This window comes from Littorina saxatilis, linkage group LG12 (genome assembly GCF_037325665.1).
Source record: "Littorina saxatilis isolate snail1 linkage group LG12, US_GU_Lsax_2.0, whole genome shotgun sequence".
Classification (NCBI taxonomy): domain Eukaryota; kingdom Metazoa; phylum Mollusca; class Gastropoda; order Littorinimorpha; family Littorinidae; genus Littorina; species Littorina saxatilis.
This window is the reverse complement of record NC_090256.1, coordinates 26,116,698-26,405,055: the sequence shown is the minus strand read 5'-3', so window position 1 is coordinate 26,405,055 and position 288,358 is coordinate 26,116,698. Positions and strand designations below refer to the sequence as shown.

General features: G+C 42.1%; 7 protein-coding genes and 1 non-coding gene across 19 annotated transcripts in view; 2 read left to right on the top strand and 6 right to left on the bottom strand.

The window, feature by feature from the left end:
* Positions 1-28,116: 28,116 nt before the first annotated feature.
* On the bottom strand, positions 28,117-45,758 carry LOC138981626 (micronuclear linker histone polyprotein-like). The gene is made up of 4 exons (XM_070354614.1): positions 45,709-45,758; positions 45,036-45,169; positions 39,455-39,592; positions 28,117-38,617 (listed from the first exon to the last, which is right to left on the bottom strand). Exons 2-4 carry the CDS (start codon positions 45,149-45,151, stop codon positions 36,232-36,234), a joined length of 2,640 nt encoding a protein of 879 aa, XP_070210715.1. The 5' UTR covers positions 45,152-45,169; positions 45,709-45,758; the 3' UTR covers positions 28,117-36,231.
* Positions 45,759-47,100: 1,342 nt separating this feature from the next.
* Positions 47,101-77,618, top strand: LOC138981630 (nascent polypeptide-associated complex subunit alpha, muscle-specific form-like). The gene is made up of 10 exons (XM_070354616.1): positions 47,101-47,163; positions 51,846-51,946; positions 52,794-52,875; positions 53,245-53,478; positions 59,062-59,288; positions 59,968-60,076; positions 60,760-63,888; positions 64,371-64,520; positions 64,816-64,945; positions 71,969-77,618. The coding sequence occupies exons 2-10, from the start codon at positions 51,861-51,863 to the stop codon at positions 74,329-74,331; spliced, it is 6,510 nt and encodes a 2,169-aa protein (XP_070210717.1). The 5' UTR covers positions 47,101-47,163; positions 51,846-51,860; the 3' UTR covers positions 74,332-77,618.
* Positions 77,619-80,275: 2,657 nt separating this feature from the next.
* On the bottom strand, positions 80,276-129,858 carry LOC138981625 (B-cell linker protein-like). 5 transcript variants are annotated; one of them, XM_070354608.1, is made up of 20 exons: positions 129,642-129,858; positions 128,843-128,905; positions 128,548-128,606; positions 127,239-127,286; positions 126,251-126,333; positions 125,725-125,765; positions 124,365-124,434; positions 123,375-123,394; positions 114,417-114,564; positions 107,913-108,008; positions 105,834-105,913; positions 102,421-102,489; positions 101,135-101,183; positions 99,758-99,789; positions 90,191-90,251; positions 89,171-89,254; positions 88,920-88,957; positions 87,496-87,576; positions 86,929-87,078; positions 80,276-84,574 (listed from the first exon to the last, which is right to left on the bottom strand). In XM_070354608.1, exons 1-20 carry the CDS (start codon positions 129,708-129,710, stop codon positions 84,455-84,457), a joined length of 1,461 nt encoding a protein of 486 aa, XP_070210709.1. In that variant the 5' UTR covers positions 129,711-129,858; the 3' UTR covers positions 80,276-84,454. The 5 variants fall into 5 exon arrangements, with proteins under 5 accessions (XP_070210709.1, XP_070210711.1, XP_070210710.1 ...); XM_070354610.1 differs by lacking the exon at positions 107,913-108,008 and having other exon boundaries at positions 129,642-129,857; XM_070354609.1 differs by lacking the exons at positions 99,758-99,789; positions 101,135-101,183.
* Positions 129,859-132,529: 2,671 nt separating this feature from the next.
* LOC138981624 (pre-mRNA-processing factor 40 homolog A-like) lies at positions 132,530-173,936 on the top strand. Of its 4 annotated transcripts, none has more exons than XM_070354605.1 (23): positions 132,530-132,550; positions 133,041-133,094; positions 138,035-138,095; positions 139,801-139,887; positions 140,519-140,571; positions 141,170-141,277; positions 147,238-147,374; positions 148,609-148,818; positions 149,334-149,433; positions 150,456-150,593; positions 150,862-150,953; positions 151,501-151,609; positions 152,045-152,195; positions 154,311-154,444; positions 154,842-155,048; positions 155,420-155,536; positions 161,595-161,651; positions 162,022-162,096; positions 163,015-163,191; positions 170,157-170,238; positions 170,626-170,696; positions 171,556-171,642; positions 172,946-173,936. In XM_070354605.1, the coding sequence occupies exons 1-23, from the start codon at positions 132,545-132,547 to the stop codon at positions 173,039-173,041; spliced, it is 2,409 nt and encodes an 802-aa protein (XP_070210706.1). In that variant the 5' UTR covers positions 132,530-132,544; the 3' UTR covers positions 173,042-173,936. The 4 variants fall into 4 exon arrangements, with proteins under 4 accessions (XP_070210706.1, XP_070210705.1, XP_070210708.1 ...); XM_070354604.1 differs by having other exon boundaries at positions 140,516-140,571; XM_070354607.1 differs by lacking the exon at positions 172,946-173,936 and adding an exon at positions 172,657-172,934 and having other exon boundaries at positions 140,516-140,571.
* Positions 173,937-179,998: 6,062 nt separating this feature from the next.
* Positions 179,999-205,858, bottom strand: LOC138981623 (SWI/SNF-related matrix-associated actin-dependent regulator of chromatin subfamily A-like protein 1). The gene is made up of 16 exons (XM_070354602.1): positions 203,974-205,858; positions 202,977-203,027; positions 202,426-202,603; positions 201,609-201,759; positions 199,931-200,092; positions 199,380-199,445; positions 194,457-194,594; positions 193,721-193,800; positions 185,843-185,972; positions 185,379-185,449; positions 184,976-185,072; positions 184,478-184,663; positions 182,858-182,958; positions 182,045-182,132; positions 181,038-181,113; positions 179,999-180,667 (listed from the first exon to the last, which is right to left on the bottom strand). The coding sequence occupies exons 1-16, from the start codon at positions 204,473-204,475 to the stop codon at positions 180,252-180,254; spliced, it is 2,493 nt and encodes an 830-aa protein (XP_070210703.1). The 5' UTR covers positions 204,476-205,858; the 3' UTR covers positions 179,999-180,251.
* Positions 198,126-198,318, bottom strand: LOC138983398 (U2 spliceosomal RNA). The gene has a single exon (XR_011461135.1). It is a non-coding gene; the product is annotated as a U2 spliceosomal RNA (small nuclear RNA).
* Positions 205,859-206,440: 582 nt separating the features above from the next.
* LOC138981631 (nucleolar MIF4G domain-containing protein 1-like) lies at positions 206,441-231,783 on the bottom strand. 2 transcript variants are annotated; one of them, XM_070354617.1, is made up of 15 exons: positions 231,533-231,783; positions 230,833-231,105; positions 230,354-230,462; positions 226,813-226,977; positions 225,779-226,117; positions 225,385-225,502; positions 216,667-216,866; positions 214,782-214,903; positions 214,077-214,170; positions 212,161-212,391; positions 211,625-211,756; positions 211,080-211,210; positions 209,776-209,940; positions 207,451-207,582; positions 206,441-206,861 (listed from the first exon to the last, which is right to left on the bottom strand). In XM_070354617.1, the coding sequence occupies exons 1-15, from the start codon at positions 231,752-231,754 to the stop codon at positions 206,586-206,588; spliced, it is 2,709 nt and encodes a 902-aa protein (XP_070210718.1). In that variant the 5' UTR covers positions 231,755-231,783; the 3' UTR covers positions 206,441-206,585. The 2 variants fall into 2 exon arrangements, with proteins under 2 accessions (XP_070210718.1, XP_070210720.1); XM_070354619.1 differs by having other exon boundaries at positions 225,385-225,499.
* A 6,950-nt stretch (positions 231,784-238,733) lies between these two features.
* LOC138981632 (uncharacterized) overlaps positions 238,734-288,358 on the bottom strand; it is a 50,489-nt gene continuing 864 nt past the window's right edge. The window contains exons 2-5 of one of the 4 annotated variants that reach the window (XM_070354622.1): positions 282,168-282,903; positions 280,592-280,825; positions 240,445-240,689; positions 238,734-238,873 (exon numbers count right to left, since the gene is read on the bottom strand). In XM_070354622.1, the coding sequence (XP_070210723.1) occupies positions 240,463-240,689; positions 280,592-280,825; positions 282,168-282,864 (1,158 nt within the window). In that variant the 5' untranslated portion in view covers positions 282,865-282,903 and the 3' untranslated portion in view covers positions 238,734-238,873; positions 240,445-240,462. Of the gene's footprint in view, positions 238,874-239,876; positions 240,690-249,579; positions 251,001-258,217; positions 268,790-280,591; positions 280,826-282,167; positions 282,904-288,358 lie in introns of those variants that run through there. The other 3 variants (XM_070354621.1, XM_070354623.1, XM_070354620.1) reach the window with 3 other exon arrangements.

Sequence of the window (288,358 nt, the reverse complement as noted above, 5' to 3'; positions counted from 1 at the left end):
TTGATTACGAGACACAATCAAATAAATAAGAGGCGAAGCCTTCAAGGCTCCCGTAAGAAATCAACAAACTAACACAAACTCACTCACACACACACACACACACACACACACACACACACACACACACACACACACACACACACACACACACACTTACACACACACACACAGAGTTAAAACTAACGCTTAATAATTAATTAAATTAATATGTTTGTAAGCAAACAGTACAATTAAAGAGAGGATCGAGTCTGGAATGAAACGCGATACAGATCTAGCATTCAAAAACTGTCTTTCAAGTTCAAGGAAGTTGTTGCAAGGTACAGTATAAGACTTACCAAATTATACAGACAAAACCATGACAGTGCATGTTTTGAATCTGAGGCAAAATCGTGATCATTTTGACTTTGAGAACAGATTCATTCCGTTTCCTTATAATTTTATCTGCATGTTCAAGTAAATGGTGGACAGTTTTATACGGGCAGAGTAAACTTGAGACTCTAGGTCTACTGCAAGTCTTGAAATTCACATAAATCGAACCAAGAACAAAGACATCCAAACATTACAGGCACTTTAGATCAACTCATTTCACTAGAGGTGACTGCCTAGCACTGTGTTTGACATCTGTGTCTGCTGAAATAAAAAGAAATTAAAACAAAACGGATTAACAGTAGGTGACACGTTATCAGAGTGGGAGACACTAGATCTGTCTCTGTACTTACCGGGATACGACTGCCAGATCGACACTGCGCTTTCGACAGCTCTTCCTCGCGTGGACATTGGAAAAACGCTGTGCAGATCAAATTGTAGGAAATCTCCCTTCGGTATCTTCTTTATCTACTTTTCTGGAGCTTAGAAACCGAACAACGTGAAATCGTCTTCCCCGACTGAATCGGCGAATGCAGAGGTGAACTGGAGAAGTGAATCTATGTATACCACAATCCTTCGCGCGACCCCTGACCTGGTCTTGACACCTGACCTGGTCTACATACCACACACGACACAAACCAGTCAACTGCTTGTACCCCTTCAAAAAACCACCCGTTTTCTTTGGATACACGCTTTAACTACACACATGCTGACACAATGTTGATCATTGCTTCAATATTTTGAAGATGGTGCTTGAAAAATAACCAGGCGAAATGAGTATTTCGGTGTTTAGTCAAATGTTAAAATTTCTACCACAGACATACATTCATACATACATACATACGCACGCACGCACGCACGCACGCACGCACAGACAAAGTTTAGCATCGCATAGGCTACACTTACGTGAGCCAATAAGGGAAAAAGAGCGTGCTTTCGGCTGCATTCTGACTGGACCAATCGTGCGTGATAGTTCAATTCAATAAATTCTCTTCAATAATTTAATTCAATTTAATAAAACTTTATTATCTGAATGCAACAAACAGACATTTTTTTGGTGTGGCTCGTGTACGAATTAACATCACATAAAAACACACTCACGGAACATATAGACACATAAAAGTACACATCAATACACACATAACCCAAACCACACATATCCATACCCGCACCCTCACATACATCCTCGTACAAACTCTCGTTGATCCTTTATAATCATCATAATTTATACATTATGGTTAATATCATTGCTTGTCAAACACATAGTCTACCAGTTGGTGAATGTGTCTGTTATGTATCTATGTCCGTGTTGTGACAGACTGGTTGTGCGTGTGTGTGTGTGTGTGTGTGTGTGTCTGTGTCTGTGTCTGTGTCTGTGTCTGTGTGTCTCTGTCTCTGTCTTTTTCTCTGTCTGTCTGTCTGTCTAGACGTGTCTGGACGTGTCCTGTGTGTATCTGTGTCCGTGTCTGGGTGTCGTGTGTCACAGCACCTTTCAAAGCTATGTTTTCATGTTTATGTCTAAAAATTTCGCAGGCGTTTTCTTTATTTTGACTTACTAATTTGCATTTTGTAGGTTTTATGCTCTATTGATCACATCTTCACTTACTTCAACTTTATGCACTAATTGTATTTGAAAAATTTCAAAATCAATCCATTGATTAGAACAATAAAACATCCATCCATCCATCTTTCTTTCTGTGTTGCTTTTGTCTTTGTTCTCTTATTTGTGTTCGTCCAAAACAGCTGTCTGTGTTAGCAAGAAACCAGTTTGTGACAAATTCAAAGTCAGAATGTTCAGGTAGACGGAACACTCGGTTGGCCAGCGCATGGCGGTGTGTTTCGTACTCTGACGCCGCTTTGCTCTCCCTCGACACGTCACCTTCAAAAGAAATAAAACGAATAAAATATATACAGTCGAACCTTCCCTGGCGACAACCTCTTGATAACAACCAACTGTCAGTGTCCATTACGACCACCCTAAAGAAACCCCGATGACCCGATGAAGTTTCTTCCTATAATATATAATTTGCCTTTCCATAGCGACCACCTGTTTATAAGGACCATTCTTGGTTGGTCCATTTAGTGGTCGTTATGGACAGGTTCGTCTGTACAGAGATACAGGGAAAAGAAAAGAGATTTTGTTAAATCTACTTTCTGTCTAGCCACAAGGACAAGGGGAAAAAAACCTGTCTACATGTAGACTTGGTCCGCATCAATCCTGAATTCTGTTGACTTACATTCAGGTACCTTTCCCTAATAATTACGATCTTTTTAAAGAGAAGACAGTGATCACGCAAGCAATTTTCCAGGCCGGTGTTTTATTACAAATGTGAATCTTGGCTCTCACAGAAGATGGTCACCCTGTCACGCCAGCCAGTCACGCCACACTCCTTCTCGTCAAAACAGGTCGGCTCACCATCTCAGATCTTGTTAGGCTTTTACATGAGATAACACTATCCCTCCCCGTGGACACATACCAAAAATCAACACCCTGACTGCTAGCAATGGTTGGTTGAATTATTGTCTTTTTTGATGAATTGATTTCTTAAGTAGCCACTGATAGTTGCTTTTAGTGTAAAGAAATTGTCTCCAACAAAAACTTTAAAAAATCCCGCAGTGCGCAAAGAGCACCCAGGCTGTCCATTGTTGGGGTATTTGGCCAAGTGGAGGGTTGGTCTTATCCAGGGCAAGAGCCTGACCGGATCTGAGCACAGGCGGAAGGTATCGTCCATTGGACTACTACTATCACAGAAAGACTACAAGGTACGTCACTCACCTTCGAGTCTTCTGTGTTCTTGGAGTCGCTTCCTGGGGAAAAATATTGTTCAAGACGGCTTGCCTCTTCCTGCAGTCTGTGTAAGGTCAAATAAATACAGTTGAATGATTGTTTGAACTGTATGTACCTTTATTTTTCAGCTTCCGTCCCTTGCAGGTTGTTTTTAACCATCATTTGGACGAATCTTCGTTTGCGAGCCGCTAACTTCCACTCGGCGTCAAACTCATGCATCCGCACCGAATATGCATACCAGCGCTCATTGGTTAATAACAGGATATTCGAAGATTATTTTCCCGTGGTTGCTGCACAATATTTACATATGTTTTTGTGAAGACTGAAAACCGAGAGGGGGAGAGGGCGTATGTATGTGTGTATACACGCGCGGACGTGCGAGCGTGTGTGTGTGGGATGTGTGTGTGTGTGCCAGTGTGTGTGTGTGTGTGGGTGTGTGTGTGGGTGTTTTTGTGTGTGTGGAGCGGATACCAGATAACTACTTGGCAGACGTTTATAAAACATCACATGTAAACCCTTCCAAATAACAATTCAAAAGTTTTTGTTTTTATTAGGAATTTCTTTTATTGGATTAAAAATGTAAGATGACGTCATATCGGTCCCTTGAAAATGTTGTGTCGCCACTAGGCCAAACAATCTTTGACCTGGATTGTACTATGGGATTGCTTTTCATTGATTAATAGATATGGATTATTAAATTTCTGCCTGAAATTAAACTGGCGAAGACCGTCACAAAAGACATTTTCGTTGTAGTCTTTATTTGAAGAATCCAAAAATATATAGATATGATATGTTTGATTTTAAAATGTGCTCAACATGACAGAAAATCCGTGTCATGCAAATCAGGTATATTGTTCGCATGCTTTGTCGAGACCAGTTCGATCTGTCTCGGCTTACGGGTATCGGATAGCCAGTCCTCACCAATCTCGATGAAGACTGATCAAGTGTGTTCAGTTTCTTTTCTTTTTTTTTTGGGGGGGGGGGGGGGGGGCTTCAGGCAGAAAAATTGACAGAATGTTTTAAATTGCTTTTAGCGACTATTTTTTTTCCTTCTTCTTCGATCGAAACTCATTTAAGAAATGTGTCACTGATAAATACATAGACTTACACAAAGACAGACAGACAAACAAGCGGAAAGACGGAAAGGCGGACTGAATAGCATGCATGCAATCAAACACAGAAGAATACTCGGAACTCTATTCCACTTCCTTTTCGTCGAAACGGTTAGGCGGCCCAACAAAGCAGTAATGCTCGACAGTTCCAGACGAACAGCCGATCAAACACTGTCCCTCCAACCGGAAATACAGCAGCGCCACACCACAGAATGGGATTATGGTCTATATTGAAGACCTTTCAATTCAGCCGTTTTCCCTTCGGCGTTGATCTGGGGCAGTTCTCGCGACGAGATTAAGCGAGGACAGACAACACGCGTGATATGTTTGTGTGCGCACGCAAATCATGCGTGATTCTCTTTAAAGCGATCTTTCTATTTCTCTTCAAAGTAATTTGAGTGTGAATCGGAAAACCCACCGGAAAAAACCTGAGCTCCCGTGGTGTAGGTGTAGTGATATCGATCTGATTTACAGATGGACATAATATTCGCTTGATCTAGGGACTTTCCAGGAAAGCTACTAGTGCGGTGTCAGACTTGTTTAATGAAGCTGATTTTGGAATAATGATTTCTAATTTTGCACGTGCACAATACATTGCACTCGTACTGTATCCTGGGACAGATATATAAATGTTGTAAGTAAACAGTCCCGAGTGCGCGTGCCGTACTTGTCTTGTGCCACTAAGTGAATCTAATAAACGGTAGCAGGAAGTCCATTAATATTAATTTTTAGGGGTTCATACGGAGTATGCTGTGTGGACACGCAGTGAGTGCCCTAGTTTGCAGACGCCGGGCACCAGCAAAAATAAGGCGTATCAACAATGTTTTGCTGTAGTGCTAAAAGGTAATAGATAATCAAAACAACGTCCCCGATAGCTACGTGCAGGGGGTGGGTAAGAGAGAGACGGAGGGAGAGAGAGAGAGAGAGAGAGAGAGAGAGAGAGTGTGTGTGTCTGGCTGGCTGGCTGGCTGGCTGGCTCGCTGTCTGTTTGGGTGCGTTCGTTCGTGCGTGTGTGTGTGTCTGTCTGTCTGTCTGTCTCACTGTCTGTCTGTGTGTGTTCGTTCGTGCGTGCGTGTGTGATTTGGGTGTGTGTGTGTATGTGTGTGTGTATGTGTGTGTGTGATTTGTGTGTGTGGGCGGGGGGTAGTCGGGAGATGAGCTGCAGGAGCTGACTGTCATCAAAGGCGTAATTCTAAGTAGAGCCCATTGTTTTAAATGTTATTTACATTTTGTTCTGACCTACAGGATTTTTGCTCGTGTCACATTGTGTTAATGTGTACATTAATAGAGAACTTTACAGACTTCAGGGCTGCCGGCTGCGGTGAATCTTGGCATTTTCATACCCAACAATATGGAAATGACCGTGAAATTCGACAGCATTGGCAGCCGCTGTCCTGGCGGCAGATCGGTAACTAACTTGCCTATCCTGTCTGCCTCCAAGAGAATTTCACACGCAGTCACAAACACTGAAACACTGTTGACCCCCCCCCCCCCCCCCCCCTCCACACACAAACACAAAAGAACGCACACATACCTCATACACGCGCGCGGTCACTCACACACACACACACTCACACACACATACACATACACACACACACACACACACACACACATGGCTCTCTCTCTCTCTCTCTCTCTCTCTCTTTTTTTTTACATTTAGTCAAGCTTTTACTAAATGTTTTAACATAGAGGGGGAATCGAGACGAGGGTCGTGGTGTATGTGTGTCTGTGTGTGTGTGTGTGTCTGTCTGTGCGTGTGTGTGTGTGTGTGTGTGTAGAGCGATTCAGACTGAACTACTAGACCGATCTTTATGAAATTTGACATGAGAGTTCCTGAGAATGATATCCCCGGATGGTTTTTTTTCTATAAATACCTTTGATTACGTCATATCCGGCTTTTTGTAAAAGTTGAGGCAGCACTGTCACACCCTCATTTTTCAATCAAGTTGATTGAAATTTTGGCAAAGCAATCTTCGACAAAGGCTTTGGTATTGCATTTCAGCTTGGTGGCTTAAAAACTAATGAATGAGTTTAATCATTAAAAATCGCAAACTTGTAATTAAAATTATTTTTTTTATTAAACGATCCAAAAACAATTTCATCTTATTTGTCGTCATTTTCTGATTCCAAAAACATATACATATGTTATATTCGGATTACAAACAAGCTCTGAAAATTAAAAATATGAAAATTATGATTAAAATTAATTTTCTCAAATCGATTTAAAAACAATTTCATCTTATTCCTTGTCGGTCCTTGATTCCAAAAACATATAGATATGATATGTTTGGATTAAAAACAAACTCAGTAAGCTAAAAAGAATAGAGATACAGAAAAGTGTGTTAACCTGCTCAGCGCGACCACTACCGCACTATTCTGGCTTGTCGCTTTCACAGCGGTGGACTGACGAAACTACGAGTATGCGGTCTTGGTGAAAAAAGCAGTGCGTTCAGTTTCATTCTGTGAGTTCGACAGCTTGACTAAATGTTGTTATTTCTCCTTACGCGACTTGTTTTTTTTTGTTTTTTTTTCTCTCTCTCTCTCTCTCGATCATGCACACATATCATTATAATACACGTACACACAGACACAAACGTCCGCGCCCGCACGCACCCATGGCACCCCGCATGCCCCTGTATCAATACCAATACCGATCAACAGACAACGCATTGCTCAAGTCTCACGCCTTACCCTACATCTACTTGAATGCCACTTCCAATCTCCCACATCGACCAAAAGTCTAAATCTCTCCTGTCGCGACCGTCGTCGGGAACTTACAGGGAATTGTCCACGCTTGGCTGCATCACAGACACCAACGTGTCATGCGTTGTGACAGCAAAAAGACTTCTTGTCACTTTAATTAACCAGCGTCCCCTCACCTAGGTCCTATCGTCCGTAAAACTAGGATGTACAATGGAACCCCCCTTTTACGACCTCCAAAAATCTAAGAAATTGAGGTCTTAAAAAGGAGGGCGTCTTAAAATGGGGGGTAAATTTAAAGAGTTTATGAACAGAAAGTCTGAAAAAGTAAGGTCTTAATAGGGGGAGGTCTTAATTTCGCGAGTCTTAAAAGGGGGGTTCCACTGTACCCTCAGCACTCGGCATATGTTTCGACCGAACGATGGAATACGAAACTGATGTCATTCAAATCAAGTTGTCGCGCTGCGAAAAACAGGCCACCCTCCCCCCCCCCCCCCCTCTCCGTCCCCCCCCCCCCCCCCCCCGCCCACCGCATTAGGTGAACACATTCCGGTCATGAGAATATTAAACTGATTGGATTAAAAGTTTTGGGACAGTTTTCAGACAAGGTAAAGTACGTTTTAAAGGGACAGAACCCAGTTGCCATGAAGACTCGGAGATAATGTGAAGACGGAATCGGTGAAAACGTCCCTCGTACATGTATACGAGTTATTACAGTGTTCTAGATGATCGAACGTGTAGCAAAGACCTGTACGCGTACGTGTAGATATTGCGTCACCCGTGACTCACTTTTTTTTCTCCAATGTTCCAAATCATACGTTGTTTTGCTCCCACCAAGACTGCAGATCTTGGCAAACGCGTGACGTAAAAACTAGATTTGATGACGTTACCCGTACACGTTCCCGTACACGTGCTGAAAAGTGCCACATCTAGATCTGGCTAATTGCGACACACGACAGACGGATTTTGCAACAAAGTACGACAGCGGATTTGGCAACAAATGCGACGCACTGACTACAAACTAAGCTGGCTCTGCGACAGGCAAATACTTTAAGCCCTGTTCAGTCTGGAGCATAATGACGCCAATAAATGTTCAGATTACTCTTCATCGAATGGATCGAGGACAGTTTGCAGGAAGTGGACAGCGTGAACATCACTACATTTGAATCGATACATTGTGCAAGACCCCCCTACTCTGATCATCCTAGCCAGGCGAAAGTAACATAATTATGTATCGTTAAGATCCTTTGCGCTTCCCATAAACTTGACTCCCTTGTGGTCACAAGACTTTTTAAAGGCCTTCTCCGCAAGATTGTAGCGCTTGTATCTATCGCAGGTCCCAGCTATTTACTGTCCAAAGTCGCCACATAAGCTTACTAGTGTACAAGAACAAGGACAAGAAAAACAAGAACAAATACTTTATTGTCTGTATTTTCAAAACACAAAAAAGGCCTTTAGCCCTGCCTCACGTGTTTCCTGTCGAACAGGGTTTTTTGTTAATGGTTTAAGCGTGTTTTATTCATTTTCTTTGATACCCATTTCAAACAATAACAACATTAACCTTCGCCGGTGGTCATGGGTCCGTGTGGACCCAGAAGGAAGTTGCAAATATATTTTAAACTATTTGGAATTTTGTAATGAACTTTTAAGAATGCCTCCGGCACCTAAAAAGCTCGTGTGTCCTAAAGTTTCAGCGAGAAGTAATTAAACAAAACATAGGTCAAATTTAGACTACAAAAATTCGTGGGGCCTTGCATCTTTGAGAATCATGGGTCCGCACGGCCCCTCGATGTTTTCCGTGTGTAGTCGATAACCACGTTCTAAAAATGATAATCAATACACATTCCGATAACAAAACATGGCGAACAAGTGATAACTTCAACACTTATCTTTCATAATATTTCATTATATTTTATACAAATAAAAGAGAGAGAGAGAGAGAGAGAGAGAGAGAGAGAGAGAGAGAGAGAGAGAGAGAGAGAGAGAGAGACTCAGACTCAGACTCAGACTCAGAACTTTATTACAAAAGGATAAAGGTTTTAGGCAAAGCCTATTCTTCCAACCTGTCCTTTATACAACACATAAAGACAGACGGACATAAAAAATAAAAATTCAATCATATAAGAGAGAGAGAGAGACAGACAGACAGACAGACAGACAGACAGACAGACAGACAGAGAGAGAGAGAGAGAGAATGCTTTGCTACATCAATTGCAGTCACTGTTAATATAATATGAGCCGAAGCGATCAGTTGACATAACATAATCTTGTACAACAGAAAATATTTTCGTGTTCAAAAATATAGTTAAATGAGTATTTCCAAACAAGGGAGTAGTCACCTGGCTGGCTATAGTGGGAGGGTTACTTTTGGTGGTCACATTAGATATTATGTTTTTTGGAAAGTTCGTTTTATTTGCAGCCACAGTTCGGTAAACGACAAATGGCTAAACCCAACCACCTAAGAATGAGAAGCGTTTTTGTAACATGACCCATATTCTGCAAAAATGCAGCCATGACGCAGGGGGTAGGTTACAAAAAAACGTCATGTACCGCTTGACTGCATACGGATATAAGCAAATTATACCTTAAACGAAAGCTAAAGATTGTTGCCATCAGACAGCAAGTAAAATGCCTAATTCGTATACACAGTTTTATTTTTAACAACATCTGTATAACATGCGGACGACAAAACAGGAAATGACATTTTCTCAATCGATATGTATAGCTAACAGAACGCCTGGTTGAAACCGCAATCAAAAACATCTTGAAAATTGTTTATTCTCACAGCTAGAATTATTTTACATCAACAATTGTTAATTTACCGAGGACAACAACAGACATATAAGATAAATAATGGATGATTCTGAATCAACTCCGAAAACCGAACCGGGTCGAAGCAAAAAAGAGTTTACACATACACAGGCTTGAAAAAGGATAATTTGGTTCAATCTGTTAGATTTTTACCCATAACGTTAAAGATCAGCTCAATATAAAAGGAAAGTGATCATTGTAAAAGGATTTTGCTATCGCAAAATAATTCAACTTCCGGTTTTACCACGTGGCGTCCATAATATTATCAATGTATTACATAGCGTGCATTTGTCAGAAATTATACTAAATGTTAGAAGCGATCTTAAAGTCAAAGTAACGTTTAATAAAAGTATGCGCATTTACTTATTGATTGATATATGACTAAAATATTGGACATGTAATTTAAACGTACAAAACGACATTTTGTACACTACCTCTCTAAAAAAAACGCGACTATGACCGACCGATATGTATGTGTAAATTAGGTCATTGTTAGTGATGAAAACGTGTTTTCTTTAAAAGATAACACGCAAACTGTGAAGTTCAAGGCCATAAATGATTTTAGTACGACTTCTTCAAAACAGGTCTGTTTTTCACTCCACCAGTTTCAGTTTTAATAAAATATATGTATAGCTGTCATTTTCAAAAAACCTTATCTGCAATTCACTAAACCAAATACACCATGAACCCAGAAGATATTAGAGTGAGACACTTTACAGTGAAATATGTTATGATTCCCCTTATTTCAAAATATATGCATTTTAATTGGCAGACACGATTCACGTCGTAGGTACGTGTCGTCTGGTGAGGCAACTGTTAGCATTTTTTGTCGTAAGAATTGACATTTTTAAAGATAAATCATGGACAAAAAACTAATTCTACAAAAAGTGCAGGTTTTCTTGGTATAGTCAGTTAAAGCATCTTAAAATTCAAGAAATTGTGCAATTACGTGTATGTATTAGAAATGGCAGACAATATTGAATGAAAGTGATTTTTGACTGATTGAAACCCTACCCCCACTAACAAAATGGGCCCTGAGATTAGGGGTGTTAGTTAAAGATGACTGAATAATGGCTATGCTTTTCCCCTAAAGTATTCAAAACCTAAACATATACATAGGCAAGATGTTCTACATTAACACAATTAACTTTTTAAACATATACATATGCTTAGTACACGATACTTCCGGTTTTTCTACCGGATGACTTATACATTTAGGGGGTAAACACATTATCGTAGAAAAAGCTTTATTTTCAAAAAGTGCAAGTAATTATTAAAAATCATACATAATATTTATATATTGGAGTTAATTTGCCTTCGAAAGTCATTTGTTTCAAGTGGCAGACAATGTCAGTTGGAGAGTTACATGTGCGTAAAGCGTATAACTGTTGTCTGTGATTAGTGCATTGTGGACACATTGGCACCATTTGATCCTAAATGCTAAACGATGTCGTGATCATACCACAGTTTTAGGATAATTTACATCGCATCGATTACTAAATTGATGGTAGAATTTCACTGATAAATTCTATTTCCGGTAGCGTCAGTGCCGTTCTCTTTTTCTTTTTGTAATAAGGTAATAACGAATGAACCACGTGTCACACTCTTATGCTAGTCTTTAAATGAAAATTCCAATTCTAGTAAGTTAAAAGGCATGTATTGCGCGTTACATACATTTATACACCCCCCCCCCCCCCCCCAGGATTACAATGCAAGTAAACACATATAAAGAGATAGTAACGTTTTACATGGTTACACGTTCAGTGGTGAACGTAACGTGTGGTTTAACAAAATTACTTGCACATACAATAGTGAAGTCTGTCTGTGTGTCTCTGTTTGTGTGTTTGTCTATGTCTGTCTGTTCGTCTGTTTGTCTCTCCCTCTGTCTGTCTATCAGTCTGTCTATCTCTCTCTTTCTCTCTGTGTCTGTCTGTCTGTCTCTCTCTCTCTCTCTCTCTCTCTCTCTCTCTCTCTCTCTCTCTCTCTCTCTCTCTCTCTCTCTCTCTCTCTCTCTCTCTCTCTCTCTCTCTCTGCGAGGTAGGTGCACTTAAAGAGAAAGCAATACAGAAAGAAATGCATTTCTCTACCAAGAATGAAGTTTGTCTGTCTGTGTGTTTTTTTGGTTGCGTAATTGTTTCTCTATAAGCATCTCTACGTCTTTGTTCGCGTACATAAGTGCGTGCGTGCATGTGTGCGTGTTTCTGTGTCGGTTTGTCTCTCTGTGTGTATGTCTGTCACTTTGTCGGTATGTTTGTGTATGTGTCTTTGTGTGTGTGTGTGTGTGTGTGTGTGTGTGTGTGTGTGTGTGTGTGTGTGTGTGTGTGTGTGCGCGCGTGCGTGCGTGCGTGCGCGCGCGCGCGTGTGTGTATGCGTGCGTGCGTGTGTGTGTGTGTGTGTGTAAGTGTGTGTGTGTGTGTGTGTGTGATTGCAATTATTCCTCCTTTTTACATTTAGTCAAGTTTTGACTAAATGTTTTAACGTAGAGGGGGGAATCGAGACGAGGGTCGTGGTGTATGTGTGTGTGTGTGTGTGTGTGTGTGTGTGTGTGTGTGTGTGTGTGTGTGTGTCTGTGTGTGTGTGTAGAGCGATTCAGACTAAACTACTGGACCGATCTTTATGAAATTTGACATGAGAGTTCCTGGGTATGATATCCCCAGACGTTTTTTTCTTTTTTGTTGATAAATGTATTTGATGACGTCATATCCGGCTTTTCGTGAAAGTTGAGGCGGCACTGTTACGCTCTCATTTTTCAATTAAATTGGTTGAAATTTTGGTCAAGTAATCTTCGACAGCGCCCAGACTTCGGTATTGCATTTCAGCGTGGTGGCTTAAAAATTCGTTAATGACTTTGGTCATTAAAAATCTGAAAATTGTAAAAAAAATATTTTTTTTAAAAAAAGGATCCAAATTTACGTTCATCGTATTTTCCATCATTTTCTGATTCCAAAAACATATAAATATGTTATATTTGGATTAAAATCAAGCTCTAAAAATTAAAAAAATTAAAATTATTATCAAAATTAAATTTTCGTAATCAATTTAAAAACACTTTCATCTTATTCCTTGTTGGTTCCTGATTCCAAAAACATATAGATATGATATGTTTGGATTAAAAACACGCTCAGAAAGTTAAAACGAAGAGAGGTACAGAAAAGCGTGCTATCCTTCTCAGCGCAACTACTACCCCGCTCTTCTTGTCAATTTCACAAAAACAAACAGATAATGACGTCATTTTAAGTGGCACAAACGTGTACATGAATGCCTTCCCTTTCGAATGATTTACAGTTATAGAATTTCTGTCAAGCGGTTTAAGTTTCATGTCCGTTTTATGAACCCAACCCTCAAAACAAGAATAGTAACGCCAAAGAAGGAAAACATACACACAAACCAACGTTTTTCTCACCGGTGGTTTGGAATATTGCCCCAAAACTTTAGATTTCGTGTTGTGGTGTTAACATCTATCAGAAAAATGTGTTTGCTAACGTGACGCCAAAAAGTAACCAAAACGGTCCTTAGCCGACTGACTATAGTGTTTTGCAGTCTAGAACGTGCGTTGGCAGACTATTGAATAAAATGGTTCTATGTTCTTTAAATTTTGGACAGTGTAACAAGAAATGTTCAGCATCTTCCGGGCATGCTCCTCACGTGTATTCTAAATTATCAGAGGTGTCCGTTAACTAAGTCTTGTTGCAAGTCGCTCATATTTAATCTCAACCTGCTGTGAAATACCTGTGCCTGGCACAAAAAGGTTGCCTAAATAATAATACTGTGGAATAACAACATCTCCATCAGTCAAATATCTTTTAAATTCACAAACTGACTGCATTTGTCGTATATTTTCTGGAAGATTATTCCACAAAGCTGTCGTTGAAGGAAAAAATGAAGATTTATAACTCACTTCTGCACAATGGAACCTTACGTTCAAGAGGGCGTCGTCTGTGGCAAGGATTTACATCGGAAACCAGGACCGGCAGTTTAGAAATATAAATATTCTGGGGTTAAACGATTTGCAATTTTATATTACAGCAAAAGTTTATGACGACGTCGCCTTTCTTTCAGGGGCACAAAACCCGATTCATTATACAGTTTTTAATGGCTTGTACCACGGACTGCACCTACAATGATTCGGATTGCATCGAGATGCAAGGTCTCCAACTCGTCTGCTAAACACTTCGTACAGTTATCCCAAATAACGTCCGCGTAATCAAACAAAGGTAACATACAGGATTTATATATAACTTCAAGCGATTTTCTGTTTAAACGATACTTGAATAAACCCAAACACGCAATCGATGTGATTTTTTTGTTGTTGTAATAACCCAAGCAAGCCGACAGCGATTGCACCTCATTACTTAGAAAGGGTAGATTGCGAAATTAATTCAATTCAGTTTAGAAAATGACAATGACAAAAAATCTTGCTCTGCACAGAAAACAGCCAAGTGGAAGTGTGGATGCAAAAGCCTACAGGGTACTATTTATTTATTTATTTATTTACGAGGATTTATATCGCGCACGTATCTCACCACACAAGGCGACTCAAGGCGCATGATACCTATCAATGCCGTGTGAGATGGAATTTTTTACACAATATATGACGCATTCACATCGGCCAGTAGATCGACTGCCTTTAGGCGCTGCATCCACCTTTCACGGCCTATTATTCCAGGTCACACGGTGATCCACATGATTTACACGAGAAGGAAGGCGGGTGGAGGGGGAAGGGAGGAAGGAAGGGGTTGAGGAAGAGGAAGAGTCGAGTGAAAATATTGGAGCGATGGCACAGGGTTAGACGGAGCGTTATGGAGGATGAATTTGTCTTGTCGGTAATTAATTAAGAAGGAATAAATATTTGTTTTCTCTTTACTAAAGTTGCAAAGTAAACTGATTACACGAAGTACACACTGAGTAAGCTTGCCTAATGGCCACTTACCAAAGAAAATCCGGTAGAAAAAGCAATCTTGTTTCAAAGAAATGTTTGGACATTCACGCCATTAAAACTGACTATGCAGATCCTTGCTGCAACAGAACCCCTGGCGTGGATAATGACTCTACAGCGCCGTTACCAAGGGTGGTGTACTCGATAAAGTTCCCAACTGGAGCGGACCCAAACCCTGGGTCGGTTGGTTGGTTGGTTCAAGTGTTGGTTTTTAAGGTCCCTTCAACCGGACTGCCGGTCAACTAAAATTGAGCATGAGATTTGTATGAGATTTCAAACTACCTGACCCAGCGTTCGGGTCCCATCTAGTTGGGCACCTTCTCAAGCACACGGCCACCCCATATCACCGTTCCAAGAGAACTGACTGATCTTGATTACTACCAGGATGATATATTTCTGGCCTCATCGACTGTACAGGAAAGGTTGCAAGTACCCATGGTCTGGGGCAGAAATTCTGACGATGATCGCCTATCCATATCTCGGGCACCGTAAACTGGGTGTATATGATGCTATCATTTCATTCTGGGCGCTGTCCTGTCAGTTGTTCCTGCCGCATTGCCCTGAGACCGTGCGCCTCAACACTCTCCACCTGTACCGGCTGCAATGCCTGAAACGCTCCGAGACCGTGCGCCTTGACATTCCCAACCTTCCAGCTAAACCTGTCGAAACTGACGAATTATCGACTGGACATCAGCAAGTGGTCAGCGTCCCTCCCGTAGACTGGAGTGACCTTCTCCTAATCACCTTGACCATCGCTCACCTCTCCTGCGGGTCCTGCGGGACACGAGTTATCTCCCCTCTCCTAAAGAGTCGTACCCTTCTTCATTTCCGGTCATGGTCCCGGTCTTGCCCCGCCGAAGGGGATAACGACCAGAACTTGATAGTAAACAGTACGTACCGTTCAATATAAGGAACTGTACAGGGTCCAATGTAAACTCGTTCCGGCGGTTTTTTATGAGTACTCTCAGCTGTAAATTTGACAAGGGCAGTTTGTACTGACCAAATAAAAATGACCTGCCTGCCCTGAATTTTCCCCCAAGGAAAATGGACCTGAGAGATTCAGTTATGTACATCTATTCCCGGGTAACGGTACAATTATCGTAATTTTCTGAGCACGCTGATCTTCAATGTTAGATTTTCTCTGTCACCCTCTCTATGGTCTCTCTATCTCTCTCAGTCTCTCTCTCCCGGTTTCCTCCCTCCCTCTCTCTCCCCCTTTCTCTTTCTCTCCCTCTCTCTCTACCCTCTCTGTCTCTCTCTCTCTCTCTCTGAGCAACATCATCGTTATATTGACGATGTCAGGCATCATAATGATTAACTAATTCTCTCACAGTGCGTGTTTTTTCTTCTATTAAGGCTACTTTCATCATATCCTTTTATTTCAGTCAACAACAAGTCGCGTAAGGCGAAAATACAATATTTAGTCAAGTAGCTGTCGAACTCACAGAATGAAACTGAACGCAATGCCATTTTTCAGCAAGACCGTATACTCGTAGCATCGTCAGTCCACCGCTCACGGCAAAGGCAGTGAAATTGACAAGAAGAGCGGGGTAGTAGTTGCGCTGAGAAGGATAGCACGCTTTTCTGTACCTCTCTTCCTTTTAACTTTGTGAGCGTGTTTTGAATCCAAACATATCATATCTATATGTTTTGGGAATCAGGAACCGACAAGGAATAAGATGAAAGTGTTTTTAAATTGATTTCGACAATTTAATTTTGATAATAATTTTTATATATTTAATTTTCAGAGCTTGTTTTTAATCCGAATATAACATATTTATATGTTTTTGGAATCAGCAAATGATGGAGAATAAGATAAACGTAAATTTGGATCGTTTTATAAATTTTTATTTTTTTTTACAATTTTCAGATTTTTAATGACCAAAGTCATTAATTAATTTTTAAGCCACCAAGCTGAAATGCAATACCGAAGTCCGGGCTTCGTCGAAGATTACTTGACCAAAATTTCAACCAATTTGGTTGAAAAATGAGGGCGTGACAGTGCCGCCTCAACTTTCACAAAAAGCCGGATATGACGTCATCAAAGACATTTATCAAAAAAATAAAAAAAACGTTCGGGGATTTCATACCCAGGAACTCTCATGTCAAATTTCATAAAGATCGGTCCAGTAGTTTAGTCTGAATCGCTCTACACACACACACACACACAGACACACACACACACACACACGCACATACACCACGACCCTCGTTTCGATTCCCCCTCGATGTTAAAATATTTAGTCAAAACTTGACTAAATATAAAAAGCACAGGACAATGACTCACTGACCCCGGGAGCACCCGGCCCTATATATAAAGAGAGAGAGAGAGAGGGGGGAGGAGGAGAGAGAGAGAGGGGAGAGAGAGATAGAGAGAGAGAGAGAGCCAGAGAGAGAGAGAGAGTAGTCAACTTTCACCCAGGTTTTCGATCACACTGATTGATGAGAGAAGTAATTTGTTATCACGTTGGAACTGTTCTCTGTCCGGAGTGTTTTGTCTCTGCTTTCTGCTGCTTTGCGTTCTGGCTGCTTCTTGACTATTGTGTCTGCTTCCTGTCACAAATTAAGGGCAGACACGGGGGTCGAGCGCGGTCTCGGAAAACAATGATTGTCTCCGCAGACCTGTGTAAAATGTCATATTTTGGTCAAACATACAAATAACTTACGTATCATAGATATGTGATTTTTGATTAGCCAAACTTCTTATGTTTCTAATGGTATATATTCAATAACGATGGCAGTTCCGTCTGCCGCGTGCCATTCAAGTTCAAGTCATGGCTCCGTCAATTGCAAACAACCTCAATTTTAGTTACAATGACGTCAACCAGTCGACCAGAGACGGAGTGTACTGATCTTCGGTCTCTGAGTCGACAGAAAAGCTTCAGTGACCAAATAGGACCCTCCACCACGAAATGAGTCGCATGTCACCTTTGCATGATTTTCATATTTTTACATTTTCCTGCAGAGTTTTTGTATGCTCTATCCAGTGGTAAAACCCGTTTTAGAAAAGAGCGAAAACTGTTTGAGTTATAAACCTGATACTAAGGTGACCCTCACACTGTTACCAGACACTCCCCGGACTTACATCAAGCCTAGCGCAGAATCGCGCGAGGTGACATGTGACTCATTTCGAGGTGGAGGGTCACAAATACGAGAGCTTCTCATTCGTTATTCAGCACACACAAAATCCATGGTGTGATTTTATACGTATTTCACATTCAATATATATTTATCAACATTCAAAAACACGAAAAATCACGATCTGGCAATGTCAGTCCTGTGCTAGAATGGGTTAAAGTTACTAAAAGAGGCACGATCCTTTTATCCTGGGTAACGTAGCAATTCTTCTCTTGTTGTACGTTAAAAAAAAGTACTGTCCTCTTGCTTCTCTGTGTAACATTTAGCTGTGTCCTGCTCACATTAAAGAGACACTACCCTCCTGTCTTAGGATAAAGGGGGGGCCTATGCTGGGTTAAAAGGGCGTTTTCACCTTTTCCTGGGCTAAATTGGCACCAACTTCATTCCTCAAGGCCTTGGGTTAAAGAATTAAGCTACATCTGCAATCTTGTCTTTATTACAAAGGCACTATCCTCCTATCATGGGCTAAGTAGACGCTATTCTCTGGAACGCCAAAACTGACAGTACTTTTTTTTTATATCGGAAATCTACCGGATGATTCTACTGGGTAAAATGTCAGTTTTGGCGTTCCATACTATCCTTCCGACCTAGCTTCAGGAGGCTTTCTGTGTCAGTCTGTCCTATGTTAAAGAGATACTATCTTCTTGTCAATTATTAAAGAGGCAATTTTCTCCATGCACTTACATGTAAAAGGGGAACTATTGCTCGTGTTGTTGGTTAAAGAGGTATCAATCTCCTGTCCATGTTAAAGATACACTATCACTGATCTTGCCCCACGTCAAAGGGGAACTATCCCCCTGTCCTGGGTTAAAAAAGCACTTTGTTCATCACCTTGATTAAAGATGCACTATGATCCTCTCGTCTAATGTTACAGAAACGTCATCCTTCTGATGCTGTTTTTATATGTTATACTCTTACTTTCTCCCAAGCGCAAGACAAATTCTTCTATGAAAATTGAAGCCAATAAAATTTGAGTTGAGTTGAGTTGAGTTGAAACTCGTTACCCCAGACTGTCTATCTGTCATTGTCAATTTGTACTTGGGTTTGTCACTGTCACGGTCTGTTTGTCACTGTCACGGTCTGTTTGTCACTGTCACGGTCTGTTTGTCACTGTCACGGTCTGTTTGTCTCTGAGTATACGCACTCCTTACTAGTGCAGTATTTTAACCTCGGGGGGAGGGGGGTGGGGGATCCAGAACTGGGGACTACAAATAGTACGTATTACATACAACTATTTTCTGAGCAACACCCACGCACTCCAACCCTAAGATCTCCCTCCTCCACTTCTCGAACCCCCTCCCCCTCCTCTCCTCTGATCCTCCCCCACCCCACACACATCCACATCCACACACCCCACCCCCATCCAAACCTCACCGTGGGCACGCAATTCATACAAACAGCGACTGAAGGGAAAAGGCTTGGTTTTGTTTGGAATCAATCTTATTTCTTCTGCGCCCACTTCTACTTGTGTACATACGTACGTACATGTCTGCATCCCCTCAACCTTTGGGAGCTGGTCTGATGCCAAAACACACACATACACACACACACACACACACACACACACACTCACACACACACCGTGACACACACACTAACACACATACACCTTCACACACACACACACACATACACATACGAACACGCCGTGTACACACACGCACGCACACACACACACACACACACACACACACACACACACTGTTCAACTCCAAAACATGTCTTTATTTGAAAGAAACAAACTTGTCTTCAGCAAATACCCCTGAAGCTTACCCCTACGCTAGCCCTTCCAATCCCACTCACTTTTGTATTGAGTCTGCCCAAGTCTCAATGTCCGTTTGCCCACAGCGGTCGGCCGCTAAGTCACGTACATTTTATTGATTTGACAAGTTATTTTGGTCGTTTCGCTGACGTCATGCGACCTCAACGGTCAGCAAAAATGTTACACTGACGGGGCATTGCCAAGGAGGGGGTAGGTCAAGGAATGGGGGGGGGGGGGGTGGAGGATCAGAAATGAGAAATCGTGATTGAAAGAACCCAACGTCAACTTGGCTAAAAGTGGCAAGACTTGCTTGCCCCCGGTACAAAAATGTTTTCAATCATCAAATACCCGGACCGAAGCCGGCTCGGTAGTTCTGATGATGTGACTGAATTTCAATTTTAGCCTATAGAGATTAATTCGTGAACAATTTGTAAATATCTTTCCATCTTTCTTTCTTTCTTTCTTTCTGTCTGTCTGTCTGTCTGTCTGTCTGTCTGTCTGTCTGTCTTTCTTTCTTTCTTTCCAGTTTTAAATTATTTGTTTCTTTTAATCTTTCCATATTCCTTTCTTTCTTTTTTCTGTGTCTCCTCAGTGCCAGCACTGTGCTCATTCGGTGTAAAAGTTCTAGTCATGGAATCCCTGCTGAAGTACGAAGTAGGCTTGGTAGAAATACGTCAGGTGAAAAACAAACCCACCAAAGTCAAGACTGGCTGCGTAACTTACAACTCTTAAACATAGATCTGACCATCACGAGCAAACCAAACCACTCCAATCCTTTTTGTCTCGAACTCAATCGTTCGTATCCACAACTACCCTCCCCTCACACACACACACACACACACACAAATTCACACACACACGCACACACACACACACACACACACACACACACACACACACACACACCAAACAATATATACAGTCGCCATTAAACTTTACTGTGCCAGAACGTTGAAACCCTGCAAAAGATGTGCCGCCAAAGACAACGAACCTCAGTCAGAGGTTAATCTTCTGCCGTTGCACAAACTCAAAGCTTTTATCTTGCAACCAGAGATCGTGTAGCAAGACCCTCGCTTCACGATCTCTGTTGCAAGAGAAGGAAGTCATGTTTACCCATATAAGCCCACTGTACTGTCCCATGAAATCCACTGCTGACCATTAACATTGAGGTGTTAGTTCAGATTTCTCTTCTTAATTGGACAAGGGAGGTCCTAAAGCACAACGCACAACCAGTAAGTTTCAGTGCTTTCTTTTCCAAATTTTTGCTGAGGCGGTAATTTGCACATTTTGGGGTGTTGATGCGTGCAATTAACGGTCATCTTCAAGGTAAAGGCCAGAACGTTTTTGCTTGAAAACTTTGTATACTTTCTTTTCTTTTCTTTATTTGGTGTTTAACGTCGTTTTCAACCACGAAGGTTATATCGCGACGGGGAAAGGGGGGAGATGGGATAGAGCCACTTGTCAATTGTTTCTTGTTCACAAAAGCACTAATCAAAAATTTGCTCCAGGGGCTTGCAACGTAGTACAATGTATTACCTTACTGGGAGAATGCAAGTTTCCAGTACAAAGGACCTAACAACTTTGTATACACCATCATGAAGAAATATTGTTCCCAATTACATAATGCAAAAGTGGTTTTCTTGTTTTTATCAGAAATGAACTAATGTTGATATGATGCGAGCTGAAACAAGCGTCCTATTTTGGGGACAGAGGGATCAAGAGCGGTGGGGTTTTTACTCCTTACTTTCATCAAGGTCTTTATTTTTCTGCATACTGTAAATGCTTCATCAAGTGATTAGCATGCTTTTGGGTGGATTCTACGGACATACGAGATAATCTGGAATAATATTACAGATATTTGAGCCAGTGTCTTCCCAAAATTAGGAAAATTTTCATTGTGTGCTGGGTCTATGTAACCCCAGGCTTATTCTTAACCGGAATTTATGCTATACAGTTTTAGGGTGCTACAAAAAAAGTTTGATGATTTTGAATGAAACTTTTTTGTTCAATTCTAATACGTGCCAAGGTTAGTTGAAGACATTTTTTTAAATGAAAACGGCAATTGTTCAAAAGAACCCAAATATTTCCTTGCTTGCAATACGGAACGCCAGCCCACGGTACTCTAGTATATGTGAAAAATATAATCATCGTGGCATTGCTACCTATTAGGGAATGCCAAACTAACATTCATTATGTTTATATGCAGTTAATATGCATTAATAAAGGGTATAAAGCTGAGACAGACTCCATAAGAACTGAATGGGAAGACTCACAACGACCTTCAACATCTGCAAGGCCATCAGCTGTCTACAAACTCAAACAAGTCGCGTAAGGCGAAATTACTACATTTAGTCAAGCTGTGGAACTCACAGAATGAAACTGAACGTAGTCCGCCGCTAGTGCAAAAGGCAGTGAAAGTGACGAGCCTGTTTGGTGCGGTAGCGATTGCGCTGTGCTTTACTGTACCTCTCTTCGTTTTAACTTTCTGAGCGTGTTTTTAATCCAAACATATCATATCTATATGTTTTTGGAATCAGGAACCGACAAGGAATAAGATGAAATTGTTTTTGGATCGTTTAATAAAAAAATAATTTTAATTAGAAGTTTCCGATTTTTAATGACCAAACTCACTCATTAGTTTTTAAGCCACCAAGCTGAAATGCAATACCAAACCCCGGCCTTCGTCGAAGATTGCTTTGCCAAAATTTCAATCAATTTAATTGAAAAATGAGGGTGTGACAGTGCCGCCTCAACTTTTACAAAAAGCCGGATATGACGTCATCAAAGGTATTTATCGAAAAAAAGAAAAAAACGTCCGGGGATATCATACCCAGAAACTCTCATGTCAAATTTCATAAAGATCGCTCTACACACACACACAAACAGACACACACACACACATACACCACGACCCTCGTCTCGATTCCCCCCTCTATGTTAAAACATTTAGTCAAAACTTGACTAAATGTAACAAGTCGCGTAAGGCGAAAATACAACATTTAGTCAAGTAGCTGTCGAACTCACAGAATGAAACTGAACGCAATGCCATTTTTCAGCAAGACCGTATACTCGTAGCATCGTCAGTCCACCGCTCATGGCAAAGGCAGTGAAATTGACAAGAAGAGCGGGGTAGTAGTTGCGCTAAGAAGGATAGCACGCTTTTCTGTACCTCTCTTTGTTTTAACTTTGTGAGCGTGTTTTTAATCCAAACATATCATATCTATATGTTTTGGGAATCAGGAACCGACAAGGAATAAGATGAAAGTGTTTTTAAATTGATTTCGACAATTTAATTTTGATAATAATTTTTATATATTTAATTTTCAGAGCTTGTTTTTAATCCAAATATAACATATGTATATGTTTTTGGAATTAGAAAATGATGGAGAATAAGATGAACGTAAATTTGGATCGTTTTATAAATTTTTATTTTTTTTTACAATTTTCAGATTTTTAATGACCAAAGTCATTAATTAATTTTTAAGCCACCAAGCAGAAATGCAATACCGAAGTCCGGGCTTCGTCGAAGATTACTTCGCTCTACACACACGCACGCACACACACACACACACACACACACACACACACACACACACACACACACACACACGCACGCACACACACACACACAACCACTACGACCCTCGTTTCGATTCCCCCTCTATGTTAATACATTTAGTCAAAACTTGACTAAATGTAAAAACAAAAACAAAACAAAAGAGCACCAACAACTCGGTGCATGGTCACTGTTCGCATTCTACGTTGATGTCAGAATCCAGCAGTCATAACATTCTGTTCAGAAAAGTACAGACAGCTAGAGTGAACCATTGGATGGCCTTCATACAGTGTATTTGGCGTTCCAAAGCAAGGGTTTAGAGTTTTCGAGCAACACAAGCTTCTTCCGTTGGTCACCCTAGAGTACATCCTACCCTGCATGGCGGGTGCTTTCAGATATTGACCACATTATACTGAGACTTGTAAAACATATAAGACGCGGCTATTGTAAGAAGATCTTATTCATCAGATGCAAGGAATTCGACTTTGGGAGTGCGCAATAAGTCTACCGTCTTCTTTCGCAACCACTGAACATCCAAGGGTGTTCCCGCGTTCTGAAGAAGGTGGTATTCCCCGATAATAAGAGCTTTTTTGTATTATAATTATGCATTTTCACAGAATGGCAGTGAAAGAACTTTGCTGAGATAATTAGAAACGTTTCAAATAAATCTTGCGTGAACACATTTTTTCAAATAAGATAACCATGCCTCTGCGTTAACTTTTTGTTTACTGTAATGTGTAAACATTCGATTAAAAAAATATAAACAAGTCGCGTAAGGCGAAAATACAATATTTAGTCAAGTAGCTGTCGAACTCACAGAATGAAACTGAACGCAACGCAACGCAGCAAGACCGTATACTCGTAGCATCGTCACTCCACCGCCCGTGGCAAAGGCAGTGCCCGTGGAATTGACAAGAAGAGCGGGGTATTCGTTGCGCTAAGAAGGATAGCACGCTTTTCTGTACCTCTCTTCGTTTTAACTTTCTGAGCGTGTTTTTAATCCAAACATATCATATCTATATATTTTTGGAATCAGGAACCGACAAGGAATAAGATGAAAGTGTTTTTGAATTGATTTCGAAAAAAAAATTTTGATAATAAATTTTATATATTTAATTTTCAGAGCTTGTTTTTAATCCGAATATAACATATTTATATGTTTTTGGAATCAGCAAATGATGGAGAATAAGATAAACGTAAATTTGGATCGTTTGATAAATTTTTATTTTTTTTTACAATTTTCCGATTTTTAATGACCAAAGTCATTATTAATTTTTAAGCCACCAAGCTGAAATGCAATACCGAACCCCGGGCTTCGTCGAAGATTACTTGACCAAAATTTCAACCAATTTGGTTGAAAAATGAGGGCGTGACAGTGCCGCCTCAACTTTCACGAAAAGCCGGATATGACGTCATCAAAGACATTTATCAAAAAAATGAAAAAAACGTTCGGGGATTTCATACCCAGGAACTCTCATGCCAAATTTCATAAAGATCGGTCCAGTGGTTTAGTCTGAATCGCTCTACACACACACACAGACAGACAGACAGACAGACAGACAGACACACACACGCACATACACCACGACCCTCGTTTCGATTCCCCCTCGATGTTAAAATATTTAGTCAAAACTTGACTAAATATAAACAAAAAGAAATTTTAAATTCTTTTCTAGAATCTATCACAACAAATTTTATGTACTAATTCTTAACTTTTTCTAAGTTTCGTTTAAACTGGTTTTGCCTGTTCAGGTTTTGTTTATGACAGCTCGTTCGGGAAAACAGGATCGAGTGTGTGTCAGGGGGGGGGGGGGAGGGGGGGCATCGGCAGGTCCGCAACACATAGTGTTTATCCATTCCCGTCTTACAAATCACATTAAATACATTTAATTGTTTCAAATAAAGTTCAGCTAAGAACAATTAAAGAAGAATTGCAAAGCAGTGAACTCGTGTGTGGTGACATGAAAAAACTCTACCCACTTGATCCCACTATCCCAAAAAAGGGACGCTAACATTTCGTGCTCAAAATCAACATTTACTAATCTGATGTCATAAAAACTGTCAAATATGTTCATAAGACAAAAAAACAAATAGTTTTGTACCTCATTTGTTAAAAATTAAAATGTGGGCATATATGGGTTAAGCGGGGCAGTCAGGACGTCATTGTCCCACTGATTCGTAGTGCTCACCCCTAAGGTTGGAAACAGATCATAGTCTGTAATTGCCAAACTTTGGCGAATGCAGCGGAACATTGCAAAACATCGGGGTGAAGCGGTAACAATCCAAAACTTTACTCGAAGTACGTCGAGTATGTAGGCATAATATCCTGAAAGTTTAGAAGCAATCCACTAGATCACTGATGAAATACAGCGCTTTTTGTCATGATATCCCTCAAAATTGACGCACTGAAAACCTCCCGTTTTTGACCGCTCATGCGATCGACACCTGCATCAGTAGGCCGAATGGCATTACACATGAAATACGCAAACCAGGTAACCGAACAGCCTGTTCTGGGTAGATGGCTGATTTTACGTTCTGTTAGTATGTAAAAGTTGCCAAGAATTGCCTGTTATGATATTTCGCCGAATTTTCATTGGTAGATCTATTGACCTTACGTTTTTGTCAGGTCGATTTTTGGGGTACGCTTATTTGAACGGCGATCACGTGAACCCTGTTAAAGGAATCTTTGATGCGAAAGGTGCTCCAGATAGTCAAGTGAACTGCCTTAAATGACATAGAAGGTTAAATGCTGAAATCACACGGGAATTATAATGCTTTAAATGTTTAGCCAAGTTTATATGAAGGGGCATCCTTGCCCAGTATTTTCGTCGTGTTATATAGAATCAAAAAACAAGAAAGGTATGTTATTGGAATATGTTGTACTAGATGATTACCCGCTTCGCCGGGTACCGGCTTCGCCGGGAAGAAGTAGAGCCGAATACCAGGCTGCGCCTGGGACCCGGCTTTGCCGGGTGTACGCCGGCTTTGCCGGCGCACGAAGGAAAGGAGATAAACGCGCAAAACACTGGAGACCTTCTAAAAATAGTAACGTGCAGTGACCTTCTAAAAATAGTAACGTAGTAACGGGAATATGGATTGACGCCACACGGAGGAAGGGAGAAATAATCGCGGCTGAAAACACTGGAGAAGATAAGGAAGAGTTACTGATAGTGGATCCCGACAAAAACAAAAACATTTGTAAAAAATCGGTTCAGCGCGCACAGCGCTGCGCGCTGAGAGCACGTGTTGAAATATCTCATCGATGAGGTTGTGTCCGGAGTGTAGCTGAATACGGTGTCCAAATTTGAAAAAGATCCACCGAGAACTTTGGCCGTGCATCGCGAACAGACAGACAGACACTAGTCGTATATATATATAGATGTTGTTGTTGTTGTTTTGGGATTCGTGTTATCATGGATTTCGTGAGGGTTAACAAAAAGAAAATCCCGACTTTTTAAAGTGTAAGTCAACTCAGTCCTTCCCAGTGGGGTCCAACTTCTCAGCTGGCCTGTACCGTGGGAACCTCCCCCCTCCACTGGTTTTCAGACTCCCTTCCTTTTAAGACCTTGCTTTTTCAGACTCTGCTGTTCATAACCTCTGTATTACCTCCACCGATTTTCAGACTCCCTTCTTTTTAAGACCTTGCTTTTTCAGACTCTGCTGTTCATAACCTCTGTATTACCTCCACTGATTTTCAGACTCCCTTCTTTTTAAGACCTTGCTTTTTCAGACTCTGCTGTTCATAACCTCTGTATTACCTCCACTGATTTTCAGACTTTCTTTTTAAGACCTTGCTTTTTCAGACTCTGCTGTTCATAACCTCTGTATTACCTCCACTGATTTTCAGACTCCCTTCTTTTTAAGACCTTGCTTTTTCAGACTCTGCTGTTCATAACCTATGTATTACCTCCACTGATTTTCAAACTCCCTTCTTTTTAAGACCTGATTTTCTCAGGTTTATGTATGTCTTAAAATGGGGATTCCACCGAAGAAGTGCCCATCTGGGTGGAAACAAACCGCTGGGTCGGACTGTAGTTTCTACCAATCTGTCATCGCCCCTGGTTCCCACCCAGTTAGATGGGACTACAAGAGCTTGTATCAAAGTGTCTGACCTGGCCTAGTCGATCGGAGTATCGTACACTTTAACCAGCTTCTGTGGTATGTGTCTGTGATAAATGCGTCGGTGTGCGTGTGTGTTTGTGTAAGAGAGAATTGAATTGAATTGAATTGAACTTTATTTAACAAGGATTCAGATTTAAGGCTACTCCTTTTCTTACAATCTAGTCCTTGGGACGCACAGACACACAATGATAAAATTAAAAAATTAAAAATTAAATAGTTAAAAAGTTTACCAACAAAAGGAGGTCAGAAAACTTCAGCACGTGATGATAAAGATGACGATGAAGCATGAAGAGCATACATATGTGGTTATTCATAAAATCAAAGAGAGAGAGAGAGAGAGAGAGAGAGAGAGAGAGAGAGAGAGAGAGAGAGAGAGAGAGAGAGAGAGAGAGAGAGAGAGAGAGAGATTGGGTTTGTCAGTGAAATGGAGAATCTGGGTGTATGAGAGTAAAAGAGGTGTAGATCTGTATGGCTGTGCATGTTGATAGATGTTATATTGTTTTTTAAATGCCTGACTTTCTTCTTGTTGGTGGCAACATGCCTTTCCGTTTTATTTCAGCTTCTCCCCCTCATCACAAAACTCTGCATTTGACTGGCCCAATCATGCATTTTGCGGCCTCTTTTCTGTTCAAGTTGTTGCAAGTGACTTTGGAAAAGACTATTTTTGTGTAAGCAGTGCAGACAGATACCATTACTATCTGTGTGCCAAGAGGAAGAAGACTGCAACACACACACACACACACACACACACACACACACACACACACACACACACACACACACACACAGAGGCATGCATATATCAAAGTTCTGACAGAGATATTTTGGATATTCATTGGATATTTATCAATTGTGGAGAAAAAAACTGACAAAAAAGTTCATGTATTCATTTAATTAAATATAAAATATGTGTGGCATTGATTCAACATTTCCACTGGCAACAATAAGTCTACAGCAAAGATGCACCCTGGTGGTTTTTGTCCCTGTGAAGTTTTCATGCAGTTATTTAATGTCTTATTATTAATCTATTGAACTTAAACATTATAAAGTAACAGGAATAAGAGAACATCATCCTAAACTCATGCAGAATATAATTATATTGCAGAAAAGTGTTTGCCTCCATCTCAAATTTTAAGTTCTCTGTAAGGTCAGGTATACAAGATATACAGACATGTGTTACAGTAAATGGCCAATATTCTGGTTGGTTTCATATAAGAAGAGGCGTCCGACAAGGCGATAGCCTCTCACCATATTTGTATTTAATATGTTCCGAGATACTATCATTAATGTTACGTAATAATTCTGTGGTAAAAGGATTGAAATTGAATAACGAGGAAGTGTTATTGTCTCAATTTGCGGACGATACAACTCTTTATTTGGATGGCAGTAAGGAATCGTTTGTTGAATGTGTTAAAACTTTACAGAAATTTTCTAAATTTTCCGGATTAAAGATAAACAATGACAAAAACTCAAATTGTCTGGATTGGAAGAAAGCAAAATTCACAAGAAAGATATATGAGGGATATGAACTTCTGTTGGTACCCTGGGATTTTTAAAGTATTGGGAGTCAAATTTTCGACAAACACCGGCAACATTCTGGAAATTAATTATGAAGGAAAATTAAAAGAGATTAAAAGAATTTTAAACGATTGGAGCAGAAGACAGTTAACACCATTCGGTAGAATTATAATTTTGAAAACTTTGGTCCTTTCAAAATTGGTTCATTTATTAACTGTATTGCCAGACCCACCCGAAGACTTTTTACGAGAAGTGAATGCAGCCTTTTATTCCTTCCTGTGGAATGGTAAACCTGCAAAGATTCGGCGTAATGTCGTTTGCAGACCCTATTGCAATGGTGGTCTGAATATGATTGACATTTACACTTTTGTGGCATCAGTAAAGATAAATTGGATTCGCAGATTAAGGATGTTTGAATTTGATGTAAAAAAGCTTATTTTTGATACGATACCTGGAATGAAAGACATATTTAAAGTGGGTGCCGAGTATGTAAATGTGTTAATGAAACGATGTGGTTTTTGGAAGGATGTTTTGAAACATTATAAGAAATGCTGTTCCTTAAGCGAGGCAGGGACCTATATTTAGAGGTAATTAATGTGAATGATTTTGTTTCCGAATGTATACATTACAATTTGAACATTATACGAGACCACGGTACAATAGTAAATAAGGAATGGATTGAAAATGATGTCGTGTTTGTCCATCAGTTGCTACATTTAAATGGAAATTTCTTTACCTTTGAAGAATTAAGGTTAAATTTTCCTTTTGTTCAAACTAATTTTTTATTCTATGAGGGAGTGATTAAGTCCTTACAAAAATATCAGAGAAAAGTAAAAATTGATTCGTTGAATGGTTTTCAGATTCGGGATTATAAACCCTGGCAGATTATTTGTAAAGGCAAACAGGCAATCAAAGAAGTCTTTTTGAAATCAAAATTTGATAACCCTGCAGGCATGAACAGATGGAACATGTATTTTTACAACCTGAACTGGAAACAGATTTTTGATAAGTGTTTTAAAACAACTAAGGACACACAGTTAAGATGGTTCCAGACCAGATTGCTTCACCGCATTCTTGTTGTTGCTAGCCGGATTTTCATTTCGCTCGATTAGCGATTACCGGTACTTTATTAGCTCTCTACTCAAGACTCGGCGCTTTTCTCTTTCTTTCGCGAATCTTTGTTTGTCAACAAGTCGTCGTGACAAGCGTACAGAGAAACACCGGATGTATCAGGATCTCGCGCGCACGAGATTTTCTTTTTTTGTGTCTCGCGGTAGTTGGAGGAGCGAGAGCCGCCATGTTGTGTTTTCGTCTCCTCGAAATGTGCGCAAAAGTCGTAAATTATCCCAAAAAAGCTTATTCCGGGCGGGACTACATGTGTGTGTTGGTTACAAATTGTGTGTGTGTGTGATATTTTTCTTCAAACTTTTTCACTTTTCTTCTTTGTTTCACTTGTTTATTCTCGGAGCCGATTTTGCCAAATACCGTACTTTCGTTTGCCTGGTTGTTTTGATCGATTGACACGATCCGATTATATTTTTTTCGACGGCGGCTAATATAGTGACGTAATCATGTGCCAAAATACTGGATCGGCTTCAGGATGGGCTTGTGAAGAAAAGTAGTCTAGGAATTTTTCTCGTCGTATTTTTTTCAAACTGACCGTACTGAGTGTATTCTCCACAATCATGCATACAAAATACGGCGAAATCGTATGGGTTCCCAGGTCTGCATATATTTTGGTACTGCCCGCTTAGTCGGAAATTTTGGACTGATTTGGAAGATTTGTCAAACAGAAGTGGTATTTACCGCGCAAATGTTCTTTTTACAGAAGAATTTATTTTGTTTGGGTGTATAAACAATGTTAAGGTAGATGTGGTTTTGGATTTTATCATTTTGTTTGCAAAGTTTTATATTTATAAGAATAAGTTACAAGAGACAAGGCCACTGTCAGAAATATTTTTAAGAAATTTGAAATACAGATTTGAAATAGAAAAATATTCCAGTTTCAATTCTGGTAACATTACCAAATTTGTAGAATTATGGTCCCCATATGAAGAGTTGGTTAGGTAGTACGTTAGGTTGTGCAGAGATGTGATGATTTGCGTATATATATGTGTTTTTGCTTTGATTTTTGTTTGTTTGTTTGCTTTGTTTGTTTTGTTTGTTTGACGGTATTATTAACTGACTGTATTATTATTAAGCAGATAATACGTCCATAATGTCAAGTATTGTAATCTGCATGTTATGTTAAGCTCCGGCCTTACTTGTAGGCGAACGGTATGTTATATGTCCGTCTGTCTGTTATGTCCTAATGTTGTATATCTACATCTATATACAGCTTGTGTGTGTCTGTCTGTCTGTCTGTGTGTTCACGATTCATGGCCAAAGTTCTCGATGGATCTGCTTCAAATTTAGTGGGCATATTCAGGTAGACCCCGGACACAATCGTGGAAAATTTTGAACACGTGCGTGCTCTCAGCGCGCAGCGCTGAACCGATTTTGGTTTTTCTGTACATCCATTCCCAGTAACTCTTCCTTATCTTCTCCAGTGTTTTGCGCGTTTATCTCCCTTCCTTCGTACGGTGCGCCGGCGTACACCCGGCAAAGCCGGGCCGGCTCTACTTCTTCCCGGTGAAGCCGTACCCGGCGAAGCGAGTATTCATCTAGTATATATATATATATATATATACATGTCTTGTATACTTGCCATTTAAATGTTGATGGATGAATGATGATACATTGTAGACGGATGCATGTTATTGATTAAAAGCCCCACAATGATGTGCTTGGCAAAAAAAAGAAGAAAAAAAAATACAAACATTTTGTTAAAAAGAGAGAGAGAGATTTTGTGCGTGCTGTAAATTTGATTTTCAAAATACATGTAAGTGTTTCAATGAGTTCCAAGTAACCTAAGCAATTTGATTTCTAAAGTATATCTGACAGTCTGTATTCTATGATTTCGAAGCAATCTAAGCAATCTGATTTACAAAGTTCACGTAAGTGTATTCTATGATGTCCAAGCAATATATTTATATAAAGCTGGCATACTACATGTCACATATACATTCCTAATCTATAAATACACGTATGTCATGGTTAAGCGTAAACATCTCTCTCCTAGAACAAGTTAAGTTTATAACAAATGGTCTAAAACAGGACCTATACAAGGTACATACAATCAATTGGAAAGTTATTTGTTTTAACCAAAGTCGAGAGACATTGACTGGGGAACAAATTCAACAACAACTTTCTTTCTTTCTGTATTTGGTGTTTAACGTCGTTTTCAACCACGAAGGTTATATCGCGACAGGGAAAGGGGGGATGGGATAGAGCCACTTGTTAATTGTTTCTTGTTCACAAAAGCACTAATCAAAAAATTGCTCCAGGGGCTTGCAACGTAGTACAATATATGACCTTACTGGGAGAATGCAAGTTTCCAGTACAAAGGACTTAACATTTCTTACATACTGCTTGACTGAAATCTTTACAAACATTGACTATATTCTATACAAGAAACACTTAACAAGGGTAAAAGGAGAAACAGAATCCGTTAGTCGCCTCTTACGACATGCTGGGGAGCATCGGGTAAATTCTTCCCCCTAACCCGCGGGGGGATTCAACAACAACAAAACAACATTAAGCAAAAATTCCTTGAAGAATCCAAGTTAGCAAAAACATAAACCCTGCATAACATGAGATTTAAATATTGCTGTAAAAAATAACAGAAAGAACGTAAAACATTGTCAACCGAGATTCAAATAGTTAAATGCAGGGATATCAACATAAAATGACTGGTAGTACACATATTCTTAGTCTTAAAATGTATTCCTGGGATGATAAAGGCACACAAATAAATTTTAGAGACTGAGTGACATTGCTAAGATAAAAAGTATACCTTTTAAGCCATAACAAGCAAAACATTTTTGAGATCCAAACGTCAAATAAATATGCATATCAATTATAATGTTCACACAATTACTAGCGTTTATATCCACACAAATGCAGACCTGTTTACCCTAAACCCGAGGCAAGAGTACTTTCCCAAAAAGTTGAGTGTATTTTTCAAAAAGTTGGTGTACTTTGCAAGCAAAGCCATATGGGCTAGGGAAAATGTACGCGTGGGTGCAAACGTGTTTGTGTAAGAACAGCATGTCTTGTGAACACCTTCAGAATTTAACTCCTTCCAATACAACAGGGATAAAACAATTTTATTTACCTGTCAGTTTATAGCATTATAACCAGTGTCTTCCAAACAGATTGATAATGAAAAGATGAAGTTCGTGAAATAACATCTGCGGTTGACATTGCTTCAGCGCGGACTACAGCCTTTTCTTCTGGCAGGATTTGCTTTGCGGGAATGAACTTCATAATTCCTTGGCAGCTTTCAGCGGATTTCTTTGCAGCAACCTTGTCCAGGTGAGTTTTGGAACTGCAGTGTCGTTCGATGTCATATTTCCCAGCATGGGCAACGGAGAAGTCTGATTTACAATACATGTACTTGCAGTGTGCATGACTTTTTCCCATAGTAGACTCCACAATTCCTGGCTTCTATATATATATACGACTTGTGTCAGTCTGTGTGTGTGTGTGTGTGTGTGTGTGTGTGTGTTCGCGATGCACGGCCAAAGTTCTCGATGGATCTGCTTCAAATTTGGTGGGCATATTCAGGTACACCCCGGACACAATCTGGTCGATGAAAATGTTCAACACGTGCTCTCAGCGCGCAGCGCTGAACCGATTTTGGTTTTTCTGTTCATCCATTCCCAGTAACTCTTCCTTATCTTCTCCAGTGTTTTGCGTTTATCTCCCTTCCTTCGTGTGGCGTCAATCCATATTCCCGTTACTATTTTTAGAAGGTCACTGTCCACAACGCTCAATCCACATTCCCGTTACTAATTTTAGAAGGTCACTGTCCACAACGCTCCTTAATATCTTCTCCAGTGTTTTGCGCGTTTATCTCCCTTCCTTCGTGTGGCGTCAATCGCGTACGGTGCGCCACTCACCCAGCGTACGGTGCGCCACTCACCCGGCAAAGCCGGGTACCCGGCGGCTCTACTTCTTCCCGGCGAAGTGGGTATTCATCTAGTTTTCTTATATTTCTCCAAGAAAATCTGCTGCTTCTGCTGTTTAAACTTGGTACAGTCATCCAAAACGGGCACATTTTTCCGCTTCATTTTGCCACGATTGTCCAGACGATCGCACGTGCCAACAAGTTACAACTGAACAAGGTTTCCACAGCTGAAGACTCGCTGTCATGGTTATCTCCCTTCGACTGAAACCGGTATCAGTTGTACCATTCCGTAATCAGCACACCAACACCGGAAAACGTATTCTAGACTTTTTCTTAGGCGTATTTTGTGCGTGTGTCGCGTATTTGCGTACCGATAATAATTTGGCGTACAAAATACGCCCAAATCGTACTGGTAAACAGGTCTGCAAATGTTTTTTTAAAAAACCTGACTACATATGTACCAACCTGAACATCCAAACAAAATTACACATTACCAGTATTATATCATGCCTCAGTTCTGCAGCTCATCACCTGACAATAATAGTACCTGGTGAGAAACACATCTAAATATTTAGCATTTTTCAAGTCGCATTCTTATTCCAACATTTTTCATCTGAACTTGTTTTCCTTTTCACTTAGCTGTGTATTGTTGCCATTAATATTAAAATCCAAAGCGAGAGACATACCAAATTATTCTTTCAAGAAAATTTGAAACAGAAAAAGTAAATTAGGAACACTGTTGTAAATTTCTATTGCATTTTTTCCCCAACCTGTGTCAAAGTCATTTACACATGAGACAATGATTTACACAAGCTTAAAAAGATATGGGTATTTACATTCATCAGGATTTTTCATTCATTTCCCCCTGTTTTATGCTGAAAGCACCATACAGAATCCATGTATCCTGCAGTATAAGACAATTAAATCATTCAATCAAACTAACAGAAAAGACCAACAAACACTGTTATTACGGCTGATTACATGAAGTTTCAAAATGTTAACAAAAATCTCCAGGTATCCATGATACAAGGAATCCAACTGCTGCCATGTCCATAATCATTAACATCTTCGAAAACAAAAAATATAGAAGTAACTGACCAACTCCTCAGCTGCTTCTTCAAAGTCATCTTTGAATCACAAAAGAATTTCAAAGGAAACCAAACAATGACTTGAAAGAAATAGTAAAGAAAGAAAAAACAAGTCGCGTAAGGCGAAATTACTACATTTAGTCAAGCTGTGGAACTCACAGAATGAAACTGAACGCACTGCATTTTTTCACAATGACTGCAGTCCGCCGCTAGTGCAAAAGGCAGTGAAAGTGACGAGCCTTTTTAGCGCAGTAGCGGTTGCGCTGTGCTGCATAGCACGCTTTACCTCTTCGTTCTGAGCGTGTTTTGAATCCAAACATATCATATCTATATGTTTTTGGAATCAGGAACCGACAAGGAATAAGATGAAATTGTTTTTAAAACGATTTTGGAAATTTAATTTTAATCCTAATTTTTATATTTTTAATTTTCAGAGCTTGTTTTTAATCCGAATATAACATATTTATATGTTTTTGGAATCAGAACATGATGAAGAATAAATGCAATGATGCATTTATAGTAAGTTATAGGGTATCATGACAATTTACAATGAATGTGCATAATGCTGGTTTACAGCTGCAAGTGATGTTTGTCAAAAAAAGTTACACTGATTACAAGTCTAATTTTAAGTAAGCATTTGTAAAGTATTACATTTAGCTAGTATTGCTTCTTTGTGAGGAAGACAAGAGGTGCAATAACCACAGTTCATCTACAAATGAAAAGAAATCAACATACAAAATGTACAAGGCAGTGTGTACAAAAATACAAATTCCAATGTCACTCCCCGAGCTGACTAATGTGCAAAATTACAATGAAAACGATCCAACAGTAAGCGGTGCAAGGGAAGCAACCATGGAATCACATTTGCACATCTTCTGCTTCTGAGGTAATCCCCCTTTACATCTACCACTGCAACAAGTACAATTCTTGTTTGCTAACACTGGTAGTCTGTGTCTTATATGTCTGCCTCTAGTTATAGTGCTGCCATTTTCAATGTAAATCATTCATTCCAACACATAAAGCTATGTGTTTACAATGATGGCTGCTGGTGATTTATGTAATTATTCCCAAATAATGTCTTTTCAACATTTTTCAACTGTATCACGTTAGTTGCCAATGGATTTCTTGGTATGTTTTATTCAGTCATATGTGAACTGCTTGACTTCACCAGTCAGAAAAAAATATCATACATGAGTTGTGGTTTAACACTAATATTGCTATATTTTCAAATTGATAAAAATAGCATGCATAGTTTCAACAGTGTTACCAAGTCTGCTTTCAGTGGCCTATACTTTGCAATCAATTATGCACCGCTCTGATTTACAGAATGGCACAGCGGTTGGAGTAGACTGAGGTACTAAATGTGTTGTTCAGATCTTCTGGTGCCGGAAGAGCGCTGTTGTTTCCATCCCCCTCCTCCCACTGTCCTTCCTCGACCTCCCTCTCCCTCTCAGCTGCCCTCTCCCTCTGTATACGATAGCTTCCTGAGCGGTAAGTCTCGTCTCCAATCCTGTGTTCCATAGCCGTGGTCCCGTACCGCTCTGTTTCTCCCCCAGCGCTGCGTTCAACGTACTGGGCAAAGGCTTTCTCCTCCTGGTATGACTGGTTGGGCAGGTATGATTGAGCTCTGGATGAGAGGATATGAGACTGTCTATCCAGAGACTGAAGGCCAAGGCTGGATCTACCAAACTGGTGTTCTCCTGCTCCGGACAGTCTCTGGAGGTCCCTGGAGAAGACCGTGCCAGAGGCCCGGGACTCAATGGATTCTCTGACGTTGTTTAGTGGCGAGACGAGGCGCTTTCTGGCTGTCCCACTCTTCATGGATGACTTTGGAGTCGATGTTTCTGTCACTAAAACCCTTGGGGTTCTCTTGGATGATGCTAGCTTGGTCACTGAAGACCTCTGAGACATGCTTGCGCTCAGAGGCGTGGCAATTGCTTTTGCAGCCTTTTGGCTCTTTGGGGTGGCAGATTTCTTTGCACTTTGCAAGTGCTTTGGGGTCGCTGCAGCTGACTTTTTGGAGATTTTCACAGACATGGGCGTCGATGGTCTCCTAGCTTTTGGAGTAGACTTAACAGCATCTCTAAGTATTTCCAAAATTCTTTCATCTTCTGCGCTCCTGACGACTTTGACTGCAGGGGACGCTCCTTTCTTTAGTGACAAAGGAGAACGAACTGATGAGGATGCTTTCTTCTGCTTTGCTGATGACGCTTCAAGGTAAGACCCATCCTGTACATCAAAACTGATGGACATTTCACTGGACGCTTTCCTATCTGATTTCTGAACAGATCTGCTCACAGATTTTGATGTTTTATTGCTTGATCTAGATCTTTCAACAGACTTCTTAGCAGATTTCGGGGTTGATTTCCTGGCAGACTTTTGTACAGATTTGGACACAGATGATGATTTCTTTACTGAGGATCTGGACTTTCCCTGAGACTTTCTTCTTGCTTGAACATCTGACTTTGGTGTGATTGCTTTCTCTTCTTCATTGGCAGCTGAAGTTTCTTTTTTGTTTATTTGTGCATCTGTTGCTTGCTTGCTCTGTCTTGAGCTAGAGGCTGACATCTTGGAGCTAGATTTTTTGTTGACCGACTTTGTTTCAGATTTTGGTGTTTTCACATTTCTCTTGGCAGGAGTTGATTTTTTCGACTTTGGAGTCTTGGGTTTTCTCTTGGATGGGGTTGGTCTCGTCTTTGGAGTAGAAGGTATACTTGTGCTTCCTTCTGCCAATTCTTCCTCCTTTTCCTCTTTCTGCGACCTCCGTTTCTTCGGGCTTGTTGTGGATTTTACCGGTGATTTTCTCCTTGATTTAACAGAAGATTTGGGAGTTGTAGATTTCCGTTTAGGCGTATCTTTTGGGGTACCCCCTGTTGCTTTCCTCTTTGTTCCACGCCTTGATTGTGTTTTGGAGGCGCTTGCCGGTGGGGTGAAAACAATCTCATCATCAGCATCTTCTTCATCTTCATCCTTTTCTTCCATCTTCTCAGTGCGTTTGGCCTTCCCTTGATGAACAGAACTCTTGGACTGACGTGATCTGCCAGCTCGTGTTTTGGGCGTTTTCTTTGCAGAACGGACTGCTTTCTTGGCTGGTTTCCTAACCGCTTTTGGCGAGGATGGAATCTTATCGACTCCCTTCGCAGATGCTTGCGACTGCTTTGCCCGGCTTTTTGATGCCTGCTTTTTAGCTTTTTTAGGTGAAGATTTGCTAGCCTTTTTAGGCGACACGCTCAAACTTACATCGCTAACTGCCTGTCTTCTCCGTTTTGCAGCTGGCTTGCCCGGTGATTCCTCTTTTTCCACCTCAGATATAACCCTCTTCCGAATGCTTGTCATACTAGCGGGTGATTTGGCCTTTTTTCCAGAGGAGGACAATGCAGGGGACTTTTTACCTTTAGGGGAGGAAGCTCTGGACTTGTTACCTTTAGGAGGTGAAGCTCTAGACTTTTTACCTCCAGGCGAAATAGGCTTGGTTTCTTCCTCAGCAGCAGAGATTGATGCTTTAGTGCCACCACGACTGTAGACAGAAGAACGCCTACTGGCCGAGGACTCTTTGTTGGCCTTCTTGTAGACTGAAGAACGTCTGGACGTGGCAGCTTTGTTGGAGGCAGTGACCAGCCCGATTGGAACCTTGAATTCGATGCCTTTTGGAGATGCAAGGGACTTGGACTTCCCAGGGCCAAGCTTCTTCACATAGACGGATGACCTAAAATCACAAAAGAGCAAGAAAGTTCCACAGACTATCTCAGAACAGCCTTGGTGTCAAATTTTAGAAGATACATTTGATATGGAAACTGAAAAGTTCCTAAAAATCAACTTTAGGTATATGTGAGTTTTTTTCTTCTTCTTTGTTCATGGGCTGAAACTCCCACGTTCACTCATGATTTGCACAAGTGAATTTGTACGTGTATGACCATTTTTACCCCGCCATTCAGGCAGCATACAGGCAGCATACGCTGATTTCGGGGGAAACATGCGGGGTATTTTCGTGTTTCTATAACCCACCGAACTCTGACATGGGTTACAGGATCTTTTCTGTGCGCACTTGGTCTTGTGCTTGCATGTACACACGAAGGGGGATAAGGCACTAACAGGTCTGCACATAAGTTGACCTGGGAGATTAGACAAATCTGCACCCTTAACCAACCAGACGGCTGCGATTTGAACTCACGACCTTCTGATTAGGAGGCTGATGTCTTATCCACTACGCCCATCCATCTGAGTTGATGTCTTGTGTTGTGCAACTTTTCTCAAAATTCCAATGGCTGAACCTATGTTACAACACCCATTATGAATTGAAAGGAGTTAAATAATCTCTAAATCTTAAAAGGTTGTTGAAGTGTTGGGTTTATCTCCTTACTCTACTCTTTCTCAATTTGTCTATCATAGTTTATACAATTATAACAAACACGCACACTCTCTCACTCTCGGTCAACTACACAACCATGTACACACACGCCGAGTTTCTCTCTCTCTCACACACATACACACACACACACACACACACACACACACACACACACACACACATACATGCAAATACCTGCGAGTCACACGCATCTTGGGAGGTGACTTGGGAGGTGACGGGAACTTGACCAAAGATCCAGACACCCAGGTCTGTGGACTGGTCAGCGACAAAGTTGGAGATAACCATGATTCCAGCATCTTGCCACTTGAAGTCCTGAGCATTTGATAACAAAAATAACAGGTCAGTTACATGTAGTTTTCATTTGCATATAGTTATACTCGTCCAGTTGTTTACCAGTTGACAATATATATTTGTATTCCCCCCTCTGCTTCTTTCTCTCTGTAAACGTGTAGGGCTAGTTATTTTTCGGTAACTTACCCAACAACCAAAATCACTTACCCAACAACGGGCCTGAATCCTCGATAGCTCACAGGTTGATGAGCTAGACTTTGAGGAAACTACTTTAGTGATTGAAAAGTTCCGAACGCTCTAATGTACGAAATATACATCTCTAGACCAAACAATACAAACATACTGCATTTAAACTAGCAACTACAGGCTTGAACACATTAATCTCCATATAAAATCCATGAGTTTGGTCGTTTTCTAAATCCAAATCTAACGATCAGTGCAGAGAAACTCGCTTTAGATCTTTTATGAGTGCAAGCAAACTTCCAAGGCAAGTAACTCTCGTACTCTGTCTAGCGATAAGAGTAGTTCCCCTTCCAAATTTTCTGAACTGAGTTGCTTGGACAAAAGACGGTTAGTTTTTAACAATATTTCATTTTATAAACAGATGACACGCAACCAACTGCACACATCTCATCAACTTAAAGAACATACAGCGGTTTCATACATTATTTTGCCCCAGAAAACTGAACTTCATACAGTTTTTAACGTTGGAACATGGGTGCAAAAGTTTGTCTGCTAGTCCCATTCGAAGAAAGAACATATCCTAAGCGATACCAAAACATGAACAGAACACACACTATCTGCCTTTACCGCCACAGCAGAATAACAACACAACTGTGTTCTTGATTTTAGTCCAAAACGGGAAACGGACAAGAAGTGTTGACAGAATTGAATGATTTTCCCTGAACTATACAACCGCGCATTATTCAATCGCCTGCGCAGGTAGACTGGTTGAGTGAATAGGATTCGATCAAACTTTCGCACAAAAACTCCTCTTTTCTTTGAATAACTGAAGAAAGAAGGAATAAAGAGGTTACATGCCTCGTCTCGGTGATTATTAAAAATAATGGTCGAAGTTAGCGGATCATGAAAAAGAAGCTCGCATTTTTCATGATCCGCTAACTTCGACCATTATTTTTAATAATCACTGACTGACTGAGACTCGGCATGTAACCTCTACGTATCCCTTCAAAGTAAACAATGCATAGCCCTTGTGGTACAATAATTTGCTAGCTTTTTACCAGCCTCTGGGTTGTAAATTCAGTTTGCACTAAGCAAACAGGAACAATTTGGATTTAAAATTAACAAGAGAGCACCGGAGTTCCAATTTCTGGCGTACTAGTAACTTTCTTGAAGTTACTCGCCCGGTTGGTGAGGTAACATTTTTAGATTTGGCCATCCCTGTAGTTGTGGTCTGTTTCTTGATTTTTTACATTTAGTCAAGTTTTGACTAAATGTTTTAACATAGAGGGGGAATCGAGACGAGGGTCGTGGTGTATGTGTGTGTGTGTGTATGCGTGTGTGTGTGTGTGTAGAGCGATTCAGAGTAAACTACTGGACCGATCTTTATGAAATTTGACATGAAAGTTCCTGGGTATGATATCCCCAGATGTTTTTTTCATTTTTTCGATAAATGTCTTTGATGATGTCATATCCGGCTTTTTGTAAAAGTTGAGGCGGCACTGTCACACCCTCATTTTTCAATCAAATTGATTGAAATTTTGGCCAAGAAATCTTCGACGAAGGCCGGACTTCGGTATTGCATTTCAGCTTGGTGGCTTAAAAATTAATTTATGACTTTGGTCATTAAAAACCTGAAAATTGTAAAAAAAAAAAAAAATTTATAAAACGATCCAAATTTACGTTCATCTTATTCTTCATCATTTTCTGATTCCAAAAGCATATATAAATATGTTATATTTGGATTAAAAACAAGCTCTGAAAATTAAAAATTAAAAAAATTATGATCAAAATTAAATTTTCGAAATCAATTTAAAAACACTTTCATCTTATTCCTTGTCAGTTCCTGATTCCAAAAACATACAGATATGATATGTTTGGATTCAAAACACGCTCACAAAGTTAAAACGAAGAGAGGTACAGTAAAGCGTGCTATGAAGCACAGCGCAACCGCTACCGCGCCAAACAGGCTCGTCACTTTCACTGCCTTTTGCACTAGCGGCGGACTACATTCAATTTCATTCAGTGAGTTCCACAGCTTGACTAAATGTAGTAATTTCGCCTTACGCGACTTGTTTTTATTGCTTTTGCTTTGTTTGCTCATACAATGCATTAAAATTATTGAACTAATCACAAAACAAAGCTCATCACCTAAAACCTTGTTTATTTCACCTTTGAAGTGTGTATGAATCAGACGTTAGAACAAGGTAGGGGTCAAAATCAAAAGTCAGAAAATTGTCACAGCGGTCGCTCTCTCCTCTTTTTTCAGTCTCTGAATTCATTATTAAACATGCAATCAGACTTTCTGATCGTATTGTTTTTCCTTTTTGTAAGTTTTTCGGTTTCCCCATTGTTGTAGATTCTCGCATGATATTTGGACATTTCTACTTTGGCTACAGATGTTCTTAAAATCGCAAAATGTATACGTGTGCATACCAATACTATGATGCCGTTGTCGTGCGGAGATTTACTTAAATTCAATGCAATCTTCATTCAAAATAAACAAATGACCTCCATGAACTGTGTTCAAAGCAAGCATCCATTGCGTTTGATACTAGTTACTACATCAGTGACAAAATTGAAAAGTGTGTGCTATCTTATGCAGGGATGGCGAAATCGTCCGCCGGGTCGCCAGGGGTGGGTAAAATATGCGCCGGGCTAGTAGAAACCATCTAGCAGCTCGCCCAGCTGGCCAGTGAAAAGTATGGTCAAATGCAAAACAACATTTGGTTGTATTATCAAGTTTCAAATTCATTGAAACACTTTACAATACACCAGTTAACAGTTCCGCGGCAATTTTAGATCTCGCACATGCGCACTTCTTTTATCGCGAGCAGATTCGACCCATTTCCTTTTCCGGGTGATGCCCATATCGTTTTTCGGCATGTTTATGTCTTTTTCCTTTTTCGGTTGATTTCACCGCATGCGCAGATCGTGTTATTCGCCCACGTTTCTACGCAAGGGACACTACTCCGGCGCACTACTCCACCCGTTGAAAGGGGGAAACATTTTCTTCAGTACAAGTAGTCTTTATGAATAAACAATTAACAAGAAGGACGTTGTAAATTCATTCAATGCAGATAAAATAAGAAATATGTTTGACGAACTTGTTCTGTTCTTATTCACATGACAAAATATCTGAAGATCGAGAGATGTTATTAAAAAACCGTGTTCCAGGCAACTCGCAAACAGATAACCGCTGTGTATTTGACCACAACCCAACGCAAAGGAAACATGACACACTACTATTTGGCATACCTTTTTGCATTCATTGAACTTTCCCCAATAAATTCGGCTCACATCAGTCATATTAAAAGTTTGTCAAAACACAACACACAGGCGATAACAAATGCCCACCTGAATGGTGGTTCGCAACCACACACTAACGACCGTCGAGGGACGTAATGAATTTTGCAATCTTCCGACCACCATTTTTTAAGTCGGTTACTCCCATTACTGCAACCAATGACACAGCATGTTGACGCAATCGCTAATTTGGATGTAACGTGAGGTTTTTGTTATAACGTAGAGGAAAACACACCGTCCCGTTCAATTGCTTCCATCACGTTGAGCAGACGATGCAGCAGTTGCTCGTCGAAATTTCTCGTCCAACCAGAATCGCTTTGGGTATCACGTGAGTTTTCTTTCTTTGTACCATGTAAGTGCCGAAACTGTTAACTGGTGTATTACAATGCAGGAAATTCTGTCGTCTGCAAAAACGTCGTCATGTTGTAGTGAAACGAGAACAAGGCCCCTATTTAGGATGTTCTTCCGGCATTTTATTTGCACCACGGCTGGGTGGTTTAATTGTACTTTCGCTTCTGATTTCAACGCCTCGCATGTCTGTCATCAGCAGGGATTGGCTTGGGCGTCGGTCATTTGCCACGTTAAATTCGGAAAAAACCGACACACATGGGTCTCAATGCGTCAACTGACCGATAGACATGCAGCTGACGCCGAAAGGAAGGAGAAAAACAAACAGTATGATAAACAAAAAATATCGACCATTCAAAGAACACTGGCGAGTTCAATAGGGAGACAATGGTGGGTTCTATTTTGTAAAAGATTTTCAAGAACATGGAAAGACAGAAAGGACATATTTTTGACTTGAACAACATAACTTAAGTTGGAAAATATCAAGTCGCACGAAACTTAAAAAGTTATATTGCACAAAGAATAGTACCAGCAACAAAAAAAGCCAGACAAGACGCCAGCTGACCGCAGCCCAGTTGTCCGTGATATCACCGCTATTTTGCATGTGAAATGAAACCTGTCAGTCATTCATATTCTCCGCACTGTCATATTTTTTGTGTATGGTATGTAACGGGCTAGTGAAATGTCTGATGGACTAGCGACTTCTTGCGGTTACTAAATCAAACCTAAACCATTAGGGCAGATCACATGGCAGACTTAATTCCGCCGACTTGGGTTCAATAACATTTAACAGGAACGCTCTACAAGCAAGCTTAAACCGCATCTTGGACACCCGGCCAGTACTGAAACTGGCCTTGGCACGGAACGATCCAAGGGGGGCAATCTCAATCATCTCAAAGAGGGAAATCCAAACGCAATCCGCTTTGTTCGATTTTATGGGCTTGGACGATAGAGAAAAATAAGAAAAGCAAAAGCTGGAGTCCAGTCTGGACGAAAATGCTATCAAGAACGCAGAATTGATTTTTTCTGAGTTTTTTTTTTAGCCGTAAGCGCCATGTTTATCGGTCTCCAACCGGCCTCAAAGACAAAGGAAAACTGACGGTGCTGGGTAATTGAAATCAAATAATGAACACTGACAGCATGCACAGCCGTAACCAACACCTTTTGCTCACAAGACAGGTCAAATAAAGTGAAAAATAGCAACGACTTACCATTGTGCACTCCCGTGTCGAGCTAAAACTTAAGTTGCGGCACAATTTCGCTTCTCGCACATCTGGCTTGTTGACATGCATCAACGAAGGGGCCTCACTCTGGAAGAGTTTCCTGCTCCGATAATTTCCTGCTCCGATAAACATGGCGCTTACGGCTAAAAAAAAACTCAGAAAAAATCAATTCTGCGTTCTTGATAGCATTTTCGTCCAGACTGGACTCCAGCTTTTGCTTTTCTTATTTTTCTCTATCGTCCAAGCCCATAAAATCGAACAAAGCGGATTGCGTTTGGATTTCCCTCTTTGAGATGACTGAGATCGTTCCGTGCCAAGGCCAGTTTCAGTACTGGCCGGGTGTCCAAGATGGCTTAAACCGGTGCTCCTATATCGTCCTAGAGGCAAGTGCTAAACCGGGTCCTTACCTTTTGTGTGACACCGTTTTGAGACTGGTCATAGAGCTGTAGGACTCCACAACTCGAGTGCTAACCGTCACAGATGAGGCCGAAGCCTGTGAAGATACCCTTTTGCTCACTGGCATCTTGCAGTCCGTCCGAAGCTGAAAACAGAACAAGAACGTTTACAACAGGACAGGATATGTGTGGATGACAGAAGAGAAGACATTCGTCTGATGCTGCATTGATCTACGTTGATTATTTTGCAACGCAACAGCCTGCACGGCAACTGCGTGCATAGTTGGGAGGGCGGGGTGGTGGGTCAGCGAGTGTTAACAGCACCGTGACATTTGACCTTAGTGCCGCCGATCATCTAAAACAGACATAATGAAAGAAAAAACTGTACCTATGATTACCTGTAAACACCTACCTTTGCAACGAATAATGAGTTAGCGCATAACAGGTGTGTACGGAAGCTTGCGGCGGGGTCAATAACACTTCTGTGCGCGCGCACTCTAAACTTGCACAGGCGACCGCAAGACCGCAACGGCTCCCGTACACAGGACACTTTTACCGCCCGCTATTTTTAAGTAGTACCACTAGCGTTGTAATAATCTGGCAGTTCAGTAACACGTGCAGTGAATTTGACCGATCCCGTCTTGTTTACTTTTTCGCTGTGAGTTCTTTAGGCAGAAATACTTACTCTTTGTCGATGCTAGGATCAAGTCGATGAAACTTCCGTCAACAACCGTGACCTAAATTTGTATCTGGATTCATCACATTACCTCTGTTCGCTCATTTCGTTTAACGTCTGTGGCCCAATGTGTGGTCAACATTTATTCATTGGAAAAAGACAAGAGGAACGACTGAAATAAAGATAAATAACCCAAACTTTGTATAGCTTAAAACATCAATCATACGTAACGTGTAGCAGTTTTCGGGCGTTCAAAATTAATGTGAAATGTTAAACGATCGAGCATAATGGAAACTATGATCTTATTTCTGTTACATGTACCAGACTATGTCAAACACCCCTCGCGCGGAGGGGTTTTGCAGCCAGCGTAGCAAAATAAAGAGGGAACATTTTTCGGCTCGCGCGGCAGCAAGCAATATGTCTCTGGACTGTATATGTACATAGTTGTGCTAGGATATTACTGTTACAGTCGTTAGTTTTTTTTAAAGTTTTGTTTTTAATGGTTGTGTGTGCCCAAGGCAAGCAAAAAAAACTTGCTAATAGAATCTGACTCAGTGACGGCAAACCATCATTGCTTTTATCAACGTAGTTAAATCGAGTCTACAGTGAATCAAAATACTATATTTCCTGTACGGCCTATATATAAGGAAAACGCCTACAGAAAATCCACCTACAGGGAACTACACACACATTTGGTTGACATTGACCCCTACTTATGGTGAACGTGACAAGTTGAATATGTGATTGTCATAACATCATCATAATAGTACTTCCACTCACGGTAATAATGATTAATAATGATATGCAGCATTGTCTGAAATAAATAGGACGAGAAAGTTCGAACACACACACAACGTACGAAACAGGAAACCAGACACAACATGAGAGGACACGATTCCTACTTGGCAAAACTCTGAACCTGCTAGCAGAAAAGAGTTGTGACCCTTCGTTTAATGTCAGTGTAGTCGAATATGGTTCAAAGACCTCAAGGCTGCACCAATGTGGGGCATGATTAAAATAGTGGGTGAACCCCGGCTGAAGATGGTAGAGGAACTGTTGGACATCCACACCGAAAACACCCCTTGGTCGGACGTAAATCTTGGCAACTGCGCCACTGCCCATTTGAACGTCGGCTCTAAAAATAACTGAGGACGTTTCCTTGGCCAATGAACAAGCTCCATTTTGAACGATTGCTTTTATCCCTACGCGAAACCTTCAAAACTTGACATTTTAGTTTCCTGATATAAATGCCAATTTTCTATCTTCACCTATTTATTGCTTATTGACAAAAATATAGTTATATCATAAATGCGGGTGTCCCCCCAAGCGCTCATGGCTAAACTGTCTTTTCTTCCATGGCGCACTATATCGCCTATCGTATGAAGATTTAGGTCAAGGGTAGTTATACGTCTAGCGCGCGTCGAGCAATTCAAAACCTACATCGTCGGATTTTATCGGGAAATGGTAAGCAGAGTTTTTACCAATATTAAGTGTGCAGTTATTGTCAAGTTTTCGTTGTTAATTCTTGTTTCACGATGCAGGCTTATTAAAACCTCCGTTCTTTCAGCTATCGTTTTTCTCATGCTTTGTTCAGACACAGACTGTCGCGAACAGATGAACGCTGGCGAGAGAGGTTCCCACAGCGATCTTATTGTAACAAGTAACATTGACACTCACAATTTTGCACAGTGTTTGAGCGTTGCATTTGCTAGTTTTTCTTACAGTTTAAATAACGAACAGGATTAGATTAGAGGTGTCAGGACTAAAATAAGGAAAAGGATGTGAGTAAATTGGCGATGGAGACTCCCACGTTGCTTTGCTTGTCGATGTTGACGGTTTGCTGTACTACTAGTAGAGTAGTACTACTAGTTCTAATACTATAAGTCTAGATACAAGTTTGGGTCCGTGGGGATTTCACTGTATACTGTAGCGTTTGCAGAAGTCTGCATCAGTGCATGGGTTCAAAAGCAGACTAGTAAGGTTGTTGCTTCTGGGTGTTGTTTTTCAGGCGTGAGAATGTTCCTCCTGGAGGAATTCCTTCTTTTGAACCTCTGTTCATGATACTGACACTTCATCAGGCCAAACAAATATATAGGTGTGGTTAAGGTAACTGTAACATAGCCAAAAAAAATAGGGTTGGAAGGTACTAGGTAGGCAATCACTATTTTTTTTTAAACTTTTTTTCTAATGTGTACAAATTAAAGGCATACTAACGCACTCCCGTGTTTACAAAGTGTAGTTTGCCCACAATCGATGTCAAACGCACCATAAGACCATATAATGACGATACGTCACCATGCGCGGACCATAATACATGCATTACAGCTTGTTCTAGCCTCTGAAAAAGTGAGGATGTCAACAAAGCCGCGGTGTTCTCTCCCTTGCATCAACGTTACATGTGTTGCCAAATCTATAAATAGGACGATCCAGATCAAAATGAAAATTCAAATATCTCAACATTTAAGGGGTCCTAGACCACAATATTTTGCAGGGAACTTAATTTAGTCTGTCTCCAGCTGTTGGTAAAGCAATTAGCGTGTATAGTCATCGAGTACATATGGCTTTAAACCTACTTGACAGGGAAATAAGTGTGCGACTCGACATTGCGTTTTCTGCACTCGTTTTTGACTCACATGCGAAGCAAAAATGAGTCTATGTACTCACCCGAGTCGTCCGTCCGTCCGGAAAATTTTAACGTTGGATATTTCTTGGACACTATTAAGTCTATCAACACCTGATGTGGCCTGATGGTGTATGGTTACAAGATCTCAAAAGACATGTGCGGCAACTTGACCTCACTTCACCTTGCGTCAAGGTCGCAAGGGTCCTTCAAAGTTGAAATGTATATATATATTTTGAAGTGACCTTGACCTTGAACTATTGAAAATAACTCTTCCAAAACTACATATGTGTGAGCTGAGGGAAATACATTATATTTTCATACTAACTCACATTAGGTTACATATCCATAAGATTTTGCTGTATTTTGTACACGTGATTCATTGATTGTCTAGAATACGATCAGTACAGTCAGAGTCAGTGCAACAACAAACAAGTCGCGTAAGGCGAAAATACAACATTTAGTCAAGTAGCTGACGAACTCACAGAATGAAACTGAACGCAATGCAACGCAGCAAGACCGTATACTCGTAGCATCGTCAGTCCTCCGCTCACGGCAAAGGCAGTGAAATTGACAAGAAGAGCGGGGTAGTAGTTGCGCTGAGAAGGATAGCATGCTTTTCTGTACCTCTCTTCGTTTTAACTTTCTGAGCGTGTTTTTAATCCAAACATATCATATCTATATGTTTTTGGAATCAGGAACCGACAAGGAATAAGATGAAAGTGTTTTTAAATTGATTTCGACAATTTAATTTTGAAAATAATTTTTATATATTTAATTTCCAGAGCTTGTTTTTAATCCAAATATAACATATGGGCCAAAGTCAAAAGGTGCCTCTTGTCATGTGACATTTTTAAAAGGCTAATAAATTAAAGATTTTTTAATATTTTAACTAAAGCTCTCAATAACATTGTACTAAAGTGTTTGCAGATGATATTGCCAAAGTTTCAGAACACAAAGTTGATAGTAAGTATTTTTTTATGAATTTCTTATCCTAATTTCCCCCTATTTTTTGCCGTTTCTAAAGCCTCGTTTTTGGGTGTCATTAGAAATGCAAAATTAAACAGTGTAACCTTGTTTTTTCTTAAATAAAGAATAGATGGGCCGGTTCAGTAAAGTTCATTCTTTTATTTGAATTGGTCTTCAATATGAAAAAAACAATCAACATTGAGAATTTGAAGGTTAAAAAACTACAGTCTCCTGTGACATGTTCTGTCACACTAAATTCCTCTTTCTTTGCTTTTTTGCATAAAGAAAATGAAAAGAAAGAGCCATCGTTTTGGGGTCAACAAAACGTTATCAATGTAGGCTACATATTAAAAGTTCAAAAAATAGCATGGTACCAAAATTAAAACGAGTTTTGACACGTTGCAAAAAATCTGTCACAAACGTCACGAGAGACAGCACGCGATTTTCGGCACCTTACTTTCTATCTCGATTAACGGCAGCTGCTTTTACGACATCCGCAAAGTGGTCTGAGCGACATACGAGTTTCTGGCACATTCGAACGCATGGCGTCCTTGCGACCGGACAAGTTTTCTGAATCCGTCACACGCTTTTTTACACGTCACAGGAAACAACGCGGGGTCCAAAAATAACGAGAGACATGAAAGAACACCCTTCTAAGAAAAACTGAGTGCTTATTCTTCTGTGTAATGTTATGTTAACGAAGTTTTACGGAACAGAAGCACACAACTAACTTTCGATTTTGACTCAGAATCATGACAGAATGTTATTTCATTCAAACGACACAAACTTAGTTGTTGTGACAGAAACGCTATGAGAGTCATAGTGACGGAACTGTCACAGGAGACGTAGAAAACACACTGTTTCTATGTTTTAAAGAAAATAAATACATAAGTCAAGATACTTTATTGAAATATGAATAAATGTTTCTGTTGATGGTGTTTTTTTTTATTCTACAATCTCTTCCGTCACACTGACTTGTCACAAGAAACTGGAAAAGTGTTGTTTTTTCATGTAAAAATTTACTTCAGGATTTTCTTGTCTCTTTACACAAGTTAAATAAATGTTAGAAAACAAATGCTACATGGTTTGTCTGAAAAGTCTTTGTTGTTTTTTCTAGGAAGATTTGCAGAAAATCCAAAAATCTGTTTCTCGTGACGTGACATTTTCATGATGGCCATGCTTAAAATATATTACATTTGAACATTTCTTTTGACCATAATTCAAAAGAGTGTGTTGGATTTTGTACAAAAAGATATATTTCCATCTTGAAATTGGCATTTAAGGTAACAAGAAACAGCACTGAAGATGTTGTATGTCACGAGAAACAGATTTCAGAGCAGGACACAAAACACAAATTTATTCAGTTGGTTGAAAAACTGCAGGGTTAGTTTTAAAAAACATTAAAAGTACATTAATTAATAGTGTCAAAAATGCAAAAAAACAAGTATAAAACATAAAATGAAAATATAGTGTTCCATTTGGCACCTTTTGACTTTGGCCCATATTTATATGTTTTTGGAATCAGCAAATGATTTAGAATAAGATGAACGTAAATTTGGATCGTTTTATAAAAAAAATTTTTTTTTTACAATTTTCAGATTTTTAATGACCAAAGTCATCAATTAATTTTTAAGCCACCAAGCTGAAATGCAATACCGAAGTCCGGGCTTCGTCGAACATTACTTGACCAAAATTTCAACCAGTTTGGGTGAAAAATGAGGGCGTGACAGTGCCGCCTCAACTTTCACGAAAAGCCGGATATGACGTCATCAAAGACATTTATCAAAAAAATGAAAAAAACGTATGGGGATATCATACCCAGGAACTCTCATGTCAAATTTCATAAAGATCGGTCCAGTAGTTTGGTCTGAATCGCTCTACTTGCACGCACGCACACACATACACACACACACACATACACCACGACCCTCGTCTCGATTCCCCCCTCTATGTTAAAACATTTAGTCATAACTTGACTAAATATAAAAATATGACAAGAAACATTCCTAGACTTCTTTTTGTAACAAGCGGATCCCGAAGCCAATCCAGTATTTTGACACATGATTACAGATTTTGTCAGTAAACATCGAAAGAAGTATTTGTTTTAAATGTATTAATACATTTAATTAACGCTGTGATGGACGCTTGTGACGCATGCTTGAATCATCTATGTTCAAATGCTGTGTGGAGTACACTAATTATTATGAAAATACACCAAGTTTGTTTGAGAATACTCCTAGTGCAAAACAGCGATTCCCAGGTCTGGGTTTGTATCAACGTATGGGTTGGGAAATAGGGAATACTCTTGCTTTTTATTTAGTAGTCCACCATTGTATTAATTTGTAATTTACAATGTAACACACACATTTGGATTTGTGATTGGTGTTGATTTACTAGAGTAGAAGTAAAGTAGGATCACATGATGTATACAGAAGATAAGACTTTCATGCATACATGTACTTAGTTTTACATGACACCCTTTAAGCATGAATACCTGTCACTGTGGGAGTAAGTTGTACTTGTAGTTTTACCAATACTTTTTTCTTCTTCTATTTAGGTAAGTAAATAAACAATGTATGGAAAAATCATCGTCATCAAGAGAACGGGAGCAGATGGAGCACATTTTCCACTAGTGGCCACATCCTGTCAGTTTGGAAGGTGAGTCTTGCTAATTTTTAAGGGGGAAGAGGGGGACCCCGGGGTTGAGGAATTGATGTTACTGTTATATTCGGGGTTCGGTTTACTACTGCGCCGTTGCCGCATAAATCTGAAAATGTCCCATTTCTTCTGCGCTCATGGGCTAAAACTCCTCCGTACACTCCTGTTTTTTGCGCGAGTGGATTTGTACGGGTATGACCGTTTTTACCCCGTCATTTAGGCAGCCATACACCGCTTTCAGAGGAAGCATGCTGGGTATTTTCGTGTCTATAAGTATGACCCACCGAACTCTGATATGGATTACAAGATCTTTTCTGTGTGCACTTGGTCGTGTAGTTGTACACACGAAGGGGAATAAGGCACTAGCAGGTCTGCACATAAGTTGACCAGGGAGATCGGAAAAATCTCCACCCTTGACCCACCAGGCGCGGCCGGGATTCGAACCCACGACCTTCCGCTAAGGAGGCCAGCGCCTTACCACTAGGCCATTGCGCCAGTCTGTCCCATTTGAATTCAGTTGGCGGATTCAGAAAAATGTCCCATTGTGTTTTTTTGATAGGCCGAATCGTGATTATTGTTCACAGTATAACATAAACCTCGTTGGTACTAATACGTACTAGCCATGCTATTTATGATCAAACTGTTAGTGCGCTTCCATTGTCCATGCTGGTTTTATTACAAGACTGCCAGTGCCACCCTTCCTAGTTTGTTATATTTAAAAAAAACTGTGTTCATTGATGTAAATTGAATTTGTGTTTCTGTGATGGCATCGATCATGGGGTTTTGCGTGTGAGAGATAATATCATTCAGTTGTGTTAAGTTTTTTTTAACCAGATTGTCTTTACAGGTCCAATGAGTGTGACATCCGTATTCAGCTTCCCTATGTCTCACGAGAACATTGCAGGATTGATGTGAACAGCAATGGAGAGGTTGGTTTATTTCAAATTGTTTATTGGCTTGCCTGAGCAATCAGGACATTTTACCTTTAAGGATTTAGCAGTGGGACTGTAAAGTGAGGTTTTATTTGCTGTTTTTCGAGAATTATACAGCTTTATGTTCTAGGGTTTCATGCCTTTAGTTGCATTGAAAGGCTACTTGACCTTCATCGGATTTCAGTCCCAACTGGTTAAGTTCTTAGTTTGGCTTGTGTTTGTCAAGTGTGTGTGGCTTTCTGTTCTCTGTCAGTCTGTGCGTGTGTGTTTTTTGCGTGTACTTTATTTTTTACTCGTGCACAATTTTGCGGCAAATGTGTTTTCTTTTTGAGATGTTATTGTTAAAAGACGATTCTTGGTTTGCAGGCTTTTCTAAGCAACCTGAGTGACTCGCATCCTGTCAAAGTGAACAGCAAGGAGGTAACAACCCCCCAGCTCCTTTGCCACGAAGACCTGATCATCATCACTGATCGTGCCTTCCGCTTTGAGTTCCCCCCGGACTCCAGGCACTTTCCTGGAAAGATGGGCAAGGTCAAGTCTCCTAAGACTCCCAAAGGGAAGTCTCCCTCTTCCACTCCCAGCAAGATCCTGACTCCCAAGGTTTGTCCTTTGTGGTAATACTTCAGTGGTTTTATTACCTCTTCATTTTGGGTCCCAGGAATATCAGGCATGGGAATTTTCCTCTGATCCAAGGATTTCCAAGAAAACCTAAAAATTCTTCCTCAGAGAAAAAAAATCAAGGAACAAAATTGGAAAAAGACAATCTGCCTAGTACACAGGCATGGGAATGGTCCGCGGATCCGCTAATTTCAGCGGGGGGAGAAAAAAAATCCCTCAAAAAGCGTACAGCAGTCCCTGCAATGTACGGCCCCCGGCGTGAGCGGACACCTGACATGTACGGACACATTTGCTCGGCACGGAGTGTTTTCCTTCTATATTTGCCCCCCCTTAAACGGACACCTGCAAAACGTGGACGCGGACACTCATTTTCGGTCCCAACAGCAGGTCATACCTCCAATGTACGGACAGACCATCGTCAAATTTTCACCACAACAAAATCGGCTCTTGGTACAAAGATCACAGCCGCAATGGCGTGATGACAGTCACTGATAACTTGAGTGCACGTGTACCCATCAGTAGGGGGGGTAGTTTTGGTCAGGAGTGGAGTACATGCGAAGATGCCAACATGAAACTGCACTATGCTCTTTATTCTTGTCTGTTGGACGTAAACAACAGAAACCACATATACAGTCGATGAAGGTCCTGAGCGAAAGAGAGTGAAAAACCGGCCACAGTTCTCAGCATCGTGTGTCTGTGTGTAACCTCTTTCATTGACAAGATACTCTTGTTTCCCCTCAGCCTTGACCAGTGAGTCGGTTGCCTAATCTGTGAACCCTTCAGTTGTCTTGCTTTGTCAAAAGTTACGACACAGTCAACTGGTTTTGCTCTGAGTGAACAGTGCAGCTGGCCTCTCTGGCCACAGCCCCAAACAGTACATGGCTGGAGGGAGAGAGGGAGGGGGGGGGTGGAGGGGTAGCTGGCTAAACTCTGTGGGATGTCCGGTGTCACTACATGTCAGCAGGAAGAGCATTGGAGAGAAATAGAGAGGTGTACTCTTCCACACAATTTCCAAGCATCAGTTGTCACGGCTTGGGGTAGGCATTAATGAGGGAGAGTGGGAGCTGTGTTATGTTCAATGTATTTCGGACTGAAGAGTGAAAAGTCACTGCCATGCCACATGATCGGCATGCAGTAAATAAAGCCAGACAAGAAGAAAATAAATTACATGATTATGACATGCAGCTCTATCTGCTGCTATTTCTTCAAACTGGTTTTCAAGCTTATTCTTGCAAAGCATCTGCACACACTCATCTGTGTTTGTGTGGCTGCTTTCGTATGTCAGTGCATGGTGAGTGTGTTCACTGCCTTGAGGATTTATTTTATCAGTCTTCTTTTCAACACTTTTCATGCAAATCATTTTTACAGAATGTTTAACTCATTCGCTGCGCGTCTAAATTTCCCCTGTGTTCCCTGCCAACGCGCGATTTAGAGCCATTTTGAAAAAATTATTAAAAATCAACAACACAAGATAACCTTACATACCTTATGTTTTTGCAAAGTTTGGAACTTACTCTTTTAGAAAATATATGAAACATTTGAAAGTACATACCTTTTGTTGTCTTCATATCCAGGCAAAATATCCAATTTGAAGCAAAACAAAAAAACTTTCTACGTCATGGGTTCATCATACACAATGTCATGATCGACACTTGCATTGCCCGAATCATCACCCAAATGATCGTCCATTGGCACAAAATCGTCACCAGAATCTAAAATATCATCTCCACTATCATCATCACTGAGGTCAAGATCAGAACCGTACTGAATAACACGTTCTAGCACTCTTTTCAAGTTACTACGTCTCAGCTGAACGATCCGCCATCTTGGAAAAGTCAAAACACGTGGGTCGCACACCGTCAACAAAATTTTTATTAATCCCAACAATTTAAGGGAAGGAACTGTTTACGGTGAATGGTACCACTGTAGACATATAGAAGTTCATTGCAGGGGTTGTTTCCCTTGGTCAGCAGGACCGTTTACACCGTTAAAAATTCGTGATATCCGTCGGAACTCAAGTACCGGCACGCAGCCAACGCTAAACACAGGTGTCGGAATTCCAGTTCCGACACGCAGCGAATGAGTTAAAGAAGTATTAGGAGTTTATTGTTATTGTTTAGTAGCCACAAGAAGTGATTAACATAGACTCAATCCTGTTGTTTGTGTGTCTCTGTGTGAGTGTATGGGGGAGGGGGTGGTGTGGTCACCCCTCCCGTGACCGGACACCTGCAATGTACGGACAGTTTTGCTGTGGCCCAAGGGTGTCCGTTCATGAGAGGGACTGCTGTATAATATTATGTGGTTTTTATTCTCGAACGGTCGGGTGTCTTCAAATGGCACAAGCCACTATCCGGAACTGACGGTTGACTTCAGTTTTTGTAGTCTTGGCTGTCCCACGTGATATGAAACAGACGTTCGCGCAACATCCGCTGCATGTGGTTTACTTGTCCGAGACAAAGACGCGTCTCTTGTGTTCGATTTGAAAGAAAACTTCATGTCTTCGGTATCGAATATTGTTCGACGCGGCCAGGATTATGACGAAAAAGGTGTGGTTAACCTGTGGAAATGGGATTGGGTTTCCAAAGAGGTTAAAGTTGGTGACAAGCAAGAGCGGATCGGTGAACACATACGAAAAGTCGACACGCCCGGTCAAGCAAGATACACCCTTTGTGACAGAGAAATTGTGTACAGCAATCGTGGTTTCTTTCATTGCCCTCAGCGTGAGCGAGCATCAACCAACGAAAAGTGTTTTTTATTTTTTATTTTTTTATCATTGTATTATTCATTCCCTTTGATTCAATACCTGGAATAAGAGAAAGTTAAAGATGAGCTGGATCCTATCACATGTTTCCTCGTGGGTTTGACAAGTATGATTGAGAGTGAGGGCAGTCAGTGAATGTTTGCAAGAAAGTCATAAAGTATGCACAATCCTTTGTTCACAATTTTTGAGTCACTTGAGAAAAAGTGACTCTATGTAATCGGTCAGTGTTAGTCTGTCCGGCCGGCCGGCCGTCCGTAGACACCACCTTAACGTTGGACTTTTCTCGGAAACTATCAAAGCGATCGGGCTCATATTTTGTTTAGTCGTGACCTCTACACTTTAACGATGGTTTCGTTGACCTTTGACCTTTTTCAAGGTCACAGGTCAGCGTCAAAGGAAAAATTAGACATTTTATATCTTTGACAAAGTTCATCGGATGTGATTGAAACTTTGTAGGATTATTCTTTACATCAAAGTATTTACATCTGTAGCCTTTTACGAACGTTATCAGAAAAACAAGGGAGATAACTAGCCTTTTCTGTTCGGCAACACACAACTTAACGTTGGGCTTTTCTCGGAAACTATAAAAGTGACCGGGCTCAAATTTTATGTGAACGTGACTCATTGTGTTGTGAATAGCAATTTCTTCCTGTCCATCTGATGCCTCATATAATATTCAGAACTGCGAAAGTGACTCGATCGAGCGTTTGCTCTTCTTGTTAAAACTTAAAGTTGCAGTTAAAACACCTGCATATTTATGTTAAATTAAATGCTAAACTTTGTCCCAAATACCCCTCAGATTGCGTAGATTTTGATCTTTAAAAAATTTGTTTCGGGGGGAGGACCCCCGGATCCCCCTGTTTTTGGGTCCCTCTCCTGTTTTCAGCTGACTTTTTATTCACCATTCCCATGCCTGAGCACAGTATGACCAATGTCCTTCATAAAACCGTCCCTTCATTCAGTGAGATACCGCCCGCGTGAGTCGCTTTTGCAAACAGTTTCAAAGAGCCTACAAGTGGCGAACGCAAAGCGGGCGTTCAGTAAGTAGTGGCACCTGCGCGTGTTACTATTGCACAGTTTGAAAATGATCGTTGGTAACTAGCAATACAAAACATGTATTAACTTTGGTCAGGATTTTTTGCTGTGTAAAACTCATGAAACATACTCCCAGATTGCACAGATTTTAATCTAAATTTAAAAAATTTCAGGAACCCCCCCTACTTTTCTGAGATTTTTCTTTAAATCCCATGCCTGAATATTCAGTGAGGCTTATAAAACAATGGAAGGAAAAAATTATCAGAATTTTGTGGCAGTTTTATATATATATACGACTTGTGTCTGTGTGTGAGTTCGCGATGCACGGCCAAAGTTCTCGATGGATCTGCTTCAAATTTGGTGGGCATATTCAGGTAGACCCGGGACAGGACACAACCTGGTCGATATTTCAACACGTGCTCTCAGCGCGCAGCGCTGAACCGACTTTGGTTCCACCTCAGCTATTTTGGTTCCACCTCAGCTACCCGGGCCCCCATACCGACACACCAAAGCCAAAGTTCTCGGTGGATCTTTTTCAAATTTGGACACCGTATTCAGCTACACCCCGGACACAATATCATCGATGAGATATTTCAACACGTGCTCTCAGCGCGCAGCGCTGAACCGATTTTGGTTTTTGTGTTCATTTCACCATTATAAGTAACTCTTCCTTATCTTCTCATCTTCTCCAGGTTTTCAGCGTTTACCTCCCTTCCTTCGTATGGTGCACTATAGTATGAGTGGGGCGTCTTCGGATATTCCCGGCGTTCTGTTACTATTTTTAGAAGGTCACCGCAGTGTCCAGAACGTAAATTGGACCCGTAAATTATCCTCACTGTAAAAGTGCAAAGGTCGAATCAATTTATAGCCACGCGAAAAATACACTGTCATCTATCTCTCTATAGATACGGCTTCTCTGTGTTTGTGTGTGTGTGTGTGTGTCTCTCTATGTGAGCAACACCTGGGGATTGTTCAGTTCTGTTTGTGATGTGGTCTGGCGGCTTTTGTGTATTTGTATGTACTGGCCTTCCTTTGAAAAGCCATAACAGTTCAAAAGGGCTTACAGATAAGCTATAAATTGCTCAATCCTGTTTGAGTGGAGTTCGCCTCCAAAGGTGATTAACACGGTTACATTCGTCGACAAGGATGGGACTCGATATGGTCAGGAATGGCATTATGGCCACTGAATCATTTTCGTGCTGTTCCCATTCCACGAATCTGGGAGGGACCTAAGCTTGGCGGGTCCATTGTTCGGACCCGGCGAAGCCGGCGTACGGCTCTAAGTACTTCTTCCCGGCGAAGCGGGTATTCATTCTAGTAATAAATACATGTTAACTGGGGCAGTTAAGTCGTGTACTTTGTCTGCATGTGTACCAACAAAGTGGCCAGCTATTAGTATAGATCATGTTCATAGATTAACAGTGTAATTGAAATGTAAAGTAAACTAGCTGTCTTGAATATTGCACATTGACAAAACTTGAATGACCTAGGTATGCAAAGTGGGGTTTAGTAGACTTTTTTCATCTTCAGAGGTATCACTAAGGCATGGGTGCAACTCTGCCGGCTACACGCCGGCAGCCGGTTTTTGGTTTCATCGGCTGCCGCTGTTTTTGTTCCAGGAGAGGGTTTTTTTTGGCATTTTAAATACTAAAAAAGCTGGACCCCAACTTTTGCCGGTTTTTGGAATTTTCCAGGTTGCACCCATGCTAAGGTACTGACTTAATCTGACTTCTTCATTTTAGTAAAATTCCTTGCCGTTGTTGTTACAGGCTAAACCCCCAACTCCTGGCAGCAGCAAGAGCTCCCCCAAGAAACCTCTGTCGCCTCGTAGCGACAATGTCATCACTCCCCCTTCCAGCAGCTCCCTGAAAGTGAAAGGCAAAGCATCACCCAGTGGCAGTGCAAAGAAAAGCCCAGGCCAGAACAGGACACCTGCCAAGAGCCCCGATCCTTTGGATGAGCTGCTGGATGGTCTCTCTCCAACAACCTTTTATAAGTAAGCACAACCTTTCCAGCAAATTTCTTTGAGTTCTATGCTAATGCATTGGGTCCATGTACCTGTCTGTACCTGAATTCTGTTGGTCTGTTTGCAGGAAAAATACCTTGCGTACACGCAGGTCTCCAGCTCAACCATCATGACATTGTTTGCGTCTTTTACATCGTGTGTAATACTATGTCCGTCTATGTTCAGTATTGGCATTAAGAGAAAATATCAGAACGAAATTGGCTGCTGGTATGACCTACCGGTAGATTTTTAGGGGTTTTTCGTCGGTAAAAAAAACCAAACCAGTACTTTGAGTTGGACTCTTACTGGTTCCAATGACCAGCCCACAGTTTTTTTCAGGACTGTTTGCATTATAAAAGTTTGCGTACCGGTTTAAAAAATTACTAGCGCCATTACTGTATGTTGTCCGAGTGTCTATTGACCTCCAATTCGTTATTTTGTGACCCTTGGAGAGAAAAAAATAAGGATGACAATAATAGATTTTGCAAACTTTACAAGGAAAGTTACTCTTATACAACATCTAGGGGACACAGCTCATATGGTTGCTGGCCAGCTAAACACACATACGCACAAAGGATCAGTGGTAACAAATGTATTACAATTGAAGTGTGTGTGTGTGTATCTACTATCTATGTGTTCTGTAAACTTATAGTGTAATTTCATGTTGCAGAAAGACCACACCCGCCAAAGCCAAAGCCAGCCCTATCGTCTCCATTGCTTCACGGTCTCCGGCAAGCGTGGCTGCATCTCCTAAGTCTGGTCGCAAGAGCGCAAAGAAGGTAGGCAGTTTTACAACAAAGATTATCTTCCCTTGTGTCTTTGGTTAAAGAGAAAGGTCTTTAAAAGGATTTGTAGATTAAGTGTCCGCATTATTGAAAAAAGAAAGGATCTGAGGTGGGAAAGTCATGCTGTTTGAATTTGACATATGTTTTGAAGTATAAACTGAGCGCTCTATGTCTCTACTGGAATGGTATCAGTTGATAGAAAGCCTAAGCAATATAAACAATTGTTTTGTGTTTGTTTTTTACTCACATTGTTTTTGAACTCACCTTTCTGCTAAGGTCAACCAGTGGGGTCAGGTTTGGGTAAAATAATGTAAATAATATCATTTTCTTGGACGGGATTCAAGCTAGAATTTTAAAACTTCACACACTTCTGGGGTTGACCCAAGTCTGGCTGATCCTGGTCTAATTTGAAGGTCACCGTGGGGTTGATAAGTAGAAGATTATCACTTTCTTAAATGTTTATGAAGCTAAAGCAGCACTTAATTTGCTTCTGATTCGAAATATGTATGACAAAGGTGGTTTGTCTTATTTCAAACTTGTGTGTGTTTGCATGATGTTTAAGCTAACTAGAAGATAACTGCAATGGAAAGCTCACTCTCCTGTACTTGATACGGAGAATTTCTATTTTCGTTGTGTTGGTGGCATGTTTGGTTTACTGTATTTTGTTCTGATTTCAGACTCCTGCAGGTAGCCCGTACAAGCGTAAGAGTATCTCTGATTTGCGTCGCAAGTCTCGGGTTCTCCAAGAAGAGAACCTGTCTCCGAGAGCTGCCTTCTTGCAGAAGCGTGTTTCCTTTGGTCCTACCTTGAGCCCAGAGCACTTTGACAAAGCTCTCCCTCCGAAGACTCCTGTCAAGAAAGGCGCCACCCCGAGGAAATCTCTGCCAGGTGCCCTCGCCACCCCCTTGTCTTTATTGAAGAGGAGGTCGGTGGGTCTTCCCATTCAAGAAGAGTCCAGCCCTGATATATTCGCCAGCCAGTCTGCTACCCCAAAGAGGCAATCCCTTTCCACCCCAGCGGGTGGCTCCCCGGCCAAGACCCCAAAGATTGCCAAGGTTTCTCCCAAGAAGGCCACCCCTGTCTCAGCAAGGAAGATGGCCAGCCCAGCAGCTAAAAAATCTCCCAAGGGAAGATCGCCTGCTCAGTCTGCTAGCCCTGCGCCTGTTGCTCAGGGAACACCCGCTGGAGATGCAGCCAGTCCCATCGTGGCCAAGAAGGGAACCCCTAAGGCTTCAACGCCAAGGGGCAGAAGTGCTAGCCCTGCATCGGCCAAAAAGGCAACACCCAAGGCTGCAAGAAGCAGAAGTACAAGCCCTGTCTCTGCCAAAAAGGCTACACTGAAGGCAGCAACCCCTAAAGCTGACACTCCACAGGGAAGGAACGCTAGCCCTGTCTCTGCCAAAAAGGCTACACCTAAGGCAGCAACCCCTAAAGCTAACACTCTCATGAGCCCTACCTCACCCAAGAAGGCTACACCTAAGGCAGCAACCCCTAAAGCTAACACTCCCAAGAGCCCTGCCTCACCCAAGAAGGCTTCACCGAAAGCTGCAACTCCAAGGGGCAGAAGTGTCAGCCCTGCGTCTGCTATAAATGCTACACCCAAGACTGTTGCAACCCCCAAAGCTGCAACTCCAAGGGAAAGGAGCACTAGCCCTTCTCCAGTCAAAAAGGCAGCAACCCCTAAAGCTGAAACCCCCAGGAGCCCTGTCTCACCCAAGAAGGCTACTCCCAAAGCTGAAACTCCTACAGCTGCAACTCCAAGGAGCAGAAGTGTCAGCCCAGCTTCTGCCAAAAAGGCTACACCTAAGACTGTTGCAACCCCCAAAGCTGTAACTCCAAGGGAAAGGAGCACTAGCCCTGCTTCAGTCAAAAAGGCTACACCAAAGGCAGCAACCCCTAAAGCTGATACCACCAAGAGCCCTACCTCGCCCAAGGCTGTCGTAACCCCCAAAGCTGCAACTCCGAGGGGAAGGAGTGCTAGTCCTGCCTCTGCCAAAAAGGCTTCACCCAAGGCTGTAACTCCCACAACTCCAAGGAACAGAAGTGCAAGTCCTGCATCTGTTAAAAAAGCTACCCCTAAAGTTGCATCTCCTAGGAGTAGAAGCTCTAGCCCTGCGAAGAAGACACCAGCCAAGGCTGCACAAAGCACACCAAAGTCACCCAAGGCGACGCCTGCTAAGAGCCCTGTTGCTGGCCCAGCAACTTCACCAGGTACTGCTACCAGGTCACCTGTTGCAAGCCCAGCGCCAGCTACTCCTGTCTCAATCAAGAAGACGCCAAGCAAGTCACCTGTAATCAGCCCAAGAGGCTGGAGTGCTAGCCCAGCAGCTGTAACAGTGAATACACCAGTCACTCTTGTGTCAGCTAAAAAGACCCCAGCCAAATCACCCGTCAAGAGCCCCAGAAGCAGAACTTCCAGCCCTGCAGCAGCCAAAACTCCTGCCAAGGTACAAAGCCCACCAACGACACCAGCCTCTGCTAAGAAAACTCCAGCCAAGAAGACTCCTAGCAAGTCCCCAGTGACCAGCCCAAGGGGTAGGAGTGCCAGTCCAGCAAAGACGCCAGCAGCAAGCACCACACCAGCCAAGACCCCTGCCTCTCAAGCCAGAGGTCGCTCAGCCACAAAGAGGCCTCGCTCCATCTCCCCTGCAAAGAGCCCTGCAGCCAAGTCCCCTGCTAAGAGTCCAGCAGCCAAGTCCCCTGCTAAGAGTCCAGCAGCAAAGAGCCCTGCAGCCAAGTCGCCTGCTAAGAGTCCAGCAGCCAAGTCCCCTGCTAAGAGTCCAGCAGCCAAGACTCCTGCAAAGAGCCCTGCAGCCAAGTCCCCTGCTAAGACACCAGCATCAGTTGGCAAGAAATCACCAGGCAAGGCACCAGTTTCAGGAAGAAAGGCATCCCCATCTCCTGTTAAGGCCGCCAAGCCTTTCCCTTCTGTCGATGGTGGTGATGCTCCGCCTGCAAAGCGGAGGCGCGTGGAAGCAGCTGCTCCAAGCCCAGCTGGACTCAAGCGACTTGTCAAGACACCGAAAGTCAAGGCCGCAGCTGCAAGTCCATCTGGTGTTGCCAGGCTAATGAAGACGCCCAAGGTAGCCAAGTCTGCAGTGGTGTCAACCCCAAGCCCTGTGGGTCTGAGTCGGCTGATGAAGAGTCCAAGTGTAGCAACACCAGCAGGAGCAGGAGATGCCAGCCCACGACAAACTCCCAAGCCTGCAGAGACCACTCCCAAAGCAAGCAGTGGAAAAACAACTCCACAGTCCAAGTCTCCAAGCCCAAGGAAAACTCCCCAGTTGAGCACAAAGAAAACTCCTAAATTAAGCGCCAAGAAGAAAACTCCCAAGTCAAGCGCAAAGAAGAAAACTCCCAGGTCAAGCGCCAAGAATTCGCCCAGAGCCAACAAGGCTCTGACTGTCCTGCAGTCCATGAAACCCACACCCAAGACCCTGACTAAGTCTGGCAAGAAGACCCTCACTCAGATCGCCCACATGCTGAGCCCTGCGGGGAAAGTGCATGCTCCACCAGCCGACCTCAAGAAACTGGTGGCCCTCCGCGCCATACACGGCAAGATCGTAACCCCCAGGCTTTCTCAGGTTGGAGTTGCATCTTCCAAATCTACACCCCCCAAGGCAAAAACCCCTCAGCCCAAACTGCCACCTACCCCAAAGAGTTCCAAGAAGAAGACTCCAGGAAGAAAGCTGTGGACTGACATCGTGAAGGGAGGCATTGCTGTGGCAGGCGCTCCTCCAGCCTCGAAGGCAAGCCCTGTACCCAAGAAGGTGGTGGTTGCCAAGAAAGTACTGAAGTCTGCTAAGGTATGATATTCCTATTCAGTATTGTCTTTGGGTCCTTCTTTCTTTCTTTCTCTCACTCTGTATGAGTAACCTTTTTTTAATGTGCTTCAATTACGGATAACGATGCTATAAGTATAAATGCATTTTGCGAAATAAATGTATTTTCAAAGTGAAGTAACCTGTGCGTTGAATATAGCAAATTCAGGATGTCTTCCATTCAGCTCATGTTGGAATATCAGTCATGCTATTAATAAAAAGAAAAGAAAAACTCCAGTGCCCTTGTATTAGAAAAAATACCAGAGGCAGAAGAGATCACATTCTCAAGGTTTCAAGGTTTTATTTCGGCTTTAGGCCCATAGGGCATTTAAGCAAACCTTCGCTTGGTCATAAACTTTATCCCAAAGAAGCTGTATTGCAGGAGAGGGTGGGCAGGGCGCCTTAGATCACAAGAAGACTTATAAGAGTCGTACAGTTTATCAAGAACAAAATATTTTCTATTGCAGAAAAGGGTCGGCAAGACACCAAAAACGCCAAGAACGCTTGCCCGAGTAACAGCTCCTACCACTGGCCATGCTGATTCTCCAGCCACCTTCATCATAGGCAAAAAAGTCTTCGGTGCTCGGGGAGTCACACCAAAGAGGAAGAGTCTGGCAGTAAGTTTGGACCAATACAGAGTTAGCCCCTTTAAGACCTGAGAGAGTGTCACCAAGGAAAAGTGACAATTGCCCCATGATATTTCTGCCAGTGAAAAAATAACCGGCAGTTTCAAACCCCAGGTGCACCCATGGTAAACAGTACACACTGCTGTGTTTTGTTTTCCCCTGTTTGAAATGAATCAACTGTTACAGTATGTTAGTCTCAACAGACATGCCCACAAGTTCAATATTATATTGGGTTTAGTTACTGCTAATCCATATTTTTAACATGCGTAAAAAACATTGTGTGCAGAAACCTAGCCGTGACTCGATGACCGCTGAGCCCCTGGACAGTCCCATGCAACAGGATCTTTACGCTGAACTGCCAGATTCACCACGTGGACCTGGACAGATGTACGTCTCTCCGCTCTCTACCCAGAAAGGTGAGACACTAATGATTTTGTGTGTGTGGGTGTGTTTGATTCATTGTGGTTTTGGCAAGGAAGATTTTCACTTGACATAGCCAGGTCGAAGAAAATAATCCACTACCCCTCTACTGCCAAACAGTGCAACTGGTTTAGCGACTGACATATTTTGTTTACCACTGTAAGGGTGGGATTTCTTCCGTCCCTGACAGATTTCCGTCCCAGGAAGAATTTTGGCCTTTTTTTTTTTATACCTTTTTTTGTTAATCCCTGGCAGCTGTTGTTTACACTCCGTTCTGTGAACAGAAGGTCAACTGACATGTAGGGAGCAGCAATGTCATGTCATCCTGGCGAATGTGGCATCTTAGTTGCTATCTATTTGAAAAATTTGCTCACCCACAACTTTATATACCCCTCTTGCAGGGATTCAGAGACCTTCGGTGGTGTGGTAGAAAAAAATGTGCATTCCTGATCTGTGAACCAGTGCTATTTACCTTCTGATACATTGAGTCCTTTATAAAGTTTGCAAGTGAAACACACTTAATTTTAACATATTTCTCTTTTAACCCTTACACTGGTGCAATTCCGGAACACATGTTACATAGCCACTGGTGAATTAACAGAGAGAAAAATAAAGAAAATCGGTCATATTTTAAAGAATGTGTTATCTTTTTGTGTGTGCATATTTGAAAAATATATGTTGAATAAAAATTGTACAGAAATGAACAAGGAACAACACAAACACAATTTTGGGGGGTCAGTAGCAAACTGTAATTGACGCACCTGGACAAAATGAAGGATGACAGGTATTTTTTTTCAGAATGAAGTTGTAGTTGATCATAAAGTACTCCACAGTCACCAACAAAAGGTTATTCAGTCATCCCACACTAGTACAGTATCTCAGACTAAGAGTCACAAGTATCAGTATCTAAACTATCTTCATTGGTAGCTGTAGGTATGAGTTATCCAGGTAAGAATCCAGGTGAAAATCGCCTTCACATCAGAAACGTTTCAATTGGTTGTTCATGTAACTGCAGGTACACGTACAACAACAAAACAAATAGAAACAACTAAATCTTTGCAATGTCCCAAGAAAGACTGCATAGCACGACAGAATGGCAGAGTACAGGTGATGTCATAATAGCAGTTCAGTTGTCACCAGCACCATCACGCGGACCACCTTCTGCTGCCCGAGGACTCTTTGTTAGTCACTTCTGGTGTGGTACACCTCAAAACAGTGGGGAATACACAGAGTGACTTGGCATTGTTCACACTGATAGGCAGACTGCTTTCTCTTGAAGCCAGCTCTGTTCTGCCTTACTGGGTTGCAAGCCACACAGTCACGTTGTGGACGCTGTCTCTTGGCACCGACTGTGGCGGTGTTGTAGGTTGGTCGGTGTGTACCAATCATGCGTCTGGGGGAGTTGACTGCTTTCCTTCCTCTTGGTACTGGCTTTGGAGCTTCTGGAGGAGATGAGATCAGCTGTCGGACTAGCAGCTTCCGGAACTCATGGTGCGACAGGGACACACCAGCAAACTTGCGGTGGAGAAAGTAGGCATTGCACATGGCAACTGTGAATAAATAGAAGAAGAGCTTTCTCCACCACTTGACGGTCTTCCTTAGGCCAAAAAAAAAAAATTGTCTGTTTCTGGTCACCCGACCGACCCTAAATTTCGGCGCCGACCCTAAACTTTTTTTTTCCAAACTCAAAATTTTTTGTTGTTGTTGTTGTCGTAAAGGACAGGGTGAGAAAATGAACAACAAAAACGTGTGAAAACGAAAGTCCGCTGACGATTTGTAAATGTGTTGAGTGTCTTGTCTCTATGTATAGTGAATCCAGTCTCTTTGCGCGATTTTTAAAGTTAGTTTTATTGGTCTACATTTGGGGTAAAAAAAAAAATAAAAAAATCCCGACCTACCGACCCTATTTTTTTTAGCCATGTTACCAGAAACAGACAATTTTTTTTTTTTTGGCCTTAACACAGAATAGTTCTTGATGACCTGATCAGATGTGTCCACCCCGCCCATGTTCTTGATGTAGTCAACAATGCATAGTGGTTTCCAGATGGGGTCACCATTGTCATTTACTTTGTCGAGCTTGGAATGTTGAGGCAGGTGCACTGTAGACAGCATGTGCACATCACGCTTGTCGTGGTGTTTCACAGCAAGAAGGTGCTCAGCTTGCCGGAAGATGGTCTGTCCTTGAGTCAGCTTGATGGTGTCAGCTCCTCGTTTCTGCTTCTTGAAAGCCTCAGGCATGCCGCGTCTGGATGTTCGAACTGTACCACAGGCGTAAGTGTTGAGCAGGTACAGTTCGTTAAATAATTCAGGACTGGTGTAGTAGTTGTCCATGAAAATTCTGTGACCTTTGTCCAAAAGACCGCCAAAGGCAAGAAGACCCAGAACAACTTGAGTGGTAGTGCCCTAGTCTTCATCAAGTTGAAGAGCCTCACACAAGTTTGTGCGAGGCGTGGAACCCTGATAGATGTCCATGGAAATGACATAACCCGACTTCGCCTCACAGGCTTCATAAAGCTTGATGCCAAATTTATCTGGCTTTGCTGGGTTGTAGACACGGAATCGCAGTCTACCCTTCCATGGACATGTCGCCTCATCAAAGCTGATGTCTTGCTCTGGAGTGTACACTTCGACGAATTGCTTGCGAAGATGTGTGAAGAATGGCCGTAGCTTGTACCGGGGGTCTACGCGGTTGGCCCGTGTGTTGTCCACAAGGTGGAAGTGGCTGAGGATAGCCTGGAACCTCACGAGGGACATGTTCTTTGTGAAAAAGGGAGTGGAGGTGATCTCATCCTGGCTCCAGTACTCTTCAATAGTAGGCTTGATGACCAGGCCTGTTGTATTAAATAACCAGCGACAGAAAAACCTTCATCTCGTCGAGAGTGACAGGTAACCAGCTGTGTAGCCTGAAAAATGGAGATGAAAAAAGTTCTATTTCATATTGTTTTTTCACACAGACACACACTCTCTCTCTCATACATGGGCATCATACATACAGTGCACACACTCACCCACTCACCCACATACATATAAACACCAACAACCCCCCCCCCCCCCCCCCATACACACTCATGCACAACTATCCCACATACAGTGCACACAGTCATCCACATGCATGTGCAAAGACACATACAACCCCCTTACCCCTCACACACACACACCAACAAACAAACATAACACACTTATAAACACGTCATCCAGTCATAGATCTAACTATAGATCCCTGACCCAGTTGACGACTGCATTCTGCTTGTCAATCTTCTTCTAATAGTAACCAGTCATAGTTCATTCTCCTTCTTCTTCCAATAATAACCACAGTCACAGTCTATTATTCTGTTGCCCCACACAAACAACTCGTCCGTCCATCCCCCCCCCCCCCCCCCCCCCCCCCCCCCCCCCCCCCCGACCTGAACACAGATCTACACACAGGGATGAGATTCTTCCGCCAATTGGCGGAATTCCGCCCAAAATTTCGTTCCCAGGACCATTTTTCTGAATCGTCTAAATCTGTTGAGAAAAAATGGGGGGGGGGGGGGGGGGTATAGTAGTTGTTGAGCTAAAGTTACTTAAATTTTGCACATATGACTGACAAAATGTTGTATGCTTCTACTGCTCGGACTCATTTCCAAGTCTTTTTTTATGGTCAAAGTGTCAAAAAATCTTCAGCTTCCCAATAATTTCCTCCAAAAACACTTTTAGGGAATCTCATCACTGACACGCCAACCCAGACACACACTTCTGTTTGAGCACTCACACATGAACAGAAACTACTTTCATATCAATAGTCTAATATCGTTTTTCAGAAGAAAAAAAAAACTATTCACCTGGACAAAAAGGAAGAAGAAAGAAACGGAAGAAAACATGTTTGCAAGAGAGAGAGCAAAAGTCGGTCAAAACTCACGAAAGACTTGCCGTGAGTGTGGCTTTAGATTTCCAGCGTCAATTTTTCATTGAGCGCAGTCATTCGTTTGTTCGACTAACAGATTGATCATTTCATCGCCAACAAACAGTCGGAAAAAATCCAAGGGCTGTGGGTTTTCTGGAAAATCTTCGCCGACATTCAAAACAGTTTCACGATCAAACGGCATGTGGACAGTATAGCCCCTTCCCCCCACTCACTACTCCAGCCTTCTTGAACGTCTGCTTCGAAGTCTCTGTTGTTTGGGTCCATAATGTCCCCAACGAGCATTACATCTTGTAAATCAATGTAAATGGCTTCTTCCCCTACTTCGTCAAGATCAGGATCGGCGAAGAAATCATCAAAAAAGTCTTGAAAAACATTGCGATCACGCCGTGCATCTATGGGAGCAGTCATTTTTGGCTCACATGCGAAGCAAAAGTGAGTCTATGTACTCACCCGAGTCGTCCGTCCGTCCGTCCAGACGTCCGGACGTCCGGAAAACTTTAACGTTGGATATTTCTTGGACACTATTCAGTCTATCAGTACCAAATTTGGCAAGATGGTGTATGATGACAAGGCCCCAAAAAACATACATAGCATCTTGACCTTGCTTCAAGGTCAAGGTCGCAGGGGCCATAAATGTTGTCTAAAAAACAGCTATTTTTCACATTTTCTCTGAAGTTTTTGAGATTGAATACCTCACCTATATATGATATATAGGGCAAAGTAAGCCCCATCTTTTGATACCAGTTTGGTTTACCTTGCTTCAAGGTCAAGGTCACAGGAGCTCTTCAAAGTTGGATTGTATACATATTTTGAAGTGACCTTGACCCTGAACTATGGAAGATAACTGTTTCAAACTTAAAAATTATGTGGGGCACATGTTATGCTTTCATCATGAGACACATTTGGTCACATATGGTCAAGGTCACTTTGACCCTTATGAAATGTGACCAAAATAAGGTAGTGAACCACTAAAAGTGACCATATCTCATGGTAGAAAGAGCCAATAAGCACCATTGTACTTCCTATGTCTTGAATTAACAGCTTTGTGTTGCATGACCTTGGATGACCTTGACCTTGGGTCAAGGTCACATGTATTTTGGTAGGAAAAATGTGTAAAGCAGTTCTTAGTGTATGATGTCATTGCTAGGTTTAGTTATTTGACCTTGACCCTGAAGGTCAAGGTCATGTCAAGGTCAAGCATGTGAGTCGTATGGGCTTTGCCCTTCTTGTGGAGCATGTGCTACAGCGCTGGGTGCCCTGTATTTGTGACACTCGCCTACTCAAATGTGCTTCAGAACTTGGATCTACAGGTTCAGGGCCCAACGGACCTTATTTCTAGTGAATACAGATCTAAGGATAGGTTTTCGCATCCATGGGAGGTAATCGGAACTGACCAAACAGACTGACGCAGCCCCACGACATATGTCGCGACAACCAGGTGACCGTATACGTAAAGTAGCGCGACATATTAGCGCGACATATGTCGCGACAACCAGCGTAAGGGTTAATTCAAGCTATGATTCAACAATAATTTTAGAATATAACTCCTGAAATGATGAATTGAAAAGCAGCATCAGAAGACTGTGTATAACATTAGCAAGGGATATAACTCTGGCGGTTTGTTTTTGTCTAAACCTTCTTTTATAACCTGAGAAGTTAGCCCTTTTGAAGGTGAAACAAACTGAATTGAAACTTGTTTCTCATTTGGTTCAAGCTATGGTTCAACAATTATTTGAGAATATACCACCTGGAGTTATAAAATCATAAGCTACAAGTAAAAATGTGTAGTACAAGGGAGGTGACTGTTATTTTCTGTGTTTGCTTTGTTTGCATGGCGATTTTCCTTTAATGCAGTAAACATTTGTTTTAAACAAAGACAAAACTAAGTGATGAAATCAAATACCATCAAGTTTACAAGATTTTTTGATTATGTGCATCTCCAATTTTAAGTTTTTGTTTAAGCCGCTTCTAAAACCCTTCTTGAAATTTGTTTACCACTTGTTTTTGTAGACCCACTAGCAAGAGTGATGCAACCAAACACCTTCAAGTATACAAGTATTGTGGATTTTGATTTTGTGCATTCACACCCCACCCACCCACCCTCCCAAAAAGAAAAAAGTGTGTGCTGTTTTCAGTTTAAAGCCAGGAGAGGCTCAAATAGCAACTCTTGAATTGCTAAAAATTCACTTTCAGCTGGTTAGTTACAAATACCTTCAAGTTTACAAGATTTTTTACTTTTGTGCATCTCCAAATTTAAGATTTTGTTTAAGCTTATAGGGGCTTCTAAAAACCCTTCTTGAAATGTGTTTACTACTTGTTTTTGTAGACCCCCTAGCAAGAGTGATACAACCAAACATCTTCAAGTATAGAGGTTTTTGATTTTGTGCATCCCCCCTCCCCCATTTGTTGTTGTTTGTTTGCTGTTATCAGTTTTAAAGCCAGCAGAGGCTCAAATAGCCCCCTCGTGAAATGCTAAAATTAATTTTCAGCTGGTCAGTTACAAAAACCTTCAAGTTTACAAGATGTATATATCATGCATCTCCAAAAAGCTTGTTTGTTCTAAAATTTAAAGTCAGGAGAGGCCACCTAAACCCTCCCTAAAATGCTAAAATTCATTTTCGGCTGGGGGGCGCTGCCCCCCTAGACCCCCCAGCAAGGGCACTGCCCCTGCACCCCGCCAGATCTTTAGCAGCCTCTGAACCCCGGCCTTCCAAAATGTTCAGTCCTGGCAACATTTGGGGCTCCCACCCATGCCACTGTCGCTACAACTAAATTTAGAAACAGGCTTGGGGCATATGCCTCATCGCAATGCGTTATGTGTCATGCTAACGCTCAACACATGCTTTACATTAACAGATATTGTATATATACACGGGTAAAAAACGGTCATACACGTAAAATTCCACTCGTGCAAAAAACACGAGTGTACGTGGGAGTTTCAGCCCACGAACGCAGAAGAAGTATATATACACCAAAGGTATGGTTCCTGCTTTACTTAATTGGTTGTTTTCTGTCCTTTTGACCTCTCCTTCTTTCTCCATTTAGGGGGGGGGAAAGTTGATTGCACGCCATACTCTGTACATATATTCAAACCAGCTTGTTCTTGTTTGTGCAGGCAAAAAAGTAGCACGCAAGAGCAGCAACCTGGTGGGTGTGCGTGACATGTTCCGCGGCAAGAATAGTCCGAAGCTGTCCGGTGTGAAACGCCTCATGGCCTCTCCACGCAGCAGAGGCGTCCTGTCTCCCAACCTGGAAGGAGTCGCTCGCCTCATGAAGACGCCGGAGGGTAGGGCCACTGTGGCTACTATTGCAACGATTGTGCCCTCACCCCTGGCTAAGAAGGCTACTCCTGTGAAGAAAGCAAGCCCTGTGAAGAAAGCTTCACCTGCAAAGAAGGCCAGTCCAGTGAAGAAAGCTACCCCTGCCAAGAAAGCCAGTCCTGTCAAGAAGGCAACTCCAGCAAAGGCTGCCAGCCCAGTCAAGAAGGCAACTCCAGCAAAGGCTGTCAGCCCAATCAAGAAGGCTGGCTCAGCCAAAAAGCCGAGTGAAGTCACAGAAGTCGCTCCAGCTCAGGAAGCCAGCCCAGTGAAGGCTGCCAGCCCTGTCAAGAAAGCCGCCTCTGCAAAGAAGTCTAGTCCGGTCAAGCGAGCGGGCAGATCTCAGCCCAAGCCTGTGGACAGCCCTGCTAAATCTCCGCCAGCCAGAAGAGGGAAATACAGAGTGACCATCATCACTCCTGCCAAGACCCCCAAGCCAAGCCCCTTCCCCAAGCGGGGTGGTCGTTCCAAGGCTGCACCAAAGGTAGCCGCACAGGTGCTTGAAGAGGTGGTGGTCAGCCCTCCTGCACTTAAGAAAGCCACAAGAGGAAAGGCTGCAACAGCTTCCCCACCCAAGCCTGTGGCTGCCAAGAGTGGTCGCAGCAAGGCAAGAAAGGCTTCTGCTGCTACACTATCTCCCAAAGCAGCCGAGACCACCAGAGCAGGAAGGAGAGGTGCTGCGTCATCATCCCCACCCAAACCAGCCTCCCCTGCCCCCACCAGAGGCAAGAAGGCCGCTGGCAAGAAGGCTGGTGTTGTGGATGAAGCGCCCGCACTGTCCCCACCAAAGCCTGCAGGTCGTGGCTCTCGCAGCAAGAAGGCAGCTAGCCCTGCTAAGCCAGTAAGTTCCCCGTCTCCTGCAAAGAAAGTGGCAGCAGGCAGACGTGGCAAGGCAGCTAGCCCTGCTAAGCCAGTAAGTTCCCCGTCTCCTGCAAAGAAAGTGGCAGCAGGCAGACGTGGCAAGGCAGCTAGCCCTGCTAAGCCAGTAAGTTCCTCGTCTCCTGCAAAGAAAGTGGCAGCAGGCAGACGTGGCAAGGCAGCTACACAAACCATCCCCGCCCCAGTTGCTGAGGCACCTGCGTCACCCAAGCGTGGAAGATCAGCAGGTAAAAAGGCAGCCCCAGCACCCAAAGCAAAACCCTCACCCAAGCCAACAAAGGCCACCAGATCGGGCAGGCGTGGGGCTGTTTCAGCTTCCCCTGCTAAACCTGCCACCCCTAAGCCTACCAAAGGAAAGGGCAAGAAGGCTGCTATTGTGCAGGAAACCCCAGTAGTTCAAGACGCCCCTATGTCATCACCTCCAAAAGCAAGAGGCCGAGCTTCACGCAGCAAGAAAGCTGCCAGCCCTGCACCAAAACGAGGAAAGCGAGCAGCTAATCCAACCTCACCCGTCCAGTCGGTAGCCAAGAAGGCTGCTGTCGGTCGACGTGGTCAGGCAGTTGCAGAGTCGCTCCCATCTCCTCCTCCCACCAAGGCTGCAAAGAAACCCGCTGCCAAGAAAGCTGCCAGCCCTGTCAAGCCAGTAAGCCCAGCGCCTGCAAGAGGCAGAAGAGGAGCAGCTAAAGTAGCCAGCCCTGCACCGGCAAAGAAGGGAGCCAAGAGAGCAGCCAGTGCAGTCCCAGCTGAGGAGCCACCGACCAAGAAAACAGCACGTGGCAATGCTGCAGCAGAACCTGTCCCAGTAGCAGCCCCACCTAAAGGAAAGCGGGCAACACGAGGAAAGGCTGCCAGTCCTGCCAAGGCTGTGGCTTCCCCTAAAGCCAAGCGCGGAGCCAAGGGTAAGGCCACCAGTCCAACGAAAGCCACTTCCCCGAAACCCAAGAGAAGAGCTAAGGGCAAAGCTGCTGCAGTGAAAAATGAAGCCACAGTTGTGGAGGCTGTAGCTGCTATCGAGCCGGCCAAGCCTGCTGCAGCAAAAAAGGGCAAGAAGGCTGCTGCTGCCACTCCCGCCAGCCCGAAGTCTGCCCGTGCCACACGAGGCAAGGCTTCCAAAACAGCTAGCGCTGCACAGACAAAATCTGCCAGCCCTGCCCCGAAGAAAGCCACCAAGGCTGCAAAAAATGCCAGCAAGGTTACCAAGGCAGCAACACCTGTTAAAGGCAAAAAACAAGCTGCCAAGCCGTCTCCAGTACCTACCAGAACAACGCGCCGAAAACGGTGATGAGACACCCTGAGTCTGAGGAGAATTATTGCTCACATTGTTTTTGTTTTTTACCCTTTTGTGTTCATTCATGACCATGGGACTGAGACCTGACACTTTTACTTGGACAGATTTTATACATTCTTGGTATAAATGTGAGCCAGAAGTGCAAGTTGTGGTTGCAGCTCTTTTAAATTTGAAATCTATATCAGAGAGGATATGTGTCAGAACTTTGTTTATCAGAAATGTTCAAGCTCTTTGTTGGCGAAGACTTTTCATGTGTTAGGTGTCAATGAACAAGCGATCGACTACATGCAATGAGGCTCATTTGATGAACTGAACTACGGTTTTACTTGGGTTAGTTTTTAATTACTCATACCTTTTATCTGTGCTTGTGTCTTCCGCACAAAAAGGATTAATTTCATGTATGTTTCATTGTACATATCCATTGTTGTTTGTTATATTTTAAGGAAATGTTTCCATTTTGGGGATAGAAATCCGTACATTTATGCATTTAACCTCAAAGCATTTTCTTTTTATCAGAAGTATGCACATTTTATATGATGGACATATTTTAAGAAAATGACATGCTTAGGTTGATTGATATTTTAATTCTAATAAGTAATAATTATGTTAGCTAGAATTAGATAGTGATCACCAAAACGGTATTGCTAAACACAAAATTGATATTAAAGGGAAGGGATGGCAGTTGAAATGCACATGAAAAGTGTGTACTAAGTATCATCCATGTAGAACAATATAGTCTCTTCAACTCATCTTCATGGTGGTTTTGGTGTATTTTTGTACAGTTGAACGTATTCAAATTCATCAGTTGTGTGATTAACAGCCATGTTCTGGGAATACACATTGGATGGCAGCTCTTTTAGTGCAGCACTTGTTTATAATATGAGATGTTCACAGTAACTTGCATCAGTTCTTCCCTTTGTCGCTGTGCCCAGACAACGTTTTCTCTTATAAACAGTTCATGTCTCTTTGAATATTTTCAGGGCTCCCATTGTTCTGCAAAACGTAAAATTGAGACATCTCCCAATTTGCATCTGACGGCACCATTCTGTATGTACATTTCTAGAGAGAGAAAATGTCCCTCTATCCATCCCCCTTTCATGGACTTTTGCTTCGTTTCAGTGCGAGCCCTGATTTAGCAACCCTTCGTTAAAAAAGTGGTGTACACTTAATAGGGAAGTTTTGTTTTGAAGAAAAATATAAGTGTGCACTTGTAATCACCAAAGATGTGTATGCAAACATGACTAATAATTTGTAGTGATCATGCCTTTTTTGGCGCATCCCATTTGAAATAATGTTCCATGTGCGCTGTCTTATGATGATACAACGAATGTGTATTATATTTCTTGTTATTCAGGGAAATTCAGTTAACTTCATTTGCCTTTGTGCTTAATTTGGTGAGGGGAATAGATAACAATGCAGGCTTTTTTTTCTGTTACCTGCAAATCCCTTGTCTTCATCTGGCATATTCCCTTTGTAAATACTTCATACACAAACTGTTTTTTCTGTTGTGTTTTGCTGTTGTCGTTTTCATCAGCATAATTTTTTTCATACTGTACTGCTTTACTATTTTATTTCTGTTTACTCCACTGTTATAAAGTTTAAAGGCACAGTAACAGTGAGTAAGCCTCCCGTAAACTATCACAGATACTGTCAGGCTTTTACACACAGTACAAACACCCTTCCATTTGAACGCTCACCAAACAGGAACATCCTAGGTGCCCTACGTAAAGAGCGAGCAATTTTCAAAGAATTAATTTTGTGGAGAGAGTGTCGGAGACAATCGGACCGTGGTGCGTTTTGTCGCTAGACCTAACTTTTAAAATCTAAATAAATGGACAGCTTGTTACACAAACATTCTTAAATCATAAAAGAATTCCTTTTTTTTTCATCAAGACAAGATCGGTACAATTCGAAGTTTTGAAAAAAGAAAAGCCCGGAAGCAGGGTCATGCAAGGTCGTGGTTCTCGTAGCAGATGACGGTTTATACCTATCGCCAGTTCCTCTGAACAGTCAAAAGCCATCGCTAGAGTTCTTGTGAACAACAGCCGTTTGTTTCGTGCATAGTCAGAGGTACTTAATAACGTGCTATTGCAGATAAGCTCACAGCGAGTCGCATTCAAATTACTAACTGACGACTACATTGTGAAAAGGGGAACACGGGTTCACGATGGCTCAGGGGTAAGATAAACCACGCAAAAATAAATTCTTTGAAAATTGCTCGCTCTTTACGGGGGGCACCTAGGATGTTCCCGTTTGGTGAGCGTTCAAATGGAAGGGTGTTTGTACTGTGTGTAAAAGCCTGACAGTATCTGTGATGGTTTCCGGGAGGCTTACTGTGCCTTTAAAAAAAAGAATTATTTTTTTACAGATTAATTTTTATGGTAAGGTTACTTTTTTTTAACTTGTATTTCATTTGATATTTTAGCTGGTTTTTGTCTTGTAAACTCAGGACACTTTCATGGTGATATCACAGTCCAAAGTTATTTTAGAAAAAATATTGAAACAGGAACATTTTTGTGCCAATAGGATTGTGAAGAAACATGTACACATTTGCATTTATTTATTCTGCTGTGTAACTGGGGTAGTATTAAACAATCCTCATCATAGGTATATTCTGCTATAACTGCAGCTGGCATTCCGCCAACTTTGTGAGTTCTGGCAGGCATTATCAGAAGCAACTAAAGATTGAAACATTTGCAGATCACTTTCAAACCCAATGTCTCATGTACATGTATGTACTGATTTGCAATGATCAAAGGCTTTGCTTTTTGATTTTGTCTTGTTTTGAGGGTTTTCTGTCCAGTATTTTGCATTGCAAATTTCCCCCCTCCCCCTGTATTTGTGTCATTGAATGTTTTCAGATATGTTAATATATCACATTTGTACTGAAAGTGAAACATGGAAATAACACCAGAGGCTTCCTTCATTACTCCTTTTCAATGTTAGGTTTTAAAAATGCTGTAGCACTTTTATGCTGTATTTGATTTTCTGTGTATAATTTTAGAAGAAAAGATGGAATAAAATGTCAGAATGGTTAAGATTTTTGGTGAAAAGTGGCATTTTTACAATCAAAACTCTTATATAAAGATAGAAATTTGGTGACTGAAAGTGTGAAAGGTGGTATTCTGAATTCAGTCTGCTTTCAAACGTGAAAAATTCTTGTATGCAAAAAGTATGGCTTATCTGACATGCTATGCTAATTAAACATGAATCCAAAAACTGTAGCTTGAATGCTTCACATAGATGCACTGATAAAAAATAAACACCATTGCCTCAAGTGATTCTGTATTTTTGTTCTGCTTACCATGTATTTTGAAAGTGAAACAACTCAAATAGGTGCATGCTTACAAAATTAACATTGCACTCACACACACCCACTGTGAAAGTGTTTTTTTAAATAATTTGAGGATTAGCGAATTTAGGAGAGATTTTTGGCGATGTCATGACGCAAACATCGGTTTTCATGAGGGCATGATCAAATCTGGGTCATGCATGAACAATGTGAAGTTTTACAGGCACCGACTGGCAGTCAATGCCATTTGTTAAAACGCCCCGACTGCAATTTTCAACATCTTTTTCATCACCCATCTCTTCACACAATTGTGCAAACCACCACAGATCTGTCCAGGCAGATATTTGTGACCCTCCACCACGAAATGAGTCGCATGTCACCTCGCGCGGTTCTGCGTTAGGCTTAATATAAGTCCGGGGAGTGTGGTAACAGTGTGAGGGTCACCTTAGTCGCTCGTTTCTAAAACGGTTTTCACCACTGGATAGAGCCTAAAAAAACTCTTTAAGGAAAATGTAAAAATATGAAAATAGTGCAAATGTGACATGCGACTCATTCCGTGGTGGAGGGTCACATTTGTGACAAGAACATCCTTCCACTTTGACACATAACCAACCAGGAACAGCTTCTCTGGTTCCTGTGCAGAGGAGACTTTTTTTCTCACACAGATTGACATAGGTTCATGTACCCAGGTGTCACAATCTAAACTGGTTTACTAGTCTAAGGCAAGAAGTGGCTGGCAGTTTTAGAGGTACATATGTCAAACATTTTCCTGTTAAACCTGCAAAACTTCTCTCTCTTGCTGGAACCATAATTTATAGACCAATGTAAGTGAGTCTCCTTTAATGACTGAAAATGGCATCAAGTCGATCCAGGCAAATCTTGCTTGAGCAAATGTGAGATTCCATAAGATCATATAGGTGTGACTTGACTAAAATGATACTTTCCTTTCGAGTGACCCCTGTAATATCATTTCATGTCATTTGCACTATTTTTGTAGCGTCATCTGACTCAAAATGACAAAAAGAAGTAGCGCTATCGACACAAAGCACACGTGTCATTGTCACTACGTCTCGTTCGCACTACGTTTCGATATTACCATTTATTGAAAACTCAATGTTCGCAATCACTACATGTTAATGGCATCCATATTTATTCAACCCTGCAGTTATTCCTCTCTGCCGCCCCCTCTCCCGCTTTCTCTCTTTGCTCTTGACTTCTCTCTCTCTATCTTTCACACACACACGCAGACAAAATGACATGCAAGCACACACTTGCATACACACATGCTGAAGCCCATTTTCTTCCTTTCTTCTAACACAGATATACACGCCTGTGCGCGCGCATGTCCACACATACGGCAGCAGGGGGAAGGGGAGGGAGACAGAGCCATAATAAAACAAGTATTGGTATTGACACGTAATGATACTTTATATGACACATAGCGATAAAAGATGTAGTGCTATTGACACATAGCGATAAAGAGACTCGCAGAAAATAAATGTAGCAATAATAAACGCGGTGATAGCGACACGTACCTTAATTGAGACATAGGACAAATAGCATAGCGCAAATGACACCTAGTAATAGGGATACTCGCCCTAAATAGCATAGCGCAAATGACACCTAGTGATAGGGATACTCGCCCTAAATAGCATAGCGCAAATGACACCTAGTAATAGGGATACTCACCCTAAATAGCATAGCGCAAATGACACCTAGTGATAGGAATACTCACCCTTCCTATGTGATCAATCAGGTTAACCACCACAGATTTGTTAGGGTTTTTACATGTGCTCACTTTGCACAGACCGGCACGGTTGGCCTAGTGGTAAGGCGTCCGCCCTGTGATCGGGAGGTCGTGGGTTCGAACCCCGGCCGGGGCATACCTAAGACTTTAAAATTGGCAATCTAGTGGCTGCTCCGCCTGGCGTCTGGCATTATGGGTGTTAGTGCTAGGACTGGTTGGTCCTGTGTCAGAATAATGTGACTGGGTGAGACATGAAGCCTGTGCTGCGACTTGTGTCTGGCGCACGTAATATGTCAAAGCAGCACCGCCCTGATATGGCCCTTTGTGGTCGGCTGGGCGGCAAACAAACAAACTTTGCACAGATGGCAGCAAGGCTGTCGCTTTTTATCCAAGTGGAAGAATGCTGTCATCCCATGATAAAGCCTGGACAGATCTATCGTGATATACACTTCAAGGAAGGTTTGTTTGTTTGTTTGCTTAACGCCCAGCCGACCACGAAGGGCCATATCAGGGCAGTGCTGCTTTGACATATAACGTGCGCCACACACAAGACAGAAGTCGCAGCACAGGCTTCATGTCTCACCCAGTCACATTATTCTGACACCGGACCAACCAGTCCTAGCACTAACCCCATAATGCCAGACGCCAGGCGGAGCAGCCACTAGATTGCCAATTTTAAAGTCTTAGGTATGACCCGGCCGGGGTTCGAACCCACGACCTCCCGATCACGGGGCGGACGCCTTACCACTAGGCCAACCGTGCCGGTACATTCAAGGAAGGTGCCTTTGATGTGTTAGAAATGCCCCTCAGGCAGCAAGACAATCTGGTCAGCCTGAAAGTTGTATGCAGTCTGACACATTCATCCTCCAGACAACATAGCCAGAAATCAAACACCTGTATACTTCAAAACTGGCTTTAATAACCATGTGCTAGAGAAATCGTCATTATACAAGAAGTAATTTTAAAAAAGAGGTGAATTCCTTGGTAAGTAGCATTGCGTATCTTCAGTAAAAATCAACAATTATGCAATATCTAAAAGCATTATAAAAATAATCAGCATCTCCATCTGAACGTAAAATTGTATGAAAATGATTTTAAAACTTTAAAAGAAAACATGCTACCAGTTTTATCACAGATCCTTGCATGCATCTCTCACTGCATAACGTGAGATAAAAAATATTTTAAAGTTTCAGACATGACAACACAATTATGTACTGTGGAACCTGCAAGAAGGACACCCTTGGGATGGTCAACAGTGTCCATACCATACAATGCAGGTACATTTTAACGGAAAAAAGCAGGTATGATTAATTTATGGAATGTTTAATGATTAAAGGCCAGGTGTCCTTTGTTGAAAGGTGTGCTCGTACCACGTACTGTACTGGTAAATAAATGCAGCTCAAAATCTGAAATATCTGCTAAGGAATAGCCTCCTTCAGGAAGAGGTATAAGGCACTTAGAAGTAGCCACCTCCCGTCCCTGATGACCTCAACAGACACAAGATTAGGAATGTTTCGAAGAAAATTTAGTATACTGGTACCCATTCTTTAGACCACCCAAATCTGAGAAAACAAGGTCTTAACAAAACTTATGAACTTAAACTGATTTCATAATACAGCAAAACACACAAAAAAATTCAAATGAGTATTTCAGAGACAGGATTTTCCTTCAACCAACAACTTAGGCAATTTTATTTTTAAATCAATCTTAAATGGAATATTGTCTTGGTATTAAAGCTAGAGATTTTGAAAACAGAGAGCATAAAGCCACATAAAGGAAAACATTTGGGTTCACAGTATTAAACAGGAGGGGAAACCATGCAATTCCAAGTGTAATCTATGTTATTACATCAGATATAGAACCAGCTTAACGTTGAATAGATTCTTCAGCTAATTAACCATCTTGTAAAATTGTATTTCAGGAATTAAATATGTTCATACTTTATTGGTTGAATACAGCCGATTCGAACTCTTCCACCTCATTCTCCAAATCAAACAATGCATGTGGCAAGAAATCACATCAAAAGTATTAACAAACATAAAATCTATTATGCGTTAAAATGTAAAAGCAGACAACATGCAGTTACTTCATGCAATAAAAAAGCAATTAATACAACTATGTTTTTGCCTGTCTTCCATGAAAGTCAATTAGAATGAGGTCAGTCTTTCTTTTTTTTTTTCGCTTCAGTGGAACACCCTTTAAGACCTAAAAAAAAAAAAAGCAGGTCTAAATAAGGAGAGAGGCTTGAAACAGAGGTCAATTTACATAGGTTATCAACAGAAAATGTGAGAAATGAAGGTCTCAAAGTGGGGGAGTGTTTTAAAGGGGGTTCCACTGTACCTGTATAAAGGCTGCCCATATCCTCTTTTGTGGCATCAGTAGCTCAGTTTTTCCATTCTTGTGTAGACATAATCAGCTGTGATCAATGTACAAGCAGCAATCAAATTTTCTGCATACACTTCTTAACTATCAGTTTTGTTGCGTAGCTTTTGTTATTGACATTTTAGCATTTATGATTCTGAAAATAACACAAATCCCACAACACACCCAGACATGTTATTCTCATATGGAAGAATGTGACATGTAAAAAGGCCTTCATCCATGACTGGAATGCATACTTTTTGTTGTAATAAATACAACTAAGCATATGTATAAATCGGTCTATAATATTCACATCACTGCAAAGGGACATGCAATTAAAAATGTTTACCAGGTGTATCCAAGTCATAAACCATTATTAAATACCATTGGCTAACTACTATAAGATACCAAAACCAGTTTCAGACTGAGGACACTACAATAGATAACCCACAATATCAGGACTATTGTTCAAATAATATGACTGCTAGCTTATCTACTGACACAATCTACAGTACGTACGCTACTGTAAAATCTATATTTATCTGAGAACAGTTCAGATTTCATGATTAAATCAGAAAAAAATGAAGAGACAGTCTTGTAGTGTGGTGCTAATAGAGCACCAAACACACTGGTCCATTATTAACGATCTTTTAAGAATGCCCCAACCCTCCTGTATCTTCTTGTGGGGGTTAAAGCTGAAGATTAACTTTTTTTCTTCAGATCAACTAGCAATTGAAAGAAGAAAGGCCCGAATCCACCTTTCACTAGCCTGGATAGTTTCCCCTGATGTGTGTGTGTGTCGCACCTACTCGACAAGGTTCCCACTCATGCATTCCACTGCACAAGGTTTTCTCCTCTATCAATAGTCTGCTTTTGAAGGGCAAAAAAAATAACGTAGTAGCCAAACTGAATAACCTTCAGTCAAAACACAACAACAACGCTATACATTAACACATTAATCAATCAAACTTTCAGCTCAGATCAGAACACATTCAGGCTATATATCTGCAGAAATTGGTTTCTTGGCCCTAGTACATGCCAAAAGTTCACTCAGAAATAGCCTCACTTTCAGATGAGATCTGCTGCTTTGACTGCTGTTTTGACTGAACCAACACGTATTTCACTTCACTTCACTTCATCCATTTAGCAACCACAATTGTCATCGATTATTCTGCCGCTTTTTGTGTGGGCATGCTGGATATTTTCGTGTTTCTGTAATCCACCAAACTCTGACATGGATTACAGGATCTTTTTCGTGTGTACTTGGTCTTGTGCTTGTGTGTACACACGAAGGGGGATAAGGCACTAACAGGTCTGTACATAAGTTGACCTAGGTGATCAGAAAAATCGCGACCCTCAACTGACCGGGATTTGAATACTCAACCTTCCAAACAGTTCTCTCTTGTATAAGATCTTGTTCATTGTTCAAAACAAACCATGAAAAACCAAAAGGAAGCCGAAGTAAAGGGGAAATGCAGACAGACAAAATCTACAGAACACATCCGCTAATTGTCACAAATCAAGTAGCTCATATAATTAAATAAATCAGCCAATTAATCCAGGCAAAGTCTACAAAATACATCCACTATGCTCTAGCAATAAGCCTGGTGCGCAAAATTGTACAGTGCCGTGAGCAAATAGTCAGGGATGGTGAAACCTACGCTCTGTTTCCTGTTCTTGCAGGAAATGCCAGGCTTCTGTGTAGAACTGCATTCCTCATCACAAAGTATGAAGCTCAAGCAATTGATTAAATAAATCAATCAATCAATCATTGTCTTGTGTATTGCCTTTCAGCTTAAAATAGGTGTAAACAGGGACGTCCATGAGCTTTATCTTCACCATAGAAATCCATAAGAGATAGACTGCTAACATTCCAAAAACAAAATTAAAAAGACCAAGAGCATTAAAGTTTATGGAATGTTCAACCGACAAAACAAAACATTCACTAGAAGCTCCGTCTATTGGTTTTTAAAGCAAACACTTTAAACTTCAATAGATCAAGGTTTTAATGAATCTTTTGTTTTGACGTTAACTTATCACTCTTGCTTTTTTTCATCTTCACCATGTTTTGAAACAGGCTGCCTCTTCCATGCACACGTTTTTCTGTACAATACTTGAAGGGAATATAGGTGAGCCTGTTGTCCAGAAGGTCGTTTAAAGCTAAAGTACTTCCTTTAGTCTAGTCAAAAATACAGACAGCATTTAAAAAAAAACATACAATAAAACAGAAAGCAAAATAGATGCATTGATGGCTAGTTCTATATGGGGGGAAAGCTTAGAAAAGAATATTATGCCAAAAGAAGCATAAGTTTAGAAACAGATAAATGTATCACAAAGAAGGAGAAGACGAAAAATAAAAAAATATTATGCCATTCCCAATATCAAAATCTCACTCTTATTCTCAAGCCATAAAAGCGTGCGAGTACTACTTGCACTATTCCATGTTTCAACTTTTCTGCATATTAGCATTCTGACTAATACGGAAAAACAAACAAAACAGAATCTCTCCAAGGCATCACGATGTTGGCCTTCTGCCACTAAACTCCTCAGACTTCTCTTGCATGTCTCACTGCGCTGAGCACTTTTAACACCGCTTTAGCTTTAACTTTCCTTCAGTGATCTAACTTTTCACACGTCATGTTCTGGGTCTCCATGCAACACACCACACTTTCAGTGCCACAGTCAAAAAACACTGGCTGTTTGTTTTTTCTGGAATCTCAGCGTTTTGGAGCGGGAATGGTCAGCTTATTGGTGCCTTCGGCCTGATCTGCTGCTGACTTCAAGCTGAGGGAGACGACTTTGAAATGTTCCACCAGATCCACGATTGAGTTGAATTGCTGCAGACAGAAAGATCAATGAATGAAAAAAAGATGAGTCAAGGAATGGGTAGTGTACAAATATTTTTTCTGAAAATTCCGCCACAGCACAGACAGGAAATTGAACTCGCACGCCTTGGATTCAGGTACATTTACACCTATTTTGATCCGCTGCAGGTGATACACCCCTTTTTACCTCCCCCCGTCCCTCCACAACACAGGAGCAAATTTGTGCTATTGCAAAAAACTAAATTATCTAGTTTCTGAAATATATTAAATGTTACATTTTCTCAAAATATGCAAATTCATGCACATGAACAAACGAACACACATCAGACAGAACGTACACATTTATAGGCACACCGACATGAGCCAAAAACAGAAAGCAGTAATATCTGCAAGTAGTTAGACTTTGACAACCAACAAGTTTTTAATCCTGCTGTTGACCACGTTTTGAGCTATCATCACGTTTTATGCTATTATGTGCCGGAAAGGAGAGTGCAGACAGGCTCGCAAAGGAAGGAGCAGGTCTTCCCCAGTTCCACATCTCCACTTCTTACATGGAAGCCAAGACTCTTCTGAAACGAAAGTCTCACGACAGTGTGGAAGACTAAGAACAACAACTACAACCCACAGGAAGACCAAATCAACAAACTTGACAGAAGAAGCCAGACCACCATTCTTCGTCTGCGCACTGGTCACTGTGGACTGAAAAAACACATGAAGAGGCTGCATGGGACTCAGTGACACAGCCAAATGTGAGTGTGGCTCAGAGGAACAAACCCCTGAGCACGTTCTACAAACATGCCCACACCTGGAGACAGCACGCCAGCACTACTGGCCGGAAGACACCAGCCTGGGCACCAAGCTCTGGAGACCCACTGCCGATCTACAGAAGACTGCGGACTTCTTGGCAGCCACCGAACTGAGGATTTAACGACCATAACATCAAACGCAGAAGAAGAAGAAGACAACCAACAAGTTTTTAATCCTTCTGTTGACCACGTTTTGTGCTATCATATCATGGAAGGCAAAATTCAAGACCTGCCCTGATGAAATTGCATGAGAACAAAAAGGGTGAGGAAACGCAGCACATTACAAAGTTTTGCTTTTTTTCATTTGTATGTATATATCATATTCCCTTTATTTACTTCCAATATCCTCTTTTTCTTTTGAACAAAACCTACAGTAGTACATGTGATGTGAGGCCCCTCCATGCAGAGGACATCTCCCAACAAAGGACACCTTCTGTTGTCCCCTTGTCTATTATTTTTATCAAAATATACGTCATGACAGCCCAACTGCAATAAAGGGACACTTTTGAAAGGTCCCAAGGGTGTCCTTTCATCACAGGTACCACTGTACGTGATTTTGCAGTGCAATCTTGATCACACAGTTGAACAGTATTCTGTAACTACCTAAACTGAAAATAATGGGGCCGATGCATGGCGACATGGTTTTGAGGCGTGTCTGTGTTTGTCTGCTGTTGGCAAGTCTGATTTTTCACTCTGTTTGGTTGTTGTGTTTGAATGTACCATGTATTGAATGAACTCAAACCATTCCTGTGTAATACACGTGGTTGAAATAAAATCTATTGTCATCATTTTCACGAGTTTTCATTCACAAGCACCTGGGAAATAAATGTCATGTTCCCCATGCAGTAACTCGAGGTGGTGAATGGGTTTGAGCTTTCAGGTGAAACGTGGATTGTCAAAGTAAAAGCCAAACAGGCTGATTGTTTGATGTGTGGAACCATCGTGGCTTTGGATTTGTGTTTCTGGGGACAACGATTGTAAGCATTCACTCTCAAAGACCCAATCAATGTTGATAATTACCGCGGCGACTCATGGTCAATTTGCAACTTATCTCTGTAATCGCAAAATCCACAACGAAAAGTCATAAACACTTAAAAGAAAAGAAATATGCTCAACACTTAGTGAATTCACAGGTATGATCGCAGCTCTGTACATTTTCAGACTGGAAGAAAAGCGTCAACAAGCTACGTTTGACGTCACATACAAGGTTGACGTGTTATCTCGAGCTACTGTGACGATGCTTTGTGGCCCGGAGTTGGATTCTAAAAATTCGTCTCCCTGTGGGTTATTGTGCATTTTGTTGCACAACCAAAATGATGACAAAAACGATGTTTGGTGGCTTGTCGTCAGACCAGCATTTTGTTGTTGGTCCTCGGGGAGCATATCGCCTTTTGTCTCATATTTATCAACCGCGGCCTTCGGCCTTGGTCGATAAAGATGAAACAAAAGACGATATGGTCCCCTTGGACCAACAAAAAAGCTGGTCTGTCAACAAGCCACCAAACATCTTATAGTGTCTTATGTCTTAACATCGGTCTGAACATACAGCAAACTACTCACTGTTTCTCCCTGCTTGAATTTGCCTGCCGCATACATGCTGTTGCTCAGCTTGCGAATAGGGATGTTCCAGAGGCGATTGGACTGCCATATGACCAGTGTGTAAGGTTGGTTGGCATCTCGCACGGACTTGCGAATCAAGAACATGCCATCCTGCAAACAACAAGAACAGTTGTGGGCATGAGTGTGGCGCACAAACTTTTAGAGTGCCGTGGGCAAATAGCTGGACACTGTGAAACCGATCCCCTATTTTTGCCTGTTTTTGCAGGGAACGCTGGGCTTCTGTGTAGAACTGAAAAAGCAGACCAAACCATGAAGCATTTCTGCAACCTGATCTTGTATGTCTATCAAACAACTCTCATGACTGATCTGCAGAGGGTCATTCACTCAACAGCACAAACATTCACTGCAAAAAATGTTCTCACAATTTTAGGTTACTCAATCATGCTTGACATACTTCTTTGTTGATTTGTTTGCTTGTTTCCTTCGCTTTTTTTTTTAAATAACTAATTTTCATAAAATATGACATACAACTGACTAACTCAAGTAAATAATTCACACAAGACTGACCTTCTGTTCACGCTCAAATATTTTTGTCCCTTGGTCTCTGCTGATTTTGCCATGGTACCAGGGATAGCCACTTAGATCATCCTGTGGATTAAAATCAAAATAGAGTGGAAATGATTGTGGTTTCTATATAGTTTTTAATTTTCTTGTTATCAAGATAAAAAAAAAAAGCAAAGAAAGAGTGAGAGACAGATAAGATGCTGACATTCCAAACATGAAGAATTGTAAAGCAACAAAGGGTTCCTTTAACCTTCACCAAATCAAACTTTGGACTACACAGTCCAGATGATATGGGTTGTGCATGACCCATACTTTCTAAAAAAGGTAAAAAGCATGGGTCGTACATGACCCACATACCATCCAAATTGGGATAAACGTTTTACTGTACCCCCTCTTTGCAGAGTTTGGGGCATTCACAACCAACACCATCCGAATAAGGATAAACACTGTAAAATCATGTCACGAATTTCATATGGGCCATACACAACCCACACCATTCTGAATGTGCAGTTCAAATTAGGTCATGGTTTACATGCTTGTTTACAAACGTAATCATTTAAGACCTGGTCAGTTAGGAAGGTTTCATGGTGTTTGGGCTTGCATGAAGTCTGAAGAAAGAAAAAACAACAATTGTTTCAGAGACAGGGACCCTTTGTGAGGCTGTGGGTGGTCCATGACCCAGGACGCACGGCAAAGGACAGTCCTTCTTTGGTCAATGATCATGTACACCACCCAAGATCTGCTTAAGATTTTACAAACAAGAAGAGCAAACGCTCGATCGAGTCACTTTCGCAGTTCTGAATATTATATGAGGCATCAGATGGACAGGAAGAAATTGCTATTCACAACACAATGAGTCACGTTCACATAAAATTTGAGCCCGGTCACTTTTATAGTTTCCGAGAAAAGCCCAACGTTAAGTTGTGTGTTGCCGAACAGAAAAGGCTAGTTATCTCCCTTGTTTTTCTGATAACGTTCGTAAAAGGCTACAGATGTAAATACTTTGATGTAAAGAATAATCCTACAAAGTTTCAATCACATCCGATGAACTTTGTCAAAGATATAAAATGTGTAATTTTTCCTTTGACGCTGACCTGTGACCTTGAAAAAGGTCAAAGGTCAACGAAACCATCGTTAAAGTGTAGAGGTCATTGGAGGTCACGACTAAACAAAATATGAGCCCGATCGCTTTGATAGTTTCCGAGAAAAGTCCAACGTTAAGGTGGTGTCTACGGACGGCCGGCCGGACGGCCGGCCGGACAGACTAACACTGACCGATTACATAGTCACTTTTTCTCAAGTGACTCAAAAACACCCAGCCTGCACGGACAAGTCATACATGTATCCATGCGTTTTATTTTCTGTCTGGGTTTATTTTGTTCTGTTTAGTGAGAACACTTTTAAAACACCAAAGCAAATGAACTTACCCCTGGCGGTGCTACTGCTTTTGCCTGCGGATCGTTGACTGCAAAAAACAAAGCAACCTTTTTTTTTATAACAGACAAAATACATGCTGCTACATTCTATGAAATGTTAGGGTTTTTTACGCCAAGAAACAAAACTTTACCTTATAACCCCTTTCTGTTCATTCCAGAGGAATACATATCCCTTGTTTTTCTTGCTAAGAGTAATGCTACCCCACCACATTTGAAAATGATAAAAACTGTTAAACACTTACACAAAAATCCACCCTGCTCACGGGGCACTGGAGGCTGTGGTGGTGGTTTCTCTGCTGATTTTTTTTTAACCGGTCTGGATGGCTCTAAGACAGACAAAGAAAAAAATGTTAAACTGGAGATCACATTCACCCGTTATTTCTGGTGATTTATCTGTTGAAAACTTAAAATACTGGCCGCAAAATCGGCAACCAAAAGATCTACTCCTTGCTTTTGTTTGTCTTACATTTTTTCATAAAACCTACTGAAAACTTCATCTTTGGCTACCATGATCACTGGTCAACCAAGCAATTAAAAAAACACCATTATTTAAAAGAACACACACTCCAATTATAATCTCATGTCACCCAAGCTGGAACTTTGAAGTTGAGTCTTCTGCTGTGACACTAGATCAAATATTTTTCAGACAAAATTCAGGCAAGAACGCCTGAAAAAAACCCAGTAGCCTGCATATGACAAAAGACAGCAGTCTGCACACATCCCAACCCACCCCATATTTTCTGTACATAGAGCCTTTTTAGTCTTCAAAAAAGTATGTTCAGAATCAATTTCAGATTCAAAAATCAGTCAATTGAAAAAGAGTGGTACTGATGAAAGTGGTTTGGTATTTGGTACATATCTTATTGTTCTTTGGGAATTCCCTCAAGAAAATTTAAGCTGTTATCCTTGGGGATAGCGTGCAGTCACAGAATCACCCAACCCAATTTTGTTTCCTGCATGCATGTATTCGTGGTTTCCAAGGCTTGAGACTTTCGCTGTGACCTTGGAATCTGTATTGTGAATATGCGCGCGCATATGGGGGGTATTCGGACACCGAGGAGAGTCTGCATAAAGTTGACTAGTGGAAATAAATCCCTCGCCGAACATAGGGGTCAAACCCACGCCAATAGCGACAACTGGTTTCCAGGCCAGCGCCACTACCTACTGAGCTACATGTATCTCCCCTCCCATGGGGTTAACAAAACTAGATGTTCAATTTTGTCAGAATCTGCCTGAAAAAGCTGACATAAACCGCCTGTTACCTGCTGGGGGTTTTGGTGGTTCTCTCCTAATTGGTGGTGGAGGCTGCGGAGGATGTGCACTCTGAAAATATACAAAACACAACAGTCGTTTCACAGATGTTTTGTTCTTGGGTTTTTTCTTTCTTGTCTTAAAATGGTAAAGCCTGCATCACACAAGCTCATTAAATGTCATGAAATTTTAGATAGTATTCTTTTTTTATTTTTGACAAATAGTGCAGTCTTTTTGTCATATGTGATTGTTGATGTTTCAGCAAATATAACCCACAGAAGTACAATGACATCATCAAACTGATTGCAGAAAAGAAGAGAAATATCTGAAGCTGCAGAGTAATATACAATTAAAATGTTAACTCATAAACAGATCATTCCTCCCTAGATAATGTGCTATAGACTAAATGGTCAGTTTGATGCCAGTTATATTAAGACCCATACTTTATGATGAGGCCTACAACATGTATTAAGCACGGGTCTTCCTTGACCACTGCCACACAAGTAAGCATTTTATTGCCTCTTTGGGGAATATGAATCCTCATGACACACACCATCTGAACAGGGACAAATACCTTGAAATTCCATCATGACAATTGTATGGGTCTTACAGAACCCACACCATCCTGAGTGTGCTATTTGAATTATATCATTATTTATTTGTTCACCAATGAGCTCTTGCAGTCCCCGAAGAGCATACCTGTAGTTTCACAACAAGGGAAAACCCACATCCTAGAAGCTTCAAAGCAGCAAACACTTGAATGAGACTGTGGGTAGTGCATGACCCAGGAATTACAGAAAAGGTTAAGGTTCTACAGTGGTACCTGCGATGAAAGGGCGCCCTTGGGACCATCCAAGTCTTCTTTTATTGCGTGTGGCCTTAATTTGTTGAAGTTAAAAGATAGACAACAGAAAGTGTTCTCTCTTCTGAGGTGTCCTCTCATCAGAGAGGCCTCACATCACAGGTACCCCTGTACTAGCTTTGCACCCAGCGTCAAATACACAGATCCTATCACCATAACATTCAAATACACTCATTAGAAGCAAGCAAACTTTGAAGGCAATGCTAATGCACATCTAATAATTAAAGGCATTTTTTTTATACATTGTAGCAAAGTATTTAGAAGCAAGTAAAATGGACGTTGAAAAAAATGTTGATTATCAAACCAGTGAAACAGGTAAAGCAATATCTATTACAGCACACACACACAATCACATGACCAGCAGTGACATGAGACGTTTTGGTGTCCATCTCAGTGTTCAAGAAGAGCAAGAAATGTCCTTTTGAAACTTACACTCACTTGAGTTTCTGAGCTGCTTTGAGTCAATAGGCTATACCACAGGTTTTAGAAAGTGATATCTGATGGTGGATGAAATAACGGTTCAAATCCAAAGCCAGCCCAAAAAGAACTCGATCTCTAACATTTCAGTCCATTCTTAATTTTTCATAATGCTATAAATCAACAAGCATAAGATTCAACTCCTCTCTGCACAAGTGTATAAAGTATGATTCTAAACACAGAAAGTACATGGATAATTTATACATATTCTTTAGAATATTAAATATCGCTCGTGAAATATCAAAGCAAAAATGACAAAATCAAACAGGTTCCTCCACCGCTTCAAAATATCAGTGCTTTGACATGTTGAAAATAGGGTCAAAAATGTGTTTTGATTTTTGTTTGTTTAAAAGTTAGTACAAAAAAGAATAAAGAACATACTGATACCAAAAAAAGGGGGGCACTGGCGCAAGGCTGGGTGGGGCGAGGTGGGCGAGGTTGGGTTGAAGTTGTGGCGTTGAGAAAATGAATTACATGTGAATGGGGGTGAGAGGAGGGAAGGTGGAGGGACTTGGGGAGGGGGGGGGGGGGGGGGGGGGAGCTTGCACTTGAAAATTGAAGCACAAGCAAAAGGAGACTAAAAATACACAAAAAAGGGAAGTGCAATGCTTTAAAAATGCAGATACAGAAAATAGAATTGCAAAACTGGCCTGCACCTACAAGTTTGCATTGAAGATCAACACTGTATGATAGAGAGTGAGTGTGAGTGTAGTGTGTGTGTGCCTGCATGCGCGTGTGTGTGTGCATGCGTGCGTGGTGCGAGTGTGTGTGTGTGTGTGCGTGTGTGTGTGTGTGCGTGCGTGTGTGCATGTGTGCGTGGTGCGAGTGTGTGTGTGTGTGCGTGCGTGTGTGCATGTGTGCGTGCCTGCGTGTGTGCAGACACAAGGTTGTGGTTTGCATTCCTACGTCTGCACATAAATTTATATAAGGCTTTTTGTTTCATTTTAAATTAATGCTAATATACACAGTGCTTCTAAAAGAAAAGATCAGTTGGTCAATTAAATCAGGTATATTTGTTTGTACGGAATATCTGTTTCAAATATTTTTTCAATAATTATATACTCAGTGGCAAAAGAAAGTAAACATGTGGCATTACCATTCAATCAAAATCGAAAATTTTTAAGTAAATTTTCATTTCATTAATATACTTACCCGAATCACATAAAAGCATTGACGCAGTCTTACATGCTTAAGGTCTGAAAAGGCTACCCGTCTTAAACAATTTTAAAGGGGAGCAACCCAACACAAAAGTGTAAATACAGGCATGGTAATGACCATCTACCCGGGGAGTTACCTCCCGTCCGGGTTACGTGACGTCACTTCCCCTGTAAACACCACATGTCTTCATACGACTTAATAGACTCAAAAAATCATATGCGGGGTTGGCGGGAGGGCATACACTATGTGATTCGGGTAAGTATATTAATGAAATGAAAATTTACTTAAAAATTTTCGATTAAATTACATATTCTTACTCCGAATCACATAAAAGCAGATAGCTTCAACAAGGCGGTGGGAAAGAAAAATCCAACTCACTCTAAAAAACCTTGCCAAAACCCTGGCCTGCTGCCAAAAGGTCAGGAAAAGGGCCCAGTGAGAAAGAAAAACTAACTCACTCTAACCCTTGCCAGGAACTGGCCCGCTGCCAAAAAGCAGAAAAGGACCTGAGAACTATCCTGATTGACAGTCGTGATGTCTCTCAGGCAAAAGTTGCGAAAGACGACATCAGAGAGCCAGAAATGTGTGCCCAGCACTTCTTCCAATCTCCTGGACCAAGCGACCCAGAAAGAGAACCCAGCCTTGGATAAAGCCGAGCCGAGTAGAGAGGGAAAGACAAGCTGCCCCCCCCCCCCCCTTTCGGATGGAAGGAAATGCACATGCACCGAAAACGATCTATGCGTAAGGTAGTCCGATCAGTGAGGTGAGGGACAAACCTCGCGGCGACCATAAGACGATCACGCCAAAGTAATCAAACTTAGGAATGGCGTGAAGCCCAAGTCGGTGAACCTCTTACTTCCAGCCGAAACTGGAAGCAGCTGTCGTGGACGACTGCTGACGTAAGTCGAAGCTCGAACCGGGCGTGACAGTAGCCTGTGCACTAGCCGGTGAACCTCTTACTTCCGGCCGAAGCTGGAAGCAGCTGTCGCGGACGACTGCTGACGTAAGTCGAAGCTCGAACCGGACGTGACAGTAACCTGTACACTAGCCAGTGAACCTCTTACTTCCGGCCGAAACTGGAAACAGCTGTCGCGGACGACTGCTGACATAAGTCGAAGTTCGAACCGAACGTGACAGTAGCCTGTGCACTAGCTGGTGAACCTCTTACTTCCGGCCGAAGCTGGAAGCAGCTGTCGCGGACGACTGCTGACGTAAGTCGAAGCTCGAACCGGACGTGACAGTAGCCTGTGCACTAGCCAGTGAACCTCTTACTTCCGGCCGAAACTGGAAGCAGCTGTCGCGGACGACTGCTGCTGAAGTGACCGGTGACCCAAAACACAATGACTAAAAGCCAGAGTGTTACAGAACAGTCTGCTTGAAGGTAAATGAAGGAAATTCAAAAACCCCAAGTAAACTTCGTAGCCAAAAACCTGAGAGAGGAGATAAGCCACAAAGAATGACTCCTCCAACAAGCATTGCCAAAGACAATGTCCCCTCAGGAAAAACTGAATGTTACTTCCGAGGCCAACTCAAGCGCAACTTAAGTTTGGACGAAACACCAGAACACGTCTGATCGCTAGAGAAAGACGGAGTCAGACTCTGCGAAAGACGCGCAGGACCAAGTCCAGCAGCTTGTGGCAAACTGAGAAGAACGGGGAAGCCTGAAAACAGCAGCCCCACTCAAACGGAAATCGTCCTATCTCATCTCCTGCCTAAGATGAAATAAAGGAAAGAAAGTCGAAGTCCGAAGCCACAAGAACAGGGAAAACAACAACCATCCCGCCCACAGGTGGAATGGCTGTTGCACCAGCCGAGGCTAAAAAACCCTGGATGCCCTAAGGTCAGCCGCTGTTCCGAAACTCAGACGTACCTATGAAGCGTCTGTGAAAGAAACAACCTCTCCGGTAAAACCGGAAGTGCCACTGCAGCAGCCCGTGGCTGAACTGCTGTTACACAACTGAGGACTGAAGCTGTAAAACCGAAGGACAGCGCTAGCACCGACCAGAAGAGACCTCAGCGGGTGCTCGAGCTGATGGGCCTAGATCACTGTGAAAGGATCGGCTGACGCATAAACAAATATGCACTCATTAGATCAATGGGAGTCCCCCGACCTCACCACTCCCACAAACTATTGGCTGTGTACAGAGACCATCCAATGAAAACTTGCAAGGAGAAGACCCGCCCCGCCATCACCAAAGTGGAGGGCGGAGGGGGGTGTGATCGGGGGCACTTCCTTGGGGAGAGAGGCTAGCTGCTAGGGCTGCCCTTCTCCCTGCCCAAAGGTGATCTAACTCTCGAGAATCAGACAGAGACTGCCCATTGGCCGCCTGCTGAAAAAATCCCGAGGCCTGAGCCTGCTTCCCGTGAGGAGGCTAGCTCTGCTTTAACCCTTGTAGAGAGAAGTCAGAGATCCGCTGATCTCTAACCCACGGGATCTACTTTCTTTCTGGTAACAACACCAAAGTTCAAAAAGCAGATCCCTCTACTCCGATCAAAGCCCAATTGTCCCTCCTAGCCTGCTCAGAGACCTGAGCATGCGAGAGAAACAAGTCCTCCCTACACCCGACTGTAAAGCGAGGTGAAGGGAGGACAGCCTCTTTGTTCCTCGTTCGCCCTAGCCAGGCTGAACGAGTGGAGATGCCACCAGAGTCCTGACACACACTAAGCGTGAAATGTTCAGTGAACTCCAGGAAAGAGCGCGAGAGCGCTCTGACGATCATCTCCGAAAAAGAGGCAAATTCCAAAAACTGACGTCCAAATTCCTCTAAGTTCCTGCGTTCCCATAAAGGTGTACGCGGAAGAGCAAAGACGCCAGCAAACTCCGACCCAGCTTCAGCCAAGGGAACTTCCTATGACAGGAAGAAACAAAAGACGAAGCCTGAGTAGCCGAAGACAGCCGAGGCTGCGCGTGTTCCGGAACTGACCCGTGAAAAACCGGGTAGCAGAACCGGAACCCGTGGATACCACTTCCGGTAGGAGATGGCCAGCCAAAACCTGCGGAAGATGGTACCCACATGGAAGGTGACTATCAAACCGGAAGTAGGAAAACTCCTCCTTCGCGGAACGGAAGTCCGACATCGCTGAATGCAACCAAAGAGGAAGCCAATGTCCCTCCATAAAAAATCTGGAAGTAATCTCCATCGAGGCCTCGAGAGAAGCCGAGAGATTCGACAGAACGTGTCTGGTCTCTGGCTAAAGACTGTATAACAGAATAGCCCAGAGAACTGACACTAACCGAAGTCACAGTTGCAAGTGGAAAGCTACAGAACAGGATAACCGGAAAACCGGAAACCCGTTCAACCGGAAACCGTCCTGTCTCACCCCTCCCATAAGAGGGTAAGACAAAGAGGAGGTAACATCCGAAGCCACCAGAACTGAATAGACAGTAGACGCAACACCCGACCAGTGAAGTGACTACCGTCCCGGCCGAGGCTGAAAACCTGCATGCCCATAGGCCAGCCGAAGTTCCTCACTTCGCTAACAGTGTTAGGAAGAAGAACAATGCATCCGGACAAAGCCGGAAACGCAACAGACAAAACCGCACAATGCGGAAGCAAATGTTGCGTGGACTGAGGACAGAAGACCGAACGCCCGTAGGCTAGTCCGCGGTCAACTCCAGTAGAGACACACAGTGTAATCGCAAAGGAAGACCTATGCTCCCAGTAAACCGGAATGACGACTGTCCGGATGTCCGTAGGACGTAACCTGTTCCTCACTCACTCCCTCCGTATAGGAGCAGCAGGAGGAGAAACGGCAACTCCGGGCGGAGCCGGCAAAGCAACGGACGAAGCCGCATAAACGGAAACGCCTGTTGCGATGACTAAGGCCGAGGCCAGAACGCCCGAAGGCCAGTCAACGGTCAACCCCAGCCATGACCTCTGTGAGTGCACGGGATGAAGGACCTTCGTTTTCAGGAAAACCCGGAAGCGCGACTCCCGAAAACGGAAGCCGCCCTTGCCTATTCATAGCCGTGCACGCGATGCAAACAGGCTTAGAAAGAGCAGAATATTAAGCAACGGACGAAGCCGCATACAGCGGCAGCGTCTGCTGCGAGGACTGGGGCTGGAAGCCCGGTGGCCCGAAGGCCAGTCCACAGTCGACACCAGCAGGGACCTTCGTGGGTGTGCCAGATTGACCTTCGCTTCCGGGAAAACCCGGAAACGCGACTCCCGCACGCAGAAGCCGCCCTTGCTCAGTCACGGCCGTACACGCTGTGCGATCAGGCCTAGAAAGAGCAGCATATCCTGACTAGCAGGAAGTTTTGCAGTCGACACCAGCAGGGACCTTCGTGGGTGTGCCAGATTGACCTTCGCCTCCGGGTAAACCCGGAAACGCGACTCCCGCAAGCGGAAGCCGCCATTGCTCAGTCACGGCCGTACACGCTGTGCGATCAGGCCTAGAAAGAGCAGCATATCCTGACTAGCAGGAAGTTTTGCAGTCGACACCAGCAGGGACCTTCGTGGGTGTGCCAGATTGACCTTCGCCTCCGGGTAAACCCGGAAACGCGACTCCCGCAAGCGGAAGCCGCCATTGCTCAGTCATAGCCCTACTCGCTATACGATCGGGCTTAGAAAGAGCAGCATATCCTGACGGGCAGGAAGTTTGCAGGTAGTGAGCCTGCGACCAAGAACTGTTGCTCAAAAGAGAGCGTCCGGTGGCTTCACGAGAGCCAGTGGAGCAGTTCGACTTACCGTCCATGCCCCCCAAGGAGGCAGCAGACGCAGCTGAAGGCCCGCGACCGGAAGCCGTGGCCGACAGGAAGCCAAAGAGCGGCCGTCACCCGCCGCCGGCGGAAGTACAACGCTGGAGACGGCGTGTGAAGCTGCAAACTTCCCTCCCAAACTGCGAAACTCTGGAAAAAGAGAGCAACGCAGTATAGACACCAGAGCGCCACGCTCCGATGCCAAGAGAGAACAAGCAAGAAGCAAGACACGTCACAGACGTGCTAAACTGCCCCCCAAATTCATTTGGGGCAGAAGAAGTAACGGACAAAGCGGTTATACAAGCTTAGTACGAAACAACAACAAATACCAATGGTCTGAAAGACCAATGACACACACCTAGCCATGTTATCTCACAGTCAGACGCGCTGACACAGACAACAGGCGGCAAAACAGAGAGTTACTGGAAATTAACAAGTCCAAAACGGACGAAAAATTCAGCAACTACAACGAACTTCCTGTCAAACTAATGACTAAAAAAGGAAGCGCTTACCAACTAACAAAGCAGAAGGCAAGTAAAGAGGTAAAATAAGGTTTACCTAACCAAAACATAGGCCGTGCCACATTCGCCGTCAGCTAAGCTGACAAGCAAACGTGGGGCCCCAAAATGCGTTACTGAAAATTTAACAAGTCCGCAAAACGGACGAAAAGTCAGCAACTACAACAACATTCTTGTCAAAATAATGACCAAAATGGAAAGAGCTCACCAAACACGTAAAGGCAAGCCGTTAAGACGGGTTAGGAGGCCGGTGGGTGTCCTTACAAACACCAGCACGCAGCCACACACGGAGCCAAAAATTCGACGACCTCTCTGCTGTAGGCTGAAATGTCGTATGAAGACATGTGGTGTTTACAGGGGAAGTGACGTCACGTAACCCGGACGGGAGGTAACTCCCCGGGTAGATGGTCATTACCATGCCTGTATTTACACTTTTGTGTTGGGTTGCTCCCCTTTAAAATTGTTTAAGACGGGTAGCCTTTTCAGACCTTAAGCATGTAAGACTGCGTCAATGCTTTTATGTGATTCGGAGTAAGAATATGTAATTTAATCTCTTGATTTGAGTATAATTCATGGGGATACATTTTTTTAAGCATGTGAGTGTGTTTTGTTACTCTGCGAAAAGGAAAGGAATCTCATTACTTAATTTTTTAAGTTACCTTACATACCTTCTTAATTTCACTTGCTAGAATGCACAGCAGACAAACATAAAAATATGATATGTTAAAGGCACAGTACGCCTCCCGTAAACCATCACAGATACGTCAGGCTTTTACCCTTTGGTTTAAACACTCACCACTTGACAACATCCTAGGTGCCCTACATAAAGAGCGAGCAGTTTTCAAAGAATTTATTTTCGTGGACCCTCTGATCAGCAAATCAGGCACCTCGTTTTGGCGCTAGAACTAACTTTTAAAATCTAGATAATAAATTGACAGCTTGTTACACAAACATTCTTAAATCATAAAATTATTTGTTCATCAAGACAAGATGACAGTACAATTCGAAGTTATGAAAGTTTGAAAAAAGAAAAGCCCGAAAACGTGTCACGCAAACCGTCTTTCTCGTAGCAGACGACGGTTCTGCCATCGCCCGTTCCTCTGAACAGTCAACTGTCATCACTCTAGTTCGTGTGAATCACAGCCGTTTGTTGCGTTTAGATTCAGAGGTACAGCAGTACCTGCGATCTATGGACCCTCCCATGAGAGGACACCTCCCTTAAAAGGACACCTTCTCTTGTCCCTTTTCATATTATTTCTACCAAAGTATACCTGTCATGAAAGGCCACCTGCAATGTAGGGACACTTTTTGCTGGTCCGAAGGGTGCCCTTTCATCGCAGGTACCTTTGTACACAATAACGTGCTATTGCAGATGAGCTTACAGCAAGTCCCATTGAAATCACAAACTGACGACTACATTGTGAAAAAAGGAAACTGGATCACACGGGTTTGCGATGGCTCAGGGGTAAGATAAACCACGCACAAATAAATTCTTTGAAAATTGCTCGCTCTTTACGGAGGGCACCTAGGATGTTCAAAAGCGGTGAGTGTGTAAATGAAAGGGTGTTTGTACTGTGTGTAAAAGCCTAACAGTATCTGTGATGGTTTACGGGAGGCTTACTGCGGCTTTAAATACGCCCTTTTTTTGTTTTTGTTTTGTTGTTGATGGGACAGGTTGATAAACTTCAACCTTAAGTGTGAAATTCTAACCATCATAAAACATACATTTTCAAAAACATGCATGAAAGCTCAAGCGGCTTTGGGTGTTTTGATCGATCAGTACCAGTAAATATTTCTTATAGTTATACTTAATATTTTTTCAATTACAAAAGTATAACACCATCAGTTCCTGTCGTCTCACCTTACAGGTATCACTAAAATCAAGATAATGGTCTGAAATAAAGGAAACATCTATCATATGTCACATGTACATACATGATCAAATTCCATATCAAAAGATTATGTTTCTGAGTTCCACAACAGTGATTTTCAGTGTGATGCAAATCACACGAAAAACTTTAATCTCAACCGATAATGCATCACATCTTTGAAGCTATAATGTAGCATTACACGTAGGATTGTATGACTCCTGCACTCCTCTTAAAATCTCTGGTATCTGAACCAAGATGTTGCGCTAAATCAACTGATGGAAGGCTTAGATATTGCCACAGCTACTTTGGTTATGACATATGGGAGAACGTTTTGAACTGCAAAACCAATCAGCTCTTTCAAATTTACCACCATCTTTGTCCTTTTACAACTTAAAATCAAAATGGGAAATTACATATGACACTAGAAAATCAAGTAAGGATTAGATCATATGTGACAGCCCACAAGAAAACAGGTGTATTAGATTTGTTTTAACAAATGGGTTTTTAACGTGAAATACAACAACGGATGCAGGCCAATTTGCAAGAGACAGACGCATTCATTCTTCTTCGTCTTCTGCATATGTGGGCTGAGACTCCCGTGTAAACTCATACGCACAAGTGACTTTTTACATGAACGGACTATTTTTTTCCCCGCCATGTAGGCAGCCCTACTACAACTCCAAAGAATGCATGCCATCTCTTTTTGTATTTCTATAACCCACCGAGCTCTGACATGAATTACAGGATCTTCTTCATGCGCACTTGGTCTTGAGCTTGCAAGTACAAACAAAGTGAAATAAGGCACTAGCTGACCACCCCCCCCCCCCCCCCCAAAAAAAAGTCTTTTTTTTTTGTCTGTACATCAGTTGACCTGGGAGATTAAAAAAAAAATCTCTACCCTTGACCCACCTAGCGCGGCCAGGATTCAAACACTCAAACTTCCGCATGGAAGGCTGATGGCTTATCCACTAGGCTATTGCACGAGTCTTGATTCTTTTAATCTTTCTTAGTTGAGAAATCCAAGATTCTCAATGAACAGAGATCCAGCACCCAGGTTTGCGGGAATTCAACTCAAAAGGTACAGACAGAATTTACAGAAATTGTGTACGGGGATAGCTGGTTGTCAGCATTTCAACCTGTTCTTTTTTTTAAATTTTGCACAAACATCACAAATGTACAAAGACTGAATGCCGTTGATTTGAAAAAGCTCACAAAATATAAAAATCAGTAACCTTTCATATGGGGATGGTTTTCAGCACATAATAGTGATAGTGTGTTTTACAACTAATAGCCCTTTTTCTGTGAATACTGTCACATATGATTAATCCCCTGATATGCCTTAACGAACTCTGACAATCTGAACTTACTTCGTGTTATATCTGAAGTGTCAGGGCACAAATACTGGTCTTCCACATTCTAGCATGAGATAGAGAGCAGAAATGAACCATTAGAACAAATGCTGAAATGGAGGATGATGAGTGATGCATGCATTTGTTACACAGTCATCCAGGGTCAAAAAGTATATGCACAGAGAAGAGGTTTCAAGAATTCATGAGAACATGTGCTTTCTTTCTTGTGTGGCAGTGGTCAAGGAAGAAAGAAAGAAAGAAGAAAAAAGGGAAAAAAAAAAGAAAAAAAAAAAAAAAAAGGGTTTCATTCTTTTCATTTATTTTTCAGCTTGAAGCGGACTGCATGCAACTGAGGCAACAACAAAAAAAGAAGGGAAAAAAAAAAAAAAAAAAAAATGAGAACATGTGCTTGAAATACTGTTGTCTCTCTGCTTTAAAGATCACAGAAAGAAAGAAAGAAAGAAAGAAAGAAAGAACAAAAGGATATCAACAACAAAAACATAAATGTGTGCAGCCATGCGAAGGAAACATGCTACATTAATTATTTGAAATAATACAATGGGTGCACATTGCATTTTTGGTTCAGTTAATTAACAAGTACACTTCAGAACACTAACAGAATATCTCGCTTAACGTCTGTCTACATTGTATGTACACACTGTGTTCAAGGCTTCATACTCTTGCAAGATTAACGTGTGACTATGCACTAGTAGTACATCCCCTATAAGTGTTGGTGATCCAGAAGCAGTAAAACGAGAAGCAAACACCTTTAAAACCAAACATCATGAACTGACATGTACAACTTTACATCAAATTCCACTAACCAAGGGCCAATCAGAATCATACATGTATGTGCACATTATTTACAGTCCGAGTCAAAGTCTTGGTACTTGTTTGAATGTTGGCAGTCCTTGGAGTCAAACACACAGGTGAGAAATAGTATGACAAGCTTATTTACCTGTTTACTTAGCATTTATGGAATGGCACTCATAGGTGGTTTTTGTGTTTTTTGTTGGTGGGTTGTTGTTTGTTTTTTTGTTTTGGGGGGGGGGGGATCCCTTCTCAATGTTTCAGAGGTAATTGCAAGTACTCTGCACAAAGGTGTCACTCTCTATATATCAATCAAGTGATGATTTTTTTGGTGTTAATAAGTATTAATAAAATGACTATTTAAAAAAATGTGGACTAGGCACTTAAAACCACTCATCAAATTAAAAAAAACTCAACTACATGTTCAAGCAAAATAAAGGAAATAAAAGGGGAGAGAAAAAATGAAAAATAATTTTGCATGCTAACTAGCTCACCCCTTGATCTGTCGAATCACTCATTATTTCATACACATCCTCAGGTGGGGCTGGATTTCCTCTGGTCTCCTAAAATAAGTAGAACAGGGAACTCACTCTACTCTCTACATCCTAAAATAACAGTTCTGAAAGCCATAACTATATACATGTATGCCACATCAAACTGTCTTCACCATGAACATGAGAAGGTCATTGCAAACCATTTAAAGAGCCTCCCATATGTACACACACCCCCCAATTCCTCCATAAAACTTTGTTCTTTGTAAACATTTCCCCTGTTATCAATTCTTAAAAATAAATCAATACTTTGAAATCGCACACATACAAATACACTCTATCTGTGACATAAAGCGTTCAAGGAATGGAGTCCCCTGATAAATGATTGACATTTATACAATCAGAAATCAGATTAGGCAAGAATTGGAAGAAAACAGACCATTTGACTGATTCAACACTGCCATTTTCTGTACTTCAACATGAAAGTTCCGATCTCTGCCACTATTTATGAACATATCAGAAATTCATGAATCATTTCAAGGGTTACACATCCATGACCAGTGTTTAATGCCTGGTCATAAGCCTGTACAGTAAATGAATGGACAAATAAAGGACATAATTCATTCATTCAGGCGGTCAAGCAAACAAGCAACCAACTCAGCAACCACCATGTTAGCTCTAGAGAAGCAGCAGAACTTATGCCTGTCCTGAATTTTCTCCAAAATGTTGCAAACATAAATCTCAGATGCCGTGATTTGCACCTACAGTATGTCACGTTCAACTAAGCCATGAACCGCCGACCAAGAACAACATATCAACGTCGTCATGGAATTTTGACGTAACTCATTTTATACAGCTTTTCAGCAGAAGGCCAAAACTGATTATTTCTATTAGGAAATAATATTCATATTTGTAACTCTTATGGATAAAAAGATAAAAGAATGTTAAATCTTGAATTGTCAATATCGTATTGTAGAGAATATTTCTCATGAATTGAAGAATGATTTACTTAGTCTAAAGCACAAAAATATCAAAATCGCCAAGAATTGAGTTTCGCTAAAATTCCAGGACGACGACAATATCTTACTGCTCTTAGTATCTATCTCCGCTATACCCTTTCCAAGTAAAACAAGCCAGATAGAGTCAGTACATCATTAAAAATTTGTGCTAGTTTGCTTTAGAATGAATTTGTAAAGTGCCTATAGAGCCAATTAATTGGACTTGCGTAATGGAAACGTTATTTATTATTATTATTATTTAAGTTATTGAGATATCCCAGTGCACCAAGGGATTTATAGAGCAAATCAAGAAAATTCATTATTGAACGAAGCGCATAGCGCTGAGTTCAATAATTATTTTCGAGATTTGTTCTATAAATCCCTTAGTGCACTGGGATTGTTTCAATAACGATATTGTCAGTACCGCCAGTGAAAAAAGAAGATACAACACGCACATTTTGCTACGCGCATTTGAATAGGCATAACTGTGTGGTCAGGTCGTAGAAGATCTACTTTTGTGTGGTTTGTCTCAAGTGTGTCGTGCTTTCATCACACGCAAACTCTTGTTTTAATTTCTGTTGGTAAATTCCAGAGTAGCGTTAAGCTAAACAGTGATGATCTTTCAGAGAGACCTCATTTGAACTCGGAGAAAGGACTGTGTTCTTAGTTATTTGCGATTCGAAACCTCAAGTCGAGCTTCGACGGATTGACTGTGCAGAGTGAGTCCCCTTGAATTGGCTAACCCCCAAGGTCGACGGTTAGCACATTTTCAAAATAAATGTGGCATGTTTCTCGTGTGGTATCTTCAATCAATCAATCAATGAGTCTTATATCGCGCATATTCCGTGGGTACAGTTCTAGGCGCTCTGCAGTGATGCCGTATGAGATGAAATTTTATTCGGCCAGTAGATTGCAGCCATTTCGGCGCATATTTACCTTTCACGGCCTATTATTCCAAGTCACACGGGTATAGGTAGACAATTATTAACTGTGCCTAAGCAATTTTGCCAGGAAAGACCCTTTTGTCAATCGTGGGATCTTTAACGTGCAGACCCAAGAGAGACGGTCTGCACACAAAGTTGACTGTGAAATAAATTTCCGCCGAACCTGGGATCGAACTCACGCTGACAGCGGCCAACTGAATACAAATCCAGCGCGCTACCAACTGAGCTATATCCCCGCCCCATCCATCTTCACTCATCGGGGAGTCTGGTACTAAATATGAACGGTAAGAATGCTCTGAACCCTACACGTATTATATCCCCATCGTTTTTTGTTCACATTTGCCCAACATGTTAGTTTGCTGAGCGGGGTTTATGTCATCTGCTAGGCTAAGGCAATCGAACCACTGCGGAATTCCAAAAACAAAAATTGCTCGTCACGTTGCACTGAGTCTGCACGCATGAGGCAGGCTGGTAATAAGTCTTATATATGGTACGGACGTTCTAAACCCTACACGTTTTCGATTCCGATTGTTCTTGCCTTGAAATAATAATTCGGAAACCATTCATTTACTGAACTGATGCAGTCGTATTAAAGTGTAATCTAGTCTGCTACGTATATATTCCAAAGTGCTGATCTAGCTGGTACGTTATCGGAATAACACTTGTGTTTCCTGTTAGCTGCTGGGAATTGTATACTAACTCATCATTTGGTAATGTGGATAATAAGCTACGGCATAATTATGAGAAGATTCTTCGCAAGTCGAAACTGAAAAATTAGACACAGCGGGTTCTATTTTTAGATCAGTGGCAACTGTGGCACAGGCACATGCAATCTGTCAGAAAAAAACCACTTCTGCTTTAATTGAGAAGCAGGAAATTTATGGTATTTTGGTATTGTGGAGAATATAAGCTACATGTCATTAATTAATTCTGAGGATGAGAGTACAGTCTCGCTTAAGCAAAGGGCGGAAGAATACGCTCTGTGGAAAAGTTAGCGCACTCCAAGAGTGCGCTCAGCTAACAGTTTAGCGCATCGCCATTAGCCAATCAACTAGTTCACATCAGCCATGTGACACCAGTACTTACTGACAATTATTATTATTACTATCACAAAGATGTTATGTCTGCGATAATGATTTGCCGGCAACAAACGAATGTACCATCACATGATAATCCACTTCAACCTATTTCATAACAGTTTATGGCTTTGGTCGTTCGACATATTCAGGCTTTGTGTAAACCTTCAATGGTGCAAATTTCTGACAAATAAAAATTCAGTTTTCTAAGCTTTCATTTACAGCAAATGAAACCTGCGTAATGATGGCCTCTGACAAGCTAATTCACAGGCATTGGAACAAGAATCCGGGGGTTCAAATAGTTTTCTCTGAAATCGTTTCTTATAATCAGGAATCTTACATCACAACCTCTAAAAATTGCATATCATCTGAGACTTCCATGCCTGAATTCAACTCACAGTGGGTAGCGGAGGAAGGGGTTGTTTGCCATGGCCAATGTTTCTTGCAGGAGGTGGCCGTGGTGGTGGTACGGGATCACCTGAGAAGGAAATCACTGTCAGTGATGAGCAGTTTAAGCTTTAAACTTTTAAAATCCTCCTGATGTCAAAGAGCCTACCTTGGCAGCCAAGACCCCCAGAATGAAGAAGTGCTTACAAGTTTAAAAACGTATCATTTGCAAGACTCAAACAATGAACGGAAAAAAAAATTGCTTTGAAAACTTCATGTTGGCAAGACCCCAAAAAATAATACAGGCTTAAAAGTTCCAAAACTTGGCATTGCCATATTCTTTTTTAGCCCTCAACCAAACAAAAAAAAGGTAAAAAAATTATAACTAACCAAACAAACAAATCATCAAATAAAAACAAAGAAACACATTCGCAAAATAAAATAATCTGTATGTACAGAATTAAAGTTACAGTAAAAGGTTTATTTTCAGATTTGAACGCTGGCAAACACTAAAAAATCCACCATTCATGACCAAAGCTACCTCTTATGTTATGCCAACAAACGGAAAATAAGTGCTCAATCATATTTGCATAACTCATCGTCTCCCAGGTAAGGTTATATCCGTACCCACTCATATGGCTCTATCTGCTCAGACTGTTAGCTTCAGTCGCTTCCTGTAACATCCATCTAACGCCTGCATTCCAGCGTGTTCATACACAGTTACTACACAGTTACTACAATTCTGAGTGACCTGCTGCAGCACAACTGGTCTTGGCTAAAAAAAACTTGGTCAACTTAGGTGGGGTAGAAAGTGTTAAGAACTGAGCATCACAGTTTAGTTTCATATCACCAGTAACAGCCGCAAAAAAAAATCCATATCAATTTATTTTATTTGATCAAATTCAGCCATCATCTCCAGAAGCATCTAAATTACATATGAATGTGCACACACACACACACACACACACACACACACACTCACACACAGAATGTGCAAGTGACAAAGCTATTGAAGTACACATGTGTACTTAGTTGCACAAGTGCAAGAAGACAGGTACAACTGTGTCCATGCAAAAGCACATCTCTGATTCACTGCCAACAGAAGTTATCTTTAAGTCAGGAGAAAGAGTACAGTAGCAGGTATCATGAATTCTGAGGGTTGAAGGATGAGCATAACTTTTGAGGATAGAGAGAGTATTATGAATTTGGTGGCAGAAACACATCCCCATTAAAACAAAAAACAAAATAAGGTAAAAACTTTCAGAAGAATGAAATTGACCTTCCACTTAACTTTGGCATTAGTATGGAAAAAGTTTTAGACGACGCAAAATAATCTTTACAAATCAAACGCATGCCATTTCTGCATTCCCTGTTACTGGAAGAGATCATGCAACAGACTCAGCAGCATACTGAACCGCTGCATATGTGGTATTAGTGAGAAAACACATCGGTTGCAGAATAGACAAATTCCGGAAATAACTCTGTCAGGATTTGAAGGGTTATGGAAGAGTTGTTGCCACCTGAAACTGAGGCAAGCTAATGTGGGAGTATTGAATGGGTGAGCTCCAATGTGGATACTTTCGGAAGAAAAAAATCATATTGAGCAGACAATGCATAAATTACGGTTTTGCTAGAAGGCTTCTTCCTTCATAAACATGCACATCGGACGTCATTATATTCATTGGAATGCACGGTCGCTGGCTCAGCTGATCAATGACATAGTCTACAGTGGAACCCCCTTTTAAGACCCCCCCCCCAATGTAAGACTTCCTCCATTTTAAGACCCTGTTTTCTTAGACTTTCTATTCATAACCTCTGTAAATTTACCCTCATTTTAAGACTCCCTCCTTTTTAAGACCTGATTTTGTCTGATTTTTTAGGTCTTAAATGGGGGGTTCCACTGTATTTGCCTAAGGACCCAGGGGCGCAACTCTTCCCTAGTCCATGAAATGACCGACAGAGTTATTTCTGAACATCGTCTATTCAAGAATACAAAGCTGGATTATGGAGACACGCAACATCCGGAAGCAGATTTGAACATCGCAACAAAGTCAAACGAAAAACTGCCATGGGGGGCAATCTAACATTACCACGACAAGGGCCTGTAGTGGGTTCAATGTACGATTCCCCATCAGAATCTGATTCGGAGGTTACAGGTGGCAGATTCCTTGCTCCTTTGCTTTGCACTACAGAAAAAGTTGGCAGGGGTGAATAAGCATTGAGCAATTTCCAAGCCCAACATTGTACTTTGTGCCTATAATTCTTCTCAAAAGTTGGCAGCCACACAGAGCTGACAGCTCGCATCAAATTTCTGCATAACGATCAAACGGTTGGCTGTGGACGTCAATTTTGGGAGGCTTATGGACGGGTCTGCAGCTGCTTAAAAACTTTCAGTAACTCTCTCGTTGAAATAAACTTATCCATTATTACATTCATTTAATCAATTATCATAGTTTTTGAGCATTTTCCAGCTAATCATTGCATGTTTGTCTAAATCTTACCACAGTGAATGTCCCGTGGACTTCTACTAAATTCGCCAGATAGCTTCTTCCAAATTGCTTCTGCACTACTAGATCTGTAAGAAGGATTTCTTTTTTTAATGAAAATAGCCATAGAGGGGAGTAGGGAAGGAGGAGGGACAGGGCAAGCTTCACCAGCTCTGACATTGTAAAAATAGAAAACCTGCAAAAGGCAAAACCTTGCCAAAAGGCACCCAAATATGTGGGTAGACAAGCATGCAGTGCTGAATTTTACCAAAGAAGGGTTCAAATTAAAATGGTCATTGGTCTGTAAAGATTCCCTTAACAATAATGATTCCCTCACAATCAAATCAACTGACAAGGGGAAAAAAGAAAACAAAAACAATCCATTCAATTACTACATGTGAACATTTTCTGAAAAAACAGGAAAAAAACGTCCCATGCTATGAGTTCAAAGTAAAACAAACAAGTCGCGTAAGGCGAAATTACTACATTTAATCAAGCTGTGGAACTCACAGGAACTCACAGAATGAAACTGAGCGTAGTCCGCCGCTAGTGCAAAAGGCAGTGAAAGTGACGAGCCTGTTTGGCGGGGTAGCGGTTGCGCTGTGCTTCATAGCACGCTTTACTGTACCTCTCTTCGTTTTAACTTTCTGAGCGTGTTTTTAATCCAAACATATCATATCTATATGTTTTTGGAATCAGGAACCGACAAGGAATAAGATGAAATAGTTTTTAAAACGATTTCGGAAATTTAATTTTAAGCTTAATTTTTATATTTTTAATTTTCAGAGCTTGTTTTTAATCCGAATATAACATATTTATATGTTTTTGGAATCAGAACATGATGAAGAATAAAATAAAAGTAATTTTGGATCGTTTTATAAAAAAATAATTTTAATTACAATTTTCAGATTTTTAATGACCAAAGTCATTAATTAATTTGTAAGCCTCCATGCTGAAATGCAATACCGAAGTCCGGCCTTCGTCGAAGATTGCTTGGCCAAAATTTCAATCAATTTGATTGAAAATTGAGGGTGTGACAGTGCCGCCTCAACTTTTACAAAAAGCCGGATATGACGTCATAAAATACATTTATCAAAAAAAAGAAAAAAATGTCTGGGGATATCGTTCCCAGGAACTCTCATGTAAAATTTCATAAAGATCGGTCCAGTAGTTTGGTCTGAATCGCTCTACACACACACACACACACACACACACACACACACAACACATATACACCACGACCCTCGTCTCGATTCCCCCTCTATGTTAAAACATTTAGTCAAAACTTGACTAAATGTACAAACTGGCACTTAATATGCAAACAACTTTTTGTGTGACAAATAAAACTGGTATGTAAGCTAGTTTCATTCTTCAGCCTCTTGTCACAGTAAAGCCGCTGTGATAAACGCTGCATGATCATACATATCAATATGTATTCCGTAGGCACCTCATCTTACACAGGCCAGTGTCAAAGAATATTTCAAATCTCATTTAGCAAACATAGTTCAAGGATTGCAGTGTAAAGAAAATCCAACGCAGCTGAAAATGGGTTGAATTCAACTAAGCTGCAACTGAGATGTAATGTAAATGAGATTTTAATAAATAAGATTTTAAGAGCAAAGTGAATCAAGAACAGTGCAATATAATCACACAAGGGGTTGTGAGAGTGTGCCTCTGTGTGTGAGGGGGGAGGGGGAGGGAGGGGGGAGTCAGGCTGACGGGGTCTGATTCAACCACTTCTTCCTGCAATGGGCTCTCCCATTGTGTTCATCACTTATCACACCATATACATAATTGGCGCTGTTCTATCGATCTTGCATGGTAGCGTGCGTTTGATAGGACTGCCCAGTGAATGGGTTTGAACCCGACGAAGAGAGAGACTTCTGTTGTACAAAACACAAAATGAAGGTTCAAGATGTTCCCACAATATTCCAATAAAATTAATACATTATTTCTGTAAAAATGACAGCTGTTAAAGCAGCAAACTTATACAATTTAAATCAATGTGATGTGACTGCCGACGAGAGCAGCGTTTGTTAGACACAGAAACAGAGCAGTGACGCGCATTATGGTAGCGCCCGTTATGATCGAGTACATGCGGTTGAAGTTGATCCCATCAGTGGCCGTGAGTGGGTTGGAAGGCAGGGGGGCAAACAAGGGGGAGCGTTGTGAGAATACAACTTCTGCACTGAAAGCAAAGCTAGGACAGTGTCAAATTTATCAAGGCTTGACAGGAGCACAAACTCGCAGATTCTTTCTTTATTTGGTGTTTAACGTCGTTTTCCACCGTTTAAGGTTATATCGCGACGGCAAAAGGGGGAGGATGGGATAGAGCCACTTGCTAATTGTTTCTTGTTCACAAAAGCACTTATCAAAAAATTGCTCCAGGGGCTTGCAACGTAGTACAATATATGACCTTACTGGGAGAATGCAAGTTTCCAGTACAAAGGACTTAACATTTCTTACATACTGCTTGACTAAAATCTTTACAAACATTGACTATATTCTATACAAGAAACACTTAACAAGGGTAAAAGGAGAAACAGAATTTGTTAGTCGCCTCTTACGACATGCTGGGGAGCATCGGGTAAAATCTTCCCCCTAACCCGCGGGGGGTACTCGCAGATTTGTTCGGCAGGGTACAATAGGGTAAACTGAAGAAGTTACCACAGGAAGATGGGGGAGGAGGTGGGAGGCTTGAACGAGGCACAGCGGACTGTCTTTTTAACGCTTCAGACTGATTTCTCCGCTTATTGCCTCTTTCTCCTGAGACTGGCTTCATGGGCTTCAAACACGCTTTTTCAGATTCCAGAGAAGAAGCACGGTGCTTAGCTAAAGCTGAAAAATAAAGACAGAAATCTTGTATGCACGTGTACTTTTGTTCTGAAGTTATGCCATGCCTGTTTGAGAATACATCAGCAAAAATTCATGGATAAACTTGGAAGCTGTAAAGCAAAGATGGCATGTTTCTGACAGCAGTGCCATTTTGTGTTGTGTTTTGTGTGGTGTTTTTGTTTGTTTGTTTGTTATTTTGCAAGTAATGCATACACGAAAAAACCGCCCTGATATCACCCTTCGTGGTGGACTGGGCGTTAAGCAAACAAACAAACAAACAAATACACGAAAAAAGGGTTGTGTTTCAAAGAGAAGAACCTGAGTATTATATCTCCTAGTGCATGTACCTTCTCAAAGTAATTGCTTCAGAGTACTTTATCTGTGATACCAAGCTGTAAATAACTTCTTCTTCTTCTTCAGCTTCGACGGTTGTGTCACCGCTGTAAATAACCGTAATGTTTTGACGTCACTGAAATGTGTATTCAATTGCCAATGTGCCAGAGCCATGACGTATTACAATGCAAGGGATTCTGGATAAGAATCATGATGAAATAAACCACAGGACCATACCTCAATGCTGCCTGTGTCTGCTTTATTTCTACCAGTATTCGTTTGTATTTGTGACCGTCCCATACAACGAGAACACGATAATAACTATTGCAGACATTTTTCTGATGTGTAAAAGAAATGCGAATCACAAAATAAGAATGATAAAATGCTTCAAGATCAAAGTAAACTGCTGCCTAGATCATGGCCGGGTTGACAAACATTACATTTTCGTAACCATTAGTTGAAACTGAAATTAAACTGTATCAGTTGTTAAGTGGTGTATCAATGGCTTGACCAGTACAGAGGACCCCCCCCCCCCCTTTTTAAGACCCCCATTTTAAGACTCCCTCCTTTTTACATTTAGTCAAGTTTTGACTAAATGTTTTAACATAGAGGGGGAATCGAAACGAGGGTCGTGGTGTATGTGTGTGTGTGTGTGTGTGTGCGTGCGTGCGTGTGTGTAGAGCGATTCAGACCAAACTACTGGACCGATCTTTATGAAATTTTCCATGAGAGTTCCTGGGATTGATATCCCCGAACGTTTTTTTCCTTTTTTTGATAAATGTCTTTGATGACGTCATATCCGGCTTTTCGTGAAAGTTGAGGCGGCACTGTCACGCTCTCATTTTTAAACCAAATTGGTTGAAATTTTGGTCAAGTAATCTTCGACGAAGCCCGGACTTCGGTATTGCATTTCAGCTTGGTGGCTTAAAAATTAATTAATGACTTTGGTCATTAAAAATCTGAAAATTGTAAAAAAATTATTTTTTTTATAAAACGATTCAAATTTACGTTAATTTTATTCTCCATCATTTTTGGATTCCAAAAACATATAAATATGTTATATTTGGATTAAAAACAAGCTCTGAAAATTAAAAATATAAAAATTATTATCAAAATTAAATTGTCGAAATCAATTTAAAAACACTTTCATCTTATTCCTTGTCGGTTCCTGATTCCAAAAACATATAGATATGATATGTTTGGATTAAAAACACGCTCAGAAAGTTAAAACGAAGAGAGGTACAGAAAAGCGTGCTATCCTTCTCAGCGCAAGTACTACCCCGCTCTTCTTGTCAATTTCACTGCCTTTGCCATGAGCGGTGGACTGACGATGCTACGAGTATACGGTCTTGCTGAAAAATTGCATTGCGTTCCGTTTCATTCTGTGAGTTCGACAGCTACTTGACTAAATGTTGTATTTTCGCCTTACGCGACTTGTTAAACCTTGTTTTGGGCGGGGATGTAGCTCAGTCGGTAGCGCGCTGGATTTGTATCCAGTTGGCCGCTGTCAGCATGAGTTCGTCCCCACGTTCGGCGAGAGATTTATTTCTCAGAGTCAACTTTCTGTGCAGACTCTCCTCGGTGTCCGAACACCCCCGTGTGTACACGCAAGCACAAGACCAAGTGCGCACGAAAAAGATCCTGTAATCCATGTCAGAGTTCGGTGGGTTATAGAAACACGAAAATACCCAGCATGCTTCCTCCGAAAACGGCGTATGGCTGCCTAAATGGCGGGGTAAAAAACGGTCATACACGTAAAATTCCACTCGTGCAAAAAAAACACACGAGTGTACGTGGGAGTTTCAGCCCACGAACGCAGAAGAAGAAGAAGAAACCTTGTTTTCTCAGACTTTCTGTTCATAACCTCTGTAAAATTTTAATTACCCCCATTTTATGACCTGATTTTCTCAAATTTCTGGAGGTCTTAAAAGGGGGGTTCCACTGTACAGTATTTAGTAACACTGCAGAAAAGCACATGCCTAAAAGTAAACCATTGCTTATTCACTCGATATATCACAGATGTATACCCATCACCATCAACTTTCAAGGAAACTCAGAATGATTTTCCATAAACTATCCATTTGAAAACAAAATGGCTTCTGTTTCATCTCTGCTTTGCAGTAAAAGCACATGCACCAAAGATGGGAAGCTTGCAAGAGTCCAGCAGAAATCAGTCATTCTCCATACTTTCCCTTGTCAAAAATCTAAAATTGTATGTCTCAAACTTTTTTTTTTATTACAGAAATTGGGTTAAAAGAGGATTCATAACAAGAAGAGTCATATCAGGATAGTCCCCAATGCCTTTTCCCTTCTGACAAAAAAGGAAAAAATGGTCGGAAAGAAAGAAAAAATGAGAATAAAAAAACAAGAAAGGTATAGTTGTTGGAACGTTTGTTATTGACAAAACAATACATTCACAGATATTTCGACCCAACAGTCTTTTAAGTGGACAGACAAACAAATATTCACACAAAACTTATCTTGATAGTTCTATCAGGTCGGAAAAAAATACAAATAATACAGCCTCAAAACAGGAGTATGTAGCAAAACAAAAACAATATGTAAAGAACGAAGTGACTGTGGTAAGATGAACAAAGTTAAAAAACAAAGGAATACTGTACTCACCGATACAAGAACGAGACAAGACGGTACGAATTTTCGCTTATGGAAGCTTCATCAGGAAAAACAAGAACACAAAAGACAACAAAAAGCAGACGCAACACGGAACGAACAAGGTTTGAAAGAAAATGGAGGGGAAACACGCAAAAAAGGGAAGGAACTCTAGGAACGGAAATGAATGAAAAGGGAGAGAAGTGGTTGGATGATGTCAAAACAGAAACAAACAAACAAACAAAAACAATCATTCAAGTTACTCAGGTACAGAAGCTTCCAGGCCAAGACCAGGAATGAATGAATAAGATTACTCAACACTTTTCACACCTGTAGGATGGCGTGTTTGAAGCTCATTTTTCAGCCGATCAACAATTGAGGATTTCCGCACCAGGGATGGTGGTGCAGGACTGTGTTCCTCTTCATCTGATCCAATCTCGTACTCTGACTGTAGTGGTGGTGGAGGAGGTAGCCGATGCTGACAGAACAAGAACGAAAAACTGTCATGACATTTTCAAGGTTATTTTTCAAGGTTACAAGAAACAAAATGCTGAAATCACAATACCAGGGGTGCATGTGTGCAAAGTCAAAGAATTTTTTTTAAGCGACCAATCATTGAGCTAAAGTTTAACATTTAAAGTAATTAATTAGTACCTGCTAAAAAACCTGAAGAAGTCTTTTGCCTGTATGGATTGAGGTTTCAGACATATTCAAATGCATGGCTGCATTAAGTCAAAAATCAAGTACTTGCTTTGGGAGCAAAGGAATCTGTAGAAATTAATAACAGCTTCAGATGAAGTCTGGTTCAATGAATGATGATAATGTTGTTTTATGCCCTCACTGTGAAACCATTAGGGGCATGTTCCCGGGTGTTACCCCGACTTTAGATGGGACACACAGGTGTATAATAATGATAATAATAAATTAAGTAGAAGTGCACAGCAAAGGACAAATCTGCTCTCTCTCTCTCTCTCTCTCTCTCTCTCTCTCTCTCTCTCTCTCTCTCTCTCTCTCTCTCTCTCTCCTCTCTCTCTCTCTCTCTCTCTCTCTCTCTCACACACACACACACACACACACACACACACACACACACACACACACACACACACACACACACACACACACACACACACATTGACTCACACAAATCTCACAAAACAAACTAATGCGCACATATACAGACAGACACACACATCCTTGCAAACACACACACACACACACACACACGTTCACAAAATGCACACACACATACACACTGCGCGAGAGAGAAAGACCGCAGAGAGGGGATGACGTCATGATGCATTGACGTCAAAGCCTTTCGATGTCATCTTCTCACACGAGCTTAATCCATAGACTTGGAAACTATGGAATTTTACCTGGCCAAAGCAACCTTTGGTGGCGTTTGTTCAAAAAACGAATAGTCCTATGCCACCCACCGTATTTTAGTAAGTACGTTCCCAATTTTTGGTGAACTACCATCTGCACAAAGAATCCTTCTTTATCATGTATTATTGGCATGAACATTTCTCAAGTCGATTACAGTATAGCGTTCATTGGATACCTCCAGCTTTGCTGGGATAACTTTTCTATAGCGCGAGTCCCATCAATTTGCTCCAGGCGCTTTACAAATTCATTCTAAAACAAACTAGCACAAATCAAACGAGCATACAAAGCATACACATAACTGAGATAAAACATCAAGAACCAAAGCACTAAGCAAACTGGGCGTACATTGTAAGTGTGTTTAGGTGTTATCAGCCACCTAGCTGCCTTTATGGCAGAATGATCAAGGTCTTTTAAGTGCCACTGTGGTGACACGGGTGGAACATGGGTACCGTCTGAGTCTGCATATAAAGTTGACCCGTGTCCGTCCCGGATTCGAACCCGCGACCCTTAAAATACATGTAAAGTTGAACCTCCCTTTTAAGCCCACGGGTATTTCAGACCTTCCTCCTCCCCCCCCCCCCCCCCCCCACCCCCCTCCCTTTTAAGACCTTGATTTTTCACATTTTCTGTTCATAACCTCTGTAAATGTATCTCCATTTTAATACTCCCTCCTTTTCAAGACCTGATTTTCTCAGAATATTTTTTTTTTTTTTTGGGGGGGGGGGGGTCTTAATAGGGGGGGTTCCACTGTACCTGGATTGAAACTTTTTTTCTGTAAGCTTTGTAAATGAGTTCTGTAACAGGAAGTAACAACTTGTTCAATATCCGCCCATGTCAATGGCAGTATTCTCGTGTTGAATTTTTGTCTTTGTCCCGCTTATTCAGGAATTCTTCACGTAAATGGAGAACTCGCTACAAACTGGAAATGTCTAGCCTATTTGTTTGATGTACAGTGGTATCTGCACTGGCGACCATGCATCTCCTGATAATGACCACCTGCCTGTTACCACCACCCAAAAGGATTCAAAGAGGTTTTTTTCTGAAATAATTCACCTGTCTGTAACAAGCACCTGTCTGTAAAGACCACCTTGGTCCCTTGGTTGGTTGACTGTACTTGTACTATGTGTAGCAAGGTTGCACTAGCATTGCAACAAAAGTAAAGCAAACAAGCCCTAAGCTGACAAATCACTTTAGGTTTCCAAGATGACAAATTACTCTCTGAGTAACTAACACAGTCATCCTGTACATGTTGGCCATGCCTTGATGATTTTGGAAAGTTTTTGTTCAAAATCATTAAGCATATAGCAGCTGAATGTAACACTGTGCTTGGGTGAAATTATGCTTGTATCAAGGTTGAAAAAGGGATTTCTTAAATTTTAACAAAGATAAACAAAAATTCTAAATAGAACAAAAGAAAAACTGTTCCTGTTCTTAAAAGGTTAAATGAAAATAATAGAATATTTACAAATAGATACAGCAATAATTTGACCACATTGTGTACCTTTAAAAAAAAACATATGCCTAACAGGTGTGTGTCTAGTCTAGGACTGTCTGTCTGAGCATACTCATAAGGCATGAATGTGTATGCTTTTTCTTAATGCTTTTAGATTTCACACAAGTGTATACTAATTATGTTTAGATATATATGTAACTAGTTCTTAGCATAACTCATACTTGATCTGTGCATTAAAAGGATGCACAAATAAAAGCAAGAGCAAGTATGTTGGTGCATGCATAAACACTATGTACAACAGTGTTAATTGCTTCAATAAAACACAAAAACAAAACAAAATAGAAAAACAAGACAAAAACATTATGCAATAACTGATAAAAAGGTCAAAGAGGTCTGTTCTTGAATATAAGAGTTTCAAACTTTAGGGCAAATCACACAAGACAGTCTGTCAAAACAAATATTCACATACATGCACACAATAAGACCACTTCCTAAACTGAACCAATTAAGTCATCATCTTGAGAGGAAACCAAATTATTTAGTTTAACCTTCATCAAAACAGGATGTAAAACTCTGACACAATGACAGGGAAAAAACAATACAGTACACCCCCCCCCCCCCCCCACCCCCCCAACTCCTAAATTCTTAGAAAATCAGGTCATAAAAAGGATAGAGTCCAGGGGTGTCGTTTGGGTCGGCCCTTCGGCCAATCGCCGATTTTTTTTTACTTTGGCCGAAACTTTCATGTCCCTATCGGCCAAATGTCCGAAGAGTATTCGCCTAAATCGGCCAAAGTTTGTCCAGTTTTTTGTATTGGTCAGGCTTTGATTGCTAAAACTGCTGCCGATGTACTAATTCAACTGACTGGCGTTTATTTCCTTCGCGAATACCAAAAACGAAACATCAATGTTTTGAACGGAAACCATTGCAAAAAAATATAGATGCCAGAGTGGTTTCCCTTGGACAAGGGAAACTACACTCTCAGCGTTTGCGTTCGCCGGTTCGCGATAGTTTATCAGTCAGTCAGTGCTTTCGATGTGGATTTGAACATCATGTCGCAACCAAAAAAGAAAAAAACTAAATTGGCCAAGGTTTTCTACCCTTCGCCAAGGTAAGTGATTCCGGACAAAATGACAGGAACACCGCGAATGTGGACAGTGTCAGTGTGAGTGGTAGTAGTGTAGCAGACAACATAGCAGATGATAGTCACCACGAATCGAAATCTGCTGAGCCAGAGAATGAAAAGCGTCCTCCAAATCGTGGTTTTCAAGCAAAATGGCTCACCCTACACGGTCTTTTATTGTCATGTTTCCCCAGGTTTGTCAAGATTTGCACAAGATTGGAAGAGGTTTACTCTCAAGAAATTAAAGTTAAAGGTTTGAAAAAGTTTCAGGTGTCTGATGTAATTAAATCAGCAACATATAATCCAGGGGGTGTTACAGGGGTAAATGGCTGTCCCCACCCCCCCCCCCCCCCCCCCCCCCCCCGAGCTGTCCCCCCCCCCCCCCCCAATAAAAAAAATTCTGTCTGAATTTTTTTTCTTTTTTCTGTCTGTAATGCCGGGGGAAGAGTTAATTGTTTAGTTGTCACAGTATGTGACACGTCTTCCTTCTAACCATACTATATGATGTCAAGAGCGGATATTAGTGAAGATAAATTGCCATTATTTAATACTAACGTTAACAGAAATAATGAGTGGCTGCTGACACCAGTTGATCATGTTTAAAATCAAGGATAAGCCACAAATTGTTTATAAAATAGCTAACATTCTTCAGCTTCAGGGGGGCTTTTCCCCCCCAGACCCCCCAACGGGACCCTGGACCCCAGGTTGTACCCCCCCCCCCCCCTCTGGCTTAACTGCTCCGCCCAATTAATCTGTGTTCCTAAGACAATGATTGTATGTATTGGTGTTCCCCTCTTGAGTCTTGTGCTTCAATGACAATGTTGCGGTGACTTTTTATGAGCCAAAATAATAGCCGAACATTTTCCAAGATGTCCTAAAGCTTTCTGACAGTTTCGGCCAAATGTCCCAACATGAAAATGTCTGGCAACACCCCTGGAGTCATGAAATGGAGATCAATTTACAGAGGTTGTGGGTTGTGAACAGAAAGTGTGAAAAAGCACAGTATTAAAGGTGAAAAGTCTTAAATCAGAGGGTTTTAAAAAGGTAGGGGGGTGGTCAACTATACTCGAAAAGCAGAAAAGACAGATGTTATGGTAAGAAAAACACACTGAGAAAGACTACCTAACTCACTTAATTTTATAGGATAAAGGAGTAATGTTATGCTCTTTCTACAAGCCAATCTCCCTGAAGATATACAGGCAGACAGAGAGAGAGAGAGAGAGAGAGAGAGAGAGGGGGGAGAGAGAGGGGGGGAGAGAGAGGGGGGAGAGAGAGAGAGAGTGGCAGGCAGACAAGCTGACACCCACAGACAGGCAGACAGACAAATAGAGAGAGAGAGAGAGAGAGAGAGAGAGAGAGAGAGAGAGAGAGAGAGGGAGAGAGAGAGAGAGGGAGAGAGAGGGAGGGGGGGAGAGAGAGGGGGAGGGAGAGAGAGAGAGAGGGGGGGGGAGAGAGAGAGAGCGGCAGGCAGACAAGCTGATACACACAGACAGGCAGACAGACAGAGAGACAGAGAGAGAGAGAGAGAGAGAGAGGAGAGAGAGAGAGAGAGGGGGAGGGAGAGAGAGGGAGAGAGGGGAGAGGAGAGAGAGAGCGAGAGGGGGGGGGAGAGAGAGAGAGAGCGGCAGGCAGACAAGCTGACACACACAGACAGACAGCATGTAAAGACAGAGTACAAAAGAGGAAAAGAAAGAGTCAGTGAGTGATTGAAACAGACGAACAGACACAGGCAGATACACACGGACACACACAGACCAACAAGTACGGACACACACATTCGTTTCTTCTAACAGTGTCACTGCAAACTGCGCAGTAACATGAAACATGTAATCCCAGCCGATCCTGTAGTTGGGTACAGCCCGCCCCCCACCCCCCCCCCCCTCCCCCCTCCACCAAGTTGGTTTCTCAATCTACTCATCTATGTGTCAGTTTACTAACAGATGATCGGGTTAGGCTTACCCTCTACTCTATTATTAGCCATGAAAATACTGAAGGTATATTTCATACCATGTAAACCATCTTTTCAACTGCCACAGATCTATGTAAGCTTTCTACATGGGGTAAGAGCATGGACCCTCCATTTGGACACATACCAAAACTCTACAGCCTATGTAAGCTTTCTACATGGGGTAAGAGCATCGACCCTCCATTTGGACACATACCAAAACTCTACAGCCTCCCATTGCTTTCTGTGCAGAGTTGACATTTGCTGCTGAATTTACTTGTAAGTGACACCTACCCATGTCATTTGCTGCTGAATTTACTTGCAAGTGACACCTACCCATGTCATTTGCTGCTGAATTTACTTGCAAGTGACACCTACCCATGTCAATCTGCAAAATGAATCTCTTGATTGTTGGTATGAGTCCTGGTGTAAGAATGCTCTTATCCAATGTTAAAGCCCGGACAGATCTGTTGTTTTTAACGTGATGGCTATCACGGTAAGTATAAGGTGTCTTTAAGCTACCCATTCTACCCAGGTGACATGCAGAGCAACCCAACACATTAACTGTTGATTCATGTTACAGTGAACTAAAGACACCAAGACAAACGCAGAAATGTAGAAATGAATGCAAGCTGACGTTGACACGGAAAATGGAATGCAAAGGTGCAGACATGCTAATACAGACACACAAACGCAACACACAGTTCCTTATGTGATCACATACACACACATACATGCACACACACATGCATACACAAGCACACACAAACACACACATACACATTCCTAACTTTGTCACACACATTTCTGTTTTCTCTCACTCTCTCTCACACACATACTGACATAGACACACACACATGTAAAACATAGGCATATACTATCTCTCTCTCTGTCTGTCTATCTGTCTCTCTCTCTCTCTCACCAATCTCTCACTGACCAAAGCTTAAACACATGCACACAAACACACACTAACGATGTACTGATGAAAGTAGCTGACTCCTTTATATTGTCATTTTCCATGTCCTTGCATTCCCTAGCTTGTGTTTCAGGATGTAAAACACCATCACACTAACTGCCATGATATGAATCAACTGCATTGCATAAACATAAAGTGACCTTTTTAATGTCACACAAAAAGTGACCCCTTAAAAACTGAAGTACTGTCTCACTCTTTCCTACTTCATTCTTATATATATGGAAATTTGAAGTGCTACTGTACAAATATGACGTGACCTTTTTAATGCCATGCAAAAGGTGACCCATTAAAAACTGAAGTACTGCCTCACTCTTTCCTACTCCATTCTTATAAATGAAAACTTACATCACATTGGATATGATACTTTGAAGAAGTTAAGAGAGAAGTCCATTGATACCTTCATGAGCATTGAAGCTATGAAATATCCTTCCTACTCAGGCTTGGAACACATAGCATCAAAATAGAAGGTGGGAAATTTAAGAATGATTTAAGTTCTTACGCATAATTTCTCTGCCCAACTCTAACTCTATTTCTGAAACTAACTTAAATATCAACATGGTGCTTGCCGGTAGAATAAAGAGATAACAATTACATTTCCAAAAGTAACCAAAGTAATGCGGTTCTTGCAGATTTAATTATTTGGCATAGTTTCGGAGCAGTTTTGAGCAAATCATTGCAGGTGTTTCTAAATTACAATACAGCGAATGTCCCTTGGAATTTTGAAGGTCCAAATTGTCAGAAAACTTTCCAAAATGGCGCCTTCGGTACTCTATCTTTAACATATTTGCAACTTATCATCAACTAACCCATTTTCATTTGGTGCGTTCTCACCCATGCACACTACAAACACTGGCAACACACAGACGTACACACAGATGAAAACACACACACACACACACACACACACACACACACACACACACACACACACACACACACACACCAAGTAACCAATACACACACCAAGACACTACATATACACACACACACAGTGATACACACACACACTTATACACACACACACACACACACACACACACACACACACACACACACACACACACACACACACAGTCTATATAAGTGCAAGCAAAGCTTTTCGGAAAAAAAAGAAAAAGAAAACCTGACGCAAAACAGGAAAATGACACACATTAACAATCATTCTCAATAAATAGCGACCACTTGGTTTTCAAAAACCACTTTCTGCCTTTTCCATAGACATTAGTTGTTTTTGTTTAGCCTAATTGTTCACCAACATGGGAACTTGGGTGCCCAGCAGAAAAAATCTTTAGTTTTCATTTGATCTACATTGTAAGATGACCAACTGAAACACTGTAGTTGACAAATTACGCAATAACACAACTATCCTATAACACTTTTATACACAAAATCCCCTCAGACTAGATTAAGGAAATTTTACTAGCTTGTAAAACAATCACTAAGCCTTCCAACTGTGGTAATGATGTGTTTCTGCGAAGCAGGCTTGAGCAAATACAACGGTTTCAGTGATTGTCAACAAACACGTCAAAAACGGCATCCTATTTTGGCCCGCAAATGACGGTATCGGAGATGGCGGGCGCTCACATTTTGCCTCGCGTCAGAGCCAGAAGACACCTGACGGCCCTGTTAATGATTTTTTCGTTGTGTGCTCATGTGAATGATCACCATATACCACAAGATGGAACATAAATTGTTTCATAAGTTGTCACATTTGCCAGAAAAAGCCGGTAACGGAGATGACTGTTATGGAAACCCCAAGTCTATTTTCTCCCTTTGTTGCCTGTTGGCTAGACTCAGACGCACTTCAGCTGTAAACAAAAACCTGTTCATAAACCAAAAACGTTTTGAAGGTTGTTTTAAACGTATTCGTAAACGTATTTGTAAAAAGTCCAGGGCTAAAAATGTGATGAAAAAATATTCCCGAAAGAAGTTACTGCATTTGTGCCTATTTTCCCTGACATTTACTTTTAGCCATGGCGAAGACTGACAGGGACTTCCTTGTCCACAACAATGACTGCAACAACAGCACTGACGATTGTGTCATATAAAATGATAGTGCATGTGATTAAAAAGAGCTTGCTTATATTTCTAAAATAAATTCTAATTCTTAAAAAGTACGCCCCGACAGTATCGGAGATGACATTTTTGGGTAGTATTTATTGCTCTCAGAACTAGGAGTAACAAGGAATTGATATAAATTGATGTGCCAAAGTCAGCTCACGGCTGACCATATCAGAGGTAATAAAGGTTAACCTTGGCATCTTTTGTATTAGCTGCAGGCCCCCGGACAATGAAAAACGAAATGGTCGCTTCTTATTGACATTGAGCATTAAAGCATTTCATTCTCAAGAAAGCATTTCATTCTCAAGGGAGAATACACAAAGTACAGTACATCCCAAACTCACCCCTCCGTTTGTGCTTGGAGCTTCAAAAAGTGAAAGACTTAAAATGTATTATTCAGTCAAAACAGTTATTTCACATTTTCCATGGGACAATACAAGAGAGATACAGCAAGAGAGAGAGAAGGAGAGAGAAAGAGCGAGTGTAAGAGAGAGAGAGACAGACAGACAGGCAGTGACTGAGAGAGAGAGAGAGAGAGAGAGAGAGAGAGAGAGAGAGAGAGAGAGAGAGAGAGAGAGAGAGAGAGAGAGAGAGAGAGAGAGAGAGAGAGAGAGAGAGAGAGAGAGAGAGAGAGAGAGAGAGAGAGAGAGAGAGAGAGAGAGAGAGAGAGAGATATCAAATCAAATCAAATCAATTCAAATCAAATTTTATTTTACGAGGGTTGTGGCATAAGCAATACAAACGAGCTTCTTTTCAACCAGCCCTCGCCCAGAGAGGGACTACGTTAAAAGCTTTACTTGAATTCTTACGTAATGATCAAAATTGGGAATGTACAGAACATGTTTAATAAAAATTTTAAATTCAAAAAATAAAATTGAGTTTTAATAATGATGAAACAATGATGCTGAATGGACAGATATGATAATATGAAAATAATCAGAACGAAGTCTTCCATCACTGTGACTTTTTAGAGAGAGAGAGAGAGAGAGAGAGAGAGAGAGAGAGAGAGAGAGAGAGAGAGAGAGAGAGAGAGAGAGAGAGAGAGAGAGAGAGAGAGAGAGTGTGAGAGACGGAGACAGTAAGGGAGAAAGGCTTTCATACACGTCTTGGTAACTATCTAAAACCACATTTTATACATTCTACCCTGTTTCGGACCTAAAAACAAATTGTTGTTGTTCTTATTTCTTCAGTGTCTAGTGTTTAATCTTTACTGCCTAGGTTGAAAACACGACATACACAATGGATCTGGTGGATAGTTGAAAACTAGCAAAGGTCTCAAAATGGTTTCATATCAACAAGAACCAACAAACTCGTAAAAAATGCCATGTTCTTACCTGGTCTTGGAGGTGGCACAGTTGTTGGTTCCAGGTATTCTTCAGGATCTTCAGAGTCATCATCCCCATCCTATTAAAGATTACATAATAAACAAACACTGCCTTTGGGCAAGACGAAACCTCTCACCCGTGCAGATGATAGGCACGAAAACAGAAACAGACAGAGAGAATTCTGTCCCGGCTCCATCAGGTAAATTGCTGAGTTTCAAAGAACAACAGAAGAACACACAGCACAAAAACAAGACTGGCAAGCCACTCTCTGGCTTAAACTTTCAAAGGCACACTCTTTCTCGTGCAAGCCATCATGCACACCTGCCGCCACAGATCTGCCCAGCTTTTTTTTTATGTGAAAAGAGGATCCTCCCATTTGGACACATGCCAAAAATCAACAGCCTGGTTGCTTTCTGTGCAAAATGGGACTTTCTGGTTAAAATAATAGTGCAAATTTACTGGTGTTACTGAAGAAATTAATTCATCACAACATCCCTACTCAGCACAGAAAGCAGCCAGGCTGTATATTGTTGGTATGTGTGCAAGTGGAAGGATGCTGTTATGCAATGTAAAATCCTGGACAGCTCTGTGGTGGTGTACAAGATTGCTTACACGAGAAGGAGTGTGCCTTTAAAGACTACACTGCAACTATGGGAAACATACAAATTGGGTAACATTTACTTCATAGCACAATGCCTCTGGCAAAATATGTAACATATTCTTGCAAAGCACAAACTATGATATAAAAATGCAAAATAAACAGCAAATATTGTTCAAGAAGAAACAAAGTACATGTAGCACTAAAGTGCAGTCTAATTAGATTTGTACAGGCTGGTCTGATCTTAGGCCCCCCCCAAAAAATAGTCTGTTTACGGTAACCCGACCGACCCTAGTTTTTGTGCGCGACCCTAGACTTTTTTTTGGCATTTGAGAAAAAAAATAAAAAATAAATCTTTTGGGTTTTTTTGCAAAATAACGTAAAAATATGGTTTTTTGAAAAAAAATAAAAATAAAAAAAATAAAAAATCCCGACCTACCGACCCTATTTTTTTGGCCTATGTTACTGTAAACAGACCTTTTTTTTTTTGGCCTTATTGACCTTCGTCACTTTTCATTTATTCTCTGCCTTTGGGGGGGGGGAAGGGGGGGAAGGGGGGGAAGGGGGGGGGGAAGGGGGGGAAGGTCCCTTCTTTTCCAGAGACCATTGGTCAGGCAAATGCTCATAACATTCCGTAACAGTAGGCTTGATTTATTACACACACACACACACACACTCAGATACACAAAAGAAAATCACCAGCCCAGGATGAAAAAACCTCCCTTACCCCACCCTCTCTCCTTCTCTGTATGTAACATTTTCTCTACTCACAAAATCAGTGTCCCATCCACCATCACTTAGGTCCTCATCATCTGAAAATCAGAAATCCACATTGAACCAGAATCTAATGGAAACACTCAGCAAACTGACCGGTGTAGTTCCTTGAACTTGAAATCAAATAACATGCAGCACTTATTTGCACAGTGCCATTTCTTTTTGTTTTGTTTACTGTGAAGTAGAGTCCCTGAATGTTTCCCCTTCTCTCTCATGTTTTTGTGTGTCTAGCCTCATATCACTGTAGCCCATGCAGGGCTGGACCTACTGTATGTACCCTCCCTCCTCCTCCTCCTCCTCCGACGACACACACAGACACAGACACAGACACACACACAAACACACACACACACACACACACACACATACACACACACAAACACACACACACACACACACACACACACATACACACACACAGACACAGTGAAACACGCATTAGCTGGCCGTCGAATCCGAGACCAGCAGCATTGAAGAGGAGTACACGCACCTCCAACACACTCTCATCTGAACACACTCTCACCTTGTGTAGCAGGTATAGACGGAGCCATTCTGGGTCCCCCTCCTGGTCTGGGAGGAAGAGGTGGGGTGGATGTATTCCATGTGCTGAGTGAAATCAGACATAGAAGGAACGTAAGGTAAAGTATATGGCTCACTCAAATCTAAAAGTGGCACGTTCCAAGCACTAAGGGATTCAGTGTGTATCAAGATACATTAGACAAGTAACTAAGTTTTCTGTGAATGTGATGATAGCATAAACAGACAAGGAAACGTCACTATGTCACTGTCCTTGGTAATTAGAAGACAGTAAAGACAGAAATTTAAAAAAAAATTGTATCTGTGGTTGAAAAAAGCTTTCATTTGTAACAACAATCTCAGGCATCGACATATTTTCCAGATTCATGTTTTTCCCTGTAGAAAATAAAAATCTAGTAAAACAATAAGATAACAGAATCTGTTCAGTTGAAGTACTGAAACTCTTATCTGCCAAAACAGTTCAATTCTGAACAGGAAAAAGCTCAACATAACAGCATTGTTCTGACCCCTGGCTGGGGAATCATCCAATGCATTGGACATATATGTGACCCTCCACCACGGAATGAGTCGCACGACACTTTGCACGGTTCTGTGCTAGGCTTAATATAAGTCCAGGGGGACTGTGGTAACAGTGTGAGGGTCACCTTGGTCACAGGCTTGTAACTCGAAAAGTTTTCGCTCTTTTCTAAAACGGTTTTCACCACTGGATAGAACTTTAAAAAATCTTTAGGAAAATGTAAGAATATAAAAATCATGCAAAGGTGACATGCGACTCATTCCGTGGTGGAGGGTCACATATATAGGAAGTCCTCTGACTGAACATATTTTGTAGCCAGGACGTATGCATATTTTCAATCCATGTACAACTGACCAACTGACCTATCCCCCCCTCCAAGCCTGGGAACAACACTTCATTCTAAGGCCTGACAAACTTCATAACTCGTCCAAGTTCTAAGATTAAACTTAGCACTTACGGAGGTGATCTCAAGTTTCTGATGGTGCGTAAGTGATCCTTGAGAACCCTGAAAAAGCATCCATCATCCTTTATCACAGCATAACAATTCTTTAGCATACAAGTATGTATTATCTAGCTCATAAAAATGGATTAGCCTGTTTTGATTGTGCAAAATCCCTTTGAACTTTTGCTTTGTCAAGAAAGCACAAACGTGAGCTTTTGATATGAAGAGAAGAGCCATCAAAATTTCATTTTAACTTATACTTAACCCACATAATTAAGCTTATTTTCTTTTCTCTTCTTTAATTAACAATACCCTGTAAAAAAAAAATAAAAAAAAAAGCATGTAAAAACCTGTCAAATTAATTATTTCAAACAACCTGTTTTCTTCTGATTCTTGCTTGTCCATTCACTTCCCTTGGTCAGAGTACTAATGAATGATTTTGTTTTCATAATTAATTGTTTCAATAACTAAACTTTCTTGGTTTGCTTTTCTACTTTTGATTACGCTTTTCTGTAACAATAGCGTTGAAGAGATATTCAGACAGACCAGATAGACTTATCAGCTGGGTCTCTGGATTTTTAAGGGAGCCCTGATGCACCGAAAGTTCCACCAAAAATGTTTGTTAATAAACAGCAATGACTATACTGATTTTCAAACAGGCCAGCAGTAGCACTGCCACTGTGACAAAAGTAATAACATTAACAAACAGATATATATATATATGTCATGCCGAATTAACGGAATTACTGAATTCGCGGAATGGGCAACATTTTTGCCCATTTCGCGTAATCGGCAAAAACGCTGCCCATTACGTGAAATCGGCAGCGTTTTCTAGAAAATGCGGAAAGGCTTCTAAAATTTGCCCATTTCGCAAAAGAGACAGCTAGTCTGTTACTTTTTGTGTCACCAGAACATTGCATTAACATTTCTTTACCTCCCTACTATGTTTTGTATGGTCTATGTTGGTCTGTGTCAAGCATAACTCCGAAAATGCATGAAAACTACAGTTTCTGCAATAACGTGCCATAACTTATCGATTATTGCAATATCTATCCATTCGAGTATCTAGTTGTCTAAGTGTGATCATATCCCATGCATTTGAGAACTTTAAAACCAAAAACTGGCTGCCGATTTCGCAAAATGGGCACATTTTAGAAGCCTTTACGCGATTTCGGCAAAACGCTGCTGATTTCACGAATTGGGCAGCGTTTTGCCGATTACGCGAAATGGGCAAAAATGTTGCCCATTACACGGAATCGGCAATTACGTGAATTTGGCACGACATTATTCATTTACACAGTCTCAGTTTGGCAACAGTACTCACTCTCTTTTCTTCTTGGGAACACGATTGTATCTTTTGTCAACATCTTCTGAGGTTAGGCCCTGCAACCAACAAAAAGTGCTCACATCATTCAAAATTTAAAACAACAACTTCCAAAAAGCATGCATTCTTTGTGATTGTAAATATAAAGGATATATTGCGCAACTTCCGTGAAAATATGGACCGATGATCGAAATAGGGATGTGTGAGACTATCCAATCACAACCCCCTAATTTACCCACATGTCTTTCAGAATAGCAATATATATAAATATCAATCATTCAATGTAAAACTGTACCATCAGCTTGCTGCCATCTATACCCTCGTTTATGAAGTGGTCCCTGAATGCAGACAAACTGCTCTGAAAAAGACAAAAGCCTTGGTTACATATTTCTCATGACATGCCAGAAAAATGTAATAGCAAATATATATATATCTATATATTAAATGTATCCTAATTAAACCCTGTGTGAGGCACACATTCACACTGAATGAATCTCAATTATTTTAAAATGTTCACTCTTCTTTCGCTATTGTCACAAAATTGTAACATCACTTCTACAGGGCTAGTTCTGGAGAATGCTAATGTAATCTTACATAACTCACTCAGTAAGTTCTTCAAGAGTATCACATGCATTGTGTCTGTACTGATCACTACCGAATAAAATACAGTTCACAAATTTTACCAGTTCAAAGTCAGCAATTATAATGATAATTATAGGCATTATCGTACAGATTTAACAATGAGCGTTTTTCGTGGGGCATATTGCATGTCTCTGGTTTAAATTAAGAGAAATAGTTAATATTACTAATGGGCAAAAACCCACACTGGTCCCGGACACAGTGACACTACGTACGTCACACATTCCTTTCTCAAAGCGAAAGTGGAGGTTGTCTTGGCAAAGTTCAGGTCCCTGGATTTTGTAAATTACTCTCATTATCAACATTCACAAGCTTCAGTTAATACAATTAAATTAATCTTTCTAAAAATGACCACCAACGATTCGTCGTAGCCAGACGGTCCTTATCGACCATGACACGCCATGATTCTTCATGCGGCTGCAGGTCGACAGACAAAAACTAACATTACAACTTACCTGGTTGAGCCAGTTATTAACCTGATGCACTGTCCATCTAGCCAGTTCTTCAGCATGTGGAAGTGCCATTTTTTTCCTCTGGATCTCCTTTAAATGTCCTTACACGTCGATTCTGACACAAATCATCAGATAGAATTCCGCATAACTTCGTACGCACTGGCCGATGTTCTGCAGAGTTTTAAAACTTCCTGGTTGTTGGTCTTCGCTGGTTGCAAGAGGCGATGGCACAAAGCCCTCAACCAATCAAAACGCATCACTGGATTGGTCGCGGGTTAAACCGCAGGCACTTGAAAACAACTCATTTTGTTTTTGACCTGTCTCGACCGCCGCTGCTTTTGGAATACACCTCCACGAGCCAAGTATGGGTAGCGAGATCCCAAGCACAAAAAATCCGAATACTATTGTTGGCAGTACCTCAGTCTCAGTCGCGAAGTTCCCCGGCCGCCCGGCTGAAAAGCTGAATTGAAGTACAATCTCTGGTACAGTCACGTTATCAAAACTCTACATAAGTTCAAGTGCACTTCCAGGAGAGTTTTATTTGTTGTTTGTTGGTGGGGTTTTTGGTTTGTTGTTGTTGTTGTTGTTGTTGTTGTTGTTGTTGTTGTTGTTGCTCTTTTTGGGGGGGACTAAGTCAGTTTCTTCACTTTAGTCGGGCTTTAAGTGACGTTTCAGGGAAGAAAGTCCACCCTTTGTAAAAGTGATACATTTTTTGTAATTTTTTTTATAAGTTCAAGGAATGCTGATACCAGAACTAACAACACCAAAAAAGGGCTTTAACGTGCTAATTTGCAAGATAATGACTGAAACTTGAATATGGGGTATCAGACTTTTCTCTCTCTCACAAAACCACTAATGACTGAATTTCTAAGATTCTATTGTGGGTATGTAAACAGATCAACAATGAATAATGATCACACCTGAACACGAGTGATAGAGGAACAATCTAAAACACACAAAAACAGTTACTTTGCTGGTTTTTAACGTATCATCATTTCATGTCCCCAGTAAAAGGAAAATTTTCCATTGAGGACGTTAAGGTCTAGTTTTTACTTTGCCGGTAAGATTGGGGGGGAAAACGACAACTTTGCACCAACTTTTAAAACTGAATTTCAAGCACGAAGCACAGACAAACATGAAATTAAACGGATAAAAGTGAAAAAAATAAAGTTCTAAAACGTTGTCACATCCAAAATTAGGTTCATCATTTTAACCACATTAAAAATATGAATACCCCTTAATAAAACGTGCTTATATTTCATCTGAGTTTTTGTCTACTACGTGTACCCCTAACTTCTACCCCTTTTAACAGAAAACATGCTGCTAGTCTATGCTTGAGAAAAAAAATTAAAAGAGACATGACATTTTTAAAAGGTAGATTTTATGTAAGTTCGGGGATTTATAAGGAGAGAAATACAAAGAAAAGGAAGCGTTAAGCCCTTATTTGTAAGATAACGTATGGGACTTAGGTTTGGGGTATCCGAATTTCGTACAAGACTCACCAGTAAATACTGAATTAGTAAAATTGAAAAGAAAACATATTTTCCAGCTTAAAGTCTTTGCTTCAATCAGTTCTTTATCAATGCTGTCTGTCTATTTAATTTGGGACACATTAATCAGAAAGACCTATTTTAATTCTACTACTTGTTCTTGGGAATAGTAGTAAAGCAGCACATGAATAAATAAACAGCCAATCAGTCAGTTCTAAGATGAAAGCGCTACTGATTTTCGGCAATCATTCGTCAGCTAATTAAAAGGCCGATGCGCTCCACGTTACTATATATATATATATATATCGACGGGTACATTCCATCATAGACCATCTTGATCTTGATCTTGATATGTTACGCCAACAGGTCCCAAGCTTGGGAATATACGTTGGCGGAATTTGGGGAGAGCACTTGGTGTTTTAGTCAGCGGTTGGCAGTTTTCCTCTGAATTCGTTGACCGTTGACGACTGGATCGTGTTGTCATCAAGGTTGTTCCAGTCAATAACTGTTCTTGTGAAAAAAGAGTACTTGTACACTGGTGTTTTTGTACACTCCACCGTAAAGCACTGGCTGTTGTTTCTTGTGATATTTCTGACTGTGGCTGATGATGTAAAGTCTTTGTTCACTCGTTGTTTCACTTGTCTTTTTGATTTTTGTTGCTGGATGAATTTCTCAGGGGGTACCAGCCCTCTGACCACTTTGAACAGAAATGTGAGTCTCTGTTGTTTCAGACCATAAACCATATCGTATCTCTTTCCCACTCTAAAAGAACATGGTAAAACAAGCCTAACATAATTTAGTCCAACGAAGCTCCTCTTCGTAAACTCAGTTTCTTCTTTCTTCATTCCTTTTTTCTCCCATCTGTATGTTACTTGTTTACAGTGCTAGAGAAGGCTTTACTGTCAGTAAACTTCACCCCCAACCTCACCCCGGTGTCACGATTTCATCTTTCGCCTGTGTACATATTTCCCCCTCGACATATACTCAAGACTGAAATGTTGTTTCCTGGTAAAATTAAGAAGTGAAATTATTTATGGACAAAAAGCATGTCAGTTTCTTGCATGTGAAGAAAATTGGTGGTAAAATGTAGTAGATCAACGAGGCCGAGAAGCGAAATCAGTATCAATACGGCGAAAGATGAAAACGTCACGGCACCGGCCCCACCTCGGCCTCCGTCCTCAGTTGACATCTCCTCCCGACCTCTCGCGACCTTAAGCTATTTGAACTGCTGTCCCAGACCAGTAACCGATTATTAGTCTTTATTTCAAACTATCTTTGAAAAGACTAGTCTTGCAGCCTAAGCCAGAATGACACAATACAAATCGTAAATCTGTAAAACAGGTGCTTTCAAGTGCCTGTGTAACAAGCTTTTGGAAGGGAGGTCACTCGGTCGCTTTTTTTGCCACATCCGGAAAAATGTCGGTGAGTTCAGACGCGTGTTTTCAACGTTTCAAAAGAAATTGGGGACATGTTTCGTATTATTCCTTTGTGTGTCATGGGAGAGTATCAGTTGAAAGGTTTTATTCTGAGTTTTAACGCCTTTAGTCCTCTATTGTGAGTATGGTGTATCCATTGTTAATTTTCTTGCGGCATCTTTTTGATTGTTGTCGCTCAAACGTTCTTTTGTCACAGCAGAGCCAGTGATACTGAGAGATGTTCATCATTTCTGATCGGGCTAAGCCTAGTTTATTTACTGTCATTCTTTGGTACCCATTCTTGCATAATTTTTGGTTTTTGAAGCACTGAACATATTTCGATGCATAATGATAATGTGTAATTCTGTGGATCACAATCAAATTCTAACCACTCTTTCCAGTGTAAGTGTAACTGTTGTCTGCTGGTTCTGACCTGTGTAAACCTAATGTATATATTTCAATCTGCTAATGTATTTTTCTATTCATTTCTGTTATAGAATCAAAATCCAGGAAGTGGAGGACAACCTGGCATGATACCACCTCCGTACGGGGTATGTGTGATCTCATAGATCTATCTTATTTCCTTTTTTTGCATTGTATGAAAGAGAGATAATCTTGTAGTTGTGTGTGTATGTGTGTGTGAGTAATGCTAAAACTAGTAAAAGCCATCTGCTCTTTATTTGTTAGGTGACATTCTGGTTGGCTTTTGTCCACCACATATCTATTTTTATTTTTATTTATTTTATTTATTTATTTACGAGGATTTATATCGCGCACGTATCTCACCACACAAGGCGACTCAAGGCGCATGTTACCTATTAATGCCGTGTGAGATGGAATTTTTTACACAATATATCACGCATTCACATCGGCCAGTTGATCGACTGCCTTTAGGCGCTGCATCCACCTTTCACGGCCTATTATTCCAGGTCACACAGGTATTTTGGTGGACATTTTTATCTACGCCTATACAATTTTGCCAGGAAAGACCCTTTTGTCAATCGTGGGATCTTTAACGTGCACACCCCAATGTAGTGTACACGAAAGGACCTCGGTTTTTCGTCTCATCCAAAAGACTAGCACTTGAACCCACCACCTAGGTTAGGAAAGGGGGGAGAAAATAGCGGCCTGGCCCAGGGTCGACCACGCAACCTCTCGATTCCGAGAGCAAGTGCGTTACCACTCGGCCACCCAGTCCCATATCTATACAGTAGAACCTCCCTTTTAAAATCTCCAAACATCTGAGAAAATCGGGTCTTCAAATGGGGGTAAATTTACAAAGGCTATGAGTATGAACATAAAATCTGAAAAAGGTCTTAAGGGCAGGTGGGCCAGTGCAAAATTGACCAAATCGTTCAAAACACTGTTTTGGGTATTTTGGCAGATTATGTTTCCATAACATACCTATCATCCATGTGTGTCAGTGTTTTTGTCAAAAGTGTCCTATTTATCTGTCAATAAAGACAAAATGTGAACATGTGTGGCATTGATTGTCTTCTGTAGTCGATATTCCCCCGCCAAAAAATGTCTCATTTCAAAGGCTAGTTACGGCTTTGTCCTCAGCAAAACAGTGCATTCACGACATACAAAACTGCGCAGCAGCTCTTGACCTATAACATGACATCATTGTTTTGATGAATGTTCCATTCGCTCAGCCACTAGTCCGTTGCAAAAGCAGCAATCGTAATCGAACGGAATCGAACGGAAATGTCCTTATTTGGAAGGTACTCGACATCCATTGGTTCGTTTCATAAACCGAAATCGGGAACCAGTTTACTTTGTGAGTGCGCATGCTCAGCTTACGAATTTTGCATACGGAAACTACCGAAGAGACTCTCGGCCATGACGGGAACACCCGAAGTTCACTCGGTTTCTTCTTCTTCTTCTTTCTTGGTATGGACTGGGTTCATCCGAACGTCTGTAGTCCAGCGGCGGAGTACTGAGTAATTGGTTACTGGTGGTGGGTGACCCAATAACTCCGAGAAGATGGTTAAAAGTATAAAACTATTTACACGAAGAGCTGCAGGGTTACTGTGTCAGCGAGGCAAGTCCGTGGGTACGACCCAGACCAGTTTGGAAGGACTCCAGTGAAGGAGCAACTGTGGTCTTAGGGTCGAGCTTGTTCCACTGACGCAGTGTTCGGGGGAAAAAGGAGTTGAAGAGAACAGGATGGGATGCCCTCTCCTGGAACAGCCTCTGGGCTCCTCTGGTGCGGCTGTCGCCAGAGGTGTAGAACTCGGCCTTGTTGATGTCGACTATGCCGTTGTTGATCTTGTAGAGCATAGTGAGGCGGTTGGCGAGTCTTCTGTCGGCGAGTGGTTCCCATTGGAGGGTCTTCAGCATGCTGGTCACACAGCCTGGGGTCCGATCGCTGTAGTTGTTGTGGACGTAACGGGCTGCTCTGCGTTGGACTTTTTCAAGCTCCGTGACGTCTTTCTGAGAGATCGGGTCCCAGACTGGCGAGGCGTAGTCAAGGACCGGTCTGACCATGGCCTTGTACGTAGCAGCTCTGACGGTGGTGGTGCACTCCCGGAAGTTCCGCCGCAAGAAGCCCACAGTTCTGTTGCCCTTTTTGACAGTCGCTTGCACATGGCTGCTCCAGGACAGGTCATCGGAGATTAAGACCCCTAGGTACTTGCTGGATGGTGTTGTTTCCAGAGTCTGTCCATGGAGGCTGTAGGAAGTTGGCAGGATGGGCTTCTTCTTGTTCGGGGCAATGCGGATGACGGTGCACTTGCTGGGGTTGAACTCCATCTGCCATGTTGATTCCCACTGTTCGAGGCTGGATAGGTCCTGTTGGAGCTGCAGACTGTCCGCTGGAGAGGATATACGTTTGAAGAGTAGGGAGTCGTCTGCAAAGAGTTTGACGCTGCTGAACTGAACGGATTCAGGGAGGTCGTTGATGAAGGCTAAAAACAGGAGAGGACCCAGGACGGTCCCCTGCGGAACTCCGGACTGCACTCCGACTGGGGACGATAGGACGCCCTCCAAGGCCACCTGCTGTTGACGCTGACTGAGGAAGGCAGAGATCCACTTGAGGGTGTCGTTTCTCACTCCGTAGTAAGCCAGTTTCGTGAGCAGGCGGGCGTGGGGCACCTTGTCGAAGGCTTTGGAGAAGTCCAACAGGATGGCGTCGACCTGGGCTCCCTCTGCTAGCTGCCGGGCAATTTCATGGACTGTGACGATGAGCTGGGTTTCGCATGAGCGTTTACACCGAAAGCCATGTTGACAGTTGGTAAGGATGGCATGGTGGTCAAAGTGCTTCATGATGGAGCTGTGCACCACGTGCTCGAGTATCTTGCAGGTGATGGAGATGAGCGAGACAGGGCGGTAGTTGGCTGCAAGGTGTCGTTCCCCTTTCTTGAAGATAGGCACCACCCAGGCCTGGCGCCAGTCAAGCGGGACCTCCCCAGTATCCAACGAGAGCTGGAACAGTCGAACAAGGATGGGCGCCAGTTGGTCAGCAGACATCTTCAAGATGAAGGCTGGGATGGAGTCTGGTCCAGTTGCCTTGTCCGTCTTCAGGTTCCTCAGGAGCTTGCGGACACCACCTTCGTCAATGTGGATATCATCCATCGCCGGGAAAGGGCTGTCGCCCATACTGGGGATGCGAGATGTGTCCTCGGTGGTGAACGCCCTCTGGAACTGTTCGTTCAGGATCTCCGCCTTTACAACATCCTGGTTACACATCAAACGATCGGTGACAACCAAAAGCGAATTTTTCTTTGAGAAACAACCTTTGATACGATAACAATGGTTCGAAATAAGAAAGAGGACAATGTCTTTATTAGTTCGGTTAGCAACAACAAGTATTTCCGCTGGTACTAGGCCAAAGTTTGGATTCTGCCGGTGTTTCCGATACAGAGGAAAGCTTTGATCTCCCCGCAGATCCACAGGTCGCCATTTCCGAACACGCCATGCATGGCGCAGACTTTTTACGTCTTGCAACTGGCTTGCTTTGCGCTGAATTTGAGTCAGTTTCTGAGCGACAAGCAAGTCGAGCATTTGCTACGCAAAAAAACAAAAACAGAAGAAAGTATCCAACATCAGTCAGATTATCGGTAATGTTTGCTGGGTCTGCCATTTCACGAACGAAACTGGATCAGCAACTGTTTGTATCAATCTGCACTTTCGTAAATTCCGTCACTGTCACTGTGTCATTTTCTTCACCGCGATACACAGTTCATTGCGAAGAGCTTCCTCAGTAAATCGTTCAGATTCCACGTACGATTTGTTGTCAAAAAACAACTCAAACAAAAGTTTCAAACTCATCATCCTCCATCTTGCTTGTCGAAGCACTAAAGTACTGTATCGATGTAAAAACAAAAGCAGAAAACTTCGACCAACAAATTCAGCGCATAAGACACGACGAGATAACGGAAGGAAAGAAGCCTCGTTCTGGCTCAAGTAAGTTACCGTTAAAAATACCGTTATTCGCATGCAAATACAAACGAGAATCGGGTCATTGATACACGTTTAGCGCTGGGGCAGTATCCCCATGCTGGTTGACAGAGGGAAAGAAGGGATGGACGCATAAATTCGCTGCTGGCGTGCTAAAGGCTAAGTAGTTTGCAATTCAAATAAACTAAGCTGTTCATTCATAACACAGTTTTGTCCTTGTATGTCTGTTTCTATAGTGTTTCTGTGGTGTTCAATCTTCAATGTCGTTTTTCTCAGTTCAGCCATTTTGCCTACGGTTACGTCTTGAGTTACGCGATTTCTCTGGCTGTAATTTAGCTAGAGCAATATTTTCTTTTGTAGTTTGTGCAGAATATAACATTCTAGGGGATTACGAAGGGATTTTGCTGAAATTTTATTATAGTCATATCCAGATTATTTCAAAAAATAATTTCGCAAGCGTTACCCTAAAGTTTGACAGTTGTAACAAAGAAGTGTTCCTAACTCCAAATATAAATATAATAAACAAGATCTGCTTCGTAATCCCCTAGAGCATACCCAGAAGGATAAAATAAAACAATAATTAGAAGTGTGACAATCACATCTGATGAAAATCCGTGTATCTCCTGTACTCCACTTTTGTCTGTATTTTGACTGTTTTTGTCGCGTAAAACAAAAACCAGCAACCGAAAATACAAAACATGACTATTGTTTGTCATCATTTGTTCATTTCTTTCATAAAATAACATTTAGACACAATAAAACATTCAAAATAAAAAAAAAGGTAGTGCACTGGCCCACCTCCCCTTAAAAAGGAGGAAGTCTTAAATTGGGCGGTCTTAAAAGGGGGCTTCCACTGTGTGTGTGTGAGAGAGAGAGAGTTTAATACTAAATTTGTTTAAATCCACATGTAATGATGTATGCATGTGTGTCACTTTGTTTCACTGCGAATGTGATAAATGTGGTGACAGAATATGCATGTATTTGTGATACTGATACTAGTGATACTGATAGTTGTCAATTCATTACTGTTGTAACTTTGTCACCTTTGGCTTTGCTTTTGTCCAGCACACATTTAATGTTACTGTTGCAGATGCCACCCCCTGGCGGGCCCCCTCCAGGATTTATGCCCCCCATGGGACCGCCAATGCAAGGTAGTTTTTTTATTAATGGAAAATCAGGATCACTTGTCGACATTTTAAGTGATGTGTGTGGACTGTGATCTGTTCATTGATTTGTTTAAGTGATGTGCTATAGCTAAATTTGATCAGGATTCTGGATGCATAGACTCAATTCAAGAACAAATGCATTTTTAGGTATTTTGAGTAATATGTTACGTAAGGATATGTATGATCTGTCTGTTCTCGTGGATGTAAAAAAAAAATGTGGGATTGTATATTTAATGATCTGGAACGCTAACAGACTCAGTTTCTTTCTCTTCATTCAGTTGAACACAAACAGTCATGCACAGAAGAAATGTTTCCTCAATCAATAATGAATCTCAGCCAGAAGAATACTGTTATGAGCAATGACACATGAAATTTTGATATTAATGGTTGAATGACAAGAAACACACCATTTTAAAGAGATCAAAATTCTGAGCACATAGCAATTTGTTTTATTTAAATCGGTGCAGTAGTTCTCGAGATATGGTCATTTTAGTTGAGAAATGTTGGGCGTCATTTGAGGACAAAGCTAGTAGCTAAATACATGGGACATAGACTGATAGCTGTGGCAATAACATGAAATTTTGAAATTAATGGTTGAATGACAAGAAACACACCATTTTAAAGAGATCAAAATTCTGAGCACATAGCAATTTGTTTTATTTAAATCGGTGCAGTAGTTCGCGAGATATGAACATTTTAGTTCGAAATCACTTTGCTTTGAGCGAGCCGAGATCGCAACCTCTTCAGGCTTTTGATCGGCCGAGTTTCGCATTTTTCGGGTCCAGTTTTGCGCAGCATAATCGTTGGGAATAAGTCATTTCTCGCTCGATTCTTTTGATTTTTGGCTTAAATGAAACAGAAGTTAATGTTTTATAAACTGCATTTGAACCGTGTATGCCGATGGAAGTTTTCAGACCAAATTTTAGTGAAACTCACACGAGTAATATTCACCGTCATGCTGACGGAGATGTAGCTTCCGGTGGGTCGCGGTTTTCTGTATGGGAAAGATGTAAAGCTTTCTCTGATTGGTTGCAAAATATCACAGCCCTCCAATGAAAATTACGGTACTCCCAGCAGTTTGAAATGAACTGGTCGTCTGCAAAGAGTGACGCGAAAATGGCCGCGAGAGGCAGTGAAGACGAACACGCACTTTCACACTCAAAATATTCCAAAACACATCTTTTATTAATTTCATACAGTAAACTTTGTTTTTGAATCATTTCTTTATTCATTCCTTTTTCATTTGATACATAATTTGTGACTCACAAACATCAATTATGCCAATTATTTTTCACTCAAAGTGAACAAAAAGTGCCTTTTCACTGTGTCCTCAGTTGACGCTGGGGGATGTGGCAATGCTACTGTTATGAGCTATGGTGCAATGAATACGTAGGTAACTTTCATTTGTTAAAACTAATCTCTGTTCCACTAATTTTTGTTTGTTTGACGGCACTGGCTTGTGACTGTTGTTTCAACGTAGGCTTCAGGAATGGAAATTTATACATGGATCTATGTAAATACGCCTTTTCTGTCAACGTAAAAGACATGAAATAGCTGGTTGTTTACATCCAAATGTAGAACTTTCTCAGGCAGGGGACACGACCCAGTAAGCTTTCTCTTTTGAACCGCCAGACCCATCCCCTAGGCTGTGAAGAGTAAAGTTGATGTAGTTCTGCTCATTGAATTGCAGGTTATAATGGACCACCAGGCATGCCACCCCCTGTGTTTCCACCAGGCATGCCTCCTCCCATGGGCTTTCCTCCTCCAATGTTCCCAGGTCAGTTTGTTAGTGTGTCATACTCAATAGTCTTGACATTGAAAAACTATGCACACTAAAATAGGGAAAATGTTTCTTGATAATTGATAGGACTTTCTTCCTGTAAAAGTTATCAAACTGTTTGTCATTTAAAAAAAAATTTTTTGTTGGCTTGATTTTGGGGGTAACCCCACTTGAGCAGAAATCACCTGACCTCTGTGAAAGAAATCTTACATCGGAAGAGTGTTATAGATAGCCAATTCAAATGCCTTTTACTTTACTGCATGAAAAGTTTGAATAAAATAACACAGGTATACATTTTTTTACTTGGGGTACAAAAAATGTTGCATGTTGTCTTTTTGCCGAGTTTATTTATTGCTGTTATCAACGTAATACAGGATGTTTGGTTAAGACTTTGTTTTTGAGATTCTAATAATCATTTCATTTCAGGTATGAGTGGTGGTAGTACTGTGTGTGTTTGTGTTATGGACATTATGATTTTGAATTTTGCAAAACTTACTTTTTTTTTAATTGTGAATACATGTTTCTTTGCTTTGTTTGAGTGTGGCTAATGCGTAAAGTGCACAATAGAAATTGATTATTAAACCTTGCAACTGATTGATTGATTGATTGATTGAATGATGGACAGCAGGTGGAGATATGGGACCTGGAGGTCCAGGTGGACCAGCAGGACAGGAAGGCAAGGTAAGAACAGGTTTGAATTTGTGACAAGTGTATCCATACTTTCAAGTGCTGTTTAAAATTGTGATTTTTCAAATCTGCTCCCTTCCCTGCACAGTGATTGCGCTAGGTGTATTGTAACCGGTGAATGTGTTACCTGAAAGAGAAGAAGAAACATTTAAAAAAAATTTGTCGCAGCCAGCAGTCAAACTATAGAGCAGTTATGTTGTAATCCTTGACACAAAAACCTGTCAATTGCAATCAAACCTGGTAGGTTTTGTATTTCCTGTCCAGTATTTTCACATAAAACCATTCAAATAATCAAGTGGATGTTGTGGCGTAAGTTACAATGTCCATTATGTAAGGACTGCAACACTTGAGTAATACATATATATTTGGGAGTAAAAACACCATGTAACCTACGTCACAATTTCAGACATCCCAATTTTGCTCTGCCGCATCTAACAACTGTTTGAGAAAAATTACTTTTTACTTTCAGTCTACACTTGTACAGGAGTCAAATTCTCCTGAATTTTAAACAAGTTTAATTTTTGGAACTCATGTCCTTATTTTTGGCCTAGTATTGAGCTCCTTCACATACAATAATGCCTTTTGCTTTCAGAGTCCTTGGGGGGAGTACAAGGCTCCAGACGGACGGACATACTATTACAACGGTGTGACAAAGAAGTCGAGCTGGGAAAAACCTGATGAACTGAAGTCACAAACAGAGGTATTTACATTTCTCAGCTTTTGTGAAAGAGTTGGACTCTGACACTGTGTATCTGTCACACCAGCTTGCTTGATCTGTGTAGCTAATTGTGATCATTATTTCATAAGCATTAATTAAATTACATATTATTACCCAACTCACATATAGCAATTAACTCTAGTTCAGTGCTGGTAACGCTGTACGCGTTCCCCTTGGTAACAAGGGAGACCACCCTAAAAAAGAGTGATCCATCCCATAATATCAGACCGATGTCCGGTCCAACATCCGTATGCGTGCGCATACGCCGCCATTTGCATCATTCTCTCTCAGCGGTTCAACTGGACTGGACGCTCCTGACGTACGCTCCTGCTGTCTTCAGCTTTTCGCCAGAGTCTTTGGCTTTGGCTTCTCCCCTTGGTCGCCGCCTAACTTTACACCTGTACCTATGCTGTGTGGTGAGATCTTTTCGGTTTTGTTGTAACTTTAGCGACGTTTTCGTCGCTCGTTTATACTAACCTTGTGAAATTTTTCTGAAATTGTTTCTGTGAAATTTTTCATGAGTTGTTTGCTTTGGCGGAGGCTGCGCTCGTTGTTAGCGCGGAACGGAAGCCTAGTTCGAGGCAGGTACCTGACGTTACGCCTCCTTAGAGAAGCTCGAGGAGGGATAAGGGCGCGGGTAAGTCCGCGTCTTTATCGTCTGAGGCAACTTCCGTTAAGTCTCCCATGTTAGCAGACGTTCAAGCAACTTCCGGGTAGACTTGTGTACTTTCTGACAAGAGTAGTTTTTCTGGTGTAGCATCTACTGCTTCTGTTTCACCTGGTGGTCCTGGGTTAGCACCAGCTGATGTTGTATCTTTATTGTTGACGCTGAGCGCTCAGGTTTCGACGTTAGCGTCGGATTTATCTTCCACTCGGGAGGAGTTGCGTTCTCTTCCGGCGGGTGTTTCTGATGTTTTTTCTTTAGCCAAGATCCGGCAGTCTCCTGCGGCTCCCACTTCGACTTCCGCTAAGCCCTCGGCGACCGTGACTAGGGCGGATGTCCATGCTTCTCAGGATGGGGTACCCTCTTGGTGTCTCTGCTGATTGTGTCGACACCAGTTCAAGGTATGTTTACACCGCGTGTAGCTAGGTTCTCTAGCGAAAGCGGTGTGCGAGCTCAGGGGGCTCTCTCGTGCGTTGGATGCCGTGAGAGTTCTTATGAGCAGCGAAAGGACGAACGTATCCTTAGGTCTCTTGACGAGAATATCGGGGACCGTTTTAGTCCTCTTCCGCCCAGGGGGCAGGAAATGGTCGGTTCTGCCGACGATAAATTGTCTGATGTTCTACCTCCTGTCTCTGAGCTTGATCTCGAGTCGGAGGGTAGGGCGGATGACGGGGATGCCTTGAGAGACAGACCGCGGGTGTCCGTCTGTAGGTCAACCTCCTGCGTCTGGTTTCCAGCAGGACGGTGTGACTGAATAGGCCTCGGTGGCCTACCTGACTACGATGGCGAGCAGGAAGGCTAACCAGGGTGCGTCCATGGCGGTGGGCGACACCCAGCTTGCTTGCCGTTCTAGTTGTCCAGCGCAGTGACGTGGGCTAACGAAAATGGCATTTAAGTTATTGGTGACTCTGGGGCTGACCATGGGTGTCATTCTGGGGTCACCTACCTGACTACGATGGCGAGCATGAAGGTTAACGAGGGTGCGTCCATGGGATGGACGACACCCAGCTTAACTCGCCGTTCAAGTTGTCCAGCGCAGTGACGTGGTCGGCGGAAAACGGCATTTAAGTTTTGACCGGAAGGGGTGGTTGAGAGCAGGGCGTAACTGACTCCACCTCTTTCCGGTTCCGTTTTCTGGAAGTTCGGAGGAACAGGATGTTCTCTTCAACTTCCGGAGATCGTTGTCCATTGCCCTGGAGTTGGCAAATGGCCGCGTGTGGCCGGGTTCTCCGGTGAAAGTGGTGTACGTTCGCCCGGGGAATGTAGCACGCATTTTCGGGCTGGGCAACGTAAGCTTCCGCCCTGGGGGCAGGAAGTTGTTGGGCTGGGTGATTCTTGGATTGGCCATGCGAGTCTCTCTGGGGGTCACCTTCCTGACTTTGTCACCGAGTAGGAAGGTGATGTTTGGAGAGGTGTCCACGGTGGTGGATGACACTCAGCTTAACTTGCCGTTCAAGTTGTCCAGCGCAGTGACGTGGGCAGTGGAAGACGGCATTTAGGACTTGTCAGGAAGGGGTGGCTGAAGATTTTTTCACTTCATCCGCCCCTATCTTTGTTCGACGGCTTCCGGAGTTCGGAGGAACAGTATGTTCACTTCCGCGACCGGGAATTGTCGTTCATTGCCCTGAAGATGGCATATGGCTTGTAGTTTTGACTTCCGCTTCCTCCCGGGGGGGCAGGAAGTGAGCAGTAAGGCTGGTTCCTTGTTGGATATTTTAAGTCAAACAGGAAGGCAGCTTCCGGATTGCACGGTTGTGCTTGACGGCTGTTCAGATGAAGGTGCTTCCGCTTTAACGATTAGCACTGAATTCAGGTTCCGTTTCAAGTTAGCAAGGGCGGTGGCGCTCGCAGCTGAAATGGTTTGAGGTTGAATGGAATCGTCCGGTGTGCTTCTATGCAACCGGTTGGTTCGCATGTTTACTAATCCACGGCCGGTTTCGCTTCCGCTTTTGCGGCTGCGTCTTCCGGTTACAGGATGGGATAGCGGCCTTCTACCGTTAACACTGTGGTGTTGGCGGTCGGCACTTTTCAGCTTTTGGCTTCCGGTTCCGTTTTTGCGGGTCCTTTGCTGTTATACAGGCTGTATCCACTTCCTCTTCCAGTCTTCTAGCTGGCATGGGACAGGTGGATGGAGACCTGGTCATGAAGTTCCGGTGTTTGTAAATTTTTCAAAATTTTTCCGATTTTGGCAAGTTTCGCCTTATCGGGATGGGTGACTGGTTCTCATCATTTCGATGATCGTGTTGATGCTTTTGATCACGAGGAGGAAATGGGGAGGCTCTTACTTCACTTGTGTCGCTGTTCGCGGCAGTTCGTAGTGGTTTTGAGCTTTCTGAGGAGAATCTTTGGGTGTCAAGCCCTTAGAGCCTCTGTCTGGGTCCTTTTGTGCTTGTGGAAGTTTTCACAAGCGAGTCTTCTTTGTCACCACTTCCTTGGTGGACAACACTCAACTTTATACCTGCGGCGAGGGTGCTTTAGCTTGTGTCGTACGCTCAAGTGGCGTGTCACTCACGGAGCGCTTTCTGTAGGATTCGGTTAACTCCAGGCTTAAGAACTTAGGTTCTCTTTTTGCGTTCTACGGAACCGCCCTCGGGTTTGGCAAACATCCATCTGGAGTTTGATAGCAAGGAGATACTGTCTGTGAGTTCAAGATCTCCTAGCTCGGATAGAATGTCGCATCTTTTCTGTATGATGGGCTCTTTCGAACTTGCTTTTTTCTCTCGCCTGGGCGGTTACGTTCTGATTGGCTATCTTTGTGGTCCGACAGGACGCAGATACAAAGGATGTTGCTTTGCCGTCTTTTACCTAGAGTAAGCCTCTGCCTTTAAAGTTTTGTTCTTTTGGCGAGACTTTAATCTCTTTCTCGTTTGAAAGTTCTCTCTTTGAGTCCGCTTCTATGCACGTGGGGTTTTTCCTACTTAGAAAAGCTCACGGTAAAAGGGAAAGCGTTAGGCAGGCCTTGGCGGTTTTTTGTTTCTAAACGAAAAGCTTCAGGCTGGCTGTTTTCTATTTTAGCTTTGGCTCGACACCCTCGCTTTCACAGGGCTCTTTCTTAGATCTGTTCGGCGACCTTTTGGTCTCACAGACGGGTCTTTGCAATCTTGGTTCCCAGACCTCTTAAGGCTGGCAAGAAGGCATCTTTGCTTTCTCACATTCGTTTTACACGGATGTCTACTGTAGGAGTATCCTTGAGATGCTCAGGGGCTTCCGCCTCGACTCTGGATTTGGTTCAGAGTCTCTATAGGGTTTTTGGTTTTGTTCACTTGCCACTTAGACTGGCGTGGTTCTAAGTGCTTTTTTCTTACGGAAAGAACTCCTCTTCTTTCTGTTTTTTTGCAGGTGGCTATCCACCTTTCTTTTTGGGTTTCCGTTTTGTCTCCCATGTCTTATTTAAGACTTTATGAGTTTTCGGCACGTTGTTACGGCTTGGTGCAGCTTGGCTTTACCCTGTTTTCAAGGCTAGCCTGGCGATTTTTCACGGAAAACGGCCAAGCTTACTCTAGTAGCTTCTGTGAGAAGTGGGAGTAAGCGTGCTTTCTGGCTATTTTGAATAAAGACAGCTCTTTTAGAAAGACTGATCTTTGACTTGTTGGGTTTCTTTGATATTTTCTGGCATTTGAGCGGAAAATGGGGAAATCCAGCTTCGATTTGCATTTTCAATTCATGAAACAAGAGTTTGGCTCCTTTAGAGTCACGTTTAGCCAATTAAACTTTTCGAGGTTCGAAGATTTTTCTGACTCGCACGGATCTTGTTAGATCAGTGAATCAAAGGTCACTTTCCTTATCTTTCATCTCGGTCGTGTTTTAACCTCGACATTTAAGTGGTAATGGGGGCAACCAGCTTCCAATTGCACTTTCAATTCTTGAAGCATGGGTGTGGTTCCTTTAGAGTCACGGTTAGCCAGTCTAACATCTCGAGTTTCGAGGATTTTTCTGTCTTTCACGGTTCTTGTTTGATCATTGAATCAAAGGGCATTTGACTTATCTTTCATCTCCGTCGTGTTTTAACCTTGAACGGTTGAAAACGACGTTAAACACTGTATTATGGAGGGAAGAAGGTCTATCTACTCGGGTAGAGGTATGACGTTTTGTAGTCAACCTTACCTAGATGGACTGCTACACTGGTTTCTTGCTCCTGGGGAGCTCGATGTGGTTATTTGTCTTGTGAGGACGCTCAGAAGGTACCTGTCACGGACTCGGCAATTGGTCAGAAAGTCAGAAGCTTTTATGATATCACTTATCACACCAGGTGTAAGGATATTGCGATAGGGACTTTAACCAAGTGAGTCTCCATGTTGATCAGACAGGTGTTTACCTGTTGATTAACACAGTCTGGAGATGTTAGGGCAGTTTTGCCTTTCTCTATAGCTAGAACGTTTGAGGCAAGGGCATGGGCCTCCTCTTTGGCAGTCCTCCGGTCGGGCCTTTTTTTGGCTGAAGTACTGGAGTCGGCTTACTGGCGGTCTGAGGAGGTTTTTATTAACTTCCACCTCAGAGACGTCTTGATTCAGGACGGCAGTTCCGCGTTACCTGTTATGGTAGTCGCAGGGCAGGTTCTAATATCATAATTTCGCTATATACCCGCCACCTATAGTAGCAATCTGCTATATGTGAGTTGGGTAATAATATGTAATTTAATCCAAAATTTTAATAATAAATTTTCATTTAATTAATATACTTACCCAACTCACATCGTTTAAACCCTCCCGCCTCCCCGCTGTGGTGGTATTGGGTTCTAAAAAAGTAGTGAGTTGGGCTTCGTTCGAATGATGCAAATGGCGGCGTATGCGCACGCATACGGATGTTGGACCGGACATCGGTCTGATATTATGGGATGGATCACTCTTTTTTAGGGTGGTCTCCCTTGTTACCAAGGGGAACGCGTACAGCGTTACCAGCACTGAACTAGAGTTAATTGCTATATGTGAGTTGGGTAAGTATATTAATTAAATGAAAATTTATTATTAAAATTTTGGATTAATATTGTTTCCAAAGTGCTTTAAACTTCAGGAAATTGTAGATCTTGATAGAATGATTCTTTTTTTTTTTTTTAGTGTGCATGGCCAAGTGTGAGAGAGAGAGAGAGAGAGGGGGGGGGGGGGGGTGTCTTCTGTTGAAATGATTGTTCTATAGGCGATTTTTTGGTTGACCAGACTTGACTTCTGCTTTCCTGCAGTCTGCTACTTTGGTAATGTACTGTACTGCGCCCACAATGAACAGTGTTCAGGCTGGGTACATTGAATAGAATAAATGTCTAATTTTGGCTTTGCATTTGCAGAGACTGCTATCTCAGTGCCCTTGGAAGGAGTACAAGTCTGACTCGGGCAAGGTGTACTACCACAACTCACAGACCAAGGAGAGCTGCTGGACCAAGCCCAAAGAACTGGAGGAGTTGGAGGATAAAATAACAAAACAGTCAGTAAAACACACAGACGTTTGGGTCTTATTTTAAAAATAAATAGTGGGGAGAGGAGGGGATGGGATTTCTTTTTCATTTTTATACTTTTTTACCCATTGCTCGCAAGTTGAGGTTTGCTTCCTCCCAGTGGAAGCTAGTAGCGACAAAATTGGCACTACCCAGGTGTGTGCATGTTACTTCAAAAAGCTTGTAAATTTTGGATACAAAAACACAACGATCATTGAACACTGAAGAAGAAGAAGGATACAAAAAAAACTATTGTTCAAATATAGTTTTTGCGAGAATCTGCTTATGATTTTTTTACTCACATGCGAAGCAAAAGTCAGTCTATGTACTCACCCGAGTCGTCCGTCCGTCCGTCCGGCCGTCCGGCCGGAAAACTTTAACGTTGGATATTTCTTGGACACTATTCAGTCTATCAGTACCAAATTTGGCAAGATGGTGTATGATGACAAGGCCCCAAAAAACATACATAGCATCTTGACCTTGCTTCAAGGTCAAGGTCGCAGGAGCCATAAATGTTGTCTAAAAAACAGCTATTTTTCACGTTTTTCCCATTTTCTCTGAAGTTTTTGAGATTCAATACCTCACCTATATATGATATATAGGGCAAAGTAAGCCCCATCTTTTGATACCAGTTTGGTTTACCTTGCTTCAAGGTCAAGGTCACAGGAGCTCTTCAAAGTTGGATTGTATACATATTTTGAAGTGACCTTGACCCTGAACTATGGAAGATAACTGTTTCAAACTTAAAAATTATGTGGGGCACATGTTATGCTTTCATCATGAGACACATTTGGTCACATATGATCAAGGTCAAGGTCACTTTGACCCTTATGAAATGTGACCAAAATAAGGTAGTGAACCACTAAAAGTGACCATATCTCATGGTAGAAAGAGCCAATAAGCACCATTGTACTTCCTATGTCTTGAATTAACAGCTTTGTGTTGCATGACCTTGGATGACCTTGACCTTGGGTAAAGTTCACATGTATTTTGGTAGGAAAAATGTGTAAAGCAGTTCTTAGTGTATGATGTCATTGCTAGGTTTAGTTATTTGACCTTGACCCTGAAGGTCAAGGTCATGTCAAGGTCAAGCATGTGAGTCGTATGGGCTTTGCCCTTCTTGTTAAACTTTTTTTAGGATCTGTATAATCACCTTTTTCATACTGGAGAGGAGAACATTTTTCATGCAGTTTTGTCAAAAAGTCTTATCCGTTTTGTTTTCAGGGCTGAGGAAGGTGCATCCTCCATTCCAGTGCCAGGCAATCAGTCTTCCACTCCATCATCTGCCATCCAGGCAGCCATGGAAGCTACCCTGGCCTCCATCTCCCTCCCCCCTCCCCCCTCTGCTGCTCACAACCCCGCCATGCCATCACTACCTCCCACCACAAACGCTTCTGCAAGGGCACCGACCAAGGATCGTTCTAAAAGTAAAAGGTTAGTATTGCTTAAAGGTTCTGTCCTTCCTTGTCAGCCATCATGCACACCACCCCAGATCTGATCAGGCTTTCACGGGGGGTAACAGGATTGTTCTATTTGGAGACACACCAAAAATCAACCGCCTTGCTGCTCTGTATGCAAAGTGGTCATTTTTGTATGAATTAATTTTGGTGAGTGACACCTGTCAATGTGCAACATTCATTCAGCAACAAATTCCCACTCTTCACAGGAAGCAAGTCCAAAAACCTCAAAATGTAAACATTTGTAAATGTTCACCTGCCAAAGTTTTTAACACCTAGCTCAAAAAGTGTGTAGCAAGGCTTACGTTCCTATTTCCTAAATACTGTCCAATGACGCAGAACAAAGTGTAACAAAATCAGTAAGTTTTCACATGCAAACATATTTAGCACCAACTTGGAAGTGTTTTGTGCAACTTATCTCCCTATTTTCAAAATGCTATCACATGTAACTGTTGAGTGTAACAAAAATCATGGTTGTTGTGTTTTTTTCAGTCCTGAAAGTGATGAAGAGACACCGCCTCCAAAGAAAGAGTACCATTTTAAAAACAAGAAAGAGGCTATCGAGGCTTTCAAAACTTTATTGAAAGAAAAGGTGAGTGGTCCTTTTATTTTTATATGATTTTTATAGCTAAACATTGTGTACTGTTGGACAGATTTTGCTGTAATTGTACGCACTTTGCTGTAATTGTGCGCATTTACCACAAAGAATATGATATTTTTAGTAAAATGACAGAATGTTTGGTGAACCATTGTTTTTAAAGGCCAAGTGATAAAAGATTTACTCTCATTCTCATGCTTTATTTAACATAATTCAGACCTGTGCACATCTACGGTTTCTCCGTAATTTCTCCGATTTTTATATGCAGAATACGGTGTTACGGATTTTTAATTAAAATTCCGAAATTCCGATGTTTTACTCCAAAAAAATATTTGTGTACTTGTTGTCTGTTTTTAGATGTTTTGACCAATTAGTTGGCCGTTGCGCTGAAAAGACGTTTTCCGATTTACCGGAAGCGCGCGTGTTCTCAGCATTGAGTCTTTGTTCTTAGACTTAGTTCAGCGTCTGCGTGGCAACTTGTGATTGAAGTGAAACATGGAAAAGAAAAAAAGAGTGCGAGATTCAGATAGTGAAGAGGAGACACCAGCTCTGTCACCAAAGAAGAAGAAAACGGCACAACAGTGCTGGAAGTCCAGTTATTCTCAAGACAGTCCAGTGATGAATGAATGTCAGAATGACGAGACCAAAGACATTTTCAGAACAAATGTTACAACAGTGTTGATGTTTCACCTTGGCTTGTTAATAAATAGTAATTCCCATTCTACTGCGTCATAGTGTTTCAGTTTGTGTGCTTTGTGAGCAGAATTATGTCTTGAACTGTCGTTACAGCTTACTACTGAAACATTTTAAAAACTACTGAAATTTGGTTTCTTTACTACTGATGAGCGTTTTGAGTGTGCACAGGTCTGATAATTTTCTTATCATACTGTCCGTAAATTTGCCTCCATTTGAAGACTTTTTTCTTTAAACGTCTGTGTTTTGTAGATTTTTTGTTTTGTTTTTATAAACAAAGAGACTTCTTTTGTACAGAAGCTTACTTTTTCTTCCAATTTCAGGATGTTCCATCTACAGCTTCATGGGAGAGTGCGATGAAGCTGATCATTAACGACGGTCGTTATGGGGCACTGCGCCACCTTAACGAGAAGAAACAGGCCTTCAATGAGTACAAGACCCAGAGGGCCAAAGAGGAGAAGGTCTGTCATCTTTTTTTTTTATACCCCTTAATTCAAGACAACCCCTCCACACAATCAACAATTTTGTGTCCATTTTTTGTATGTGTTGGTTTTAAGGGTCAACATTGTTTATGTAAATATGAGATCGAAGAATCAAAGCAATGGAGCTGCTTTAAATGATGTTAAAAACAGAGCACATTCTTTAGTTTCTTTGATGTTGCCATATGTGTTCTGCCTTTCTTGGTTATGATTATAGATATATTGTGTGTGTGGGTTTTTTTGTCAACAGGAGGAGAATAGAATCCGGGCGAAACAAGCCAAGGAGGACTTGGAACAGTTTCTGCTGCACAATGACAAGATGAACTCTTCTGTGAAATACTGGTGAGCATACATACAGTGGTTCCCCCGTTTTGAGACCTCCAGAAAATTGAGAAATTAGTTCTTAAACGGGAGGTAATCTTAAAATGGCGGTACATTGAAATACATAGCAAAGAGAAAAATCTAAGAAGACAATGTCTTCAAAGGGGTAAATCAGAGGTCTTTAACCCTTTCACTGCCTGTAGGACATCAGCTGATGTCCTGGGTAACTTGCTCGGGCAATATACTGTTCAATAAACAACAAAGACAAAGAACAACAAACAAACAATGTGTGTGTGTGGTGTATTCATTACTTTTATACATCAAAAGAACATTGTCAGTTGTCAATTCAGGTAAATACAGGTAATGCTTTGTAAACAAATATTTACTGGCAGCAAACAGGTTAAAAGGCGAGGTCCACTGTATCCCAATCCTATGAATACATGATTCTCTTTAAAATGATGCTAGTATTCTGGAACACAAGAGCAAGTGCCATACAGGTAGTAATCGTGTTTGCTTAGGTAATTGCAACTTGCCTTTGCATTGCTGATTTGTATTTTTGTCTTTCCAGGAAAGCTGATAACATTTTTGGTGACCTTGAGGTTTGGAAGAATGTCAGCGACCGAGACAGGCGTGACTTATTTGACGACGTTGTTCACCTGATTGCCAAGAGAGAAAAGGTCTGTGGTCATTTGCATACCTTGCATACATCACTGTGTCAAAGATGGTACTTCTCTGGTGCTTTTACTTTAACAAATAGAACATGTTGTGTCAGTGTAGTGACATTGTCCATCCAGATTTAGCAAGGAATGAATATCTTTTTTCCACTCATATTAATTATAATATTCCAAAAATGAACATTTATATTCTAGGATCGTTGAAATCTGAAGCGTAAACACATTCAAGTCTCCCCCTATCGGCCCTGAAAGTATCTGCTTCAGGTAAGAATCAGTATCCAATTGTCACTTGACATTGACACATTTTGTTAAGGCTTACTTGGGGGGGGGGGTGTGTGTGTGTCTTAAAACGAGTGGTTTTTAAAGCAGGGTTCCACTGTAGAAAAACAACAACATTGGGCTTTCAGTTGCACAGCTGTTTTGTGTGTTTACCTACAGGAAGAAGCCAAGGCGCTACGTAAGCGCAACATCAAAGTTTTCTCTGAGATCCTGGACAGCATGCCCAACCTACAGTACTGCACCACGTGGTCAGAAGCCCAGCAGATGCTGCTAGACAACACGCGATTCACCGAGGACCCCGACCTTGAGAGTAAGTACTTTTTCTTGCTCACTCAAAAGATTTCTTAACCTTTAGCACTCCAGATTCCAGCCAGCATTACTTCCCCTGTAGCCACATTATTTTGCTTACCTAGCGTAAGAATAACACCCACTAACTTTCAACACTACAACTTCTTTGAAAATGCACTAATAAGCATGACACTTTGTGGTTGTGATTGGGTTATATTTAACATTACAATATGTTTGTTTGCATGCATCATTTATTTTCTTAGCAATAAATACCAACAAAAAACAAGAGGCGAAGCCTTCAAGGCTCACGTAAGAAATCGACAAACAGTAACACAAACCAGAGATACTGTTCTCTGCACAAACTCAATCACTCCGTCACACATACACACACACACAGTAAGCATAGGTGACACGGTGCAAGAGTGCAAGACACTAGATCTAGATCTGTCTGTCTGTAGCCTACTTACGGGGACACGACTGCCACATGGCCAAATCGACACTGCACTTTCAACAGCGCTTCCTCGCGCAGACACTGGAAACCCGCTGTGCAGATTAACCTGTAGGAAATCTCCTTTGGTATCTTCTTTATATATTTTTCTGGAGCTACGAAACCGAACAATGTGAAATCGTCTTCTCCGAATCGGCGAACTGCAGCTCGGTGATAACTGTATCTATACCACAATCCTTCACGCGATCTGACCTAACCTTGACCCCTGACCTGGTCTACATACCACACACGACACAAACCAGTCAGGTGTTTTTACCCCCCCAAAACCCCCCACCACCCGTTTTCTTTGGATACACACTTTAACTACATACGTGCCGACGAAATGTTGATCATTGCTTCAATACTTTGAAGCTGTTGCTTGAATAATAACCAGGTAAAATGAGTATTTCGGTGTTCAGTCAAATGTTAAAGTTTCTACCACAGACATACATACATACGCACGCACGCACGCACAGACAGACAAAAGTTAGCATCGCATAGGCTACACTTACGTGAGCCAATGAAAAGGAGTTGTGTTGGGTAGTCTGTGGAATTTTGTGAAAATAACCAGACTATGCCTGGTGAAACTCATTTGAACAGGTAATCATGTTGACCATCCAACTTCCTAATCCTGGTATCTAACTAAGTAAATGTGTGGACCAGTGCATGTCATAGGACGATTTTTTTTACTAGTTCGGTTAGCAACAACAAGTAGAGAAAAGCTTTGATCTCCACTAGATCCACAGGTCGCCATTTTCGAACACGCAAACTTTTTACGTCTTGTCACTGGCTTGCTTTGTGCTGAATTTGAGTCAGTTTCTACGCAGTGTCTCTTCGACAAGCAAGTCGAGCATTTGCTACGCAAAAAAACGCGGAAGAAAGTATCCAACATCAGTCAGATTATCGGTAATGTTTGCTGATCCTGTCATTTCACTAAACTGGACCAGCCACTGTTTGTATCCATCTGCACTTTCATAAATTCCGTTTCGTAACCGTCACTGTCACTTGACGAACTGTCATTTTTTTCACCGCGATACACAGTTCATTGCGAAGATCTTCCTCAGTAATTCGTTCCGATTCCGCATACGATTTGTTGTCAAGAAACAACTCAAAAGAAAGTTTCAAACTCATCATCCTCCATCTTGCTTGTTGAAGCACTAAAGTACTTTATCGATGCAAAAACAAAAGCAGAAAACTTCGACGAAACTGACTCAAATTCAGCGCAGACGACACGACGAGATAATGGAAGGAAATGAGCCTCGCTCTGGCTCAAGTGCCGTTAAAAATACCGTTATTCTCGTATGCAAATACGAACAAGAAGTTGGTCATGCGAACAAGCCTAGCGCTGGTACATTCCTTCGATCTTGTTCACCACCACAGATCTGAGCTTACAATTCACGGTGATGCCAATGGCGTGGTTTTGATGTTTATTTTTAGTGAGCTGTATATAAATGAGCTTGCCTCAATTTGAAGGGCTTGTAGTGTATAGCCAGTGCTTGTCCTTAATAGGCAAAATCCGTAGGACAGAAAACATCTATCATCATTAAAGGAATACAACTTTTCCGCAGCCCATAACCCTGACAGTTGTTTCCAAAGATCCTCTGTTCTTTTCAGCCTTCTGAGGCTCAGTGTTTGACATTTTATTTACAGACATGGACAAAGAGGATGCACTGATCTGTTTTGAAGAGCACATCCGCATGTTGGAGCAGGAATATGATGACGAGAAGGAGAGGGAGAGGCGGCGGCAGAAACGCATTCAGCGTAAAAACAGAGAAAGCTTCCTGGTGAGTGGCAGAAATTTGCTTCGAAGTATAACATGAGAATTGGAAGAGTTGATTATTGAATTTTATTGAGGGTGTTTAAAATTTGTAACATAAAATTCCTTCCAATTTTAAAAGGGGAGGTCACAGAGGGATTTTTTTTATCTCCAGTCTCTATGACTTTGCAGTGGTTGAGACAATATAAAAAGAACATAGCTCAGTGAAGCGTTGACTTCTCAATACTGTATAAAGATTACAAGAGTCAAAACAAACATATCATTAATAGTATTCGGCTCTCTCCAACTTTCTCTGTGTCTAACTTTTAAAATTTTATTTATTTATTGTACTCTTGAATTTCGGGTGGGTTTAAAAAAAAAAAAAATAAAATAAAAATTTCCAAACACATAATTTTCTCTAACAGGTGTTGCTGGATGAGCTTCATGACAAAGGCAAGCTGAACTCTATGTCCCTGTGGATGGACCTGTACCCAGCAGTCTCGCAGGACGTGCGTTTCTCCAGCATGCTGGGGCAGTCAGGCTCCACCCCACTCGACCTCTTCAAATTCTATGTCGAAGATCTCAAGGCCAGGTTCCATGACGAGAAGAAGATCGTCAAGGAAATCTTGAAGGTGTGGAGAACAGTTGGGATTATATTTCCGTTTGTTTTACTTTAGAAATGAGGACGTAGCGTAGAATGAATCAGCCCGAGTCGCTGCTGTATAAGACTTTATTTGATAAAAAAGAAAAAGGTAATGTTCAGTACTGAGAAAGGCTCCATGAATTAAAAGAACATGTATCATTTAGACAGCCATGCTTCAACCTTTAGTATTGACAATGACAACATTACCATAGTGATTTCTGACTTCCATCTTGCAGGCAAGTAATAGTGGTATGTCTACATTTCAACATTTGAGTTGGGGGGGGATTGCTAAAATATTATTTGGTCTACAGATTTGTCTGCCTCTCTAGAGAAAATCTGTTACAATTCTGTTCTTCTCAGGAAAAATCATTCTTCATTGAAGTTTCCACCACATACGAAGACTTCAGTGCAGTGATCCTGAGTGACAAAAGGGCCAGCAGTCTGGACTCCGGAAACATCAAACTCACCTACAACAGTGTAAGTAGTAGACGGCAAATATTCACACACTTTTTCTCACAGCTAATCAGTGCAGTCTGAAATAGCAAATGATCACACTAGTTGTAAAACAGCCTGTTGTAAAAGATCATTAAATTACATATCTTACCCAACTCACATATAGCAATTAACCCTAGTTCAGTGCTTAGCAACGCTGTATACGTCCCCTTGGTAACAAGGGAAGCAACTCTAAAAAAGAGTGACCTATCCCATAATGCCAGACTAACTTCCTGTCTGACTTCCGTTTGCCGCCATTTGCATCATTCCAAAACCCAGCGGTCAGCTAGCTGGTCGCAGTGCTGTATGCTCCGGCTGATTTCTTCAGCCTTGATACTTGGTCTCCGGACTGGGGTCTTTCTCCTTGGTTTCTTCTTGTTGTCTTGTCTTCGCGACTATGTGAGGTGAGATCGTTTTGATTTTTCTTTGATTTTGTGGGCGTTTTGTGGCCTTGTTGACTTGTGAAATTTTTCTTGAGAAAAATTTTTCGTGAGTTGTTTTGGCCATGGCGGATAGCGTCAAGAAGAGGCAGTCTTCTAAGCTGGTAGCTGCTGAGTCTACCCCACCTAGAAAAACGCCTCGTAAAGCTAAACAGTCGGGACAGTCTGTAGTTCCGGTGTTAGAATCTTTATCAAATAAAAACGGTGAAAATGTTGTTGACATGCCCTCTGCTTCCATTTTGCCCGGTAAACCGGCAGATAAGATTGTTCATGTTGATAAGCCGGTTAAAGCGGCTCCTGTTGCTGTGAATCTCGGGCTTGCGTCTGCGGACGTGGCCACTTTGCTTCTCTCCCTTAGTACACAGATTTCGTCTTTGGCTGAAGAAGTAGCGTCGACGAAAGCGGAGCTGCGTGCCCTTCCGGGGGGCGTGGCTGGGGTGGCCTCTCTGGCTAGGGTGCTTCCTTCGCCTACGGCTACGGTTACTCGAGCTGACGTGCATGCGGTGCAGGATGTGGATGGTGGCTTACGGTTCCGGCGAGCGTTCCGTCGTCTGGTGTGGCACGTCGTTCTGAAGGTATGTCTGCTGCATTAGTAACTGGGTTCTCCGGTGAAAGTGCAGCGCGTTGCCAAGAGGAAGTAACCCCTGCCGTTGGCTATATGGGTGAAAGTTCCGATACCTGTGCTGGCCAATTCCGCCATGGCGGTCGGTCAGTGCGGGGTACGAACCTTGGTGAGCGAACGGAAGTGTTAGTACAGTCAGCCATGTCCCAAGTCTATGGTCAGAATGTACAGCTTTCGCTTCCGCCCGGGGGGCAGGAAGGGGACAGTCGTGCCGGCTCCTTACTTGACTATGGCAGTCAGGGGGGGGACCGGTTTCCCGATTGCACGGAGGTGCAGGAGGACTGTCCCGATGATGGTGCGTCCGCAGTGGCGGAGAGCATGGAGGTCAAACTGCCCTTTAAGCTGGCTAATGCAGTGGCTCTGGCGGCAGAAACGGCCTCGAGGTACTTCAAGGAAGGGGTGGTTCAGCCTAAGTCTCATGAGGTACCACCTCCTTCAGCGTTTGAAGACTTCCGTGGTGTGAGGGAGAAGAAGCGTGACTTTCGGTTCCTTGAATCGCCGTCAGTGGCTTTTCATATGGCCAAGGTTTTGAAGAAGTCTTCTCAGTCTATGTCTCAGGCTCCTTCAGTACCGTTGTTGGTACAACATGGGGATGCGCCTGATTCAGCTAAGCCATGGTTGGCTCAGTCTGGTCAACTTTTGTTTAGGTCTGCGGGGTTTCGCAACTTCAAGTTGAGTCCACCGCAGGTCAATTTGGTGGAGACTTTTTCTCTTCCGGGGGCTTCCCTTCCGATCACGCCGGATCTGGCTTCCCTAAGAGAGGACGGCTACAGTAGGGACAGAGCTGTCCCCTATACTGAGGCCGCCTTGGTTGCTTTGGAGGAGACGGGTAGATCTCTTTTGGAGTTGGCCTCTGTTTCTGAGTCCCTTCAGAGATCTTTATCGCGGTCGATCGCGTCGTCTCTCGACCCGTTTGAGTTTAGGTTTGACGCGTCTTCTGAAGATGTGACGGTTCTTTTGGCGACTCTGGCGAGAGTTTCTCAAGAACAGATGGGTTTATCTGCCAAGCTGTACACGCATGCGGTGCATTCTCGCAGATCTGCGTTTCTCGCAGGGTCGAAGATCAGAGGCAAAGGGACTATTGATAGTCTGAAGTCTTCTCCGTTTGAGGAGGGTGCTCTTTTGGGCAGTGAGTCTCTTGAGGCTCTCCAGAAGGAGACACAAGACGCTAGAGACTTGGCTATCGCAAGGATTGCCCATCAGGGCTTTCAAAAGCCACAGAAACAGCCTCAGACTCAGGGCAAGCCTCAGTCTTCCTCTTTTGGGGGAGGCAAGGCACAGAGTCAAAGTTCTTCCTCTCGGGGTAGGGGGCGCGGAGCGCCTTACCAGAAGAGGGGTTCGTTTGGCGGTTCTAGGGGGTCGGGGCGTAAGCCTCACCCCCAATGATGTCCTCCCGAGCCGATTGTCCCCGTAGCCCCCACCGTTGTGGTGGCGGGCGGCCCCTCCAGGGCCTTCGCTGCCTGGACATGCTTGGTGTCCAGCCAGTGGATTTTGGGGATAATCAGTTCGGGGTTCCGGCTGCTCTGGGCAGAGGAGAAGGCTCCTTTGTCCAGGGTACCTCCTCTTTTTCGGGGCCCGCGGGATCCGAAGGCTTGGCAGGCCGTTCAGGGGGAAGTGACCTCCCTCTTGTGCAAGGAGGCTATAGAGGAGGTGGTCGATCAGGAATCTCCAGGGTTTTACGGCAGGTTGTTTGTTGTCCCCAAGGCATCGGGGGCTTGGAGGCCTGTTCTGGACCTTTCAACGTTAAACAAGTTTCTTCGGGTTGTAAGGTTCTCGATGGAGACGCCTGCCACAGTAAGGGAGGCGTTGAGGCCGGGGGACTGGGTCACGTCAATCGATTTGACAGACGCCTATTTTCATGTTCTCATGAGGCCAGTAGACAGGAAATGGCTGCGGTTTTGCTGGGGGGAGAAGGTGTTTCAGTTTCGGGCACTGCCGTTCGGCCTTTCACTCTCCCCCTGGATCTTTACGATGGTCGTGCGTCAGCTGTGCGCCCTTGTGAGACAAGAGGGCGTTCGGCTGAGAGCTTATCTAGACGACTGGTTGATCGTACATCAGGATCAGAGCGGGTGCAGAGCTCATACACAGAGAGTGCTCAGTCTGGCTTGTCGTCTCGGGTTCACAGTCAATCTGGGGAAATCAGAGCTGGAACCGTCCCAGAACTTTACGTATCTAGGCATGGAGTTCGATACGGTGGCTTGGTTGGTACGCCCTTCTCAGAGGCGAATAGACAAGCTTCGGGCGTTGATTCGGGAACTTTACGGAAAGAAGCAGGCCTCGGCTCGGGAATTGCATTCCCTGTTGGGTCAGATGGAATCTATGGCTCCGCTGGTGCCTCTGGGCAGAGTGCACAAGAGGCCTCTTCAGGCAGATTTGGGGTCTCGATGGAATCAGACAACTCAGGACTGGAATGTCCAAATAGAGTTGGGGGAGTGGTTCATTCTTTCCACGGAGGTATGGCTTCTTCCCTGGGTGTCGCAGGGGGTCCCCATAGTTCCTCCGGTTCTGGCACACGATCTGGTAACGGACGCTTCTCAGGTGGGCTGGGGCGCTCATCTGGCAGATCGGACAGCTTCAGGTCTCTGGGACGACGAACAGGTTGTGAGTCACATAAATGTTCTGGAATTGGAGGCTGTTGCCCTGGGGCTTCAGGCTTTTCTTCCTCTGCTGACGGACAGTCATGTCAAGGTTCATACGGACAACATGACGGTGGCTGCGTACTTGAACCGGCAGGGCGGGACTCACTCGCAGAGGTTGTCCGTCAGGGCATGTCAGTTGCTGGTTTGGTGCGACACACATCGCATCCACTTGTCAGCGAGGTACCTGAGGGGCTCGCTGAATGTTCTAGCAGACTCCTTAAGCAGGGGAGACAAGGTGGTGCAGTCCGAATGGACTCTGGCCCACCAGTCTCTGGATCGCCTGTGGGCGCACGTGATCAAACCTCCGATAGATCTGTTTGCAACGAGGTTCTCATCGAGACTCCCGTTGTTTGTCTCTCCGTTTCCGGATCCTCAGGCATGGGCGGTAGACGCCTTAAGCCTGGATTGGTCGAATCTGATGGCGTACGCCTTTCCCCCTTTCTGCCTGCTGGGCAAGGTAATGCGAAAAGTAGACTTGGAAAGGCCAGCGCTGGTCCTGGTGGCCCCTCTCTGGCCAAGTCAACATTGGTACCCAGATCTGGTACGTCTGGCGGTTCGGCCTCCCATTCCGCTAGCAGTAAGAAGAGGCGAACTAGTACAGCCACGGTCAGGCATTCAGCATCTAGACCCCCAAGCTCTACAGCTTCACGGTTGGATATTGTGCGAGTCTCTTTGCGTCGGGCAGGGGCTTCCGACGCAACCTTGAAGTTAGTGCAACAAGCGCACAGGGAGTCTACAAATTCTGTTTACTCCTCACATTGGGCGGCATGGTTGAAGTGGTGTACGGAGAAGGGAGTGGATCCTTTAGCTCCTAGATCTATGCAAGTGGCGAACCATTTGTCCTGGTTGGCTGGGCAGGGGGCTTCTCCGTCCTCGTTGCGTGTGAGACGATCGGCTATATCGTCAACACTGAGACAGATCGGGCACAAGATCAATTTAGATGGTGTTATAGCGAGCGTCATCAGGGGTGCCTCCCTTGAGTCAGCTCATTGTAAAGCGCAGCTCCCGGCTTGGGATCTGTTTTTAGTTTTGAGGTTTCTAGCCTCTGATGTTTTTGAGCCTTTTCAGTCGGCTAGTTTAGCTAATGTGACTAAAAAGACTTTGCTGTTGGTTTTGCTTGCTTCGGCAAGGCGCGGCAGTGAGGTTCATGCGCTGTCGGGCCTTGCTAAGGATATTTCTTTAGAGAGAGATGGATCTTATTCGCTTAAATTCATTCCTGGGTTTTTAGCTAAGAACCAAAAGCCGGGTCAATCGTCGCCGGTTATTCGCATTCCCCCCTTGAGTAATGTTCTTGCTCCTGGAGACCCTGATATATGTAACTGTCCGGTTAGGGCACTCAGCAGCTACTTGGCTAGGACTTTGTCTATTCGCTCGGAAACGCAAAAGTTACTGTTTATTTCCCTCAACACAGTCCGAGGTAAAGACATAGCAAAAGTAACCTTGGCGAAGTGGGTCTCCACGACGATACGTCATGCTTACGCCTGGTGGCAAAAGCAGTCGGGGGATACCAGGGCAGTGTTGCCCTTGACAGCGGCGAGAGCCCATGAGGCTAGAGCCTGGGCCTCTTCTTTGGCTGTGCTGCGTTCGGGTCGCCTCGCAGAGGTCCTCGAAGCAGCTTACTGGCGCTCGGAGGATATTTTCATAAATTTTTATCTCCGGGATGTGGCTGGACTGCGCCAGGATGGCTCTTCTGCTTTGCCTTCATTGGTAGCAGCAGGGCAAGTTCTTCATCGTTAATGGGGTAAGTACCCTCCTCCTATAGTAGCAATCTGCTATATGTGAGTTGGGTAAGATATGTAATTTAATTAAAAATTTTAGTAATAAATTTTCATTTGATTAATACTTACCCAACTCACATCGTTTATTCCCTCCCTCCTCCCCGCTGTGGGTGTGGTTGGGTCTAAAAAAGTAGTGAGTTGGGCTGAGTTTCGGAATGATGCAAATGGCGGCAAACGGAAGTCAGACAGGAAGTTGGTCTGGCATTATGGGATAGGTCACTCTTTTTTAGAGTTGCTTCCCTTGTTACCAAGGGGACGTATACAGCGTTGCTAAGCACTGAACTAGGGTTAATTGCTATATGTGAGTTGGGTAAGTATATTAATCAAATGAAAATTTACTACTAAAATTTTTAATTTTTTTTGCAGTTTTCTACATGTTTTCATGAGATGTTCACAAGAGTTGTTTCTGACACCAGAACATGTAGGACTACCATGTTTAATCATGAAGGCAGGTGTTAGGGAGGGGAGTTGCAAATGTTAAGGGGACCGTGGAGTAGCTTTCATGTGTCTGAAATAATGAAAAACCTTTTGGGCATGAATCAGTGAGATTGTTTAATTTTTCAGTTAATTGAGAAAGCAGAGGCCAGAGAGAAAGAGAGACTGAAGGAGGAAGCCAGAAAGGTATGCACAAGTTGTTATATAAACTTTCCCAAGATGCTTGTAAAGTACCCTGGAAAATACAAAATGCCAAAAGTTGTGAAATTGGTTGATGAAAATCTTTTGATTGCAAAAGACTGTTTCTTCAAATCTTTGTATGTCTTGTTAAGTTGAAATCAGGCAAATCTGTTTATTTCATGGAGAAAATTTCAGTGTATTTTTTGTTTTTGCTTTTTAAATGATATGAAAGAATGGTTTCCAAATAAACGCGCAAAAGACTTTTTTTTCTGTGAAAGGTTTGATATCATAATCTTCAAATGCAGAAAACCACAAGCAGTTTTCTCTATCTTGTGGTGTGAAGTGAAGAACTCAAAGTACCAATGTTTTGTTGCAGCTGAAGAAGCTAGAGAATAACTTCAAGGCTGCACTCAGCAAGCACGGGGTGGAACTGGAAACAACATTTGAAGAGGTAAGGGATTTTGATAACTGTTTCACAGGTCTCTTCTTGTGTCAATGTCATACCAATAACAGTTAAGCTGTCACATTTCTTGAACCATTTCTGACTGGCATTGTTTGAGGAATACTGCTCTATTTGACTGTACTACAGCAGTGCATTTTACACTAGGCTGGTCTCAAATAGGTCTGTTGACCGAACCAAAGTAAACCAGTCATATGTGGTTGCCCGTAAGGGTGTGTTTTTTTGACACAGGGAATTCATAGTAGATTAGAGTCACTCAATATCCATTCAAGGCTTGATTCAGACCACTCAGCATAGCAGAATGAAATTTGGATATGCTTGAAATTTGATAAGGTCATTAGTAAAGTATGGCAGAAACAATCATTTTTATTATTTAAAAAAAAAAACATGTAGTGAGCTGAAGACAGTTCATGAAGCGAGTGTTGTTCCTTTAAACATATGTTATCCATTAAACAGCACTCAGGCTTCCACCGACAGCACACACACCCACACACAGTTACTTATTTAGTGTAGGTGCTGCCGCTTTGCTTGCTGCGCGTAAAGTAATCAGCCTTGCAATGCAGTCCCGCATACCAAGCCTATTTCCCGCCTTGACCAGTGCATATATCACATCGCCCACACTCATTGTTCTCGCGTCCCCCTTTCTTTTCTCTCGCTCCCCCTATCTCTCTCTCTGATACCCCCCTCCCCCGACCCAACCCCCCTCAAGGCCTCTTCACTATCTAAACTCAGGTTACCTTTCCAGATATGCTCCACGAAAACAGAATGACATATACTACAACAGATTCACTTAGAACCACACAAGCTATTCTTATATGAGGTGCGGCCATGTATTTACATCCCAACAGGAATGACTTCATACAGGCGCTGTCAAGATGAAAATGACACTGTTACTGTTGTGTGTTTCAGGCCAAAGCCAAGCTGGAAAAGGACTCGTCGTGGGATGCCATCACTCTGGAGTCTGAACGTATGCGTCTCTTCAAAGAGTACATCACCACCATGGAGGAGTCGTGCATGCACCATCACTCACGCCACAAGAAATCCAGGAAGCGCAAGAGCCGCCGCTCTCGTTCTAGGTCTCCATCGGTGAGAACGAGTTGTTAATATCACACCGAACAAGCGCTTCTATTCAGCTAATGGGATAATGTTTTGCTAGAAGATGCAAGCAACAGGGGACACACAGGCTCCAGGTAAAAGCAACTGAGTTGTCAATACTTGCTGCACCATGTTGTGTGTCTCAAACAAAGGACAACACTGCAATGCGCCTGTGGCTGTTATCACTCACACCACATTGCAAAAGGATCACAACTTCAGCAGAAGCGCTCATTAAATTACATATCTTACCCAACTCACATATAGCAATTAACCCTAGTTCAGTGCTGGATACGCTGTACGCGTCCCCTTGGTAACCAAGGGAGACCACTCTAAAAAAGAGAGTGCTCTATCCCATAATGCCAGACTAACTACTAGCCTGACTTCCGTATGCGTGCGCATACGCCGCCATCTTATCATTCCAAAACTCAGCGTCAGACGGGCTGGTCGCATTTTTGTACGCTCTGGCTGTTGTTCAGCCGATGTTGCTTGGTCTGTGGGACCGGGTTTCTTCTCCTTGGTATTCTTTCGTCGTCTTACCTTGCTACTGTATTGAGGTGAGATCGTTCTTTGTTTTGTACTTGTTGTAAAGGCGTTGTTTGGCCATTTTTGACTTGTGAAATTTTCCGGAAAATTTTTCTGAAATTTTTTTGACAAAGTCTTACCTGCTATGGCTGATAACGTTAAGAAGAGGCAGAGTTCTAAGCAGGTGGCTGCTGAGTCCTCCCCTCCAAAAAAAACGCCTAGAAAATCTAAACAAACCGTCGCGGCGGTGTTAGAACCTGACTCAGCCAAATGTATTGATGTTTTGCTAGACATGCCTTCTGCCGCCATTTTGCCGGCGGCCATTTTGCCGGTGAAGCCTTTGGATAAGGTCGCTAATGTTGCTAAACCGGCTAAAGCGGTTTCTGCTCCTGCTGTTTCTGGTCTGGCGGCCGCGGACGTGGCTTCTCTTTTGCTTGCACTTAGTTCGCAGGTTTCTTCACTGGCGGAAGAAATTTCGTCTACGCGGGCTGAACTTCGTTCACTCCCTCCCGGGGTGACAGGACCGTCATCTTTGGCTAAGATTGTGGCGGGCCCTTCCGCTACGGTGACTAGAGCTGATGTTCACGCTGTTCAGGATGGGGATGAGATTATCCCACTTTCGTTGGGTGTTCTGTCTCCTGGTGGTTCGCTGTCACAAGGTATGTTTGCTACACGAGTACCTGGGTTCTCCGGGGAAAGTGTAGCGCGTCTACAGTCAAAAGTAGCCACGGGCATCGCGCTCACGGGTGAAAGTTCTGATACCCCGCCTGGCCATCGCCGCGCTGTCGGCCGGTCAGGGGGGGGTAGGGACACTGTAGAGCGTACGGAAGGTTCGATGCTTTCTGCCGCGCCATTGGGCGTTGGTCAGTCTGTGCGACTTCCGCTTCCTCCTTCGGGGGAAGAAGACAGTGGAGATGGCTCTCTGTGTGACTATGGCAGTCAAGCGGGGGGTCAACTTCCGGACTGTACGGACGTACAGGACGACTGTCTGGACGATGGCACTTCCGTTCTGGGAGATGATGCCGGGTTCCGTTTGCCGTCTAGGCTGGGAAGTGCGGTGGCGCTTGCAGCTGAAACGGCTTCAAAGTACTTTGAAGAGGGTGTGGTGGAGAGCAAGTCTCAGCTTGCTCCACCTCCTTCGGCTTGGGGGGATTTTCGTGTTGATAAGAATACGAAGGGTTCTTTCAAGTTCATCGAATCTCCTTCTCTGGCATTTGAGATGTCGAAGGTGTTGGTGAAGGGTTGGTCTAAGGGGCTGCCTCCTGTTCCGTTGTTGGCACAACACAGTGAGGCTCCCGAGGCGGCTGTACCGTGGTTAGCGAAGGTTGGTCAACAAGTTCCTTGTTCGGCTAATCTGCGCAACTTCAAGCTGGTAGTCAACCCAGTCAGACTGATTGATTCCTACTCTTTGTTCAAGTCGATACTCCCGGTGACACCGGAACTTGCGGCTTTAAGGGAGGATGGCTATACGAAGGATAGGCCTGTCCCTTGTACGGAGGCATCGTTGATGTCTTTAGAGGAGACAGGAAGGTCTCTGCTGGAGCTGGCGTCTGTGTCAGAGTCACTCCAGAGATCGTTGTCGAGATCGATTGCGACGTCGCTCGACCCCTTTGAGTTCCGGTATGACGCTTCCTCGGAAGATGTGACGACTTTGCTGGCTACTTTGGCCAGGGTGTCACAGGAACAAATGACTTTGTCGGCTAGATTGTACACGTTTGCCGTGCATTCTCGCAGGTCGGCATTTTTGACGGGGTCAAGAATTAGGGACAAGGTGACGATCGAAGCTCTGAAGGTTTCTCCCGTCATGGACGGTTCCCTTCTGGGTCGCGCATCTTTGGATGCTTTGCAAAAGGAAACGCACGAGGCAAGGGATCTGGCTATAGCCAAGATTGCTCACCAAGGTTTTCAGAAGCCTCAGGGCAAGTCTCAGGGTCAAGGCAAGGCTCAGTCTTCGTCCGCAGCGGCGGGCAAGACACAGGGTCAGAGCTCTGCTTCTTGGGGTAGGGGGCGTGGTGCCTCTTCCCAGAAGAGGGGTTCTTTTGGCGGGACTAGGGGGTCGGGGCGCAAGCCCCACCCCCAATGATGCCCTCCCGAACTTTCGGTCCCGTTAGCCCCCACCGTTGTGGTGGCGGGTGGCCCCTCCAGGGCCCTCACTACCTGGTCACGCTTGGTGGCCAGCCAGTGGGTATTAGGGGTGGTCAGTTCGGGGTTCCGGCTACTCTGGGCAGAGAAGAAGGCACCTCTGTCCAGGATACCTCCGCCTTTCAGATTTCCAAACGATCCCGAGGCCAAGTTGGCCGTGCAGGGGGAGGTAGTTGCTCTCCTGCAAAAAGAAGCGATCGAGGAGGTTCGCGATCAGGGATCGTTGGGATTTTACGGCAGGCTCTTTGTGGTGCCCAAGGCTTCGGGCGCGTGGAGGCCAGTTCTAGACCTTTCATGTCTGAACAGGTTCCTGAGAGTAGTAAAATTCACGATGGAAACGCCTGCGTCGGTGAGAGAGGCTCTGCGTCCAGGGGATTGGGCCACTTCCATCGATCTCACGGACGCCTACTTTCACGTGCTGATGCACACAGCGGACAGAAAGTGGCTGCGGTTTCGGTGGGGGGAGAGGATTTTCCAGTTTCGGGCTCTCCCGTTCGGTCTGTCCCTCTCTCCATGGATTTTCACGATGGTCGTTCGTCAGCTCTGTGCTCTAGTGAGGCAGGAGGGGGTGCGCCTCAGGGCGTACCTCGACGACTGGCTGATTTTACACCAGAATCAGGTCCTCTGCAGCACACACATGCACAGGGTGCTCAGCCTGGCGAGTCAACTCGGGTTCTCAGTCAATGTGGGGAAGTCCGAGTTGGAGCCTTCACAGGGGTTCACCTATCTGGGCATAGAGTTCGACACGATGGAGTGGTCAGTTCGTCCTGCTCAAAAGCGGGTGGACAAACTTCAGGCGTTGATCCGTGCGCTACACGGAAAGAATGTGGCCTTAGCTCGGGAATTGTATTCTATCCTGGGTCAGATGGAATCCATGGCCTCGCTGGTTCCGTTGGGAAGAGTGCACAAAAGACCGTTTCAGGCGGCAGTGCAGGCTCGATGGGATCAGGCAACTCAAGCTTGGAGTTGCCAGGTCGAGTTGGGAGATTGGTTCAGAAGCACCACAGGTGTCTGGCTTCTTCCTTGGGTGTCCCAGGGTGTTCCCATCACTCCCCCGGCTCCGGAGAACGATCTGTTCACGGATGCGTCTCAGACAGGGTGGGGAGCTCATTTGGCGGATCAGACGGCTGCGGGCGTGTGGGACGTCAGTCAAGGGTCCTTGCACATTAACGTCCTGGAACTGGAGGCCGTGGCCTTGGGCCTGAGGGTGTTTCTTCCTTCTCTGGCGAGCAGTCATGTCAGAGTACATACAGACAATACGACTGTTGCGGCTTATATAAACCGCCAAGGGGGGACGCGCTCACAGGTTCTGTCAGACAGAGCATGTCGCTTGCTGATGTGGTGCAGTACGCAACACATTCGGTTGTCAGCAACTTACCTGAGGGGCAAGCTCAACGTGTTGGCGGATGCCCTGAGCAGGGGGGACAAGATACTCCACTCAGAGTGGACTCTCTCGCATCAGGCCTTGGAGCGCCTTTGGGCTCAGGTGGACAAGCCGTGCATCGACTTGTTTGCAACAAGGTTCTCGGCAAGGCTCCTGCTCTTTGTGTCTCCGTTTCCGGACCCCCAAGCCTGGGCGGTGGACGCACTCGAGATGGACTGGTAGAATCTGGTGGCTTACGCCTTCCCTCCTTTCTGCATTCTGGGCAGGGTAATAAGGAAAGCGGATCTCGAAAGGCCAGCGCTCGTGCTGGTGGCTCCTCTCTGGCCCAGCCAGCACTGGTATCCAGATCTGGTGCGTCTGGCGGTTCGTCCGCCCATCCCGCTCGCTCTAAGGAAGGGCGAACTTTTGCAGCCTCGGTCAGGCATTCATCACATAAACCCGCAAATGCTGCAACTTCACGGGTGGGTGCTATCAGAGACTCTCTGCTTAGGGCAGGGGCCTCTGTGTCTACTTTGAAGCTGGTTCAAAACGCGCACAGAGAGTCGACCAACTCTGTTTACGCTTCGCACTGGTCGTCGTGGTCGAAGTGGTGTCTTGAGAATAATGTGAACCCCCTGGCGCCTAGGTCGATGCAGGTAGCGAATCACTTATCGTGGCTAGCTGATCAGGGGGGTTCTCCCTCTTCGTTGAGGGTTAGGAGGTCTGCAATTGCCTCTACACTCAGGCAACTTGGACATAAAGTTAACTTGTTGGGGGTTATCTCCGGCGTTATTAAGGGCGCTTCCCTTAAGCTGGCTCGTGACAAAACACACCTCCGGCGTGGGATTTTTTGACTCACATGCGAAGCAAAAGTGAGTCTATGTACTCACCCGAGTCGTCCGTCCGTCCGTCCGTCCGTCCGTCCGGCCGTCCGGAAAACTTTAACGTTGGATATTTCTTGGACACTATTCAGTCTATCAGTACCAAATTTGGCAAGATGGTGTATGATGACAAGGCCCCAAAAAACATACATAGCATCTTGACCTTGCTTCAAGGTCAAGGTCGCAGGGGCCATAAATGTTGTCTAAAAAACAGCTATTTTTCACATTTTTCCCATTTTCTCTGAAGTTTTTGAGATTGAATACCTCACCTATATATGATATATAGGGCAAAGTAAGCCCCATCTTTTGATACCAGTTTGGTTTACCTTGCTTCAAGGTCAAGGTCACAGGAGCTCTTCAAAGTTGGATTGTATACATATTTTGAAGTGACCTTGACCCTGAACTATGGAAGATAACTGTTTCAAACTTAAAAATTATGTGGGGCACATGTTATGCTTTCATCATGAGACACATTTGGTCACATATGATCAAGGTCAAGGTCACTTTGACCCTTATGAAATGTGACCAAAATAAGGTAGTGAACCACTAAAAGTGACCATATCTCATGGTAGAAAGAGCCAATAAGCACCATTGTACTTCCTATGTCTTGAATTAACAGCTTTGTGTTGCATGACCTTGGATGACCTTGACCTTGGGTCAAGGTCACATGTATTTTGGTAGGAAAAATGTGTAAAGCAGTTCTTAGTGTATGATGTCATTGCTAGGTTTAGGTCAAGCATGTGAGTCGTATGGGCTTTGCCCTTCTTGTTTTGGTGTTACGTTTTCTTGCGTCAGAGGAGTTTGAGCCTATCCATTTGGCCAGTCTGGCGAATGTAACGCATAAAACTCTTTTCTTGGTCTTACTCGCTACGGCTAGACGTGGTAGCGAGGTTCACGCGTTGTCGGGAATGGCAAATGATATCTCCCGGGAAAAAGACGGTTCATTTTCTCTTAAGTTCAGGCCTAATTTCTTGGCCAAGAACCAAAAACCAGGCCAACCATCCCCGCTTATCCGTATTCCCCCTTTGAGCACAATTCTGGCTCCGGGAGATGAGGATGTTTTTAACTGCCCTGTACGAGCACTCAGCAGCTACCTGTCCCGGACTCAGCCGATTCGCTCTATGTCTCAGAAACTGCTCTTTATATCACTCAATACGGCTCGGGGGAAGGACATCTCGAAAGTTACGTTAACCAAATGGGTGTCTTCTACCATTCGGAACACTTATATCTGGTGGCAAAGACAGTTAGGTGATACCAGAATGGTGTTGCCTCTTACGGCTGCCAGAACTCACGAGGCCAGGGCATGGTCTTCGTCGTTGGCAGTGCTGAGATCAGGTCGTCTTTCAGAAGTTCTGGAGTCGGCATACTGGAGATCGGAAGACGTTTTTATAAACTTCTATCTCCGGGAGGTGGCTGGCATACGTCAAGATGGCAGCTCTGCTTTGCCCTCGTTGGTGGCTGCAGGGCAGGTCCTTGTGGATTGATCTGGTGAGTACCCTCCTCCTATGATAGCAATCTGCTATATGTGAGTTGGGTAAGATATGTAATTTAATTAAAAATTTTAGTAATAAATTTTCATTTGATTAATATACTTACCCAACTCACATCGTTTATTCCCTCCCGCCTCCCCGCTGTGGTGGTATGGGGGTCTAAAAAAGAAGTGAGTTGGGCTTCGTTTTGGAATGATAAGATGGCGGCGTATGCGCACGCATACGGAAGTCAGACTAGTGGTTAGTCTGGCATTATGGGATAGGGCACTCTCTTTTTTAGAGTGGTCTCCCTTGTTACCAAGGGGACGCGTACAGCGTAACCAGCACTGAACTAGGGTTAATTGCTATATGTGAGTTGGGTAAGTGAGTTGGGTAAGTATATTAATCAAATGAAAATTTATTACTAAAATTTCTAATTATAGTGTTCTTGTTGATAGTTTCTTCAGAGCTTCAGTGACACAGTTATTCTGAAATGTTTTTAATTTTTTAATGTTGATGTAAATAGTGGTGTGATATAAACTTTTCTTTTTATTTATGGGTTGGTTTTTTTTGTTGCAGAGTGAATCTGAAGAGGACAGTTCTCGGCACAAATCCAAGAAAAAGAAGAAAACACGGTCCGAGTCAAGGTCTAGTGATTCAGGTATGATTTCACAAGGGAGGCAAAGGTGAATGCTGTGAAGATCAAGTGTGTGTGTGTGTGTGTATGTGTGCATGCCTGTGTGTGTGTGTGTGTATGTTGGTTATACTTGCCAGTGCTGAAAGTCCAACAAATGGTGTACTCGCCTTTGGCTAGTGATTCTGAAAATTTGCTAGCCAGAGAGCAAACTTTACTAGCCAAACCAACAATTTGTTTCAGCAACTTTACTCGCATTTGGCGAGTAGATGAATATTTCTACTCGCCAGTTACATGTTTCTACTCGCCATGGCAAGTAAAATATTTGCCACTTTCAGGCCTGCTTGCAATTGTAAAATAATTGTCAAAGTCAGTATAAATGAGTATTGATCTCTGATTCTGTCCTATTTTCAGATGATGAGGCCGACCAAAGTTCAAGGAAACACAAAAAAAAGTCAAAGAAGAAGAAGAGAACGTCAAGATCGGTAAGTGAATAATTTTTTACTCCCTGTTTAAAGTGATTCCATTTCAGCACATGAGAAGCAGCTGATCATAATTTTGGCTGTTAAACTTCATGGTATGTATATGCATGCATTCTGATAATCAACGGTCCACGCGGCTATCGCTCAAGTCTCTCTGACAGGATGGCTAATTGCTACACGGAGTACAGGGAAAGAAGCGGAGCTAAAAGCCGAAATCTACAAAAACAAGAATACAGAGTTATCTCCCATATGTTTTTCCCTAATGTTTCTGATAAAAGACAAACGTGATTGTAGAATGGTCGACTTCGACAGTGATCTCTGTTCTGTTCTTCACAGTTATGATAAAGACATCGTTCTAAAGTCAAAACAAGTCAAAATTTTGAGACTGCTGTGGGAAGGAGACCATTGTTGCATCACTCCCAACTGGTTATGGAAAAAGTATCGTTCGCTCTGTAGCCATTTTGTTATGATCACGTGACAAAGTTGATTATCACGTGACACTTTTGCCATATTTAGAGTTTGCACAGTAAAAGAACATCCGCGAAAGATAGCTCGTTTGAAACTGTCTTACGTAACAATTCCTTTGTAATTTAAACATTACACACCATGAAAAATCATTATCGATGATCGCGAATCTGCTTATATCAATAACACATTACGAAAAGCTCTAAATATGTAAAAAAAAAAATTAAAAAAATCGATTTCCTCTCCAGAGAAGAAAAACAGGCATCATGTCAGGGATAAATGAGACCCGAAGGGAAGTAACTCATTTTACCTGAGTTCAGGATGATATGCATGATGCGTTAGTCTTGTTGAGAATGTGCTGGTGTGTATCACTACAAATTGTCTGTTGTGTTGATAGGCTTCTAGGTCTGATGTGTCTGATGCTGAACCAGAAAGGGAATATTCCAAGAGAAAAAGGCACACTCCAGAGCCTAAGAAGGAAAAGGTAAAAGACTCAGAAACTAGTTTACAGAAGACTCATGTTAGAACATAGTGATACTAACTTTTGAAAGGGACATAACATGTCACTCCTTGCAGTGCTGAAATCATTTGCTATTTGAGATTTTGGAATAGTTTTTTATTTGACTCGTTTGCTATTATATTGTTGTAGAGCACACGAAAGTTCTTCTTTGACTTAAAGCGCAAAAGCAAAAGAAGAAGAACTAGTGAGTGGTTTACAATTTGTAGATCGTAACATGTAGAAAAACTGTTGATGCCATGTTGAAAATGGTCTAACTTTTAAAGTCTTTTTGACAAACAGCCTTTTTAAGCACTCATGTAAAACATGTTCTGTCACTGCGATTGATACCGGCACGGTTGGCCTAGTGGTAAGGCGTACGCCCCGTGATCGGGAGGTCGTGGGTTCGAACCCCGGCCGGGTCATACCTAAGACTTTAAAATTGGCAATCTAGTGGCTGCTCCGCCTGGCGTCTGGCATTATGGGGTTAGTGCTAGGACTGGTTGGTCCGGTGTCAGAATAATGTGACTGGGTGAGACATGAAGCCTGTGCTGCGACTTCTGTCTTGTGTGTGGCGCACGTTATATGTCAAAGCAGCACCGCCCTGATATGGCCCTTCGTGGTCGGCTGGGCGTTAAGCAAACAAACAAACAAACAAACTGCGATTGATCGTATTCATTTACATACTTACCTTTTCTAACTAACACTGTTAATATTGAATTGTATACTGACACTCATTATTTACTTACTCAGCATTAATACTTCAGAGTTGTTTTTTAAAAATTCTTTTGTAATTGAAAATACTGCATGTTTGTCATAGTAAATATGAGCGTGTGAACAGATGAATAAATAAGTGAGTTTTCTTAATGGTCTGTAGTGTACTTATCTTTTATCTTCCTCTTTGTTTTCCATGTGCCAGTGTTTGTGTCTCTGTTATTTTCTATATGTAAACTTTTAAGACAACAGAGCTGCTGTACCTAACATTATCTGTTGTGGTTACAGTTTTGAGGTAGCTTGGCATTGCAAACTACAGTAAACTCACCAAGAGTTTCAGTTTCATAGATCGAGAAAGGGAGGTGAGACAACGAGTTGCGTTTGTGGTTTTGTTGATCTTTTAAACACAAATTTGCATGAATCTAATTTACACTGATTGATTAATAGATTTTTTTTCCCCATCAAATTCAGAATTCAGCATGAGCAATCATTTTGCTACAGTTTGGATATTCTGTTCCCAGCTCGTCAGATGATTTTTGTGGTATCCAGGAATTCAAATACCCCTGGTTGTTTGCAGAATGACTGGAACTCATCCGGCAGTGATATGAGCGAAGGGGAGCTTGAACAAAGACGACGCATATTACTGCAACAGTTAGCGGGAGCCGACGCTTGAAACACTGATTCTGTGGTCTTGTAGAGGCCAGTGTGGGTGCTTGATAGCTCATTTTCTGTTTCTTCAGCTGTGTCTTCAGCAACGTGGAGAAATGTGGTAGGCCTCTTATCGTCTGTGTGAGATGTGTCAAGATGTTGTTGTGCTTATTGGTGCACATTGGTGAAATGTGAAAAATGTTGTGGAGTATTATGTGGTGAGAAAATGGAGGAATTTCTAAAACCATCACTGCAGTAATACCAATTAATGAGTGTTTGCAAAAGAAGGAATTCAATGAGTTCCACAATGACTATTAAAAGACAGTTTTAGAGGAAAAAATGTCCTGGTTGAATGTACCCAGGTGGCTAGGAGAATGGATGTGTTCGTCAGACAGTGATCACAGAAAAGCCTCAAATTTGGCCACTTCCTGAATAAATGTTGAAAAAATTTGTGTTCTTTTGATTATCTTTTTGCGTAATTTGAGGTTTTAATTTGTACAGTAAGACCTCCAAACATCTGAGAAAATCGGGCCTTGAAAAGGAAGGATTCTTAAAGTGTTGGTATATTTATAGATGCTGTGAACAGAAAAGAACAGAAAATCTATAACATAAAAACAAGTCTTGAAAGGGGGAGGTCTTAAAAAGGCAGGTGGGGGTCGGGGTGGGGGAAGTCCACTGCACTCATTTTGAAACTGCCAAAGGACAGACATGCACATGTTATATCAATACAGTTTTCGAGAGTCAGATGACTGTGTGCCCATATGGTTAAGGTTTAAATTTGCTTGAATAGGGATAGGTGGAGAAGAATTGTAGGAAATGTGCAGCTATTTGTCATGTGTTCAGTCATATGTTTCATTGAATGTTATAACATTTGTGCGACAAACTTGTGTTTTGAATAAAACACATGAAGCATTAAAAGATTCAGGATTTGTTGTTCACATTTGTTTTCATACTTCTTTACAAACAAGGCACATTGAAATGTTACATGTTCAGAAAAAGCGAACAACTCCAATACAATGTCTATCTCAAACTACTCCAATACAATGTCTATCTCATTCTTTGTTTCTCTCAGTTCGTTTCTTCTGTGTGTGTGTGTGTGTGTGTGTGTGTGTGTGTGTGTGTGTGTGTGTGTGTGTGTGCGTGTGTGCGCGCAGGTAAAAATACAAGTTTTGGAATAAAACATGCACAATACAGAATAATGACAATCACTCTGTCTTCGTTAAAGTCATGCAACTATTGTGCCCCATGCACTGCAAACACTAAACACTGCTTATTGCAAACCTGCACAGGAGATTCTTTCTGTCTGAAAAAAATCACTACATCTGTCACTCAGGACCACAGTGGGTGAAAAAACACTCATGGCACCAAGAGTCAATCCAGATTTAAGAAGAAATAGCGTAATCTATGAGCTCGCCTGAGGCGCACCTTTCTTATTGCTGTGTTTCCGTGGAACAAGAAATGTACCAGGCATGGAGCCGTCGGCAAGAACTGTATCACAGACACTTTTGATAGTATGCGACGGGCGCAATGGCTTGTTGCTAAGACGACGGCCTCCAAAGCGGAAGGACGTGGGTTCGAATGCCTGGTGGGTTAAGGTGGAGATTTTTCCGATCTCCCAGGTCAACTTATGTGCAGACCTGCTAGTGCCTTATCCCCCTTCGTGTGAACACGCAAGCACAAGACCAAGTGCACACGGAAAAGATTCTGTAATCCATGTCCGAGTTCGTTTGGTTACAGAAACACGAAAATACCCAGCATGCTTCCTCCGAAAGCAGCGTATGGCTGCCTAAATGGCAGGGTAAAAACGGTCATTCACGTAAAAATCCACTAGTGCAAAAACGCAAGTGTACGTGGGAGTTTTAGCCCACGAACGCAGAAGAAGAAGAAGGTTAGCATGCCCCAAGGCTCTGCATGGTTATCAAAAGTGTTGTCAATACAGTTCTTATTGACAGCTCTGCACCAGGTAAACTTCTTGTTCCCTGCTAACATGGCCATAAGGAAGGTCAAACTTGTGAAAGAAAACCGTTAGCATATATACTGTACCAGACAGCACCTCATACTATTGCAGTATTTGTTAGAAAACATACAATTATTTTTACAAGCTGTGTGTTATATCAACTCTGCACAAATCTGGAAGAAAACAGAATGCAAGGACATACAAATTTAGAAAATATGATCATGATGGTATCAACAATTGATACATTTACAGCTTTGTAAAACAAGAAACATGTACAAATTGCAAACCTGTTCCAAATACATGTACAATGACGACTTAAAAATAACTTAAAAACAGTAAAGCACAGAAGAAACTCGTAACCTCATAATGTGAAACATAGTCAGCTAATTTTCAATGAATATGTATACTGCGACACTCAAACTTACTCTTTTCTCAGAACTACATGTAGACAAACAAAAAACAGTTGAGATTTCACCGGGAAAAGAATGATGAGTGAAGTCCAACCACAGGACAGCAACAAACCCAAACCAGGTTGGCTTAATACTATTTAAACTTCATGAGGTGAGCAATGAACTACATCCAGAAAGTCTGGCATGATGATAACTGATTATGTTCCTGCTGAATGAACTGTTAAGAAGAAGAGTATCAATTCGGTAGGTTTCATTTGTTTATGATGAATTTATGACCTTTCATGAAGTAGTTTTGTTTTTTGTTTACCTTTGCCAGTTTGCCAGTTTGTTTGTGGAACTTTGCAAAGCAGTGTCGTGTCGTCTGTTTAGGTCTGGGGAAACGCCAAAGAAAAGAGCCGAAGAATCCCCGAGCGTTTCTATTGGGTTTGCTTTTGATTATCCATGTATAACCTGCTTCCTGCAACTATGGTAACCGGGGATTTATTGCCTGGGGAACATGAGATTTATTTCCCAGGTGCTTGTGAATGAAAACTCGTGAAAATGATGACAATTGGGGTTGCCAACTTCTCACAAAGGCAGACAAGACATTTCATTTGAACTAAAAAAGATAACATGGCAACATGTCTATCGAAAATCCAAGAATTCTAATCCAGATCACAAATTCAAAGTCACTTATGATGTGAAGCTCATTTTTCGACAAAACAGACGACCACATACATCTGAGTATGCTAACAAGCAATATAAACACACCTGATATTCTCACAAGTGCCAAGACATCATAAGCTCAGATAATGCAGCATATTAAAATTACAAAATCTTTACAATCCACTTCATGAACAAACAGTCTTTACAAACAAGGCAATTATTGTAATTTATTCCCCCCTCTGCTTCTTTACCTCTGTAAACTTTTAGAGCTAGTTATTTTTCGATAATGACCCAGCAACCAAACAAATAACGAGCCAGCAACAGCCTGAATCCTCGATAGTGCAATGGGTTGAGAAGCTGTTCTGTTTCGGTACTACTTTTGCGACTGAAAAGTTCTGAACGCTCTATACGTACGAAGTATACATCTCTGGAGCAAACAATACAAACATACCGCATTTAAATTAACAACTACAGGCCTGAACACATGAATCTCCATATAAAATCCATGAGTTCGGTTGTTTTCTGAATCTAGATCTGCCGTGCACAAACGTTCATCACAAGCAAATTCCCAAGGCAAGTAACTCATACTTTGTCTAGCGACAAGAGTAGTTCCCCTTCTTTTCACTCAGTTTCTTCGACAACACTGACTGCAATCCGACGGTCAGTTTTCAACAATATTTCATTTTATAAACAGATCACACGCAACCAAATGCACACATCTCATCAATTTAAACAACATAAAGCGGTTTCATACACTATTTTCCCCAGAAAACTGAACTTCATACAGTAATTAACGTTGGAACACGGGTGCAAAAGTTCGTCTGCTAGTCCCATTTGACGAAAGAACATTATCCTAAGCGATACTAAAACATAAACAGAACACACAATATCTGCCTTTACCGCCACAGCAGAATAACAGCATATCTGTGTACTTGATTTTAGTCCAAAACAGGGAAACTGACAAGAAGTGTTAACAGAATGGAATGATTTGCACGGAACTATACAACCGCGCATTAATCGATCACCTGCGCAGGTTGACTGGTTGAGTGATTCGGATTCGATCGAACTTTCGCACAAAAACTCCTGTTTTCTTTGAATAACTGAAGAAAGGAGGAATAAAGAGGTTACACACCTCGTCTCAGTGATTAATAAAATTAATGGTCTCAGTTCGCGGTCATGAAAAAGCTTGCTGAAGCTCGCATTTTTCATGATCCGCCAACTTCGACCATTATTTTTAATAATCGCTGAGACTCGGCATGTAACCTCTACGTACTATGTATCATGAACAGAATGATTCAGGAGAGATCCTTTCTAGCCAGGCAGCTTAGCGATATGATGGGGACCGACTTGACAAAAGTGTCAAATTTGTGAGGCAATTCTGTAGACCCTACTTATTAATTTTTTGCTAGGCCCCATCAAATTTGGCCAATGCAGCCCAGTCATGTGACGTCACCAATTTTTCCATAGTATTAATAGAGGAAAATACTGCATTTTCATGTCTAAGCAAGATGTTTTAAAAATGTAAAGGTAATATGATCAATTAAATGAATAAAATCAGAAAAGGATACATTTCAAATAATTTTTTAATCAATAAACATTCATATTTTTGCGAGATATTTGTTTATGGTTTAACAAAACTCGAAAATAAGGCCCAAAAAATCATATCGCGACATTGTACGTAACTTGCTTCCATAGTATCAATGAACATGGCAATTAAACATTAATTTGTTTCAGGAATATTAGTGTTTATAACTGCTTATTCAGCCCCTTAAAGTTTTCAACATTCAGGAAAACGTCTTTAAAGCAATTCTGGCATGTACATCGGCAACCGCAGCTGGTACGAGTATGTGGATATCCATTGATCTATTTGTCACAGCTGCACTTGCACCATCTTGTGCATTGCCATCCAGCTTTCCTGCAACCACATGTGGTGTCACATCCTCTTGCACCCTTGCATGCACATTACAATTTTGACTGGTTGGCTGCAAGCTTCAGATGCTACTGGCAGTGTCATCCAAAAAGGGAGCCAAGCCTTGCTGTCCTTGTCCAGAGTCTAGCCCCATCCCTCTCAGCTGGCTGGTTTTGTCATACAGGACAACTGTGAAGCGTTCCAGCAATTTGAAGTGCATGGTGGCTGTTCAACTCCATGGCAACAAAAGGATTCTCTTCAATTAACCTAAAGGCCTCTGTTACTGCAGGATAACATTTCCATGCAGCCCATGTAGACAGTTTTCCTTTGCCAAAAAAGGCAGAGACCGTGTCGCAACCGGTGAAGCTTAGGAAAGTGGGGAGGGCTGTAGACTTTTCCTCTCCAAGGGCTAGAGCAATAGCATTGATGTGAAAGTACGTGAAATTCTTTCCTGTGCCGAAAGCAATCCAAATCTCTGCCGCTGGACACATTGCTTGAAGCTTGCAGAAATTTCCAATGATGATGACGATGACGTCAGTGTCCACAGTGCGAACTAAGCAAGCACAGGACCCAGTCTGCAGTGCATTTTGTAGATGCAGCAGTATCTTTGTGTCTGCTTCCTTATGATCATTGTCTGGCTTCAGTAAAGTAGACCCGATCCGATTTCCGATGTTCCAATGACCTCAAAATGCCGGGCATACATATGTTAAAGCGTAATTGGGCCATAGGTAGCGACGACTTTGTCTTTCCAAGTCTTGCAGAGTTCTTTTTGCGACTTTCATGGTAAGTTATTTCCTTGTTCGCTTCTTCAGGGGGGACTGTACGTCCGTGCTATTTGTCATTGCCGCAGCTTATTCCCCCATATACTCTGTCCGGTTGTTGTTGAATTTATACCATGCGTCCCAACAACTGTTGTCACTGGGGCTGTCCCAGGATTTAAAGGGTCAAGAGAACATTTGAGAGCGGCGATTGCGATTATAGGGCTACCTTCTACATGACTACTACATCGGCACCATCGTCCTTCTCAGTATAGGCATACTCAACAGCTTGGCAATCATGGTGGTCAGTATGCGCGGCACCATTCGTGACAGTCGGCCAAATTGCTGGAACGCTTCACAGTTGTCCTGTATGACAAAACCAGCCAGCTGGGCTCTGTTGATGAGGCCCGCAGAGAGCTGTTTTGCCACAGAGACAAGATGATGACGGAAGCCCTTCCTCCCACACAGGGAACATTATTACAGCATTCAAACCGTGCTGTCTACCAGGCAAGCATTTGGACCACTGCTGACCAGGCCCAGCAGCAAGCACCATCTCCAGAGAGATGGGGCTGGACTCTGGACAAGGACAGCAAGGCTTGGCTCCCTTTTTGGACGACACTGCCAATAGCATCTAAAGCTTGCAGCCAACTAGTCAAATGTGCATGCAAGGGTGCAAGAGGATGTGGCACCACATGTGGTTGCAGGAAAGCTGGATGGCAATGCACAAGATGGTGCAAGTGCAGCTGTGACAAATAGATCAATGGATATCCACATACTCGTTCCAGCTGCGGTTGCCGATGTACATGCCAGAATTGCTTTAAAGACGTTTTCCTAAATGTTGAAAACTTTAAGGGGCTGAATAAGCAGTTGTAAACACTAATATTTCTGAAACAAATTAATGTTTAATTGTCATGTTCATTGATACTATGGAAGCAAGTTACGTACAATGTCGCAATATGATTTTTTTTGCCTTATTTTCGAGTTTTGTCAAACCATAAACAAATATCTCGCAAAAATATGAATGTTTATTGATTAAAAAATTATTTAAAATGTATCCTTTTCTGATTTTATTCATTGAATTGATCATATTGCCTTTACATTTTTAAAACATCTTGCTTAGACATGAAAATGCAGTATTTTCCTCTATCAATGCTATGGAAAAATTGATGACGTCACATGATTGGGCTGCATTGGCCAAATTTGATGGGGCCTAGCAAAAAAATAATAAGTAGGGTCTACAGAATTGCCTCACAAAGTTTGACACTTTTGTCAGATCTGTCCCCATCCGGTAAAAAAATCGACGTAAGCTGCCTAGCTATTCATGAGAACAAGGAATTTGCACTGGTTTAAGAAATGTCTCAACTTGATAATAGGTAGACTCATCATCCCAGTCAAAATCCCTCTCCTCTGCCAACTCTTTGTTTCCCATCTCAATGTCCTCATTGGACAATACCCCATCACAGGCACAATCAGATTTTGTACCAGCTCATGCACTGAATGATTGATGTCTGCTGACGGTCTTCGGTCACACTGATTAGATTGCACTTTGTTCCTCATTAAAAATCATCATCCCAGTCCAAATCTGCAACCTCAGCCAAATCTTTCTCTGCCATCTCAATGTCCCATTCGGACAATGCTGCGCCACAAGCACGATCAGCTCCTGAAGAAACACTCGCATCAAATGCTCTCTGAGGGTCTCTGTCTTCAGTCACACTCGTTTCTGTTCCCGGCATTTGAAACAGAGGTTTTTCAGCATAAGATTCGGTGTGTGTAGCGTCTGTTTTATGTGGGGATCGGGAGGTCCGTATGTCTTTCACCTGGAAGAACTGGTTGATACCTGTCTGTCCTTTGCCTGGCGACAGCTTGTTTCGTTTATACGGAGACCCTGTGGTTTTTGCTTTCATGGGGGATGAAGAAGGCGAGTCTGTCGCTTTTCTTTTCCTTGGTGATGTTTTTTGTTTTGTGGGGGTTCCTGTGAGAATTCAGACAAGACAGGTACAAGATTATCTATAAATCACTATTCTCATTACCTTCTCTCTTTTTTCTTTTGGTCCCGTTGTTACAAAAGAAATGTAGAATGTAGAAACTTAAAATCATCATTAAATGTAATCAGCATTAAGTCTGTTCCGTGTATCATCTGTTAAAAGGTTCTATTTGAATAGTCCTCAAAATCTAACATTACCGGTAATGTGAGCCAACAAGATATCAGATATGGGTTTGATACACAATGTTAAGTGACTATTTCAGAGCAAGCACCTTTGTACAAAAAATACTGAAAAAAACTTCTTTTCCCCTGCCCATGCCATCACGGGTACACTAACCAGTGTTACTGCTTGTTTTACCTTCTGTATCTTGCACAGGACTCTCCTCTATAAACGACTCCTCAAACATGTCCAGCATTTTTTTCTCTTCTGGGTCCTGTAATGCAAGCAAACAATTACCATATTTACATTTTAAGTACTCACTAATGCTTCCCCCCCCCCCCCCCCCCCCCCCCCCCCCCCATCATCATTCATGGTCATGATGATTTTGCACTGAACTTGCTTGCCGGCCGCTGCGCTGCTACTAATGACTTCGGTCCTCGCTCTCTCTCTCTCTCTCGGACTCCCTTATTTTATTATATCTGTTACCATTGTTTCATTCCAGATGCTCTCCTTCACTCATCACCTCTCCCCTGCCCTCCAACCCTCTTCCATTCCCCGCATTCGTTCCCATGGGACTCTGCTATCACTTCCTCCTGCATTACCTCTACACCCCCCCCCTTTTTGCTGCATATCTGTCTCGTTTAATATGGTCGCTGACCACTCCCTCTAAACTCACATTTTAAGTACATTGTGCAGCAAAGAATATGAAGTTTGATCAAAGCTATTACAATCAACACCCATTTTCTCAAATTAACATTGTACTCTGCATCAACTTTTCTGATTTGGAGTAATAATAATAGTGTGTACTATCTATATATATATACGACTAGTGTCTGTCTGTCTGTCTGTCTGTCTGTCTGTCTGTCTGTTCGCGATGCACGGCCAAAGTTCTCGGTGGATCTTTTTCAAATTTGGACACCGTATTCAGCTACACCCCGGACACAACCTCATCGATGAGATATTTCAACACGTGCTCTCAGCGCGCAGCGCTGAACCGATTTTGGTTTTTCGCGCGCAGCGCTGAACCGATTTTGGTTTTTCTCTCGATCCATTCCCAGTAACTCTTCCTTATCTTCTCCAGTGTTTTCAGCCGCGTTTGTCTCCCTTCCCCCTTCTTCCAAAGCCGGGTCCCAGGCGCAGCCTGGTATTTGGCTCTATACTTCTTCCCGGCGAAGCGGGTATTCATCTATACAAGATACACTCACTCTGACATGTGTTGCATCAGTGTCTTCAAAGTCATCACCAGCCAGACCTGCTTTGCCCAGGACTTGAAGCTTGCTCTGCACCAACGGCCTGCCACCAATACAACAATATGTTATTCAATGCTGAGCATTGACGCAGTTAAAGTATCATACATGAAATGCTGGACAGTGGAACCCCCCTTTTAAGACCTCCAAAAATCTGAGAAAATCGGGTCTTAAAAGGGGGGTCATTATATTGAGGTTATGAACAGAAAGTCTGAGAAAAGTCTTAAAAAGGGGGTCATTTTATTGAGGTTATGAACAGAAAGTCTGAGAAAAAAGTCTTAAAAGGGGGGTCATTTTATTGAGGTTATGAACAGAAAGTCTGAGAAAAAAGTCTTAAAAGGGGGGTCATTTTATTGAGGTTATGAACAGAAAGTCTGAGAAAAAAGTCTTAAAAGGGGGGTCATTTTATTGAGGTTATGAACAGAAAGTCTGAGAAAAAAGTCTTAAAAGGGGGGTCATTTTATTGAGGTTATGAACAGAAAGTCTGAGAAAAAAGTCTTAAAAAGGGGGGTCATTTTATTGAGGTTATGAACAGAAAGTCTGAGAAAAGTCTTAAAAAGGGGGGAGTCTTAAACTGGGGGGGGGGGGGGGGGTGTCCTAAAAGAGGGGTTGACCGTATTGCATGTACACTGACATGTACCCTGACATGTACACTGACATGTACTCTGACATGTACATACTAGCAAGACTGAAAGTTGAGGGAAAAAAACCATATCAGAGAGAGAGAAACCACAACAGCTGTCAATAAAATATAGTACATGTATTGCTCACCAGATGTAGTCATCAGCAGTGTTCTGAGCCACAAGGTAATACACAAGGACGGAATCCTGCTGGCCCAGCCTGTGTACTCTGTCTTCTGCTTGCACCAAGATCTGTGATCAATGTTCATCAATTTTACATTAAACAAAATATGCATGTTTATTGTTCTCATTACCCACTCAAAACAGCATAAAAACTCTCCTTTTGCGGCTTCTGAACAGAATGAAACGTAACCCATTCAGCATGACTAGAACCAAGAATTGACTACTTCGAATACAGAATTGATTGTTCCTTCCAACAACTTGTTCAGTTTCAGCTGTTCTGATTTTCTGACGAGGGAAAGTTGAATTTTTGAATTTGATTTACAGGGGTGTCTGTGTTTCAGTTCCACTGTGGAGACATTATTTTATGTAAAATCATGCAGTTTGCAGCAATAAATGGCCTTTCTAACACTGTAATTAGTTTTAGAATAAACAGCCTCATCACGAAGTTCTACACCCAAACCCATCTGCGTTTCTAATGATAAGTCATATAGTACAGTGGAACCCCCCTTTTAAGACCTCCAAAAATCTGAGAAAACCAGATCTTAACAAGAAGGGCAAAGCCCATACGACTCACATGCTTGACCTTGACATGACCTTGACCTTCAGGGTCAAGGTCAAATAACTAAACCTAGCAATGACATCATACACTAAGAACTGCTTTACACATTTTTCCTACCAAAATACATGTGACCTTGACCCAAAGTCAAGGTCATCCAAGGTCATGCAACACAAAGCTGTTAATTCAAGACATAGGAAGTACAATGGTGCTTATTGGCTCTTTCTACCATGAGATATGGTCACTTTTAGTGGTTCACTACCTTATTTTGGTCACATTTCATAAGGGTCAAAGTGACCTTGACCTTGATCATATGTGACCAAATGTGTCTCATGATGAAAGCATAACATGTGCCCCACATAATTTTTAAGTTTGAAACAGTTATCTTCCATAGTTCAGGATCAAGGTCACTTCAAAATATGTATACAATCCAACTTTAAAGGACCCTTGCGACCTTGACCTTGAAGCAAGGTCAACCAAACTGGTGTCCAAAGATAGGGCTTACATTGCCCTGTATAGCATACATAGCTAAGGTTGCCATTCTCGATAACTTCAGAAAAAAATGCGAAAATGTGAAAAATGGTCGTTTTTAAGACAACAATTACGGCCCCTGTGACCTTGAACTTGAAGTGAGGTCAAGTTGCCGCACATGTTTTTTGAGATCTTGTAACCATACACCATCAGGCCACATCAGGTGTTGATAGACTTAATAGTGTCCAAGAAATATCCAACGTTAAAGTTTTCCGGACGGACGGACGGACGACTCGGGTGAGTACATAGACTCACTTTTGCTTCGCATGTGAGTCAAAAAGGAGCGAGTCTTAACATGGGGGTACATTTACAGAGGTTTTGAACACAAAATCTGAGAAAACCAGATCTTAAAAAGGAGGGAGTCTTAAAATGGGGGTAGATTTACAGAGGTTTGAACAAAAAAATCTGAGAAAACAGGGTCTTAAAAGGGAGGAAGTCTTAAAATGGGGGGAGGGGGGGTTCTTAAAAGGGGGGTTCCACTGTACAACACACACTGCTTACCCCAGGGTTCCAGAAGAGTTCAGCAAAGACCACAATGGATGCAGCGGCCATGTTGAGACCAGCGTTGGCGGCAGTGATGGAAAGCACCGCTACCTTGCACTCTTCCTTCGACTGGAACGTGCGGCAGAAAAAGTTACGCTGCTCTGACGTCGTGGACCCATCAATGCGAATGTACTGTACATCTTCCTGGTCAGGGAAAGAAGTTAATATCTTGTGTAACCACAGTGCTTAAAACTGTCCCAGCATCTAAAATCAATTTTTAAACCAGGCATGGTACTCAGATGCAAGAGGTTTACCCTTACAATTTGTGATTTTTTTAAAACTTTTGTGAACTATTTTCCGGCCTTCTGTCGCAATTATAGCTAATCAAAGCTTTAGGAATTGCATTTCATGCACACATTGGGCAGAAATGTGAAGAGTCTTCAGATTAATTGTTAAAATTGATGGTCTTGTATAAAAGAGGGGAAAAATGTAGACATAATATGATGTTACACTCACACTGGCAACAGCATCTTCAATGCTGTCCAACATTTCTTTGTGATGTGCAAAAATGATGAATTTCTTTTCTGCTGCTACCATGTCCTTCACATAGTCCCTGGAAAGCAAACATAATCTGTCAAGTGTATGGATCATTAAAAGTAGATACAAAAACAAAAGTGTCTTACTTAGTTAATAACATTCAAAATCAAAATGGCGAAGACGATTACAATAAACACACACACACAGATGCTTGTATTCAATTCAATTCAATTCAATAAAACTTTCTTGTCTGAATGTAACAAACAGAAATGTTCTGCAACACACACACACACTCATACACACACACACACACACATACACATACAACCACACATACACACACACAACCACACACACACACACACACAGAAATGAGGTGTACCTGACAGCAGAGACCTTCACCTTGCAGGTCTCATGGAAGTACTGAAGCAGGGCCCCTCTTTTCTGCATGCCCTGGGGACAAGTGCATGAAGAAACTAACAATTCATCGACGCAGAAGTATTAAAATGTATGATTTCCGTTTTCAATAAGATAACATTCTACATTTGCAACATGAAAGGAATGGCAGGTTTCTAACTGGCACATTTTTACAATTACTTTAGAACCTTGACATTCTTTTCTAAACAACATTAAATCTCTCATTTTTAAATAAAAAGAGAACACAACAGTAACCAGGTTTGGTACATTCTTTATCAATATTTTGACAGCTTGTCGCTGCCTTCTTCAGGATGGTAAAAGTAAGAATAAAACTGTTTCAGAGTCAGAGACTGTTTATTCTAAAATTAAATCTCTTCTGAACTCAAGCTACATGCATGTATGCAAAATAAAAGAAATAGCAGTGCTTACAGACAACTTTTTCTCCATGACCTTGGAGGCTTGGATGAGGTTGCGAGACTTGGCCACCAACACAGGGTCAAGGATGACCATCTGACGTCTCTTGGCCGGTAGCTGACTCAGAACTTCGGTTTTCAGGCGTCTGAAACAAGATTGAAAAAAACGAATGGATAAATAAAAGAATGAATAAATTAATGCATAGATAAAAAGATGAGTAAAGGAATTGACATGACCACAACAAAAGTAAAGTAATCAATCAATCAATCAATCAATCAATCAATCAACCAACGAATGAATCAATCAGTTAATACAGAAATGAAGGGAGGAAGAAAGAAAGAAAGAAAGAAAGAAATATAATATAAGTGTACTTTGTCTAAAGCAAGTTAAGAACAGAGGACAGAGGGACAAGAGTTTTTTTTTTGTTCATAACTGATTTTGCTATAAAAACAAAACTAACAGTGAAAACAAGAAAAAAATAACAAGAAAAATAACAGATCTGCAAATTTTAAGTTCATTGTACAACAACAAAAATCTAAAATTTTATAAGTAAATTTTCATTTGATTAATATACTTACCCGAATCACACATAGCATTGACACAGTCTGGGATGCTAAGGTCTGAAAAGGCTACCCGTCTTAAAAAATTTAAAGGGAAGCAACCCCACCACAAAAAGTGTAAATGGAGCCATGGTAATGACTACAGACCCGGGGAGTTACCTCCCCTTGGTGTGTACTACGTCACTACCGCTCCTCAACACGTGGTCAAGATCATACGGCTTTAAAGAAACTAAAAAACCATAAGCGGGGTTGGTGGGAGGGCATAACCTATGTAATTCGGGTAAGTATATTAATCAAATGAAAATTTACTTATAACATTTTCGATTAAATTACATATTCTTACTCCGAATCACATATAGCAGATAGCGTCAACAAGGCGGTGGGAAAGAAAAAATCTAACTCATTCTAAAAATCCTTGCCAGAAACTGGCCCGCTGCCAACAAGTCAGGAAGGGCCCGGTGGGAAAGAAAAATCTAACTCACTCTAAAACCCTTGCCAGGAACTGGCCCGCTGCCCACAAGGCAGGAAGGGACCCGAGAACCATTGACAGCCGCGATGTCTCTCAGGCAAAAGTTGCGAAAAACAACTTCAGAGAGCCAGTAAGCTGTGCCCAGCACTTCTTCCAATCTCCTGGACCGTAAAACGGCCCGGGAAGAGACCCAAGCCTTGGATTAATAAACCCAAGCCGAGTCAAGGGAAAGACAAGCTGCCCCCCCCCCCTTTCTATTGGAAGGAAATGCCAATGCCCTGGAACGATCCGTGCGTAAGGTTGTCCACTCAGTGCTGAGAAGGACGAACCCTCGAGGTGACCGTAAGACAATCATGCCAAAGTATGCAAACCTTGGGATGGAGTGAAGCCCGAAAGGCCTGAGAGATAGAAGTCAGCTCAAAAAAAGAGTGACCGATCTACACCAATGAGAGAGAGAGAGACACCTGAGTACAAGGTACCAGAGTCCAACTCGATGAGAAAATCTCAAAAAAGAGATGGTCGCCAGTTATCCTCTACCAGTCCATGCGAACGCAGAGAGAGAGGTAGTACGAGGAAGCAGTGACTTACGATTGTGCGTAAGCCACCGGAAGTGCGGAAATCACAGTGGTCGAAGCCTGGTGTGACTGGTGACCATAAACAAAATGGCTAAAAGCCAGTGTGTTCGCAGATCAGTCTGCTTGTAGGTAATTGAATGTGAATCAAAATCCCAAAACAGAAAACAAGACTGGCAAGCATAAACGGAAAACCGTGAAGCCGACCAGCCATAAGACTCCCGAGACAAGTGTTCTCAGGGAAAAAGCGGAAGTTAACTTCGCGGCCAAATCAAGAGCCTTCCTGAGTTTGGCTGAAAAATCAGAACGCGTCTGTCTACCTCTGAAAGACTGAGAGTCAGACGCAGAGATCAACGGGCAACGCCGTAGTCATAGTTGCGTGTGGTAGAAGGGTGACTGTAAAGGAAACCCGACCCAACGGAAGTCGTCCCGACTCACCTCATGCCAGGATGAGGAGGAAGAGAGGAAGAGACGAAATCCGAAGTCACAGGAACCGAAAATGCAATAGTCGCACCGCGACAGGCAGGAGACTATTGCACAGGCTAAGGCTGAGAGCCGTGATGCCCGTAGCACAGCCATTGTACCGAAGTACCCACAGTACGCAGGTAAACGTAAGAAACAGAAGTTTCGGCTGCCAAATAAGATGCTGGGGTATAAGCCCACAGCAAAGAAACCGGAACATTAGCTAACCCTCTGCCAGAAGGAGAGGAGTAGCCAAAACCTGAGAGAGGTGGTAAGCCACAAAGAATGACTCCTCAAACATCCATTGCCAAAAACAATTCCCCCGCAGGAAAATCTGAATGTTACTTCCGAGGCCAACTCAAGCGCACCTTAAGTTTGGACGAAACACCAGAACGCGTCTGATCGCTAGAGAAAGACAGAGTCAGACTTGGCGAAAGACAAACAAGAACCATAGTCCAGATGCTTGAGGCAAAAAGTGAGAAAACGGGGTAACCTGAAGACAAAAACCCCACCCAAACGGAAATCGTCCTATCTCATCTCCGGCATAAGATGAGAATAAAGGAAAGAATTGTCGAAGTCCGAAGCCACAAGAACAGAGAAAGCAACAACCACCACCACCGACAGGTGGAATGGCTGTTGCACAAGCCGAGGCTAAAAAACCTGGATGCCCTAAGGTCAGCCGTTGTTCCAAAAACCCTGACGTACCTATGAAACGTCTGTGAGAGAAACAACCTCTCCGGTTAAACCGGAAGTGCGACAGAAGCAGCAGCCCGTGGCTGAAACGACTGTTACGCTGACTGAGGACGGAAGCCAGTATACCCAAAGGCCAGCCCTAGATCCGACCAGAAGAGACCTCAGCGGGTGCTCGAGCTGATGGACCTAGATCGCTGTGTAAATATCGGACTGATGCATAAGAATGTGAAAATATGCACTCATTAGATCGATTGAAGTCGCCCGACCTCACCACTCCCACAATCCATTGGCTGTGTACAGAGACCATCCAATGAGAAAGTGCAGGGAGGAGACCCCCCCGCCATCACCAAAGTGGAGGGTGGAGTTGAGATCGGGGGCACTTCCTTGGGGGGAGAGGCTTGCTGCTAGAGCTGCCCCTCTCCCTGCCCGACACTGATCTATTTCTCGAAACTCGAGAACAAGGCAGAGACTGCCTAATGGCTGCCGGCTTAGCTTGGCCAGAGGCCTGAGCATGCCTCTTCTGAGGAGGCTAGCTCTGCTTCAACCCTTGTAGAGAGAAGTCGGAGACCTTCTGATCTCTATTCGACTGGATCTCCTTTCTTCTGGTATTAAACCCCAATGTTCAAAAGGAGATCCCTCTACCCCGGGTAAAGCTCAAGTGTCTCTCTTAGTCTGCTCAGTGAACTGAGAATGCGAGAGAAACAAGTCCCTCCGACACATGACTGTATGAGCGGAGTGAAGGGAGGACAGCTCATATGCTCTTCGCTCATGTCATCAGCCACCTGATCCGCACAAGGTGTGAAAGGATTCAGTGACTCAGTGAGAGAGCGCTCTAATGATCATCTCTGAGAAAGAGGCAAGTTCCAAAAGCTGAAGTCCTATTTTCTCCGACGCGACAAAGGTGTGGTATGGGAACACACCACCCAAGTGCCTCTAAACTGATTCGCCAGCAGAGGAAGAAGTTCCTGCGTCCCCAGTAAAGGCAAACGCGGAAGATCAAAAAACGACAACAAGTTCCAACCCGGCCTCGGCAAGGTGAACTTCTTAACACTATTGTGACTAGCACTGCCACGGCGTTAACGTCCTGCCTGCCCAAGCTTGCCACCAAGAAACTTCCCAAAAATCAGTAACTGTAAAGAAATCTGTCTAGCAAGCTTGAATTAAGTCCAATCACCACCAAATTTTGTGTACTAATTCAAAAATGGATGCCCAGTTCAGTCGTGCTATTTATAAGTTTGTCACGCGATTTGTTTTAGCAAAGGGGGATAATTTGTGTTTTTTAACGTTTTTTTGTGTGTGTTTTATTTTCCACTGCTTTTTTTAAAAGTTATTTTTTAACAGAAAGTATTATAAATAATGTTATAACCAAACAAGGTGTAAAACCTATGAATTAGCTGAAATATTGTTAACATTGTACACAGAAATAAGGAGACAGTACAAAGAAAAAACAAGCAAATCACGCATTCACTCACAGCATCCTGACTCAAATGAAACAAAACTGTAACACTCACCAAATGATGTCTAGGTAATCCATATTGAATATAAGTCACATTTTCACAACAAAGTACCAACTGTACACCTATGAACATTTCCAAAAGGATTAGAAGGCTCCAGCCATCCATTGTTATCAGTGCTGCCACGCCCCCATAGCTCCTGCACGATTCCGAGATACATGTTCGTCTAGCAGTATCACCCCCTACCACGTGTAGTTTGCCGACTCGTACTAGCAACAACTGGACTGTTTCTTCCTCAATATCACTGCTATTATCGCTTTCTTGAGGCTAAAACGACACGATGTATCATGATCTACAGGATCCTCAAGATCCAACATCCGGAGAATCTCCTCCCGTGACAAGGCTCGCCTTCGATTCATTTTTTTTGTTCGAAAACACCACGCAAATCTGCACTAATTTGATCAAGCCGGAAGAGAAAACCACGTGTATCAAGGGAAACAACTCAATTTATTGCAATCTTCAAAAACCGGGAAGCAATCACGAGTCTTGTACCTTGTATGACTGATACTGAAAAATGCGCGTCCCGTCCATGGGCGTGTCAGCGCGGTTACTGATTTATCAGCGTCCCGTCGCGAAAGTGTTAAGCAAGAAGGAACAAAAGTTGAAGCCTGTGTAGCCAAAGCCAGCCAAGGCTGAGCGTGTTCCGGAACTGAACCGTGATGAACGAGCAGCAGAACCGGAACACTGGGGATACCACTTCTCGGGTACACCACCAAAGGTGACTCTCGAACCAGAAGTAGGAAACCTCCTTCCTTCGCGGAACGGAAGTCCGACATCGACGACGGAGCAACCAAAGAGGAAGCCGCCAAAGCCGATGCACCCTCCGAGAAATATCTGAAAATAACCTACGTCGCAGCTTCGAGAGCAGCCAAGGGCTTCGGCGGAAATCCAGAACGTGTCTGATCGCTGGCTAAAGACTGATATCAGAATAGTAAAGCTACGAACACGGACCGAAGTCACAGTTGGTGGTGGTAGACTGATGAGCAGGATGACCGGAAACCCGTCCACCCGGAAACCGTCCTGACTCATCCCCTACTGTATGAGGGTAAGAGTGAGCGGAGGGAACATCCGGAGCCACCAGAACTGAATAGGCAGTAGCCGCAACACCCAACAGGTGGAGTGATGACTGCCCCGGCCGAGGCTAAAAGCCTAAATGCCAGTAGGCCAGCCGCTGTTCCTCACTCACCAACATCCAAGAGGAAGCGTCAGGAAGACGAATAGTGTATCCGGACAGAGCCGGAAATGCAACCGACGAAGCCGCACAATGCGAAAGCGAAGGTTGCGTGGACTGGGGCCGAACGCCCGTAGGCCAGTCCACGGTCAACTCCAGTCATGACCGCAACGTGTACTTGCAATGGAGGACCTATGCTTCCGGTAAACCGGAAGCGCAGCTCCGGAAATGGCTGCCGCCCTTGCTCTGAAACACAAATGCCCGCGACGGGACAAGGGTGAGACAGAACAGAAGTGGACTGGGGCCGGAAGCCCGAACGCCCGTAGGCCAGTCCTTGATCAACTCCGGTCAAGACCACTACGTGTACTTGTGGCAGAGGACCATATGCTTCCGGTAAAACCGGAAGCGCAGCGTCGAAACAGCTGCCGCCCTTGCTCCAAAACACATATGCCCGCGACGAGGCAAAGGTGAGACGGAACGGAAATTTGCGGGTCGTGATCCCGCGCGAAAGATTTCCAGCAGGGAATGTCCGGTAGCCTCACGAGGGCCGGTGGACCAGTTCAACTCACCGGAAACGCCCACCACAGCGGAAGAGACGATGAGACAAGTAGATCCGCCCGAAAGCGGAAGACGAAAAAGCAAGGGAAAACTCCCCGGAAATCGTCACCGGCGGAACCATCAAAGACGCCAAAGAGCGAGCGTCACCCCTGATGGGGTGAACACCGGCAAGCAGCGTGGAACGCTGCATTTCTTCTCTCCCAAGCTGCGGAACTCTAGAAATAAAGAGCTAAGCAGTAAAGACACCGGAGCACCATGCTCCGTTGCCTAAAAGAGGGAAAGCAAGAAGAAAAAGAAGTCAAGAACGTGCTTAACTGCCCCCCAACCACATGTTCGTTTGGGGCAGAATTAGTAACGGAAATAACAGTATTACATGCTTAGTCCGAAACAACAACAAGTACCAACGGTCTGGTAGATCCATGACATAAGCCTTGCCATGTTGTATCACTGTCAGCTATGCTGATCAACAAAATGGCGGCCAAACGATAAGTTACTGGAAAAATTTACAAGTCCAAAACGGACGAAAATTCAGCAACTACAACGAAATTCCTGTCAAACTAATGACCAACAAGAGGCGAAGCCTTCAAGGCTCACGTAAGAAATCGACAAACAGTAACACAAACTCAATCACTCCGTCACACATACACACACACAGTAAGCATAGGTGACACGGTGCAAGAGTGCGAGACACTAGATCTAGATCTGTCTGTCTGTAGCCTACTTACGGGGACACGACTGCCAGTTGGCCAGATCGACACTGCGCTTTCGACAGCGCTTCCTCACGCAGACACTGGAAACACGCTGTGCAGATTAACCTGTAGGAAATTTCCTTTGGTATCTTCTTTATCTATTTTTTTGGAGCTACGAAACCGAACAATGTGAAATCGTCTTCTCTGAATCGGCGAACTGCAGCTCGGTGATAACTGTATCTATACCACAATCCTTCACGCGATCTGACCTAACCTTGACCCCTGACCTGGTCTACATACCACACACGACACAAACCAGTCAGGTGTTTTTACCCCCCCAAAACCCCCCACCACCCGTTTTCTTTGGATACACACTTTAACTACATACGTGCCGACGAAATGTTGATCCTTGCTTCAATACTTTGAAGCTGTTGCTTGAATAATAACCAGGTAAAATTAGTATTTCGGTGTTCAGTCAAATGTTAAAGTTTCTACCACAGACATACATACATACGAGGCTACACTTACGTGAGCCAAAAAGAAAAGAGCTTACCAACTAACAAAGCAGAAGGCAAGTAAGAAGGTAAAATTAGGTTTACCTCACCATTACATCGGCCTTGCCACATTTTATCGCTGTCAGCCATGCTGAGCAACCAAAAATGGCGGCCAAACAATAAGTTACTGAAAATTTTACAAGTCCAAAAACGGACGAAAAGTCAGCAACTACAACAACATTCCTGTCAAAATAATGACCAAAAAGGAAAGAGCTCACCAACTAGTGAAGCAGAAGGCAAGTAAGACGGGTAAGTGACCAAACAGCACAGCCACGAGAGAGCCAAAAAATCAACAACCTTCTCCTCAGAGCTGAAAAAGTCGTATGATCTTGACCACGTGTTGAGGAGTGGTAGTGACGTAGTACACACCAAGGGGAGGTAACTCCCCTGGTCTGTAGTCATTACCATGGCTCCATTTACACTTTATGTGGTGGGGTTGCTTCCCTTTAAAATTGTTTAAAACGGGTAGCCTTTTCAGACCTTAGCATCCCAGACTGTGTCAATGCTATATGTGATTCGGAGTAAGAATATGTAATTTAATCGCATGTACAAATTTCAAGTGCACTGAGCGATGATATCCAAACAACACAACAGACAAAATAAACCAGCAAACCGATAAGTCAAGGAGACAAATAACGATGCAGAACTTACCTGATCATGACTTTTTCCTCCAACAGTAGCTGTAACTCCTGCATGTTTGAAGCCCCTGAGAAGTCCCAGCCCCATGGTTGCTGGCAACATATGGTCAAAAACATTGTGACGTGGACTCAATCTAGCCAGTCATTCATAGTGATTCATTCTATCTTGAGTTGGAAAAGTCAACCCCTACTAAACTAAGTTCTTTTCATTGTGTCATTATTTTTAAGTCCATCCACTAAAAATGCAGTTATTTCGATGCATTTGTAAATGTTTCGTTTTGTCTTGAATCAATTTGACCTCTCTTGTTATTTTTTATTTATTCTGAATATAGCCCGATTCCAAAATAAGTCATAGAGCAATCAACAAGATTTGATGACAGTCAGCTTAAAATATTAACGTTCCCTCAATTATCTTACTAAGTTTCAAAGGCAAACAAACATGCAGCAATCTTCCGATTTAGCCCCCACAAACTGAAGAAAAAAAGCGAACATTTGGAGATTTTGTCAGTGTGACCAAGAACCTCACACTGGGTCATTCAGGAGATTGCCAAAGATGCAATGTCACCGTGGCATTACCAGTTCTTGGACTTAGCCAGTTCTGAGCCAATCTTGGTCCAAACATACTGTGGCCCTATGGCAGCTGCCATCCTAAATGTGTTAGTCTTTAAAATCATTTCCAGTAGATTATGCATGGAGTTTTAATATTTCCAATCCAGTCACTCCACCACAGTGCCAAATAAGCTGCTTACCTCTTTTCCATCGCAGTAGCGTACACCAAACTCATGGAACTTGAACATCCTGGGACACACTGCAACAATCTGTGTGTACAGCTCTGAGGGACGCGACAGAGCTGGTGTGCCTGACAGCAGTATCACATGCTGGGCCGACTGTAAACAGAGAAGACAATAAAAAGTAGGAAACAAAACAACGTAAAAAGGTTTGCAGCTTTCAAAATTAGAGAACAAAATAATTATAATAATCAAAATGCACATTTCTAAAGCGCATATATCCAAGGTTTAACTCTGTTCAGAGCTTAATTTAATTATTATTAATAATACATGTAATAAAATGTCAAGATTTGCATAGATTTTCTTATCCCTGAATAGAGAGACAACAGGCGATGATTCACATGTGACCATGGTGCTGTTTATTGCTTTACAACAAATGAAACTTGTCCAATTTTTCACACCAAGCTGAGTACCACAAGATTTAAGACAAAAGGCCCAAAGGGTGTCAAGTCAAGTCAAGTCAAGTCAAGTATTTTATTGTTTTGGGCCCAGAGGGCTTTGAAACAAAGATATAACTTCAACACAAAAAAGGTAACAAATCAGACAGTTAATATATGTATATAAATTGAGCGGACAAATACAACAATACTATACGACCAAATTAAATTGGCAATATACACTTCCATACATGCAAACAAAAAGAAAAATAGGTTTAACAAAATCAGGTAAGAAATCAGGCAGATAATATGTATACATTAAGCGGACAACGATAATATACAGCTGAAGTAAATTGGCAATACCATTATGCCATGCATCTTTTGTAAAAACACAAAACAAAAGCATGTATTACATATATACATACCAATAAAGAAACTAGATATAACGCTAACATACTAAAATCATAACATGGGCTACAAATCTTGCTAGCTTCATTAGTTTTATCTTAGATTTACAATTCATTAGCTGTTCATATTTTAAACAATTTGGGTGAGATCGGTAATAAGGACTAATTAATTTTCTTCTTTCAGACACTATACTTTCGTCGGTACAACTGAACAAATAGTGAAACTCATCACCTAATTCATTTTTATCGCACATGTCACACAATCTTTCATTTCTAGGAACATTAAAAAATCTGTGCTGATGTATTGGCAACTTATGATTACTTGTTCTAAATTTTGCTAGTTTAACTTGGAGTTTCCTAGGCAACCAAAGCAAATACCTTTCCAGACAAAAATCCTTTTTATATATTCTGTAATTAAAACACAAGCTGTTGGCATTCACGTCAGTGTTCCATTCCTGCAGGAATTGATCTCTTAGTCTTTGTTTTACAACGTTTTTAAAACCTGAGACGGCAAGACTCTGAGTTGTCCATAAATATGATAGACCCAACTTATTTAACATAGTATTGACATGCGACAGCCAGGGCAATTTAACGTTTTGTACATGAGACTGTGCCAAAAGGTCAGGTGTCATGTCTACTGTCCCGAATGACACACGATTGCTGACATTTCACCATTGCCAACAGAATAAACAAATAAGAAATAGGTAGAAAATGAATGTGAAAACTGACTTTAATTGTTGATCAGTATTTTCTATACCACTAACAAATAATCTACTTGCACATAGCTGTTTGGCAAATGTATGTTGCATGGGACACACTGACATGAAAGTGGAAGATGTTTTTCTCTCTAGAGAAACTACATATCAAGTTACACTTTTTGTGCTCTTCCATTCCAGTTGGCAATCAATTGTTAACGCATGTTATTAGAAAAAATAGAACGAAAACAGATTAGATAGAATGAAAAATGTACTGGTGATGTCATTTGGGACATACTGACATGAAAACGTCACCTTTTGGCACAGTCTCACATGGTACAACTTCAAATGTAGTTTTAACATTAAACAAGACATCTTATTCGCACCATCGTTCATTTCTTTCATCAGTTTATACCAATAAACCAGTAACTGACATTGTACCTCAATTCTAATTGGATAACGACCAAGCTCTCCGTAAACCATACAAGTGGGTGTAGTTTTATATACATCAAGAAGCATTTTTAAAAATCGCAATTGAAACCTTGACAATATGTCTAATGAATCATATCCCCACACCTCACAACCATACAACAAAATTGGATGTACACACTTCTCAAAAAGATCCAATTGCACATCAATTGGTAAATTTAGTTTTCTACATTTTCGAATTAACGAGAACATTGCACGGTTACCAATCAAACATTGACGTTTCATGGCATTATGCAATTTGTTATTATAATTAAATAGTACACCGAAGTACACATAGTCCCAAACTACTTGGACAGGTACTCCATTCAAGACAAAATTTAGGATATTCCGTATTTTCTCCCGCGAATAAACAACTATTTTTGTCTTTTCAATATTTATGCTTAGTCCCCAGTTCTTACAATAACGATCTAGTCCATCCAGGGCTTTTTGCATTTCTCCAGGTGTTTCGGCGAGTATAGCAGTATCATCAGCATATATTAACAGGAACAAATACATATAGTCATTAATGCGTTCAACATCTATTTCTTGGGCTCTTTTCAGGGGCAACTCTAGGCTGACATCATATTCAATCAAAAACTGCTTCAGGTCGTTTAAAAATGGTGAGAAAAGAATCGGTGATAAATTTTCGCCCTGAAGAAGCCCGATGTTTGAGGTGAACGTCTCGGAGAATACACTGTTCACCTTCACGCACAATTTTGCCTTATCATACATGTCCTTAATTACATTCAATACCTTACCATTAATATTCCGTTGCATCAGCTTCTGCCACAGGAGATTGCGTTGCACAGAATCAAAAGCTTTACGCAGATCAATGAAAGCACAATATAACTTTTTCTTTTGTTGTAAAAATATATCAATAAGACAATGTAGTGCAAAAATGTGGTCTACAGTAGAGTGGCCTTTTCGGAAACCAGCTTGTTCGTTGCCGATCACAGAATTGTCATCCAGAAATGCATGCAATCTTTTATTTATCACACTTGTAAAAAGTTTTCCAAAACAACTTAGTACACTGATTCCTCTATAATTATCAGGGTCGGCTGTTGAGCCTTTACCTTTAAAGATTGGGCTTATATACCCCACTGTCCAAGCTTTAGGCATTTTCCCAGTATGCAATATCAAGTTAAATACACGTGTTACAATAGTTAATAGTTTTGGTGAGGAATATTTCAAAAACTCGTTTATAATACCATCGTATCCGCAAGCTTTGTTATTCTTTAAATTGTTTACACATATCATCACCTCCTCCTTTGTAATATCAACATTCAATTGTTCATTCATAAGGTCTGTGTCATCAAGCACATCATCTTGCACATCAATCAAGTCGTGCTCAGATACATTACTAAGTTTTTCAAAATGTTTTACAAATACTTCACGGAAGAAAATATCTCTGGCAAAGAAAACAAGCTGAAAAAAGTCTTCAAGTGTCATGTGAAAAATCACGCATAACAGTTTTGAACTTTAAAAAGAGTTTAAAAAAGATTCATTTTCCTTTTCCATTCAGTATGTACATGTTAAAACAGAAATGACATGAAAACACACTTTTTATTTTTTACCCCTCCAGAAAAATCAAAGCAGGTTCAATTCACGAAATTCAATTTTCTTCACTAAGACTGAGAGAAAAGAGATAGAAGAATGATTTTAGATTTAATTATTCTCCCCAGAGGGGAGTGGGCCGATCCTGGAGGTACTGCAATACCAGGCCAACCCGTGGCGAAGGTGGAGCAAGCCCCTGACACTTCGCCGAGGTTCAAAAATCAGTTTAATATCGAAGCCTCCATATAGGAGGCGTATCAGATATTAAGCTGATAAGAACAGATACTACACTTTGATCTTAGCCAAAAGGCCGAGAAGCGATACTGGTTTGGCCTCAAAATTTTCAGGTCATTCCAAAAATAATGATGAAAATTTGGTGGGCACATTCAGCATACATTGCTTTTATTATAGTTTTCTACCTAAGATAGCCTCATAAGCGAACAGACAGCTATCTAGTAGAACAGATTTTACTTTAATTTGTTCTTAAAATCTGTTCAAAAAGGACATCTTAGTTTACCTGAATTTGTCTGAAATACTGCTGAAATAGTTCACTATTTCAAGCACTGTGCCTTGAATACTACCAGTTACTCTATGCACAACCAATCAGCATCTTGGACAGGTAAAACCCAAGGTCATACACACCTGGTAAGGCCCTTCCAGGGATAGGGAGTGAGTGAAAATGTGATAATCGAAAATTTGTTTCAAAGTCTTAGACCAAAATCCACCCCGCTGGTGATTCACAAATCTAACAGAAATCTGTCAAAAATGTAAACCTTTCACTTTAAACCGTGTCCTTGAAATTAAGTAAACCCTCTCTGTTCATACACTGTGAAGCATTTCAGATGTGTACCCTTTACAGGGCCTCTGCTTTTCCAGGCAGGTAGGCCATGAAAGTAGGTCACTTCACAGGTGGGCTCCAAGGTGAGAGGGGCCCTGACCAATCATCTTTCAGCATTCTCTCTCTCTTTATGTCTATTATTAGACACAGTGGTAGAAGCTGAGCAAAGAGAGAAAGAGAGGGAAGGAGTAAAACAATAAACAAAGAGATAAATAGAGGGGGGAGAGTGTGTTTGTACACTATTGCATACAAGCTGGACAAAGCTGTTTTTGTTTCTGTTTTTTTCTTATAATGATGATTGCATTCCACTATTGGTGTTTCATTTTTATCTTGTTTTATTTTTATCAGCTACTTCACATTTCTGTTGCCATCCCTACCTTTCCCGCAAATTACCCAAAGGTAAAAGCTGAGAGAGAACAAGAAAGGGAGGGGGGGGGGGGGGGTGCGTCAGGATAAAGAAACAGAGAGGAGGATAGTGTGTGTGTACATTGCTGCATACAAACTGGAGAATGCTGTTTTCTGCTGGTGGTTTTTCCATTCCTTACCTGCAAGAGTGGAAGTGCAGCTTTTGTCCGCACTGTCTTAGAATTTTTCAAAAAGTGAGATTCATCCTGAAAGAAAGCAGATGTATTTATTAAGACTGTGTGTGATGTAAGTTAAACAATCCTTTAACAATTCTAGTCAAAATACACAATTTCAACAGGTTAAATCATTCCGACAAAGAATCAAGCCCACACCATAGTGACATAACTGTGAAGTGGCTTAATATGAATTTCTCATGCAAGATACCAGTTCAAGCTAAAAAATGTGAACTTGACAAACATTTTTTTCATACAAAAAGAAAGCATGTGGACTTCAATGATTTTAAAATATGCATGTATCACACATGTATCTGAATAACAAAGACAGACAGACAGTACATACATAGTAATTAAGCTACAGCATGAACTGCTTGACAAGACTTCAGCAACTCAAGTCAAGCCTTAGAATTGTATTTGAATAAATAACTGCCTTATGAGGAAGCTAAATTTTCTTATAACATAAAACAATTCAGTACAACAAAAGTAACAGAAAAATACCAATAACATGTGCTGACCATAATAATGATTCGAAACCGAGCCTCTGTGAGATCCTTGACCTTGCGTGAGAGAAGGTCATAGCTGATGATATTGACGAGGCCACTCGTTGCGTCATCACGCCCTGTCACAGCCACCTTAATTCGTGAATGATCCAAGGATGGCACCCAACGCTTGAATTGCTGCAATGAGCAGTGCCAGAAAGACAACAACAAAAAGTGAGCATTTTCTTTCACTTAACAAGCAAATTAGACTACAGTAACATAACAATTCAGTATTAACATCTCCCTTGTAAATGTTGTGAATAACAGCCATGCACGTAAAAGCACACGAGTGTACATAGGAGTCGCAGCCCACAAACGCAGAAGAAGAGTTCAATGTTGTCATTTTAGCATGCATTTTTTTAAATACTGATGGCACTTGCACAGACAATCACAATCTGAACTGAAAAGATCGTAGAGGAAACGCAAGAAATTATGAACATACACTCTAAAATGAATGCAGGAATGCAGAGAAAAAGGGAAGCATATCGTCGCTGTTGTGCGCTAACCGTGTAACTGACAAAATATGACAAAAATGTTTTTTCATCTCAAACCCTAATCACAGACTTCACACATGTCATCTATAAATATCTTGTGTCTGCGACCAATGGAAATGCTCTAATTTGTCACATGTTGTACACTCATTTACCGGAAATCCTGTTTTCTCGGACACGCTAACCGTGTATGTGCAGTGAGAGTTCGTTAGGAGTGCCACTTACACGGTTAGGCTCTCTCTCGCTTGACATATATGTGCCACTTACACGGTTAGCTCTCTCTCTACCCGTGTAACTTCAGTCAGATTTTCTGTCGTCAAGAGTGTAACTGAAATAATACGAACATTTTAGATAGTTTGCATTTTTTTTTATTATATCACATGTTTACACATAGGTAAAGCATAAGAAACAAGTTCATGTCAAATGTGGGATGACGTTGCAGCCGTCGACAACGCGTTTTTTGAGGCTCCTGTAAAATCACTGATTCTGCAGTTGCACGGTTAGCGCACGACAGCGACGATATTATGGCTCAAATCAACCATACGTCAGAAACACACCTGTACAAGAAAGTACAATGAAACCTCCCTTTTAACCCCAAAATTTAAGACAACCTCCATTTTAAGACCCTGTTATCTCAGACTTTTTATTCATAACCTCTGTAAATTGACCCCATTTTGGGCGGGGATGTAGCTCAGTCGGTAGCGCGCTGGATTTGTATCCAGTTGGCCGCTGTCAGCGTGAGTTCGTCCCCACGTTCGGCGAGAGATTTATTTCTCAGAGTCAACTTTGTGTGCAGACTCTCCTCGGTGTCCGAACACCCCCGTGTGTACACGCAAGCACAAAACCAAGTGCGCACGAAAAAATCCTGTAATCCATGTCAGAGTTCGGTGGGTTATAGAAACACGAAAATACCCAGCATGCTTCCTCCGAAAACGGTGTATGGCTGCCTAAATGGCGGGGTAAAAAACGGTCATACACGTAAAATTCCACTCGTTCAAAAAACACGAGTGTACGTGGGAGTTTCAGCCCACGAACGCAGAAGAAGAAGAAGAAGACCCCATTTTAAGACCGGATTTTCTCAGACTTTTAGAGGTCTTAAAAGAGGGGTTCCACTGTATGAAAACAACACCAGGACACTTACTCCTGTCAAGCAGAACACCTACCTGTGCCCAGTCAAAGCGCACTGAGGAAGGAGTGACGATGAGCACGGGCCACTTGTTGCGATAGACACACGCCAGACAGATGGCCTGCAATGTCTTGCCCAGACCCATGTCATCTGCGATCAGCACTCGCCCGTTCAGGTGAACGCCAAAGCTGCAACAGGAGAGGAAACATCAAGATGTGAAATGCCACTGTCATAGAACGGAAGTTTTCTATATAAATAAGCGAGGATAGTTACTTTGTTTTTGTTTGTGTGTGTTTTTTTTTTAAAGTTTCAGTTTTTGCTTATTATATTCAGTACAGTTTGCATTTGATATAAAACAAGGCCATTTTCATGTAGAAATTTCTTTGTTCACTTATTGAAAACTGTCAGAGATACATTTTAATAGAATGGACAAGATACAGAGATTTTTGTATTTAAGTCCACCATGGGTCAAATCAACAGTACAGCAGTAACACAAGAGGCTTCAAGGAATGTCCAGCATATTTCTTTTTACTTTTATGGAAATCTCAAGTAAAATGCTGAAAGAAGGACACTGGTCTGTCAAGATCCAGCCAAGAATTGAATAATGTATGGCTGCCCAAATGCCCGGGTAAAAACAGCTATACACGTAAAAACACACTCGTGCCCAAAACATGTGTAAGTGGGAGTTTCAGCTCACGAACGCAGACAAAAAAGAAAAAATAATCTATGCAAAGCACTAAAAATGCCAGTGTGTGTGTGTTTGTAAATATGTGTCTGCTCATCTGTTTGCCTTTGTTTTAAAAGGTCAAATATCAGTACTACATTCCAGGCAGCTACACATTTGTCTGCCTTACTTGACACCCTCTCGCTGGAAAGGCATGAGGGAGCTGGCGAGAATGTCGTCGACTTGGACAAGATCAGCCTGTGGAATGATTGGTCTATCTGCTCCTGCCTTTCTTCCGAACACCTGCACAATTGCTTTTGGCAGTGGCTCCACTTGTATTGCTGGTCGAAGGCCACTCACAGCTTTTACTATAGATGTTGAAACAAACAAAATGCATACTAGTAGTTATGCATACATGGCATTCTTACGACAAGATGGTAAGCACCTGATTTTGTTGGGTAACATTTTGAAAAAGAAAAATCCTCGTGAGAACACACACACATACATGTATGCACACACACACACACACACACACACACACACACACACACATAAATCAACATCTCAAAAATGGAGCAATAATAATTTGTAGATTAAAATTAAGTATCAAACATAGACCAAACACTCTTTATTTGTGCTTACTTTTGTGTCTGCAAGAAGAGGGATAAATCAAACAAAAGAAACTTGAAAGCTTGCCTCCTAATAATCCTAATACAGGAATAGTTCATAAACATGTCTTACTCAGTGTGTCATGGTCCCGAATGTTGAAAGTCCATTTCCTCTTTGTTGCATCTGCATTAACATAAAACAAAATTGAAAATAGACATGTAATAGAATAAACATTAAAATAACAGTGTGAAAAAAAGAGACCCTTCAAGTTTAACCTGGAATGAGCAGCTATAAATTATATACTTTTTGTAACAGGGCCTAGCATTGGAAAAAGTGAGTTCAGCTTACAAAGGCAGGGATTTTGAAGATTTGTTGGAGATTTTTTTACCTAAAATGAACCCCCCCCCAAAGAAGATTGAGCAACTAAATTATGCCATAGTCCATAGTCCTTAGTCCGTATCGGCACATTACTTCTTCTGACTTGCCTTCCGCCTTCGGAACGGAATCCAGCCATTCCCACTTCCAGGAATACCTGGATTCTTTGTCACTGAATGGCTGACCACGTTCAACAATGTCGCTTCGAGACATTATTTCAAGTCTAGAGCCACAAAACACCGGCACAAAGCATGCTCGCGCGATGCCAGAGGAAGTACGTGCTCAAGCAAACTGTCAAACCGATTGAGAATTGAACCGAACGGCGCACAAAACGAAAGCGGGGACTGTTTGGGTTTACCGTTTGGGAATAACAGGGTTTTGCATTTCGGCGTACACCAAATCGAGTTCCGCGTACTGGAGATGTTATTTCGGCGTAAAGTACGCCGAACGGCTTACAATGCTAGGCCCTGTTATAATCATACATTCTAATTTCTAGCACAACAAAATAAGTTTGATGACAAACAATGCTAACGGTCAAAGGAACATGTCATTTTTCAAAAAGTACTACAAAAAACTATTAAAATAAATGAACTGAGTACAGCTTTTTTGGCAATTGTCTTGATTTAGCTCCGTGTCAGGTTTGTCATGACACTGAATGAATCTCAAAAGTCCCGTCTTCTATCTGTCACTTCTACTTGGCTATATCAGATTTGTTTGTTCGTTAAAAGTTCACAGCTGAATTGAGCACACTTACCATAGACTTTAGAACTGATGGTTTTGAAGACTTCAACAACAGGTTGACTAAACCCAATGGTCACTTCAAACCTGTCTCTTGCGATGAGAACACACTGCCCCTTCAGCGCCGGCTGTGCTGCTGACCCATAGAACTGATTTTTCTTGATGACACTGCCTGCTTTCGAAGTATATGACGTCTGCCCTTTATTCGTCCAAGTCTTATTCGGAGGCCCTATTCCATGTAACCCCTTTGGAGCAGCACCTAATGTACTCGCCGTTGATCGATTGTAATTTTGGTTTCCTGGTGCATTGTAACTACTGCTTGGCGTTGCTTGTGGGTGGGCAGACTTTGTATATGACTGATTCGTGGCTTTGGGTACAAACGCTGATGCGTTTGGATTGAGTGTTGCAGTCTTTTGAGGTGACTGACCATGTACTCGTTCCTGTCTTTTGGCTAATGCCCGTTTCTTGTTTTCTTCTATCCGTAGCTTCTGTTCGTTGGACAGGGTGTTGTTATTCATGTTGGACGGCACGAAATCTTACATATACACAAAAAACACCGTGTGTGTATCGTTCAGACATTCCAGTTTGGTCTCCTTTCGATTTCGATTCATAACGGGGTAAAACACGTTAACAGCTGTGCTCGTTTCAAACGCGCATGGGAGCAATAAATCCGGCGACAAACAAATTATCAGCCTGTGTTTTCTTAAATAAATGAAATCCCTAGTGGCACTTTACCAGGCGGGCATGCATAACCTGGTGCAGTCTTACACAGAGTAGACTTCTGGCATCAAACTTTTACAAAAAAAATTCCTAAAGCAAACAACCGCCATACTTGTTGGTGTACCATGATACGATTGACGTAAAAGTATACAATGTCATTTGATCTCAACCAAACATAAGATATAGCACAAATATTACAAAAGAAGATCTTCAGATTCAACTACGATCTTTGATCAGCTATTGAATAATTTAACAATACAAAAATAATTTAGTTTGCGACAGCTTCTTCTTTGTCTTTATTCCCAAACATACCAAAATATGTGTCTTGATTTGTGACCGATTGAAGTACAGATGGGCACGATGCTGAGAGGCTTTGATGCCCTTTGTAAAAAAAAAATTAAAAAAAAATAAAAACCCATCGCTGTTAAGGCTGGAGTCTACCTCTGATAGCAGAAGTAAAATTGAAAGATGTCACTCGCCCAACTGACGTGTCCCAACGAAATAAAAGATAGCATTAACAAAATGATTGAAAATATTATCAAGAAAAAAACATTCTCTACAGTTATACTAAGTTAATCAGAAGTGGTTCTTGTGCAAAATTCCGATACCTCATACTCAAGTTTCAGATATGATCATATAAATCAGCCGAGTCTTGTTATTTCTTGTCTTTGCTGTCCTTCAGCTTACATTAAAATTATCTTTTAAAATGTCATGTCACTTTTACTTACCGGTACTTTTTCTCAGGGTAGACTAAAAAAACCATGTTTTTCGTCCAAATGGTTTGAGGTAAGGGTAGTAGAATTATTACAGTTCAACATTTAGCCTGTTAAGGGTTATTCATATTTGTATGTGATTAAAGGGATACTTTACCTTCAGTGTAACAGTTTTAGAAATGTCGTGTAACTTTTTGTTGTATGTTATTTCATTTTTGTTTATGTGTCATGCTTGAAAATTGGTTTCAAAAATTGGTACAAAGTTTAGTTTTTTGGGTTTGACTTTAATTTACCAGTACATGTAAAATAATGTTTTGTGTTCTATTTTGTTACTCTATCAGTCTTCTTCAGGGGTGATCTTTTGATTGTTGATTTGTTTACATATCCACAGTAGAGTCTAACTTATTTCTTCAGTTGTGAATTTTGTGAAAAGTCTTATACCCTATATTCAAGTTTCATAAACATGAAATAATCACAGTATGCCCTATTACTGTTAAACATTTGTTATTACTTTTCTTTGGGATAGACTCCAGCCTGAACTGATGTTTCTTCTTCATCCTCCAACTGTATGTTCAACTGTTATTTACAATCAGCACATATGTTCTGTGTACCCCGGAAAGTACGGTAACTAGACCAACTATATATCTGTATTTTTTTTTAAAGCAATTTTGTCCTAGAAAAGAACTGTAATTTGATTTCCTTTCACCTGTATCATGTATTTCTTGTGTGTGTATGTGTGTGTGTGTGTGAATGCGTGTTTGTCTGCATTCATATACAAGTAGGTCTCTGTGCAGGCAGAAGTACTTTGTCTTGACTGTAACATGTTTGATATTAATTTTATACATGTAAGTACAAAACTTTTGTTTAAAAAACGTTGAATGATTATCATTAAAATTCATCATCTGTATTCTGCGTGTACCGGTATCAATCACACACACACACACACACACACACACACACACACACACACACACACACTCTCTCTCTCTCTCTCACACAAATGAAAGTGAACAAAGCATAATAAAAGTACACACAAAAGGATCTTTATAATTTCAGCTATTAATATCTTTTATTTCTTCTGGTGTTTGTTTTTGTTGTGGTTATTTTGTGTAAAGATCTTGATATAAGACCATCCAACCAGTCATCCCAACACACTTCCTCTCTTTCTCTTTCATCCATCAACCACGAAAACTCCTCACAACACAGTCTGTCTGTTCAAGCTCAGTTCACCACACACTTCAGCAAGTTTGTTCCTCATCACTTTCTTCTCGTTATTCTCCATCTTTTTCACACTGACATATTTTGTCAAAAACACTCTCAGGCCATCTGACAAGGAACGCAGTTTAGGTTGCTGACCAACTTTGCGGAAAATGAGGTTAAGCTCCGTAACTGCTGTAGAGGTCAGGAGCTGAGTCAAGGTCAATTTCAGGAATTTGACGACCGATTTCTCCAACGCACCAAATTCCAGCACCTGTTTAGAAGGAAATAACATTCTTAGAAACAGGTTAACTAACAACATGGCCTTAAAACACAAGAGATAAATTACTCAAGATTTCCTCGCCAAACGGTCTAACTCTTCCCTCATCTGCTTAGTCAGAAGTGTTCTGAAATCATAACAGCCATTTGGAATCCAACATTTTAATCAAGAAAGGGATGTCTATCTCTATGGCAACATGAATAACAACCATGGAATAAGTGTGGTGAAGTTTGTAAAAAGCTAAAGGTAGGCATAATGTTAACATGTTGACATTTGAATTCTTTAGTGGACACTCCATTCTTATATTTGTAAAACTTTCCCAAACTATTAATTTGATGGCAAAATGATATAACAGATGCAAGATCATTAAAATTGTAAAAAAATTAATTTAAAAAAGCGCAAATTAGTCCAACATTTAAAAAATAATTGCACAATCAACCAATCTGGTGCCATCTGGGGATCTCAAGAATGATTACTAGAACTTTGAAAATGTTGGAAATCCACCAATTGGTGGAACAAAATGCATGCCTGTGTCAGAATGTTTTTCCTCTTTACACTTCTGAGAATGGGACTCATTCATTACCTTCAGCACACCCAGAGACAGTGATTCTGACGCCAAGAGATGTGCCAGCATCATGGCCAGATTGTGTCGACCATCTTGACCTGTCTCACTCATCACCTTGAACATGTCCCACATGTGAAACTGTGTGGCCATCTGCAACATTGATTCACTAAAATCACAACTAGGTCCTGCTAGCCTGTGACACATATGCAACACATAGGCCAACTGATGTAACCAGTTGTATGGCATATGTGCACACCCACACTTCATAAATACATACACACCCTAGCTAACACACACACACACACACACACACACACACACACACACACACACACACACACACACACACACACACACACACACAGAAATTCCTTCATTGGAAAACCTTCAAGACCACAAAATTACTTTAGGCGAAAATACATTTAGTCAAGCTGTCGAACTCACAGAATGAAACTGAACGCAATGCAATTCTTCAGCAAGACCGTATACTCGTAGCATCGTCAGTCCACCGCTCGTGGCAAAGGCAGTGAAATTGACAAGAAGAGCGGGGTAGTAGTTGCGCTGAGAAGGATAGCACGCTTTTCTGTACCTCTCTTCGTTTCAACTTTCTGAGCGTGTATCTTTAATCCAAACATCTATATATATATACGACTTGTGTCTGTCTGTGTGTGTGTGTTCGCGATGCACGGCCAAAGTTCTCGATGGATCTGCTTCAAATTTGGTGGGCATATTCAGGTAGACCCCGGACACAACCTGGTCGATGAGAATTTTCAACACGTGCTCTCAGCGCGCAGCGCTGAACCGATTCTGTTTTTCTGTTCATCTTCCCAGATCCATTCCCAGTAACTCTTCCTTATCTTCTCCAGTGTTTTGCGTTTATCTCCCTTCCTTCGTGTGGCGTCAATCCATATTCCCGTTTCTATTTTTAGAAGGTCACTGTCGACAACGCTCAATCCATATTCCTGTTATACTATTTTTAGAAGGTCACTGTCCCTGCGAAGCCGGGTATTACTCTTCCTTATCTTCTCCAGTGTTTTGCGCGTTTATCTCCCTTACTAAATGTAAACAAGTCGCGTAAGGCGAAATTACTACATTTAGTCAAGCTGTGGAACTCACAGAATGAAACTGAACGTAGTCCGCCGCTAGTGCAAAAGGCAGTGAAAGTGACGAGCCTGTTTGGCGCGGTAGCGATTGCGCTGTGCTTCATAGCACGCTTTACTGTACCTCTCTTCGTTTTAACTTTCTGAGCGTGTTTTTAATCCAAACATATCATATCTATATGTTTTTGCAATCAGGAACCGACAAGGAATAAGATGAAATAGTTTTTGAATCCATTTTGGAAATTTAATTTTGATCATAATTTTTATATTTTTAATTTACAGAGCTTGTTTTTAATCCAAATATAACATATCTATATGTTTTTGGAATCAGAAAATGATGAAGAATAAGATGAAATTGTTTTTGGATCGTTTAATAAAAAAATTTTTTAATTACAAGTTTCCGATTTTTAATGACCAAACTCACTCATTAGTTTTTAAGCCACCCAGCTGAAATGCAATACCAAACCCCGGCCTTTGTCGAAGATTGATTTGCCAAAATTTCAATCAATTTAATTGAAAAATGAGGGTGTGACAGTGCCGCCTCAACTTTTACAAAAACCCGGATATGACGTCATCAAAGGTATTTATCGAAAAAATGAAAAAAACGTCCGGGGATATCATACCCAGGAACTCTCATGTCAAATTTCATAAAGATCGGCCCAGTAGTTTAGTCTGAATCGCTCTACACACACACACACAGACAGACACACACACATACACCACGACCCTCATCTCGATTCCCCCCTCTATGTTAAAACATTTAGTCAAAATTTGACTAAATGTAAAAAGGAACATCAGCAGTTCATATGAATAAGGAAGCCATGGGTCTAGTCAGCTGTCCCTATTCTTCCTGGAGCAGCACACTGGCTTGTTCATCATGCAAGGATTGTCTCCTCAACCAAAAAAAGTCAAATCACTGATGTGTAGTAAACGATACTTATCAAACTATAATGTTCTATGCAATTACTATCATCTATTCCCAAGCCAAAGAGGAATTTTTCTTTGTATCAACAGCTGGAAAGAGATGAGGAACAATTACACACATACTATCTTTACACAGAACACAAATTATGCAAAATGACTGGCTGCTAATAGTTTGTCAATAAAAGTGTACAAACCATTTTCTGTACTTCTCGTTGGCCAAAACGGAATTCATCCAAATATGAACAGTTGGAAAAGAAGGGGAAAACACACTCTCTCTGTACAAAACACAAGGCACGCTAAACACTCAGCCCCACCGTACCATAAATCTTCGTTCATGTTTAGCCAGGCGCTCCAGGAGGTGGCTGTAGAAAGGGTTGTACTTGGACTCCTGTTTGCAGCACTCAACGGCCACCACCACAATCTCCCTCTCCTGCTTTCCCTTCAGGCCCAGCAGTAGAACCTTCTGGAAAGCATCTAGGTAATCCTGCCAAGTAAAAAGAAGGAGAATTTGTTGTGGCACATTTACATAGACCATGTGTGTATGAGGGATCAGTGTGTGTGTGAAGGATTACAACAGATGATTTCTAAAAATAACTCTGCCAATGATTTTATGGATTGTGGAAGTGTTGCACCCCTTTGGCGGGGAAGTAGCTCAGTCGGTAGCGGCGCTGGCTTCAAAACCAATGTCGCTATCGGCGTGGGTTCGATCCCGACGTTCGGCGAGGGATTTATTTTCCAGAGTCAACTTTGTGCAGACACTCCTCGGTGTCCGAACACCCCCGTGTGCACGCATGCGCACGATAAAGAACCCAAGTTGACAGCGAAAAGTCTCAGGGCTTGGAAACATCAATACACGCATGCAGGGAAAAAACCCAGAAAAAAACATGGGTAGCGCCGTATACTGTATGGCAGCACGCTTTCCCCAGCCCCAATTTCCATGAGGGTAACCTTACAGGACTATATGAATCCTTAAGCCTGATATTAACTGGGCGAAGTTGCACAAAGCTTTGGCACTGATTTTTTGGTAAAAAGACTTCACGAAGGAAGGCCTTTAGAAACACTGAGCCAAACTTAGCCACAGATAGGTAAAGGCAAGTGATCATGAGTGACAGTGAAAATTTAGCTCCAATCTGCCTTTCAACAGTGTCCACTCAATATGATACTATTTTTTTTACAAAGACGCACATTGGAACTCATTATTCACTTCCGCCATGATCGTTTGCTTTAACAGTGTTTGGCCGAGTAAAACCTTGACAGAGCTATTTCTGAAAAAACGTCTATTATTTTTTGGCTACAATCAGATATGGATACAAAAAGATTTGAAATTGATCCATGCCATATTGCAAGCTGTCACTAGAGCTGCAGTGGTATACAAAATTTTTAAAAAACAGGTTTGCGGTCACCGTACCGGTTCAAACCGGTATTCTTTGTGCATTTCCATAGTGATTCAACAGAAACACCCACATAAAATCATTGCAACGAGAATGACATCTAAACATGGTTTTATGCCACTGCTGCAGAAATTTTGACAGATCAGAGAGCATCATTCAAGTCAGAACATGTGAACAGATTCATGAATTAATCAATGGTTTAAAGAAAACTGATGAGCTTGTAATGTCTTACTTCACTACTCATGAGGGCATAGAAAATGGATCGCCTGACATCGGTGTTCATGCCAAGTTTCTTCGCCAGATGAACCAGCTTCTGGCTCACCGCCCCTGTCACTGATGTCGATGTTGAAGCTTTCGCTGAAGCTGATGACAAAGTAAAAACAGAATGTCTGATGAATCTTTACTGCAGTGACAAAAAGAGATTCTCACATCTGTAATTAAAAAATGATTTTTTAATTACAGATGTGAGAATCTCTTTTTGTCCATAGATTCTCAACTTTGCAATTCAAAAATCACTGCATACGCTAGATTGTCAACTCTGTAATGAAAAAACTCTGCACACTGCAAACTGAAGATTCTCAAGTCAGAAGTTAAAAATTCACGGTAAATCATTTGTACTGTTCTTTCATTTTTTTGTATGACCTCTGTCTAAGAAGAATGATCACACATATAACTTTTCAACTTTTTCAGCTGTAACGATGTACTTGAGAGACTGATGACAAAAAACTTCAAATTGTATCTTTTTCCCTTCCTCAAGTCAAATCGATTGCTCCTTACTTTTACTGTTGGCCAAGTCCTCAGCCACTCTGCCCTCCCAGGCAGATCCCACAATCCACCAGCGGCCCGTCTCGTCGGCACGCAGCAAGTCCTTGAGACCCACATTCAGCTGGTTGTCTGCCAGCCCTCCTCCTGCATAACACAATGCAAAACAAGATGGGAAAAAGCAGTAGAATAATGTAGTTTTCAGCGTATCTATGTGAGCTGAGTCATGTGCGTGTGCAATGCATGTTCTGATCCTGTTCTTTTGAGTTGATGCATTTGTGTATGTGTGTGTGCGTCAAGTGTGTTTGAAGAAAGCTTGTCTTTTTGTCAGTTTGTGTCAGGTTTTCTTTTTTCCATAAAGCTACCCCACTACCCGCATCATTTATCCAGGTATTTTCATGGACATACTGCACAGGGAGATAACACTGAACTCCACTAATTTAATTTCACATCACAGAGTCGCAGTAATATCCGAAAGACGGCCTAGATGCCTAAATCAACTAAGAAAGTTTGAACCTCTCTGAATTTTCAAGAACACAGCTGCATCTCACCTCGTATAAAGGTACCAGCCACTTTTCTCATGCGATCGGTCCTTTCAATATCTGCGCCAGGGACACGACGAACGTTGTTGTTGCGAACAGCCACCAAGACCTCCAGCATGAAACGCATCCTTGACGGAACTTCCTTCCCAGACTCCTCAAGCTCCCGCGCCTTGTTCTGTATGGCAATGATCTGGTTGCCTAGCGACTCGGGATCATCTCGACGCAGGTAGAATCCAGCAGCTGTGGTGTAATATCGGAACATAATGAGAAATACCTATGCACAATTTTACTATTCTTTCCCACATATTAAGTTCTGTGTCCATAATTAAAAAAAAAAAAGGAAAAAATAATCGTTTTGATCAGTAGTTCAAACACAAATATAAACAAGAAGGGCAAAGCCCATATGACTCACATGCTTGACCTTGACCTTTACATGACCTTGACATTCAGGGTCAAGGTCAAATAACTAAACCTAGCAATGACATCATACACTAAGAACTGCTTTACACATTTTTCCTACCAAAATACATGTGACCTTGACCCAAGGTCAAGGTCATCCAAGGTCATGCAACACAAAGCTGTTAATTCAAGACATAGGAAGTACAATGGTGCTTATTGGCTCTTTCTACCATGAGATATGGTCACTTTCAGTGGTTCACTACCTTATTTTGGTCACATTTCATAAGGGTCAAAGTGACCTTGACCTTGATCATATGTGACCAAATGTGTCTCATGATGAAAGCATAACATGTGCCCCACATAATTTTTAAGTTTGAAACAGTTATCTTCCATAGTTCAGGGTCAAGGTCACTTCAAAATATGTATACAATCCAACTTTGAAGAGCTCCTGTGACCTTGACCTTGAAGCAAGGTAAACCAAACTGGTATCAAAAGATGGGGCTTACTTTGCCCTATATATCATATATAGGTGAGGTATTGAATCTCAAAAACTTCAGAGAAAATGTGAAAAATAGCTGTTTTTTAGACAACATTTATGGCCCCTGCGACCTTGACCTTGAAGCAAGGTCAAGATGCTATGTATGTTTTTTGGGGCCTTGTCATCATACACCATCTTGCCAAATTTGGTACTGATAGACTGAATAGTGTCCAAGAAATATCCAACGTTAAAGTTTTCCGGACGGACGTCCGGACGGACGGACGGACGACTCGGGTGAGTACATAGACTCACTTTTGCTTCGCATGTGAGTCAAAAAAGCTTCTGATGACTTTACTTTGCTCAGCAGTACACAGAAACATGTTCCTGACCGGCACGGTTGGCCTAGTGGTAAGGCGTCCGCCCCGTAATCGGGAGGTCGTGGGTTCGAACCCCGGCCGGATCATACCTAAGACTTTAAAATTGGCAATCTAGTGGCTGCTCCGCCTGGCGTCTGGCATTATGGGACTGGTTGGTCCGGTGTCAGAATAATGTGACTGGGTGAGACATGAAGCTTGTGCTGCGACTTCTGTCGTGTGTGGCGCACGTTATGTCAAAGCAGCATCGCCCTGATATGGCCCTTCGTGGTCGGCTGGGCGTTAAACAAACAAACAAACAAACAAACAAACAAACCCTCCTACTCATCCCCACTCTCCTCCAATCCCTAAAGAAAAGAACGGTGAAGAAAAAAAAAACTACATAGAACTGAAAATCCTTGAATCAAACAGAACCACCAACATTGCCCTTGAACAAAGTCACCTTCTCACGTTCTGGTTTAAATCCAAAACAAGTATCTTCACTGCCATGAAAGTCTCATGGGTGCATGAGGGGTCAAAAATCTCTGCCTAAACTTTTCCCAGACACTTGGTTCAGACCTGAATTTTCTCCCGGCCCACTGCCTACTGGGATCTCTATCAAAAAGCCGGAATTCTAGCATAGCCATGTGCACACAGGAAGTTTACACATTAGACACAACGCATTCCTCACTCACATTTCAAGATGAGCAGCAGCAACTCAATATCCTTCTCTGTGAATGACTCCACAAGTTGCGTGATGATGTCAAACAGGAGGGTGTGGTGAGCCACCTACAACACAAAAAGAAGAGATATCATAAGACACAAGCTAATTCCTTGACCTGGATCAAACAACTTGGACTGATCAGAGTGCAAACAGCACTTTGACTCTAAAACTTAAGACAAACAAAAAATCAGACAGCATTTAACAACAAAATCAGCAATGTTCCATCTAAACTAGATCGAACCAGTTGTGAAGACAAAAGGGGAACTTGGTGTCTAACAAACAGAAAAATGCCCCTTGATTGTCTACCTTTTCTTTCCATGGAAGCGTGTATGATTGTCTTATTGACTGTCAAGGATTTTTTACTCTTAAATTTCCAATTACTTCTGTTACACAGAGAAGGTTCTTCATTCAAACAGAAGACACTAGCTTTGACAAATAATTTTTTTCAGTTACACAAGTTTTCCAAACTTTTACAAACCTGTGTCAACTTTGACAAACATTTAAAGACTGAAAAAGGAGGAGGATAACTTATTAGATGACTTTAAAAAAACGTTTAAATGCTGAGCAAACCATGACAGACGCACACTATTCAACATTCTATTCTGATTCACTATTCAACCAAACACATTCCCTTTCAAAAAGTAGAAAGAGAAAAAGGAAAAGAAAACAGTCTTACCTTAAAGTTGTACAGATATGCCAGGAGCAACAAAACATTGTCCATGGTGTGTTCTCCTCCATATTCTTCCTGTTGGCTCAGATGATCATATTGTTTGGTTACTTGCTGCAGAAAATATGCACCTGAAAGACACAAACACAAAATCACAGAGGGGCAACGACTACAAAGCAGGCTTCTGCCGTGACTTTCCACATACTGAACAAATTGACCAAGTGCAACTCTGGAAATAATCACAAACAAAGTCTTCATATAATCTTTTTGCTCCTAGTCCTAGTACCATAGTCACTGATTACAGGATTCAACAGGCATGTAGCCAAGTGGTTAGGACGTCTGCCTTCCCTGTGGAAGGTTCAAGGTTCAAATCACTGCTGGTCAAGGGTGAAGATAGTCAGTTTTGTTCAGTTTAACTCGTGTGCCGACCTGCTAGTGCCTTATCACCCTTCGTGCGTACATGCAAGCACAAGAACCCTTGCAACTACGCACACAAAAAATCCTGTAATCTCCGTCAGAGTACAGTGGGTTATAGAAACACAAAAACTACCAGAAAGTATCCCCCAGAATCAGAGTATGACTGCCTAAAAAACGAGAAAAAACGGCCATACATGTAAAAGCCCACTCGTACCTTGTATCTACTCACATGTAAAGTGGCGACACATTCTAAAAACATTCATCATCCTTGCAAAACAAAGGAAAACTCACACCCTGGTACCTGTGATGAAAGGACAACTCTGTGACCAACCAAATGTGTCCTGAAAAGGCAGGTGTCCTTTCAGGACAGGTATATTTTGGTCAAATAAAATAAAACAAGTCGCGTAAGGCGAAAATACAACATTTAGTCAAGCTGTCGAACTCACAGAATGAAACTGAACGCAATGCAATTTTTCAGCAAGACCGTATACTCGTAGCATCGTCAGTCCACCGCTTGTGGCAAAGGCAGTGAAATTGACAAGAAGAGCGGGGCAGTAGTTGCACTGAGAAGGATAGCACGCTTTTCTGTACCTCTCTTCGTTTTAACTTTCTGAGCGTGTTTTTAATCCAAACATATCATATCTATATGTTTTTGGAATCAGGAACCGACAAGGAATAAGATGAAAGTGTTTTTAAATTGATTTCGAAAATTTAATTTTGATCATAATTTTTATATTTTTAATTTTCAGAGCTTGTTTTTAATCCAAATATAACATATTTATATGTTTTTGGAATCAGAAAATGATGAAGAATAAGATGAACGTAAATTTGGATCATTTTATAAAAAAATCACTTTTTTTTTTACAATTTTCAGATTTTTAATGACCAAAGTCATTAATTAATTTTTAAGCCACCAAGGTGAAATGCAATACCAAAGTCCGGCCTTCGTCGAAGATTGGTTGGTCAAAATTTCAATCAATTTGATTGAAAAATGTGGGTGTGACAGTGCCGCCTGAACTTTTACAAAAAGCCGGATATGACGTCATCAAAGGTATTTATCGAAAAAAAGTAAAAAAACGTCCGGGGATATCATTCCCAGGAACTCTCATGTAAAATTTCATAAAGATCGGTCCAGTAGTTTGGTCTGAATCGCTCTACACACACACACGCACAGACACACACACACACACCACGACCCTTGTCTCGATTCCCCCTCTATGTTAAAACATTTAGTCAAAACTTGACTAAATGTAAAAAGGGACAAAAGGTGTTCTTTATTGGGAGGAGTCTATTTGTCGGAGGGGCCTTACAAAGCAAGTACAAGACCCACAGAACTGAAGATTATTCTTTTCTCTGGATTTGGCAGACCAACAGACGGTAAATTCTTCCTTGCCACAATGGCCATCCAACATGGTACAGTATATGAATTTTCAGTATGCAACCATCGATTCACCAAAAATTCCTTTTGATTTCTTACCCACTTCAGTGCCGACGTTTCCATGGAGAACAGCAACCAGCATGGCCATCTCAGCCACCAGTCGTTCAGGGGTCATTGCCGTGGATACCACAGCTTCAGAGATGAGACCAGAGAGTGACTCATTGACGGAAGCTCTGCTGTTACTCATGTACAGGTCCTCAACAGCATTGGCAATACTTTGCATGTTTGATTCACTTGCCCTGTCATGAAATATGAAAATAGCTAATACAAAACAAAACAAAAACCACAAAGACACACAAGGTGTTACAGCAGTCCCTCTCATGAACGGACACCCTTGGGCCATAGCAAAACTGTCCGTACATTGCAGGTGTCCGGTCACGGGAGGGGTGACCACACCACCCCCTCCCCCATACACTCACACAGAGACACACAAACAACAGGATTGAGTCTATGCTAATCACTTCTTGTGGCTACTAAACAATAAACTCCTAATACTTCTTTAAACGTTCTGTAAAAATGATTTGTATGAAAAGTGTTGAAAAGAAGAGATAAAATAAATCCTCAAGGCAGTGAACACACTCACCATGCACTGACATACGAAAGCAGCCACACAAACACAGCACAGAGGAGCGTGTGCAGATGCTTTGCAAGAATAAGCTTGAAAACCAGTTTGAATAAATAGCAGCAGATAGAGCTGCATGTCATAATCATGTAATTTATTTTCATCTTGTCTGGCTTTATTGACTGCATGCCGATCATGTGGCATGGCAGTGCCTTTCACTCTTCAGTGGGTAATACACTGTACATAACACAGCTCCCACTCTCCCTCACTAATGCCTACCCCAAACCGTGACAACTGATGCTTGGAAATTGTGTGGAAGAGTACACCTCTCTATTTCTCTCCAATGCTCTTCCTGCTGACCTGCAGTGACACCGGACACCCCACAGAGTAGTTTAGCCAGCTACCCCTCCACCCCCCCCCCCCTCCCTCTCTCTCTCACTCCCTCCAGCCATGTACTGTTTGGGGCTGTGGCCAGAGAGGTCAGCTCCAACTGTTCACTCAGAGCAAAACCAGTTGACTGTGTCGTAACTTTTGACAATGCAAGACAACTGAAGGGTTCACAGATTAGGCAACCGACTCACTGGTCAAGGCTGAGGGGAAACAAGAGTATCTTGTCAATGAAAGAGGTTACACACAGACACACGATGCTGAGAACTGTGGCCGGTTTTTCACTCTCTTTCGCTCAGGACCTTCATCGACTGTGGTTTCTGTTGTTTACGTCCAACAGACAAGAATAAAGAGCACAGTGCAGTTTCATGTTGGCATCTTCGCATGTACTCCACTCCTGACCAAAACTACCTCCCCTCCTGATGGGTACAGGTGCACTCAAGTTACCAGTGACTGTCGTCACGCCATTGCGGCTGTGATCTTTGTACCAAGAGCCGGACTGCTCTGTTATCGATTTTGTTGTGGTGAAAATTTGACGATGGTCTGTCCGTACATTGGAGGTATGACCTGCTGTTGGGACCGAAAATGAGTGTCCGCGTCCACGTTTTGCAGGTGTCCGTTTAAGGGGGGGCAAATATAGAAGGAAAACACTCCGTGCCGAGCAAATGTGTCCGTACATGTCAGGTGTCCGCTCACGCCGGGGGCCGTACATTGCAGGGACTGCTGTACCTAATGGTAAAAAAATGGCCAAACAACGTTAACAGCAAATGGCGTAAGATTAGATCATGTTAAACCAAGGTAAATTTGAAGAAAATAAGCACCAAACCTCACTTCATAAACTTTAAAATGAAATCTGTTAACAGGGCCAACACACACAAAAAAGTGAAAAACCTGAAAGGCCAGGGTCCACAGTGGCAGGGGCAAAGAACAGCCTCTCCTGGAACCAAATTGTATGTTAATAAATTATAAAATAATACACATTTTGCCCCGATCAACCATCCAAACAACATTTTTAATTTTTTTAATTTAAAGTTTTACTTTAACCCCTTCACTGCCACAGTATAACAGCATTTTGGTATTGCTGTGTGCCAGGGCAAAATTTCGCTTTGTTCAGTCGCGATATAACCTTCGTGGTTGAAAACGACGTTAAACACCAAATAAAGAAAGAAAGAAATGCTCGATCATTTATTGAGATATCTCTTAGATCTTTGGCATATGCTTTGCTTATACCCTTGGCTATTATAGGATGACATGATCATTGGACTTTGTTTGTGATTGTTATAGTAAAAATTGATATAATGACAATTTTTGTCAAAAATTACAGTTTCTGGACTTACACACACACATTGCAGCACGTAAAACCACACAAAACACTGCTAAAACTGGTGTCAAACATCAGGTACTCACATTACAGCCCATAAAAGTATTCTTCTGTGTGGTAATCCATAAATCACTTCTTGTAGAGCTTCCAGAACACTGTTTTCGCTTGAAAACAGGTCTACAAGTTGAGGTCTGACTTTCGGCCGCCATTGTGAACCCTATACTCGGTTCTACACTTCTAACAAAGTTTTTCACCACGTGGTACTAACTTATCCGAACGGTCAATGGGAAAGAACTGTGTTTAGAACCCCTACAAGCACTTGGACAGTGGTTACCTCCCATTTAGTTTTCAGAAATGTCCTGAAATCGAAAATTTTTAAGTAAATTTTCATTTGATTAATATACTTACCCGAATCACATAAAAGCATTGACGCAGTCTGAATTGCTAAGGTCTGAAAAGGCTACCCGTCTTAAACAATTTTAAAGGGAAGCAACCCAACCACAAAAGGTAAACATAGCAATGGTAATGACCATATACCCAGGGAGTTACCTCCCGTACCGGGGTATGTGACGTCACCTCCACTGCTACCACGTGGAATCCTCATTACGGCTTTAAAGAAACTAAAAAACCATAAGCGGGGTTGGCGGGAGGGAATACACTATGTGATTCGGGTAAGTATATTAATCAAATGAAAATTTACTTAAAAATTTTCGATTAAATTACATATTCTTACTCCGAATCACATAAAAGCAGATAGCTTCAACAAGGCGGTGGGAATGAAAACCAAACACACTCTTAAAACCTTGCCAAAAACCTGGCCTGCTGCCAAAAGGTCAGGGAAGGGCCCAGTGAGAAAGAAAATCTAACTCACTCTAAACCCTAGCCAGGAACTGGCCCACTGCCAAAAAGGCAGGAAAGGACCTGAGAACCATCTTGATTGACAGCCGAGATGTCTCTCAGGCAAAAAGTTGCGAAAGACAACGTCAGAGAGCCAGAAATCTGTGCCCAGCACTTCTTCCGATCTGCTGGACCAAACGACCCAGAAAGAGACCCCAGCCTTGGATTAACCCTAGCCGAGTAGGGGGAAAGACAAGCTGCCCCCCCCCCCCCCCCCTTTCTATTGGAAGGAAATGCCGCCCTATAAACGATCCGTGCGTAAGGATGTCCACTCAGAACAGTGAAGGACAAACCTCACGGAGACCGTCAGACAATCATGCCAAAGTATGCAACCTTGGGATGGAGTGAAGCCCGAAAGGACTGTGAGATAAAGGTCAGCTCCAGAAAAGAGTGACCAATATCTAACCAAGAAAGAGAGAGAGACACCTGCGTACAAGGTACCAGAGCCCACCTCGACAGGAAAATCCCAAAAAGAGACGTTCGCCAGTAATCCTCTACCAGTCAATGCGAAAGCAGAGAGAGAGGTAATACGAGGAAGTAGATCGCGTCTGACTAACTCTGAAAGACTGAGAGTCAGACGCAGAGATCAATGGGCAAACGCCGTAGTCATAGTTGCCTGTGGTAGAAGGGTGACTGTAAAAGGAAACCCGACCCAAGGGAAGTCGTCCTGATTCACCTCGTGCTAGGACGAGGAAGAAGAGGAAGAGCCCAATCCGAAGTCACAGGAACCGAAAATGCCATAGTCGCCCACGCTAGACAGGAGGCTATAGCACAGGCTAAGGCTGAAAGCCAAGAAGCCCGAAGGACAACCATGTACCAAAGTACCAACAGTACACATGTAAACGTAAGAAACGTAAGTTTCGGCTGTCAAATAAGATGCTGGGCTAAAAGCCCCAGCAAAGAAAAACCAGAACATTAGCTAACCCTCTGCCCAAAAGGAGAGGAGTAGCCAAAAACCTGAGAGAGGTGTTAAGCCACAAAGAATGACTCCTCAAACATACATTGCCAAAGACAATGCCCCCTCCGGAAAATCTGAATGTTACTTCCGAGGCCAACTCAAGCGCAGCTTAAGTTTGGACGAAACACCAGAACGAGTCTGATCGCTAGAGAAAGACAGAGTCAGACTCAGCGAAAGACAAACCAGGACCAAGTCCAGAAGCTTGTGGCAAAAAGTGAGAAAAAAAAACAAAAAACAAACAAACAAAAAAACAAACAAAAAAACGGGGAAGCCTGAAGCCAGGAGACCCCACTCAACAGAAATCGTCCTATCTCATCTCCTGCTTAAGATGAGAATAAAGGAAGAAAGTCGAAGTCCGAAGCCACAAGAAAAGGGAAAGCAACAACCATCCCCGCAAACAGGTGGAATGGCTGTTGCACCAGCCGAGGCTAAAAAACCTGGATGCCCGAAGGTCAGCCGTTGTTCCAAAACTCAGACGTACCTATGAAGCGTCTGTGAAAGAAACAACCTCTCCGGTAAAACCGGAAGTGCCACTGTAGCAGCCCGAGGCTGAACTACTGTTACACTGACTGAGGACTGAAGCAGTATACCCGAAGAACAGCGTTAGATCCGACCAGAAGAGACCTCAGCGGGTGCTCGAGCTGATGGGCCTAGATCACTGTTAAAAGATCGGACTGACGCATAAGCAAATATGCACACATAAGATCGATGGGAGTCGCCCGACCTCACCACTCCCACAAACTATTGGCTGTGTACAGAGACCATCCAATGAAAATTGCAAGGAGGAGACCCCACCGCCATCCCAAAGTGGAGGGCGGAGGAGGGGGGGGGGGGGGTGTGATCGGCGGCACTTCCTTGTGGGGAGAGGCTTGCTGCTAGGGCTGCCCTTCTCCCTGCCCGAAAGTGATCTATTTCTCGACAATCGAGAATCAGGCAGAGACTGCCTATTGGCCGCCGGCTTAAATTGTCCAGAGGCCTGAGCATGCTTCCTCTGAGGAGGCTAGCTCTGTTTTAACCCTTGTAGAGAGAAGTCAGAGATCTGCTGATCTCTATTTGACTGAATCTACCTTTCTTTTCTGGTATAAACACCAAAGTTCAACAAGTAGGTCCCTCTACCCCGAGCAAAGCCCGAGTGTCTCTCCTATGCTGCTCAGAGAACTGAGAATGCGAGAGAAACAAGTCCCTCCGACACCTGACTGTAAAGTGAGGTGAAGGGAGGACAGCCCCTTTTTTGCTCTTCGTTCACCCTAACAGAGCTGACTAAAAGAGTGGAGATGACATCAGGGTCCTGACACACGCTAAGTGTGAAAGGTTCAGTGACTCCGGGAAAGAGCGCGAGGGCGCTCTGACGATCATCTCCGACAAAGAGGCAAATTCCAAAAACTGACGTCCAAAATCCTCTAAGCTCCTGCATTACCAGTAAAGGTGTATGCGGAAGAGCAAAGACGCCAGCAAGTTCCGACCCAGCTTCAGAAAAGAGAACTTCTTATAACAAGAAGAAACCAAAACCGAAGCCTGTGTAGCCGAAGACAGCCAAGGCTGAGCGTGTTCCGGAACTGACCCGTGAATAACGAGTAGCAGAACCAGAACCCGTGGATACCACTTTAGGTAGGAGATTGACTAGCCAAAAACCTGCGAAAGGTGGTACCTACATTGAAGGAGACTATTGAACCGGAAGTAGGAAAAAACTCCTCCTTCGCGGAACGGAAGTCCGACATCGCTGAATGCAACCAAAGAGGAAGCCGATGTACTTCCATAAAATATCTGGAAGTAACCTCCGTCGAGACCTCGAGAGAAGCCAAGAGCTTCGACGGAAATCCAGGACATGTCTGATCGTTGGCTAAAGACTGTATAACAGAATAGCCAAGAGAACTGACACAGCCTAAGTCACAGTTGCCAGTGGAACACTACTGAACGGGATGACCGGAAAACCGGAAACCCGTCCACCCGGAAACCGTCCTGTCTCAACCCCTCCCGTAAGAGGGTAAGAAAAAGAGGAGGTAACATCCGAAGCCACCAGGCATAAACAGTAGACGCAACACCCAACCAGTGAAGAGACTACTTGTCACGGCCGAGGCTGAAAGCCTGAATGCCCGTAGGCCAGCCGCTGTTCCTCACTCACTGACATCCCAAGAGGAAGTGTTAGTAAGAAGAACAATGAATCCGGCAAAGCCAGAAACGCAACAGACAAAACCGCACAATGCGGAAGCAAAGGTTGCGTGGACTGAGGCCGGAAGCCCGAACGCCCGTAGGCCAGACAACGGTCAACTCCAGGAAAGAACACACAGTGTAATTACAAAGGAGGACCTATGGTTCCGGTAAACCGGAAGCGCAGCGCCAGCGGCTACCGCCCTTGCACTGAAAACGCCACTGCCCGCAACGGGACAAAGGAGAGATCAAAACAGTGCCGCCGGCGTTGAAAGGGGTGTCGACCCCACACCAGGGTGGTGAAAAGAAGACTGCCCTAACAGCCCATAGGGCGGATGCTGATCCTCGCTCACCAACAATCCGTGAAGGAGTGTCTGTAAGAGGAAAAGCAAATCAGGACTGAGCCGGAAACACACCCGACGTAAACGCACCTTGATGCGGAAACGCAAGGCATGAAGACTGGGGCCGGAAGCCCTGTTGCCCTGAGGCCAGTCCACGGTCAACTCCCACCATCACCTCTGAGTGTGAGTGTGCAGGAGGACCTTCGTTTCCGGGAAAACCCGGAAACGCGACTTCCGAAGGAAACCGCCTTTGCTCAGAGTCTACCGCACACGCATTGTGTACTGGACAAAACTGAACAAGAAACGCAACAAACGAAACCGCACCATGATGCGGAAACGAAGGTTGCGATGACTGGGGCCGGAAGCCCTGATGCCCGGAGGCCAGTCCACGGTCAACTCCGGCCACCACCTCTGAGTGTGAGTGTACAGGAGGACCTTCGTTTCCGGGAAAACCCGGAAACGCGACTTCCGAAGGAAACCGCCTTTGCTCAGAGTCTACCGCACACGCATTGTGTACTGGACGAAACTGAACAGGAAACGCAACAAACGAAACCGCACCATGATGCGGAAACGAAGGTTGCGATGACTGGGGCCGGAAGCCCTGTTGCCCTGAGGCCAGTCCACGGTCAACTCCCACCATCACCTCTGAGTGTGAGTGTGCAGGAGGACCTTCGTTTCCGGGAAAACCCGGAAACGCGACTTCCGCGGAAACCGCCTTTGCTCAGAGTCTACCGCACACGCATTGTGTTTGGACGAAACTGAACAGGAAAAAGGGAGTGACCCTTGCCAAGTGAGTTCCGTCCCAGCAGGGACAGTCCGGTGGCTTCACTAGAGCCGGTGGACAAGCTCGCATACCTTGTAAGCTTCCAGAGGAAGCAGAAGTAGCAGAAGTTCCGTCATCACCGGATGCCGTCGCAACCGGAAAGGAACCGGAAGCGAACGAGCGAGAAACGCTCACCGCCGGCGGATGTACGAGGCTTAGAGCAGGTATAGCACGCTTCAATTCCCGCGCACTAAATTGCATATCTCTGGAACAAGAAAGCTCAACAGAGAAGTAACAAGAGACGCTTGCCCGTCTGACGAAACGGACGAGCAAGCCGCAAGTAGAAGAACGACCCCCGACAACGAACGTGCGTCAGGGGAAGAAAAGGTAACAGACATGATAGTGTTAATCTCTTTGTCCGGAAGGACCACTAACACGGGAGGTATAGGAACCGCAGAAGACGATTAAGGCTTAACTTTGCCCTTGACGTCGCCCTTGCCCCGTTTACTACCGTTATCTGCCATGCCGGCCGAAAATACAAATGGCGGCCAACAACAACAACAAGCTACTGACGAAAATTCGCAAGTCCTAAAGGACGGAAAATTATCAATAACAAGTCAAATATTCTTACTAAAAGCAAGACAAAATGGAAAGAGCTCACCAACTACACGGTAGAAGACAAGCAGACGGGTAGGTGGTCGGTGGGAGTAAAAACTCCAACAAACCACACAGAGCCTTCAAAAGACGACCTCTCCTCCAGAGCTGAAAAGTCGTAATGAGGATTCCACCTGGTAGCAGTGGAGGTGACGTCACATACCCCGGTACGGGAGGTAACTCCCTGGGTATATGGTCATTACCATTGCTATGTTTACCTTTTGTGGTTGGGTTGCTTCCCTTTAAAATTGTTTAATTTAAGACGGGTAGCCTTTTCAGACCTTAGCAATTCAGACTGCGTCAATGCTTTTATGTGATTCGGAGTAAGAATATGTAATTTAATGTTGCTGATGCAAATCCCCCGTACTAGGTACGGTTATGGGCGTACGACAAACCAAAAATGACCACGTACCTAGTACGGGGTGGGCAGTGAAGGGGTAAAGAAACCGGATTTTCTGGTTTTAATTTTTTTTCAAAAACCGGATCTCCGGTGAGAACCGGAAAGGTGTTAGCCCTGTTTTAATGTTTAATACCAGATGTGAAATAGAACAGGAAAAAAACCCCATCCAGCATTGTTTTTCTGTGTGTGAGTATGTGCTATCTTTTCACTTTTTATTTAAAAATTTACATCATAACATTGTACCTACAAAAACTATACAAACTGTAAAGCTCTTTTTATTCCGTTAGATCTCTTCAAGGGATTGTCAAAAGATAACATGTGCCAACCTGTTGAGCAAACCCTTCAACTGTTTTTTTAATCGCTCCACCTCCTGGCTCCTCTGTCCACTCTCTGCAAGCATGGCCGCTCTCTTGGCTGGAGGAATGTAGGCCGTTTTGGAATCTGCTGGACATATTCAAGTAGAGCAAATGCCATCAATATTCGTCTCTCGCTTTAAAGACTGCATATTCTAAAGCCATGGTATCAATCTGTTAAAGGCAGCGTTAATCTGAAAGGAAAAGTGAAAGCGTTGCGGTGATAATATACCAGAATGTTGCTGGACACAATACTCACACACACAGTCCGGTAAAGTGGTATACATGAAAACGATACTATGTACAATACTACAAGTTACAACACATCAGACGAACACATAGTGTAGACAGAGCCACACAAACAGACCTTTCTTAGCAGCAGAGAGGAGATTCCCCTTGCTATCAACAAGACGCCCGTAGATGTCTTCTTTGACCCGACTTTTCTTGTCATTCTCATCCTTTTTAGCACTCTTCATTTCATCTTCCTCCTCTTCTTCTTCATCGTCATTCGCATCTTCGTCTTTTTCAAGATTGTCATTGTCATCCTCCATTCCATCATCACTGTCTCTGCCATCAATTACTCCATCTTCATCTTCACTTCCGCCCTCTTCTGCTTCCATTTCTTCACCACTTGACCCTTGCGTTTCTTCTTCCTCCAGTTCATCCGCAAAATGCACTTTTCTTTTGCGACCATCTGATGAAAGGTCTGTTGACAGAAGAATCAGATTTTTAAAAAATGAAAGCAAAACTCAGGAAAAACTTGTGCTGCAAAGTAAGTCAAAATCATATCAGCTATGAAATCAGAAGAAAAAATACAATCATATAACAACAACCCATCATCATCCTTCATCAATCAATGTTGCATAAACAAGTCTTAAAGTAATGAATTTATTGTTCGCAAGTTGAACACATTATAAGCAAAGGACAGCCATTGACAATTAAAGTGACTGCACATGCAAACAGGCGCATGAAAACAGTCATTTGTGCTCTAAGCATCATGTGAAACACCTTCCTTATTGAGAGTTTTTCTCATCCACATCACATGCTTCTTTTTTTTTTTTTATCAACACTGTTGAAATTGGAGATCATACAACAAAGGGAAGTAAGCATTGGTAATAATAATAATAATATAGCCAACAGTAAGTAAGAGCTACGTGGAACCAGACTCCTGGAATCTTACACAATATGAATCATTGAAATGAGCAAGTGACTTCACTTTATCATTACTGCATAGATTTTGCTGTTGTCTATACAGTATTCAGAGCGCTTACTCCCTCCCCTTGTATATATTTATCTCGTCACTAACGCGCCTCCTCACTTGTGTATTTTTCAATTTTGCTGCGTTTCCACAACAACCCATCAGACAACACAGACGGAGACAAAACACATCTGTAAACTTACTTGATTTCGTATTCTCTTTGCTTTTCTTTACAGTCACTGTTTCTGCTGGTTGATCATCTTCACTGTCAGGCTGATCATCATCGCTGTCGCTGTCGGTGTCACTTTCTTCCCCTTCCGATTCAGCCACGCTCTTCAGTTTGTCAGGGTTAACGATGTCCAGCAAGTCTCAACGAGTTAAGGCTATCTTTGTGTATTTAGCGTAACTATGACTGCATGGTCTGTTTCACAAACCGTTTGCAGTGTATTGCACTCACACCAGACTGCATGATTGATACCCAGTTAAAGCCCTTTTCTATACTAAGTAAAACTATACCATCAAGCTCTGTACAGCAGGCAGTTTGCATTTAAACTGAATATTTTAGGAAAGCATAATCAATAGAATGAGGCAGAAAATTGCCACAATATCTCAAAGTAAAGACATTATATATTATCACTGGCGTTGCACCAAAAGCCTAACCATGGAGATGTTTTGCACAGAACCCACTATAACCAATAACAACATTGTGCACTTTTAAAAGCTAAAATACAACAACAAATATTGAAATATTTATCCTACATATGTGAGAGAGATACCCGTGAGATAAAAATCGTTCAAATCACACGTGTGTATATCAATCATGTAAATGAGGTCAACCGGAAGGTCAAGCTATGTAAATTAAGAGTACATGGGATCAACCGGAAGGTCAAGCTATGTAAATTAGTAATTACATATTCATGAAGAACTACTTTTGCAACAAAATGGCAACTGCCACGAAAACTGATTTGTCAACACTGAAAGAATTTTTGAGTGATGAGCTGTTCGAAGACATGTTTGGGTTCAAGTGCTAGTCTTTCGGATGAGACAAAAAACCGAGGTCCCTTCGTGTACACTACATTGGGGTGTGCACGTTAAAGATCCCATGATTGACAAAAGGGTCTTTTCTGGCAAAATTGTATAGGTATAGATAAAAAAAAATGTGCACCAAAATACCCGTGTGACTTGGAATAATAGGCCGTGAAAAGTAGGATATGCGCCGAAATGGCTGCGATCTGCTGGTCGATGTGAATGCGTGATGTATTGTGTAAATAATTCCATCTCACACGGCATAAATAGATCCCTGCGCCTTGAGTCCGAGTCTGGAGATACGCGCGCGATATAAGACTTCATAAATCAATGTTTGGTGATGACGCGAATGACGAAGTCGATGAAGAAAAAAGCGAGTCATCCATGATTTATGATTTTTCTCCAATAGACTCATTCACTCAGACAAACAAGAACAAGAACACTCTCCGAAAAACGGTTTACGCTATACGTCGCCTATCGACGTTTATGGCAAAACACGGGGACAAAAAAAACATTAGCACCATCCAACCACAAGAATTATGCAAAATTCTCTGCTCTTTTTTCATGTTTGAAAAAAACGGATGGCAAATAGTATGAACCATCCACGCTGAGGGGCCTTCTCAGCAGCATCCATCGACAGTTGAAGTCTAAAAAGTACTGTGCATCCGTTATAGACTGCCCCGAATTTGCACAACTGAGAGAAGTCGTGAAGACAAAGCAGAAAATTGTTAAACAGGAAGGTTGTGGCAACTTACCTAACAGGGCTCAACCGCTGAAAGATGAAGATGTTGAGAAGCTGTGGCAGACAAAACAGTTCGGAGTCGCAGATCCAGAAGCAATCCTGAATACTCTGTGGTGGCAAAACACAGTCAACTTTGGTCTGCGCAGCCTGACTCCTCACAGGCACATGCAGTGGGGAGATGTGTCCCTGCATGAAGACAGTAATGGCAGAGAATATCTCCAATTTTGCGAAAGACAATCCAAAACATGCCAGGGCGACAATCCAAAGTCTGTGCGTGATGTCTGTCCGAAAGCTTGGGCGTCGAACGATGAGCGCTGCCCTGTCGCAGTTTACAAAACATACGCAGCTCTCCGACCAAAAGGTTACTCCGAGACAAGTTCCCCCTTCTATTGTGCAACAAACACAAACGTTGCATCTGAAGAATTTCCATGGTTCAAGCGCCAACCTGTCGGCGTCAACAAGTTGTCAGCAACCATGAAAAACATGTGCAGAAAAGCTGGGATCATCAACCCGAGGTACACCAACCACTCTGCACGCAAGTTCCTAGTGCAGAAACTTTCCGAGAATAACGTTTCTCCGACCAAAATAATGCAGCTATCTGGGCACAAAAACGTCCAGAGTATTAACAATTACAGCGGGGCCCAAGGACTGTTATGCCGGGGTGGAAGTAGAGATAAGCGCCTACTTCCCAAGAAATGCTCCATATGGCTTCGTGTCTCCAAACACCTCTGACAGTCAAATCCAGCTCCTGGCCTTCACGTGGCGGGCCCTGTCTTCGACTAACAGGAGAAGGGATGCAGGCGGGTCCCTGGCGCCTTAAAACCAGCTGCTTCGGGCAGATGGGGCTCGTCAACCTTGGATGGTCGCTCATCTAGGAGAAGGACAACTCCGATTTCAAAACCCGCACTGCCTTGTGTGCGCCTTGGGAAAGGCAAAGGCTACGAGAAGGAAAACTTCGACAACAAACCCGGGTAGAGTGGACTCGACAGCCCAGCAAGGCAGCTACTCTTGGGGAGGAGGCAACCCTGAGTAAGAACCTCAACCACCGAAGACGGAAGACAGCAGCCAACTTGGCGTGGGGAGAAAATCGGCTGTCTACGCTTCCACGATAATATGGCCGTACAATTATAAGAAACATCGAACGCAGAAGAAGAAGAAGAACAATTACAGCAGCATTTCCCAAGAGGAACACTGTGGCTTCAGTCTGATGCTAAACGGCACTGCACCGGTCTCGGAGCTGTCGCCAGTGTCGGCAGACGACACATTGGTTTCGCCCGCATCGGCCACTTCAACTCCTGCCGTCTCCACTGCCACTGCCACAATCACATCCCAGCAAACGCTAACAACACTGTTTGCAGGGCCTGTGCACGTTGGTACCATCAACATCAACCAATATTTGTGCAGTCACCAAACCGAGAAGTGACCATCTGAAAGCTGTCGACTCGCCTGGCTCCGACTTGACTGTCATCCTATTGCGGAAGGATATGCTTTGCTGTTGTTGTTCCTTTTGGTTTCTGTTATCCTGTGGCCACTGCTTTTCTTTTTATCTGGTATATTTTAAAGTTACCATGATTTCGTTGTTTGAATTTATTTCATCAATGTTCAATATTAAACTTAACAGTGTTAACAAAGGCGAACTACTTTGTCCTAGTTTGAGAGTGTGTGTCATGGCGGAGGAATGAATGTCAAATTGAGTAAAGTGGTTTGAAGTTCTAAAGCGGGTTGATCCAAAGGCAATAGCGCTGTCGGTGACTTTTAGTTAGATCTGGCACAGAAGTATATAATGTAGGATAAACAGAATACTACATGGCTTGCTGTGTCGTACCAGATTTACACTCGTTGCTTTTTCAAATAGTGAACAGCTCGCTTTCGCTCGCAGTTCACTATTTAAAAAAACAACTTGTGTAAATCTGGTACGACACAGCAAGCCATGTAGTATTCTCTATATATATATAACCAAATGGGAAAAAGGATACAATCTAATCCGTCATCCATAAACGCCTTTGGAAGAGTTTTTCTTTTCTTTAGTTTCAGCTGTTTCTCCAGCTGCCTCAGCTGTTGTTTTTCTCGGGATATCACTGCATCCTGTGACAGTAATCAAAAGTAAATATTGCACAAAAGTCATCAACAATCAAGTGGTAGCTGTACATAAGACCTTGCCACTGCCAATCTGTGCAGAATTCAGTAGCACTGAAAACTAAGAAAATTCAGTGAAAAAAAATCTGTCACAGAGATTTACAGTAATGCTTTTTGTGCTCAGTGAGCTGTTTATAAATTATATTAAACTTCTGCATGGTGAGTTATGCTAAAGGTTCAATAGGTTACAACACAAATAACTACATAAAACTCATTCTGAAGTGAACTGAAGAAATCACACTTAAGTAACAACTGTAATCTTTACACTTTTCTTACTATTTAAAAAAGAACAAATAATTTAACAACAGCAGCAACTCACATAAATTGTACTCTGCCCTTTGTTTTCAGTTTCATCATCGCTGACTTCACTCTGATCGCTGGGCTCCTCCTCTTCTCTCTGCTTTCTTTTCCGTTTTTTGTTTGTCTTTTTGTCAGAGTTGTTTTCTTCTTCAAGTTCTTCTTCTTCTGGGGTATCCTTTGGTGCTGGCGCTGAACTGTCTGCTGGTGCGTATCTTGCAACCCTTCCAGTTCTCCCTGCTTTCTTCTTTGGCGGTGCCTTAACAACTTGCACAACTTCATCCAAAACTGGTGCCTGTTGTACAAAATATTGGTGCTGATAAGATAAGATAAGATAGATAAATTTGCAGATGTCTAAGGCCGCAAGGCCTATATCTGATCTTTTGACCAGTGCTATTGACTATAGATCCTAACTTTGAAATGGCCTAGTGTAACGATCTTTTGATCGTGCCTTATAAACTGTAGCATAGTGTGAAAAAATTGTGTATGGATGAAAAAAGCTGTAGCGAAGACTTAAAAATGTTAAAGAAGTAAAACAAAACGTGGGTGAACAAAAACAAACTCAATTCTTACAATTTAATTACTTTCTGTTTGACAGCCTGTGGAAGCAGAGAGAGAGAGAGAGAGAGAAAGAGAGAGAGAGAGAGAGAGAGGGGGGAGACGAGGACGAAAGAGAGGGGGTGGGGAGGGGGGTAGGAGATACTCAATTCAAAGCATCTCACCTTCTGTTTTGAAAATCTTGACAGATACACGGCATTCATCTGCGCTTTCTTCTTTTTCCTTGCTACTTTCCGTGCTTCTTTTCGTGAACGGAGGCCACCCCATTTGTCATTCTTCTTATTTCCGCTGGCTTTTTTCTTCGGATGACCACCAGTACTTTTGATGCCGAATTTAGATTGAAATTCCTCTTGAATTCTTTCGAGATTACTATTTCGGTTCTTCATGTTGAAAAACACGTGTTCCAAACCGACGAAAAACAGAGCGAGTTTTAGCGTCAACTAAGGTGACTCGAGTCGAACCGGAGGTCGCAAAAACTCGGTCCGGTACGACTGGAGTGACGTCACCGGTTAACCAACTTTCAACCTTGCTTCCTGCGTAGGGTCTCTCCAGTTCCAAGATGGCTGCCAAGGCGAGGTGAGAAACTTCTGCAAATATTTTTTGACAAAGTTACGGATTGTGAGAAGACATTTGTTGTAAATCACTTAGCCTTTCAAAAATTAAGGATACTGGGTTGGATACTGTCTTGGTTTTAATGCATTTTATTTTAGCAGTGATGTTTATTTTGGGAAGAAATGAGGTCAACAGGAGTTTGGGTGCGATTTCGGCTCAAATGTACTTTAGCGCCCTGAACTTTTACCCGGCTGTTTTGCGCTCGATTTTCACGCTCACTTCTTCATTGACGTTCGAATCGATAGTTCGATGTTTTGGCATTACATTCACATCAACAATAAAACAGTACTGCTTGTTCATCATCGTCGTCCATCAACTCTCCACAACAGTAAATCCGTAACGCGCTTGTCGCCATCTTGTTGCAAGGGACGCGACTGGACACAACCCAACAGCGTTTCCGCGAAGAAAAAACCCAGACATGCGCAGTGACCCTACCATAGCTCAACCCTGTTCCTCGCGAAAACTCGCTCTGAATGTGCTCAGACCTTTGCTTCCTTACAGCAGAAAGATACTACTAAGGGAGGCTACTCTGACCTCATAGTTTTTGAGAAAGGGGCCGCGAAACAACATTATAAAGAACTGCTATCAGCGTACAATCAAATGCACAGGTGTGTGTGTGTGTGTGTGTGTGTGTGTGTGTGTGTGTGTGTTTATGTGATCCGGCGACAGCACTTGTCAGGGCGCGTGTGTGTCACCGCCGTGGGCCACTGACAGTCAGTGTGTGTGTGTGTGTGTGTGTCACCGCCGTGGGCCACTGACAGTTAGTCTTGTCTTGTCTTGTCTTGTCTTTGTCTTTCCATTGCTGCCCACAATCAACAGTAGTGATTATTTCGGCACTTGATGGGATGTTGCGCAAGTCCAATAAAGTAGCGTTTCCAGCATCCAAAGTCCATTAAAATCCACAGGTTGGGGAGTATGGGGGGGAGTGTGTGTGTGTGTGTGTAGGTGCCGCATGCCTGACGGCGTTATATTATACACATGTACATATACTGTAAAATCCCTAGCAAACGCCCACCCCCCCCCCCCCCCTCTGCACAGATTTCGGGTACAAGTAAGGGGTGGGCGTTTAATTGCTAGGTATACACCCCTTTGCAAGATAAAGTGTCATCACATTTTCACAAGAAGAAAAAAAGTGATACAACATGTGATTTATGCAATTTTAATGAAAAATAAACACACCGTTTGTTTACAGAAATAAAGATCAACGTTCTGTGATAGAAAAAAAGAAGAAGAAAAAACCGCCGAATCATCGAACAGTGTGCACAAATCGTAGATAAAGGAGGCCGAATGTCTTAAAACAAATTTTTGTTGAAGCAAAAAAGGGGTGCATGGCGTTTGCTTTTGCCCAAAAGTGGGGGGTGGGCGTTTGCTAGATACTGGGCGTTTGCTAGGGATTTTACGGTAATATATATACTGTGTGTGTGTCAGTGTTTGTGTGTGTATCAGTCAACCGAGAGAGAGAGCGGCCGGCGGGGGAGCCTGACTGAGGAACTACTGAGAGAAACATAATTATGGAGAAGTTCCGGCAGACTGAAAACTGAGATTATAGGGGACTTATTGATAAATTAGAGTCATTCACAGGGGTGGATCCAGGGGGGGGGGGGGGGGGGGGGGGTTCCGGGGTTTTTGGACCCCCCCCCCCAGCCTAAAAAAAACCAAAAAAACTGAAGAGAACATAAAAAGAAGAAAAACAAAAGAAATGAATAATCAGTTTGAAAATAAAGACAAATGATGGCTCAGATTATCCTTAGCGGATTATGACTTTATTCAGTTATTCTGCAGAAAAACAGAAATGCTGGAGAAAAAAGCATTGATCGATTAAAAAGATTGGTTGATTTGGGTATTACAGACTGCACACGAATGTAGGCAAAATAAACTGACAAGGAAGAAAATAACATGAATTTCCTCTTTTCTTTATTTATCCATTTGATTAATCATGTGTGTGTGTGTGTGTGTGTGTGCCCACGCATGCCTATTTCAGTGTATGTATATGTCACACACTGGGTATCTGTTTGTCTGTCTCTTCGTGTTGTTGCCTGGCTTGGTTGTCACTTCTTCACCCAAAGAAATATTTTCTGTCAACACCACCAACGGAAGAACAGATTCACGGTGATAAATTACCAAGCTTAAAGGTTTCCTTTATTGTGATGGACATACAGACACACACACTCACAGACAAACTCAGGCACAGACACAATTCGCCATATGGCAGACTGACCATCCGACCAACTTACCGACACACGACACACAAACACGCGCATGCACACACTGACACACACACAAACACACACATTGACTGAGTTACCTCGTTCTTTACTTCAATTCAACGTTGTTTTTCACTCATCGACACACAATGACATGGAACCAGCACGACCATTTCAACCATGTTTTTAAAAAATAATAACAAGAACCCTGGATAATCTAAATTAAATTTGAAATGGTGTACAATCACTGATAATTCAATCAAATTTCACATCTACACTTTAAACACGAAGTTCTTCTTACAAGCTGTGCATTTAGAGTTCAATTTAACTCAATCTAAGCCTACACTTCTAACAGACGGTTGTAGTCTTACATGCCCTTTACTGACAATCAAATTAAATTTCACATCTACACTTTAAACACAAAGTTTTTCTTACTAGCTATACATCCATGGACAGTTCAATTTACCTCCACATCTACACTTTCAACGGGAAGCTCTTCTTACAAGATGTCCCTTCCCTGACAATTTAATTTACTGTCACGGCAATTTAACAATTTACACTTTCAACAGAAAGCTCTTCTTACAAGCTGTACATTCACTGACAATTCACTTCAATTTCACATATATACACTTTCAGCAAGACACACTTCTTAACAGTTGTACATTCCCTGAACTTAAATTGGACTTAATTTCACATATATACAATTCTAACAGAAAGTAGGCCTACTTCTGTGAAGCTTTACCTTAAAAGGCAAGTGATTTTCACATCATACACTTTTAATGTTGTAAAGTCTATGAAACTTCAGATGAAATAAATATAATTTGCTTCAACACAATCAGTAGAAAGCACTTTTGTCATCCACATTATGTTTCGTATCGACCTTGCATAGGATTTTAGGAATATTCGGCTCTTACAAAAGTCTCCTCCACCTGCCAGCGGCTCCCCAAACTGCGCGTCCCTGCGTCCCATACGCATTCGAAGCCGAAAACACGTATAGTACTAGAAAATTAAGGAGGCAGTCCCGGGACACACACAACCTAAAAAGGGCGGGTCACTGGAAGCACCATGTGGTAACTGTAGATTGCACCCTGGATTAGGGGCAACTACTCTTGCATAACGGTAGCATGCAAGGGGACTGTACTCGGCTGAATACAAATGGCTGTTAACCTAACAGTGTTCCATGTGTCTACTTATTCCTAAACTGTCCTCTACTTCACACCACATTTCTGTTATCGTGCGTACCCTATGTACTGTTTTCAGACAGTTATACGCCAGCAAAGTCTAGTGCGGCAAGCACCAATACCCATTTCACACGGGAACAACAAAGTCATAGGAAAGGAGGCTGAAGCCGACAAGGATACGTAGCTGTGACCCTCTAAAACTATGCTGAGGGGGTCCATGGACCCTCTAAAATGACACAGCTCGTGGGAAACCTGCCTGCACTGTTCATATTCATTCTTATCTCGGAGCAGCAGAAGTGGGACTTGATGGAGGGGCTGACGACTGATCTGCCATGTAAGCATACTGCGGATGACGTATAAAGGCGCCGACACACTTGCCTGGATGATTCAAACCGCATTTCAACAGCTTCCGGTCCAGAGTCCTGCTGCATATGTTCATTGCTCTGGCGGTTTTTCTCGCTGTCAGACCCCAGTGTACTTGCTGAACGGCTGCCGTCAAAATCTGATCCCTGTAGTTTCTGACAGTGTTAAAGCTGCCAGGAGCGTTCTCGGAGTCTCCCGGGCCGAGTTGGGCAAGGGCTGTTGGCGCATCTGGATCTGATGGTAATCTTCGCCAGGGATGGACTATGGAAGGTAGATCCGTGTCTGCGCCCTTGTACTCTTTGTCTTCTTCTCTTTCAGCTCCGCCGTCTTTGCCTGCAACCAGAAACATCGACCAATGGGTCTGTTGTAATAAACTGCAGCTGCTAAAAAGAAAAGTTATTGTGTGTGTGTGTGTGTGTTTTATATAAAGCATAGGGTCATTTTGAATGCCGACTGCTTTCAAGTTTAGAAAAAAAGGCAACCATAAATGTTAGCCCCTCATTAACTGAACATTGCCGCAGAGTAAGGACGTGAGAGGGTACCTACCATACAGCGCGTGAAATCAAATCAAATTGGAGGCTTACTTCGTTCCATGTGTGTGTGTGTTTTTCTAAAATACATTTTAAACACACACACACACACACACACACACACACACACACACACACACACACACACACACAAACAAGATAGAGACAGACAGACACAGGTAGAGGGAGAACAAAGTCTGGTCTACACGTTAATAATCGTGATACAGTTTTATTGGAGGAATTATACTGTTGATCAAGTATATGCATGTAAACGGGCATTTGCAAAACATTACAAAATTATACACACATTTGCACAAGCACATCAACGATTTTGCTCATCATAGTGGCTCAACTAGCGTTTAAGATACCAATTTAGAGTTTCTTCCACGAACAACGTGCTCAGCACATACAAAAAATAGAAACAAATATACGTTTCCTGAAGGTGATTATAAAAACATGATGTCCTTATTATAAACGCTTCTTAATCTTTGTATCATCCTCATCGTAATACATTTTGAATATTGCAACGAGAGGAGCAAGGAACAAGGCCGACAAATTTGTACAACATGGAAGAGACGAGCCGGTAGAGGGCAGGATTCATAGCCTGTTACAAATCACTCGGCCATGTGGTCCAGGCATTTGAGAACCAAAAGATTCTTCCAGAACCTGAACGACAACAATGCGTTGCTCTGGACAGAGAAACAATGTCCGGTTTAGGGCTTAAATACGGCTACACACTCTCTTCCAAACAACAAGTACGCTAAGATTTAATCCCTTTTTTTTGGTGACACGGAGGAAACCCTGCATATTTGTGGCTCAATTGATCTTCCACGCAAGGCGTTCTGCTGCTGTGGGCTGAAAATGAGATGGACAAGTTCGGGGCTTAAATTATTATCACCACAGACGCTGCCATGCGATCTGGACACTTCTGCGTCAAGCGATACACTGTGAGTTAGGAAGCCTGCTCCTCCTCTGAGTCAAATGTCGCTCTGATCAGGAACGAAAAGGGACATCCGCTCTACTGATGCTGCTCCAGAAAAAAAGTCCACACAATCAAAGCACTACTGGAAAGACCTCCGTCAGAAGGCCTTATTGGGAAGAGAGAAGCAATGTTATTGAAAGGAGTGGGGCACCAAACTGGGTCGAAAAAAAAAATAGGGACTAAAAAACACGACTTCTCAAAAGAAAAACTATGATAGTGCCTTTTTGGGGGTTTATTCAACTACTACCGACGCCGTCAAGGGTACTTCGACAGCCTCAGTACTTCTGCCTCAGAAGGTATAATGTCGTCAAGGGAACACAACGTCTCTTCAGCGACAAACACTTTTCCAGAAACAAATCCAGTTCCAGGTTTATACCACCACAATTGATGCTGTATCACATTAAAAGCAACTTTAACAAGTACCCTTGTCATCTAGACACTTCTTTATCAATCAATATAAAGTGGTCAAGGACAAGGTAACCCTCCTGTGCTTTTTGTCCACACTCTCCAAAGAGAACACCCTCCATGTTTGAACTGGGAAAAAGAACGACCAGTTCAAGGTTTACAATGATGCCGTTTCACATTAAAGGTGCCTTAATCTGGACTCTTCTGCATCACGCAGTAAATGGTGGTAACAGGAACCCTATTTTGCTTTTAGGTCAAAACTCGTCAAAGAGAACGCCCCCTTGCATTGCACTGGAATAAGACCGACCAGTTCAAGGCTTCGTCTTAATAATAATAATAATAATAATGGTGATTTCTATAGCGCTTTCGAACACACAAAGCGCTTTACAAAAGCAATAACATCATTACCAGAATGACGCCATTGACGGAATAGAACACAATCATAAACACTTTACAACAAAACCAAAAACAAAACATAAATGTTACAAAAATCCAGAGGCTCTTACAGGAACGAACTCTCAGTATACACAACAATTATAATGCACACACACACACACACACACACACACACAGAGTAAACATTGTTCATCCGAAAGTGCACATTCACAGGGTCGCGACAACTACATCATCAACATTAACCTTCTAGAATGCTTCTCTGAAGAGGTGAGTCTTGAGATTTGCCTTGAAAGAAGGCAGAGATGGACTGAGACGTAGAGACAAAGGGAGTTTGTTCCAGATATGATCAGCTGCGACTGAAAGACAGCGGCCACCATGATCGTCCCTCTGATACTTAGGAGCTTTGACAAATTTATTTTGGCAGGCAGAGCGGACAACCACTGCTGATGCTCCCTCAATATCGTTGTGATTTGGACACACCTGTGTCAGGCAAAGTACATGTGCTGGTAAAGAGAATCCTACTCCGATCTTTTGGCCAACGACTCTTCAAAGGAACACTCTCTTGCTTTGCACTGGAAAGAAGAGAGCCAAGTTCAAGGCTAATGCTGATGCGGCTTCACACTAAAAGCGCCTCGACAACCGCCGTTGTGATCTGGACACTTCTGGGTCAATCGGTAAATGGTGGTCAAGGGAACCCCAGTCCTCTTCTGGGATGCGGTCAATGACAGTCCCTGGTGTACCAACAGCAGCGCCAAGTCTAGGTCCGCCTGTGTGTATCTCTTATACCCAGCGTTTCTCCCATCCACTGAATAGGCCATGCTCCCGTAGAACGCTGGAACACACAGTGCAAAGCAAAACTTATTTGCTGAAGGTCTGTTTGCCAACTGGTTCGACTTATGACAATGAGGAAACACGTTAGAAAAGAAAAGAAGCACTTTGACCAAGGCATGCTAATCAGAGGTCACAGTACAAAGAAAAACTCACAAACATGTGTTTCTTGTGGGCAAGGTTAACACATTGTTGGCTTTATAGCAAGGAGAAACCCCGTCAAAACAATTAGGTTCACCTGACAAAGAGAGTTAGGGGGATGAAGCAGATCAAATGACACACATTTTCCTTGGAGAAAATCAAAGGGGGAAAAAAAGAAAATTTGAGTATCATGTTCAAACTGCCAAAATGAATAAGTACAAGGTGAAGTGTTTGTCTTGTATTCTCCATCGTAAGCAAGCTTTTGAAATTGAGTTGAGATAATTCGTACGAAGCTGGCATCTGATACATAAGTCAAACAGGATGTCATAACTTTAATAATAATATAATAATAAATGAGCATTTATATAGCGCAACATCATAACTTTACAATTATGCTCTTTGCGCTTGACACATTTAAAATTAAAACACAGTTATACAAGCATTTACATCTACATTCATAGTCAACAACCCTTAATTACAGTAATACACATATTCAGAACCAACAAAGTACACGAAGTAACGCCAATGAAAAGGACCTTCAAAATTAAAAGAGTAAACTACATACGCATTCAGATCTACCCCCCCCCCCCCCTCCCCAAAGTATATAATCTATCAAAAATACCCTTCAAATTTCAAACTGTAACTTCAAGCCCATTTACATCCACCAAAGAATACAAAGTAACACCCATGAAAAGTACCCATCAAAACAGTCAAAATCTAAACCATACGTGTGTTCAATTCCACAAGCCTATTTCTTCCACAGTTGTTAAAAGACAAAAATAGTGTTGATGCACAAGGAAATAATACGTAAAGACGGTTTTTCTTGCAGCGTGTCCATCACGTCATATCTCCTCCCCCCCCCCCCTCCCCCCTCTCTCTATCCACAATTATTCAAATGTCCTTATCCCCCAAAATCAGAGGGGGGTGTTTCACCAAGGAAACTCAGTTTCCTTGCAAACACCGGTATTCCCAGAACAGTCAAAATATAACTGAATAATACGGCAGAATTGTCAGACATTGACTGTGGTCATAAGGAAGAAACAAAAAAAAGATTGAATTGACACACAGAGGTGAAGCTGACAAAGTGATGGCAAAAAGTTCACTCCGCTGAAAAGGCTGTACGACAATGAACACGAAACAAACACCACAGGCCCTGCCCTTCACATCTTTGAGCATATTTCAGATCATCCTTGATGAATCCCTCATGAATTTCGGATAGCTTTTAGTTTCTCCCTTGGGAAAGTCATCTGTCAGTACGGCTCTACCAGTCTATGTCCTAAAAAAAACAACAAAAAAACACATACATTTCAAGCAAAGTGCTTGTGTTTTTCAAGCCTAGAGATCGCTTAAATATTCACCACGCAGTCCAGACTCGGGGGTTATCAAAACTCAGACCGATTCCAACACCGCCATTTACACCGGAGTATTCCGTACACTGTTTTTCTCAGCTGGTCACAGTCCAGTCCAGTGCGCATCTTGGCGCATCTTGGCGCCTCGACAGGGCCCCGTATGTAATCTGCACGCTTGGAGGCGGCGCCAGATCGTTGTCTTTGGGATGCCCACAATTCTGACGACGTCGGTGAGGAGCTGTCCGCTGTGCACCATGTCCACTGCTTGGTCCATGGCAGCTTTGGCCGCTCCGTGGTTGTAGTTCTGATACCACTGGCGGTACATGACTCCTGGAACACAAGCATGGTCACTGTCATCATTATCGCTCTGGTAACCCACAGGTCTTGATACCGTGTACTGGCACCTGCACACGTATGTGGCAGCTTTTCTGGACAACATAATATACAGAGGCAGAAGTACACAGGAGACTTTTTGTAAACAAGGGTGTGTCAGGCTTCATTGATTTTGCGAGGATTTATTTTCTTCATACAGAAGTTTTGACTATTGTTGGCATGTTTATCCCCATTTAAGAACAAATAGTATGGCAACTCTTTTCGACGGCGGATTTAAAGAAGTTTCGGTGTTTCGTCGACTGCCGACGCCAAATTGCATCCCTTGGCTTGAAACCTTGAGGGTGACTGTAATGTTGCATTTCACAGCAAAAGCTGGTCACAATCGAGCTCAAGTCCACAGAGGTAGCAACCATACACAAACTAATGCATACCAAGGCGTGTTATTGCTGTCCAAAACACAACAGGACTTTGAGAACGAGAGAAGCCTGCACTGGGCTGACAGCACTGTTGCTATCCTCAACACTTGTTTTGCAAATACTGGATGACGCCGATTTCTTGTCTTGGTTGAAGTACTCTGAACGTTGCCTCACTGAACTCTTTTAACATGACTGATAAAGTTCATGAACTTTTATATGAACTCTTTTGTGCTTCTCTCAATGCAAGTAATTTATAGATAAATGTACATAACAATCACTGTAGGACACCAAGATAACACTGTCGGGCTGGCACCTCTTCAGTACGTCATCGCCAGGCATGGGATGCGTCGAACAGACATCGCGAAATATCTGAGTCCAAAATAATGACGAAATTCTGGGCTGTATCCTTCAAACTCATATAAGTCTGGTATCGCCCCCTAAAGTCAAATGACTCTCATGTCTAATACTTCTACAGACGCCGACTGAAAGTGAATCCAACTCCTTCTCGTCAAAAAGTACGCAGTGTACCACATCCATGTCGACTCTAAGCATTCCCATCGCACTATCGTAGTCAGCATTCATCACATGTTACATCCTGAACGATACTTCGCCCCTCGGCAGGGCCCCTCATGCACTTTGCAAGAGCGCAGGTGACGCCATATGGTGGTCTTCGGGACGCCCGTGACCTTCATCGCCTGGTCGACAAACTGGCCTTCGTGCACCAGTTCGATGGCTCTGTCCAGCGCTTTTTTGTCTGCTCCGTAGGTGTAGTTCTTGTAGGTTTGCCGCGGTGGTCCTGGAACATACACGCAGCACCATCGTCACCGACTGATCTTTTGATTGTATGACATTTCCGTAGCAGATGTCAAAAACTGAACATACCAGAGAGTTCAACAACTTAGAGATCTCATAAACGGCAAGGAGACAGCAAGAAATTAATGTTACAAGACTTAAAAAAAATAGCACATTGTAACAGCTTGCTAAGTGACTTCAATACAATATTTGATTTCAACAAAAACGGATCAGCAATTAAGTCTTTCTTAGTAGCTTAACAAAAATACCGCTTTATGTTCAACGGAATACCTCAGATTAGAGCTGTGGCAGCAGAGTGCACGTTCAACGAACAGAAGAGAGAAACCGCACAGAATAGGGCAGTTTTGTGTTATTTCATAGAGTATGCACTGTGTACTGATGCATCAGCAGCTTGATCGAGTGTATGTCTATAATGTTTTCTTTGGCATGTGAATGTACTATTCTTGTCGTTTCGCCCATGTAATTGTACATTTTGAATGTAGTATTCCTCCGAAAGCGGCGTATGGCTGCCTTAATGGCGGGGTAAAAACGGTCATACACGTAAAATTCCACTCGTGCAAAAAACACGAGTGTACGTGGGAGTTTCAGCCCACGAACGCAGAAGAAGAAGAAGAAGAAGAAGAAGAAGAATGTAGTATACTGTCGCTGGCAACTGTTCAGTCTGTGCGATCCCAAAGCACGCACGCATTGATACAGTACACATACACGCACAAACAGGGAGAAATTGACAACAGCCTTCAACAATACTAGAAACAAGTCGCATCAACTGATCACCACTGAATTTGCTTAAAAAATGAGGTCAACACAGTAAGGCCTCAACTTTTACAAAAAGTCGGATATGACGTCATCAAAGAAATGTTATCGAAAAAAAATAATAATACTGTCTTCGGATATTCTCTGGAAGAAATCACATACAAAGTTTCATATACACCTGTCGGGTAGTTTTCTAGGAATCGCTGCACACATACACACACACACACACACCCTCGTCTCGATTCTAAGTCTATCTGAAAACATCGTAAATGTAAAAAAACAAGACCAAAATAGCGCAGATTATCTTTCACAACACTGACAAGCATTCGTGGACATTGTCTTGTGGGGTTTTGGTACAGTTTTGAATACTTGTATGTGCACATGCGTGAATGCGAGTCACTGAAGTCGTGTACGTCAGAATCGGAGCCTTACAAGAGAGAGAGAGAGAGAGAAGAGAGAACGAACGAACGAACGAACGAACCAACTTTATTTTTCGAGGGTAATGGAGTAGATACAGCAAAGATCTTTTTTCATCCAGCCCTCGCCCAAGAGGGAATTAACTAACCAGTGCATAATATTAAAGCAGAAGAAGAAGCAAAGCAAAAACATAAAAACATGGTTATTAAATCAGACAAAGAGGAAAAACAAAACAAACAAAAAAATGTTCATAGCATACATGGTCATGGTCAGAGAGAGAGAGAGAGAGAGAGAGAGAGAGAGAGAGAGAGAGAGAGAGAGAGAGAGAGAGAGAGAGAGAGAGAGAGAGAGAGAGAGAGAGAGAGAGAGAGAGAGAGAGAGAGAGGAGAGAGAGAGAGAGAGAGAGAGAGAGAGAGAGAGAGAGAGAGAGAGAGAGATTTTCACGAATGATCACAACTCTGCTGACTCAATTGTTTTATTCTTTAAAAGTTGCCCATACAATTAGAGACAGACATTTCTGTCTCTGCCCAAGCCTTGTGTAATTTATTCTATGTTCTTTCCTTTCTTTATTTGGTGTTTAACGTCGTTTTCAACCGTTCAAGGTTATATCACGACGGGGAAAGGGATAGAGCCACTTGTTAATTGTTTCTTGTTCACAAAAGCACTAATCAAAAAATTGCTCCAGGGGCTTGCAACGTAGTACAATATATGACCTTACTGGGAGAATGGAAGTTTCCAGTACAAAGGACTTAACATTTCTTACATACTGCTTGACTAAAATCTTTACAAACATTGACTATATTTTATACAAGAAACACTTAACAAGGGTAAAAAGAGAAACAGAATCCGTTAGTCGCCTCTTACGACATGCTGGGGAGCATCGGGTAAATTCTTCCCCCTGACCCGCGGGGGGTTTAGATCATTCTTATGTGTCTGTCAAACACTGCATTATTTCAGTCAAAACAAAGTCCCTGCACGACCCTCCGAAAACTCAATCACCTATTTCATTTGTAAACAGCTTGCACTTGTGCTGAAAACAACATTTGACAGTTGGCACCAGACACTCTCATTGACTTGCAATTGATCAAAACATGCATTACCTTCCTGCAAGTGTGTTTGGTGGCATTTGTTGCCTGTTACATTGATTTTTTGTCATATATATATAAGAACCACTTTCCTTTGCATTTTTAGTGAGATTCTATTCGTAGCACACGACCATGTAATTGTGTTCTCTCTCCCTTTTTATTTTGTCTTACGACTAAATCTGAAAAACACACATGAAGATAAGTTTCAATAAGATGGCTTCCTCGCGGTTCCTTCATTTCTCTACACAGACACGTCTGCTGTCAAAGGTGTTCTTTAGTACGTGTATGTGGCTTCATGTTGAGGCCCAGACTCGACAGAATATTCAACTCCTCTCCACTGTGATTCTGCAGGATGGAGCTTCGCCCCTCGACAAGGCCCCACATGTCGGTCACACTTCCTCATGTGGCGGCGAACGGTCGTTTCTGGCACCCCGGTTGCTTTGATAACATGGACAAGGCTTCCACCCATGTGCACCATGTCCATGGCCCTCTCAAAGTCGCAGCGTCTGTAGTTCTTGTAACCACGGCTATGTAACCCTGGAAACACAGCATCGCGACATCATCATCAGTCATTTATCTGAGCAACTGATCCCCCAATACACAAGTTATTTGTAACCATGGCTATGTAACATTGGAAACACAGCATCGCGACATCGTCATCATTTATCTGAGCAACTGATCCCCGAATACACACAAGTTATTTGTAATCACGACTATGTAACATTGAAAAAAAACAGCATCGCGTCATCGTCATCATTTATCTGAGCAACGGATTCCCCAAATACACACAAGTTATTTGTAACCGTGGCTATGTTACTCCAGAGAAAAAAAAACGCAATACGACATCATGAACATCTGAGCAACTGATCTGTGAACAGTCACAAAATTAAGTTATTTGTAAGCCATGGTATATGTAACATTGGAGAAACAGCAGCCATGACATCGTTTACATTTATCTGAGCAGAGGACTCTCAACAAAATTAGCTGGTTCAAAACATATATATATGCCACGTTCAGCGTGTGTTGTCGAAAAGCTCGTTGTTAGGCACAGCAAACCACAGCACAGCTTGGCATTCCATCACTATGCTGATGACGAGGAAATGTGACACGAATGTATGAAATAAAATGTGCATCTTATCCACAAAACACAGCCCGTTCTGTTTAATCTGCGGGTCACGGTTGAAGTACTCTGGAATAAATGAACAAGTTTACTTTTGTGCGTGTGTGTGGTGTGGGGGGGGGGGGGCGTGAGAAGGAAGGCTACGCATCTAAAGTTGAGAAATTGCTATAGTGTGGACATCAAGAATAGGCTATTTCGTGTGTTTTAAGCACTCAATTACTCACTTTTAGATTAACCGATTAACAAAAAGCATAATTACGCGGATCCGCATGCAAATCCTATCCCTTATCTGCTCGTTGTCAACGACTCTCTGGTTAGCCCCTTTCATTGGTTAACATGTGTTATTTTTCAAGTTTACTGGACATCCTGCATTTGATGGCTCAAAGGAAAGTTTATTTCAATTGCATTCAAAATTCAACGAATATATATATGCAAAATATCAATTATCAGTACTTTTCTTGGCGAGTCTGCTAGTCGTTTTTCACTGTGGCTTGGGTTTGTGCGCTCAATTTCTTTTTTGGCAGTCATGTTTCTTGTCTCTAATATGTATATAAGTCATATCTTTATGATAAACTTTATCATCAATGTAAGGCTTATTATGTCGGGACACCACTTATCACATATTTACACATATGCACACAACTTCCATCCTCATTGCACACACTTTAAGACTTAACCCTGGTAGTAACAGTTCAAACATTTATTGAAATGATATATACACATGTGTATCCACACATCAACAAACTCCCCTGACTGGGGTTCAAAATTCCACTAGCAACAACTTGCTGCTGTACATTCCCCTTTAAGCAAAAAACCCTGACCAGGGTAAAAATGTCTATAGGGCATATCCAGCGTCACGGACGAGGCATTCGGACGAACATAAAGGCACGTGGAAATCAACAAAACAACTATATTAAGTTGACAATGATCGAGGATTATGCAACTTGTGACTGTTGTTCTCTGTGATGTATGAAATAGAGAAATATTTAATTTGTGGGCGAGTTCTTCGATGTTTGATGTGCGTCACGGACGAGGCCAAAATTCTGTCCTATTTTTCAATCACAAAGAAGTAAGTTGATATTTCTGCGAATTGTGTTCGCTGTTTTCGTTCATAGCGATGAAACATTAATGGCAAGCATTGCTCTTTCGGTAAAGATAATTCAAAAAGTTAAAAAATAAATCACATTTCGGAGAAACGCTTGAACATTTGTCACGGACGAGGCCAGTACGCGTCACGGACGAGGCACGTACGAAATGCACTATAGTAGTGACGTCTTCAGGAGATCAACAAATTTTATTATAGCAACATATCGTTTTCAGTAGTCACCCACAATGTGAGACTATCATTAATTTGGGTCAGTGTTTACATTCGCTCGTTCGTCCGCCCGGGTTACGTCTGTCCGTTAGCTTTAGTAAGCATAAAGAAGGATCCTCAAGAGCCCATGAATATTTGAAAACAAAACTTGGTGGATAGGTACATATGGGTAATATAATCTGTCGTGCAAAGTTTCAAGGTTGTAAATGAAAGGTCAAGGTCAGATCTATGTTCGAACCTTGATTTTTTTTCAGATTTGTGTTGGAGAGTTATCCAGCCAAAGTTTTAATCCAATCAAGTTGAAAATTGGTATTGTGACAGAGTGTATATTAAGAAATGCATCAAAATTATGAGCTCGAATGAAATATGTTTTGATTGCATGTGTCTGTTTGTCTAAATATGGACAATACTTGTTGCACCAACGGGTTTTTTCTCTCATATAAATAAAACAAAACACTTGTCAAAGGTTAAAAGACAAACGATGCTGTTTATTTAACAGAATTTCGGCAAGTTGCTTTTATTTAACTTCAGGATTGTTAATTTCCCTCCAACATGAGATAACAACTGAGCATGCAGCTTCCACAGTAAATGGTTAAAATGCCAAATAAAAGTCAGTTTCTGAAAAGGCAAAGTAAAGATTGTTTCCAATTACAATGTAAAGTCAAACTAACTTGTCTTTTCCACCGTTGCCGAATCTGTTACAAATCAGCGACAGGGCGACAGCGTAGCTAACTTCGTCACCCCCCTCTCCCCCCTCCAAAACAGCACATTCATTGGCATGTCAAAATATTGACACTGAGGGACAGAGAAAGCGGCAACAAAGTCATAATAACATGAGGTAACAAATGAGCACGAAGCTTCGACGGAACACACTAAATGCCCAATAATTATAAGCCAGTTTCCGTTAAGATTGCTTCCAATTATTGACTAGTGTCAGACTTGTCTTTACCACCTTTACCGAATCGGTAACCAATCAGCGACACGGCTCACTTCTTCCCCCTCCCCCCTAAAAACAGCGTAATTGGCACTGCCACTGTGAGCGACAGCGTAGTCGGTAGATGCGTCAAGTAATCGCAGGTGAGTATTGTTTTGCAGGCTTCAATGGTACTCGGTTCGAGGGCTTTCAACGGCAACGACTGTTTCGGCGTCTTGCAGGTTGAATGGACACATAATGTTTTAGCTGGTGAATGTACCCGACGTACATCATTGGTTTGGTTGCTTTCCCGAATGTTACAGTTTTACCTGTCGCCTGGACCACCGTTATTGGCTGCCCCGAAAGCATTTTACTTGTGTATTTCATTGCAACATTGTCCTCTCTCGCCTGTTGTTTTTTCGTTTCTGACATTCTTTGTCTGTAACGGCATGTACGATCGGCCGAAGTTTGTTTTGGCCGCATCATAGTTTTGCAGTCCGCTATGGATGGCCGCTAACGAAAGAATGGCGGTTACATCAAAATGATGTTGGTATCACCCTTGACAACCACATAATGTGTTTGGGTTGCTTCACATTTTTAGTAATCTGCATTCCCCACAATTATTGATAAAAAAACCAACATTCCACCAGGCACATATTATTGTCTAGACTAACGCATCATATATTTTTTTTCGTCATCGATGACGTCATCAGCATGTCATGACATGTCTCAGTCTAAGAATAGGTCTAAATTAATCAGCTGACTGATTTCTGATGAAGCACGCGCAAAGACAGGGAGACAAAAGGAAGGCAAATACCGCTATAACACATCAAAAAGTGCCTCGTCCGTGACACAATTAAGTCAGCAACTGTATGTCTGGCAAATTAAATAAAAGCGACAAATAGTGCCTTTCGAAAAGCTTGAAGATAATCTCAAGTAAAATTTCTGTATAAAACGAAATGCAATCAGTACATGAATTTTTTTATCCAAAATGTCACGGACGAGGCCATTTAGGGGGGTGAGTTGCATTCTTTAATATTTTGGCTACAAAGAGTTTCAACAACTGCCGACTTATATCACAGTATACATCAATGTCAGTCTCATGTGATATGATGATTACTGAAATTACAAAAAAAATTGGATTGTACTGAACCCGAATATAAAAAAGTGACCAAAAACGTCACTTCATGCACAGTGAAATCCTCTTAAACAATATGACTGCTAAACAAGGGACATAACTCAGTGAGGAAAATAAAATATTGATTATGAACATATGAACATTCTACAACAAAGCCAGCGTACCGAAATAAAGAAATTTGTGTTTTAATTTCAAGCGTTGAGAGAGCTAATTTTTTGGACATGCCCTATACATGTACAGCCAATCATTTAGCTGTTCTTTTACATTGCAGCAAAATTCCTCTGACACAGATACAGAGGTTCCAACACAAAACATATTGCTGTTCTGTCAGATTAATACTTTTTGGCATAATCGGGCGCAGAGTGGGGAGATAGACATAACCACAGGCAGTAATTATCCGATTTTGTAAAATCATAATTTAGAAATGCACCCCCTCCGCTTCCCTGTATCCAATTGCCCTCATCTGTACCAGCAAATCAGCAGGCCCCTGGCTGTCTCAGCACTGTTTTGTGCAACAAGTTCTGTGCTGGTGTAAACATCAGGGGCGTTTGCTTCCAGACTAAGCTGTCTAAGAATAACCCAAATAGGTTGCACCAATTCCAGACAAATGTTGACACAGTAACATGCTGAATAGGAATAATCCAATTCAGAATACAGGAGTACATCGTTCGCCTGACATCACAACATTTAAGATTGAGGCTTAAATGTCTTTATTACAGTTGCAACATTATTTGTGTTTTCCTCGTGAGCTTATGCATCTCAACTCTTCCATCACCCCGCATTTACAAAATAAAACTTTTCGATCGAGTAATTACACATGCAACAGTGAAAGACAAGACTTCTGGAACTGGAAAGTCAACATAAAGCTTTCCAGAAATAAAAAGCGGAGATGATAACTCGCAGAATCTAAAACACTTTTTTCATAGCTTATGTCTGTACGCTATGAACACTTTGGTAATCTCGATTGCAGGAGAATTTCCGTCAAAACGTCCGCGCCTTCAGGGGCATGGAACTGATTTCATCGTAGAACATATCACCATTCATGTTTTTAACAAATTCAGATTCCTTTAAATAAATCTCTCCTTGTTTCATTGGCGTGGTCATGCAGGTAATAAAGCGCGGATAGAATAGCAGCAACTCCACTGTAAAACTACAGTATTGATTTACAATGAGTTAAACAAAAATGCACCAACTCCCTTGTGAAGACATGACGCTCAGGGGTTTATGATGAGTTCACAGAAAAGCTCCAACTCAGCTATGGTAAAACCGTATCGCGATGTGTTTAAAAAAAAAAGCACCATCTCCGTAATAAAACCGATAGCATTGGTATATGCTGAGTTCCCATTAAAAATAACTCCGTTGTAAACCCAATAACGCTGGTTTACACTTACAGAAACGTACCAACTCCATTGTAAACCACAGCACTGGTACATGAAACGCACCATTGAACTCACTCGTAATACTCATAGCGCTGGTGTACGATGAGTTCACAGGAAAGTATCAACTACGTCGTAAAACCACAACACTGGTTTATCATGTGTTTACGAAGAACACCAAATCCGTGGTAAAACCCGCAGCGTTGAGTTCACACAAAAGCACAAACCCAGTATTGTTCTCAGACTAAGACTGAGGACAATAGGTCAGTTGGACCTGGACTAAAATATGCATAGGACTACGGTAAATGTCCTGGCTACAAAAGTAAATGTTCAGTCAGAAGAGCTCTTACATGACAGTCAAAACTTTCGGACAGTCGACTGGCAAGGGGTCAGAACAATGCGTCAGATAAAAACAACAACCGCTATGCATTAATGACCAAAAACCGATGCCTAGGAACAACACTGCCAACCATTTTCTACACAACAGCTTTCAGAGTAGTCTATACGAGTTGTACAGAAGACGTTACATCGGAATCCCATCCCATGGTGTGGTTCACACATCCATGTCCGGCCAGAATGACCGAAGACCGAGGCCTTGGGAACAACACTGCTAAGCATTTTCTAAACAACAGCACTCGGAGTAGTCAAGAGATACCATGAAAGTTGTACAGTATCTCCGTAGTCCGTAATTGGCCACTGAAGACGTTAAATCGGAATCTCATTCCATGGTGTGGTTCACACATCCATGTCCGGCCAGTGACCAGAGTCCGTCAAACGGTTAGCTTTGCGGCGCAAGTAGTGACGACGAATGGTACTGATGGGAACTCCGGTCAGGCTCTCCACCTTGTAGGCTGTCATGCCTCCTTCCACCAGGGACACGGCGTACTGGAGATCCGTCTTGGAGTATACTCGCTGCTTTCCGTAACGAGAGGGATTGCCACCACCACCGCTGCCGTGAAGCACTGAAACACACATACACCGGTAGCCGTGAAGCACCGAAACACATACACCGGTAGCCGTGAAGCAGCGAAACACATACACCGTTAGCCGTAAAGCACTGAATTACACATCCACCGGTAGCCGTGAAGCACTGAATTACACATACACCGGTAGCCATGAAGTACTGAAACACACATACACCGGTAGCCGTGAAGCACTGAAATACACTGTGCATACACTGGTAGCCGTGAAGCACTGAAACACGCATACACCGGTAGCCATGATGCACTGTAATACACATACACCGGTAGCCGTGAAACACACATACACCGGTAGCCGTGAAGCACTAAAACACCTATACACCGGTAGCCGTGAAGCACCGAAACACACATACACCGGTAGCCGTGAAGCACCAAAACATATACACCGGTAGCTGTGAAGTACTGAAACACACATACAACGGTAGCCGTGAAGCACTGAAACACACAGACACAGGTAGCCGTGAAGCACAGAAACACTTACACATACACTGGTAACAATGAAGCACTTGTCCCTTGTTCTATAAAGTTTAAACCATAATCGAACGTTAGACACCTCCATGGAAAGGACACGTCCCATAAAAAGGACACCTACACTTTTCTCCAGGTATATAAAATGTACACTAATCTGAGGCACTCAGGGTGAAATAACACCTTCCCCAAAAGGACACCTCCCCTTGTCTCTTGCTCTACAACGTTTTAATTATAAACTAATCTCAGGCATCTCGGATGAAGGGACACATCCCAATAACAGACATGTTCACTTGCCTCTTGGTCCATGAACTTTAACCTATATGTTCTTCTGTACCTGAACTGATGGGACTGTGTTTTTTTTATCTGGCCTTGGTTCCAACCAAACACAGCCTTGTCTGTGCAGTCAAAAGATGGTTATTAAGTCTTGCCATAGGCAAAGGTGCTTGGGGATTATGAAAGTTGATTATCAATGCAAATCCTACAAATGAGAAGCTCATCAAAACGACCCTTGTTGTTTTCTGTATGTCAGCCTCTATGACTTTAAAAGCCTGGACAACTTGCATGATTGATGGAAACACAAACAGGTTTCAATGTGAAACCTCTTAAACGAAAGTCTTTTGGTCAGCTTTGTTGACTTTCATTTGATCAATCCTTGGTGCGCGAGTGCTTGGTTGCAATGACAGATGTCAGGTTGTTTGTCTTGTTTCTACCATATACTGATACATGTATATATATATTATGATACATCAATTTTCGTAATTAAAGCATAATCCAAACTAGATATAACTGTTCAGTTTGTGTTGTTGTGTAATGCCATGTCATGTTTGAGATATAAAAGTTAATATGACTTTGACTCGACTGACTGGTAGTTAAAAAAAGTCATTATGACCCTCTCCGAAGAAGCGCTGTGCGGCTTTGAAGGGTACGTCTGAGAGGCTTTTGCACATGTCATACGAAAGCATGTTTTGTCTTTATTTGTACAGTACATGTATATGCATACTTGCACAAATAATGGTCTTGCAAAACTGCTTTGCAATAAAAGACACGGGAGAAGTCTTCACCATCTGAATTCCCGTTTGACTCACAAAATAACTGTCGTGGATTGTTTTTAGTTGACTGAGAAAGTTCTCACACATGCACACACTCAACGATAGATGGAGAGATAGAGAGAGAGAGAGAGAGAGAGAGAGAGAGAGAGAGAGAGAGAGAGAGCACCTTATTGAGCTTTAGTATGGAGCATTTAACTGAGTATACGGGCCAAGGCTATCACATTCAAAGCTAAACAGCCCGTATAGCTCAGACGTCACGTGACGGAAAGAATGCTATCACACCATTGAAATGACATTCTTTCCGTCCCCTATAGGCGACGAAATAGGTCAAATTTTGTGCACTTTTTAGTGGAAAATGCTTCGACGCCGGAGCGGGTACTGGACCCAGTAGTGCTCTTGCACTAGAACCGCACTGGGTCCAGTACCCGCTCCGGCGTGGAAGCATTTTCCACTCAAAAGTGTGACCTATTTCGTCGCCTATAGGGGACGGAAAGAATGTCATTTCAATGGTGATAGCATTCTTTCCGTTACTGTAGCAGATCTCTGCTTAGAGCTCTACGGGCTGTAATCATAGGCTATATAAGTTTAGCTTTGAATGTGATAGCCTTGGCTCGTATACTCAGTTAAATGCTCCATACAAAGCTCAATAAGGTGGAGAGAGAGAGAGAGAGAGAGAGAGAGAGAGAGAGAGAGAGAGAGAGAGAGAGAGAGAGAGAGAGAGAGAGAGAGAGATTTTACTGTGTAGGCCAACGTCCCATTCACAAAAAAGGTTGGAAAAAGGTGTGAATACACAAACAAGCAAACACACAGACAAGCAAACACACACACACTAAGAGTGAGAGAACAAAAGCACACGCATACAACAAAAAGAGGTCTTCCAGAGATCTTGTTTCTTCAACATTTATTCTTGGCATTTTACAAGATCGTTGCGGACTTATGACAGACAACTTGAAGTACATAGTTTTTTTTCAACAACATTTTTATTCTCTTTCTGTTTTATTACCACCCTTTGACCTAAAACAAAGATTAACATTTAAAAAAACAAAAAACCAAGCTATCGCTGACAAGCCATTTTTTTGATGTAAAGAATGTTAGGGCACCCTAACTTTGAACGTTTCTGGTTCCGCGCCTTTCTTCCAGAGTTTAGTCTAAAAGTAATATTATAAGACGATTTTAAGAAGTAACACGAAAACAAGTCAGCACTATTTAATAAAAAGTAAGGCGAAATTACTACATTTAGTCAAGCTGTCGAACTCACGGAATGAAACTGAACGCACTGTAGTTTTTCACCAAGACAGTACAGCTTCGTCAATCCCCACGAGAAGGAAATCGTTCACCTTCCACGTGCAAAACGCAGTGAAATTAACACGCCAGAATAGCGCGGTAGCGTATTGTGCTAAGCAGGAAAGTGCGCTTTTCTGTATTCTTGTTAACTTTCTGAGCTTGTTTTGAATACAACCTATCATATCTATATGTTTTTGGAATCAGGAAATGATAAAGAATAAGATGACATCGTTTTTGGATCGATCTCTTAAATTTTTATCGTAAGACTAATTAATCTATTTTCGTTAATTGTGATCACATTTTAACCCTTTCGCTGCTAATCAAAACTTGCGTATGTGCATTCCTGACTGCCAGGGAATATTGGAGTTCGGGGTGTAATAATTCACAAAAAATTCTAGCTCCAAACTGGCAGTAGGTAGGTAAGTAAAACTTATGTTATTTTTAAGAGAAATTGAACCAAGAATCTCTTTTTAGTGTCTAATCATGGAAATTATAATTAGTTTGGCTTATAATGATGTTCATGAATGCAGAGGGAAAGGCCAGGAGAAAACTAAACATCATGCGGAAGCTGGCAGGATCACACTGGGGTGCAAACGAGAAGATCCTGAAAACAGTCTACCAGGGGACTGTACGACCGCACCTCGAGTACGGATCAAGCTCTTGGGCAACAGCAGCCAAGACACACCAGCAGGCCCTAGACAAAGTACAGAACCAAGCGCTGAGAATCATCACGGGCGCAATGAAATCAACACCCATACAGAAGATGGAACAGGTGACTGGCATTCCTCCACTGAGCAAAAGGCGAGACTGCAAAACAATGGTACAAGCCACCAAGTACCAGTGCACTCATGACCATCCAATGAGTGACAGACTCAAGAAGATGTCCTTAGGCAGGCTGAAAAGATCAAGCTTCGCTCTGGAGGCAAGGGCTTTACAGAAGAAACATCAGACAGAGATGCCAGAGCTAGTGGAGCCACCATCTTTCTCCCTTGACGCCCCACCCTGGGAAGACAGACAAGGAAACCTGGACATACAGACCAGTGTCCCCTACCTCACAACAAAGGACGAGCAGAGCAATGCGACGAAAAAAGCCCTGACTCTTGCCATGCTTGAAGAAAGGTACCCCCAAGAAGCATGGATACGGGTGTATACTGATGGGTCAGCCACAGAGGCCGTCAAAAATGGAGGAGCGGGGGTGTATGTCCAGTACCCCAGTGGAGAGAGGCAAGCAGAGGCTATACCAACAGGCCTCCACTGTACAAACTACAGAGCTGAGGTACAAGCACTGATCCATGCAGCATACACCATCAACGACAGAGTCAACCATGACAACCAGGTGGTCTTCCTGACTGACGCTCTGTCAGTACTACAAGCAATGACCAGTAGCAAACTGCCTCAGCTGGAACACGCTCTACACAACATCAAGAGCCTGAGGACAGTACTGCAATGGATCCCCTCCCACTGTGGTGTACAAGGAAACGAAGAGGCGGACAGGATGGCAAAGCTGGGTGCAGAAGATGAGCAAGAGAACAACCCTGTGAGCCTGACAGAGATGAAGACCATCATTAAGTCTCTGCACAGGACGCCCCAGCCACAGGACAGCTACCACCTGCTATCCAGACCACAGCAGGTGGTCATCTTCCGCCTGAGAACGGGACACAACAGACTTAACCAGCATCTCCACGGGAAGCTGCATGTTGTGCCCTCCCCCATGTGTTCTTGTAGGAACCACCAGGTGCTGAGAGAGGAAATCTGGCCATTGCCGGAGTCCCTGCACAACAAGCTGTACGGGCCAGTGGCTGCGCTGCAGAGGACCACTAATTATATCTCAAGATCTGGACTCCAAGTGTGATCGGCGATCGAAAAGAAGAAGAAGAAGAAGATAATAACAGGTGGCTGTTTTGCTTGCTCCAAGAAAGGATTATAATCACTATCATCTACCTGTTTCCAACGAATCGTCCGAAAGAAGATCTCCTCCTTCCCCTGTCAGTATCCATAATCATTTGCACCGCCTGTAGCGTCAGTCCAACTTTGTTTTTCCCTACAAGGGCCCGGTCGACTGTCACCGTTAGCCATTTTGACGAGTCGAGATTTCTCTCCCCTACCCTGTCGCCAAGGCCGAAAATAGCCTTCAGACGCAAAACCGCGTCACCATTTATGTTTATTCATGAGAATGAGGTATCCTACCAAGCCATTGGCTGCTATTTGTGTGTCAGCAGTGACGTAGCATTTCTGGAAAATCCTGGAACGGAGAAGACGGGTTTACCCGTCCTAAGGCGCTGCGGCTGCACAAGCGCATGACGGGTATACCCGTCCTCAGGCAGTCAAGTGGTTAAGAGTAACCATGACATATGTATATATTTTTAGATTCAGAATATGATGAAGAATACGATGCAATCAATTTTAAATCTGTTTGCGAAACATCGATTTTAATGACAACTTTAATGAGCAATTAACTCATTAATTAATTTTTAAGCCGACAAGCTGAAATGCAATACCAAAGTCCGAGCTTCGTCGAAGATTACTTGACAAAAATTTCAACCAATTTGGTTGAAAAATGAGAGCGTGACAGGCTAGTGCCGCCTGAACTTTCATGAAAAGCCGGATATGACGTCATCAAAGCTATTTATCAAAAAAATGGAAAAAAAATGTCTGGAGATACCATACTCAGGATCTCTCATGTCAAGTTTCATGAAGATCGGTCCAGTAGTTTTCTCTGAATCGCTCTACACACAGACACAGACACACACACACACACACACATACACCACGACCCTCGTCTCGATTCCCCCTCTACGTGAAAACATTTAGTCAAAACTAGACTAAATGTAATAAAAATCAGAGTAAGCAATTTTGTAATTGAATAAAATCAAACTTTCTAAACACGGCCCCGCAACGGCAGGATGTTCAGGACTACATGTATGTTGAGACACATCTGCTTCGACACTCGTAACACCAACCATACAGTATATCAGCACAAGAACACAACAAGACAAATCTTTACTCAAATCTAATGGTAAAATCATAACCAAAGCTAAGATGTAAAAGAAAGCTCATTATTCTGTAAGCCAAGAAGAAGAAGAAGAAGAAAGAAAGCTCAAATGTTATGGAACTATCGCATTCTACAGCCAGTAAAAAAAAGTGAAGAAATTGCATTCTTTCTTTCTTTCTTTATTTGGTGTTTAACGTCGTTTTCAACCACGAAGGGTTATATCGCGATGGGGAAAGGGGGAAGATGGGATAGAGCCACTTGTCAATTGTTTCTTGTTCACAAAAGCACTAATCAAAAATTTGCTCCAAGGGCTTGCAACGTAGTACAATATATTACCTTACTGGGAGAATGCAAGTTTCCAGTACAAAGGACTTAACATTTCTTACATACTGCTTGACTAAAATCTTTACAAAAATTGACTATATTCTATACAAGAAACACTTAACAAGGGTAAAAGGAGAAACAGAATCCGTTAGTCGCCTCTTACGACATGCTGGGGAGCATCGGGTAAATTCTTCCCCCTAACCCGCGGGGGGTACACACATTTGGATGATTACCAAGTACTGTACATAATAGAAGAAACTATGTCAAACCAGGTACGATAAGTAACACCAGACAATGTTCAAAAACATTTGGAATAATGAAAGTCATATTGTAATTATCACTGTGATAAACAAGAAGAGCAAACGCTCGATCGAGTCACTTTCGCAGTTCTGAATATTATATGAGGCATCAGATGGACAGGAAGAAATTGCTATTCACAACACAATGAGTCACGTTCACATAAAATTTGAGCCCGGTCACTTTTATAGTTTCCGAGAAAAGCCCAACGTTAAGTTGTGTGTTGCCGAACAGAAAAGGCTAGTTATCTCCCTTGTTTTTCTGATAACGTTCGTAAAAGGCTACAGATGTAAATACTTTGATGTAAAGAATAATCCTACAAAGTTTCAATCACATCCGATGAACTTTGTCAAAGATATAAAATGTGTAATTTTTCCTTTGACGCTGACCTGTGACCTTGAAAAAGGTCAAAGGTCAACGAAACCATCGTTAAAGTGTAGAGGTCATTGGAGGTCACGACTAAACAAAATATGAGCCCGATCGCTTTGATAGTTTCCGAGAAAAGTACAACGTTAAGGTGGTGTCTACGGACGGCCGGCCGGACGGCCGGCCGGACAGACTAACACTGACCGATTACATAGAGTCACTTTTTCTCAAGTGACTCAAAAATAGTAATGCCCAACATGGGAGCAAGGGACTGTCCAAAGTTAAGAGCACTCATGTATCCACAGAAATCTACAATCGTATAATGACCGGTAGAGCCAAATGGATTGAGAAGCTGCACGATATTGGCAAAGTGACTACTTTCTTGCTAGGAAAACTAATTTTGTTTATTTCTATGGTTTTTGTTTTTTTTGCCAAGCACATCATTGTGGGGCTTTTAATCAATAACAAGCATCCGTCTACAATGTATCATCATTCATCCATCAACATTTATAATAAATATGTAAATGGCAAGTATACAAGACATATATATATATACAACATTAGGACATAACAGACAGACGGACATATAACATACCGGTCGCCTGCAAGTAAGGCCGTAGCTTAAACATAACATGCAGATTACAATACTTGACATTATGGACGTATTACCTGCTTAATAATAATACAGTCAGTTAATAATACCGTCAAACAAAAAAACAACTCTTCATATGGGGACCATAATTCTACAAATTTGGTAATGTTACCAGAATTGATGTTAAATCTTGGATGGTCGAAAACAAACTTAAGCTGAATGATGATAAGACTGAAGTCTTACTGTGCAAAAAGAAGAACACTACACTTCCCTCTCCCCAACCTGTTTCTGTTCAAATAGGCAACACCGACATTCTTTTCTCACCATCAGCTAGAAACCTTGGATTCACCCTTTCATCTGACATGACCCTTAACAAACATATATCTTTAGTCTGTAGAGCAGCTTATTTTGAGCTTCGTAAGATCAGCACCATTCGCCACACACTCTCCTCTCAAACAACTAACACTCTTGTCTGTGCCTTTGTTCTTTCTAAACTTGACTACATGTACTGCAACTCTCTTCTCTCTGGCTGTCCCCTGTACCTCCTGCATAAACTACAAAAAGTCCAAAACTCAGCAGCACGCCTCATTCTGAAAGCACGAAAACGAGATCACGCAACACCACTTCTTCACTCACTGCACTGGTTACCTATTCAAGCCCACATTGACTACAAACTGTCCACCCTCTGCTTTAACTTCTTTTCTGGCTCGTCTCCTGCTTACTTCTCTGAATTCCTCACTGTCTATTCTCCAGCAAGACAACTCCATGCCTCTTCTGACTGTCGCATCCTCACCATTCCACACACCAAAACCAAAACATACGGACAACGCACTTTTACTTTCTGCGCACCCACACAATGGAATTCTCTCCCCTTCCAAATCCGCCACTCTCAGTCACCCCAAGCATTCAAACGAGCACCTAAAACGCACCTCTTCAAGAAATACAACCCCTGATTTTGTTTTCTCAGTCCATCGGTAGGCTACATGTAGTGTATTTGTTGTTTTAGTGATAATGTGATAATGTATATAAACATCTAGGGCTGTTTTCAGTATTGTTGATAATATGTTCTATTTGATTAAGGGTATTCAGCTGGTATTTCCTTGTTTTCACTACCTATTTTATTCATGTTTTTATTACTTAGTTAGTGGAAGAATCTTTTGTAATGTATGTTGGATGGTGTATGCTTTTAATTAAGCGTTGCTGACTATGAATGTAGATGTAAATGCTTGTATAACTGTGTTTTAATTTTAAATGTGTCAAGCGCAAAGAGCATGATTGTAAAGTTATGATGTTGCGCTATATAAATGCTCATTTATTATTATTATTATTATTAATTGAAACTAGAACATTTTTCTATTTCAAATCTGTATTTCAAATTTCTTAAAAATATTTCTAACAGTGGCCTTGTCTCTTGTGACTTACTCTTTCTTTATTTGTTTCTTTATTTGGTGTTTAACGTCGTTTTCAACCACGAAGGTTATATCACGACGGGGAAAGGGGGGAGATGGGATAGAGCCACTTGTCAATTGTTTCTTGTTCACAAAAGCACTAATCAAAAATTTGCTCCAGCTGGGGCTTGCAACGTAGTACAATGTATTACCTTACTGGGAGAATGCAAGTTTCCAGTATAAAGGACTTAACATTTCTTACATACTGCTTGACTAAAATATTTACAAAAATTGACTATATTCTATACAAGAAACACTTAAGAAGGGTAAAAAGAGAAACAGAATCCGTTAGTCGCCTCTTACGACATGCTGGGGAGCATCGGGTAAATTCTTCCCCCTAACCCGCGGGGGGTGTGACTTACTCTTATAAATATAAAACTTTGCAAACAAAATGATAAAATCCAAAACCACATCTACCTTAACATTGTTCATACACCCAAACAAAATAAATTCTTCTGTCAAAAGAACATTTGCGCGGTAAATACCACTTCTGTTTAACAAATCTTCCAAATCAGTCCAAAATTTTCGACTAAGCGGGCAGTACCAAAATATATGGGAAATTGTTTCATTTTCAATTTTACAAAAGGCACAAAGGGGACTGTCAAGAATCTTTTGAACAAATAACCGGCTAGCAACACCAAGAATGCGGTGAAGCAATCTGGTCTGGAACCATCTTAACTAGCTGTGTGTCCTTAGTTGTTTTAAAACACTTATAAAAAATCTGTTTCCAGTTCAGGTTGTAAAAATACATATTCCATCTGTTCATGCCTGCAGGGTTATCATCAAATTTTGATTTCAAAAAGACTTCTTTAATTGCCTGTTTGCCTCTACAAATAATCTGCCAGGGTTTATAATCCCTAATCTGAAAACCATTCAACGAATCAATTTTTACTTTTCTCTGATATTTTCGTAAGGACTTAATCACTCCCTCATAGAATAAAAAATTAGTTTGAACAAAAGGAAAATTTAACCTAAATTCTTCAAAGGTAAAGAAATTTCCATTTAAATGTAGCAACTGATGGACAAACACTACATCATTTTCAATCCATTCCTTATTTACTATTGTACCGTGGTCTCGTATAATGTTCAAATTGTAATGTATACATTCGGAAACAAAATCATTCACATTAATTACCTCGCTTAAGGAACAGCATTTCTTATAATGTTTCAAAACATCCTTCCAAAAACTGTTACCACATCGTTTCATTAACACATTTACATACTCGGCACCCACTTTAAATGGTTTCTTAGAATTAAGAGACTTTTTGCTGTAGCCCTAATTAAATTTTGTTTTCAGGCAAAACAGAAAACGAAAATAACTGTTGATCACGTAACTGGAAGCGATGAAAATAGTCAGGGCTCCCCGCAGACGTCCCACCTAGATGGTCCCGGGACACCCAAAAACTTTTATTTTTTAGAGAGTACATGGACCCCCTTTGCAGAGTTTTAGAGGATCCCAAGAATCTCGGGGAGCCAAAGCTCATGTGTTCTTATTGTACATTGTGATCACGCATAGTGTTGGTATGGAGTGTCTTTTTTGACTGGAATATTCACGCAGGGCTTAAATTCTGCTTTAGTCGAGCGTCAATCCACGATCAGCAACTCAAGTTTCAAATAGAATCCTATCAATATGCAAGTCCTCATCCGCTGATTCTTTTTTGGTCGGTGGTGGTGCGATTATTTCCCCCATTGCTTCGCTTGATCTGTGTCACTATGTTCGTTCACCGCAGAAGTTGCCTGGCAGCGTTTTGCCCTAGCCAGTGTTTTTTATATCAAATCCTTTGCCGGGCGCAGTTACATCTGGTCGGCCTCAGTCTCCTTTCCGATGTTGTTCCCGCGTAAAATTGGCATTGGTGCTTGCACTCGACTTTGCTAACGATTACAGTACCCTGGGTACACGTGATAACGGAAACTTAGTGTATTCCGGGATCCGCTCTTTTTAGGTTTAGTGCGTCCCGGAACCCCCTCCATTAATTTCTAGTTCGTGATTTTGGCTTCTATTGCGTATAGGACGCAGAGTTTAGGTAGCCCTGATATTGTCGGTATATCCTGCCTGTTTCTCGCAATAACATTATTTTGAACACAACAATGGCTGTTTCTCCGAAGAGCATTAAGTGGGGGGTAGCTCAAATTTCGGAACATGCCGACCAATATAGGGTCACTTCCCTTACGTGTTTGCGCTACTTGTTCAACTTCTTTGTCTTACATATCTCAATTAATATATTTTGTGTTTTAGACGCTCCTGTTTATACCTCGTCCACCTATTTCTGACTGTACCGTAAGGCACTCCTGCGCTCTTGGCAGCCCGTCTCACAGAAACACCGTCTTGCACCAGCTGCAACGCATTCTCGACATCTTTTTCTGTATAACTCTTGCACACCCTAGGAGCCTGCGTTGCCAGAGTGTCTTCTGCGGTTTCTGATATTGAGCTCGGTGCATGAACATTTTGGACTAGTTCTTTGTCTGCTCGTGTCCATGCAAACCTTGATCCCCTCGAGTCTGAGCCAACTGGAACACACAGAAACACCACCCTTACCATTAAAATAAATCATGTGTGAGCAGTGAGAAGCTTTTTATGCTCGGAACAATGACTTGCTCAGGTGAATAAAAAGAAAAAGACATGATTTGAAAGATGAACATTTCTCAAATAACAACCTGCTGTCTTACCCTAAGAGTTGAAATGCATTTCCTTGTACTTCCTTTTATGCTGCTCCACTTCTTTGTCTTAGCCTGCCTCAGTTTATATTTTCTGCTGTGTGTTTGTTAAGCTCAAGTGTATACCTCCTCCATCTATATCTGACCGTTTCAAAAGGTACCCCTACGCTCAGGGCAGCCCGTCTCAGTGAAACGCCATCTTGCACTAGCTGCAAAGCATTCTGCAGATCTTGTTCTGTATAACTCTTGCAACCGTAAGCCCTGGGAACCCGCTTTGCCAAAATGTCCCCTCCAGTTACTGATCTTGGGCGTGGTGTATAACCATGTTTGACTATTTCTGTGTCTGCTCCTTTCCACGCAAAACTTGTTCCTCTTGGGTTAGAGTCAACTGGAACACACAGAAACACCACCCAAACCATTAAATCAAATATGTTTAAGCGCGTTCGAGCATGGAAAAGAGTTTATTCTCGGTAATCAACTGCAAGCAAAGTGACAATCCACCAAAGCAATGACTTTGCTCAGCAAGACAATACGAAATGATTTGAAGGATGAAGCTTCACTGACCACTACGACAGGCTGCAGCTGTTTTACCTTTTTTTTCCCACCGATGAACTTGTTTTTTGGTTTGCTCATATTGTTGGTGATTACCTGCCTCGGTTTATTTTTTGTGAATATTTTCTGCTTTGTGTTTGTTATGCTTCAGTTTAAACCCCCTCCACATATCTCTCACTGGTTTCAAAAGGCACCCCTGGGCTCAGGGGATCCCTTCCCAAGGAGACACCTTACCGCACCAACTAAAAAGCAATCTCCATATCTTTGTCTGCATAGCTCCTGTACACCCTTAAGTAACTCATGTTGCCAAACCGTCTTCTCCAGTTACTGGGGCTTTGTACATTGAGTTTTTTGACTGCTTCTTTGTCTGCTTATATCCATGCAAATCCTGATCCCCTCGTGTCTTAGTGAACTACAACACGCAGAAACAACACCCAACCCATTAAACCAAACACAAATGCGTGTCAAGAGACAAGCTTTTATTCTTAGAAATCGACTGCAAGCAAAGTGACAATCCAGCGGAACAATGAGTATAATGACTTCTACATATGCACACATCCATCGAGATACTCACAATACCAGACTTAAACTTAAAGTTGATTTTTCATTGCAATAACTCCTAAAATTGTCCACTTCAGCTAACAAAAGTGTAAGAAAATGGCAATTCAATGTGAATGAGAACACACGTCAACAAAAACACAAATAACAGTCTGGAACAGGATGAATCACACCTTTGAGGACAAGCCACAATAAGCTGTTTCATGCTCTTTTGAAAGACAACAATCACGCTAGCGGTGCACAAGCTGGGGTTGAAACACTTGACCGAATGAAAGAATCCTGGGTCTAAAAAGCCCCTCCAATAGCATGAATCTGCCTGCGAGTGAAGCGCTTTTGCAGTCAATTAACGCCATCTATTATATAACGATTACTTAAATCTGGCAAAACTCATGAATACAGTAATCCCCTTGACTTTTATTTCCAATATGTGTATTGTTGAGTTTCCATGCCACTATGTATACGTTTCTGAAACCTGTATGCATACACATTGGGGTGTCCACAGAAGAAGAAACAAGAAGGGCAAAGCCCATACGACTCACATGCTTGACCTTGACCTTTACATGACCTTGACCTTCAGCTAAACCTAGCAATGACATCATACACTAAGAACTGCTTTACACATTTTTCCTACCAAAATACATGTGACCTTGACCCAAGGTCAAGGTCATCCAAGGTCATGCAACACAAAGCTGTTAATTCAAGACATAGGAAGTACAATGGTGCTTATTGGCTCTTTCTACCATGAGATATGGTCACTTTTAGTGGTTCACTACCTTATTTTGGTCACATTTCATAAGGGTCAAAGTGACCTTGACCTTGATCATATGTGACCAAATGTGTCTCATGATGAAAGCATAACATGTGCCCCACATAATTTTTAAGTTTGAAACAGTTATCTTCCATAGTTCAGGGTCAAGGTCACTTCAAAATATGTATACAATCCAACTTTGAAGAGCTCCTGTGACCTTGACCTTGAAGCAAGGTAAACCAAACTGGTATCAAAAGATGGGGCTCACTTTGCCCTATATATATCATATATAGGTGACGTATTAAATCTCAAAAACTTCACAGAAAATGGGAAAAATGGGAAAAATAGCTGTTTTTTAGACAACATTTATGGCCCCTGCGACCTTGACCTTGAAGCAAGGTCAAGATGCTATGTATGTTTTTTGGGGCCTTGTCATCATACACCATCTTGCCAAATTTGGTACTGATAGACTGAATAGTGTCCAAGAAATATCCAACGTTAAAGTTTTCCGGACGGACGGACGGACGGCCGGACGGACAGACGACTCGGGTGAGTACATAGACTCACTTTTGCTTCGCATGTGAGTCAAAAAAACTGCAAAGAAGGTCGACATCTGGAAATATTCCCAACTGAATACTCTCACGGACATGGAACAAACTAGGACCAGAATTCACCCCACAGAAAATACACTCAAAAGTACACAAAACTTGAAAATATTCATGGATGCAAAGATATAACCCCTGTTTCATACCGTACATCCCAGAAGGTCAAGTAGTAAAGTAAAATCAAAGAAACAGAGTATGTTTTTATTGCAAAAAGTCGGGCGAGGATGTAGCTCAGTCGGTAGCGCGCTGGATTTGTATCCAGTTGGCCGCTGTCAGCGTGAGTTCGTCCCCACGTTCGGCGAGAGATTTATTTCTCAGAGTCAACTTTGTGTGCAGACTCTCCTCGGTGTCCGAACACCCCCGTGTGTACACGCAAGCACAAGACCAAGTGCGCACGAAAAAGATCCTGTAAGCCATGTCAGAGTTCGGTGGGTTATAGAAACACGAAAATACCCAGCATGCTTCCTCCGAAAGCGGCGTATGGCTGCCTAAATGGCGGGGTAAAAACGGTCATACACGTAAAAGCCGTGGGAGTTTCAGCCCATGAACGAACAAACAAACAAAATTGCAAAAAGTCGTTGCACTTACTGGTGCTAAATAATATAACAAAAACTGTGCTTGTCAAAAAGGAAGTCCAAAAAAAGTGTAAGGATCGATAGAAAAAGATGTCGGTCAGGTTATGTATGCTAATCATACATATTTGATTATGTTATGCTTTACACCTTGTTGATGTGTAGTCTTTTCAATATGTCCTCAAAATATATCACAATATGTGTCTCCTGTTGATTTGTTTATCAATTCATTACTACAGAAAGAAGCTCAGGGTATTCTCTACCTTATGTGCAAACCCTGAGAGCTTATCTAAAACACAAATTATATCAGTGTCACAGATAAGTTCTACATACAAAAAAACACAAAAGACTTACATGTACAGCAACACATAGTTATGTACACCAAACTGCATGTATGGATATACAGGGATTTTTTTGCAACTGCTTGATAAAATCATAACAAATCAAAGACCTCATTCCTGTGACTAAATTAATGTTATGACTCACCACAAAACACGTCAGTGTTCAGGAAATGTAAACCAAAACCCTTAAAATGCCTATTCACAACAAAAAAGGGTCTGCATTTACAATTACATCTGACACTCTTTTCTTCAAAACTGCAGAATGCAGAAGGGTGCAACAAATAAACCAGATCACAAAACCTTTTTTCTCTTGGGTCAAAATCTTTGTAAATAGGTACAACACAAATATACTAAAGCAACCCCAAAAAACGTTTGGTAAACCTTTGTAAATATGTTTAACCAAAATACATGTATCTAAAACAAACTTAGTACAGTCGAACCTGCCCTGCATACCTCTTCAGAACGACCACCTGCCCTTCACAAAGAATTCCCGAAGGGTTTTTTCCTACAGAATTCACCTTTCCATAGTGATCACCTGGCCAGAACCACCACTTTTGTCGGTCCTTTGGGTGATCAATAAAGGCAGGTTCGACTGTAGTAAATATTACTGTGATCACATAGATGGCAGAAAGAATCTAAGGTACTATAGTTAAAGTAATAAAACAGAAGACTGGGCCAGCCATTTAAAAAAATCTATGCAATGCTGAGGAAAAAGGCAAGGGCATGAAAAAGTTCAACCGAGCCTTTTCAAATGACACACACAAAAAGTCCACACATTACTGACAGTACAGCTGCCGGTTTTGCATGGCATCCCTCTCCTTTGACCCTGACAATATATGACAATTCAGGCACAATGTTTGATCACTGACTATCAAAAACAACTACACATTTTTCTTTCTTACGTTTACAATATACTCAAAATATAATTTTAAACAGCACATCAACCTGAACTGTCCACAGACTTACATTCCAGACCATTCATCAGAGAGGCACACAAAAAAGAGGGTATTTTCAGACTATTCACTTAGACTTAAGCCAAATACAACTGTACACTTATTTCAACAGAGTGATCATGTCCTGCACAATAACCGGGGGAAATTAACCCCCTTTCAACTGTCAAGACGAGCTCTTGCTACTCACCAAACGTAGTGCATTATAAATAAGTATATTCAGACTGTTCACAGCGACTTGTGCTCCGACCAAATCAACTTCCCACCAAGTGGCAACGTCCACCCCCACAATTCTCTTCACTCTGTTAAGAAAGCTTTTGTTGCCAACCAAAGCAATGCGCTATAAACTACATGTATGTATTATCAGACTGTCTACAGCAAGTATTTATTTTCTGATGATCCACCAGAACTTTTTAGGCTGATTCAGCCCCATCTATTTCATTTCTGCAAGTCCAAATTAGCAATGACTGTTTTCAGGTCAACAAACGCAATGCATCTTCAGGCAGAAAGCTGTTACAACTTACATTACTTTAGCCCATCGAGCATATAAGATTCAATGTTTAAAACTGTGCAACGCATACATTCATATACCCCACACTCTTTTTCAACTGTACAATGAAACCATGATTAATTGGCAAATCTGCACAACTTGTTCTGGTTAGCCTAAGAAACACACCACAACAACTGATTGACAGGCTGTCTGTTGTACAACCCCCCCCCCCCCCCCCCCCCTTCCCAGATAGTGCATGCTACATGTCCAACCTTTCCAGTGACATACTCAGGTATAATTGCGTAAATCTCAGTCTTGTCATCATTTCTTCTTTCAGTTTTATAAAATCAGTATGATACAAACAAACTGTTAAAATACATGTATCAGTGAGTGCAAAGAGTCGCAGTAAGTGTTGCCAAAGCAGTGTTTATGAACTATGTGTAATAAACACGATCTTGTGTCGACGCTAAAAATGGAAGTTAATCATCGCTAAGTCTTTCAATCTTCACAACAATGTTGACTGGTTGTACTCTAGGCACTGCTTCAGGGTTGGCCATTGTTCCAGGATCCAACAGCACTGAACTTTGTGTTGACTCTACATCCTGAAGAGACGATGTAGCAGAAGTATCATACTCAGCCATTTCCTTATCCTCTGGTTCTGTTTTCACAGTAATTATTTCACCGGTGGCTGGGTTGACAACGGGAACTTCCTGCAAAACCTCAAAGCTTGCAGAGTTTCCTTCCATTTCCTCTCCATAGATCTTGCTGGCATGCTCATGCAGGGCGCTATACTTGTATTTAGGAACCTTGGTTCTCCTCAGCTTGCCGTCGCTGAACACTGTGGAACAGCGCCCTGGGTGGGTTGGGCAGCCCTTTGCAGACCTGATGAACAGTGTTGCTCTCGGAATGTTGTACAGAATGGAGGCGTCAATAACCGGCATGCCTGTGTGCACAGCCTCTACAGCCTTTTCCATGGATTCTCTGGTATACTGCAGGTGTTTGTGACGCTTCTTGAGGGATGGCAGGCCACCGTGAGTGCGTGAGAACACCTCTGAACAACGCCCAGTGTGGGTCTTGCAGCCATCACGGGAACGATTGAATAGCGTGGCACGAGGGATTCCATATTTTAAGGCTGCATCGATGACAGGTATTCCACCGTGTATAAGTTCAATGGCTTCCAGCACATCTTCCTCACTGTAATCCCTGTAGACACTTTTGGGACAGTGGGGTATTTTTAGCTTTCTCGAGGATGCCGTCACTTTCTTCTTACCACGCGAAGCTTTGGATGATCTGGAAGAAGCTTTGGATGATCTGGAAGCAGTGGCAAATCCAACTCCACCGGAGCTCTTTTTAGCTGCTGCAGAAGCAGATTTAGTTGCTTTTTTCTTGGCAGCTTTAGCCCGGTAACTCGTAAAGTTATATGGTGTCTGAACTGCTTTTTCTGTTGGCTTCCGCACTCTTCTTCCAGTTATGGTTTCTGGAACAAACAAAACCAAAAGACCCCTCAATATTATCCGATACATGTAGATGCCCACTGAGACTAGACATTTACAGGCATAAGGCTATAAACAATACATGACCCTTGAAACAGTTATCATGTTTATGGTAACCAGCTATCAATACAACCTAACCTTTTGGCATATATGGTTTCAGCCAACAAAAAGTAGCGAGGTGAATGTACAGGTTCTAAATACATGTGTGGGACTGAAAAATGTCACGAATCCTGAAGAATTTGAAGGGGGGTCTGGGGGCCCCCAGACGCTGAAGGATTTGTATAATTAACAACCCACAAAAACGTCACCACAAACATTACGAATCCGGATTTCCGGCACATACAGGAATCTTTCTTTCTTTCTTTATTTGGTGTTTAACGTCGTTTTCAACCACGAAGGTTATATCGCGACGGGGAAAGGGGGGGGAGATGGGATAGAGCCACTTGTCAATTGTTTCTTGTTCACAAAAGCACATATACAGGAATAATCCCACCCATGTAAATATACCCGAAAAAGGCCAAAATACTTCAAGACAACAAATGAGCTAAAGCTAACAGAAACAGAGCATGACAGCTAAGGGTTTACTTCAGGGCACAGTTTACAAAACCCATGAAAATATTTTAGCAGCATCTGATCAAACCAATCACAGAAATAATCTGATCATCTGCTCTATCTCTCTCCTCCTCTATAAAAACTACCAACAAGAAAACTAAACAGAATTTCTCGTGTGAAGCATGTATCGTGGTAGAACATGTCTATCGTACAGTGTCTATCTGGTACTCTTATATACTGCTAAATTAACCTGAGCAGCCAAAATAACCCTACTTGAGGAGAAAAAAACACACACAAAAAGACTGCTGGTGAGACAAATAATGTTAAAAAGACAAACAAAATCTTTTGTCATCATTTTCACGCCTTTTAATTCATAACAAGCTGGATAACAAAAAACACTGTTCAGAAGTGACAATCCAAGTTGCCAATGGTTTTGAGCTTCAGGTGAGATGCGGATTGAACCATCGCGGCTTTGGATGCATGATTCCGAGGACAACTGTAAACGTTCACTCTCAAAGACCCAGTCAATGTTGGAAATTACCAATACGACTCATAATCATTTTGCAACTAAGCTGTGCAATCACACATTGCCCAATGATAAGGCTTGAAAAACTTTTAAGACAAAGTACATGCTAAAAAGTGACTGACCTCGCAAATATGATGGCAGCTCTGTGCATTTTAAGACTGGAAAAAAAAGCGACGTAAAGTTTACTTTTGACGTCACATTTTCAATTATGCCGCGATGGATTGAACTTCTGACGCGTTATGGGGCCCCGAATTGCATTCTAAAAATTCGTCTCCTTGTGGGTGACTGTGCATACGGTTGCACTACCAAAATGATGACAAAAACGATGTTTGGCGGCTTGTTATCAGACCGGCATATTTTTGTTGGTCTTCAGGGAGCATAACGCCTTTTGTGACATCTTTATGAACCTTGGCCATGGCGGGGATGTAGCTCAGTCGGTAGCGCGCTGGATTTGTATCCAGTTGGCCGCAGTCAGCGTGAGTTTGTCCCCACGTTCGGCGAGAGAGATATTTCTCAGAGTCAACTTTGTGTGCAGACTCTCCTCGGTGTCCGAACACCCCCGTGTGTACACGCAAGCACAAGACCAAGTGCGCACGAAAAAATCCTGTAATCCATGTCAGAGTTCGGTGGGTTATAGAAACACGAAAATACCCAGCATGCTTCCTCCGAAAACGGCGTATGGCTGCCTTAATGGCGGGGTAAAAAAAACGGTCATACACGTACAATTCCACTCGTGCAAAAAACACGAGTGTACGAGGGAGTTTCAGCCCACGAACGCAGAAGAAGAAGAAGAAGGCCTTGGTTGATAAAGATGAAATAAAAGACGATATGGTACCCTCGGACCGACAAAAAAGCTGGTCTGCCAACAAACATCATAAATTGTCATGACAAATACAGCACACTGCAAAGTTCTAGTTTGAAAGCAGGGAGCCTGGATGTAGGTAAACCAAAGTGGTGGCGTGCTAAACAAAAACAGCAAGCCCAAGATGTAGCTCTTTTCACTTCCTGACCAGAAAGTAGGCTACAAAAAAATCACCCAGTTGAGATGCTAGTCGACCGAGATTTCAGAGCATTTGACACTGTTTGTTGATGTGTTTTGCCCAAGCCAAATGTTCCCAGTACCACCTGTGTACACTTGATAAGGATAGCCTTGTTATGGCGATAGAGGGAAATCTTTAAAAGAAAAAAAAAAGCACACACACAAAGACTAATGGTGAGACAAATAAAATCTTTTTTGTGTGTGTGGAAATGATCAAAAATAGATTTTGATCAGGCTTGTGGTGGCAATATGGTTTCTGTTTGTATGTGTGTCTGTATGTATGATGACAAAAGGCTCTAATACCTACACTGATTGAGACGGAAGTTGCTGAGTATGTTTCTTGCCACTCTAGTCATGTTATAGGGTATTTAAAAAAACAAAAAACTGGAAAGGAGTCTTTAAAAAAAAAAAAAGGCGGAAAACGGTAGATATCCTTTGAGCCATCGAGAACCCTGCCCGTCTGGGCTGGCGAAACTCTGCTTGCTCTCTCCTCACTACGTCATCAGTTTTGATGTATGTCATGCGTCATTTGTTGAAGGCTTCATAGTCAACTCTCTTCACTTTCGTTGGGCAAGTTGCTGTCTCGGTCAAAGTCAGTGGGACTATAGCTGAGAGTCTCTCTCTCCTTCTGCTACATCCTGGCTTGTATGTGTGAGTTTATGCGTTTATATGTTATGTACGCAAGAGCGCGCTCGCTTATTTGTGCATGTATGTTTGCGAGTGTTAGTGTGCATGTGCACAGTTGGGTCTGTCTGTGTGTGTATGCGAGTCCATGTGTATTTGTGTTATAAAATACACAGTATCAGCGTATCTTTTGAAATACAAGAAGGAACAAATCATTCATCATAGGCGGATTAAAGATATTACTGTAGAGCTTTCAACTGAAATAAAAAAAATAACGTCCAAACTAGATCACAGCAAAAAAATACGAGATCTTGATTCTCGTTTCACATAATTGTTTGTTGTTGGCTCACGTAAGTGTAGCCTATGCGATTGTAACTTTGTCTGTCTGTGCGTGCGTGTGTGTGTGCGTGTGTGTGTTTGTGCGTGTGTATGTCTGTGGTAGAAACTCTAACATTTGAAGACGTCACATTACATTGACGTCACATTATGACGTAAGAGGGTTAGACGTCACGCGAAGGAAGTACTGAAAGTCTCGGTCATTATTATTTTGAGCGGGCCGAGACTCTGTTGGCAGTCGTGTCCCTGTAAGTAGGCTACATGCAGACAGACAGATCTAGATCTAGTGTCTCGCTTTCTTGCACAGTTTCACCTATGCTCTTTCTCTGTGTGTGTGTGTGTGTGTGTGTGTGTGTGTGTGTGTGTGTGTGTGTGTGTGTGTGTGTGTGTGTGTGTGTGTGTGTGTGTGTGTGTGTGTGTGTGTGTGTGTGACGGAGTGATTGAGTTTGTGTTACTGTTTGTCGATTTCTTACGTGAGCCTTGAAGGCTTCGCCTCTTGTTGGCTCACGAAGTGTAGCCTATGCGATGCTAACTTTTGTCTGTCTGTGCGTGCGTGCGTATGTATGTATGTATGTATGTATGTATGTATGTATGTATGTATGTATGTATGTATGTATGTATGTATGTATGTATGTATGTCTGTGGTAGAAACTTTAACATTTGAAGACGTCATATTACATTGACGTCACATTATGACGTACGAGGGTTAGACGTCACGCGATGGAATTACTGAAAGTCTCGGTGATTGTTGTTTTGAGCGGGCCGAGACTATTTGGCAGTCGTGTCCATGTAAGTAGGCTACATGCAGACAGACAGATCTAGATCTAGTGTCTCGCTTTCTTGCACAGTTTCACCTATGCTCTTTCTGTGTGTGTGTGTGTGTGTGTGTGTGTGTGTGTGTGTGTGTGTGTGTGTGTGTGTGTGTGTGTGTGTGTGTGTGTGTGTCACTGTGTGTGTGTGTGACGGAGTGATTGAGTTTGTGTTACTGTTTGTCGATTTCTTACGTGAGCCTTGATGGCTTCGCCTTTTGTTTTTGCTTGTCTGTGGCTGGCTGTTTTATAGTCCCAAATACTGACAGTTTACAAGGAGAGGATCTATTCAAAATCAGAATTATTTTGATGAAGGATGAACAAAAAGAGTTCAATTGAAAACTGTACCTGAGGCTCCACAAAATACAAAGATGCATTCCTATCCTGTTCCTGGTGCTTGTCTGGTCATACATAGTTTGTGTTAACTTTTTGTTGTCATGCCATTGGGGTAGTTGGTAAAAGCTTTTTGGACTTTCTACATATTCAGCATGTATACTGTCACATGGATGCTTTCAAAACACTCAACCCATCAATCTGATGAACATGAGGCTTTGTTCAGTTTTGGTAGGACACATATTTCACAACATAAGCCTTAAGCAACAAAACCGTCCACACATACACCCATAACACTTCAAATTCTTGCCTACAACTTGAGAGTACATGTTTCAGTTTTGTGTTTTTAACATTTTTTATTTATCAAATGTATCTAAAATGTCAACCTTCGAACAAAATGCAGAGGAAAGAACAGAAAATCACCACTAAAGCAGAACAAAGAAATTTTGTGAATAATTGTCACAGTCAAGAAAACTTCATTTGATGGACCAACCACGTTTTCAATTATAGACAACTGACACGAGTTCAAACATGACCATCAACCAGACTATTCCATCATAAGGGCACAAAAGTCTGACCAGAAACCCCAGCAAACCATACAACAATCATAGGTACTTAAGGTGCCGGGTATGTCCCCGTAACTCCAACTTCAAAAATAAAGACTAAGATCAGCTGAGGTGGGCACTACTGGTTTAATGTACAAGTAACCCATATTTGCGTGGTACTTCACAAAACAGTCACGGATGCGACAAAACGCTGGCTGCTTCGGACACTGTGGACAATAAAAGCAACTCATTTGCCGCAACCCTTTCTCTTTGCAGATTTTACAGCGTCTTTGAGGAAGATTTTTCTGTCCTGTCCGTGGGATGTTTTCCAGATAATGTGTCGTTTCTAGCTGTCCATCCAGGAAACCTGAAGCAGTTTTGGAGAAGACTCCATGCTCACTGGAAAGACCTGTGTCAAGAGGAAACAGTGGCAGATGAACTTGTCTTTTCCATTGAAAACAACACAGAAATACCTCACCAACTGACTGGATACATTGTTTGATTGGAGAATATGAACATACTGTTTGTCTGTTTTCCATTTCTAAAACAATCCTCAGTATTTGGCAGGTCAAACACTGAACAGTCACGCCTGATGAACCAAGAACTTCAAAATCAAACTCAAACGAACAGGAACTTATTCAACAAAACAGAAACAATGTCAACCAGACTCTTAGTCTTAAGACAACTTTCAATGACACAGAAACATCAAATTAATGACCTGAAAACACGAACAGTCTACACTGGCAGACTGCAATCACACCATGCGGATGACGAAAAATCGAAATGCAAATTAAGCTAGAACAGTGTTTGCCATGCTATACGCCTCCAAGGTGTCGCAAATCCTTTAGGCGAAGGCCACAACAGCCATTTACAATGGAATCCATGCATTGTAAACCTGATGATACTGTGACATTTTGTCCATCTATTGCTTTCATTCCAAAATTACTCGTTTCAAACTCAGTTACTGTGCCAGTATGCTCACAGAAGTCTGAATATTTTCCCCTGGAAAACAGCTTCCATTGAAAAAGGTGTCAATCGTAAATCCTCTTTTGCAGATTTTGGGAGCATCAGCTATCACGACGAAGAAGCTTTTGTAGCCTTGTTCTGTTCTTCTGTTCTCGCCATGTCTTTGTCAAGAAGCAAAGTTTTCCATTAATCAAAAAACTATGTCACGTTCTCCCCAAATTCCATGTACTTTCGTAACCATTCAGGTAGGTATGCTGAACATGTACAAAACCATTCATGTTGATAAATGGTGTTTGTGAGATATTTGGTGATTATTACAACTTAGCTCTACTTTCAACCCAATCACAGGTTTTTCAAAATACACCAAGTCAGATCAACTTTCAACTGCAGGAGTTCTCTTGCTTGAATGACTGCCACACTTAGTGACTTACTTAGGTCTGTGACTACTTTTACCTTCTACGTGGAATTGGAAGTAACTGTGAAGGCAGGGGATGCAGCTAATTGTCTCTCCATTTGTTCCAACTTTTTTCTAGCAAAAGCTTGACGGCGTTTATTGTTAGCTGCTGCTCTTTGTTGCGGCGTCATGTTTGCTCTAGATTTCTGCTTGCGCAGTCTTCCCTTTTCCCTTTCAAGTCTGACGTTTTCCCTCTTGAGTCTGTTCCCTGCTTTTGATTTAGGCTTCTTGAGTGGAATGCCAGCACATTTCTTACGCTCCCTGTATTTTTGTACTCGCAGTCTTGAGAGCTCGTTCGTGCGAGCTTTTTGTTCAGCCGTCCTTTTTTTCAAAGACTCTCTGTTTCTCTTTTTCTCTTTCTCCCTGACCACCTTCAATCTTTCAGGGTCATTTTTGAGACGTTCACGGTATCTTTTTTGCCTCTCCGCTGCTCGGTTCGGTCTTGCTCTGGCCAGAGACATCACCTCAGCTTGCGTTTGCACAGATTCTTCATCTTCTCTGTTGTACTTAAGTGTGTTGAAGAATGGAGTAGAAATCCTCCATGAAACACCAGCCAATGAGAATGCTGCAAAACAAACCATTTGAATGTGACCGACCTGCACTTCTCTTGTTCCTACAAATAAGTTTTCAACAACTCACAGACAACTTCTTTGTTTGCCTTCTTTGTTTGCCTTCTGGATCAAACTTACAGGCACTCTCAAAATTTACATCAAACCCGTTTCAGTATAATAATCATGTAATGGATTAGAAGAGTGCCTGTAACTATCCTTCCTGTTGGACATGCAGGCCTCTGTGTGTGTGTGTGTGTGTGTGTGTGTGTGTGTGTGTGTGTGTGTGTGTGTGTGTGTGTGTGTGTGTGTGTGTGTGTGTGTGCGTGCACGCGTGTGTGTATGTGCGTAACATTAACTACATGCATTTGGTTACAATCTTATGATCACCATAACTAACCAAACTAATCAAACACATTTGTTCTAGACTTCATTGAAATGCCTGAATGCATCATCTCAGTGCACATAGTTTCAGGTGAAGCCAATGGTGCTTTCATCAGCGAAAACTTACATCACATGATCTCGGACGCTCTAGGTCAAACATTAACAATACACAAATAACAACTTGAACAAAGCCATAAACTGTACAACAAATCCCCCGCACAGGAATGTGAAACAGCAACCATGCAATCAACAGAGAGTAAAAAGTGGGACACTGCAGTCAACAGGTGAGTAAAAACTCACACACAAAAGAGGAAGTTTCCAGGAAAGAAAAAAAAAGCTAAAAAATACATATTTCTTAACGACATTAGTTGGGTTCCTCTCAAACAATAAAGAATTTCTGAGTTCAACAATTCTGCAGTCAAATTCCTCAAATCAATATACGGTAATGCTGACGAAAGTTTCTAGATCACAAAGCTACACAAAATAATTGAATGGGATTTTTAAAATATCCCCTAATCAAAAGAGTCATGACAATTTGACTTTCAGGACGGACTGGCATAATGGAGTTATTCATAATTTTGGTCATGCAATTTTACGGGTTTAATTAAAGTCACACTAGCACAGCAAAGAACACATCATTCAGATTCGCACGGACACAGATCATATATATTACTCATTGAAACTCCAGTGTCTCAACTAGTTGATTTGGACATTTTCCAAATGTTTTGCTAATAAAAAATAATATCAATAATGTGCAGTAATTTACCAAAACCAGAGCCATGCCTTTCATTACTTTTTGTAATTGCGTACTGTGACCATCCTTACACACACATAGAGACCCTCCTATGATGTCAATGTCATATTGACCATACATTATTACATATCAGCCATGTCACAAATCAGTAAAACTAAACATGCAACACATTTTCTTGCACTGCTTGTTATACTTTCAATCTCATAACAGACATGTATATATTAATGCACTGCATTCATTCTGAATGCACGCATTCTTGTTGTTTATGACAGTATCAGTATGTATCACATAACATGAAACACAGTGTTCAAGAAAAAGACAGCATTCACAAGATACATTGTGTGCTGTGTGCGTGTGTATGTGTACGTGTGTGCACGTGTTCAGTCATTCACAGGATGCCTGATGTAGCATTTTCAACTTATGCATTCTGACCTTACTATAAAACAAGAAGGGCAAAGCCCATACGACTCACATGCTTTACACATTTTTCCTACCAAAATACATGTGACCTTGACCCAAGGTCAAGGTCATCCAAGGTCATGCAACACAAAGCTGTTAATTCAAGACATAGGAAGTACAATGGTGCTTATTGGCTCTTTCTACCATGAGATATGGTCACTTTTAGTGGTTCACTACCTTATTTTGGTCACATTTCATAAGGGTCAAAGTGACCTTGACCTTGATCATATGTGACCAAATGTGTCTCATGATGAAAGCATAACATGTGCCCCACATAATGTTTAAGTTTGAAACAGTTATCTTCCATAGTTCAGGGTCAAGGTCACTTCAAAATATGTATACAATCCAACTTTGAAGAGCTCCTGTGACCTTGACCTTGAAGCAAGGTAAATCAAACTGGTATCAAAAGATGGGGCTTACTTTGCCCTATATATCATATATAGGTGAGGTATTCAATCTCAAAAACTTCAGAGAAAATGGGAAAAATGTGAAAAATAGCTGTTTTTTAGGCAACATTTATGGCCCCTGCGACCTTGACCTTGAAGCAAGGTCAAGATGCTATGTATGTTTTTTGGGGCCTTGTCATCATACACCATCTTGCCAAATTTGGTACTGATAGACTGAATAGTGTCCAAGAAATATCCAACGTTAAAGTTTTCCGGACGGACGGACGGACGGACGGACGGACGTCCGGACGTCCGGACGGACGGACGGACGACTCGGGTGAGTACATAGACTCACTTTTGCTACGCATGTGAGTCAAAAACTGAAGTAGAGAAAGCATACATGTACCAGAGGCAAAAGAGAGCCTATTCATGTCACTTAAGAAACTCTTATTATATTAGTCTCACTTTCAATTCTCAAACAATTTGGAGAATGCACCAAGAAAAATACATATATTGAGGTGCATGTAGAATGGTTGCCTTTACAAGGCTAGGTTAGTGACTGACTGGTGATACAGGCACTCGACGCTCTGTTGTACTCTTGACCATATATATATTGACTTTTTAGGAGGATAATACAAACTGTAATTGTAAACAAACACAAATGACAAACACTGAAACAGAGAGACAGACAAAAAGACGGACTGACAAGCACACAAATGAACCAAACTGTAAAATAAATCCTGGAATTGCTGGTGTGCATCAAACAAGAAAACAAGTGGGAGAAACTGTTCTTGTGTCAAAATCAACCTTGTTTTTACAACAAAGTGTTCTTTGCAGTGACAAACCTGTGTAAAACTGAGCACATTCAAACTAAAGAATAATTTTTTTATTGAGGGATAGTGGAAGGAGACACACTGCTGCTGTTTTTCAAAAAAGGACTACAAAATTTAAAAAACAGTTTTCCCACTGGTCAAACATGAAAATTATAGCAATGACAAAAGCTTTAAAAAAATTGTGGAAGAAGCAGTCTAAAATAATGGGCAAGGTAAGGAATATGATTAGCAGCAAAAAAAAGGTTAATGTGAATAGTGCAACAAGTCAAAATACTGCAAACATTTATCTTGTAATTGAAGCGCAAACTTAATTAAAAAAAAAAATTCTACAAGTACAACCAAAGGAGTGAATGTGAATAGTGAAACCAGTCAAAATACTCTGGGTATATAGTGATAGCTTGTTATTAAAATGTAAACGATGTCTAGGTCACACTTGAAATTAATACTACTTGACATTCATATTTTCAGTGTATAACTGTGTGCCGGGTGGGCTCAGTCGGTAAGCGCTTGACCACCAATTCTGACCTGGCGGTCACGGGTTTGAATCTCTTGACTGGCAATAATATTGTTAACCTTTTTATTATTTAATAAACAAGAAGAGCAAACGCTCGATCGAGTCACTTTCGCAGTTCTGAATATTATATGAGGCATCAGATGGACAGGAAGAAATTGCTATTCACAACACAATGAGTCACGTTCACATAAAATTTGAGCCCAGTCACTTTTATAGTTTCCGAGAAAAGCCCAACGTTAAGTTGTGTGTTGCCGAACAGAAAAGGCTAGTTATCTCCCTTGTTTTTCTGATAACGTTCGTAAAAGGCTACAGATGTAAATACTTTGATGTAAAGAATAATCCTACAAAGTTTCAATCACATCCGATGAACTTTGTCAAAGATATAAAATGTCTAATTTTTCCTTTGATGCTGACCTGTGACCTTGAAAAAGGTCAAAGGTCAACGAAACCATCGTTAAAGTGTAGAGGTCATTGGAGGTCACGACTAAACAAAATATGAGCCCGATCGCTTTGATAGTTTCCGAGAAAAGTCCAACGTTAAGGTGGTGTCTACGGACGGCCGGCCGGCCGGCCGGCCGGACAGACTAACACTGACCGATTACATAGAGTCACTTTTTCTCAAGTGACTCAAAAAACCCACTTTTTCTTTATTCTAGGGACTCATAATTCTAGTAAACTTAGCAAATTAAAACATTAATTCCCATGTCATTTCATTCAAATTTTCTGCCATTCAAGGCCGTCCACTTGACTATCTGGATTACCATTCGGATTAAAGATTTCTTTTACAGGGATCACGTGGTTGATGCTCAAATAAGGGTACCCTCAAAATTGACCGGACAAAAACCGATGGGACCAATTACTAATCAACAAAAAATCACAATCGGCAAATCTTTACTACTTTACATACGAGAAAAAAGTCAAATCAATTATCTACCCAGAACATGTTTTGCTTAGCTAGCTTACGTATTTTGTGTACCATACCTATTGATGCAGGTGTCAACACTCAAGCGGTCAAAACGGGAGTTTTTGCGTCAATTTTGAGGGGTATCATGACAAAAAGCACTGTATCTCCGCAATGGTATGGTGGATTGCTTGAAACATGTATTCAGAATGTTTGCCAACACGAGGCGTACAAGTATGTGAGACGTACTTTGATAAAAATGTTGTATTGTTACTTGTGTTTGTTCTGTTGTTATGTAATGATCTGGAGAAAGTTTTTAAACTCGTCGTAAGATTGTTCACTTGTGTCCAGAAAATTCATGACTTCGCAGTTCTACAGACAAATAATTGACACAAACACCAGTATAAGCACCAACGCAAAATTGCTAGGCTTGTAAGTTGTAACACGCTAGATATTTTCAGAATGATTGCTGTGCCACAGCGATGCCCAGCCAAGCATGTCCGCAGCATGTTTTGAGAGATACGCAGCGAAAACCGATGTCAGTGTGGCGCAGTGTGAACGTTCTATTTTTTTTTTCTCATGTGTTTGCATGACTAGCAAATTTACTCCTGTGTCCCTGTTTTGATACCCCTCAAAATTGACGCAAAAACTCCAGATTTTGAACACTCACGCGATCGACACCAGCATCTGTGGAAATAGTATACTTATGGACAAATATGATGCAACAAATGAAAACACCCTATAAAACTGAAAAAAGCAATAGTTTGATGCACAGCAGCCCAGGAAAGAAACAGTAAAAAAGAGATAAAAATGTAACACCTACCTCCACTTGTTGATGGTGTGTGCAGAGACTCTATGGACGGACCAGGTTCTGAAAAACCCGATGCTTGAACACCAGACAATGGAACGACAGGGCTGGCATGCAGCATCACTGGGAATGGTTGATGGTGCTGCATTGGCATAACGTTGCCTGAAGCCATGAGTTGCGTCCCTTCTATCTGACCCACACGGTCGAGACTCTCCATCACCACATTGCTGAAGTCAGGTGTTTGAATATCTGTAGTAACATTAGAAGCAACAAGCGTTCATTTTTACTGTTCACTGCTGGTGCTGTTTACTTATCAAGCTATTGTATAAATTTAGGTACTGTATCTGTAATCTGAAGAAAATACTATCAGTATCGAAGTTCAAATTTCTAAAGTTCTACCTCAGCTTTTTACAGAGAGCACTAACTCTTCACCAATTTAGTGGAAGTCCTTTGCACACCTTTTTTTCCCCCTTTAAACAATCACCAGAACTACTTGGCTCAGTAACTCTTCTCTGCCACAGTAGAACTAGAGGTTTATTACTAAGCCCACATAGGTATTTTCACATTAAAAAACCTGTTGCTGTTGTGACTGAAACTAAAAACTTGTATACACTGTTGCAAAACTTTTACTCAAAAGAGAGATAGGTCTATACCTTTATGGTCTAAATCAAACTTCAACAAGTCGCGTAAGGCGAAATTACATTTATTCAAGCTGTCGAACTCACAGAATGAAACCGAACTCACTGCATTTTTACAGCAAGAGCGTATACTCGTAGCATCGTCAGTCCACCGCTCGATGCAAAGGCAGTGAAATTGACAACAAGAGCGGGGTAGTAGTTGCGCTGAGAAGGATAGCACGCTTTTCTTTATCTCTATTCTTTTTAACTTTCTGAGCGTGTTTTTAATCCAAACATATCACATCTATATGTTTTTGGAATCAGGAACCCACAAGGAATAAGATGAAATTGTTTTTAAATCGATTTCGGAAATTTTATTTTAATTTAGTTTTTATATTTTTAATTTTCAGAGCTTGTTTTTAATTCGAATATAACATATTTATATGTTTTTGGAATCAGAAAATGATGAAGAATAAGATGAACATAAATTTGGACCGTTTTAAAAAGAAATTATTTTTTTTACAATTTTCAGATTTTTAATGACCAAAGTCATTAATTTATTTTTAAGCCACCAAGCTGAAATGCAATACCGAAGTCCGGCCTTCGTCAAAGATTGCTTGGCCAAAATTTCAATCAATTTGATTGAAAAATGAGGGTGTGACAGTGCCACCTCAACTTTCACAAAAAGCCGGATATGACGTATTTATCGAAAAAAAACAAAAAACGTCCGGGGATATCATTCCCAGGAACTCTCATGTCAAATTTCATAAAGATCGGTCCAGTAGTTTGGTCTGAATCGCTCTACACACACACATGCACAGACAGACAGACAGACACACACACACACCACGACCCTCGTCTCGATTCCCCCTCTATCATCTATGTTAAAACATTTACTGATTTAGTCAAAACTTGACTAAATGTAAAAAAGTAAAATAAAATAAAAAGACTGTAACTGTCTATATCTACATTACCTTGCCCAGCAGCCATATTTGTAGCGCTGTCTCCAAAGCTGACGGGAGGATCATCGTGCGGCTCCTCTTTGATCTCTATGACACCAAAGTTAGCATTCTGAATAGCAGAACTTGAATTCGAGTCACTGTTGCGATTGCGTTTGGCTGCTGGGGATGGAGAGTTGTGCAGTGATAATGGAGTGCTTCTCTTCCTTCTGTCAGGACTGTCTCGGGTGTGTGTGAATGTTGCCTGCTGCCTTTCCAGCTTCATGCTGAGTGAAGTATTAGAGTCTTGTAGAGTGCTGAAATGTCCTGTCTGAGAATCATCACCACCAGAGTGACTGGAACTGGAAGCATGTACTATGTCTTTTGGTAATGTACTAATGATCAAAGGATCAGGTTCGGAGTCATCAACTCGGGGCACATGATGCGACTTTCGTCGGTTTCGCTTCGACCCTTCAGAATCCTTGCCGATGCCAGAAACACTTGGTGGAGGTTTGGAGTGATAGCTGTGGCTGGCAAACAATGTTGCATCCTCGCTAATTGACTTACTCACTTCCTCAGTCAAAATGTAATTCAATTTCAAGTTGCGATCGATGTTCAAATGAATATGGCCAATCACTTCAATACTTGAAGAGAAGTCAATGTAACCATTACACAAAGCTTGAATGGACTTAACAAGGGAAGAAACAAAGCGGGTGGCAGTATCTTCATCCATTTTTAGTCTGTCAGCATCACTTTTCTCCAGGTGTTCAATCTGTTGGGGAACAAAAACACATCTTCATTGAGAGAATAAACTGTATCTACTTGCTCATATGTATAACTATTTAAGCAGATCTCCAAGAGTAAAACCGAATCAAAACCAGAAACTATTACCAAATGAGATTAACATAACAACTTTTGTCCTTAAAGCCATATGTACTCGATGACTATACACGCTAATTGCTTTACCAACAGCTGGAGACAGACTAAATTAAGTTCCCTGCAAAATATTGTGGTCTAGGACCCCTTAAATGTTGAGATACTTGAATTTTCATTTTGATCTGGATCGCCCTATTTATAGATTTGGCAACACATGTAACGTTGATGCAAGGGAGAGAACACCGCGGCTTTGTTGACATCCTCACTTTTTCAGAGGCTAGAACAAGCTGTAATGCATGTATTATGGTCCGCGCATGGTGACGTATCGTCATTATATGGTCTTATGGTGCGTTTGACATCGATTGTGGGCAAACTACACTTTGTAAACACGGGAGTGCGTTAGTATGCCTTTAAAGTTCGATTGTTGATGTTACCTGAAAGTTGAGGAAACAAAAACAACAAAAAAAACACTTTCATTTTGATCCTCTCAAAAGTATTTTCATTATAATTTAATAAATTTGACTTTAAAAGACATTTCAGTTTTCACTTTAAATATGGCTGCAACTGCTTACGTCTATGATGAACATCAGACTTCCTTTTTTTCCCTGTTAAATAAATTGACATGTAAATACACTGTACCCTCAAACCCATAACAAAACAACTTAACAATAACATTAGGCAGAAGTTCAGTAATAGACGTTATCAACAACTAAATTACTAATACTTGCAGTTGATGCACAGCTATATATATATATACTAGAGGAATACCCGGCTTCGCCGGGGTGAATCGCGAGACAGAGACAGACAGCGTGGCGGTTCACCACAATCACCTTTGAAGGCGAAGTCCTGTCAAACAGGATTGAGAATTTTAGAGCTTATTTCTTAGCCCTATATTATCTGTTGTGGCTTCTCAAATGCCAGAACATACAGACAGACAAAAGCCGCTAGACCCCATCACAAACAGAACTCTACAATCCACAGGTTTTTGCCCACACACACACAAACACACACACAGAGAAGCCGTATATATATATACTAGAATGAATACCCGCTTCGCCGGGTAGCCGGCTTCGCCGGGAAGAAGTACTTAGAGCCGTACGCCGGCTTCGCCGGGTCCGAACAATGGACCCGCCAAGCTTAGGTCCCTCCCAGATTCGTGGAATGGGAACAGCACGAAAATGATTCAGTGGCCATAATGCCATTCCTGACCATATCGAGTCCCATCCTTGTCGACGAATGTAACCGTGTTCATCACCTTTGGAGGCGAACTCCACTCAAACAGGACTGAGCAAGTTATGGCTTCTAAAAGGAAGGCCAGTACATAAATTTACACAAAAGCCGCCAGACCACATCACAAACAGAACTGAACAATGCACAGGTGTTGCTCACATAGAGACACACACACACACACACACACACACACACACACAAAAACACAGAGAAGCCGTATCTATAGAGAGATAGATGACAGTGTATTTTTCGCGTGGCTATAAATTGATTCGACCTTTGCACTTTTACAGTGAGGATAATTTACGGGTCCAATTTACGTTCTGGACACTGCGTTGACCTTCTAAAAATAGTAACAGTAACAGAACGCCGGGAATATCCGAAGACGCTCCACTCACACTATAGTGCACCATTACGAAGGAAGGGAGGTAAACGCTGAAAACCTGGAGAATATGAGAAGATAAGGAAGAGTTACTTATAATGGTGAAATGAACACAAAAACCAAAATCGATTCAGCGCTGCGCGCTGAGAGCACGTGTTGAAATATCTCATCGATGATATTGTGTCCGGGGTGTAGCTGAATACGGTGTCCAAATTTGAAAAAGATCCACCGAGAACTTTGGCTTTGGTGTGTCGGTATGGGGGCCCGGGTAGCTGAGGTGGAACCAAAATAGCTGAGGTGGAACCAAAATCGGTTCAGCGCTGCGCGCTGAGAGCACGTGTTGAAATATCTCATCGATGAGGTTGTGTCCGGGGTCTCTCTGAATAAGCCCACCAAATTTGAAGCAGATCCATCGAGAACTTTGGCCGTGCATGGCGAATACACAAATACACAGAGACAAGTCGTATATATATATATATATAGGCGCCTTTTGGGCTTTCCCGAAAAGCCTATGTTAATATTTTGTGGCAAAAGACACTCCAAGTGTCAAAACTATCAGATATTCGACCAGCCTTGGGTCAGAACGCATCAGATCAACAAAGTATGCTTAAATGACCGAAGACCGATTCCTGTAAATAACACTGTGCCAGTCCTCAATTATTGTGCAACCCTTCGATTACAGTGGAACCTCTGTTTTAAGACCTCAAAACTTCTGAGAAAATCAGGTCTTAAAAAGGAGGGAGTCTCTAAATGGGGGCAAACTTAAAGAGGTTATAAACAGATAATCTGAAAAAGCCAGGTCTAAAAAAAAAGCAGTCTTAAATTTGGGGGGGGGGGGGGGGGGGGGAGGGGTTAAAACGGAGGTTTCCACTGTAATTCAATCTTCTGTACACCACTAAAAAGCCTTGGAATAAAGAATATGGAAGGAAATAAAAGAAGTAAGAGTTTAAAAAAAGAGTTGCGGTCAGGCTACCAATTGAGCTAACGGGACTCAATGCCTCTTGAGCAAAAAGAGAAATGTTCACTTTGAGAGCTGGTTACTCGTGAGTTCCCAGCATTGGGGTTCTACCAACTCGGTTTTTTTCAGCAGCGTCCTCCCTGGTTTCTATGCTCTGTTGATCTCACTGTTCCGAGTTGCCTTAACTTGATGAATGCCCTATTTCTCCTGTTCCCTTTGTACTTTGGATAGCAAAATCAAATAGCACTGACAATGTGACATTCATTGCGACCGACATAATGTTGGCACTATTTACACCTAAAGGCATTGACCAATCACCTAAGGGCCCTTAAATCATTTCACCAAAGGATTTCCCAATTCAGATTTCTCTCTTGATTCTGATTGGGAACATTTAATAGTTTCTTTGGTGTGTTTTGTTTATTATATGAATGGAAGCAACCGGATGCTAACAGGGATCGACAGAGACAATGAGGAATGGTGCTAGCTTGTAAGATGATAGGCCTGTGCATTAATAAGAATAATAAGATGCAGCATCGATTGAAAAAAACAAGACGTCTCTTCTTGACCCTTCCATACGCCCCCCCCCCCCCCCCCCCCCCAAATAAAAACCGAACAAAAACCACTTCAACAAAGGTCACAATCGAACCCACGACCTCACGTACAACAGTCCAAAGCGCTTACAACTATGCTATTACAATACACTGGCAAAAAAAGGAGGGTCTACTTTAGGATCTTTCGGTGACTGTCGGTTCCTGACCATGGGGGCTCCGTAATTGACAAAGTGGTTCGGTTCCTAAGCCACTCCGTCAAAAAAATAGCCTGAGGCTGGAGATCCGGCTACGAAGCCCCCAGGCTCAGGAACCGGCACTCTCTACATGCTACTTTTTTTGTGTAAAGTCTGATGGGTCGTTCATTAAAGATTTTCTTCTTAAAACTGTGGTCTTTGCTCTTTTGGAGACAGATTGGAGCTGATAAGTTTTGGACTCAGAAAGACTTGTATTTTGGCAACGGCGCGATCACTGATGAGCGACTGACAATAGCCTTTCGAGAGATGTGGTTTGCAGGTGTCAGATTCAAGAGATTCTGTCGAAGCAAGAGACTCAATGCGAAGCAGATTTATATTTTGCAAAAACTGAAAAATGTTAGTTGTTTTTTGTTTGTTTCCATGTTATTGTTAATGATTTATGTACTGCATTTAGCTAACTAATGCTGCTTCAAGCCTCGGTACCACTACCAGTGATTCACATTGCTTGGTTTGCATAAAAAAAGACGATGTTCCGAAATAACTTTTGTTTGGAAAAAAAGAGGGCAAACAAACCCGCGTGACATTGTAATCTGCACACCAATCACTAGCGATCGGCATGTAGCTGAGACTGTGCCAAAAGGTGACGTTTTCATGTCAGTATGTCCCAAATGACATCACCAGTACATTTTTCATTCTATCTAATCTGTTTTCGTTCTATTTTTTCTAATAACATGCGTTAACAATTGATTGCCAACTGGAATGGAAGAGCACAAAAAGTGTAACTTGATATGTAGTTTCTCTAGAGGGAAAAACATCTTCCACTTTCATGTCAGTGTGTCCCATGCAACATACATTTGCCAAACAGCTATGTGCAAGTAGATTATTTGTTAGTGGTATAGAAAATACTGATCAACAATTAAAGTCAGTTTTCACATTCATTTTCTACCTATTTCTTATTTGTTTATTCTGTTGGCAATGGTGAAATGTCAGCAATCGTGTGTCATTCGGGACAGTAGACATGACACCTGACCTTTTGGCACAGTCTCAGCTACACGTTGTCACTGTCAGCGAGCAAGTGTAACTGTACATAAAAACCGGCACGGTTGGCCTCGTGGTAAGGCGTCCGCCCCGTGATCGGGAGGTCGTGGGGTCGAACCCCGGCCGGGTCATACCTAAGACTTTAAAATTGGCAATCTAGTTTGTTTGTTTGTTTATTTGGTGTTTAACGTCGTTTTCAACCACGAAGGTTATATCGCGACGGGGGAAGGGGGGAGATGGGATAGAGCCACTTGTCAATTGTTTCTTGTTCACAAAAGCACTAATCAAAAATTTTCTCCAGGGGCTTGCAACGTAGTACAATATATGACCTTACCGGAAGAATGCAAGTTTCCAGTACAAAGGACTTAACATTTCTTACATACTGCTTGACTAAAATCTTTACAAACATTGACTATATTCTAATTTCTATACAAGAAACACTTAACAAGGGTAAAAGGAGAAACAGAATCCGTTAGTCGCCTCTTACGACATGCTGGGGAGCATCGGGTAAATTCTTCCCCCTAACCCGCAGGGGGTGGCAATCTAGTGGCTGCTCCGCCTGGCGTCTGGCATTATGGGTTTAGTGCTAGGAGTAGGACTGGTTGGTCCGGTGTCAGAATAATGTGACTGGGTGAGACATGAAGCCTGTGCTGCGACTTCAGTTCTGTCTTGTCACTTGTGTGTGGCGCACGTTATATGTCAAAGCAGCACCGCCCTGACAGTATGGCCCTTCGTGGTCGGCTGGGCGTTAAGCAAACAAACAAACAAACAAACTGTACATAAGACAAGCAACTCAATAATGATTGGCTATTTGTCACGTGGTTTTGTTTGCCTTCTTTTTTTCCCAAGGAAAGGCAACCGTTTGCTGCCCATAAAAACTTGATAGAGTTATTTCCAGAATTCGTCTATTCAGTGATCTATGCCGAATCAGTGATTCGTGAACTTTGTTGTTGCAATCTCATTTCGATCACTGTAATCAGTGATTCGGAATAAAGAAGAAT

What these genes read in the sequence shown, in the direction of transcription:
- LOC138981625 (XM_070354608.1), bottom strand. Translation starts at nt 129,710, where the DNA reads ATGGCACTTCCACATGCTGAAGAACTGGCTAGATGGACAGTGCATCAG. An exon ending in GTGATTCGACAGATCAAGGG is followed by an intron (nt 101,184 to 102,420) that starts GTGAGCTAGTTA and finishes ATCTCATGCTAG; the next exon opens with AATGTGGAAGACCAGTATTT. An exon ending in ATTTTAGTGATACCTGTAAG is followed by an intron (nt 90,252 to 99,757) that starts GTGAGACGACAG and finishes GTATATTTTCAG; the next exon opens with AGTGCACATCCTCCGCAGCC.
- LOC138981624 (XM_070354604.1), top strand. An exon ending in AACTCTTCTGTGAAATACTG is followed by an intron (nt 150,954 to 151,500) that starts GTGAGCATACAT and finishes TTGTCTTTCCAG; the next exon opens with GAAAGCTGATAACATTTTTG. An exon ending in TGATTGCCAAGAGAGAAAAG is followed by an intron (nt 151,610 to 152,044) that starts GTCTGTGGTCAT and finishes GTTTACCTACAG; the next exon opens with GAAGAAGCCAAGGCGCTACG.
- LOC138981623 (XM_070354602.1), bottom strand. Translation starts at nt 204,475, where the DNA reads ATGAATAACAACACCCTGTCCAACGAACAGAAGCTACGGATAGAAGAA. An exon ending in TGCGCTTTGACTGGGCACAG is followed by an intron (nt 200,093 to 201,608) that starts GTAGGTGTTCTG and finishes TGCTCATTGCAG; the next exon opens with CAATTCAAGCGTTGGGTGCC. An exon ending in AACTCTTCTGGAACCCTGGG is followed by an intron (nt 182,959 to 184,477) that starts GTAAGCAGTGTG and finishes CATTGATCACAG; the next exon opens with ATCTTGGTGCAAGCAGAAGA.
- LOC138981631 (XM_070354617.1), bottom strand. Translation starts at nt 231,754, where the DNA reads ATGAAGAACCGAAATAGTAATCTCGAAAGAATTCAAGAGGAATTTCAA. An exon ending in CAAAGAGAATACGAAATCAA is followed by an intron (nt 226,118 to 226,812) that starts GTAAGTTTACAG and finishes TTCTGTCAACAG; the next exon opens with ACCTTTCATCAGATGGTCGC. An exon ending in AACATGAACGAAGATTTATG is followed by an intron (nt 207,583 to 209,775) that starts GTACGGTGGGGC and finishes TCAATGTTGCAG; the next exon opens with ATGGCCACACAGTTTCACAT.
- LOC138981626 (XM_070354614.1), bottom strand. Translation starts at nt 45,151, where the DNA reads ATGCCAGTGAGCAAAAGGGTATCTTCACAGGCTTCGGCCTCATCTGTG. An exon ending in AAAACGGTGTCACACAAAAG is followed by an intron (nt 39,593 to 45,035) that starts GTAAGGACCCGG and finishes TCAAATGCTCAG; the next exon opens with GACTTCAAGTGGCAAGATGC. An exon ending in AAGATGCGTGTGACTCGCAG is followed by an intron (nt 38,618 to 39,454) that starts GTATTTGCATGT and finishes TTGTGATTTTAG; the next exon opens with GTCATCCGTCTATGTGAAGA.
- LOC138981630 (XM_070354616.1), top strand. Translation starts at nt 51,861, where the DNA reads ATGTATGGAAAAATCATCGTCATCAAGAGAACGGGAGCAGATGGAGCA. An exon ending in ATGTGAACAGCAATGGAGAG is followed by an intron (nt 52,876 to 53,244) that starts GTTGGTTTATTT and finishes CTTGGTTTGCAG; the next exon opens with GCTTTTCTAAGCAACCTGAG. An exon ending in TCCGCTCTCTACCCAGAAAG is followed by an intron (nt 64,946 to 71,968) that starts GTGAGACACTAA and finishes TTGTTTGTGCAG; the next exon opens with GCAAAAAAGTAGCACGCAAG.